The sequence below is a fragment of the Xiphophorus maculatus genome, chromosome 4 (assembly GCF_002775205.1).
Source record: "Xiphophorus maculatus strain JP 163 A chromosome 4, X_maculatus-5.0-male, whole genome shotgun sequence".
In the NCBI taxonomy this organism is placed as follows: Eukaryota; Metazoa; Chordata; class Actinopteri; order Cyprinodontiformes; family Poeciliidae; genus Xiphophorus; species Xiphophorus maculatus.
In genome coordinates this window covers 2,770,124-2,995,235 of record NC_036446.1, presented here as the reverse complement: position 1 = coordinate 2,995,235, position 225,112 = coordinate 2,770,124, and the positions used below count along the sequence as shown (strand labels likewise).

Sequence of the window (225,112 nt, the reverse complement as noted above, 5' to 3'; positions counted from 1 at the left end):
ATTAAGTCAAGTTCCATTAATAAATTTGTAATTAATTACGTTTCAAATACAGTCCTAAACAGGTGGGATTTTAGTCGAGATTTAAAAGAAGTCAGTGTTTCAGCTGTTTTACAGTTTTCTGGAAGTTTGTTCCAAATTTGTGGTGCATAGATGCTGAAAGCTGCTTCTCCTCGTTTGGTTCTGGTTCTGGGGATGCAGAGCAGAACCAGAACCAGAACCTGAGAGGTCTGGAAGGTTCATACAACAACAGCAGATCTTTAATGTATTGTGGAGCTGAGCCGTTCAGTGATTTATAAACTAACAACAATATTTTAAAGTCTATTCTTTGAGCTACAGGGAGCCAGTGGAGGGACTTTAAAACTGGTGTTATGTGCTCTATCTTCCTGGTTTTAGTGAGAACGCCAGCAGCAGCATCTGGATCAGCTGCAGCTGTTTGATTGATTTGTTGGACAGACCTGTGAAGACGCTGTTGCAATAATCAATACGACTGAAGATAAACGCATGGATGAGTTTCTCTAGATCTGGCTGAGACATTAGTCCTTTAATCCTGGAAATGTTCTTCAGGTGATAGAAGGCCGACTTTATAACTGTCTTTATGTGGCTCTGGAGGTTCAGGTCAGAGTCCATCACTACTCCCAGGTTTCGGGCTGATTGCTGGTTTTTAGTTGTAATAGTGTAATCAGTCCAGTACCGGTCCACATTCTCAGGTGAGAAAGACTGACCTAATATAAATAACATTTTTAGCTGTTGTAATTACACCCAAGAGAAATTAATTTCATTGAAGTATGTTATAAATATGTTTGTATTCCATATAGGGATGCACTGATTGCAGTTTTCTGGCTGATTGACAATCTTTAAAAAGCCTGACCTGCCTTCTGATTTTGAATGATGTCTTTTTGTCTGATTTGTCACTAAATAAAGCCAGAAAGTCGCTGAGTTGGCAACAGGGGGGTGAATGTTGTGTTAACTGCCAACATGCAGACATGACCTGGTGGGGCGGTCTGCTGCAGAGCAGAGGAGGACAGGCTGATTTTAAGTCTTTGCTGCAGTAGATAAAATCAGCTTCACATGTAAATATCGGCCAATCACCGATTTCCCCAAATTCAAGAAATTGGCCCTGATACTTAGGACATAAGGGTCTATCCTCACATGTAGACCGGTGTAATCTCCTTTTCAACGCAGCAACAGACTGTTTGACAGCAACTTCACATTCAGACAGCGAATAAACACAGATTCTATGAAGACAAACTTAATAGAGTAAATTCTTTAATCCTTAAAACCTCAGAAAGTTCAAAAAGATTTGCTAGAGAGTAGATTTTATTCAGAAGATTATCCTTTTGGCTGTTTTCTCTTTTTTCTTGGTTGAATGAGTGAAATGAGTAAACAGAACCTTCTCTCAGCGCCAGAGTCCTGGGCTCTGCTGGCTGCCCGGTCCGTTACCGTCCCGGCCGCAGCTGACGCAGGCCACCCGGCTGACATTAGCCGTGTTTAGCTCCGCCGCGCTGCCCACTCTTTTAACTCTATATCTGCGCGCTGGCCGCGGCACAAAGAGCGCGGCAGCGTGCCGAGAGCTGGCCAAGAAAAGCAAAACGCACAGGAGGGATTTAGTCAAGTGCTCATTTAAATATGAGTGAGCAACAGACTGTGGAATTTGAATAAGATTATAAAAGGAAGACCGAGTGGGATGAATTTCAGTTTTCAGAGCATTACATGTTTTGCCTTTCATGTGTGTGTGTGTGTGTGTGTGTGTGTGTGTGTGTGTGTGTGTGTGTGTGTGTGTGTGTGTGTGTGTGTGTGTGTGTGTGTGTGTGTGTGTGTGTGTGTGTGTCTTCATTTCACCCAGCAGCCTCCCAGAGGTGAGATAATGACTCCCAACAATGAGCAGGAGGGAGGAAGTTGGCAGCCCGTCTACACAGAACGCTGCTTATGGCACGGCTGCTCCTCCCCGCCAATTTAACAGAACACACACACAAACACACACACCAAACACAGGTGAACACACACACTTGGATCTGGGTTAGCAGAGCGTTGTATCTAAGTGCATCTAGCCTGCAGCATCCACTGCAGTGCTGCGCATTGCACCTCATTGATTAAACGTACAGACATCAACATGCATGAAGTGTGCGTGCATGGTGGGTGTGTGTGTGGGGGGGGTGGGGGGTGTTTAGGTAGCCTTTGGGGATCTGTTCATAAATCTTCAAAGCCGGGATCAGCAGCAGGTTGAGTGAAGACACTGAAGGAGGGAGAGTGAGGCAGATGGAGAAGAAACGGTGATGGGGAGGGATCCAAAAAAAACACAGCATGGCGGGTGGGAGAGCAGATAGAGAGAGGGGAGTGTGTGTGTGTGTTGTGTGTGTGTGTGTGTGGAGGGGAGATCCATCCACTAAGGCAGAAGTTTCAGCTCCGCGCTCCACACACAGCCAGGACGAAGGACAGAAAGCACTAACAGGTGAGCCGCCTCCTCCTCTTCCTCGTCCTCTTCATCATTCTGGGTGCAGAAGTTGTTCAGGTTCAGGTGTGAACGTTGATGCGCTGAAGTTCTGGGTCAGATCAGACATGGGGGTGTGCAGGAATGCAGCGTTTCTCTGATTTAAGAAGTGAAGGAGGAGATGTTCCAGATTTCTGCTGTTGTGTTCCTGGATGCTTTTCTTTAGTCCTTTGTGAGCGCTGGCACAAAGCATAATGCTGGCTGTGAGGCTTGAGCAGTCGTGCTGCGTCGGAGCAGCATGCATTATTTATCTGCACCGATCTCCAGAAGCAGCGATGCCCCTCCGGGGGCAGCGGGGCTTCGTACACCCCGCCATGTCCTCAGAGTGTTAATATCTGGGATGATTGTTGAAGTGATGAAGTGTTGTGTGAGTGGAGAGCAGACGGACATCTTTTACATTTCCTCCTCTTGACTGAGGAAAACCTTGCCCAGAGAGTTCTGTGTGTCAGGATCAGACATCATATGGATTATTAATCATCATATGGATTATTAATCATCATATGGATTATTAATCATTATGCATGGGGGAGACATCAGATAATCCCTGTGAGTGATCCTGAGGTGCAGAGATGTCCCTCATCTCCAGGAGGGAGTTCCTCTCCTTTTGTCTGCAGATCCAGTATCTGAACCCACATCAGTGTTAGCGCCGCGCGCTAATCATCCAGCTCACCGTGTCACATTACACATTTGTAAGCACATATGCTTGTGTTATTAACAGCATCTGTAGGTGTGTGTGGGTGTGTGTGTGTGTGTGCATCCAGGTGCTTCTGAAGCCCCTTACTGAGGGCTGCTGGCAGCTGCTCATGCCATGAGGGCAAACAAAGACACCAAGATTTATGAGACACAAAACACACACACACACACACACACAGCATAGATGTAATAAACTTATATTCAGCGCCTGAGAGTACAAGATGTGATTCTGAATAATCCAGACGAAAACACCTGCAGCTGATGTAGATTTTTTTTTCCATATAATATGTGATAGAAGAGAAATATGTTTTATATTCATGCTGCTTCCATGGAGCTTCGGTTTGAAAGTAGCAGCAGATGGTTTCAGTCAAATTTACTGTTTAACGTAAATAAAACCACCTGTATAAACACAGACGGTTTGGCTTGTTGCTTCCCAAGTCAGAAAAACTTGACCTTTGAGAAGCAATGATTACAGCTAATCAATCTGGGAAGGGTTGTAAGGGCATTTCTAAACAATTAAACGTTCATCATTCAAAGAAGTTTTCCAAGTTTGAAACTCGGCACGGCGCTGACTGAGTGATGCTTTGGGCTTTTAGCCACAGGACCAGGCCACTTCTCTGTCACTGAGTCGACCTTGAACTACCAGAGTATTCCAGCGTCCATTATGTGATCCCAGCTCCCCTCCATGGTCATTAGCTGGGAAATGATCCAAAAGCAGCTGCAACTCTACAAAAATGGGATAAAAATGAAATAATAAAGGTGATGGCCGTCAAGTTCAGCCACCAACCTTAGAAATTCTTTACTGTGGCTTTAAGACAACAGAAACAATCATCTGTGAACCTCAAAAAAGAAATAAAACAACGTTGGAAGAAAAAGTGAGCCAAGCTTTTCCCACTTCAGATCAGATTGTTTCAAAACTGATTGTTTCTTTATAATTAAACATGTTTTTTTTTCTGACAATTCAAACAACCCAAACAGAGTGAACAGTGTAAAATATATTCACTTAGGAAAGTTTGAATTATGGAACGAACTGCTGCTTCATGGTCAGGCATGAAACGAGGGCACGGTGAAGAGACGTGAGCATACGGAAAAAAATGTGCATAATCCGGCGCAGACATAAAAGTAGCAGAAACATCTGATCAAAAGAAGGACGAGGCTTTGTTCTAAAAAAAGACGTAAAGCTTTAAATTTATTTTTGTATCCCGCTGCTTGAACAAGAGACCCTGAGAAAGCGACAGATACAGTTTGACTTAAACTGTTGGTTTAATGAAAAAAAACTACATAAATAGTGAAGATTGTTGGACTTCTGGATTTGTCCAAATCATGTTGATACTTAAAAACACTAATAGAGTCACTGAGATGTTGAAAGCAAACATAGAAATGTGTTTTCTATACAAAAACTGATCATTTGTGACACTTTGTCAAAATGAGAAAGAAAACTCATGTTTTCCTCACTATAAACAGGAAAAGGTCTAATAAGAGCTAATCTGATTATCTCCCAATATTTGTGCAGCACATTCTGCTAAAATGTTCAAAAGTTTCACATTCTGAATGAAGGATTTTGTGTGTAGTGCATCTTTTTCAGATTTCTCTTCCTTCAACATGTTTGCAGGAAAACATACATAATGCCATATGTGTCACCATATTTGTTTTGCCGGGGGAGAGGTGGGGCGTTTCGAGCAAAAGTGTGTTTTGTCAAGCTTTTAGCCATCATAGAGGAGCTTTCATATCTGCTTCATCATCATCTATTGGGCAAAGAGATCTGGATGCTGCTGTGACTTACTGAACATCAGCAGAGATTCTGCCCTGTTCAGGGATTTTTCACGTCTGTTTGCAGTTTTACCACAAAAAAATATGCTGTGCTGAGCGCAGCGAGAGGAGCAGCTAATTGTGTTGTGAAGGGTTTAAACGTTACATTTATCCAACGTCAAGAGTTTCTTCATGAACATCCAATAATCTGAACAGCTGGTGTGATGGAGGGCTTCATCTGCTGCTGCTGCTGCACGACTTTCTGAAGTTTCGGACAATAAGTCGTGTTTAACCAGCAACAGTTACTCTGGCAACATGCTCCACATAAAGCTGAATGTGGATTTTTTTTATTTCTTTTTTGCAAAGATGCTTTTGCTGATGTCAAGCACAACTCTGCAAACAGCAAACTGAGCACTCAAAGCAGTTCGCTCTGAGTTTTCCGAGCCTGAAAGCTCAAAGTGGATCCCACACAGGACAAAAAAAAAGCAGACTGAAACCAGAACGAGATTATTGACCAGCCTCAGGAAAGCACATATTTAAACAGGAGGCAGCAGGAGTGTGAGCATGAAGTGCGATGTGAGAAGTGGATGATGGGAACACAAGTTGGATAATTTTAAACTTCACACCTTGAGGTTTGGATCAGTGAGAGTAAACCCTGAGCAGGAAGAGATGACTGTGCTGCAGCGGAGGACGCTTTGAGCTACACACTGTCACCATCTGATAATCCCTCGGTGCTACACTAATCTGGCTCCTGCAACATCCTGAAGATAACACACACTGTTTCCTGAAACTAAACGTCTGCCTCCAATACTACATGAAAAGAAATCCTGTGATTTTCTTTTAGCTGGGTCATCGACTTGGACCAGAGCGTTCTGCTGCCTGTCTAGCACCTTGTGCAAATAAGAACAAAAAGAAACAAATCCAGCAACGAACCAGCAGGCAATACTCTCAGGTCCCGGTACAGATAGCAGCAGAGAAGTTATAGTGACGTTTTAGTTTTCATTCACACCAGCACTGTTTAGTTCGCTTTAGTCCAACTTCAGTCCATTTGCCTAGAAAGTCCAGTTTGTTTGGGAGGTGTGAATGCATAATCGAACTCTGGCTCGTCTACAAACTTCGGTGTGGTTGAAATTGTAACATTGTTACATTTTCAGCTGCTGCATTTTTCTTTCACAAACCAACCAAACCCTTTGAGTAGCCTGTTCCCGTCCATGCCTGTGGAGGCGCTGTAACAAGAACCACTGAAGGAAACAACACAGAAACCTCTGAAGACACAGAGCTCAACTTCCTGCTTCATGAGATATAAACAAAAATGGAGTGGCGTCAGATTTTAGTGGTTATAGGATTTCTCTTTTGTTTTGGTAAAGACCACAAGTCATTTCTACCGCTAAGCTAATGCGTTTGTTTTGTTTGTATTTACCCAGAATGTCCTGCGGTGTAGTTAGACTGCTGCTTTTGACGCATCCGCATAAGAGTTCACTTGAAGTGAACCGAGACCCAGGCGGATCAGAGTTCGATTTCACATTCACATCTCCCCAAGTGGACCGGCCTATCTGGGCAAACGGACTGGAGTTGGATTAAAGCGTACTAAACCGGGCTGTGTCGGAGCTCTCATTCATTCATCGATGTTGCAAAGCCAGAAGGAGAAGAAGCAGAGGATAGCAGAGAGTCGGTGTCCTGCCAGCAAACACAGCAGGGTTTGATCCATCCGTGACAGACGGGACACGGCGAGGCAGCAGACTGGACTCCCTGACTGCCGCTCTGGCTCATTACGAGTGTGATTACAACCACCGAACACACACCAGTCATGTAAGAGGCAGTGCAGGATTGAAATGTAAACGCATGGCTGAAGAAAAGAAGAAAGAGACACAAATACGCCTTTAATTCACTCCTGATTCAGGCTTGTATTTGTCAAACATCTGATTATTATCTGGCTTTCTAAAAATTCAAATAAATAACTCAAACGGAGAAACACATGTTGATTCGGCCCAGTTCAGAGATCCAGTTACCCAGTGGTTTTTAAGATGAATCCACCTAAAAATGTTGGATTTTAAAGTCAGTGCTCTGTAAATTGTGATCTGCAGAATATATCAGGTTTATATTTCATACAGTATGTTGGATGGTCAGAGTGAGACAGGAGCACTGAAGCAGCGTCGCTCTCCAGAGACTGAAAGCAAACTGAAAGACCTTGAAAGACAGAAAGAAACGAGTGAAAGCCTGAGAGAGATGCCAGCAGCTCTGCAAGGATCTTTGCTTTGATTTACATGCTAGCACTGAGAAAACCAACAATCCTCTCATGCAGATGCTGTAGCCATGGCTATAAACAGTTAGGGTACATTCACACCAGCTCTGTTCAGTTCACTGTAATCGAACTCTGGTTCATTTGTCTAGAAAGTGGTTCGTTTGGGAAGGTGTGATCAAACCTCGGTCTCTGTTCAGTGAAATCTGGTGCTGTTTCAATGCATGTGTGAACGCTAAGGGGGCTGGAGACCGCTCCAAAAGCAGGACGTGGACCACAACGCAGGGCATTCTGGGTAAATATAACCAAAACAAACATGCTAGTCTAGCATGGGAAAAATAACTTGTGATCTTTTACCAAAGACAAAGGAAAAATTCTACAAGTTAACTTGTGTTCCCATCATCCACTTCTCACACGTTTCATTTTTGCTGACATTATGTGAAGAAGGAAGTTGCGCTCAGTGTCTTCTTCAGAGGTTTTTGTGTCGCTTTCTGCTGTGTTTTTTTTTTGGTGCAGCGCTCCTACAGGCGAGGAGGGGAACAGGTTTTTCAAAAAGTCCGGATTGTTTGACTCCGTGCAGAGAGGGAGAGAACCGCAGCAGCTGAAAATGTAACAAATGTTGCAGTTTTGGTTCCCAATAGAACCGAGTCTATTTCATCATAAAGTGTGAAAACAGCCTTAGAAAACCTGATTCTGCTCCAGGTTGACTTTGATGAAAACAACAGTTAGAAAGCGGATTTGCATTCAGAAGTGGGTCTCCGGCTGTAAGTCCTGGCTTACACCTCAGCGTCTTGTCTTTCATGTTTCTCTTTGTTTGTATTCGCGTTGCTGCCATGCAGGCCGTCCCCAGGCAGGTCCTGGTGTCTGCAGCTGTCAGATGGTGACATGCTGAGGATGGAGGACGAGAAGCGGCCGAGGGAGGGATTAATGAGCGGGAAAGCAGCAGCGGGGGTCTGTCACTGCACCTCCAGATAACCGCTCCCTCAGCTGCCTTTCACTCCGGTCCCGAGTGGCCAGCTTGCAGCTTGTTGCTGCGCGTCTGGGGTGGAAATGCTCAGTACCCTCTGCAGATCTGCTCCGTTTGTTTGTTTCCTCTTTGTGCGTTTGGAGAGGAAGGAGGAGAAGCAACGACACATGGCATCAGACCTCAAAGTGATAAAAAAAAAAGAAAAGCTAAATTCAGAGGAAGAAAACAGGAACAGGAAGTGTTTATGAAACTCATGTTCTCAGGTTTGACACCCAAAATGTTTTCCCTTTGTTGTCTGTATGAGAAAAGACAAAAGCTGCAGGAAGACAGTCGGGATAGGAACTCTGCAAAAATACAAAATCCTAAAAAAGTATTTTTGTCCTTCTAGAGCAAATTTCTTATCAAGCATGAAAATGGAACAAGACATTTTGTTATAAGCTGAAATGTGTTATTTCACTTAGAACCAGGACTTTTTCACCAATATTAAGAAATTATTTAATTATAACAGAAACCTAAGTTACTTTTAAGTTAGTTTTGTCTTATTTCAAGTATAGTAAGACATTTACACTTGAAACTAGTCAGTACCAATACTTGGTAAAGATTTTGAGTTTTGCAGTGTATGAGAACCCTAAGTAAAATTACCACAGTTTCTGCATATTTACTCAAACATTTTCAACTAGAAATGTACATTTGAGTGAAAAGACAAAAATTCAGTTCAACTTGTCTGCGTTTCGAGTCCAGAGGCGGTATTACGTATCAAGTAACCTAGTGCCATTTAATATCACAATCAAGTAATTATGTTAACTTCAGTTGTTATGAACAATGCTGTAAATATCAGACTTTGCAATTTGGCGCTGTGAAATCTTTAAGAAGCTCCTGCTCTTTACAGCAATGCTTCTCAATCTGCCACTTGCAACTGTTCTTAGGAGCGTAGGACTGTTAAGTGGTTTCTATAATCAACTCATTAGACTCAGTTCCACCAGAAGTTTTCTAATTGCTGCTGCCACTAGTCTAGAGGAGCTGAAGGGGAGGAGTTTTGTGGAAATAGGCAGAGCTTTGTGAGAGCAAGCATTTAGACACCCAGAATGGTTGCCATGTGAGATTCAAGGATTTCTCAAACATGCAAGAAAAATATCAAAACAATCAAAGGTATGATTTTGATGAAGGGATGAAATTATAACATGATATATTTTACATAAATCCCCCATTTAATATCTCTTAAAGCCTCCATGTTTGCTTATTCTTCAGGAAATTTGTTTGAATTTCATGTAGAATTTATTCAGCACAAATTCCAAATAATTTCTGCTCTGCTTATGTAAATGGGAGTTATTCTTTGCAACAGAAATCTTTACTCCTTAAACAGCTCAGAGTGTAATTATTCAACCTGCGGTTCCCAGGCTTCACATCCTTATATCACCTTTAAGTTTTCTCGTCCTGATAATGAAGCTTCACGCTCCGCTGCACGCTTTGATGACCAGCCTCAGTCCAAGTGCTTCTTCTCATTTTGACTTTCAGTCCAGAGGAGAGGGGCTTCGCATGCGCCCTCCCTCAGATCACTGCACCCGGATTTTTATCTCCCAGCAGGCCGCTGTCCGACGGCGGCGGCTTCAGAACATCAGTCACACTCCGCAGCGTTCAAACACACACCGGCAGCCTCCATCGTTATGGAAACAATAAACTACAGGGATCTTTCTATCGGGAAATGTGAGCTGAAGCATGTCGGAGCAAACCAAACTGAAAAAAGTTTAAATGTTTGGTTTTTTTCACTTGAAATCAGCCATATTGATGGTTGAACATATTGATTTCTTTGCATTCAATTTTCAAAAATGTTTAATTGGTCAGATCTGAAAGGTCACTGGGAGGCGATGCTTCATAAGTGCATCGCACAGAGGACTGAACTTGACGAAGTGCAGCTGCAAAAACACAAAGTATTTTCAGTCTGTTTTACAGTACAATTGATGCACTTAAAATAAAAGAAATAACTTATAGGTCACTTTTTAGCAAGAACACAATTTTCACACTCATCTTTGAAAAAAGGATTTTCCATATGAATGTGGCAAATAAGATTGTAACAACAACAAAGAAATAAATAACTGGATAATTGTCCCATTTGTTATTGCTATAAACAAAAATGTTGTTTTGAGACCATTTTAAAGTAAAATAATGGTGATGGCATAATAATAATAATAATAATGATAATAATGCAAGAACACATTCTCAAAGAAAGAGAGAAAAACAATAAATTATGCACATGGAAATTATTGAACTCGTTTTAATTTATCATGTGATTAACTGATTTATGGCTTATTGCAACATTCCTAGCAATCACTCGTGGAAAATAAAAGCCTTAAAATTTCTGCTAAAGTTTGTGAGAAGCTTTCTGTTTTGGCCGGTAAAATCCCATAACGTTTCATTTCACGTCAGTCAAAGACGTGAAATCCTGAGGCTCAACACAACCTCCAATTATCTACTGAGAGCATGAATTATTGACATCTTTGTTTGCAGCAGACACTTTGGGAAATAATGTTCGGTTTGATTTCTCTTTGGGTTTTTCTCCTCTCCAGTTTGTGTACAACCTGTCTGCCTCCTCATGATCCCGTCTAAAAGAGCAGCTCAGAGCGACGGCACGCAGCAATCTGAACCCGACCTGAAGCCACCAAGCAGAGGCCTGGGTGTGATTAATTAAAGAATGTCCTCTGTGAGATCTTTTCTGTGACCTCGTTTGAAAATGTCAGGCACACAAAAGACAGCTGGAAACAAAACATCCTCAGCAGCAGAACTATAAATTTTCACTAAATGTGGAAAGTAAGAAAATAAATACGTTATTATTCAGAGCAAGCTAAGCAGCTGCTTAGAGCCTCCACACCACTAGGGGGCCCTCAAGAGCAAAAGCTAGCATGATAAATAAAATAAAAAAATTATTTAAGATATATAAATTACACATGAAAAAGCCAACTTTTTGTAGTTGGTACTCAAATAATACATAAATCTCTTTCTGCTATTGGCTGCTTAAACCATTGGAGAAATGTAAGATATCATATTTATGAAATTGTTTTCTGCAAATTTTATTTTTATCAGCTGATGTTCATTTTCAAATAATTGAAATAATGTGGCACAGTTAAATACCACTCTCAAAATATTTATTTTTTGTTTGCTACTCCTGTAAGTTTAAATTCAGTAGCCATAATAACATGATGCAAGTTAAATACAAAGGCTGTATGTTACACACTTACAGTAGCTCAGGAATCTGGTGTCGATATGTTGCTAATGAATGCTAAATGAAAACATGCTTTGGGCTCCAAAAAGAGTTGGACCGGCCCTGTTCTGTTGGCTTTAATTGTTCAGATTCCACCCTACAGCTTCCAATAACTTGCAAAAGTTTTTATTACGTTAGAATAAATCTTCAGCATCGTTCTATTTGGTTTCATGAACCATTTTCTCTAGTTACGGTTGCTATCACAACAGTTTCCAGTTACTCTATAAAAAAAATCAAGGTCAGATGAGAAACATCTGAAATACATCCTGGAATAAACAAGCAGATAAAACAGAGTCTGAGGCAGAGAGGAGAGGAAGGCTGCAGAGTGCCGACTTCTCTTGTCTGTTTCTACAAATTCCTGCTACCTGAGCAGATTTCACTTTACCGCACAAAAAGACGACAAAGAAACAAACGAGTTCCTCAGCTTCCTGTCGGCCTCTTCCAGGCAGCTGCCTGATAATTCAATGTTATGCAACCAAGATTTCCATCTGTTAAACTACAACTCAGAAATGATGAACTGTAAGAGCTTACAGAAATATAAAGCTCAATGATTTTCTAAAGTAGGAAAATAAATGAAAACGTGCAGAGCATAGAGAAGCATTGATTTCAGGTACAGATGCATCTAGTGGCTAATATCCTGATGCATATCGTAAAAAATGATTTTTCCTAAATGTGGAACAGAATATGCAAACTGTTGCCCCGTCTCCAGTTGATTTGCAGCTTTAATTAAAAAAACATCCCACTCTGCTAAGAACTCGGCATGAGTTTTATGAAAGCATATTTATAACGAGATGCAGAGCAGATAGAATCACAGACCTCAGACTATTTCACTGGACGTTTTACAATTTTCCAACACAAAGTGACAGGGATACATATCAAAATGCTTCTACAAACTTTTCACTTGGACAAATAAACATTTTTGCTTATTTATCGGATTGCGTGGGTCGTATCAGCAATTAACAATTTTCAGATCAAATTCTGGACTTTGACTGGGCCATTCTAAAACATGAAAGTTCTGTATTGTAGATTTTAAGGTGTCTGAACTTTGTAACATGGCACCAAAACACTTAATCTGCAGGTCAGACTGTAAGTTTTAAACAAAGAGTTGGTAGCAAAGAAACTACTAGTGAAGTAAATAATCTAAGGCTGGATTTATCCATTTATTGATTATTTTTAACTGCTAAATATCGCATTGCAAAAATAAAGTCTTGCCAAGTGTTTTGTTCTAGTTTCTAGTGCAAATATCCTAGTGCAACTGCAGTGAGACAAAACTAATTTACAAGTAACTTTACAAGAAATAGAAGCTTTAATAATGTAACTAAAGCCAATTAATTTAATAATGATTTTAAGAAAAGTAGATATACTGGCAGATTATTTCACTCATAACAAGAAATAATGACTAGTACTTTTCTATCAATTTTAAGGAATTATTTACTTAAAATAAGCTCCTCTATGTTGCTGAAATGTTACTTATAAGTTAGTTTTGTCTTATTTCAAGTCTGCTAATATATTTGCACTAGAAAATAAACCAAAAGTACTTGCTAAGATTTTGTGTTTTTGCAGCTCCAGCAGCTAATATTTCTGTTTACTGAAATGACTGAAAGACGACCCACAGCACTTCACACAGAGTGATTATTTTTCATCTGGACCGAACCCGTCTCCCCTCAGATGATCTCAGCCCGTCGTTGCCTTTGTGCCTCCCTGCTTTTCATGGCTGCATGCTGCCATTCCACTGAAAGTCATTTTTCAAAGGCGCTCTTTACTCCGACGGCAGAGGGAGACGAGGAATCGGCAGACCCCATCCTGCCTCCGCCTTACTGCTGAGAGGATGGAAGAACGGAACTGGTCAGCCTGAACCGGCGCCGCACAGCAGAAGACTGAACTCACAGCAACGCCTTGATCAATCGTGAAGGAGTAGAAATGGATACAAAGACAGTTTTTGGCTTTTACTAAATCCAAATCTGTCTGGTATTAGCAGGTCACTCTGTAGGACTGTAATCTTTTAATAAAAAACACTCAGGGAGCAATTTTGTGTATTTTTTAAAAACATGCAGCTGTGAAAATCATTAAATCTGAGCTAAAACAGAGAATATTTTCATTAGTAGGCTCTTCAGGCTGTCTGTTATACAGAGGCAGGTTGCAAATAGTTACATTTATTTGAACAATTTTTTAGAAAAAAAATAATTTTAGGAGTAGTTTTACTCCAATGTACTTTTTACTTTAACTTGAGTAATATTGTTCTTAATTATTTCTACTCTTTAGTAAAATTTCTGGATAATTTATCCAATAAAAAAATATTTTATGAACATTTTAACCAAATATGCGTGAGACACTGACAGACGTCTTGTTTTTATACCAGATTTGTTTTTGTGATGTCATTTCCTGTCTGCTGAGCTTGTTGGAGGTTAATAAGGTACAGTAAACTCTACATATGGTCACTGGAAATAGATGACGGTGTGGAACAGGATTAGGATCACAGGGAAAACATTTAGTCTAAGATCAAAGTCGGAATTCTGAGAAAAAATAAATTTAAGATTATAGTACAAATTCTTATATCAAAGTCAGTAGGTGGCTATTTTCTAACATGTACACATTATCTACTATTCATTTAATGTAACATTTAATATTGAGAAAAAAATAGATCTATGTGAAGAAGCGTTTCTTCTTCTTGAGTGTTATTTTTTAATATTTTTGTTATATTTTGTCAGTTTGGTGATAAAATATTAAATCAGATTGTTTATGATTCGCTACTCAGAACTTCAGTGACATTTTCACCACAAACATTTTGTAAACTTTTTTTATTTTTTTACTTTTGCCTGAACAAACGTATATTGACGTAGAGTTACTCTCACTGGGGTATTTTTGGCCACTCTGCCATCTCTGCTGCTGTAAAAGTAAAAGTTGAATGAAGAATATTCTGAGAGCTAAAGAACCATCTGCTAATGATTTCATCATCCAAACAGCTGGAATATCATAGTTCATGTAAATGGAGGAGCATGGAAAACAATAACTCCTGTCTGTGTGTGTGTGTGTGTGTGTGTGTGTGTGTGTGTGTGTGTGTGTGTGTGTGTGTGTGTGTGTGTGTGTGTGTGTGTGTGTGTGTGTGTGTGTGTGTGTGTGTGTGTGTGTGTGATGAGTGTCTCTTTGTTATGCTGTGCAGGCTGGCGTCCTCGCCTATACAATGCAACAATAGATCTGTGTGAAGCTTTGATCTAATGAGAGAGAAAGGGGCGACAGAGCGAAGTGGGAGATTGTTCAGCGAGAGAAGAAGAGATAAAACGGCACAAAGAGACTGAAGCAGCTCATCCAAGGACGGATTTGATTTCAGCTCACTGTACAAAGTGATTTAAAAGGTTTTTTTCTTTAGTTTTCTGAATAAAAAACTTTGCCATAACTTCTTATTAGATGAATTGCGAAAGCTGATCTCAAGAAGGCCTAGAGTTAAAAATAAGTTATTTTTTAATATGTTGGAGTCATTTCCATCCTTTTTTTTTTTTTTAGGAAGACGTAAAAGGGAGAAAAGCAGAAATTCAAGAAAAAGGCAGCTAAAAGGTGCGACAGATTAAGGAGCTTCTAATGAAGCATGAAATATAAAACATAAAATCTTACCAAGTGTTTTTGTCCAGTTTCTAGTGCAAATAATGTGTTTGAAATAAGAAAAATAATCGTACAAATAACTTTTCAGCAAACTATAGGAGCTGGGTTTCAGTAAACAAATTCCTTAATAAGGGAAAAGTCATAATTTCACCTGCAAATTATTTCACTTATAACAAAAAAATGTTCCTCATGTTACAAGTGAAATATGTAAATATGTAACATGTGGAAAATGTTTTTGCTCTATGTGAAATAATCTGCCAGTAGAACTAGTACATTTTCATTAATATTAAGGAACTGTTGACGTAAAACAAGCTTTTATATCTTGCTGAAAGGTTAGTTTTATGTTAATTTTGTCTCATTTCAGGTGCACTAAGATATTTGCATTAAAAAATAGACCAAAACTACTTGGAATGATTTTGTGTTCTTGCATTTTAAGCTTTTCTTTCCAGCATACACCATTTTTAAGTTGGCTAGTTTGAAGTTGCAGGCGTCACACATAACATTGATTTTAGACACATTCTTATTTATGTGTAAAATAAAAATGTTTCCACCTCATCTTACTGCTGATGATGCGAGCAGCGGCCATATTGAAACGTAACTCGGGTTCAGAGTTGCTTCCAGTTTCCCAGTGGGAAATCTAACGTTTGCAGACGTTACAGTTGATTTTATTAAACTGAGATGTTGGAGTTTCCCACTTCTGAGTAAAACTGGAATGCAGCATCATTTGGTGAGAAACAAAAACATTTAGAAAAAGTGGTAATTAATTTTAACCATTTATTATCCTTAAGTGTTTCAATTAATGCTTCTAATTTGAAAATAATAATGATGGCTGTTTTATAACAGCTTTCTTAATAAAAATGAAACCTCCTGCAACATAGTTTCCTCCCCCTCACACACACACGCTCACACACAAGGTCAGTTATTTTGCAACAAATTTCACCGAAGTTTCAAGCGGAAGACTTAAAATTTCCAATCATAGCTGTGGGATAAATTCGACAGCAGTTAAATCAACTCCTTTGACATTTAAATGAGGAAACTTCAGCGAGTTCGCTGCAGCCGCCGGAAACTCGACATCATGTTCCAAGAGAAGAAATAAAGTTAGCAGAAAGTAGAAAATCCTCACAGAGCAGATGAGAGCTGCAGGGTGGCTGTTGAGCTTCAGTTTGAGAGCTAATGTGTTTGTTATCACCTGCAGCAGATGGCCCAGCATGCAGGACACACACACACACACAGCCACACACACACACACACACCTACAGACAGGTACAAACTACATGCATATTCCTACATGAAAAACTCCCAGCAGAGCAAACACAGATCTTTTCATTAGCAGGATTTGTTTACTTAAAATAAAAGGAGGCGTGTGTGTGTGTGTGTGTGTGTGTGTGTGTGTGTGTGTGTGTGTGTGTGTGTGTGTGTGTGTGTGTGTGTGTGTGTGTGTGTGTGTGTGTGTGTGTGTGTGTGTGTGTGTGTGCGTGTGTGTGTGTGTGTGTGTGTGCGTGTGTGTGTGTGTGCGTGTGTGTGTGTGTGTGTGTGTGCGTGTGTCTGCGTGAGTGTGAGAAGGCACATTAGAAAGAGAGAATGCCTCAGATGTGTTGGACCTCAGTTTGTATTCAACGATGGATTTAATGACGGTTTTAATACATTTTAAATCTGAAATAAAAAAATGATAAACAGCTGATTAAGTTTTTAATCCAGCGGGCGATGAAGAGGCCGATGTCTTTATCCAGCTGTTACTGGGCGAGAGGCGTGGAACGTTATGCATCGGTCAAAAAACTATTTCATTGCTTTAGTGCTATAAAACATATGGCAATGGTCAATGCACTGCAAAAACACAAAATCTTACCAAGTATTTTTGGTCTAGTTCCTAGTGGAAATATTTTAGTACACTTAAAAAAAGACAAATCTAACTAACTAAGCGCAAGTTACACTGCCAGATTATTTCACTTGTAAAATGAGAAAAATGTTGTTACAACGTAAGTGAAATAATCTACCAGGGGACCAATATGTTTTCATCAACACTAAAGGAATTATTCTGGTAAAAATTAAAAAACTGGTCCATAGTTAGTAAAATTTGTGTTTTTTGCAATGTATATCAATCTGAATTAGCAAAAATTAAGTGCTTTTTATTTGATTTATATTTAAATTTTATCATTTTTCTTTAATTTGCCTCATTGAGACTTTTGTTTTTGAGTATCATGGTCAGATTTTGTTTTTTAACTTTAGGTCCACTTCCTTGATTTTAAACCTTAGTTTTAGACCTAAACGTTTTAGACCTAAGCAAGATAGTCCAAAGATATTTGGACTAGAATCTGGACAATACTTGGTAAGATTTAGAGTTTTTGCTGTGGATAAGTTTTGTTCTTATCTGTTTTCAGGAAAACTTGTGCTGTTTTCCTGAAAACAGCACAAGTTTAGTCAGAACGTTAAACGGGTGCGTTCCAGTCACGTTTAGCTAGAATGCTGCTGTATTTTTATTTCCGGCCTGTTTTTCTTGGAGAGCTGCAGGCTGGTGCAGTGATGCAGGCTTGTTTCCTAACAACAGAAGCTGAAAAACCTAGTAACCTCCATGTTGTGCATTTTACACCAACAATCAAATCCATCTAAAACTCAACATTCTTCTTGCTGATACGTGAATGAACGTGCAGTTTAGAAAGCACATTTTCCTCAACCTAGAAAATGACATAATGTTCAGATTTCAGGGTAAAGAAGTTATTAATGTAAACTCACAGTTGTACAAAAATAACCATGTACGCACACCCGTTTCCTCACACACACACACACACACACACACACACACACACACACACACACACACACCAAAAGCAGCCTACGCAGTAAGAAAACAACAGAAAAACACTCATCTCCACCCACACAATAAAGTTATATAGGCCACACAGACATCTGTACACCTTCATGGTTTGTATTAAATCCCTTCCCACAGGAAATTCTGCATTTCATCTGGCTTCTCATTAACACTCCTCTGTTTTTGTGTCTTTTGTTTCCCTTCCTCCTGCTGTCTTCCTTTTCAGGTCGTCTCCATCATTGGTTATTGATCTGTCCACAGGGAGGACACATCTACCGTTCCCTTCCTTTTATTTATGGATACAGGACAGATCTCAGGGAGCGAAACAAGAATCTTTACTGTATTGTTTATTGGGGAAGTTTTCATACAGTGTGGTTACTGTATGTTCATAGCTGTTGTTGTGATTAAGGTGAATATCGGTGTGAAATGTGCTGGTGGCCATTGTTCCCTGTGGTGAATGGATCCACTTAACATTGGAAAATAAAGCTGAGCTCATTTGATTTATTGATAATTTCATTTAAAATCTAAACAAACTGTTTTCTACTTAGTGCTAAAAAGAATATTTGCTACTAAATATGCATTCTTTTGCCTCTTGTTGCCTGTATTGAACAGAGTGTGGAGAGACAATATGAAGACATGCAGCTGATAATGGTCTGACACTGGGAATCCAACCCAGTAAACATAGAAACTTCCCAGTTTGCAGTAATTTGACTGGTTGTGTAACTATTCAACTGGGCAGGGGAGTTTAAATCCACTGCAGTATATTTTTTTAGGGTTCCTCTGTTCTCCTCCGTCCTCCCCTGGGTGCTCATTATGGAAGAGGTTTGTTTGATCTATTCTTTCATTTCAGTTTGAACCTGAAGCAACCCGCTCTCTGCGGAGCGCTCTGTCGACACGGCCAGTTAAAGCTGCTGCCATTACACAGACAAACAAACACTATTTCTTAGTGCGAGCTGCCATTATGCAAAGGAGCTGCGTCCGCATCCCGCACCTTTTCTATCAGGCAGAATCTGCAACAAGCTCGATCTGCAGCGCTGCATGGATTTCTCCCTCTGCTGATCTGGGACAGCTAATCAGACAAAAACAATCAGTTGAAACTCAGTGCCCTAGGTATAATTAACAACTATAATTAGCTTCTATTTAAAGAGGTTTATTTTACGTAAACATACAAGAGAAGCATTTAGTTTCAAGCGCAAATAACTCAAGGTTATTAGAGGGAAAGCAGAACACATTATTTAACAGTTTACAGCAAAAGCTGATGTGAGAGAATGTGAGACATCCTGAATGTTAAGCAGAAAGTAATTTATAACAAATCATGACCACTAAAGCTTCTCACTTCATGGTTTTGTGACACGTTTCCCAGCTCAGTCAAACAAACTCCAGCAGCCGCAGACAATAGATAAATCATGCTAATGACTTCACTGCTCTGTAACTGCGACATGCATGTTTATGTAAATATTCAAATGAAAAATAATCACACAGTTGGGTTTTCTTTAGTCCCATTGAATCTGTAAAAGAAGCAATTTTTAGGAATCTAAACTGAATAAAAGGAAGTTTCTTAATCACCATCCAGTGATTTTCAGGCTAAAAGCTTTTCATGACAAGACAAAACTAATTTCATCCAATGACATCATTGCATAGAAAGGAAATAAGGGACAAATTCAAAAAAGTTTTTTTTTTGCCCAGTATATGTGTTCAAATTAGAAAATGTGCAGCCAATTCAGAAAGCAATCTCATATTTAACTTAAATACTTTGAGTGCTGTTAATGGAAAATCCACTTTTATTTATGTATATTTAAATAAATTATAGCCTAAGCAAAATGCTTCATTTTCTAAAAGGCCAGCACTGTTAGTGATACAAACATTGGGATAAATGTCAACTGTGTCCTGAGAAGAAAAAATTACTCCTTTCAACATGTGATATATTAATATTATTAATAAATAATCTATGAATCTGTCAAAACCATTCGTAAAACATTCGTAAAACAAAATACAAACCATCTGATTTCAACAGATCCTGGGTTTTACAGTTTTGTTCAGTCAACACAGATGGAGATTATTGAGTAAATGTGTATGATTATTTTTTATTCTGAACAACAAAAATACAGCGACTGGTTTCCACGTCTGTCTTCATTACATTTGACTAAATATAGCAAATATTTTCAAAAAGGGAGTGACACAAATCCTGCAGTTGAACACCAACAAAATAAAAATGCTTAAACTATTTACGTTTCTTTCTAGAATGCAAATCTGCAAACTTTTCTAGAACAGTTTAGAGATCCCATGTCATCAATAATGACCATTTATTTTACTAAAATATTGCATATTGTTGTTTTTTACTGTTGAAGCTGGCAGTTTTGTGGCGCCTGAAGACTTTCAGACTCACAAGAATCTAACAAACTAAAGTCAGAATCTCCAAAAATCCATCCATCCATCCATCCATCCATCCATCTTCTTCCGCTTATCCGAGGTCGGGTCGCGGGGGTAGCAGCTTCAGAAGGGAGGCCCAGACTTCCCTCTCCCCAGCCACTTCTTCTAGCTCCTCCGGGGGAATCCCGAGGCGTTCCCAGGCCAGCCGAGAGACATAGTCCCTCCAGCGTGTCCTGGGTCTTCCCCGGGGCCTCCTCCCTAACCCTCCAAAAATCTTCATTCAAAATTTAGATTCGTTTGGATCTAAACTTGCTGTGATGCATTAAAAACATAATCATCACCAAACTAACAGGATTATTGAATCCTGTTGTCTTGGTCAACAAGTGATATATGTGCATCTTTAAGACAAATGGTTGCAAAGGTTCAGATTATGGCGCATTTATAACTCAAAATGCGTCTTAAACTCATATTTAGCGCAGTCAGCTAACTTTCACATGCATTTTTCATCCATGAGACACGCAGCTGGATGATTCTTTGACATGTTATTTTCTTTTAATTTGCTTAATGAGCAGTTCGCTCTCATGCCTCATTCAGGGTTTTGTGTGACACAGAATGCTAATTAAGACTGATAAACCGCCCTGAAAGCTGCAGCATCGGCTGAACTCTGCTGGAGCGTCACAAAGTACACGATAAGCTAAATCCTTGTTTCTTTGTTTGGGTGGGGGGCTGACACCTCCACCCATCTGCTCTGTGTTGCTTCATCACAGCAGCACAATGAGACAGAGAGAGAGAGAGACGGATAATTACATCCTCAACTGAGAGCCATGTGGTTAAATGAGTTAATGCGGCTCGGTGAATTTTAATGAGCGTGTTTGTACTTCCTGTTCTGTCATTTATATTAAAATCCACTAAAGTACATTTGTCTGCTTATGTGATTGTTATGCTTGTGAAATTATAGCCAATGCTGATGCTTCCTGCTGCTGCTGCTTTTATCAGTAAAATAAGTAATATTTTCAGCTTCTGACGGCGTGATAAGGCCATTGTAGGTAGAATAAAGGAATACATTCCCAGCAAAAAATCTCAGAAACTTCCTGGAAAAAACAAGTCAGTTTCTGAGTTCAAAACGTCTAAAATTTTCAGCAACAGCAAAAAAATCATGGCAATTTCTGAGTTTTAAACTACAGAAATTTTCTAGAGAAAACTCCATAATTTTTAGCTTAATATCAGAATTTTTGGAGAAAAAAACTTTGACATTTCTGAGTTTAATATGTCAAAGATTTGCTAGAAAAAGCTCTTAAGTTTTGAGATTAATCTCAGAAACCTTTGTGAAAAAACATGGAAATTAGTGAGTTTTAAAAGTTGAACATTTTCTAGAAAGATCTCAGAAATATTGAGATTAATCTCGGAAATAAAATAAAAAAATAGATTACAGAAGTTGAAAATGTTCAACTTTTGAAACTCAGAAATGTCCTTGTTTTTTATAGAAAGTTTCTGAGATAAAGTTTCTTGGTGGAAATTTACTCTTCTTTTTCATTTTTTCTATCTACAATGACCCTAATATGCCAGTGTAATTATCTCTACCACTTCTTTATTGACATCCTGATTTTGTGTAGAATAGTTTAATGTAGAATAAATACCTGCTAAATGTAGTGGCAGTTTCAAGTGTTAATTGGACGGAAAATTAGACCTTTTTGCTGTTCTGAGAGTACAGTCAAGCAAGCAAATATTATTTAATCTTCTCATTTTGAGTCTGTAGATATTAACGGAGTATTAAAAATATTTCTGGAGTGCAGTTCAGATGCAAATAATGAACACACTGCAAAAACACAAAATCTTACCAAGTATTTTTGTCCAGTTTTTTAAAGTATTTTTGTCCAGTAGTGCAAATATCTTCCTCTGGCTCATAAAATGTTTTGTTATGGGTAAAATAATCTGCCAGAGTAACTGGTATTTTTTTAAAACTGACTTAAAACAAGCTCTTACAGTATATCTTGCTGAAAAGTTACTTGCAGGTTAGGTTTGTCTTATTTTAAGTGAACTAAGATGTTCGCTTTAGAAACTCGACCAAAATATAAAATAAGATTTTGTGTTTTTTTGCTGTGAAGAGTTGTAGGAAACGTCTTTAGTTTAAAAATGTGGTGTGTTTTCAACACATACTTACTGATGTAATGACAAAATATTCTCTAATAAACAATACCATACATAAATAGGAAAAGCATTTAGCATCTCTAAGGCGACTAACATGAGAACTGATGTGAGATTCATTAAATAATCAGGGAGCCAAATTATAATGAAAAACTTCATTTATTTTCACAACTTATTTTCCACCTAGTAGCTCTCTTAGGGAATCCTAAACGCTAAATCTAACGTGTGTCTCCTCTTCTAAATAATTGTCCCTGTCTACCTTTTCTCCAGGTAAAATGTTGCTGCATTCGAGCGTTCTGATTGGCCTGCTGTGCCTGGGCCAGCCCGGCGGCGCCTGGGGTTTGGCCCGCCTGCTGGACAACGCAGAGCTGCGCTCGGCCTTCTCCGTGTCACGCACCAACAGCATGGAAGGTGGACCGAAAATGACCGTGACCTTTGACATGGTTTACGTCAACATTGGCGGAGACTTCGATGCCAAGGCGGGATTGTTTCGCTGCCGCATCCCCGGGGCGTACTACTTCTCCTTCACGGTGGGGAAGTTCCCCCACAAAGACCTGTCTGTGATGCTGATGAAGAACAGGAACGAGGTGCAGGCCATCGTCTACGAGGAGAACGCCGGAGAGGAGAGAAAGGTTGGCTGGAAAGAACAGCTCAATTTCAGTTTACAGGTGTAAACAGAAACTGCCCCAAAATCTTCCCACATTTTCAATTTAAATCTAGCAATCCAAGCTGAGCTCCAGCATGTTTGGTCAGCTGGTGTTACCAATGTACAAAACCACTTATTGCATTTTTGTTGGCTGAGCAGGAGGCTCTACTAATGCTTTTCAAAGATGTACCGTTGTACATCTTTGCCATTTTCATGTGTGAGTGTAAACGATGAGTTGGGGGGCGTGGCCAGCAGCAGCTGATTTTGATTTAAAGTGACAAGACGCTTTAAAACGACTCATTCTGAAGGGAGATATTTGTAGGCAGAACTGAGCCAACTAAAATCTCATTGACTGAGGATGATTTTGTGCAGAACAAAAAAAATGTAATGAACATGTTTTGTATAGGCCATAAACTTATCCCGACATGTTTAAGGAAGCATAATAGGTCACATAAGGAGCAGTATCACTTTTTTGAGCTTTACATCATGTTAGAATGTTATTCCCTCGTAAAAAACATCAACATGTGTGGCCTTGAGAGTGCTTGAGAAATCCTTTCATCTCCATGGCAACCATTCAGCTGGGCAAAACGCCTGGGTGGACCTAGCCCAGGAGGTGCAGCTCCTCCCCCACTAAACTCCTTCAGACTAGCCAGCAGCAATTAGCAAACACCTGGTGGAGCTGTAAATCAGCAGAGCGCATTATAGGAGCTACTTCTCAGTGAAACTCTGGTAAAAACATTAAAGGGTTAATAGAGGAGTCATGCTGTGATGACTTCCTGAAGGCATAGTGTCAGAAAGAGCAGGAGCTTCTTATAGAGAAAGAGGCCCAATTTCAAGGTGTTAAATATTAAAGTCAAATTTCTTTTAAGTCACGTTTGACACATAGAGCCTTTTAATAACAACTGAAGGTAACATAGTTATTTGATTAAGCTATAAAGTGCCACTATGTGGCTGGAAAACGCATACTGCCTTTATGGTTTCTGACCGTCTTCCATCATGTCAGCGCCCAGTTAAGGCCTTCTGCGTTTATGTTTACGGGAACCCATGAGTCATAGAAGCTTATCCCTCTGTGATTGGATCTTGTTTCTGGATTTGCCTCCCAGCTGCGATAACACCATCTGCTGAAATCCTCAGGTGCAGAGCCAGAGCGTCATGCTGCAGCTGGAGTTCGGGGACACCGTCTGGCTCCGTCTCCATGGCGACCCCCGCTACGCGCTCTACAGCAACACCGGGCACTACACCACCTTTAACGGCTACCTGATCTACCCCGACACCTACAGCTACCAGACCCACCACCACCAGCACCAGCCCATCTATAACCCTCAGCAGGACACAGAGGACGCCAAGTCCAGGCCAGGAGACACCGGGAAGGAGGAGGAGGAGGAGGACAGCCAGGAGTATGATGACGAAGAGGACGACGGGAGATCCGCCTTCTCCGTAGGCCGCACCCAAAGCATCCTGGGAATCGACCAGGTGGGGGTACCGCAGCACCGGCCAATCAGCTTCGACACAGCTTTCGTCAACATCGGCGAGGACTTCAACGTGACGGAGGGCGTGTTCACCTGCCGCGTGCCGGGGGCGTACTACTTCTCCTTCAACGTGGGCAAGCTGCCCATGAAGACGCTGTCCGTGAAGCTGATGAAGAACCGCCTGGAGGTCCAGGCGATGATCTACGACGACAGCCAGGGCGAGAAGGCCCTGCAGAGCCAGAGCCTGATGCTGGCGCTGAAATCAGGCGACGTCGTCTGGCTCTACTCCCACCAGAGAGACGGATTCGGAGCCTACAGCAACCACGCCAAGTACATCACCTTCACCGGTTTCCTGGTTTACCCCGACATCAGCCCCAGCTCCCCCACCACTGCCACCACCAGCCAATCAGAAGCCGCAAAGAGGCCCTAACTGCAGCTGGGTGGCAAATGACTGAGCATCCTGGGTGGGATTCATGTTCACACCGCAAAAACACAACATCTTACCAAGAGGTTTTGGTCTGGTTTCTTATTACACTTGAAATAAGACAGAACTAACTTACATGTAGCTTTTCAGCAAAATTGGTAGCTTGTTTTCCGTAATATGTGGAATAATTCCCTGTATGTGGAATCCCAAAAATTAAAATGGAACCATTTTATGTACTTCTTTGCACTACGTTCATCAAACTTTGGAATCTCAATTTTAAATAGACAACATGTTGAGGCCATGGAAGATGTGAAATAACTTTGGTGTTCTGTTGTCTGAAGTCTACATTTCCTGCTGTTTATATGAAAATTGTCTCTTTACAGCTGATACTATGTAATATACATACTTGAGTTCATGACAAATGTCCTCTAGAGGACAGCAAAAGAATATTCTGTTCTAATATTGAAGAAAAAGTTCTGGTCCTAACGGCAGATTATTTCATTTCAAACAAGACATTTAATCCATCAGTTGTACTATTTTTAAGCAATATTCGTGAATTATTGACCTAGAACAAGCTCCTATATCTTGTTGAAAAATTGCCTGAGAATTAATTTTGCCTTAATTCAACTGCACTAAGATATTTTCTGTAGAAACTGGGCAAAGCTACTTGGTAAGATTTTGTGTTTTTGCAGTGAAAGTCACAGAGGGTATCAGGAATAATTCCTTCTCAAAGTCGAAGGAGTTTTGGACTCAGAACCTCAGAGAGAATCTATTTAGTTTATAGCTAATGGCTTCCCATGTCAGGAGTCCATCTCACTTGAGTGTGAATATTTCACTCTATAATGAAAGTTCCACTGTGTGTTTGATTATGCACAAAGGTCGCCAAAGTAAGAAAATCAAATTTAGCCCCAATTCAAAATATCCTGCTAGCATGATTTCAATGAGATCAAGAGAAAGTGTTAGCATTGGTGGTGGGCACCGCTAGCTAAAATGTTAGCTGTGCTAACCCTAAGGGGCTAGTCATAACCCTTCTGCTATTGCTGAAGTGCTACACCAACGTGGTATTTAGAGGGAGCTAATGCTAAAGTGCTAAAGTCAATTCATATTATATCTGACCCTGAGGAAAGGAAACAGTTGCTGTATAAACAGTAAGAGCATGAATATAAACGTCTAACTACTTGAAGAGTTTTAAACTGTCTATGACTAAAAGTTCAACACATGTTGAACTTTATTTAACTAAACTTTCCCAAACAGCCAAGTAAATTATCCCTTTAGAATCTATATGGACAAATGAATTTAGGGGAAGTGAGCTAAATGTTTTCAAAGTTAGCAAAAGTGCTAAATGAACCATCAGATCTGCTATTAGCAGATTAGCAGAAGGGTGCCCACCACTGGTTAGCACAAATATCATCTATCTGCACTTTACTAAATAATTAATTCTGGTTAAATTAGTCAGGTCCAGTGTAAATAAATACAAACTGAAACCAATCTGGGTGCAGTTTTCTATAACGGATCAATAATAACTATCAACAAAACAACAAATGAAGTTTTTAAATTCCAAGAAAATTTAAGTGACACTAAAATGATAATCAGCTGATATGCTTAATTTTTACAGACTCTATCCACAACTGTACAATAAAATATAAAGTAGTTTATTTTAGAAGCTTCTAATGTGGACTTAATTCAAAAACTTCAACTAAGCTAATGTTCATTGACAAGTTTGGTTGAATCATGAGCTAAAAATGCTGTAAAATTAAAGCATTCTCTGTGAAATAGATTTACCAAAGAGTTGGACATTCATAAATGGTCGTTTGATCTGAACATTTCTGCAAAGTAATTCAAAGTGATTTAATCTTCAGTGGTTTGATAAAGACGGATAATCAGAATTTTCATTCTCTACTGAAATATTCCTAGAAGTGTTGGCTTCCTGTCAAACGTTTGGTGTTTCTGCTTATAAGTAAGACGTCTCTTTACTTGTTTTACTTGTTTACCGCATGTAAATTACTGTGAACCGTGTTGGGCTTTTGTGTCAAAATGAGTGTTTTCTTTCCAATATTTGGGAGCTCGATGTTGTCTCTCGGTCGCAGGGAGAGCGGAGGATTCCAGGACAGAAGTGACACAGATTTGGAAGAAGAGCACGACTCCGTATCCATACAACTGTTGACCACCCGCCTCCTCCGAGCCTGCGGGGATCTGGGACATAATTTGATTTCTAATTCTAGCAGCATTTATTTCACGTCTTCAGACAGAGCCCACTGTGGGGAAAATTGAATTGCTTCTCCCAGGCTGCAGTGATGTGCATATCTAATTTCACACCGCTGGGAATAAGATGATACAGTTCAAACTGTCATGGACCCTTCCCTTATCAAACGACCTGATCCTCTGGAGGACCGCGGGGGTTCAACTTTAGTTTTGTTAAACGTTTAGATGTTTTGATGACATTGGTTGGAAATTTATGAGATGCAAACCTCTGACTTTACTCCAGTCAGTCAGTATTTGGCAAAAGAAAAATGAGTTAGATTTGGGAATCAGCAGCGGGGAAACATGTTGGGAGAGCGTTCCACAGATCTGCAGGAAACTGTTTGAAAATGTTTGCTCTATATGCAAATCTCCCCCAGTTTTAAATGAGACGCCATTTAGAAATCAGGCTGGAAAAAGGCGCTTGCTGTGATTCCTGTTAGAAACCGTAAAGGCAGGAACACTTTAGCAAAGCAAACCACTGAAAACTCATTTCCTCTGGATGTGTTTGACAGAGGAAGTGGACTAAACATGAAAACATCTTTATGTCTAAAGATAATGATAAGCCTGAAAATATGAATTTTCCAGTCTCACTGATTGCTGATTTCGAAAGCTTTAAGGCGGCAGCGACTTTTAGGAAACAAACTTGTGGTTAATTTTCTCTCCCAGTAAACTCTGAGTTTCTCCTTTAGTCTCAGAAGAAAGCTCTCTCTATCTCAGCCTCAGCGTGAGAGCGGCCCAGATCGATTCAGCCGGCCCGATGCAGCTCAGGAAATCATGTTTGTTCTGTCCACAACCCTCCAGAATCATCCAAAACCCACCAGAACCCATACGGAACCATCCAAAACCCACCAGAACCCCTCCAGAACAATCCAAAACCCTTAAGAGCCCTTCAGAACCCACCAGAACCCCTCCAGAACCATCCAAAACCCACCAGAACCCCTCCAAAACCATCCCAAACCCCTCCAAAATCATCCAAAAACCCACCAGAACCCATACGGAAACATCCAAACCCTCCAGATCCCTTAAGAGCCCTACAGAACCCTTCAGATCCCACCAGAACCATCCAAAACCCATCAGAACCATTCAAAGCCCACCAGAACCCCTCCAGAACCATCCAAACCCCACCAGAACCCCTCCAGAACCATCCAAAACCCACCAGAACCCCTCCAGAACCATCCAAAGCCCACCAGAACCCCTCCAGAACCATCCAAACCCCACCAGAACCCCTCCAGAACCATCCAAAACCCACCAGAACCCCTCCAGAACCATCCAAAACCCACCAGAATCCCTCCAGAACCATCCAAAACCATCCACAAGCCACCCAAACCTCTTTAGAACCATCTAAAACCCTCCAGAACATACCAGAACCAATCTAGAATCTTTCCAGAACCTTCCAAACCTACAGAACAATCTAGAACACTGCCGAATCCTTCAGAATCTCTCCAAAACCCATCCAGAACCACCTAGAACCCCTGCAGAACTTCCAGAACCCTCCAGAACTTATCTAGAACTTCCAAGGCCCATCCAGATCCCCTGGCGTGTGCAGCGCTCAGAGACTTGTGTTATGCATGCATGTAACTGAAAACAAAACATCTGAGGAGAAATGCTTTCTCATGATCGCATGTCCAGCTTGTGTGTGTTATGTGTACAGTTCCTGTTTCTGATGCTTTAGGTCAAAAATTGTGTATTTAAAAAAAAAAAAAAATATATATATATATATATATATATATATATATATATATATATATATATATATATATATATATATATATATATATATATATATATATATTCCAATTTCTAGAGTTTTCAAAACAGTTTTGTCGGGCCAGAAAAAAACCCCTGGGTGATATTTTGCTGTCTTCTGTAGTCTGCCTCCAACTATTTGAGATGTTAAACGGATTTTTACATGTAAAGTGAATGCGACGGGAAAAAAAAAAAAACATTCGTTGAAATAAACGAGGACAAACATCTTGGACTGTCCTGGTTTTATCCTGCAGCGCCACCTGGCGTTTGTGTGACTTTCCTGCATTGCTTTTAAATCCAAAAGTAAATAAGTAGCAATATATTATTTTGAGTTTCTCACACTATAATAATAATAATAATAATAATAATAATAATAATAATAAGAACAAAAACTTTAGGGCATGCAGTGGAAAATTGAAGACAAATATAGAAAAGTATGTCAAATACTGAAGTTTACTGAATAAATGTCTGTTAAACTGTTTTTCTTTTATTACTCGAGACTATTTTTAAAAAGTCTTAACAAAAGCATTAAACTATACAAATGTATTTAAACTGTATCACCAAATTGCAGCTTTATATTTAAACATGTAAACAGTTATATTTAGTTTACTTGATGCTGCTTCTTGGCCAGGACTCCCTTGAAAAATAGTTTTTCTTATCCTGGTAAAATAAAATTTACTATTTATTTTACTTAAATGGTTTTTTAATCTGGAAACAGCTGCAGGTCAGGAGAACTGATGGCAGGATATGATCCAATCTGCTGGTTTCCTTTTGAAAACTTTATGAATTTAAATCTGAACCTAAATCTGATTCAGATTTAAGGCAGTGAATATCACTTATTTTATATTACATATTTTTATTGAATTGTTTTTGTTTATGTTAAAAGGTTTTATGGGTCACAAAAAACTACTTTGATTGATTTATTTGTAAAAGCAATTATAAAAGTGAAACGTCTGACGGGGAAATTTCAGGCAATGTAGTTGAGCTTGAGTTTATAATTTGAGGAAAAATCTGAGAAAATTCAAACACATGGATCTGATTTTTGTGATTATTAATCATTAAAGTTGTGACAATGATCATAATCATTTCACCCTGAAGAAAAACAGTTCTAATATATATAAAAAATACAATTTGTGAAAATTAAAGGACGTAAACTTCTGACCAAACACAAATTAAACATCCAGTGCTGAGTTTCACCAAGGAGAGTAAATAAAAACATTTCTACTAAACCATTTTTATAAGCTAGAGATAAAAAAAACAAAGTTTTTTACCTCTGCTGTCACTAGAGGAGCTCCGGATCAGAAGCAAAAAGAACTCAAAGCACCATAAAACAGGTTCAGGGTGGTTTTATTAGGAGCTTTTATTTACATAAATATTCCAGACGGGTTGGTCAAACAGAAAACAGCTCAAACTAGAGCGAACAGAGGAGACGTCACTTCTTCTCTGGGGCCGGGGCCTCCAGTTTGGGCGGGGCCTCTTTGGGCTCCCGGTACGCCGGGAACACTTCCCACGGCGTGTTCAGGTCGAACTTCCTGAACTCCTGCGCCAGCTCCACGGGCTCCGCCACCACCCGCTTCAGCTCGTCGTCATAGCGCACCTGTGGAGCGAAACGACGAAACGGAAAAATGACTATAAAAAAAAAATCTAAATTCTTATAATAACAATAGACAACACAATAAAATCCTCTACTTTCAACTAACACCCTGTTCAGTTCTGCACCGACCATCGTTGTTGGTTGGATTAACTTTTTGCTTTTGTGTTGCTGGAGGTCAAAGATGCTAACAGAACCACAGATATGCAGAAAAAAAATAAACATGAAATCAACTTTATCAGAACACTACCAGGATGTTTTCACACCTGATGGTCCATAGACTCGGTTCTATTGGGAACCAAAGTCGCAACATTTGCCACATTTTCAACTGCAACATGTCAAACTTTGTCAAAAAAAACAAAACCTGTTCCCCTCCTCGCCTGAGGGGGCACTGCATCAAGCACCACTGAAGGAAATGACACAAAAACCTCTGAAGACGCCTAACTTCCTTCTTCAAGAAATGTAAACAGAAATGGAGTGGTGTCAGATTTTAGCAGTGGTAGGATTTTTAAAAAACTAAGAATCATTTCTCCTGCTAATGCTAGACTTTCCCGTTTGTTTTGGTTGTATTTACCCAGAATGCCCTGTGTTATAGTCCACTTCCTGCTTTTGGAGCGGTCTCCGATCCACATTCCGTTCACATATGCAGTCGAACTGCACCAGAGTTCCCTTCAACCGAACCCAGACCGAAGTTTGTAGGTGGACCAGAATTCACAGTTTTCATGTGATTTTGCATTCAAACTTCCCCAAACCAACCAGACTCTGGAGTCCTTAGCGTTTGCTTGGCTCTGTTTTTTTTTTGTTGTTGTTGTAAACAACACTTTATCTATTATGTCAAAAATATACATTGAAAGAATTGTTGAAATGCTGATGGCAGAACTGACCTCTACGTATCCAGACAGAGGGAAGTCCTTCCTAAAGGGGTGACCCTCGAAGCCGTAGTCAGTCAGGATGCGCCTGAGGTCGGGGTGGTTGGCGAAGAACACGCCGTACATGTCCCACACCTGTTTCCGCACACAGACCCAGTCAGTGCTGCCGACCCGCCTCCGAGCTCCAGCGTTAGCAAAGCCGCGGCGACTCACCTCCCTCTCGTACCAGTTGGCGGCCTTGTGGACAGAAACGGAGGAGTCCACGGGCGTCAGCTCGTCCGTGTACGTCTTCACACGAATACGGGAGTTGTAGCGCAGAGACAGCAGGTTGTACACAATCTGTAAAAGATTTTATTTAGTCAAACAAACCCAGTGATCTCCAGCCATGTCAGGGTCTCCGACTAACAAGAATGTGAATCATTGCCCTTTAGTCTCTGCCTAACGACGCTCCAGAACTAAAGGCTCAGATCATTAGAGGAGCACAAAATGGTCAAACACACTAGTTTAAATAAACCATAAAAAGTTCACTGACTCCTGGTTTTCTCAGTATCATGTAGTCTGTAAATAAACCTTCACATATCTAAAAATCTGAATCTCTCCACAGATTTTCAATAAATATAAATTCTTCTGAAATCATAACATTTGTTTCTGTCATTTTCCAGCTCTATAAAGAATCATTCATACTGGATTTTCTACAAAAAACAAATCACAATGACCTAAAAGTGTCCTGCATGTGCACTAGAGGGCGCAATAACGTCACACATAGACAGTGTGCTCAGAGACAAAGCATATTAATCAACAAGAATGTCAGATTTATTTAATTTTCATTTGTAATCCCTCAGCAAGTTGATGGAAGGGATAAAAATACTATTAACATGCATAACATCATATGATTTATGACCGATTTTAACATGTAGATAACGGCTACCTCGAAGCGGTTCTGCCGTGACGGGATGTCCACAGCGGTGAGGTCAATCATGTTCCTGAACTGAGCGTTGGTGTGGTCTCTGAGGAAGGTCAGCACCGGGATGACCCCGTCTGGATGGATCATCACCTCCAGCTCGTTGTAACACGTCACCTAAACCAGAAAAAAAGAAAAAAAAAATTATTCGGTATTTTTATGAATCAATTTAAAATCTGCAGTGTTCTGAGTGAATCTGTGGCCCGTAAATCACAAATCCAGGTGGCTGAGGATGGAAGCAGCACTGTGATGAGACTGGACTGACCTGGACCTGCTGGATGTATTTTGGCATCATTTCAGCCACATATTCTCCAAACGCCGCCAGCTGGTTGTGGGTGACAGCATCCTTAGGCCTGACTGTGGCTGCTCACACACAGAGGAGAAAAACTTTCTGGTTATTGTTGGATACGTTACAACAAAACACCTGTGCTGACTTATTGTTGGCTTAATCTTAACATCTTTTTGTTTCAATTTTAGAGACATCTAAGCTGGACTTGAGTTTTTTTTATTCATCCAAGCAGATTCACTAAACTGAGGCTGATGACAGCAGCAAACAGAAGCAGAGGTAATAAATCTGCTGGAACATTATCGATCTACCTCTAAAGCCGCTGGATTTTAACCTGAATCTCTCTGAGATTGGAATTATTTAGATTGTATATCCAGATACAAACCTGCAGTTTCACTGTAAATAACAAAATCTTACCAAATATTTCTGGTCTAGTTTCTAATGAGATATCTTAGTTCACATGAAATTTGACAAAATTAACTTGCAAGTAACTTTTTAGCAAGTTATACAAGCTTGTTTCAAATACATAGTTCCTTAATGAAATGAATGAAAAATACTAGTTCCACTGGCAGATTATTTCGTTTCTAACATGACATTTTTTCCGTGTTATAAGAGAAACAATCTGCCAGTGAAACTACTATTTTTAAAATCAATATTCAAGAACGGCTGGCCTAAACCGAGCTCTTATAATTTGATGAGAAATTACTTGTATGTTAGCATTGTTTTATTTCAACTGTACAAATATATCTCCACTAGAAACTAGACCAGAAATGGCTGGAAAGTTTTTGTGTTGTTGCTTTGGTATTTTGAATTTGTGTTGCGATGACGGTGTGAACTGGCACTGAATAAAAACAAACACACAAAAAAATAAAAATTGCAAAAACGAAATTATTAACCAGAACTTTTGAGGTAGGAACTGCTGCACCAGTAAATAACCCTAATGTTTAAAATCACAGAGTAAGGCTTTGTGTTTTGTCCGCTCGCTGATTCGTTACATTCTGTGTTGATACTCACGGCTGGTCTCAGTGGTGGAGCTCTGCGGTCTGATCTGTTGCGGCAGGAGACAAGAAGTTCGCGCAACTGGGGGAAGAAAAGGGGAAAATCAAACTATAACACTGATACCACCTAAAACCGATAAATATTCCCCACTGATGTGTCAGAGCACTCTGATCTGTTACAATATTGAACCTCCAAACATCTCTTTAGGTGCTGCGTTAGCTAGATCGAAGGTCAGTCGGAGATTTAGCGGTTAGAAACCAAACTTGGCAGTTAAATTAACACATTAAATAAAGCAGCTTGGTGGAAATAACAGCACACAGACTGTGTCCATAAATGAGTTCTCAAGTCAACTTACGATTAAAGCTCCGTCCGAAACCTCCACGGACAAGCCTTACTAGCGACGCCGCCATGTTTACACTCTGCCCTGTACATAGAGACTCTGAGTCGCCCCCTAAAGGCCAGGAGGAGAAAACGCAGGCAAGTGAATTACAATTCATAAACAAGTGGGTAGAGTAACCAGAAATTGTTCTCAAGTAAACTAGGAGAACTTTAATATATTTTTGCGCAAATAAAGTAAGAAGAAGCCATCCCAGAAATTACTCAGCAAAACTTTTGCACAAACAAGACGTCTCACTTCAACATAAACTGTAGATTTGTGTCTGCTGCGTTTTTTATTAAAACATGTTTATTCTACATTTAATTAAGCTACTTGAATAACATGGGATATATGTGAAATTTAAGGTGGGACCATGTCTTTTCCTTTTTCACAATGTCACCTAAAAATAAGAAACACATGGACCTAAAGGACAAATACAAAATATTGTTCAAATACTAATTTGTCATTTTGAATGAACAAAAACAAACGTACAAGATGTTTCTTCCAATTTTGGATTCAAAACAAACTTAAGTGCTTGAAATAAGTTGTACATGATTCCACTAAAGGTTGCATTTTAAACAAAATGCATAAGTGCAAAACTTTGAATAATGTATCTTACAGTGTAATGTCCTGCAGGAAGAATATTCAATTACTCTCATCAGTTTCAGAATAAATCATCTAGTTATACGACTCGTTTAAACCTTAAATTTGTTCTCAGATGATCCGATGAAACAATGTGTGGTCTGATGAACTCACAATGTGCTCATTTTAAGGAATATTGTGGTTTGAAAATGCATTTTTAAAAGTTTTGACTGGTGAGTTTTCCAAGTAAAGCATTAAATGCACACAACAAAAAACAGGTCAATACTTTAGTTACAATATTTATTAGCTTTCATCTGCTTTATTTTTATATCCTTTAACAAATATATTAATAAAACTTTTCCAGTTTGCGAAGTGTCTGCTGTAGTAAATTACCAATTCTATTTTCCATAGTATTGTTCCACTTTTCAGTTGAAAATAAAAAGTGAATGAGTCACAAAACAGAATTGTAATTTTAATTGCAAAAACAAACAATTTCCATGTAAAACACACAAAACCCTGACTTCAAAACAAATACAAGAACAGGTGAAAATGGATAACTTTGAGATTGTGTGAAAACAACAGCAACACCTTCTCTCAGCCCAGTTTTCATCCTGAATGTGAATGTTTGACCCGCCGCCGGGCCGGTCTCAGCTGGAAGCCCCACACACATCCTGGTAGTATTTCCTGAGCATCTCCAGCTGAGCCGAGCGCACCAGGATGTGCGGCCTGATGGACGCCAGCCGCTGACAGGCTTCCTCTGGAGTCCAGCTGTGGAGCTGTCAGGAGAAAAAACACCTCAGATGTTTCCCAATTTAAAAAGTGAAACAAAAAAGGTCTGAAATATTTTTATTCTTGCTGCATTCTGCAGACCACACGCTGAAAGAAACTCTCCTGACTTGATGGGGAGAAATGTATGAACTACATGAATGAATGCAGTCATATTTTTATATGCAACTGGATGCAACATCATATTTCTGCTTAAAGGAGACATATTTTGTAATTTTTTGTCATTTTTTAAATGTTTTTATAACTTTACTGCTTCTAACAACACCCCATCTCCAGCCATTTAATATATATATATACATATATATATATACAGTACAGACCAAAAGTTTGGACACACCTTTCTAATTCAATGGGTTTTCTTTATTTTCATGACTATTTATAAGGCAATAAATCCCACTTATTAACCTGACAGGGCAGGTTGACCTATGAAGTGAAAACCATTTCAGGTGACGACCTCTTGAAGCTCATCAAGAAAATGCAGAGTGTGTGCAAAACAGTAATCACAGCAAAACTTTGCTACTTTGAAGAAACTAGAATATAAGGGGTATTTTCAGTTGTTTTACACTTTTTTATTTAGTGCATATTTCCACATGTGTTATTCATAGTTTTGATGCCTTCAGTGTGAATCTACAATGTCAATAGTCAGGAAAATAAAGAAAACTCATTGAATTAAAAGGTGTGTCCAAACTTTTGGTCTGTACTGTATATACTGTATATATATTGTTCAGTCACATTTGACGGGCACTGTGCTGTTACCTAGCAACCCATGCTAAGCTTGAGCACATTTGATCACCTGGTTTTACCATTGGATCTGCTGTGCAATGGCTGCTGGAAAAGACAAGTGTTTGTCGTTGACCTACCATCCAGAAACCACTTGCTGCATTCTTGTTTGTTGTATACTTGCACATCTGTTTGCATCCATTTTCATTTAAATTTGGATTTAAAGTGACAGATGCCCTAAAACAGCTCATTCTGAAAAGAGCTCAACATAGACAGAACTGAGCAGACTAAAATCTCACTATCTAAGAATGGTTTTATGCAAACAATATAATGAACAAGTTTTGCACAGCTGATAGATCACAGGTGTCAAACTCCAGTCCTGGAGGGCCACTGCCCTGCAACTTTTAGATGTGCCTCTGCTGCACCACCTGAATAGAATAATTAGGTCATTAGCAAGGCTCTGGAGAACTGATCTACACAAGGAGGAGGTAATTAAGCCATTTCATTCCAGTTTTTTTTTTACCTGTGGCACATCTAAAAACTGCAGGACAGTGGCTCCTGAGGACTGGAGTTTAACACTCCTGCGATAGATCAATCCTAACCTGTTTAAAGAAGCACAAAAGGTCACCTTTACCAGAACCAAAGCTAGTTATATTTTCTTTATTCAAATACCTAGCCATATTTTTCAAACAACACAAACTGCACTTCAGAAGGAGGCTGTTTTGTAACATCTGTATTATATGTTTGTATTTTCCTGCTTCTGCCATCTAGAGTTAAATATAACAACATTTCTCTGATGTTTCGCACTGACCCGGATGAGGTACGCAGCGACCAGCGTGGCGCTGCGGGAACGCCCTGCCTTGCAGTGGACGTAGACGCTGGTCCCCTGCCGCCTGTGCTGCAGGGCGAACTCCACCCCCTGATGGAGGTTCTGCAGGGTGGGGACTCCGGTCAGGTCCACGGTGCTCAGCCTCAGCTGCTCCACGCCTGCATCTCGCCACTCCTGCTCCCAAACATCAGATCCTTACACTCCGCGCCTCACGTCTGAAACATTTTTAACCTTAAATACAGAAGTCAGTTCTCAGGCTGATCCAGGGCTTTTATTTTTAAAGCACAGAAATGATTTAAGTACAGGCTTTAATCTTTCACTAACGGATCCCACTCACCTCGGCCGAGTTGCAGAAATATTTGGTTTCATACGTTTCATTCATGGTGACAACTCCCCGGACATTCTCTGTCTCCACCAGCTGCGACACAACAAACAACCAGCAACAGTTCATATTTATCTGCTCAAATCAAAATCTGTGTGTAATTAATCTATAAATATAAGTTTGCTATTGAATGAATGTAACTACTTCTTTTATTAAAGTTTTGCTCATCGGTGTCCTGACCTGTTTGGTCATGGACCTGAACGGCAGCGCCCCCAGGATGACCGTCTCGTCCACCCGGTCGAACCACCTCCTGGAGGAAACCTTCTCCAAGACAACATTGTAGGCCAGAGTCGGGTAGAAGAGCAGCCTGGCTAACGCTGCGGACATGGTGGAGCTCCGAAGAACCACCAACGGCTTCCAAACACGGTCAACTCTGCATTACTGCACCGTAAGAGTCCGGTTCTGTCCGTTAGAACTACAGCCAGTACGCAGGGCTGCGTGTTTATTTCCGGTACCCTCCGGAAGTTCTCTTCGACTTCCGGAGTCAACCCTTTTAAAATAAAACCAATTACTTAAAAAAAATTGAAAGAGAAAAAGAAAAAAACTAACTTCAGCTTTTTTATATTTTCGATCCATATATATAAAAAAAACACGATTACAATTATTTAGTTACTTTTGCTTAAATGCAGACTTTGGTGAATAAAACAAGGTTTAAAGGATTTAAAGGAAATCTGACCTAAATCCTGTTTTTTTAACAGAAAATACAAAAAACAAGAAATTCAGATAAATATTTTTTAATTTAACAGCACAGACATGCAAGCCAATTTTTTACATTCCAAGATCTGCAATAAAAACTTCTAAAGACTTTGCTTCTCTGATAAAATGTTTTTAATTTTATTGAGAAAGTAAAGCAAAAATAAGATGCAAAATGGTTTTTTGCACTTTTAATAAATTTAAGAACAATGTAATGTTCATGGTCTATAACTACTTTCACCTTGAACGTTTAAACATTTCTGAACTAAATAATTCAATACATTTTTTGATTTAGCAGTTTGTATTGCATTTATCTTTTTCTTTGCTTTTGGTAGGCTGGATTTTACACCCGGGCCTCGAGTTTGAAACGTGCGCTGCGCTATAGGCTGCAAAAGACTTAAGATTCAAGAGGACAACCCTAAACATACATCTAGAGCTAAAGTGGAGTAACTTAGATCAATGCACATTAACATGAAAGTCCAAACCTACAGTTAAATTCACATACACGCTACGAAAGAAAAACTGTTCTGGCAGTAAATCAGACTAAACTGTCAGTTTTTGATCAGTTATTTCTTTTTCCTAAAAGCCAGAAAAATGTGCAAGAAGGCAAAAGAATATTTTTAAGCAAACCCACAGAATTTAAATCTGAAGCAATTTCTTGGTCCTCCATTGTTAGCTTTATTTGTAAAAAGTCACAGCTGAGGTAACACCGTCTCCACTTTATTTGTGAAGGACAAGAAGCAGCTGAGAGTCTGACCTGACAGTTTCTTAGCTCAGGTTTTGGCTCGTTCCTCCTGACAGAACTGGTGGGAGGTTTGATGCTGCTTCAGTTCACAAATCTACAAAACTGACATCCAGTAATTTATTGAAAAAAACATTTATTTTATTTTGACCAACTTTTTCCAAATCAGCCATGATACTGAAGCCATGTGAGTTAATTTCTGCGCTGCATCAACAGTTTTAATGGCCTAAAATCATCAGAAAAGAGCAGATACATAAATGCACACAATTAACAAAACTGATTTGGAAAGAAATAACAGTGTGAGCACAAAATTATACAAGTTGCAAAACATTCAACAAAAAGTGCACCGCATTTATAGTACATTTGGACTGTAACCCCTGTCCGCATAAAATCAGAAAGCTTAACACTAGTTCATCTAAATAATATGAAAAATTGTGCAGTTTATAATAGAAAATACTTTATACATCTGAATAACTGGCAGACATCTACGACGGCACAAAAAGTTTCGGTAGAGTTGGAAAAGTTGAAGATTTGCTTGAATGAAAGTCAAATTTTGAGAATAAATCTCAGAAAATTGACAAAAAAAACCTCAGAAGTTTTTTTCTAGAAAATTTCTGAGTTTTTTGCAGAAAATTTACTTTCTACAATTGCCCTCATATACCACCGTAGACATCCAAGAACAAAGATAGTGTTCATTTATATATTCATTTGGAATGGACAGCACCTTCAGTTCCCAACATCATCTTCCTCCCTCACTTTACACTCAATATAAATACCTTCATTTATCCATAAAAGCAAGAAGCAGTGAACAGTAGTGACCCTCCTCTGTTCCGGAGCAGGTTTAGTTTTCAATTAAGGATTTTGTGACCCTCAGAGTGGGAGAGTCAGTGGTTGGAGGTGGTGGAGTTCAGGATGTTGTGCTGGATCTTGGGGTTGGAGGACTTGGACAGATCTCGCTGTGGAAAACAGCAGCAGGCGTGAGAACGTCAGAGTGAAGACAGCAGATGTTTAGAAGCAAAACAGCCATCAGAAAACATCTAACATCTAGCTGCCGCTCAAAAATCATTTAAAGGGGCAGGACTCTGTCTTCCAGCCACACAGTGCCATTCAAATAACGGTTACCTCCAGTTGTTATGAAACATGCCTTAAAAAAATTTGACTTTGCAATTTAACACCCTCGAATTGGGCCTGTCTCTTTAAGAAGCTCCTGCTCTTTCTGAAACTCCGCCTTCAAGGAGTCATCGCAACAGCTTTTCTCCATGAACCCTTTAACCATTTCACTACTATGGTGAGCTCAGCAGTTGCACCAGGTGTTTGCTAATTGTTGCTGCCGCTAGTCTGGAGGAGCTGAGTGAGGAAGAGATGCTCTGTGAGGCTGAAGCTCGGTTGGAGACTGAAGCTTCGAGACAAAGATTTGCAGAAGGCGGTGCTTTGTAACTAAGCGTTTACTGGTTGCCACAGGAGATTCAAGGATTCCTCAAACATGCATGAAAGAAGCAAAGCAACATTCCAGGTATGGTTTTAATGAGGGAATAACATGATATACAGCTCAAAAAGTTGACTTTACCTGATACTGCCCCTTTAAATTCTCTTGAAGTCACTATTTGAACTGATTCACATCAAACTGAATTATGTTTTGTTGTCCTGCTCTCTCTGTGTGTAGTTATGCTGCTATAAGCTTCGACTGCTGGAGGACACACTGACTGCTCTGCCACTTTCTCCTACTACTCTCCAATTTGCATCATTAGCTGTCATTTCAACTCAGTTATTTTCTCTCCAAAGAAGCTAAATCTAGTCTGGGGTTCTGCTGAGATAATGTTGAAACTCCTGTTACTAACATTTTACTTTTCATCAATATAGAAAGTAATCCTGCATCAGTTCATCTGGTTTTGGTGAATCTGCTCTGTCTTCTCAACCCTCCAGTTGGTTTTGGCAGATGGCTGCTTGTACCAATTCAGGTTCTGTTTGTGCTGGAGGTTTCTTCCTGTTAAAGGGAAGTTTTTCCTCTCCACTGTCGCTATATGCATGCTCAGTATGAAGGATTGATGCTGTAAAGTCAACGACGATGCCAGGGATTTATTACCGTCACCACATGCTAGTCCAATCTACTGGGTTCTTTAGAAACTTTAGAAACTAGTTTGAATAATAAGCTTCATTAAATGTTCTATTTGATAACTGGGATCAATTGGAATGTATGCAAGATCAACTGAAATAACATTATTTTGTAGAGAGCTTTAAGACATTTGTTGTAAACTAGAGCTTTAAGAATAAACTGAATTGAATTATATAATTACATCATTTTGCATCAGTTCCTGCTAATTCACATTTATAATGTTTGTGCTTCACCCAAAGTTAAACTTTTCCTGCTTCTTTCAGGACCTGAACCACAAGCAGGGAGGAGATTTGTTTAAATCTGAAGCATGCAGTTAAACAGGGATTAGTTAGAGCTTTGAAAGGTTTCAGGATTCCCAACAGATCTTGACTGAACTGATTCAGTGTTGACCAAGTTTAACATCATTAATCACCACTTCTCCCAACAAGCTAAAGAAAACTGCAGTGAGACAAATGAAGAAACAGAGGGAGAAGATATGTTAGAGAGAAAAGTTTAATTTACCACAAACTCTGAGTATGTGCTGGCTACAGAAGCCATGCTGAAGTTACGCTGTGGGGTCTGCAACGCACCACTCACGGGGGTCGCCTTGCCCTGGGCCTCGTTCTCCTTGTTGCAGTCCTGAGTCCTGGGGTGGGGGGGCTTACTGCCGCCCGGCGTCCGAGCCGCTGGAGTCTGGAGACGGACAGATCGAGTTAGAGTTCCTAAACGCTGCATTTTTACAGAAACAAACTTCGGTTTGTCTCATTCTGGATGAAATGTTGATGAAAACATTGACCTAAGAAACCTTTGTTTTTTTTTTCTTCTATATGATGCACAAATAATAAAAAACTAAAACAATATTGAACACGGCTTCTGATTTGACTGTGTGGCCAATTTCATTTTCGTACTTTTTTCCATGTGAACCAACTCTAATCAGCTTCATTTCAAAACCAACAATAAGATTCTGCAAATCACGACAGATTCTTTGAAGTGCAATTTGTGAACGTTAATTATTTTTTTTTTATATGTACAAAAATGCTTACATCTCTTTGTTTTAACCCATTTAGTTCTAAAACCAAAGTTTAAAATCAAGGAAGTTAAAAAACGAAATCTGACCATGAAGCTCAAAACCAAATTAAGTTTTAATGTGGCAAATTAAAGAAAAATTATGCAATCTGAATATAAATCAAATAAAAAGGACTTAATCTTTACTAATTCAGATATGTATACACTTCTAAAATCACATTTTACCAAGTTTGAACTAGTTTCTAGTGCAAGTATCTTAGTACACTTGAAATAAGACATAATTAACTTTTCTTCAAGATATGGAGTTTGCTTTAGTCAATAATTCCTTAATATTGATGAAAAAGTTCTAGTTCCACCAGCAGATTATTTCACTTATAGTAAAACATTTTTCCCGTGTTGTAAGTGAAATAATTTGCCAGAGGAACTTGTAGTTTTTAAATCAATATTAAGAAATTGTTTACTTTGAACATCAAGCTCCGATATGTTGCAGAAAAGTTACTTGTAAGTTAGACCACAAATACTTGATAAGATTTAATTTTTTTACAGTAACAGCAGAGCAGGTGGAGAATTGTTACAAAAGAAAAGCAACAAAATTTTTTTAAAATTCTATAAGCTTGTTAATTTATTCCCATCAGAAGAAGTCTGATTAAAATATTTTATAATATTTTGACAGATTAACATGCAGCTGATGCGTTAGCCTGACCTTGTTAGCGGAGAGAAGGAGGCGAGGCAAGGGCGAGCGACAGACGGTGCCGCAGTGAACGGAGCGCATGGTGCTGTTGGAGGCCCCACTGGACATGCTGGAGGTGGCATTCAGCTGGCAGAGGGAGGCGGACAGGTGTTAGTGCTGAACGGGGTTCAGGTTTTAAAGAAGCGGGGTTCTAACCTTTCTGGATTTATTGGGCGTTGTGGTGCCCAGGAACCTTCGCTTGGCTGGGGTTCGTACTGCGGTTCCGTACAGCATGTCCTCCTCCGTCTGTTTGCTCTTCTTTAGGTGCTGGAAGGATTTCATCAGCAGGAAGAGTTAACACACTTCTTAAACTTGTACCAAAGCTCAAGTCAAACCTTCCTCACCCTCTCGAGTTTCTCCTTTTCCTTCTCGATCCGGTGCAGCTCCCACTGCTCTGCCACGTACTGCAGGAACATCTGACCATTCACCAGGAACTCCCGGCCCTGCTCGTCCTCCCACGCGTCTATCTGGGCTTTCAGTTTCTTTTCCAGCTTGGAACACAAACACACACCACTGTATTAATGGTTGTCAGATTTCACATATTTCACATAATTAATGACGTCATTTCTTACCTTTGGGAGGTTTTTTTGAAGCTCTGACCTTTGTTTCTCCTCTTTAAGAAGATTTCCTCCCCTGTTAGCAAACCGTGTTGGATCTGTGGCTTTTCTCTACAAATGACAGAGAAATTCACATTATTGTATAGATGCTGGCTGAGCAGCATTGTGAGGTGGAAGCTGTGCATAAATATATCCTTCAGGTAATGCTATGCTATTAAGAGCTATTCTGTGTTTGCTACCATCATGTTAGCAAATGATGCCATGCAATGCTATGGTATGCTATTCTGAGTTATGCTACCTTTGTTATTATTATAATGCTGCACTATGATGCTAAGAAGAGAAGTACTGTTATTCTGAGCTACACTTGTTAGTTTGATGTTTCACCATAGTGAAACATAGCATAGCATACTATGCTATGCTTGCTACTAAAATAATGCTAAGCTGTGTTTGCTATTGCTGCCTTGATATGCTAAACTTTTATTCTATAATGCTGTATTCTGATGCTAGCTAATGCTATGCTACATTATTCTGAGCTATGCTACATTTGCTACTACAATGCTGGACAATAATGCTAGCAAATGATGTTAGGTAATCCTACACTATTTTACATCTGCTGCTAATTCTGTACTATGCTAGCAAGTGATACTAGGCTAATGCTATGCTATTCTGAGTTACGGCATGTTTCCTACTATGATGCTACTTTGTGTTTGTTATTCAGTGATATGTTATATTTTATCATATCATCCTTCCTTAGCTTTGCATGAGTCATGTTTTACCATAGCAGTTATTTTTACATCTTAATTTATGATGTTAGGAGTTTAAAACTCTTTTGATCCTCTTAATTTTTTTCTAATATATAATAACCACCAAAAACACCCGGAGTTTTGCTTCGACCTGCTTCGCCGAAGTTCAACAACAGATTTTATGAAATAACTTGCTTCATTATTTGGGTTCTTTCAATAATATTAAAGTGTTTTGAAAACTTCTCAAAGCAGGAAACTGGTTCTGAAACAAACAACTCAGCGAGAAGAACAAGCTTTTTTTTTTTTTTTTATAATACTGGTAAAATAAAAGTGACTTTACCGATCTGTAATCTCTGCTCTCAACAATAGAAATCAGACAAAAACTTTAAGATTCCTTTTTCAAACTTACTTCAAGTTCTAAGTAGAGCCTCCAACTTTCTTCCCACTTCTGAACTCCCTCGAAGAGTTCTTCGTGATCCTCATAATGTTGCTTTAGGCGTTGAATCTCAGCATCATGCAGAGCCAACAGCTCCTCATTAAAATCCTCTAAACCCATAAATGCAGCATGAGCCAGGGAAAATGAAAACACAAGATGATTTCATTCTAACAGCAGAACTTACCACTGAAATATGGTGCAAAATCCTGTCGTTGGTCAATGCTGAAAAAACACTTTTCCCAAAACACGGCGATCTCTGAACGAATGGCTTCCGTCACGTTTCGGATGTTGTGTAGTTGAAGCTCCTCCAAGCGATGCACTTCTGTTTGTAACTGCAGGAAAAACACAACATACATAAAATAAAATAAATGGAAAGAAAAACTTAACATCTGGTTCTGATATTCACAGTTAAAGACAGTATTTTGTATTTCCAGCAACATGGTGCCATTTCATAGCACAATCAAGTCACTATGTTACCATCAGTTGTTATAAAAATGTTGAATATATCAAATATGACTTAAAAGAAACTTGACTTCATAATTTAACATCTTGAAATTGGGCCTCTGTCTCTTTAAAACCTCCACCTTCAGAAAGTCATCACAGCATGGCTCCTCTATTAACCCTTTAAAGTTTTAGCCAGAGTTTCACTGAGAAGTAGCCTCAATAAGGAGCTCAGCAGTTCCACCAGGTGTTTGCTAATTGCTGCCAGCTAGTCTGGAGGAGCTGAGTGAGGGAGTCCTGTTCTGTGAGGCGGAAGAGCTATAAGAAGTTTATACAGCTGCAGCTCTGAGGAGGAGCTGTGCCTCGAAGGCGGGGCTAGGTCCTCCCAGGCGTTTTGCACAGCTGAATGGTTGCCATGGAGATGAAGGGATTTCTCAAACATGCATAAAAGAATCAAGGAAACACTCCAGTTATGTTTTAATAAGGGAATAACACAGCGTGACGTAAAGCTTAAACAACTTTGATTTTCTGTGATACTGTCCCTTTAATGATGAGAGCAGGTCATCTCACCGCCTCCAGGTTCCTCCTCCTGGATGCCACCATGTGCTCGTTCAGAAGCTGCCTCTCCTCCTGGGGAGCCTGTAGTCGGTCCCACAGCTGCTGGATCTTCTCTCTGTGGCTCTCGCAGATCGCCTCGTTCTCCGCCTTCCGCTCCTCCAGCTGCAGCATCAACATGGAGGAACACCAAAACTGAATCAAGTAAAACCAGCCTGACCCTTTACAAGCTTTAAGTAAAATGTTATAGCGTTCCACTTTGTGCTGTGGAGTGAACAGCTCTTGCCTGACACAGGAGCAGCTTGAGAGACGTGATGTTGTCCCTGGACAGACAGAAGGCGTCCTCATCCTCAGAGACGACGTCTTTCTCGAAGCTGGTCTCTGGGAAGTGGTCCAGCTCCTCCATGAGCAGAATGATCTGCTTCTTCAGCTCCGTGAACTCAGAGTATCTCCTCGCCTTTCAGGAGGACAGACAAGCCGCAGCGTCACGGTACGGCTCACTCAAATCACAACCGTTATGTTCTCCACAGAGAAACAGATTTTACCCATCAGCCAACACTACGCTGGATGACACCAAGTGGACAATTTGAACTCGTCTGTTTTAGTTTTCAGTTAACGTTTTAATAACGGAATAAATGTGACTTTATATGAGAAATGTGGTGGTACCTGGTTTCATTTTTACAAAAAGGTTTTCTGTTACGGTGACTCTGCCACTCTCCAGCCATCAGACGTCTCAGCTGCAACAAGCATTTTTTATAATCTTATTTGAAAGATGCAAAGAGGATTCCTGCATATTTTTTTTATTTTTAAAAATTACACTGAGCTCTTTCTTGCAGTATTTAGATTATTCCAGCTGTTTGTGGACAAAATGTTTACCATGAACCTGAGTTGTCATCTGTCGGCAAAACTGTATATTAAAGTTTTCCAGCATGTAAAAGCAGGTTTTATCTGAAATTCCACTTCTCGTGTTTGCTCTTTGTTAAAGAAAAACGTTTTCCTCTTTAAGCAGAAATCATCAACAACAAGATAACGGTTGGGTCCAAATTCAGCGCCAAAACTTTAAGCTCACATTTCTACAGTTTTCAGTTTCTAAAACATTAATGAATTTTAAAAACTGTTTTAAGATGTCCTAACTTGTTTTGTCTGTCATTTAGAGGTAGATCAGGTCTGCTTCTGGCCAGAGTGAAGGATGTAGTGATAAAAAAAAAAAAAATCCACAATCTGGCCTGAGAACCAGAGCGGTTCAGAGAAGCCGGCTTCCTGTTAGCGGTAAAACGGCTACAGTTCCCACCTTCTCTTCGTTCTGCTGGGCGATGTGCAGCTGGAAGTTCTCCAGCTGCTCCAGCGAGGGGACGCAATCCGCGGCAACGCCGTACGGCATGGAGCACAGAACGTCGCACAGGTCCTGATCCTGATCCAGCAGAGCTTTCAGCTGCTGCATCCGCCGGTTCCGCTCCGTCATCAGAGCCTGCACCTCAGTCCGGATGTTCTTCTCCTGCTGCAGCATGCTAATACCATCTTCCTCCTGCACAGAAAAGATTTATCAATGGAAGTTAATAAAGCCACTTTCACTACTAACAAAACAGCACCAAGAGGCGTAGATCTGCAAAAACTAGACATGCAGTGGATTTTCTTCCTACGTATCAAAGTTTTGATCCACTCAGTCATTACCTGTTGGTAATTTTGGTAATAGCCTGTTGGAATGACAAAAAGACTATTTTACCTCAAAAACAGGAATCTGGAGCTCTAAACAGAGTTTCTCCATCTCTGTCCTGCAGGTCTGGATGCTGCTTACGAGTCTTTTCTTCAGTGATTCTTCCTCTTTCACCATCATCTCCAGTAGGTTCTGCAGGACAAATCACAGGGAAATCAGCAGATGCCTTCAGTGGACACGTAGACGTTCTCTGCTATCTGATTAAAAACCATTTTGACCAGCAGAAATTCTGGCATTTATTTAAAAAACGTCCCAGTGTAACCTGTTGTTGAACATGCTAAACGTTTACATTTATTTAGAAATCCTACTAAACACAACTTCTACAAATGTACTGTTTTAAAATTGCAGCTTTGTCTGACAAACATTTCTACATGTTTATAACATTTTGAACATTAAACACACAATAATCACCAAGATGCGTTTTATTATTTACATCAGCGGTGTCCAAACATTGTGACCAAAATCATCTAGTCAAAAGTAAATGTGGCAAAACAATAAATAAAGTAGACTAGATTTGTTTCTTTTGTGGGAAATGAATGTTATTCATTGTAGATCCAAACATTTAAAGTGATTTTGCACATTTGTTTTTATTAAAAGAAAGGTGTGTAGTTTTCAGATTTGTTTGAATACATTTATTCTCAGATTTAAAAAAAGGTTTAATAAGTTAAATAAAAGTTTGGGTGCAGCAACGTTAACTTTTCAGCTGAAGTCTCTGCATAAACGTGCTTCTATTTATTATAAAGGTTTAGTAGTAAAAATATGATCACCTTGTGTTGTACTTAACATTTTCCATTGCAAAACAATTATGTCAGCAATAATGGTTCCCTGATTAAAAATAATAATTTAAATGAACAAATGAGTCATTTCTGAACTGCAATTCAGAAAAAAAAAATAATAACAGTCCAAGGGCCACAAATGACACCGCTGATCTACATGTTCCAGAAATTAGGCAGCAACCTAAACAAATTTAAGTTTTAGCAGATTTTTAACAAAATAACTGCATTGAATTTCAACAGAAAATAATAAAAGTACCAGTAGTCGTTTTTTCTGAATACTTTTCTTTGTTATTAGGGTGGAAACTATGTGCAAACATCAACTCACAATAGAAGAAAACATAAACACGTTTTTCCAAAAAAAACTAAAAATAAGACTAAAATGCTTGCTCTTTAAGAATGAAATAGATTTCCTATTGTAGATATTTATCAAACCCAGAAGTTGTCTCTTATTCAAACATTTGGGGTTTTAAATGACTTATATTTAGCTGAACTGGAAGTTAAAATAGCTAATCCACTAAATTCCACAGATTTCTACCAGAAGTGATCTGCTACACTGCACTCAGCTGATCCATCAGTTTTAGTTTTTTAATGGCATTTTAACAGGAGTTTGTTTCCTCACCCTAATGTGGTTTTTGACAACATTAGTCCTCTGCAGTCTCTGGTCCTCCGGGATGCCGATCTCTTCCCAAATGTCCTTCAGGTGGCACAGCGACTTGTTCAGACACGATACAGCCTCTGCTGCGAGCACCTCGCTACGGCAGTCAGAAAATACAACAATGAACACTAAATAATCATTTAAATATGAGCCCCAGATAGCAAGAAGGCTAAAAAAAACTGGCAAAAGTTGAGATTCTGGATTTAACGTTATCCTAACGCCAGACTGGCTGTTGGCTAACTAGTACAACTCTTCGCTAAAACTTCATTTTATCGTCAGAATAAACGATTAAACACCGAGATGTAAAGCTTGAATCTTACCTCTTCCTCATTGTTAAATCCCACAGCTTCAGAAAAGTTTATACAAACGCTTTTATTCGAGAAAACAAGACGACGAAGATCTCCGCTCTGGCTGATTTCACCTCAGTCCGTTGGTCACAGCAATTCAAAATAAGCGTTCCACAGGTTTCTGGCTTCTGATTGGCTCTTGCTGTGGGGGCGCTTGATACAGCAAACCGGAACGAACCGCCGGGAGCGCCTTCTGTTCACCGCCCATACTCCAACCGCTTTGCTTACGCCCATGTTAAAAACACACATACACTACTTCCATAGTGGGTGTGCCTTGTTATTAAATTAGAGAGATTGAAATACATTTGCCCGAAACGGCTATAAATGTGGCTAATATTAAAGAAAATGAACACTGTTGTTAAAAAAACATGTTTATTCACATTTTTACAGTTGTACTGATAAAGGTGACCAAGCATTAGCAAACATTCTGAGCTGACAGGAATGTATGACATGAGGCGATAGGAATGTGTCCTCTTCCAGTCAATAAAAAAAGTAAAGTTTCCTCGATGGCTTCAAACGTTGTTGTCCAGCAGAGCTTCCAGGAGCCGCGAACTGTTTGTAATTGCAGTTGTTACCACAATGAATTTATAACCTGAAAAACATAGCAGCAGTGTCATGATTAATCGGCTTTTCACCAAGAAAAAAATGTTGTTAAGGCAAGAAATACAGCAGGGGCGACCCAAGATTGTCTGGGGTCTGGGGCCTTGGGCAGGTATTTATTTGGAGGCCTACTTCCTGTTAAGCCTCCTTTCATTTTTTTAATTGCACAAAACAGAAAAAATAAAGCTAAACCACTAGGCAACAATAAGGTGGCTTTCTGCTAACCTCATGATCTCAAGTATTTTAAGTTACAGTACCTCTCTCTTTTCCCAGAAAACGGAGAGCTGAAATCTCAGAGAAGGTGCATCCACCAAGGAACATGACCAGAATGATCCGCTGAGCATCGCTTTTAGACTTGGGATCAGCACCTGTGCCGCCCGATGTTGGACAGAAAGAAATAAAAAAAAAAAAATGTTAAAAATCAATGAAAAAGATCTGGAACAGATTTTATTACACAAACAGCTTCTTCACATTTTAGATTACAAGAAATTTCCCAGGGATCTTACCTGTTACAGCGAATTCATGCCCGTTGATCAGCCTGGTTACTTCTTCCAGCCCCGTCCAACCGTCCCGCTCTAACACCTGGGTAAAAACCAGAGAAAATAGGAACATTTTTGTTTTACTCTTGTAAATAAATTCCCATTCGTTGGAGTGACAGGACTCACCTGCTCTATAATTTTGCAGCTCAGAGGGATGTAGGCGCCACTGAAGATATAAGCCATGTCCCGAGGAACACGTAGGTCATATTCTTCATCCGACTTTGGTACCTTTATCCAAAATCAACTTATTAATGACAAGTTTCCTCATGAGAGAATAGGAAACTTAAATAGCTGGGATGATCTTTGTTCTTTACCAGGTTGAGTTTTTTACTTAAGGCTCTAAAGTGGCTCTTTTTGGCCAGAGAAGAAAAGGCGTCGGTCAGTTTCACTACAAAACAAAACAAAAGTATTTAAGGGTACAGTTGCTGGGCTAGCCGGCCTGCGAATTCAGAAGCTAAACATGTGACCACAAAGAACCTGTAATACTGGACGTGTTAAAATGCGTTTGTCTGAATGTCTCAGAAACACTTTAAAGAGACAAAACAACCGTTTTCAGAATGTTTCAACCTGAAATGCAGAAAACAATAAAACAGCTTAAGCTGAGCCCATAAGAAAAAGAGAACACTATTTGATTCATTCTGTGTGCAACAAGTTAAGAAATGCACATCATTGTTTATTTTCCTGTCTGATTTTGTTGAACTGAACCCGTTTTACCTGCAGTTCTGTCATTGACCAGTTTGCCCACTTTGCTCTCCATGACGGTGAGCGTCTCCCCCGGCTGCTGCTCCACCAGCAGCCCCAGCTGCCTCAGGTTGGAGAACGTCAGCAGGTGATCCGCGCCGTAGCTCTGACGGAAACCAGCACAGGAAACAGAACGGATTACACACAGAGCTGTGGGATCACTGATCAAATCATGTCAGCGTTTTTACAGCTTTACGTTCCAGAAAGTTTGTTTCCATTAAGAGAAAATGAGAAGCTTCTTGCACAAACATTTCTGCACCTTTTTGCAGCCAAAGGTCAAATTTATGGTTGGCAGGAGATTGTAAAAACATTTTATTAAACACACAGCTTACAGGTTGAACCCTTTGTGTTAACTTGATAACAGAACAAGTCAGCAGGGTTCAAATTAAATTACAACTTATGAAGATTTTCTACTTTGTTATAGAAAATATTAGAAATCTTAAAGAACTAATTTTTTTTTAAATAATCTATTTTGAAACCATCAAAGGAAACGTATCAGTATTTTCATTTTTTGTAGTGTATATTTTTTGTAATGTATATTTACAAAATGTATATTTTGTAAATATACATTTTGATATTTATCCTCAGCATTCCTGGAGGCTCTCATCAGTTTTAGGAGCCAGAAGCTCAATTTGAAAAAATGTCAAACTTCCATGTTATTTTCACTGGAAAATCTCAGTTTTTTTGTTTTAAATATTAAGAACATCAAACAGGAAAATGAAAGTTTGAACTATAGCCATTAATTTTATTTTGCATCCAAAATAAAATTTAAATTGTTACAGAAGAAAATATTTTGTGTTCTTTTCCAAGGACTAGACAAAAAGCAATCCAAAGAATAATTTATGACATATTTTGTTATCTATGACAACCTAAATTAAATTGTAATAAACATTCAGTTGACTTAGTGTTAAAACTGTATCTCAACAATTTTAGCAAAAGCTGGAGAAACTTGCATAAAGTATTTCACAAATATTGAAATTTGTTTTAAGTTATTTTAAATGTTAAATAAATTTTAAATCAAGGAGTTCAATGTTTTAATATTTTATAATGTGACAGAAGCCTGTTTCTTTTACAAACTCTCTAAAATGGGAAAGAAAAGAGAACATGACACCAAATCAAGGCGAATGTCTTGATCTTCATACGTCAGGAAGTGGCTACTCAGGTAAATTTGTCCAAATCTGAATTAACAACAAAAATCCAGGAGCTTTAAAACTTCCAGAGTTGTGACAAACGAGGCTGACATAAAGTTAGACTCCATGACAAACATTTATTTTAGTTTTTTTGTACATGTGTACCAGAGTGTGTCACTATTTGGAGATGACACCATAGTTACCTTAAATAAATCCTCTGATTTTCTTGCAGTGTTTGAAAGTTGTTAAACTCCACTTTACTTGTTTTTAATTATCTGAATTTAAAGTATTTACATTTTCATGACTAAAGAGTGAGTTCTTGGGAAACTAGAGTCTGCTATAGTTCTCATCCCTATTAACCAAAATAAATGTCATTTTCTGCTTAATAGTGACTCATGCAGCATCTTAAGGCAGCTGTACCAGTGGTTATAGGTTAAAAGGCATCAGGTGTGATTCTGAAATATTCCTTGTGTTTCTGCTTCTAACAGAGTTTCAGGGAAACAGAGGAAGGTGTGTGTGTGTGTGTGTGTGTGTGTGTGTGTGTGTGTGTGTGTGTGTGTGTGTGTGTGTGTGTGTGTGTGTGTGTGTGTGTGTCCTTTTACCTGAAGGTACTGTGCTTTTAACGACTTGAAATCTTTTGGCAGGAGTCCTGCAAGAGCAAGAGTCACAAACATTGTCTTCACAACATCGAAATGAACGGACGTTCCTGCTTTGAATCACAAACGGGAATTCACCGTTTTCTGTTACCGACAGGAGACACAGCAGCCGCAGACTTTCGATCATGGAGACCTGAGGACCAAACAGAGACCAAAGCTGAGATTTTCTCAGAAGGTTTTTGCTTTAAAAGTTTCCTTAATTCAAAACTTGTGACAAGCAAAGCCCACCTGTCTGTTGATGTGCTCCTCGATGAAGGAAATACATTCACGGATTTCGAATCCTTCAAGTAAACCTGAGGAAACACGAAGACATTAATATATATAAAAAACTGGGAAATACAACGGACAGTTATATTTTATAAGCATATTTCCTTATGCTTATAAAATATTGATAGTCAAAAATGTTAGAAACACAAAATGAAGTAGCAGATTAGTGTAAAAGGGAAACTGACAGTGATATTTTTATTTGTTAAATAATAGCAATACTCTCTCTCCCATTGAGAAAAAGCATGAAGTCCAAAAAACAGAAGAGGAAGATGGAAACAATTAATAGTTTAATAACAGTTTCTCTACTTGCAGAACTAGAAAGAATCCATTTGGAGCTTCATAATAAACAACATAAGAAAACCCGAATTCCTCACCCAGAACACGGATAAAAATAAGGAAAAGCATATTCCCCCCAAAAAATATAATAAATGTGTAAATCTAAATTTAAAATATTATTTTAAAAATGTATTTGTATTTAAGGTCTAGTCCCCACATAGCTGAAAATCCGGAAGAACAATTATTTTTTTGCATCTTTGCCTTTTGTCCACACAAAAACTCTGTTTAATATCACTAAAAATTATTATTTATAAAAGCTCCAACCAAGGTGGAAATTTGTGAAAACTCTGTATTTGTGTGTGTATATGGGAAAAACAGAGATTTAGGGAGCCACATATTGTAGTCTGTGACAAATAATGTGCCAATATGTCCACACATTTGGTTTGACACGATTCCCAGTAGAGATCATCTTCTGCTATTTAAAAGTACTTTAACTCATATATCTGTTCATATTTAATTCCTAACAGGAAGTTGTGGCGGTTTAGAAGTCATCTGATTGGCTGACATAGGCTACACTGCCCCCTACTGGATTGGCATGATTAAAACAATGCTCAGGGGCGGATTTGTGTGAGTTCATGTGGATGAAAACTTTTCTGGAAATAATCCTGTGTGTAAGGTAGGTTTTTAAATTTAGGAATAAAATCTGTATTTCACAATGAAGATGAAGTTGTATCACAAATAAAAGCCTACAATGAGACACAAACTGCATGCATTAATCTCACAGTGTTCAGTCTTCAACAGCTCCTGGAAATCCTGCTTCGTCTTTTTTTTCATGATGGACTCGCTGGCACTGATGTCTGAAAGAGAAACGCTGTCAGTAGCGGCAGCTGGTGATTCTGGATGTGTAGTAATCCTCTGGAAGTGCAGCGTGGGAAGTTAGCGCTCACGTAGGCTAAGCAGCCGATGCTCCTGCTTCAAACCTTTCAGCTCCTCCGACACAAACGTCTTCATCTGCTGGATGTCCATCCCCCGTCTCTTCTGCAGGAGGCCAAGAAACGAGGAGGATTAAAACCATTCACTCTGACTCTGTCGGTCACCATGGTTACCGTCTCAACATTCACTCACATCATACGCAGTTTGGAGGTTCCTGGCCTTCTGACTGAGAAACCCAAAAACGTTGGAGAAATGCTCGTTCCGGATTTCATTAAACACCTGAGAGAAGTGAACAAACGTTGACCTTCAGTCCCAGATGAGAACAGATGGACACCTTTGACCTCAGCCCTACCTTATCCTGAGAGTTCAGCATGACTTTTATACTTTTGTCAGAGGAGGTGACCTCAGGTCCAAACTCCACACATCCTGCAAAACAAGATGCAGAGCTGAGCCAGCAAAGAAACCTGCAGAGAGCGTCCGACTGTTGTTCAATAAACAGGAATTTTTAGCTACTCGCACATAAAAATGGCTGCAAACGGTCGCAAAATTATGCAACCGTACAACTTTGAAAAGCAGAAGTGCAGCCTTCAGCACAACCAACAAGAATGCAGAATGTGGTTTCTGGATGGTAAGTCAACAACAAAACACTCATACAGTAAAGCCAGCTGACCAAATGTGCTAGAGCTCTGCTTGGGTTGCTAGGTAACAGACTGGACTTTGCTGGGGTTGCTCGGCAGCGGCACAGTGCTGGTGGGATGTGACTTAACATTTGGAAAGTTTTTGGAACGGCTCATTTTCCAGACACCAAGAAGACATTAACTTATTGAAAAAAAATGTCTAGGTTATTTTGTTAAAGCGCTTGAACTGTTTCAGAAACTGTAGAAACCATATTGGAAGTGTAAAAACATGAAAAATGTGAATTTTGCATAATCCATTTAGCTAACACGTTTCTGTTGCACTGAAGAAACTTCTAAATTTTTCTGAAATGTGAGGATAAAGTTTATAATGAGGGATTGCTTAAGGAATGTAATCTAAAGATATTTCTTTAATTTTAAGTGCTTGGGTTTGTGGTAATTTTTAAAAACATCATTTTATCATTTTTTGTTGACTGAAGTCAGATACCCACCACATTTGATCCTAAATATATCATCCACCAGCCCCTCGTAGACAACTTGTGAGCATAAAGGAGTGACAAAGTCCACATCTGTTAAAAACAAAGTGACATTAGAGCGGAAACAGAACACAGCCTGAATCTAGTTTGATGATCCGCGGCTTCTCACCTCGATCAATAAGGAAAACATTCCCGATCTCAGCGTGCCGAGCTTTTTGTTCTCCCTGCTCTACCTGCTCCCTCCACGACTCGTAGGTCATCTGCAGACAAAGAGACAGCAGCAGACGTCTTAACGTTGATGAAGCCACTGGATCTGAACGTGAAATTTTTGATCTTTGATCATTCTGGACCTTGGAACAGCGTCCAATCCCGTAGACCTTGGAGAACGGTCCGAAGAGAGAGTGAAGGAGGTGCAGAGCGCTCCCAGCTGTTCTCACCCAGCGCTGGTCTCCCGCCTGTACAAATAAAAGGTTCATTAGCTAAACTTATTGTCTGTATGGATTCATATAACCTCAAAAAGATGACGTGTCTGTCTATACATACTCGTATCCAGGATTGGTTCAACATTAATTTGTTCACTTCTGACTAAATCTGAGGTCTAAATCCTTGAAACATTTAGGCTGCTTTATTTTTAAAGCACCCAGTCTTAAGCAGCAACTAAAAACTACAACATCTGACTAAAAAAATTAATTAAGGAATTCATTGGTAATTGAACTGAACAAACACAGGGTGGACGGACAGACGAACAAAACCTATAGAATAAGATAAAATCTGGAGAAGCAGCTCTTTTTAAATTCTAAACTTTTCCAGGCTACATACAAACCTGCATACACTGTCAATACAAACTTAGTAGTAATTATGAGGGTTAATCATTAAAAGAATTTATTAACTGTCTAAGTTAGACTCCAAATTTACCAGAAAGTTGTCTCTGAAGAACTCTGGAAGCTCCAGGCTGATGATGTCCTCGTCCAGAGGAAGGAGGTAGAAAGCCCACTCATCAGTGGTCACATCTGCAGGACGACACACACAACTTCAGCATTCCCAGTCACCTTTCACTGCTGACTGTCCAAAAAGCCGAAGCAACAACTGACCACCAAAGACTCCCTGCTCCTCCAGAACTGCCTCACATGCGTAGAACTGAGCAGGACGGAGAAAGGCAGCGAGTAAATATCAACATTCACACAATTTAAACAGCATGTAGAGAACATTTCATCAAACAAAGTCAGAACTGCATTATTTTGAAAAGCAGTGTAACAATTTTCTCTATAAAAACTTTAAACAAACTGGACTGAATTGAGAGTGATTCTAAGGGGATTTCAGATTTAAACTGGAATAATTTTACTTGAGGTGATTTCTCTCATATTCCTGAAAACTGGTGGTAATCTAATAACTTATGAAATAATGAAAACATACGAGACAAACGAGTGTTTGACATAGTAGAACAAACCTTTTGTGGAGTGAATATTATCTTGTATCGTCGAAATTTTCCCGCTGCCTTGTCTGCATTAACTACATCTGAAAGGAAGGAGCATGAGTTGTGAAACACTGCCCATTATTTAGCAATTATAATCTAGATCACTACGAGCAAGATGAACTAAACTTTTAAACCAAAGTTATAAACAAACATGAATATTTAGTTGAAGTTACAGATGCATTGCATGAGGAACACTTTGCTCCACCGGTGAGGCAAAAACAATCAACTTTATTTACCACAAATCCACTTTACGGTTTGCATTCGTGGTCGAATCAGAAAGCAGATCCTGTATAAATGAGATAAAATCAGATAACTGATAACTGTCCAAATATTTTTTAAAAACAGAGATCCACCGGTAACAAGGAGCAGAACGTACTGATCTGAGATGCTGACTATTGGCTTGTGCTCCACTTTGTAAAGTTTGTCGACTTCATGTTGCTGCAACAATGTAACTTGTTAATTATTTTTGAAAGAATTTGAGATAAAAGCTGTTTTTGATGAGATCAAAAAAGGAGTAAATACTGTTTACCTTTAATGTTGAAACATTCGCAATTCGATCAAGCGGACTCATCAAGTCCGAATCGATGAAAAGGTCTTTCTTCCCCGGCAGCTGTGGGAGAACAGAAGGTTAGTATGTCAGTATGAATGAATAAATCAGGCCAGCACCGAGCCTCTGAGGATTACTCTTAAAAACCAGCTTTGTACCAGGAAACACACCAATTTACATGAAATATAACAATTCAATTAATAACAATGGTCAAATTTTAAGCCAAAAGGTTCCCAGAAGTTTGAGGATGACTGCAAAACGCAAGAGCCAGAAGGAGCTTTGACTGTGTTTGTACTTGAGCCCCGGTGTGTATAGTTTTTAATCTGTATTTATTGAGGAAAATCAAAAATACATCCTAACTTGTGTTGGGGAAAAAGTAGATGACACACCTATGTGTCAGGTGGCATCCAGCTGGGCCTAACTCTTACTCAGGTGTAGTGTTGTGTGCATCGTGTTCCCACCTGTTCCAGCAGGTAGATCAGCTGATCTCTGACCAGCCTCTTCAGCAGAGACAAGTCTGGGAGCTCCGGGGAGTCTCTCCTGGCACTGTGAGCCATTCTGGGCTAAAACAACAAAAACCACTGAGCTAAAGGAAGAACATAAATGTATAAATAACATTTTGATATATTACCTTTTAGGTTTTCCAGTGTAGAAATATAAAAAGTATATTCACAGATGCTGCTGATAGAAAGAAATCAGTGCTGACGTGAAGCTCCTGCAAGGTTAGCTTGTTGGCTAAAAACAGACCTGTCAGCTTGAGTTACAAGGCTAACCAGAAACGTAAAAACGATAATACGGATAATAAGAAATGTCTTAATTAATAATCTATAAGGCAAAAGAAAAAAGTTGTATTTTTATTTTTAATATACGAAAAGTGAATCTATCTGAGTGGAGCAGCCACCGACTTCCCTTAGATGACAGGGCGGAAATGATCATGTGAGCTGCTGTTTCCGTCCGGACCCAGTACAGGGCGGACCTATGCTAACTCAACCAATTCCTGTATTTACATTTAGCTATGAATTCAGAAGCGGCTTTATTGTTAGAAACCGTTAATTTTGCTGCGGAAAAACATCGTAAACAACGCCGTAAAGATCCAGAAGAAACGCCGTACATTAATCATCCAATCGGTTGGTAGGAATTTTATTACAAGGGGAGTTTAACTTTATTTGGTGAAAATTCACCTTCTATAACCGAAAAAGACCATTATGAAAGAAATATTTAGTTTCATATTAATTGATGGCAAATTCCCGTCCTTTCAATAACAACATCGGGTGCGTCAACAAAATCCCAATACGGAAAAACATCAGCAATGATCTTAAAAACTGCCGATCCAGTAAGGATCAAATTCCGTGCTGTTCAAACCGGAAGAGAATTAGAACCACTAAAAAAATGGAATTCTGATTTAAATCGTAGAATGTTGGCTTTAATCTCAATATTCTGACTTTGTTTTCTCAAAATTCTAACTTTAATCTCATAATTCCGACTTTAATGACAAATATGTGTCAAAATTCTTACATTAAAATTCTGAATTCTTTTTGACCCTAATTCTCTTCTGTTGTTTAAAGTTATTCTACAGAGAGAAAAATTATTAGCTAAATAAAAACATTTAAGAGAGGAACTGAAATGATGTTATAGGAACTTATAGGAAGTTGCACAAAACTAAACGTCTGCAAACTTTAATGAATATGGGATGTGGAATCATAAATGCATAATTTATATCTACACATCTGCAGTTAGAATGCCTCTCTTATGCAAGATTAGTACTTGATAATTGCAATGATGATGCCACTTGTTAGAGTTTTGTGTTTACTATATTTCTCCTTAAACTGAAAGCTCTAACATGTCTGATGTTTCTGTGTTTCAGGTGTAGCAAGGATCCTCAGCTATGAGGGAGGAGTCACAGAGATCGAGGTTTTACAAGTAGGTTCTCATCCGTCATCTCTCTGATATATTCGGCCTTTCTTGCCGTGCTAAGCCCTTTGCCTGTGACATGCAGGCAGCTTTGCTTCACGACACCGTAGAGGACACAGACACCACTCCGGAGGAGCTGGTGGACAGATTCGGGCCAATCGTAGCTCGAATTGTCCAGGAGGTGACTGATGACAAAAGTCTGCCGAAGCACGAGAGGAAGCGCCTGCAGGTGGAGCATGCACCTCACTGCAGCCGACAAGCTAAACTGGTGAAAATGGCTGACAAGCTGTACAACCTGAGGGACCTGAACGCCTGCACGCCTGTCGGTCAGCACCTCTCTACACTGAAAACAAAAAATCTTTATCTGTGGAAGCTGTTGTTCTTTTTTAAAGTGAATGTTGCAGATTTAGTGCACAAACACTTCAAGATTCCTAACTGTCTGCAATTCTGTTCTGCTGCTCAGCTCTCCAGTGTTATTAAAATACCCTTATTACTTCCAATCTGACATGTAGAAATATTTATTTATCTACTTAGCAAAGCTCTCACAAAGGTCTGCAAATGTGGAAGAGACATTTACCCAAAAGAAATACAGTGCTCACTCCAAGCGAAACCATATGCTCACTCCAAGCGCAGTTTCAGTGTCCAGAAAACATTTTTTTAACTTTAAAGTTAAAACACAAAACATCCACATTCATGTCCATCAAAGCTTCTATATTCATTTTTCACGTTAACCCTCTTCTTATTTCTCTGGCAGGTTGGTCGGCTGAGCGGGTCCAGGAGTACTTTGTTTGGGCCGCTGAGGTGGTTAAAGGTCTAAAAGGAACTAACTCGGCTCTGGAGGAGAAGCTGGAGGATCAGTTCAAACAGAGAGGAGTCCAGCTCTGAAAGAACCGCTTCACCTCGCTGGAGAATTGACTGTTTGATTCACTAATCAGATGCAATATCATTTACAAGCCATAAAAATAATATTTTTTCCTTATTTTGTGCTGGGTGTTATGTCTGCTGTATACTTTCAGGACATCATGTAACTGTGATTTTATTTCTAAATATTAAGAAAGCAACATTTTCCTGGCTCTTTTCTTTCATCAAACTTCCCCACTATTTATTGTAAAACCTAATGTATCAGCCACTAAAAAATAAACATTCATTTTTGGCACAGAGGGAAGTTAACGTATATCCTGGGGGCAAAAATATTAAAGAATTGCCAATAAAATTACTTGAATTTACCATCTAGAAACAAATACTGTATACTGGGAGACTTACTTGGAATTTTACTCTACATGGTTCAGGGATGTTGTTTTGTTTGCTAATGTTATAAGGTGAACAATAAAAGATGTAAAAACAAATGTTTAAATTAAGTCATTTTGCAGGTACCCAAAAGAAGTTGACACAAATGTCTTTGATAATCTTTGTGAGCATTTAAGAAGGCTAATATTAACACCTCCAAGAAAGAGAAAGAATTTTGATCTAACAGTTAATGGTTGGCTTTCATGTTGAACCTTGAGGGTCCTGAGCTCAGGAGCCTTGAATAGATCATTTATTTCTGCATTTATTTATTTCCTTCTATTCAAGTAGGAGCATAGTTATATTTAGTGAATCCAACTCTGCAATCTTATGTAAATGTAAAAAATAAATTACCTCCATTTATTTAAACTCACTTCAAAGTGACCTCTGATATTAAATCAGATGCATTTATGTGACCTGCCAAATGTAGTTCTCTATATTTATGCTGTTTGCTATTACATGGAAGAATGTAGGTGGAAAATGTTTAATAGCAAAAATAATGTTTAATTGGTATGTATGACTGATAAAATGGAATATTACTACTAATAGTAATAGTAATATTTCCATTTATTATCATTATCAACTGTATATTCTAATCAATATTACTATTTACCCAGGAAAAATAATTGTTTGATTGATTTCTTTTGCGTTGTTTTCAACAACCACAGGGGGCGCAAATCTGCACTAAATCTACTAAATCTCTCTTCAATGAGAGAACTGATATTCCCTCATTGAATATTTTATCTCAAGATTTTCCTCTAAGATACATAGAATATTGTAAAGAGTCATATTCCACGCCACTAGGACAAAACAAATAATTATAAAATGTTAATGTGAAGCTACGTGTGCTCCGGAAGCGTCGGAAACGTTAGTCGGAACAATTCTACTTCCTGTCCGTTCACGCGTTTTGTTGAACTTCCGTTTCGCAGCAGCTACAACGAGCTAGAATAGCTAGTTGGAATATCGTTTTAATTTTTCTTCGGCTCGTTTATCGTTGACCAGGCAATCATGTCTAGTCACGAAGCCGCCAACATGAAGCTTCCACCGATCCAGTCCACAGCTGGTGCCGTTCCGATCCGGAACGAGAAAGGTGAGCTTTTGTGGGTTAGCCATTTAGCTACATTAGCATCAGCTAATGCCACTGTTGGCACACGATACACAAAATGAAAAAGTTACAGTGTTAGCACTGGTTAAATAAAGACGTAATGTTAGATAAGTTGTTATAAAGAGCAAAAGAAATTCGAATTTTATGTCTTAAATTTGAGCATTTTGATTTTAGGCCTTAGAAAATCCAAAGTATTGTAATGTCCATATTTTAGCAGAGTGCCGGTGGCTGCAAACAGGCCGGTCAATTATTTTGTGGTCAGGATGACAAATGATGTGGTCAAATACACGTCTGATGTTATTTCTGAGTGCCAAGCTTAGAATTTGCTCATTTAAGTATTTAATGCTTTTATTTGGAATTTTAAGGTGGTACGTCGGTTGCTTATTTTTTGCAATTTAGGCATCTAATTATACATGTGGTGAAATGATGTCAGACACCTTATTAATCTATCACGTGTCCACATAGCGCCAAAAATCAGAAGAAAAAACACCAAAAAATCCTTCAACATCTCCACTAGGAGTTTCCTCGTGGTCTGTTAAGTATATCAAAAATGTTTGTAAACAACCGCTTATAGATATCATATATATATATGATATAACTAATTAAGCTCAGTGTAATAAAAAGGAGATCAGCCAAATGCAAACTTCTACAAACGTCAGTAGCTGTTTATGCTACGTCTGTAGTTGATTCCTGTTATGAAGTTTACTGTTTTCTGTGTAAGAAAGCATTAACAAGAGATGACATATGTGTATGTCTAGTAATGTTTCAGGTCTAAAGACACAGACACAAGCCGACAAAGTTATATTACAATTACAACTTTTAATTAAGTATGATGTTAGAACTTAAATAAACTGGATTTGCTGAATTGTAATCATGTTTGGTGTAATTTTATATTTGTTTTCAAGTGAGATTCTATCTTTGTTATGCTTTTACATCAAGGTTTGGTTTTATATGCTGTTTTTATTTGTATAATTCAGTAAACAATGCAGTTGAAAATCACAAAATAAATAAAACCTTCACAGGTGTTGAGGGAAGTGTAAGATTTGAGTTTTGTTGATTTTTTGTTTAAAGTGGAAAGATTTAAAGTTGTACAAACTGATGCATTTTTGCACCAATAATTTAATGTCCCAAATAATTATTTTGACTTAAATTCTTGAGATTTTTCACTGTGGTGTGAAGGAAGGCAAAAAGAAGCCAAGGGAATCTGTACTCTTGTGGTTAAAGATTAGATCACTAATGAACAGTCTATAGTTGATTTCTGATCTCTAACTGTGGATGTTTGAGACCAGAAACGAAAACTTCAGACTGTATTCAGATTAACTTGATGTCAGCCATCTTGTTGATGTGTGTCACGCAGGTGAGCTCACCATGGAGAAGGTGAAGGTGAAGCGCTATGTGTCCGGTAAGCGTCCTGACTACGCCCCCATGGAGTCTTCAGACGAGGAAGATGAGGAGTTCAAGTTTGTGAAGAAGGGGGTGGAGGCGGAGCCGGAGGTGGAGCCACAGGAGGAGGACGTCTCCGACCCTCGTCTCCGGCGTCTGCTCAACCGGACCTCCGAGGATGTGGAGGAGAGGTAGCGCCCGGCGCTCAGCTGTAACTCAAACTACCAGTGAATTCTGGAGAGTGAAGACGTTTCTCACTTGTTGGTTCTCAGGTTAGCGAGGCACAGGCAGATCGTTGAGCCTGAAGTCGTGGCCGAGAGCAGCGAGGACTCGGACGAGGGAACGTGGCATCCTGAGCGCGAAGACAGCAGTGAGGAAGAAGAGGAGGAGGAGGAAGAAGTGGATGATGAGGTTGGCATTACACAAACACCTCTGGGTTTTTAATCCTTTCCATCACGTTGGTTAAATTCTAATTGTCTGATCATCGTTCTGCAGGAAATTGAGCGGCGACGAGCGATGATGCGCCAGCGAGCGGTGGAGCGGAAGAACGAAGAGATGGAAGTGATGGAGGTGGAGGAGGAGGTGAAGTCGGGGGAGGAGTCCGAGTCTGAGTCAGAATACGAGGAATACACAGACAGCGAGGACGAGGCGGAGCCGCGACTCAAACCGGTCTTCATCCGCAAGTAAGAACTCTGAAAACTGCACTGCAAAAACAAAATCTTGCCAAGCATGTTGGTCCAAGTTCTAGTGCAAATATCTCAGTACACATGAAATAAAAAAACTAACTTACAAGTAAGAACTTATTTTAAGTCAATAATTCCTTAATATTGATGAAAAAGTTCTAATTCCACTGGCAAGATTGTTTCACTTATAACAAAACATTTTCCCATGTTCTAAGTGAAATTATCTGTCAGTGGAACTAGAACTTTTTTTTAATCAATATTAAGGAATTATTTACTTAAATCAAGCTCCTAAATGTTGCTGAAAGGTTACTTGTAAGTTAGTTTTGAAGTATAATAAGTTATTGGCACAAAAACTACAATTTTGTTTTAGCAGTTTGAAAATATTTCTGGCAATAAATGCATCAGTAATTTATCTGTATTTTTGTTTCTATTACAAATGTTTGATATTCTGTTAATGTCAAAAAACACAACTTTGCAATTACGATGTTTCCATTAAATAAGAGAAGCAATTAGAATCACATGTGAATAAGTTTGTTCACTATATAAATCCCTAGAAAACATGCAGCATCATCCCCAGCCAACCACTTCCTGTTGTCTTCTTTGTTGTTTCTGCCAGTAGTAACGTTCGGTTGTTGATCCTGTGACTCCTGATGACAAAAAGTGTTTCCATTTTGTGAAATATGCTAATTTCAATACAGACAAAAAATCTCATCCTGATGCAAAAACTTTATCGAAAAACGTGAGATTTTTAAAAAAGTGATATTTCACTTGTGTTACTTAAACAGAAGTAAAATTACTCAAATTGTTTAAAATTATTCTGAACATTTGGTTGAATGTCAGGAAGTAATAGTCCATAACTTGCCAAACTAACTGGTGGACAGGAAGGACAGAATCACGGTGGCGGAGCGCGAAGCCGAGGAGCTGAAGCAGAGGGAGCTGGAGGCCGAGGCCAAGCGGCAGACGGAGGAGCGCCGCCGCTACACTCTGAAAATCGTCGAGGAGGAGGCCAAGAAAGAGTTCGAGGAGAACCGGCGCACGCTGGCCGCTCTGGAAGCGCTGGACACGGACGGAGAGAACGAGGAGGACGAGTACGAGGCCTGGAAGGTCCGAGAGCTGAAGCGCATCAAGAGGGACAGAGAGACACGAGAAACGTGAGTAAACAGATCTGATGGAGACGGTGAGACGCAGAGCAGGGTGGTGATTGGGTCTGTCTTCAGGATGGAGAAGGAGAAGTCCGAGATTGAACGATTCCACAACCTGACGGAGGAGGAGCGGCGGGCGGAGCTCCGGAACAGCGGCAAGGTCGTTACCAACAAAGCCCAGAAGGGCAAATACAAGTTCCTACAGAAGTACTACCACAGAGGAGCGTTCTTCATGGTGAGCAGGACGCACATTCTCATCAAATAAGTTGATATTATATAAATATAATATTAAATATTTATTAATATTAGCAATTTCTTATTGGGTAGTTTATTGATACTTTCTGCTACAACCAGCCCTTTAAAGACATTCTCGATCTTGATGTGAACCAAAATGAAAATGAATTTTCCTCCTGTTCTAGACGTAAACATCCCAAGACATTTTGCTATTGTTTTTTTAACTATAGCATATTTTAGTTTTAGACAGATATAAATCTTAAAAAATTTGAGTTTTCTTGTTTTAACGTGATATAAAAGTTGTTAAAACAAGATCTCTCTTCTGAATTTATTTCCAAACTCCAGCAGTTAAGTGCTTCCGTAGCTTTTAGCTCAAAATCTGAAACTTTTCTTAAAGAGGCGGTATCATGTCAAATCAATTTCCATTATGTTATATTGTTCCCTCATCAAACACATACCTGAAGGTTTGCTTAGACTCTTTTATGCATGTTTAAGAAATCCTTTAATCTCCATGGCAACCATTCAGCTGTGCAAAATGCCTGGTTGGACCTAGCCCCGCCTTCGAGGTGTAGCTCCTCCTCGAAGCTGCGGTTTCCAAGCTTCTGGCACACAAAGCAACCCTTGTTCAGCTCCTTCAGACTAGCCAGCAGATATTAGCAAACACCTGGTGGAGCTGCACATCAGCCGATCTCATTCTAGGAGCTTCTCAGTGCAACGCTGGCAGAAACATTGTTAAAGGGTTAATAGAGGAGCCATGTTGTGATGATTTCATGAACATGGAGTTTAAAAAAGAGCAGGAATTTTTAAAGAGACATAGGCTCAATTTCAAGTCATTAAAATATAATGTAAAATTAAATTTAAGTCATATTTGCTATATGGCACTGTGCTTAGAAAACGCATACTGCCCCTTTGTTTTTCATTGCTTGTTTGGTCCACTAGGTGGCAGTGTAGACACACCTGTTGTGGTTTTTTGTGCTGAACATTTGCTCTCCTTCCCAGAATGAGGAGGAGGATGTGTATAAGAGAGATTTCAGCGCTCCTACTCTGGAAGATCACTTCAACAAAACCATCTTACCCAAAGTCATGCAGGTGAGATCCGCTTGCATACCAGGAATTTACTATGCAGGTTCAGTTTTTTATTTTCTGACCGTTTTCACTCCGACCAGGTGAAAAACTTTGGCCGGTCGGGTCGCACCAAGTACACCCACCTGGTGGACCAGGACACGACGTCGTTCGACTCGGCCTGGGCTCAGGAAAGCGCTCAGAACAGCAAGTTCTTTAAGCAGAAGGCGGCCGGCGTGAGGGACGTGTTCGATCGGCCCACCGTGAAGAAGAGGAAGACCTAAGATGATCCTGGTGAGCGCTGGAGGGAAGCCTGCGAGGTCCAATCCTTCTCCAAACACATGAACTGATCATCCTACTTTGTTTCACCTGGCATAGTCGGCCTATAAGTCTAAGGAAGCAGCTGGATTTGTGTAATTTTGTAAATAACCTACCAGTTTAGTTTTAGTGGCGTCTGTTCAAGTACAGCTATTTGAATTAAACACACTTGTTTTTACACAATAGTGAATTTTTATTTGAAAATAAAAAAACTGGAGGATTTGGGTTGGATCAGCTCCGTTGGATTGATCCGGTGAGCTTTAAGGTGGGAAGAAACAGTCCAGTGTGAGAATGTGTTCAGTTGGTCAGAGTCACCAGAGCTTCCACCACGTTCCCCATGTGTTCCCTCAGGCTGCGCTCTGCCATCGACCGCGAGATCTCCATCTCTGACATCTGCACCACAAAAAACGGCAAAGGTTACAATTATAACACAAGCAACAAACTGGATTTGACACAAATTAAAACAAAAAGAGTTGCTGTGCAATTCTGGCTGAAAGAAGATCCTTATACGTTTCCTTTACATTCATAAAAATAATTTTTACAGTTCTGATCCATTTATAGTCATAATAAAAGCAGTAACTAAAACTGAAGCAGTGCAACGCTAGTGCAATAACTTCCAGGGTGTCCATGCATCCTTAAAGCGTCTTAAATTATTTTGGAGAAAATAGATCTCACTTCCTGGAGCTGGACTCTGCTGAGGTTTTAAATATTACCCAAATGCGTTTGACCGCGACGTAGGGAAATTGCCTGCGCTGTAGACAACCATCCACTGCTGAGAGAGAAGTGCCGATCCAAACAAGATTCAAAATTGCTGCCATTGCTAAAACTACAGACGATAACAGCGCAGAACAACGATGTCATCGTTCACGGGATCACCTCCTGTTCTGATTGGCCCCTTAAAAATTAGACCGGGGAAATTAAAGTAAACGGGAGAACTGTCAGAAGCGAGATTTTTATGGAGCAGAATAGAACAGGAAGGTAATGGCAAGACGAGGAAAACATAAATTAGCATGAAATACATTAATCACAGGTCGTACATTTTGTGGTGCCATGACTATTTTATCATCGGTTTATTTTTCGCTGGACTTCAACGTCGGGCAAATGTCTGAGTCAAGCACAAACATCTTTATTACGACTCAAAGCTATTGAGGCCAACGCTGACTAGCTGTTAACATACCTGTGCTAGTTAGCTAGCTTTTTGCATCAACCACAGGTAAGTGTAAATTTACTGTAATATTTGTGTTCGCCACTGGCTTACTTCTATTGGCCACACATACGATTCATTCTGAGCAACAAACTATGTAATGTATGCAAGTTTCTCTACATTTATGATTGATATTTAATAATAAAAAACCTTGAATTTTCAAATTTGAGTTAAACTTACATTAAAACAGTTGGCAAGCTGAAAACATCGTGCCTGCTAAGAAGCCAAGGCTTGCTACTTGAGCAGGTAGCCTGACTAATTAGCCAAATATCAACTAATTAAGCTCAGTGTAATAAAAAGGAGATCAGCCAAATGCAAACTGCTACAAACGTCAGTAGCTGTTAATGCTACTTTTCTTCTACAGTAACAGCAACAAAAATATTTGTTTTCAAATCAGATCATTATGCATCTTGTTCCTAAGAATTTTGGTGCAAACCGAAAGGAAAAAAACTGCAACCAAGGTATTTATTAGGTAAAGTTGTACACTGAGACATCTTAACTCACCTGACTCAAATCAAGAGTTTATAGACAATGCATGGGCAGCTATAAAAACATACATCTTAGAGTAACTGGAAAATGAAGACTTATCATTAACATAAGTTATTTTTTGTCAGTATCTATTACTATATAGTACATAAAATGCAGAGCTTCAAGTATGGGGGTCCAGATCACACAAACATAAAACCAAATATTCTGTCCTTGTCTAAAAACAAATTAAATTGAAACACCTTCATAAGACATGTAAACCAGCTAACTATTGACTGATTATATGCAATATAATCTTAACTGGAAAATGAAATCTACTTACAATCAACTCTACATCCTCTTTCTTGATGGTGACTTTAGCCAGCTCTTTTTCTCTGAAAATAAACAGAACGAGAGTTCATCTCCAAGGCAAATTAAAGTGGATCTTTCCTGAATCCTCAGGATTAAACGGATTTAATAATGGATCGTATCACCACTTATCTTACCTCTCCTGTTTGGCTTTCTGTTCCCTGGATCTTCTGTCTCCGATCACCGACATCGCCTGAAAGAATAACAGTTAGTTTTTATTTGGTTTGATTTGAACCAGTCGGCATCATCAAAGAAAATTAAACTTTTGTTATAGGCATGTTTATTTTCTGGCATTAATATTTAGTTTTTTTCTACAGCTATTTAATCCACTTCTTCCTCATTTAATTGGCTACCATTTAATTTATAAATTTCACTTATTTAAAGCTGCAGTAACAGCTAGTTAACGTTAGCTGTCTTACTTTTCTATTGCTTTAGAATTAATGGAAAACAAAATGTGTAATATGACTTAGTAAAAAAAAAACAAAGAAAAAAGATACAGGTGTAAATATTTAAAGTGTACTCAATACACTTTAAAAATATTTTTTCAAACTTTAATTGGCATAATACTAGACTTTTGATAGGAGTCATAAAGGATTTCAACAAAGCTATATTTAACTTTAGCTTAGAAACATCTAGTTAATTAACAGTAAATGTCTGACGATTACACAACATTTAAACAGTTTTAATGGTCATTTTTAGAAAGACTTTATAGAGATTTTAAAGCGAGCTTTTTAAAAGAACCGTTGACAAACAACCCGGGCTCTTCGGTTAGCAGCAGCCGCTCCAGCCGCATGTTTCTGGGTCGGCCCGTCGGTTACAGCCCGCAGCTCTCACCGTTTCCAGGTCCGAACTGGAGATTTCTTTTTCCTCCGCGTAGTCCGTGACTCGCTCCAAATCTGCGGCTCCGCTGTCATGTTTCCGAGGCTTTTCCACCGGTTTCCCGGTGCAGTTCTCCTCAGCTTCCAGGTCCAAATCAACGTCTCCCTCCGCTGCCATGTTGGATGGTTAGCCGGATCAAAAAGAAAGGTTCCGCTACGCGTCGGAGGAAAAACATGGTTACACCGGAAGTAAATTTCTTTAATTTATTTAAAACCGAGCGTTTAATTTATTGAGTGTAAAAAAAAAATCTAAACAGACAATATAAACGAATATAAAGAGCAATTTAAAAGGATTTTATCTATAAAATTGTTTCTTTTTGCATTTTTGATTAAAGTTAAGACGATGTAAATAAACTGATAGTAAATAAGGGCCAAAACTAACTTGTTTCTGCAGAACTACTACTTTTGGACCGAAATAAATGTATCCATCACAGGGCTACACCACATCCTCTTGCTGCAGGTTAGCAGTGCAATCCACTGACTAAAATCCAGAAAAGTTTAAGTTGATAAATGTCAGAGTTATGAGGAAAATGAAGAAGAGAACTAGATCAAAAATCAAAAAATTTATTAAAAATCCTTTTGTTTGCCAAAACTTGTGTCTTGTGCTGCTAAGGCCTCACTTCCAGCATCACAAAAAACTCCAGAGATCTACAGCATCTCCACTAAACTCTTGCAGCAGAAAGGTCTTTCAGTGTTTTGCATGTCCACCATAAACTTGAAGAATGTTTAGTTTGGCATTGTGGTGAAAGAGAGACAACCAAGGACATCAGTAAAAACTATAAAGAAAAGACAACACCATGGTTTATATGCATGTCAGTACCAAAAATGTGATTCCTCTCAGATTTGCTGGTTGAGGTGAACACAATTCTTCTGAACAGAACAAAAAATAAATCAAGCACCAAGTTGCAAATGAAAGACAACAGAAATGTTGAAGGAAAGTGGTGGAAACTGTTCTTCTGCTGATGGAGTAGGCGGTAGCTGAGTAAGGAAGGGAGACTGTCTTGTGCTGTGCTTTTAGTTTTCCAGATTTGCTTGGAGAGATACCAAACCAGACTGGTTGTTTCATCAACCCCCTGAAAAACAGACACATATATTTTTATTAAAGAGGAAAATGTTTTATGACTGTTTTCTATGGTTATCCACAAGGGTCAACAAAATGCAAAAATTATATTACAAGAAAAGTTTGTTGTGGTTCTTTGTGTTGATTGTTGTGCCTTTTTTCTTGTGTTTTGGCTTGACCTTGTGGCGTTGTTGTATCGTGCCAGTTGTATTGTAATTGCATTGTGGTTTTGTTGTTCCATTGTGACGTTTGCATTTTGTCGACCCTTTTGGGTCACCATGGCTATCATTCTAAGAGCACAGTAAAAATCAAGGTCGTTACCACAGTAAAATTCAGGACAAAGTCATAAGAAATGAGCATTAAAAACAGTCATGAATAACAGAATAAATAATACCTGATGCCTCATTGAACTGAAGTGGCGCTCCAAGCTGTCCTGGCTACCATCCTGGGAGGAGAAGCATCACTGATATGGAAAATGCTCCAGCATCATCAGCAGCTGGGTATCAGTGATGAACTCCACGACAGGCAAGTTTTTTTCTATATATATAAATTAAAGCTTAAAATAATACTGAATCATTTAAAATAATAACTATAAAGTCAGATGAGAATTATCAAGGTGTATTACACCTAAATTAATGTTCACCAAGTCCATATTGTCATGACATCTCATGATAACTCAAGCCTTTGTTTTAGTTCTTCGTTTATCAGGTTCTTCCCCTTCAGATCCTCCACCAGAACGTGCAACGCATTCTTTGCTCTCCGTTCCCGATCCTTGGCGTTCCTCATTTCTCTTTCCAGACTCTCGACTCTTTCCAACGCCTCGCAGAGTTTTACCTTCAGATCGCCCAAAGATGGAGGCAGTGCATAGGAGTGGTCCTAGTAAGACACAAGGATCAGGCACGGTAACACGACCACCAGACATAGACAGGCAGTGACCACTGATTGTGAGGGTTAATAAAGAAGAAAATGCTCAGAACTCACTAAATCAGGACAGGGTGGAGGTTCTTGTTTTGGTGGAGGAGGCGGGGCACTCGCCACTTGCTGGCTCTCTGCTTTCTTGGGTAAAGCCTTGGTTGTTTTAGCTGCCCGTCGCTGATTTGAAACACAAAGTACTCAAAGAATTTTGCTAAACTAATTGAAAACATTTTCAACCCGTAAAGCCAAGTGATGCAACTACCTTTTTTGGAGGGGTCGAAAAACTGAAGATTGAAGGAACAACTCCCTCTCTGAGTCGGACAGTCTGTCCCGTCCTGTCAAAGTCCTCCTGTTTGAAGTGTTCACTGCAGAGCCTGGTGGATGTGTTGGGAGAGAAGCCCTTCCTCCTGATGGCTTTCACCCATCGTTTTCTCAGGTTTGTTTCTTTTGGGAATCTATCGAGTGTTTGAAAAAAAAAAACGGTTAAACAGCTAACACCAAAACCCAGACAGTTTCTAATCAATGAATCAAGGTTACACGAATCACAAACTCTGTTTTATAGGCATAAAGTAGTTATGTTCAGGTTTGAGCTGACCATATACTCAATTCAACTTTAAAAATACTTTATCAGAAAAACATATAAATAAAAGTCCAGAAAAACAAAAACAAATCAGAGCTAAATTAAAAGTGTTACCTTCAGATATAAGATAGTTAAGCCTTAAAAGTAACCATTATTTGAGCTTCACAATAACAATTCATATCATTGTATATTCATATTGTTTAGTCCAATTTAATGTGGGCTTGGATTTAAAAAATTGCTCTTGATGTTATGTTTTCTAGAATATACGACTGGTGTAGATTGGTTCTCTCTAGGTTTAACCTGTGTATATTATAGAGATTTAAACCCAGATCCCATGAAAAGTTGCAAACACTCCAAATTCATCCCCCAAGAAATTCTTAAAATCTCCATTTTATAAGTTTTTAGGCATTGAGTAAATGTTCTACCAATTGTAGACTGTGTGTTGTAGAATGCACAATTATTATACGATAATCAAGTCCAGGTTTGACCATTTTAAATATATTATATTTAGGTCTAAAGCGCAACGACGGTAGTCCAGAATCGTTAAATGCAGCGGAATAGCCCTTTTTCTGAAGCTAAGGAGGATGCTAACTTCAGTGTCGTCCAGGACAGCTGGTTAGTTCAGGGACATCTAGTTGAAACGGGCACATAGATTCATTTTTCTAAAAGCCCAGTTTTCATAGACAGCATCAAAGAGAACGCCAGCTTCTCGATCAAATCAAAAGATGAGTAGAAATATTTGGAATTTGAGCGCGGAAGTTGACACTTTTGTTCATGACGTCAGCCCATCAAAACAGTCCAAACACGGTGATAATTCAGCCTCACCTGTGAAAGGTGACGCCTGAGGTTCTGGTCTGGACCGTACAGCGCTTTGTACAATCCAGCGCAGCACACGAATGAGGCATCTTGCTCGAAAAAGTTTAAAATATTAGCGCGAAGTGCTCTTCTCGAGGCTTCCCACGGCTGCAAGGCCACTCACAATATGGCGGGGACGCTTACGTAGCGGAGGAGAGCTCCGCGGGGAAACGGAAACACATAATCTGACGCTTCCATTCAATTCAAAGTAGAAAATGAATGTAGGTTGGTACAGTAACGATTTTTATGAAAAGGACATCGGATCAAGACCGACAATATTAAATATAATATCAACATTAATTTGAATCGCTGCACTTTCTAAATTCAGTAAGAATTTTAGGAGGCAACTGGGAATAAAAAGTAGCATACATATAATGAATTTTATTAAGTATATTATAAGTGTAGCAACTATATTATGGACCATGCACTCGTAGTGTACTAGAAAGTATACTAATTTAATACTTCTTTAGGCTAAATTGTTTCTTTTTAAAGGTTTGTAAAAGTACACTACTTTCATAAGATCATACTATGTATTTATAAAATTACAAGACAACTATATTTACATAACATTTTAAAACATGCCATACAGTGTATTTACAAATATCAACTTTTTTTTATTTTTACATTTTCATGTAAGAATTTACATGAAAGTGTAAACATCTGCATAGGTGCTGCCATAGGTAAAATCCCCCCTGCGGCGCATGGCCAAAGGATTGTTGTTTAAATGTTCAGCCTTTTTATGTATCTAGTCAAACAGTAATCAGTAAGTTCTCAAAATACCACAAATCTTTTCTTTTACTGTTATCTGTTTAAGGACTGATGACGAAAATGCAGTAACCAGATTGACCCGCTGACTGTCCGGATTACTAGAGTCACACTGTGTTCCTCCCTGTGCTATTCCTGTCTGTTTTAAGAGGTTTATTTGTTCTCCGACCACAGATTTCCTGCCTCCAGACGTTTTTAGGTCTTTCATGTACTTGAGCTTTAACAATCCACCCGTCTTAATGAGATTAAAGGAAAGAGAAACGTGTTGGAGTTGAATGCCCCAAGCAGGACTGAAAACCACATCAATGCTCTTTTGGCCTGGTGCTGCAGGAGATGTGCGTGGAGGTGAGGGGCCTGAGAAATGGCACCAGGTCCCCTGAGAAGTCATTGTCGTTGTACGAACCCCTTCATCCTGCTCTATGACTGATGGCTGTTTGACTGTTTGGAACTTGCTTTACTCCTGGCCCCAGGAATAGGATGACCGGACGCTTGTTTCGAGCTCAGGTGAGGCTGACTCTGCTCAGGTTTTCATTTTTAAGAAACTATCTTCATACAAAAGTTCCAGTACTTCAGATATTTACCTTCCTTTGCCTTATATTTTGGCCCACCAATCCTTTGAACCTAATCAGTTGTTTGTTTAAGTTGTAGTGTCTTATAACGTGCAGCAGGTCACATGGGATTATTCCACATAAACTCTTTGCCAAGTGTGTTCTTTGTCAAGCCACAAACTGCATCCACACACCTCCATTCCAAGACAAGAAACATTCCAGTTATCACTCATTTTGTGTGAAATTGTACAAATTACATCATGTTCCCTAATGCAAAGAAAGAGTTCTGTATGCTAGGAAGCAGAAGAAGATATATTCCTTCAAAAGATGAGTCTTCATTAAATTCCAAAAAATGAAACTGAAGGCTTTTAGTAGCTTGTTCCATGTGAATCCCACATCATAATGATGCCACCACCAGGCTGGACAGTTGAAACAGGTTTTTAGATTTAAAACTGTCACCTTGGCTCCTCCAAATGAAAAAGTATTTGTACTTCCATCCTTTTGTCCTTGTCCCATTGTCAACATGATAAACATTTCAAAAAATTCTAAAATAAAATAAGATTTGTCCATCTGGTGAGGAGATGAGACCCTCTCTAAAAATGCTTACAACTGTCTATTTTAATATTTCAAACTCCAAATATATGTTAACATGCATTGATACACACATTGGGAAACAACCTTGGCGCTACCACTGAAGCTAATATCCACAGTCTTCCTTATCTCTGCTCTTCGAGGTTCAGCCAATCACAGCTAAGGAAAATAAATGCCGTTCCTGGATTTGCTGCTTTGAAAGTACCAGCCAATAGTATTATGCGCTTGAATTTTTAGCTTTCCAAGCTGAATTTCTTTGAATATTTTAGATATGCTCAGCAAAAAGTGCAAATTGGCAAAATTTTCATGAATAATTTGGAGTTAATGTTTTCCTTAGAAAAATGTGATAATCTACATCTACTAAACCATGAATAAGTGAAGATCTACTATACATAGATAGAAATATATATACTGTATATATATATATTTTGATCCGTCTATGTAGGTTCTGCTGTTAAAAAGTACAGCCTCTGTAAAAACAATCTTAAAAGTTTTGGTGAACCATGATATTTTTACATAAGTAATGGTTAAAGATTATAGATTTAAGTCTAGAAAATGTATAAGAAGTCAGAAAAGTCTTAAAGATTTCTAATCTGACTGAGGGAACCGTTCTTGTCTGTCAGGTCTTATGACTTGCGGAGTTGGCTAATGAAGCTCCACATGTACCAGAACAGCACATTTTGATTTTCTGGTTTCTCTTTGTTCTCTGAAGTCCCTTTGCTTCGGTTGACATTAAGTTGTAGGTAAGTTTGAAAGCGACGTCTTGTACCTGGTTTTACCAAATTAATGGACATTATTTTACACCCAAATGTTCACAACATTCGAAAACATTCATGTTACCATCGATGGGCACATGAATGACCAAACTTATTTTCATGCCATGTAATTTTTATTTTATTTTTTATTTTTTCAAGAAAGATTCATGTTGGTAAATTTAAAAGATTATTTTAATTGTAAAGCTGCACCGGGTAAAATGGTCATATTTTTGTTTGACTAATTTGGACTGATTTACTTTGATTCATTCGTAAATGTGGATCAGTTGGGTTGTTGCTGACATTTGGTGTGAATTTAGGCCCAATTAGAAATATATTTAACTTTTATCTCCACGTAGGAGAAGACATCACAACGACCAAGAAAAATTAAAGGCTGTAAAAGATCACAATAAAGTTTTGTTAATTGGAAAGAAGACTTTCCAAAAGTCAAAATGTTTGACTTTGGAAATTTCAAAGATTCAAATGAAGAAAATGTTCTACTTTCGAATCGCAAACATTTCCAAGTTTTTTCTTGGTAAGATTTTGTGTTTCTTGCCGTTTCTGCAGTAAATATGGAAGAGGGGTCACTTATTAATTACCAGATGCTTCATCTTTTGTAGTTGCAAGTTTGGAGAAATAGTTGAAATCTTTTACCCTGTGTACCTGGAAGTTTGGGGTTATAATTATAATAAAACTCATATCATAGATAATTGTAGTTCTGTAAGCTTTGTACTTTTTACAATCTGACTTTTGTTGAGTGAAAACTTGCTAATAGTTAGAAGGTAAGAATCCTCTGAAGGAACTAATGAAAGAGTGGAAACTGGTTTGAAATTGTCTTCAGGGTGTTGAGTAACTCAGATAAAACGACGTTTTTCCTCAGAGTACGAGCTCAACGTCATGAATGGGCTCACTGGGTTTCTGTTCCTACTGGTTATTTACTCTGCTGTTTATTTATTCACAGTAAACAAATAAAAACAAAACCGTTAGTTATAATCCCGTTTAGGAATACTACTTAATGCATAATGAATGCATAGTTTTTCCTGCCTCCTTCTCCTGTTCCCCAAACAAGGCTTGGCCTGCATTCAGCTATTATTACGCAAGCCTATTGAAACCATAGATCGAGCGCGTTCACTCATGCAGCCATTTGCATCTCCTAATTTGTTTTTGTTTGTTCTCTTTGGCACTTCCTCTTCTCCCACAAGGCAGCAGCAATTATCCGTGAGCGAACGGGCCCCCAGGAATGCCGGGCTGCAGACCGGACTCAGAGCAACACGTGTTTGTTGCCTGGAATCGCTGCTTTACACCCAGTTCAGGCTGCAGCAAACAAGTCATATTACGTAAAACAATGGCTGCTTTTGAAGCCAGAGGAGACGCTTCTGGAAACAAACGTTGCAATTACTTTTACCTGCTGATTTATGCAAAAAGGTGCATGTTTCTTATTGCGTCATTTATCACGAATATGTTTCCACTGCAATAACACAAGATCTTACAAATTATATTGGTCTATTTTCTAGTGCAAATATCTTAGTACACTTGAAAAAAGACTAAAGTAACTTAAAAGTAACTTCCAGTAAGACACAGGACATTGTTTTAAGTCAGTAATTCATTAAACCCGAATTACTGGTTTAATGAATTAAACCAGTTTCACTAGCAAATAATTTCACTTTTTCATAAGCAAAATGTCTTGTTACAACTGAAATAAATCCTCCAGTTGAAATTGTACTTTTTAAAATAAATATTCAATTATTTTTTGACTTAAAACAATTAAATCTTGATGAAAAGTTATTTGTTAGTTAGTTTTGTATGGAGGCCTATTAGTGTCTTTTTAGATAGAAGAGAGATTAATTCCAGAAAGTTTCCTGGAAAAGCATGAAAATGTCTGAGCTTCAAAATTAAAAACATTGCGAGAAAAAAAGTCTAAAATTTTCTAGAAAAAATCTAGGAGATTTTCTGAACTTGTAAGGTTGAAAAGTTTTGACTTTTGGAAATTTCAAAGATTCAGATGAAGAAAATTTTCTACTTTCGAATCTCAAACATTTCCAAGTTTTTTCTTGGTAAGATTTTGTGTTTCTTGCCGTTTCTGCAGTAAATATGGAAGAGAGGTCACTTATTAATTACCAGATGCTTCATCTTTTGTAGTTGCAAGTTTTTGTTGCTTCACATGCAGAGAAAATCGCTTCATAAACACATTTAACTTAAATATCCAAACTCAGGCCCCGTCTTTACTTGAATCCCTGAACTGAATCCCTCCGACGTCTCAGCAGTATATCTGTTTATTTACGTATTTTAAACATCCTTTTTGCCAAACTGAGTTTAATTTTGCCTCTCTGCTGTTGGTTGAGACCACTTTTGTGAGCCTTTTGGAGTCGTGTTGGTTTTTTTAGGTCTTTGTGAATGTTGGTGTCAGAGAAGGTAATCTGAACGTCCATTTGGTGAAAACGTCTTACGGACATAGAAGCATGTTGGACGGTTCTTCTCGCTGTGAAGTGGGTCTCTGCGGTTCTTTAGATTCTCATTTTGGTGTGACTTTGGTCTGAATCTGTTTAATTTTGCATTTCTTTGTGGCCATTTTGAATCTGTAGGTTTGATATAAAATATTTTTGCAGTTCTTTCCAATGAGTTAAATTTGTCATTTCTATATATGTTACACTTGTTTTGTGGTCTGGATTTATAGTTTGGTCATTCAGCATTTTTTGGGACTCATTTTACAGATACTCACAGCTTATTCAGATCATTGTAGCTAGAAAAATGGAGTAAATTTATGCCAAAAAAATCTGAAATGTGTAGATTATTATCAGAAAAAAGTGAACACTTTTGATTTTACATTAAAGAAGTTATGACTTTTGAAAATTTGAGTTTCAAAAGTAAAAACGTTTTGATTTTTTTGAGCAAATCTTTGAGATTAATTAAAAAATGTAGAGATCTCAAAATTTCATGAAATAAGTTCTTATAACTTACTGAAAAGTTTCATGCAAGTTAGTTCTGTGTGATCGAGTATTTATGCCAAGAAAGGAGTAAACTTCCCCTCCAAAAATACATTTCTGAGCTTGAAAAGTCAAACATTTGAGAAAAAAACTAAGATCAATTTCACATATTTTCTAGAAAAAACGTGGAAATTTTCTCAGGTTGTAGATTCAAACATTTTCTTCTTTTGAAGCTAAAACATTTTCAAGCTTTTCCTAGAAAATTTCAGATTTTTTGGGTGGATTTACTCTTCTTTTTACCTCTACCTACAATGGCCCGTCATACACATTTCTACCGGGTTTGTCTTTTGTTGGTTTTTTGTTTTCTTTTTTTGATTTCCACGTCTCAGTTTGGTCAGTTTGTGTGATTGACTTTTCTTCACTCCATCCGTTAGAGAACTTTTGGTAATAAAATCTGATGAGCCAGAAAATTGGTAAAAATGCCAGTTCTAAGAAATGCTAAATTCTGACACGTCGGGTTGTCGCGTCGCTCTCTTCCCATCCGGGTCAGGCCTGTAATCCTGCGGCTGCAGATTTGCTAGAAGGTTCTGGGAGAGTCTCGGTTCACTGGGTCTATAAGTCCAAGCCTCTTAGCTGAGTGTGAAGCTCTGATGCTTTCCTCTTATTTAACCTCCTATTTGTTCGGCACTTCCACGAAAGTGAATCTGGACCCACTGAGACTCTTACAGCACAGACAAAACAACAACAACAAGAATCTTAAAGCAAATGCAGGGGCAGAAAATAAAATAAAATCAAAAATCAACTTCATTCTGCAGCAAATTAGTTGTTTCTCATCTAAAATATTGTAATTTAATGAAAAATATATTTTTCCTGCTTTTGAAAGACTGTTTATGTATTCTGTACATGATTGGCTAACTGGTCTTATATTAAAGTAATGTTTTAAAGTAATTATTATATTGTTCTTTCAGAAGATTTCTTCTGTTTTCACTTTTTGTTTTACACTTAAATGTTTCAAATCATGAAAATATTTTTAATATTTTACAAAGATAACCCGAGTTACTTCAAAAATCTAAATAGTAAAAGTAAATAATAATTTGATTCACTAAGGAGAAAAAAAATCCAAATCATTATGTTCTTAATAAAATAAAGCAATTGCTCCTTTGCTGAATTAACGGATTAAATTAGTTTTTATTGATTCAAGTACGTTTAAATTTCAGAAAGTTTCAGAAATCCTCATTTATATAAAAAAACTAATTTTCAAGACAACCACAGTAATCAGAGTTGAATAGTAACTAGTTACATTTACTTAATTACATTTACTTAGTAACGTTTTGGAAAAAAATTACTTTTAGCAGTACCTTATTTTTTACTTTTATTTGAATCATTTTATTATGAAGTATTTCTACTATTATCTGAGTAAAATTTCTGGATTTTCTACCCACTGAATGAAAAACAAACATGTTTTAACCAAAAATTCACCAGACACAGACACACACCTGTTGTTTTTGTGAAAGTTTTATATTGAAAAATACTGATTTGGAAAATTTTTATTTAGTCTGATTTTGATATTTTTTGTTACGCATATAACTTATTGTCATTTTCATCCTTAAAATACCTAAATTTCCACTTAACTTTACATTTTGGTCTATGTGATGATTTTTAAATATTAAATGATCAATAATTTGATCAGTTACTCAGTACTTATGTAAATACTTTTTTTACTCTTACTTGAGTAATTTCATGGATGGCTACTTTTGACTTTTACTTGAGTAAAAATATGCTGAAGTAGTTTTACTCTTACTTGAGTACTTTACCCTGCTCTAGGTAATACAGCCAGTGAGTGAAAATGACAAAGAAATATTCAAAAGTCTCAGATGTGAGAACAGAAATGCTTGGGAAAGGGAACCAGGCGGTTCTGGTTGATTTTACAGTCGGATCAAAGCTCAGAGGATGAAATGCGGTGAAACACGCCGGACCGTTTCTGGGCGGCTCAGCCTGAGAAACAGGCCGCAGCTTTTAAAATCTGGCCTGGGCTGATGAAGGTCATCCTGATGGAGAGGAGGGTTGAGCAGCACCAGGATTATCCCGCTGCTCGCCCCGCCGCACACTAACCCAAATATAATCTGGCTCCCTCTCTTCCAGCTCATCATCATCGTCATCATCGTCACTGCTCTACAGCGTGGCGTTTCACCGCCGATTCAGACCACAGAGTGTTTCCATGAACACATTCAGATCCAAACTCAGCTCAAGATAAAAGATGTAAATCTAAAAAACTGCAAAGGTTTTACATTCAGCTTTAACAGAATCAAAATGTGAAAACAGTAGAAAAGTTTTCTCTGTTATGTTGCAACAAAAACAAGTAGAAAAAAAGTTTCATTTCTGAAATCTGCACTGACCTGAACTCTGCAAATGTTTAATTTTTTATCCTTTTTCACAAATTTTAAAGCACTTTGAACCGCCTTGCTGCTGAAATGTGCTTTACAAATAAACTTGAGTGATTGATTGAAAACAAGTTTTCTGTGACCAACAAATGTTGCAAAACTGACTGATTTTATTTCAATAGGACATTGCATATTAATAAACATCCCAGACTTAGCAAGATGCTAATTTCCATCTGTAATCCCAAAAATAACATTAATTTGCACTAGAACATTTAACTAGAACATTACAATCAATTATAGTATTTGACTGTAATTTCAATTTTGACTGAGATTACAGTTTTTTGTTTTAGCAAAGATTATTTAATTCATTGTATTCAATGTCATATTATCATGAGGGTAAATGTATCAGTTATGTTTTTAGATCACAGTATTTTTCACTTTGGTTGCAATACTTTGATTTCTATGTAACAAGCAAACATTGCTGTTGCAAAATACTATATTTTGTTTTGCTTCAGTTTGTCAGATTTAAATTGACAATAAAATAAAGCGATTTTTTAATTAAAAGAATAAAACATCTTTTTGAGAGTTTGGTAAATTAAGTTGCAAGTTCACATTTAAACTTTTAGAAGCTAGCAAAATATGCAGTTTCACGAACTACTGTAAAATGACAACTTTTGTAATTCTACTACAGAACTACTGTAATTTTATTATGATAAAAATGTGATGAAATCACAGTAACCATGTTATATAATTACGGTGCTATTTTAAAGAAATTACAGTAACACCAATCAAATTACAGTAATAAAAAATTAAGTAAAACTGTAATAAAATTACACTAAGGCTACTGTAAAGTTACTGTAATTTCTTTACTGCAAAAATTATAGTAACTTACTGGCAACCCTGCTGCCAGTAAGTTACTGTAAATTCTACAGTGACTTTTTTAAAGTGCATAAGTGAAATAATCTGCCTGTGGAACTAGAACTTTTTCATAAATTAATAAAGGAATTATTAACTTAAAACAAGCTCCCATATCTCGCTGAAGAGTAATTTTAGTCTTTTTTCAAGTGAACTAAGATATTTAGAGCAGAAACTTGACCAAAATACTTGGTCAGATTGAGTGTTTTTGCAGTGCAGCTCTGCTGGAGGCCTGTGGAGGGTTAAAGCATCCACTGCTTCATGTTGAGAGGAAGGTGTTCTGCTGGGGGAAGGGACAGAACGGACAGATGGGACGGACACATGGTCCATGTCAAACTCCCCTCCCTCCTTTAATCTGACCGGTCGGGGGGGGGCGAGGGATGAGGGAGGCCGCCGGGTTTCGCCTCCGCTTCTCCCTCTCCTGTCTCCTGGCAGCAGCCGACACAGCCGCAGAGCCAACTGACTCAGGACATGGGCAACAAAGCAAGCGGTTCTCCTGCCAGGCGGTGCGGCCGGGGCTCGGGCTGAGGCTCTGGGCTGCAGGGGGCCCAGCCGGACCGGATCCACCGTTAATCCTCTGACCGGCCTGCCGGAGGGCTCCGGCCTCCTGGAGGATGTGAGGTGCTCTCTCTGGGGAAAAAGCTGCCGGTGCTGGAAGTTCATGGCCAAATGTAGAGCTTCGGTGGTTGACGACAAATACTTGAGAGGGACGATGTCGGCCACGCAGGGGATGAGCCGCACCAGCGTCTACAGCTACTTCCTCAACATGGTGGCCTATCAGGTGAGAGCTGAGGAGCCGCAGACCAGGAGGAGAAACTTCACAGCTGAGCCAAAACCACAGAGAAAGGAGATTTTAAATCTGTTTCTCTGTTTTTACTTGGATTTTACTGAGTAGAAGCCTGGCTGACATGACTGACTCAAAAAGCTCCCGAAGACGAAAGATGTAAAAGATTTCACTGCAAAAGAACAAAATGTTACCATTTATGGTCTTTCTAGCGTGTACCCTTAAACAAAACAAAACGTAAAAGGCGTGAAATAGGAGTAAGTTTCAGCCAAAAACAATTTCAGAAATTTTCTGGACAAATCTTGGACATTTCTGAGCTCCAAAAGTCAAACGTTTGAGATAAAAAGGTTTAGAAAATTTGAGATTATTCTCAGAAATTTTCTAAAAAAAATTGGAAATTTTTGAGTTTCAAAAGTCAAAATATTTTGTCTTTTGAAACTCAGAAAATTTACAAAAGTTGAAAATTTTCCACATTACAAGCTCAGAAAATTTCAAAGTTTTTTTCTATAAAATATGTGAAATTAATCTCAACATTTCTGAGTTTTTAGGCATCAAACTCCATTTTCTTCTATCTACAATAACTCTAATATGCCGCCTTCCAAAACTAACTTACAAGTAACTTTTCTGCAAGATATCAGATCAAAAGTCAAAAATCCTGTAATATTTATCACAAAACGTATCACTTCCACTGGCAGATTATTTCACTGATAACAAGACATTCTTTTCTTTTACAATATTAAGCTCCTATATTTTGCTGAAGCATTACTTGTAAGTTAACTAAAATATTTGCACTAGAAACTCAACAGAAATACTTGGTAATATGTTGTGTTTTGCAGTGTTGCTGTCATATAAGTAAAAAAGAAAAACTAAGAAAAGGAAGAAAAGTCCCTTTTTAATCTGGTCATTATGAGTTTATATTAATATTGCTGACTGAATCCAATCGTGATGCGTTCTGTTGAAGACGCTTTTATAAGTGATTTCTAATCTGAAGTACATTTTGAAAAGTAACAGTAGAGTCAAGCTGCTCTGTGCAAAGAGTACAAAATGTTCTGCTGGGATGTCTTGATGTTCTGCGTGAGTGAAAACTACACTGAGAAAAATTTGACCAATGGTTACTTAAAAAAATTGTGGCAACAAAGTGACACATAATATAATTGAATAGATTTTAGGTTATACAATTTTGATTAAAAAGTATTGAATATGTTAACTTAACTTAACTTAAAAAAATTAAGTACATCTTAATAAAAGCAACAGCTGAAATTAACTTATATTTATTAATTAAATGGGTGAAATTGATTTAGATTTACTAAACATCAGCATAAAAATTATTTGGATTTAGTAAATAATATAAATGATATCAACTCATATTGTAGCACATTATTGCTTAATTCAACACATTAACACTGTTGTTCTTATTTATCTGTAGCTAAAATAATTGATAAATTTTAAGTTTTTATTTGTATCATAGGACTTTAAATCTATTCAATAATATTGAATGTCACTTTGTTGCCATAATTTTTCTGTGTCTAATTTACCCAATATCCTGACCAAACTTGAGTGGCATCAAAAAACAACAAATTACAATGCATAAAACAGCAGCAGCATTTATTTGTGCAACTTTATAAAACGTGTTTATCCAGCACCCAACAAATGCAAAATTCCAAAATACAACAATAAAACAGAGAAGGGGCAATATATATCAGTATCAAGTCAAAAACATAGTGCCACTCTGCTCAAAGTATAGTTAACATGATTTTTTAGAACCATCACATCAACAACAACCAACTTGGACCAGTTAAGCTTGCTTCAACAATTTATCAATCACATAAGAGTTCACTTTATGTTTAAGAGGCATGCAGAGCACAAAACAAGTATGCACATAAAACTTACCTGGGGAAAACACATGACAAGATGTGAGAGATGTGCGAGACCTTTGAGGCATAAAAACTTCCATTTTCTTTTTTTGTATGTTTATGCTACATCTTGTCACTGTGTTGGGGCCCTTGGCTCTGTGACACTTACTTTCCTTTTCGAAAAATAAGTTGAAAGACAGAACTGAACAAAAACATATTATATAAAGTGCAAGTGAAACACAACAAAGTTTTGCAGTCTGCAGATCATCACCCTTCAGTGGTGAAGCCTGCATGGACTCTCCAAAAAGGCAATAGTGGATGCTCTATGCTGTATAAAAGGGACAAGGGTTCATGTGACAGACCTGAACAGATCCAAAGCCATACAACAGGCCGCACTACCACATATGAGAACAAGGGGTCAGTCCTTAGAAAGGGTGGTTAACTGTAATGTACTGCAAGAAAAAATACACATGCAGAAATCCACTGAACTGAAAATTACCCTAATTTTAACTAACTTCACAGAGCATTTCACAAAGTTTTGCGTGTTGGTTTTCACAGTGACTTGTCTATTCCCTTTTGTTTAGCAAGGGTCCGTTTTCTTAAGCCAGTAGTTTATTCCTGAGGCTGTTCACTTTTGGGGAGAGCTTTGAACAATCCAGCCCGAGGAGAAGTTTCTGAAACACTTCAAACGTGTATCTGAGCTCCTTTGGATAAGCAAGATTCACAGCATACGCCAACCCAACAAGCAGGGAGCAAGCCCTTGGAAAGTCACCCAGAGCAGTTAGAATTTTCACGCCGTCCACCATGATACCGATGTCTGGATCCTCTGACATGTTAGCTTTGACGTTGTAGATCTTCAGGCTTTGAACAGCAAGGTCCTGTGACACACTGTCTTCATCAGCATCCTGTAATAGCAAGAACATTGTGCATATCAGACAGTACAGCCAAAGGAGAAGGTTCCATTTCCCAAATTGCTTACAACTGTTTGGACAAGAAAATCTGGAGTTTGTCAGCCGTTGCTTGTAATGCACTCTATTTATGTCAGTGTTTTAGACAAATCTGAGATAACACTAAAAAAAAAATGCACATAATTTAAAAATGAAAAAAAAAAACACAAATATAAATCAATCATAATAATATATTATATTATTATAATATAATCAATTATACAATGATGAGCTGAACAGTTACAAATATTTCTAAATGAAGTTTCTGAAATTAAATCAATCCATTACACTATTATTTCTTCCTGGCACTGTCTTGATGAATATCTTATTCTGCATTGCCTCAGACTTTCTGTAAAAATGTCTTTGTATTCACAAAGCAGCGTCTTGGCCATCATTTCTTAGCTCGCTTTTAGGGACAAATTGCAAAGACTTAAAAAAAATCAAGTTATGGTAAGGTGAAGCATTCTTAGGAAAAAAAATTACATAAATTACTGACAAGTTTTAAATTATGCCAGTTAGTGAAATCAAATTGAGATAGCATTCTGCACTAGCACTTAAAAATTCCTTAATGGAAAATAAAAATTTAAACAAACTTAACAGAGGACAATGATATAGCTTGCCAAGAACCACTGGGAGAAATACAGTTATGACTATTTTGTGATTGGACTTTCCAACAAATACCAAGTAAAAGAGATGAGAGAAATCACCTACTTTATATTTTAACATCTACTTCAACTTACATCGTACTCTTTTAAGAGTTGATCTGTAGATTCCCCAAGGTACAGCATCAAACATCGAATGATAACATCTCTGGTCATGTTGATGTCAGGATTGCTTGGAGTCTGAAACGAAAAAAATAAACACCAGGTGGTTTATATTACTGTTAATAAGCTCAAGGATCCTTCCTGTGCCGTCTTGGGGACCAGTGTAATAAAACACTACTGAAACAAATTCTCATGCGATTATTTCATATTCCATTTATAAAGAGAATCACAGGCTAACCTCCAGTAAATTTAAGCAATGATATTCCAGAAGTTTAAACACAAAATTTTGAGAATAAAATATTAGCAACCATAATGCTCAATGAATGATACCTTGAGTAGGACAGCCTGCAATCTCAACCCCATGTTTCCGCCCTTGGAGTGGAAGAGGTTCAGAAGTCGAGGAGTATATTCATCCAGTTTGGACATGAACTTTGATTCAAGATGCACCATTGTGATTCTGTGAAACTCATCCTGGATCTGAAAGACAAATCATGAAACCAGTTTTAAAGCCTCAAATATTACAAACATACATACTGTTCTTACGACATTTTTCAAAAGCAAGAAGATGGATCAAATTTGATCTATAAAATAGATGACAGTAATGTAACACATTTTGTATCAAATAGCTAAATGCAGAATCACAAATGCAATCCTTCACATTGACTAGGAATATTTCTGATTAGCATGCACTTATAACTCACGTGAGATGTCTCAAATAGAGCGGGCCATCTGGCTTTGATGTCCTCTATACTGGGTGATTGGCTTAAAAAAAACATCCCTTACACATCCCTGCAAGAATCGCGCCATAATCATCTTAATTTTTTCAATGAAAATAAGAAAACAATCATACAAAATTATATTTCCCTCAGAAATTGCTAATCATTTTGCAACTGTAATGTCACTGAAAAGATCATCACAATTAAGTATTTTTTTCAAAATCATCCAGCTCTATAATATACCAACTATGGATGAATACCTCATCCAATCCCATTTCAAAAAATGAACTATCGTTTTAAGATGTTAGACAAAAATATGAAACAGATTTTAAGGTAATATGCACATCAACAAATGCCAAACAATAAATATTAAAATCAAAGATGCCCAAAACGGACTAAGGAAACATTTCTCTCACTCTCTCTGTGGCAGATCAGAGTCAGTACGAAGCTCTACGTACTGATTTCAACCCAACATTCACAGACGCATCTCACTGTAACTGTTTATCTGTCAGTGTGAGCTGCAACCACAGTTTGAAAGCATAACGTTTTTCCGAGAAAACAGGAAAAAACGAGGAAGCCGTTTGTGCCATCTGAATGTAACTAACGTAACGTTAATGGAGAGCCTCAGTGAGAGCCGGTGAACTTGGGTTTAGCAAAACACCAGCCATTGTGCTCAAAACACAATAACAGACGTTCGATGAAAATAACGCCAAATTAAAAGAAGAAAGAAGAAACAGCGCGCTTTGTCTCAAAATGTAACTATGCAAAACGGCTTCCGAAATGTGTAACGTTATAAAAACTGATTAGAAATCTGCTTTTAACATGCTACTTGAGTAAAAATGTTACTGGAGTACATTTTAATTGTAAAAACTAAATGCAGTAACTTTAAACGATTAGCCTTCTCACCGTTGAAAACAACGTCTGTTCCTCCATTATGGTGCCAAACATGCTAGCTAGCTTGTTAAGGTGGGGGAGGGGGAGCTTGGGCTGAGGCCAAAAAACTCAATTAAATAAAAGAGTAGCTTGTATTCTACGGCCACTATATAACGGTATGACGTTAGTCACATTAAATTGTGACATTGAGACTACTTTTTCAATCATTGCAATGCATTTAGTCAAATCAAAGACGACGTAGACTGACTTCGAATCCTTCACACTATAACTTAATTGACTTGCTGTACAGTAAAGTTGCCATGTTTGGTAATTTGCAGTAACCTAAGACAATGCTTAACTGCTACAGACACTTGAATTGTTTAACTAAGAGCAATTAAAACATGTCTTACCTTTAAGCAAACGGTAGTCCATGAAATGCCAAGCAGACTCGATGTTCCTGTGATGAAAATGCCTTGGGCGGAAAAATCAAGGCCTCCCAAATGAGTAAAATTTATCAATTTTCTGCACTTTTGACTTTACCAATGAAAATAAATAAATTCTACTTATTGTTTTTCTGCTGATTTTATTTAAATAAAAACAGAGTAAAATGCAATTAAAAAAATATTCAAATTTGGTTAATTCAGCTCAGTGAGATTCCAAACTGCACACAGTCTTTTTTATTATGTATAGTTTGCTCTTATTTATTTAGTAAATATTAATTAACCCTGATCACAGTTTTTTCAGTGTACAACAATTCAGAACAACAAACACATTTTAGGTCTGCAGGAGTTTGAAAAGTCTAAGTTCCCTGTTTGTTGTTCCTTCTGTGTCAAACTTTACACAAGTTCAGCGCTTTTCTTCAGCAGTGGAGTGCTACGCAGTGAGTTTAGGATGTTTGAGTTTTTCTGGAGTTCTGAGTGAATTCTTGGCTCTTGGACAATTTCTCTTTTTATTTTTGGCTCTGTTTGTGAGGCCTTCCTGCATTCAGTTTATTTTGAAATTAGGTTTTGCTGCTTCCAGATTATGACCCAGATTATTAGTACTCAGGACTTTAGAAAGTTCATCAGTCAGAAGGATTTGGGCCAGTTACTGATTGGAGATGGACTGATTTCTAAAAAGTGACCGTTTTTAGCTACTGTCTTGACTTTTGACACTTTTTGTCCTTTTCATCATTTATAGCACTGAGGAAAAGTATTTGCATCCTTATACATTTCTTGTTGCTTTTATCATGTTTAAGTGACAGTTTTTTATCCAAATGTCTATTTAATTGACTACAACAACAAAAATCTATCCAAACTGATCTAAACTAATTAATTAAACTAAAACTAATTAATTTTAATAGCCGCACCAGTAATTTCCTACTGCCACACATAAGCTTTTCTTAAACAGAATCTATTTGAAATATTGAATTATGCTAAAAGAGCATCTGAGAGCAACATTAAGTCAATAATTCCTTAATATTGATGAAAAAGTACAAGTGGAATTAGCACTTTTTCAAAAATATTTCCCTTGTTTTATGTAAAATAAAGTTTTAGTTCCAGTGGAAACTAAAACTATTTCATGGAGATGAAGAAATTATTTTCCTAAAACAAGCTCCTCTGTTTTGTTGAAAAGTTACTTGTAAGTTAGTTTTACTTTAACATACCAGATACTGTTGGATGTCCAGAAATCAAAAACAAAACCAGAATCTGAATCTTTGACTGGATGGAGCCCGAAACATTTAAAAAAATAAACTCTTGATGAGTCAAAGTTCCTCTTTATAATATATTTATCTGAAGAAAATCACACACTGACTCATACTGATTCTTATTTTTATAATAGATTCATTTGCAGTAAAATTATAAAAAATATTCTTGGTTCCTGTTAACCAAAACATATCAGCATGTTGAGGGAAAAATGAGGACACCTTTCACCTGACAGCTACTGTTGCACTGTAAAACAACAAAAAACGTCTCTAATTTATGGTTAAATTCTGTCTGCTGGTATTTTACTGTAAATTAGAGACTTTTTATTTTTACTGTGGTTAAAATGGCTTTTTATTATTGAACCCATTTTGTGAAACTTCAGACTGAAGTTCTGGGGTTTGACGAGTTTCTACCATGTTTCACTACATTTGAGCTTTGAATCCACTCCACTACTTCATATTTCTTAAATCTTAATCAGTTCTCTGGATTTACTGATTTACTGCAACACATCTGCAAACCATGACACTTCCACTTCTATGCTTCACAGTTGGTATGAGGTTTTCTGTCTAAATAATTAAGTTTTACACAAATAATATTATTACTGAAGTTCTGGTTTTGTCTTTCCTCTTTATGGCAAAACATAATCTGACCTTTCTTCAATGCAAACCTGGAATAATAGTCAAACCTGTGCAGTTTCCTTCTGCTTGAACAGCTGTGCACCTTCATACTGAGTCCAGTGATGAGGGTTTAGACTTCTTTCAGCATCTTGCAGCCTGTTTTCAGGGTGAACTCGTTGAGAAACAAGGTTGGCCATTTTTTAAAAATTACTCCCACTGTAAACAAAACACAAAGTTTCTGTAAACTTTTTCTGAAAGTTTCTGACAGCTCTTTCAATTCCAAACATTTGAAGTGAGAAAAAAAATTCAGGACTGAAATTTTCTGTATTATTTAAATTTCTATGTCAAAATATGATCTATTTAATGTGTTCACTCTGTGAAAGCAGCAGCTGAACATCATTTTTGTGTTAAACCCCCATGACTTTTTATAAAATCTATTAAAACTGAGGAACCTCATCCCAATTTATGCACCTTGTGAGCATCTGAGCATCCAAAAATAAAAGAATCAGTTTGGATTTTGAAGAATATCTTAATTACTACAAAAAACTAAATCAAAGCCCAGAACAATCTTTGCAGAGTTACGTCAAAATATTTCAGATATGCTGCAAAAAAAAGTAGTGAGAACAACGGACATTTACTGGTTATTCATTCATAAAGTATTTTTGAATTGGATTTTGAACCGTAAATAGAGAAGGATATTTGAGAACTTTAAAGAAAAACGTAGTTCTGGTGAAAAATCCCCTCCAGAAAACCAGAGTGAACATCACTGACTGAAATGTGAAGAATTTCAACTTGAATTCCGCACAAAAATATTCTGCAAAATCAGAAGAAACTTGAGAGATTCGCTGGAAGAAAAAATGGCAAAAGGTTCATCAGAAGACGAGTCGGAGACTTTAACTGCAACTTATTCAGGTTAAAATGTACATAATAGCATCAGCTGGCTAACAATATTTCTCTTTCTGTGGAATAATTTAATCTGAGCTGAAATTAATATAATGTAAGCGTTCTTAACCGTGAAACGTTGTGTTAAAAAGCATTGCTTCTTTATAAACAATGATATTTTCACAGGCTGGGCTAATAATTCTCTCCTCAACTGTGATTATTGTGCGTTACTGCCAGTGTAATTTGGCTATTTTTAAATCTGAGCGATCATTCTGTGTTTATGGAAGATAATCTCCCTCTCTCGCTGCAGCAGCTTCCCTCAGCGAGCTGTAATCCTGTATTATGGACCTCAAACTGGGCCACAGGACAGACACCTGTCCCTCACAGAGAGGCAACCAAGTTTCAGGATCTGAACAGTTCTCACCGTCAGCTCAAACTCTTGCACAGAAAAAGAATTAAATCCAACATATTTAATATTAAGTTCCTCTTTGCTCCAAAGGCTTTTAAGTTTTTAATTCAGAAAGTGAAGGGTAACATTAGCATCTCAGTCTCAGGACAAAGGCCCAGCAATTAACCCAGGGATGTCAAAACCTTTTGTCACATGGGGCCAAATTTCTCAAGTCAGAATTACTTGGAGGCCCAAAACTAGTTAGCAAGCTACGGTGGCCCTGAGGTGCAAACCACTACAACATTAACGAAACGGAAGAGGTCTGTCCCAGTGGGAGACCTAAGAAATCGCTGATTGGACTGCAGTTCGGTTTTACGTTTGAACCGGAATATACTCTGGCTTTAATGCCTGGCTTTGCACCTCAGGGCCACCGTAGCAAGCTGCATATATAATTTCTTAAAACTTTTGACCTGCTCAATAATAAACTAAATTTAATAATTAAAATAAAATAGTCAGACATTTTGTAAGAATGAGTCACTGGATACCTAAAAATTTCAATGCCTTATTAAAATAAAGATATTCAATTTGTGCATTTTTGGGTAAAAAAGGAAAAGTGTTTTTGTCCCTTTTGGGATAAAATTTCATATATTTATCAATGTTTAATAAATTAATCAAAAGCAGATTTTGGTGCACCACAGTCTGCTTTTGAGGAAAAGTCACTAAGTAGATGTGTTCCTGTTTACTTTAAAACCAAAAAGAATGCAAAAATATACCATATATATATTAATGCTTTTTATTGGATGAAACATTTTTATTATAATAACACTTTAATTTGTTTAGAATAATTTTTCCCTAATTACAAACAAAAAGTCTCTTTCTGCATCAACTACCTGTGCTGGCGGCCAAACTTGGGCCACACAAAATCAATCCAGGGGCCACATATGGCCCACAGACCACACTTTGGTCACCCCTGAATTAACCAAAACTAAGATGTGCATCTTGTGACATGCAGGTAAGATTAAAATGAACTCTTAAGAAGGTTTAAAACAAAGAAAAAGTTTCAAAAATCAAGTAACATTTTGATAATTCCAAATTTAAAAAAAATTTTTTTTTTTTATTATTATCTAGAAAACATCTATAAATGTTTCATATATTTTATTGAGCAAAATGTCTCCTCAAAGTGACTGAATTTGGAAAAACATAACTGATTAAGGTTTATTCCAGTCCTCATGTTGAATCTCTGCATTGTTCTTCAGATTATGATTTACACTTGATGAATAATAATTCATCAGAACGCACCGTTCCAAAATCCAGCCATAAAATTGCACATCCCTCCACAAATGGAGGATGTGCTCCCTGTAGATAAACTGTTCTTTAATAGGAGCAGAAAATGCAGCTCCAGTTGATGGCTGGGAGGATTTATTCCTGCCCCGCTTGTCATGTTGTGGCCCTAATAAACCAGGCTGACCTCCAGACTCCAGAGTTCACTGTGGCACCAGACAGATGTGCACTAAGATTTAGTTCAGGATCAGCGGAGACGGGCTTGCGTCCAGTCGTCCGTCAGAATCCGAATGTTGCTGGTTTCATTAGGTTAATCTGTCTCCAACGTTGCCGCTGCCAAGTCTGGTTAATGTAGGTTATCTGATGCTAAACAACCCGACTACAGACTGGTTGATGCTTTGAATCTGTGTTTAACTCATTTGAGTTGAATGAAAGAGTTTAATACATTCGCTGTCATTTCAGAATGAGGTTCTGAAATAAAAGCAATGATTTGGGTTATTTCACCTGTTTTCATTTATTTTTCAAAGTCATATTTCCACCATATTTATTTATTTATATGCAAAATATCCAGAGAGGTTGTTAACTAAACACTAAGTTTGAAGCTAAGCAGACTGTAATGCTGCAAACTAAAACATTTATCTTGAAACAACTAGTTTGCTTGCTAACTAAATATTTTGTTTAAAGCTAGCTATTTAGCCTAGCTAAACCGTTAGCTTGCTAACTAAATACCTAGTTTGAAACCAAATAGTGAGCTTGGTAACTAAATATTTCGTTTCAAGTATAGCAAGCTAACTATTTAGCTTTAGAAGCTAAATAGCACTTTGAATTACCTTGTTGCTGTAAAGTGCTGCACAAATACACTTGATTGATTGCTTGAATGATTGATTGATTGATTAAAATTTGATTAAGATAAAGCAGAGAATTTGTTTAGGCTTTCTGACAAGTGGACTCATCTCATTCTCAGAAATACATCTCTAATTTATTAATTAACTAATTTATTTATATGCATATTCAAATACAGATCTGTAAAGTTTAAAAGGTGACCTATTATTCATATAATTTCATATTTTGTGCATTTTGTTTTGTACTTCCATTTGGGTCTCAACTGCTTCTAAAAGAAACCCAAGCACTTAAAAAAAAACACCTAGCTGTTTTTTGACAATAAGTTGATGTTTTTGGTGTTTGGAAAATGAGCCATTTCAAAAAACCTTCTTATTGTTACATCGCATTCAGTATGCACTGTGCCATTACCTAGCAACCCCAGCAGGGCCGGTCCTGTTACTTAACAACACAAGTGGAACTTTGGCACCTTTGGGCAGCTTTTGTTGTTGACTTCCTGCGTTCTTGTTGATTGTGCAGGAGGCTCCACTTCTGCTTTTCAAAGACGTATGGTTGTATAATTATGCATCTGTCCGCAGCCATTTTCACATATGAGTGTAAACGTTGACCAGAGCAGACTAAAATCTCATCAATCAATCATATTGAATGATTTTGTGCAAACAATGAAATGAAAACCTCTTCTGTCAGCCATAGACCCATTCCAACCTGTTGAAGGATCAGAGCAGGTCATCTTTAAACACAAAGTGTTGTTCTTTTCTTCATTTCCTTCAGTTTTTGATTGATTCTGACCCTCCTTGCTCCTCAGATTTGTTGCTGCTGTGGACCGGCTCCCTGCTCGCTCTGCTGTGCCTTCTGCCCTCCTGTCAAATCGTCCACCAGCACACGGGTCATGTACACCTTCTTCCACATCATGAGCTGCGCCGTTTCCTGCCTCATGTTGTCCCGAACCGTCTCTGAGCTAGTCAGGGAAAATGTGAGTTTAACATAGCATAAGGAGCGAAGACATACTTTGAATTCAAAGGTTTCATTCATATGCGAGCATGTAGCAAAAGAAAAACACAAAGATGTTACGCAAAACCGTGTAAGCTAATTACATATTTACTGTTTCCACGGAACCAGATGCTGTAAAATCAAATTATTTGATATGATAATCATGCAAAGCAGGGCTAGCTGCCTCAGAAAAGCAAGTTAGCTGTACTCGAGCATGCAGGTTATGTTATGTTTAAAAGGAAATACCTTCAATCTGTGAGGGGTTGCAACTTGCAAGCCTTTGAAAAACCATTATTCATTCATTTAAATGCTAAACATTCAGCTAGCTTGCTAACTAAATAATTAACTTGAAGCTAAATCTTAAGATTGAAAGCTGCTAACTAAATATTTAGCCTGAAACTAGTTAGCTTGCTAGCTGAATATTTGTTCAACTCTAACTATTTAGCTAGAAGATAAATAATTTACCTGCTAATTAAATGCCTTTTATTTTGAACTAGAACTCCTATATAGCTAGAGCTATTTAGTATGTTCTTAGCAACTAATAACTGTCAAGAACACAAAAACAGAAAATATTATTGTCTAGTTTCCAGTACAAATGTCTTAATACACTTGAAATAAGACAAAACTAACTTGCAAGTAACTTTTTAACAAGAAGTCAGAGCTGGTCAATAAGTTAATAATTCCTTAATATTGATTAACGAGTTCTAGTTTCACTTGGGGAAAATGTCTTGTTGTAAGTGAAATAATCTGCCAGTGGAACTAGAACTTTTTAATCAATTTTAAGACATTATTAGCTTAAAACAAGCTCCTGTATCTTTCTTAAGAGTCACTTGTAAGTTAGGTTTGTCGTATTTAAAGTGTACATGACTGCACTGGAAACTAGACAAAATTACTTGGTAAGTTTCTGTGTTTTTGCAGTGTAGTGTGTATTTCTAACTTAATTAAATGGAAATCATTCCAAATGTGTGCGTCTGATTCAGGGAAGTGGACAGAAAGCGAAGCCGGAGTCTAATGAAGCTGCGTTTTGTGCTCCAGGTGCCTTTCTTCAACGTGGTGTGCGACCAGGCGCACGGCGGAGGCCACTGTGAGATGCTGGTGGGATACTCAGCGGTCTACAGAGTCTGCTTTGGCACTTCCTGTTTCTACCTGATGATGGCGATCTTCCTCATCGACGTCAAGTCCAGTCAGGACTTCAGGGCGCTCATACACAACGGGTCAGTCCCGTCATTTGGTTTTGTTCATCAAAAGAGTTGTGAAGTAACTAGCTACATTTACATGAGTAACTTTTAGAAAAAAAATATTTTTCTGAGTATTTTTACTACTGATGCACACATGCATTTTTTGTTAACAGTTTCATAAGTTTGAAAGAAATTGATTTGGTTTAATTAGGAAATTCTCACATTAATCTGAATTCTTAGATTAAAGTCAGAATTGTCTTTTTTTGTCAGTCGTCCTAATCCTGTACCATAACCCAGTGCCTTTTCACCAAATACATTTAAGTAATCACTTTTACTTTGTCTGAACAAGAATAAGTCCTAATCTTGTCCTTAAATACTTCCCCCCATGCTTTAAGGACAAAATATTCCCTGCAGCTCACCTGACCAGACCTGCACGTCTATTTAAAGCTCTTTGTTGCTGCACTTTCCATTGCAGAGCGCTCGATTAGTGCTGTGACGCAGCACGGATTAGGATTTGACAGCCTGGATTGTTGCTGCTCTTTGGAATAAGAGTCTTAGTGGAGCCTCGGTGAAAAGGCTGCAGGGTCTTTGTCAGGTTGCAGTGGTCTGTAAGAATAGGCCCAGAACCCTGGAGCCACACAAATCAAATTTCATCCTCTGCTTTTGAATGTTTGGTAGAAATGTAGAAAGTAAAAGGAAAGTACACCCACTTTGAGTAGCTGGAGAAAATTTGGCCCAACACTCCCAAAACACAAAATCTTACCAAGTATTTTTATCTAGCTTCAAGTGCAAATATCTTAGTACACTTGAAATAAGACACAAATTAGTTTTAAGTAACTATTATGCAAGATAAAGGAGTTTTTAAAGTCAATAATTCTTTAATATTGATGAAAAAGTTCCAGTTCACTTATAATGACATTTGTCCATGTTAAGATTAGTAATTGTAAATGCAGATTTACATTAATCAATCACTTCAATGTTTTTTGCAATTCCACAATTGTGGAAATTTATGCAGAATCAACAGATCCTCACACTTTCTTGTTCTATTGCATAAATTTTAGATTAAATTTCTGCAAAAACTTTCAAAATTATTGGGTTTAAGTGATGCTAACTTCTACAAGTTCTCCCATCATGGTCATTGTAGATGGGAACGACAAAGGAGGAGTACATTTCTGCCAAAAAATCTCAGTATTTTTCTAGAAAAAAGAAATTTTCTGAGTTTAAAAAGTCAACAAGCTTTTCAGACTCGACGCTTTGTCGAATTTTGAATCTCAGAACATTTCCAAAAGTAAAAACTATCCAACATTTGAAGCTCAGAAATTTCCAAATGTATTTTTTTGTGAAAAATTTAAAGATTAACCTTAGTCAAAATTTCTGAGTTTTTTCTCTATCTATATTTGCCCCAATACGCCGTCGTAAACTCCCACCTGCAGGTGGCGGTATTTCTTACTTTTACACCTTATAGTCTGTGACCCATGTGGCAAAATGTGGCAGAATATTTAGCAAATATTTTTAAATTAGCACCAAAAAATCAGTAATTGTAGCTGAAAAAAATCACAAAAGGGAAGGATTTGACAATCAATCAATTAATCAATCAATCAATCAGGTATATTTGTATGGCACATTTCAGCAGCAAGGTGGTTCAAAGCGCTTTACATCATAAAAACACAAAAGTTATGAAGAAAATACCATACAGTCAACAACTGAACAAACAATTGTTGTCTGTTGAAAAAGATGTTCAATATTATTTGATCTAAATAAGTTATTGAATACTAAAGTTACTTATCAAATGAAAACTTCCCGCTGTTTTTAATATTTTAGCAGTTGATGGACTGTATCGATACATTCTGGTACAACCGACGCTTTGAGAAGATTCATAATTTTGATATATCCCAAAATGAGAATGTTTATGACTCTAAACTATTAATTCATTTCTTAAAAAATGTTATTTAGTTAGTATCTACCTCTCTGTCTGTTTCTCTATTTATTTAAAGGCTTGAATAACATTTATTGTAATTTTTCAGCTAAAATATTTAGCACCACTGTACCGTTCTTAAAGTTTTGTGATTTTTGTTTTGTTTTTTTGTCAGGTTTTGGTTTTTGAAGTTCATCACCTTGCTTGGGATGTGCACTGCTGCCTTCTTCATCCCGACAGAGTCCTTCCTGCACGGTGAGCTAAACGTGTTGATTTTGATTCAGATGCGCTTCCTGTAAAAGGCCGCCAGAGGGCAGCAGTGATCTGCGCTCAGAATCCGCTGAGGGGAATTAATCATAGGATCATAAATCTTTCCAGCGTGTTTTTCCTTCTGTTGGGAACCATAAATGTGGTTGATATCAGAGTTGAATTATGTTATCGCTTCCATAAATTAGCTAAGCGCTTGTTTTCCTCTGATTTCATCTCCCAGCTTGGCATTATGTCGGTGTGGTGGGAGGGTTTGCCTTCATCCTCATCCAGCTCATCCTCATCACGGCGTTTGCTCACACCTGGAACAAAAACTGGTGAGTCAGAACGAGCTGAGCTGCAGCAGAAATTTTCATTCTGGGAAATAGAAACTCAGAGATGCAGAAATAAAAAAAAATCTGTTGAATTTCAAGCAGCCAAACGTGCAAAATTATTATTGTAAATGGACTGAACTTATACAGTGCTTTTCTAATCATGTAGACCACTCAAAACACCTCACATTAGATTGACATTCACCTATTCACACACACACACTGTTATATATCGACATGCAGGTTGGTAGGCAATTTGTGGTTAAGTGCCTTGCACAGGGGGAAGCTGGAATTTAACCTACAACCTTCTGATCATAAGACAACCACTCTACCTACAGAGCCACAGTCATACTATAGAGGAAAACAACAGAATTACATTTACACAAAAAACTCAAAAATATTGAGATTAATCTCAGAAATTTTCTCCAAATTTTTTTTGGGAAATTGTCAAAAATTTTGACTTTTGAAACTCAGAATATTTCCAAGTGATTTTTTTTTTTTAGAAAATTCTTTAAATTAATCACTAAATTTCTGACGTTTTTGGTGGAAATTTACTCTGCTTATTTAGATAAGTTATTTTTTTCTTTTTTTCTTTAAAATGGCCCTACTACACTGTCATAAAAATCCCTTTTACATTTTGGATCTACAATAAATATCCATTTCAAAACAAACAAACAAATAAATTGGGCTATTTCATTTGCTTGATTTTAGGTCGGGGGTTTTTGACAAAAAGTTTGGTCGCCGCTGATTTAAATTGAATTCCTCCTGTAATTTGTCCGCCAGGTTGACCGGAGCGGCAGAAAACAAGCGCTGGTACCTGGCGGTGATGTGTGCCACGCTTTTCTTCTACACCATCGCCACCATGGCCTTCACCTTCATGTACAAGTACTACACACACCCCATCGCCTGCCACTTCAACAAGGTCCTGCTGTGGGTCAACCTGGGGCTCTGCGGCCTCATGTCCTTCATCGCCGTCACGCCGTGCGTCAAGCAGAGTGAGTCTGTCGGAGGAAAGAAACCGTCCACACCTTCAAACCTGCAACCAAGCAGACGCCATGTTTTTACATAGTTCCTTCACTGTCTGACATTAAATCAGACTGGTTACTGATTTAGGTCAGATTCACTGCAAAAACACAAAACCTTACCAAGTGCTTTTCTACTTTTAGTGCACATATCTTAGTGCACTTGAAATAAGACTAAACAAACTGATATAAGCAGGATTAGGTTTTTATTTATTAAAATGATTTAAAGGGTTTTTTAATGTTTTTTCTAAACAGAACAGCCTCGCTCTGGGCTGCTTCAGGCCTCCATCATCAGCTGCTACGTCATGTATCTCACGTTCTCCGCTCTGTCCAGCCGTCCACCAGAGAAAGGTAAGGAAGTCGCCAACACTTACGTTCAAAGCTTCTTTTCTTTAAGAAAACTAAAGCAGAAACACATGGACGAGGGTCTGTATCGTTTCTGCGCCAATTTCTATCAATAATGACTCACAGAATTGCACATTAAAGTTTATTAAACAAATTATTTTCTGGCTCCTGTCTCTGCAGATCTGTTCAGCATTACATGTTCTTTTAGCTGATTGTTAGCATCTTAGCTCCTCAGGTAAAACAAAATCTTCCCAGCATCTGGATTCAGTCTCTGTTTCTGTCTTGTTGTTGTCAGTTTGTTATCTCAAAAGGGTCAGAGGTCAAGGTTAATGTTTAGTTATTTCTTTATGACCTTTTGGGTAAAATATTTAACCTGTGGGCCAGCATTTGACCCAACAAAGACAAAAAACCCTGGAACTAAATACATATTTTACTGTTTTAAGGTGTTTGCTTGACTTGAATCTGTTTCTTTTTCGAAAAACATAATCTTTTATTCACATATTAATATTTTTTGATAGACTACAACTGATTAGTTTTCAATTTTGAGAAATAAAAGCTATAATCTCACTGAAAGGTTAAAGTCTGCCACCTGCCATAGTAGCTAAAAAAAAACAAACGTTTTTTTTTTACGCTTTTCTCAGCTTTTCTACAGTATTTAGGTGCTGGAACAGAGAAAGCTGTAGGAAAAAGATGATTTTGTGTCTGCTGAACCATTTTTGTGTTAATTTTGTCAAATGTTTTAGATCTTTATTCTCCTAAAAGTCGACTCATTTTCAATCATCTGTTCTAATGCCATCAGGTTTTCATCTTAAAGGGGAACTATTGTGTAAAATTCATATTTTGTGCATTTTTGTTCTTCCATTTGGGTCTCTACTGCTCTAAAACACCCAGACAGTTTTGTTAATAAATTAATATTTCTTGGTGTCTGGAAAACGAGCCGTTTCAAAAACCTTCAGAATGTAACTTCACAAATCAGCTGGCACTGTTCCGTTACCTAGCAACCCCAGCAGAGTTCCGCCTGTTACCTAGCAACCCAAATGGAGTTGGTCAGCTGGTTTTACTGCTGTTTTTGTACAACGCCTACTGGAAAAGACAAGTGTTTTGTTGTTGACTAGAAACCACTTGCTGCGTTTTTGTTAGTTGTGCAGGAGGCTCCACTTCTGCTTTTCAAAGATGTGTGGTTGTTTAGTTGCACATCTGTTTGCAGCCATTTTCACCATTTTATAGAAAAAATGTAATGGCCGTGTTTTGTATCGGCCATAGATTTATCTTGACCTGTTCAAGGAAGCATAATGAGTCACTTTTAAACAGTCATTTCAACAAACAAACAGGCCCACAGCATCACACTTTCTCTACCAAACTTTACATGTGAGGATTTTCCACATTGCTGCATGTCAAACAGTTTTACTTTTAATTCCTAATTTCATTCTCAGTTGTTTCTTGGGATCTAATATTTTTCTTCAGCATTAAAAAAACACAACCAACACATGAAGACCCAGTTATCCGCCATTGTTTTCCTTTTCTTCTCACCTGCTGGCCTCAGGAGAGACAAAGAGCTCTTTAATGATGACGACGTAAGTTACAGGCCCCCCCGCCCATCTTATCTGGACTTTCATCGCATGCAAACATACAGACACCAGCACAGATAACCGGGCTGAGATGTGCTGCGACATGCAGGCTTTCTGTGAGCGGCGCAGACGGAAAGATGTTTGTTTCACATTCCTCTGACAAACCACTGACAGGGTAATAGCAGAGGAAAACATCCAGCAGGGTCATTACACGCGTTCTTACACAGCGTGTCACGATGAAGAGGAGAGTGATAAACATCGTGTGGATTACAGGAGAAAAATGCTTAATAAATTCAGTGTTTTAAAGCTGCTGAATCTGCTGCTTGTTATATTTGTTCATCCCTGATTCTGAGTTTGGTAATAAACAGACTTAAGATCCGTTTCTTACAGAGCTTAAGAAATAAACAGATTAATGTGACCTACAATGTTTTGTACATAAGTACCAAAATAAATATAATCAAGCTTTGATTCACTCAGCAGAAACAGATTTTGTGTCACTTACATAACAAGATAAGAAAAATCTTTAATATGACCAGACTGTGCATAAAAATCAGTAGTAATATTATACTTACTCTGCAAAAACTCAAAATCTTACCAAGTATTTTTACTCTAGTTTCAAGTGCAAATATTTGAGTTTATTTTAAGGTAATGATTACTTAATATTGATTAAAAAGTATTAGTTCTACTGGCAGATTATTTCACTTATAACATAGGAAAATTTTTTGTTTTTTTTGTAAGACATTTTCCCTTGTTACAAGTGAAGTAATCTGCAGGTGGAACTAGAACTGGGTTGCTAGGTGACAGGCTTGGCTGGCGTTGCTAGGTAACGGTGTCATTGGAACTAGAACTTTTTCATCAATGTTAAGGAATTATTAACTTAAAACAAAACTCCTCTGTCTTAATGAAAAATCACTTTCAAGGTGTTTTTGTTTTATTTCAAGTGTACTAAGACATTTCCACTAAAACCTACACTAATCACAAGAAAAAATTAAATAATAACGTTATTATTTTTACAGATTCAGATCCATAAATTGAAAGAGGAAGTAGTTTTATTATGCCAGTCAACTACTAAATAATTTTACACATTCACTTCAAAAACACATCATTTTACCAAATATTTCAGTCCAGTTTCTAGTTCAAATATCTTAGCAGACTCATTTTAGCTGAAATTGGGGTCAAATTTAACCATTTCACCTCCACTCCCACACACTGAGCCATGTTGGAAATCAGTGACTGTACGTACAGTAGGTGAGTGTGTGTGTGTGTGTGTGTGTGTGTGTGTGTCAGCAGCGCAGGGCGTTGCAGCAACATGTTGGGGAAAATATGTACGCTCCAGGCCTTTTAAAAAACACTTTTCTAAAGCTGCTCACAAAGCTACTAACACACACTAAAAAACACTAAACCTTACCAGGTAGTTTTGGTCTGGTTTCTAATTTATAAATATCTTATGAATGTTGTGCCAAATATTATCTAAGAGCGCCAGAGCATTAAAATCAAAGAAGAAAGTACAGCCACTCTCAGTAGTTGCTTTCACTGGGTGAAATTTGGCCCAACACTGCAAAAACATAAAATCTTACCAAGTTTTTTTAGTTCAGTTTCTAGTGCAAATGCCTTGTTCCACTTGAAATGAGACAAAACTAACTTACAAGTAACTTTTCAGCCAGACTCTGGAGCTTGTTTTAGGTAAAAAAAAAATCTTAATATTGCTAAAAAAAACTTCAGGTTTCACTGGCAAATTATTTCACTCACAACAAAACATTTTTTCCATGTTACAAGTAAAATAATCTGCCAGTGGACTAGAACTTTTCAATCAGTATGAAGTAATTATTTATTTAAAACAAACTCATAGTTGTTGCTGAAAATGTACTTGTAATTTTGTGTTTTTTCCATTTTACTAAGATATTTGCACTATAATTAGACCAAAAATACTTGGTAAGATTTCGTGTTTTTACAGTGTACACACATTATTGCACTTTCCAGGTGAGTTCTTGTGTCACTTTTTCACCTCTATATGATTTTTTCTAAATGCTGATTGTGGGGATTCTTCCTCTGTACTTCACTGATACTTTCAGGGTTTTGCTGTTAATTGTGAATGATTCATCCTGGTCTTCTAATAAACTTTATGAAAATAAATCATTAGACGATATAAGCAACTAGAAAAACAAAATTTCTGAAGAAATTTAGCCGGGGCCTGCCAAGGCGCGCCCGTCGGGCTTGGGCCCGGCGTCGTCACGCCACAAATCGGCGTCGACGCTAAAGAACGCCGCAACGTAATCAGTGGCACGCGGAGAACCACAAGAACGTTAAGCGAGGCGGACGTGCACCATTCAGTACGATTTAAAATGTTGTCAAGGCTTTTATTTTGGAAGTTTTGTTAAACTTCATTTCAAAGGGCCAAACTAATCCCATGCGTAATAGTCCTTGGGTTAAAATAGTTATATAATGCTGAAAACACAAGTAGCTGATGTAAAAATATTCAAGGCTTTTATTTTGAAATTTTCAGTATGCTCCATTTTAAAGTTCCGAACTAATCCCATGTGTAACAGTGCTTTGCATGAAAAAGTCATATACGGCCAAAAAAAGCAATTACGTCATGTAAAATCTTCAAGGCTTTTATTTTGAAATTTTCAGTATGCTTAATTTTAAAGTTCCAAACTAATCCCATGTGTAACAGTGCTTTGGATGAAAAAGTCACATAAAGCCACAAACAGCAATTACGTCATGTAAAAATATTCAAGGCTTTTATTTTAAAATTTTCAGTATGCTTCATTTCAAAGGGCCAAACTAATCCCATGTGTAACAGTGCTTTGGATGAAAAAGTCAAATAAAGCCAAAAACAGCAATTACATGATGTAAAAATATTCAAGGCTTTTATTTTGAAATTATTATTATGCTCCATTTTAAAGTTCCAAACTAATACCATGTGTAACAGTGCTTTGGATGAAAAAGTCAAATAAAGCCAAAAAGAGCAATTACATGATGTAAAAATATTCAAGGCTTTTATTTTGAAATTTTCAGTATGCTTCATTTTAAAGTTCTGAACTAATACCATGTGTAACAGTGCTTTGGATGAAAAAGTCAAATAAAGCCAAAAAGAGCAATTATGTCATGTAAAAATATTCAAGGCTTTTATTTTGAAATTTTTGTTAAGCTTCATTTTAAAGGGCCAAACTAATACCATGTGTAACAGTGCTTTGGATGAAAAAGTCAAATGAAGCCAAAAAAGAGCAATTACGTCATGTAAAAATATTCAGGGCTTTTATTGTGAAATTTTCAATATGCTTAATTTTAAAGTGTAAAACTAATCCCATGTGTAACAGTTACTGAGTTAAATCAGTTATATACAGCCCAAAGCAGCAATTAGTTGTAAAGGCCAGTTCAGTCCTGATCTGTTTCAACTGAGTCTTCCACTATAGATAGAACTACAGCGATGCGTATTCGTAGTCCAAATCAGCAGCCAATAGCCTCTTGAGTTCCGTTGCTATGGCAAATAATGGTCTCAGCAGGTGTGAGCTGTGAGCTCTGAGCTCTCAAACACACAAGTGTGTTTGAGCAAACACACTTTACTGAAAAAAAGCATTGGAAACAAATCCTTCTTGTTCGGGAACCGTAATACATATTCGAAAAGCGTTTCGAGCGTATGACAGTTCAATGTGTCTTCTGCGATAGTCCCGAGATTCATATCTGTACCTCACTCAGAGCATTTACAGTGATGAGAGAAAGAAATGTTGTGCCCATATCTGATCCGAGGTCTGCTGTCACTCTAATTTGAGCAAAAATGAGAAACTTTGGGTCGCTTAGAGGCAAATTGTGGACAAACCGTAACTGGTATCGACGAGCCGTCTTCACTTTCGAAGAGATCACAGACGTATCTACAAAATGAAATTTGAATGGCATTTCTAGGTGAATTTGTGACGACACAGCAAATCCTCAAAAATAGGGTATTTCTAGGATTTTTCCCATTGACTTATAATGGGGGTTTTTTCGTAGTTTTTTGCGAATTATGTCGCCACGTTAAGCCCAAATCCCACCAGAAGTAATAGCTGGAATGGCGTGAATTTTCTGCAGGTTTTGATACCTCATTTGTAGGTGTGCACCAAGCGGTATGAGCCGCATTAACGGTTACGGAAGAAAAATAAAGAAGAACTAGAAAATTTCGGAAGAAATTTAGCCGGGGCCTGCCAAGGCGCGGCCGTGGGGTTCGGGCCCGGCGTCGTCGCGCCACAAATCGGCGTCGACGCCAAAGAACGCCGCGACGTAAGCAGTGGCACGCGGAGAACCGCAAGAACGTTAAGCGAGGCGGACGTGCACCGTTCGGTACGATTTAAAATGTTGTCGAGGCTTTTATTTTGGAAGTTTTGTTAAACTTCATTTCAAAGGGCCAAACTAATCCCATGCGTAATAGTCCTTGGGTTAAAATAGTTATATAATGCTCAAAACACAAGTAGCTGATGTAAAAATATTCAAGGCTTTTATTTTGAAATTTTCAGTATGCTTCATTTCAAAGGGCCAAACTAATCCCATGTGTAACAGTGCTTTGGATGAAAAAGTCATATAAAGCCAAAAACAGCAATTACCTGATGTAAAAATATTCAAGGCTTTTATTTTGAAATTATTATTATTCTCCATTTTAAAGTTCCAAAGTAATCCCATGTGTAACAGTGCTTTGGATGAAAATGTCAAATAAAGCCAAAAACAGCAATTACCTGATGTAAAAATATTCAAGGCTTTTATTTTGAAATTATTATTCTCCATTTTAAAGTTCCAAACTAATCCCATGTGTAACATTGCTTTGGATGAAAAAGTCATATACGGCCAAAAAAAGCAATTACCTGATGTAAAAATATTCAAGGCTTTTATTTTGAAATTATTATTATTCTCCATTTTAAAGTTCCAAAGTAATCCCATGTGTAACAGTGATTTGGATGAAAACGTCAAATAAAGCCAAAAACAGCAATTACCTGATGTAAAAATATTCAAGGCTTTTATTTTGAAATTATTATTCTCCATTTTAAAGTTCCAAACTAATCCCATGTGTAACATTGCTTTGGATGAAAAAGTCATTTACGGCCAAAAAAAGCAATTACCTGATGTGAAAATATTCAAGGCTTTTATTTTGAAATTATTATTCTCCATTTTAAAGTTCCAAAGTAATCCCATGTGTAACAGTGCTTTGGATGAAAAAGTCATATACGGCCAAAAAGAGCAATTACTTCATGTAAAATATTCAAGGCTTTTATTTTGAAATTTTCAGTATGCTTCATTTTAAAGTTCTGAACTAATACCACGTGTAAGAGTGCTTTGGATGAAAAAGTCAAATAAAGCCAAAAAGAGCAATTACGTCATGTAAAAATATTCAAGGCTTTTATTTTGAAATTTTTGTTAAGCTTCATTTTAAAGGGCCAAACTAATACCACGTGTAACAGTGCTTTGGATGAAAAAGTCACATAAAGCCAAAAACAGCAATTACCTGATGTAAAAATATTCAAGGCTTTTATTTTGAAATTATTATTATGCTCCATTTTAAAGTTCCGAACTAATCCCATGTGTAACATTGCTTCGGATGAAAAAGTCATATACGGCCAAAAAAAGCAATTACCTGATGTAAAAATATTCAAGGCTTTTATTTTGAAATTATTATTATTCTCCATTTTAAAGTTCCAAAGTAATCCCATGTGTAACAGTGCTTTGGATGAAAACGTCAAATAAAGCCAAAAACAGCAATTACCTGATGTAAAACTATTCAAGGCTTTTATTTTGAAATTATTATTATGCTCCATTTTAAAGTTCCAAACTAATCCCATGTGTAACAGTTACTGAGTTAAATCAGTTATATACAGCCCATAGCAGCAGTAGTTCTAAAGGCCAGTTCTCAGTCCTGATCTGTTTCAACTGAGGATAGATAGAACTACAGCGATGCGTATTCGTAGTCCTAACCAGCAGCCAATAGCCTCTTGAGTTCCGTTGCTATGGCAAATAATGGTCTCAGCAGGTGTGAGCTCTGAGCTGTGAGCTCTCAAACACACAAGTGTGTTTGAGCAAACACACTTTACTGAAAAAAAGCATTGGAAACAAATCCTTCTTGTTCGGGAACCGTAATACATATTCGAAAAGCGTTTCGAGCGTATGACAGTTCAATGTGTCTTCTGCGATAGTCCCGAGATTCATATCTGTACCTCACTCAGAGCATTTACAGTGATGAGAGAAAGAAATGTTGTGCCCAGATATGAACCGAGATGGGCTGTCACTGTAATTTCAGCAAAAATGAGAAAGTTTGGGTCGCTTAGAGGCAAATTGTGGACAAACCGTAACTGGTATCGACGAGCCGTCTTCACTTTCGAAGAGATCACAGACGTATCTACAAAATGAAATTTGAATGGCATTTCTAGGTGAATTTGTGACGACACAGCAAATCCTCAAAAATAGGGTATTTCTAGGATTTTTCCCATTGACTTATAATGGGGTTTTTTTCGTAGTTTTTTGCGAATTATGTCGCCACGTTAAGCCCAAATCCCACCAGAAGTAATAGCTCCAATGGCGTGAATTTTCTGCACGTTTTGATACCTCATTTGTAGGTGTGCACCCAGCGGTATGAGCCGCATTAACGGTTACGGAAGAAAAATAAAGAATAACTAGAAAAACAAAATTTCGGAAGAAATTTAGCCGGGGCCTGCCAAGGCGCGCCCGTGGGGTTCGGGCCCGGCGTGGTCACGCCACAAATCGGCGTTGACGCCAAAGAACGCCGCGACGTAATCAGTGGCACGCGGAGAACCGCAAGAACGTTAAGCGAGGCGGACGTGCACCGTTCGGTACGATTTAAAATGTTGTCGAGGCTTTTATTTTGGAAGTTTTGTTAAACTTCATTTCAAAGGGCCAAACTAATCCCAAGCGTAATAGTCCTTGGGTTAAAATAGTGATATAATGCTCAAAACACAAGTAGCTGATGTAAAAATATTCAAGGCTTTTATTTTGAAATTTTCAGTATGCTTCATTTTAAAGTTCTGAACTAATACCACGTGTAAGAGTGCTTTGGATGAAAAAGTCAAATAAAGCCAAAAAGAGCAATTACGTCATGTAAAAATATTCAAGGCTTTTATTTTGAAATTTTCAGTATGCTTCATTTCAAAGGGCCAAAGTAATACCATGTGTAACAGTGCTTTGGATGAAAAAGTCAAATAAAGCCAAAAAGAGCAATTACGTCATGTAAAAATATTCAAGGCTTTTATTTTAAAATTTTCAGTATGCTTCATTTCAAAGGGCCAAACTAATCCCATGTGTAACAGTGCTTTGGATGAAAAAGTCAAATAAAGCCAAAAAGAGCAATTACGTCATGTAAAAATATTCAAGGCTTTTATTTTGAAATTTTTGTTAAGCTTCATTTCAAAGGGCCAAACTAATACCATGTGTAACAGTGCTTTGGATGAAAAAGTCATACAAAGTCAAAAAGAGCAATTACATGATGTAAAAATATTCAAGGCTTTTATTTTGAAATTATTATTATGCTTAATTTTAAAGTTCCGAACTAATCACATGTGTAACAGTGCTTTGGATGAAAAAGTCAAATAAAGCCAAAAAGAGCAATGACCTGATGTAAAAATATTCAAGGCTTTTATTTTGAAATTATTATTATGCTTAATTTTAAAGTTCCGAACTAATCACATGTGTAACAGTGCTTTGGATGAAAAAGTCATACAAAGCCAAAAACAGCAATTGCATGATGTAAAAATATTCAAGGCTTTTATTTTGAAATTATTATTATGCTCCATTTTAAAGTTCCGAACGAATCCCATGTGTAACAGTGCTTTGGATGAAAAAGTCACATAAAGCCAAAAACAGTAATTACCTGATGTAACAACATTCAAGGCTTTTATTTTGAAATTATTATTATGCTCCATTTTAAAGTTCCGAACTAATCCCATGTGTAACAGTGCTTTGGATGAAAAAGTCAAATAAAGCCAAAAAGAGCAATTACGTCATGTAAAAATATTCAAGGCTTTTATTTTGAAATTATTATTATGCTTAATTTTAAAGTTCCGAACTAATCACATGTGTAACAGTGCTTTGGATGAAAAAGTCATACAAAGCCAAAAACAGCAATTGCATGATGTAAAAATATTCAAGGCTTTTATTTTGAAATTATTATTATGCTCCATTTTAAAGTTCCGAACTAATCCCATGTGTAACAGTGCTTTGGATGAAAAAGTCAAATAAAGCCAAAAACAGCAATTACCTGATGTAAAAATATTCAAGGCTTTTATTTTGAAATTATTATTCTCCATTTTAAAGTTCCAAACTAATCCCATGTGTAACATTGCTTTGGATGAAAAAGTCATATACGGCCAAAAAAAGCAATTACCTGATGTAAAAATATTCAAGGCTTTTATTTTGAAATTATTATTATGCTCCATTTTAAAGTTCCGAACTAATCCCATGTGTAACAGTGCTTTGGATGAAAAAGTCACATAAAGCCAAAAACAGCAATTACGTCATGTAAAAATATTCAAGGCTTTTATTTTGAAATTATTATTATGCTCCATTTTAAAGTTCCGAACTAATCCCATGTGTAACAGTGCTTCGGATGAAAAAGTCATATACGGCCAAAAAGAGCAATTACGTCATGTAAAATATTCAAGGCTTTTATTTTGAAATTATTATTCTCCATTTTAAAGTTCCAAACTAATCCCATGTGTAACATTGCTTTGGATGAAAAAGTCATATACGGCCAAAAAAAGCAATTACCTGATGTAAAAATATTCAAGGCTTTTATTTTGAAATTATTATTATTCTCCATTTTAAAGTTCCAAAGTAATCCCATGTGTAACAGTGCTTTGGATGAAAACGTCAAATAAAGCCAAAAACAGCAATTACCTGATGTAAAACTATTCAAGGCTTTTATTTTGAAATTATTATTATGCTCCATTTTAAAGTTCCAAACTAATACCATGTGTAACAGTTACTGAGTTAAATCAGTTATATACAGCCCATAGCAGCAGTAGTTCTAAAGGCCAGTTCTCAGTCCTGATCTGTTTCAACTGAGGATAGATAGAACTACAGCGATGCGTATTCGTAGTCCAAATCAGCAGCCAATAGCCTCTTGAGTTCCGTTGCTATGGCAAATAATGGTCTCAGCAGGTGTGAGCTCTGAGCTGTGAGCTCTCAAACACACAAGTGTGTTTGAGCAAACACACTTTACTGAAAAAAAGCATTGGAAACAAATCCTTCTTGTTCGGGAACCGTAATACATATTCGAAAAGCGTTTCGAGCGTATGACAGTTCAATGTGTCTTCTGCGATAGTCCCGAGATTCATATCTGTACCTCACTCAGAGCATTTACAGCGATGAGAGAAAGAAATGTTGTGCCCAGATATGAACCGAGATCGGCTGTCACTGTAATTTCAGCAAAAATGAGAAAGTTTGGGTCGCTTAGAGGCAAATTGTGGACAAACCGTAACTGGTATCGACGAGCCGTCTTCACTTTCGAAGAGATCACAGACGTATCTACAAAATGAAATTTGAATGGCATTTCTAGGTGAATTTGTGACGACACAGCAAATCCTCAAAAATAGGGTATTTCTAGGATTTTTCCCATTGAGTTATAATGGGGTTTTTTTCGTAGTTTTTTGCGAATTATGTCGCCACGTTAAGCCCAAATCCCACCAGAAGTAATAGCTCCAATGGCGTGAATTTTCTGCACATTTTGATACCTCATTTGTAGGTGTGCACCAAGCGGTATGAGCCGCATTAACGGTTACGGAAGAAAAATAAAGAATAACTAGAAAATTTCGGAAGAAATTTAGCCGGGGCCTGCCAAGGCGCGGCCGTGGGGTTCGGGCCCGGCGTCGTCGCGCCACAAATCGGCGTCGACGCCAAAGAACGCCGCGACGTAAGCAGTGGCACGCGGAGAACCGCAAGAACGTTAAGCGAGGCGGACGTGCACCGTTCGGTACGATTTAAAATGTTGTCAAGGCTTTTATTTTGGAAGTTTTGTTAAACTTCATTTCAAAGGGCCAAACTAATCCCATGCGTAATAGTCCTTGGGTTAAAATAGTTATATAATGCTCAAAACACAAGTAGCTGATGTAAAAATATTCAAGGCTTTTATTTTGAAATTTTCAGTATGCTTCATTTCAAAGGGCCAAACTAATACCACGTGTAACAGTGCTTTGGATGAAAAAGTCAAATAAAGCCAAAAAGAGCAATTACGTCATGTAAAATTATTCAAGGCTTTTATTTTGAAATTTTCAGAATGCTTCATTTCAAAGGGCCAAACTAATACCACGTGTAACAGTGCTTTGGATGAAAAAGTCAAATAAAGCCAAAAAGAGCAATTACCTGATGTAAAAATATTCAAGGCTTTTATTTTGAAATTATTATTATGCTCCATTTTAAAGTTCCAAACTAATCCCATGTGTAACAGTGCTTTGGATGAAAAAGTCAAATAAAGCCAAAAAGAGCAATTACCTGATGTAAAAATATTCAAGGCTTTTATTTTGAAATTATTATTATGCTCCATTTTAAAGTTCCAAACTAATCCCATGTGTAACAGTGCTTTGGATGAAAACGTCAAATAAAGCCAAAAACAGCAATTACCTGATGTAAAAATATTCAAGGCTTTTATTTTGAAATTATTATTCTCCATTTTAAAGTTCCAAACTAATCCCATGTGTAACATTGCTTTGGATGAAAAAGTCATATACGGCCAAAAAAAGCAATTACCTGATGTAAAAATATTCAAGGCTTTTATTTTGAAATTATTATTATTCTCCATTTTAAAGTTCCAAAGTAATCCCATGTGTAACAGTGCTTTGGATGAAAACGTCAAATAAAGCCAAAAACAGCAATTACCTGATGTAAAACTATTCAAGGCTTTTATTTTGAAATTATTATTATGCTCCATTTTAAAGTTCCAAACTAATCCCATGTGTAACATTGCTTTGGATGAAAAAGTCATATACGGCCAAAAAAAGCAATTACCTGATGTAAAAATATTCAAGGCTTTTATTTTGAAATTATTTATATTCTCCATTTTAAAGTTCCAAAGTAATCCCATGTGTAACAGTGCTTTGGATGGAAAAGTCAGATAAAGCCAAAAACAGCAATTACATGATGTAAAAATATTCAGGGCTTTTATTTTGAAATTATTATTATGCTCCATTTTAAAGTTACAAACTAATCCCATGTGTAACATTGCTTTGGATGAAAAAGTCATATACGGCCAAAAACAGCAATTACCTGATGTAAAAATATTCAAGGCTTTTATTTTGAAATTATTATTATGCTCCATTTTAAAGTTCCGAACTAATCCCATGTGTAACAGTGCTTTGGATGGAAAAGTCAGATAAAGCCAAAAAGAGCAATTACATGATGTAAAAATATTCAGGGCTTTTATTTTGAAATTATTATTATGCTCCATTTTAAAGTTACAAACTAATCCCATGTGTAACAGTGCTTTGGATGAAAAAGTCATATACGGCCAAAAACAGCAATTACCTGATGTAAAAATATTCAAGGCTTTTATTTTGAAATTATTATTATGCTCCATTTTAAAGTTCCGAACTAATCCCATGTGTAACATTGCTTTGGATAAAAAAGTCACATAAGGCCAAAAACAGCAATTACATGATGTAAAAATATTCAAGGCTTTTATTTTGAAATTTTCAGTATGCTTAATTTTAAAGTTCCAAACTAATCCCATGTGTAACAGTTACTGAGTTAAATCAGTTATATACAGCCCAAAGCAGCAAGTAGTTGTAAAGGCCAGTTCTCAGTCCTGATCTGTTTCAACTGAGGATAGATAGAACTACAATGATGCGTATCTGTAGTCCAAATCAGCAGCCAATAGCCTCTTGAGTTCCGTTGCTATGGCAAATAATGGTCTCAGCAGGTGTGAGCTGTGAGCTCTGAGCTGTCAAACACACAATTGTGTGTTTGAGCAAACACACTTTACTGAAAAAAAGCATTGGAAACAAATCCTTCTTGTTCGGGAACCGTAATACATATTCGAAAAGCGTTTCGAGCGTATGACAGTTCAATGTGTCTTCTGCGATAGTCCCGAGATTCATATCTGTACCTCACTCAGAGCATTTACAGTGATGAGAGAAAGAAATGTTGTGCCCAGATATGAACCGAGATCGGCTGTCACTCTAATATGAGCAAAAATGAGAAACTTTGGGTCGCTTAGAGGCAAATTGTGGACAAACCGTAACTCGTATCGACGAGCCGTCTTCACTTTCGAAGAGATCACAGACGTATCTACAAAATGAAATTTGAATGGCATTTCTAGGTGAATTTGTGACGACACAGAAAATCCTCAAAAATAGGGTAAAATAGGGTATTTCTAGGATTTTTCCCATTGACTTATAATGGGATTTTTTTCGTAGTTTTTTGCGAATTATGTCGCCACGTTAAGCCCAAATCCCACCAAAAGTAATAGCAATCATGGCGTGAATTTTCTGCACGTTTTGATACCTCATTTGTAGGTGTGCACCCAGCGGTATGAGCCGCATTAACGGTTACGGAAGAAAAATAAATAAAGAGACACTTCTCTCCGACAATAGTAATAGGTTCCTGCCATTTGCATGGCAGGCCCCAATAATACTTAAAGAGACGCTTCTCTCCGACAATAGTAATAGGTTCCTGCCATTGCTTTGCATGGCAGGCCCCAACTAGAAAATTTCGGAAGAAATTTAGCCGGGGCCTGCCAAGGCGCGCCCGTCGGGCATGGTCCCGGCGTCGTCGCGCCACAAATCGGCGTCGACGCCAAAGGACGCCGCGACGTGATCAGTGGCACGCGGAGAACCGCAAGAACGTTAAGCGAGGCGGACGTGCACCGTTCGGTACGATTTAAAATGTTGTCAAGGCTTTTATTTTGGAAGTTTTGTTAACCTTCATTTCAAAGGGCCAAACTAATCCCATGCGTAATAGTCCTTGGGTTAAAATAGTTATATAATGCTCAAAACACAAGTAGCTGATGTAAAAATATTCAAGGCTTTTATTTTGAAATTTTCAGTATGCTTCATTTCAAAGGGCCAAACTAATACCACGTGTAACAGTGCTTTGGATGAAAAAGTCAAATAAAGCCAAAAAGAGCAATTACGTCATGTAAAATTATTCAAGGCTTTTATTTTGAAATTTTCAGAATGCTTCATTTCAAAGGGCCAAACTAATACCACGTGTAACAGTGCTTTGGATGAAAAAGTCAAATAAAGCCAAAAAGAGCAATTACCTGATGTAAAAATATTCAAGGCTTTTATTTTGAAATTATTATTATGCTCCATTTTAAAGTTCCAAACTAATCCCATGTGTAACAGTGCTTTGGATGAAAAAGTCATATAAAGCCAAAAACAGCAATTACCTGATGTAAAAATATTCAAGGCTTTTATTTTGAAATTATTATTATTCTCCATTTTAAAGTTCCAAAGTAATCCCATGTGTAACAGTGCTTTGGATGAAAACGTCAAATAAAGCCAAAAACAGCAATTACCTGATGTAAAAATATTCAAGGCTTTTATTTTGAAATTATTATTATGCTCCATTTTAAAGTTCCGAACTAATCCCATGTGTAACATTGCTTTGGATGAAAAAGTCATATACGGCCAAAAAGAGCAATTACTTCATGTAAAATATTCAAGGCTTTTATTTTGAAATTTTCAGTATGCTTCATTTTAAAGTTCTGAACTAATACCACGTGTAAGAGTGCTTTGGATGAAAAAGTCAAATAAAGCCAAAAAGAGCAATTACGTCATGTAAAAATATTCAAGGCTTTTATTTTGAAACTTTTGTTAAGCTTCATTTCAAAGGGCCAAACTAATACCACGTGTAACAGTGCTTTGGATGAAAAAGTCAAATAAAGCCAAAAAGAGCAATTACATGATGTAAAAATATTCAAGGCTTTTATTTTGAAATTTTTGTTAATATTCATTTCAAAGGGCCAAACTAATACCATGTGTAACAGTGCTTTGGATGAAAAAGTCAAATAAAGCCAAAAAGAGCAATTACGTCATGTAAAAATATTCAAGGCTTTTATTTTGAAATTATTATTATTCTCCATTTTAAAGTTCCAAAGTAATCCCATGTGTAACAGTGCTTTGGATGAAAACGTCAAATAAAGCCAAAAACAGCAATTACCTGATGTAAAAATATTCAAGGCTTTTATTTTGAAATTATTATTATGCTCCATTTTAAAGTTCCGAACTAATCCCATGTGTAACATTGCTTTGGATGAAAAAGTCATATACGGCCAAAAAGAGCAATTACTTCATGTAAAATATTCAAGGCTTTTATTTTGAAATTTTCAGTATGCTTCATTTTAAAGTTCTGAACTAATACCACGTGTAAGAGTGCTTTGGATGAAAAAGTCAAATAAAGCCAAAAAGAGCAATTACGTCATGTAAAAATATTCAAGGCTTTTATTTTGAAACTTTTGTTAAGCTTCATTTCAAAGGGCCAAACTAATACCACGTGTAACAGTGCTTTGGATGAAAAAGTCAAATAAAGCCAAAAAGAGCAATTACATGATGTAAAAATATTCAAGGCTTTTATTTTGAAATTTTTGTTAATATTCATTTCAAAGGGCCAAACTAATACCATGTGTAACAGTGCTTTGGATGAAAAAGTCAAATAAAGCCAAAAAGAGCAATTACGTCATGTAAAAATATTCAAGGCTTTTATTTTGAAACTTTTGTTAAGCTTCATTTCAAAGGGCCAAACTAATACCACGTGTAACAGTGCTTTGGATGAAAAAGTCAAATAAAGCCAAAAAGAGCAATTACGTCATGTAAAATTATTCAAGGCTTTTATTTTGAAATTTTCAGTATGCTTCATTTCAAAGGGCCAAACTAATACCACGTGTAACAGTGCTTTGGATGAAAAAGTCAAATAAAGCCAAAAAGAGCAATTACCTGATGTAAAAATATTCAAGGCTTTTATTTTGAAATTATTATTATGCTCCATTTTAAAGTTCCAAACTAATCCCATGTGTAACAGTGCTTTGGATGAAAAAGTCATATAAAGCCAAAAACAGCAATTACCTGATGTAAAAATATTCAAGGCTTTTATTTTGAAATTATTATTATTCTCCATTTTAAAGTTCCAAACTAATCCCATGTGTAACATTGCTTTGGATGAAAAAGTCATATACGGCCAAAAAAAGCAATTACCTGATGTAAAAATATTCAAGGCTTTTATTTTGAAATTATTATTATTCTCCATTTTAAAGTTCCAAAGTAATCCCATGTGTAACAGTGATTTGGATGAAAACGTCAAATAAAGCCAAAAACAGCAATTACCTGATGTAAAAATATTCAAGGCTTTTATTTTGAAATTATTATTCTCCATTTTAAAGTTCCAAACTAATCCCATGTGTAACATTGCTTTGGATGAAAAAGTCATATACGGCCAAAAAAAGCAATTACCTGATGTGAAAATATTCAAGGCTTTTATTTTGAAATTATTATTCTCCATTTTAAAGTTCCAAAGTAATCCCATGTGTAACAGTGCTTTGGATGAAAACGTCAAATAAAGCCAAAAACAGCAATTACCTGATGTAAAAATATTCAAGGCTTTTATTTTGAAATTATTATTATGCTCCATTTTAAAGTTCCAAACTAATCCCATGTGTAACAGTTACTGAGTTAAATCAGTTATATACAGCCCATAGCAGCAGTAGTTCTAAAGGCCAGTTCTCAGTCCTGATCTGTTTCAACTGAGTATTCCACTATAGATAGAACTACAGTGATGCGTATTCGTAGTCCTAACCAGCAGCCAATAGCCTCTTGAGGTCCGTTGCTATGGCAAATAATGGTCTCAGCAGGTGTGAGCTCTGAGCTGTGAGCTCTCAAACACACAAGTGTGTTTGAGCAAACACACTTTACTGAAAAAAAGCATTGGAAACAAATCCTTCTTGTTCGGGAACCGTAATACATATTCGAAAAGCGTTTTAAGCGTATGACAGTTCAATGTGTCTTCTGCGATAGTCCCGAGATTCATATCTGTACCTCACTCAGAGCATTTACAGTGATGAGAGAAAGAAATGTTGTGCCCAGATATGAACCGAGATGGGCTGTCACTCTAATTTGAAGAAAAATGAGAAACTTTGGGTCGCTTAGAGGCAAATTGTGGACAAACCGTAACTGTTATCGACGAGCCGTCTTCACTTTCGAAGAGATCACAGACGTATCTACAAAATGAAATTTGAATGGCATTTCTACGTGAATTAGTGACGACACAGAAAATCCTCAAAAATAGGGTATTTCCAGGATTTTTCCCATTGACTTATAATGGGGTTTTTTTCGTAGTTTTTTGCGAATTATGTCGCCACGTTAAGCCCAAATCCCACCAAAAGTAATAGCAACAATGGCGTGAATTTTCTGCACGTTTTGATACCTCATTTGTAGGTGTGCACCCAGCGGTATGAGCCGCATTAACGGTTACGGAAGAAAAATAAAGAACTATAATAATAAAGAGACGCTTGTTGGGTGTAGAGTAATAGGTTCCTGCCATTGCTTTGCATGGCAGGCCCCAATAATAATAATATTAAAGAGACGCTTCTCTCCGACAATAGTAATAGGTTCCTGCCATTGCTTTGCATGGCAGGCCCCAACTAGAAAATTTCGGAAGAAATTTAGCCGGGGCCTGCCAAGGCGCGGCCGTGGGGTTCGGGCCCGGCGTCGTCGCGCCACAAATCGGCGTCGACGCCAAAGAACGCCGCGATGTAAGCAGTGGCACGCGGAGAACCGCAAGAACGTTAAGCGAGGCGGACGTGCACCGTTCGGTACGATTTAAAATGTTGTCCAGGCTTTTATTTTGGAAGTTTTGTTAAACTTCATTTCAAAGGGCCAAACTAATCCCATGCGTAATAGTCCTTGGGTTAAAATAGTTATATAATGCTCAAAACACAAGTAGCTGATGTAAAAATATTCAAGGCTTTTATTTTGAAATTTTCAGTATGCTTCATTTCAAAGGGCCAAACTAATACCACGTGTAACAGTGCTTTGGATGAAAAAGTCAAATAAAGCCAAAAAGAGCAATTACGTCATGTAAAATTATTCAAGGCTTTTATTTTGAAATTTTCAGAATGCTTCATTTCAAAGGGCCAAACTAATACCACGTGTAACAGTGCTTTGGATGAAAAAGTCAAATAAAGCCAAAAAGAGCAATTACCTGATGTAAAAATATTCAAGGCTTTTATTTTGAAATTATTATTATGCTCCATTTTAACGTTCCAAACTAATCCCATGTGTAACAGTGCTTTGGATGAAAAAGTCATATAAAGCCAAAAACAGCAATTACCTGATGTAAAAATATTCAAGGCTTTTATTTTGAAATTATTATTATTCTCCATTTTAAAGTTCCAAAGTAATCCCATGTGTAACAGTGCTTTGGATGAAAACGTCAAATAAAGCCAAAAACAGCAATTACCTGATGTAAAAATATTCAAGGCTTTTATTTTGAAATTATTATTCTCCATTTTAAAGTTCCAAACTAATCCCATGTGTAACATTGCTTTGGATGAAAAAGTCATATACGGCCAAAAAAAGCAATTACCTGATGTAAAAATATTCAAGGCTTTTATTTTGAAATTATTATTATTCTCCATTTTAAAGTTCCAAAGTAATCCCATGTGTAACAGTGCTTTGGATGAAAACGTCAAATAAAGCCAAAAACAGCAATTACCTGATGTAAAAATATTCAAGGCTTTTATTTTGAAAATATTATTCTCCATTTTAAAGTTCCAAACTAATCCCATGTGTAACATTGCTTTGGATGAAAAAGTCATATACGGCCAAAAAAAGCAATTACCTGATGTGAAAATATTCAAGGCTTTTATTTTGAAATTATTATTCTCCATTTTAAAGTTCCAAAGTAATCCCATGTGTAACAGTGCTTTGGATGAAGACGTCACATAAAGCCAAAAACAGCAATTACCTGATGTAAAAATATTCAAGGCTTTTATTTTGAAATTATTATTATGCTCCATTTTAAAGTTCCAAACTAATCCCATGTGTAACAGTTACTGAGTTAAATCAGTTATATACAGCCCATAGCAGCAGTAGTTCTAAAGGCCAGTTCTCAGTCCTGATCTGTTTCAACTGAGGATAGATAGAACTACAGTGATGCGTATTCGTAGTCCTAACCAGCAGCCAATAGCCTCTTGAGGTCCGTTGCTATGGCAAATAATGGTCTCAGCAGGTGTGAGCTCTGAGCTGTGAGCTCTCAAACACACAAGTGTGTTTGAGCAAACACACTTTACTGAAAAAAAGCATTGGAAACAAATCCTTCTTGTTCGGGAACCGTAATACATATTCGAAAAGCGTTTCGAGCGTATGACAGTTCAATGTGTCTTCTGCGATAGTCCCGAGATTCATATCTGTACCTCACTCAGAGCATTTACAGTGATGAGAGAAAGAAATGTTGTGCCCAGATATGAACCGAGATCGGCTGTCACTGTAATTTGAGCAAAAATGAGAAACTTTGGGTCGCTTAGAGGCAAATTGTGGACAAACCGTAACTGGTATCGACGAGCCGTCTTCACTTTCGAAGAGATCACAGACGTATCTACAAAATGAAATTTGAATGGCATTTCTAGGTGAATTTGTGACGACACAGCAAATCCTCAAAAATAGGGTATTTCTAGGATTTTTCCCATTGAGTTATAATGGGGTTTTTTTCGTAGTTTTTTGCGAATTATGTCGCCACGTTAAGCCCAAATCCCACCAGAAGTAATAGCTCCAATGGCGTGAATTTTCTGCACGTTTTGATACCTCATTTGTAGGTGTGCACCCAGCGGTATGAGCCGCATTAACGGTTACGGAAGAAAAATAAAGTTCTATAATAATAATAATAATAACTAGAAAATTTCGGAAGAAATTTAGCCGGGGCCTGCCAAGGCGCGCCCGTGGGGTTCGGGCCCGGCGTCGTCACGCCACAAATCGGCATCGCGGCGACGTAAGCAGTGGCACGCGGAGAACCGCAAGAACGTTAAGCGAGGCGGACGTGCACCATTCAGTACGATTTAAAATTTTTGTCAAGGCTTTTATTTTGGAAGTTTTGTTAAACTTCATTTTAAAGTTCCGAACTAATACCATGTGTAACAGTGCTTTGGATGAAAAAGTCATACAAAGCCAAAAACAGCAATTGCATGATGTAAAAATATTCAAGGCTTTTATTTTGAAATTTTCAGTATGCTCCATTTTAAAGTTCCGAACGAATCCCATGTGTAACAGTGCTTTGGATAAAAAAGTCACATAAAGCCAAAAAGCGCAATTACCTGATGTAAAAATATGCAAGGCTTTTATTTTGAAATTATTATTATGCTCCATTTTAAAGTTCCGAACTAATCCCATGTGTAACAGTGCTTTGGATGAAAAAGTCACATAAAGCCAAAAAGCGCAATTACCTGATGTAAAAATATTCAAGGCTTTTATTTTGAAATTATTATTATGCTCCATTTTAAAGTTCCGAACAAATCCCATGTGTAACAGTGCTTTGGATGAAAAAGTCATATACGGCCAAAAAGAGCAATTACATGACGTAAAAATATTCAAGGCTTTTATTTTGAAATTTTCAGTATGCTTCATTTCAGAGGGCCAAACTATTCCATTGTGTAACAGTGCTTTGGATAAAAAAGTCACATAAAGCCAAAAAGCGCAATTACCTGATGTAAAAATATTCAAGGCTTTTATTTTGAAATTATTATTATGCTCCATTTTAAAGTTCCGAACAAATCCCATGTGTAACAGTGCTTTGGATGAAAAAGTCATATACGGCCAAAAAGAGCAATTACATGACGTAAAAATATTCAAGGCTTTTATTTTGAAATTTTCAGTATGCTTCATTTCAGAGGGCCAAACTATTCCATTGTGTAACAGTGCTTTGGATAAAAAAGTCACATAAAGCCAAAAAGCGCAATTACCTGATGTAAAAATATTCAAGGCTTTTATTTTGAAATTATTATTATGCTCCATTTTAAAGTTCCGAACTAATCCCATGTGTAACATTGCTTTGGATGAAAAAGTCAAATAAAGCTCAAAAGAGCAATTACATGATGTAAAAATATTCAAGGCTTTTATTTTGAAATTTTTGTTAAGCTTCATTTTAAAGTTCAAAACTAATCCCATGTGTAACAGTGCTTTGGATGAAAACGTCATATACGGCCAAAAAAAGCAATTACATTATGTAAAAATATTCAAGGCTTTTATTTTGAAATTATTATTATGCTCCATTTTAAAGTTCCGAACTAATCCCATGTGTAACATTGCTTTGGATGAAAAAGTAATATACGGCCAATAAGAGCAATTACGTCATGTAAAATATTCAAGGCTTTTATTTTGAAATTATTATTATGCTCCATTTTAAAGTTCCAAACTAATCCCATGTGTAACATTGCTTTGGATGAAAAAGTCATATACGGCCAAAAAGAGCAATTACGTCATGTAAAATATTCAAGGCTTTTATTTTGAAATTTTCAGTATGCTTAATTTTAAAGTTCCAAACTAATCCCATGTGTAACAGTTACTGAGTTAAATCAGTTATATACAGCCCATAGCAGCAGGTAGTTCTAAAGGCCAGTTCTCAGTCCTGATCTGTTTCAACTGAGGATAGATAGAACTACAGCGATGCGTATTCGTAGTCCAAATCAGCAGCCAATAGCCTCTTGAGTTCCGTTGCTATGGTAAATAATGGTCTCAGCAGGTGTGAGCTCTGAGCGCTGAGCTCTCAAACACACTGTGTGTTTGAGCAAACACATTTTACTGACAAAAAAGCATTGGAAACAAATCCTTCTTGTTCGGGAACCGTAATACATATTCGAAAAGCGTTTGCAGCGTATGACAGTTCAATGTGTCTTCTGCGATAGTCCCGAGATTCATATCTGTACCTCACTCAGAACATTTACAGCGATGAGAGAAAGAAATGTTGTGCCCAGATCTGAAATTCTATTCAAATACATGGGAGAGAGCCTCAGACAGCCTCAGAAAATCCTGTCGCATGACTTTGCTCTGAAGCACCGTGACAGAAAACCGTACGGTCTAGATAAATTTCGAAAACATTTTACCGGAGCAGACAGGCGTATCAATGTCAGGACCGATTTTGATACTAATCGTGCGATATTTGTGGGCGTGATGGCGATTTCAAAAATGATTTGGGTTGAAAAAGTTGTCTTCATCTCTCACTCTAAGCAGCCAGAAACGCACTCTAACTTGAGCAAAAATGAGAAAGTTTGGGTCGCTTAGAGGCAAATTGTGGACAAACCGTAACTGGTATCGACGAGCCGTCTTCACTTTCGAAGAGATCACAGACGTATCTACAAAATGAAATTTGAATGGCATTTCTAGGTGAATTTGTGACGACACAGCAAATCCTCAAAAATAGGGTATTTCTAGGATTTTTCCCATTGAGTTATAATGGGGTTTTTTTCGCAGTTTTTTGCGAATTATGTCGCCACGTTAAGCCCAAATCCCACCAAAAATAATAGCTCCAATGGCGTGAATTTTCTGCACGTTTTGATACCTCATTTGTAGGTGTGCACCCAGCGGTATGAGCCGCATTAACGGTTACGGAAGAAAAATAAAGAATAACTAGAAAATTTCGGAAGAAATTTAGCCGGGGCCTGCCAAGGCGCGCCCGTGGGGTTCGGGCCCGGCGTCGTCACGCCACAAATCGGCGTCGACGCCAAAGAACGCCGCAACGTGACCAGTGGCACGCGGAGAACCGCAAGAACGTTAAGCGAGGCGGACGTGCACCGTTCGGTACGATTTAAAATGTTGTCAAGGCTTTTATTTTGGAAGTTTCAGTATGCTTCATTTCAAAGGGCCAAACTAATCCCATGCGTAATAGTCCTTGGGTTAAAATAGTTATATAATGCTCAAAACACAAGTAGCTGATGTAAAAATATTCAAGGCTTTTATTTTGGAATTTTCAGTATGCTTCATTTCAAAAGGGCCAAACTAATACCACGTGTAACAGTGCTTTGGATGAAAAAGTCAAATAAAGCCAAAAAGAGCAATTACCTGATGTAAAAATATTCAAGGCTTTTATTTTGAAATTATTATCATGCTCCATTTCAAAGTTCCGAACTAATCCCATGTGTAACAGTGCTTTGGATGAAAAAGTCATATACGGCCAAAAAGAGCAATTACATGATGTAAAAATATTCAAGGCTTTTATTTAGAAATTTTCAGTATGCTTCATTTCAGAGGGCCAAACTATTCCATTGTGTAACAGTGCTTTGGATAAAAAAGTCACATAAAGCCAAAAACCGCAATTACATGATGTAAAAATATTCAAGGCTTTTATTTTGAAATTTTTAGTATGCTTAATTTCAAAGTTCCAAACTAATCCCATGTGTAACATTGCTTTGGATGAAAAAGTCACATAAAGCCAAAAACAGCAATTACCTGATGTAAAAATATTCAAGGCTTTTATTTTGAAATTATTATGCTCCATTTTAAAGTTCCAAACTAATCCCATGTGTAACATTGCTTTGGATGAAAAAGTCATATACGGCCAAAAAAAGCAATTACCTGATGTAAAAATATTCAAGGCTTTTATTTTGAAATTATTATTATTCTCCATTTTAAAGTTCCAAAGTAATCCCATGTGTAACAGTGATTTGGATGAAAACGTCAAATAAAGCCAAAAACAGCAATTACCTGATGTAAAAATATTCAAGGCTTTTATTTTGAAATTATTATTATGCTCCATTTTAAAGTTCCAAACTAATCCCATGTGTAACATTGCTTTGGATGAAAAAGTCATATACGGCCAAAAAAAGCAATTACCTGATGTGAAAATATTCAAGGCTTTTATTTTGAAATTATTATTCTCCATTTTAAAGTTCCAAAGTAATCCCATGTGTAACAGTGCTTTGGATGAAAACGTCAAATAAAGCCAAAAACAGCAATTACCTGATGTAAAACTATTCAAGGCTTTTATTTTGAAATTATTATTATGCTCCATTTTAAAGTTCCAAACTAATCCCATGTGTAACAGTTACTGAGTTAAATCAGTTATATACAGCCCATAGCAGCAGTAGTTCTAAAGGCCAGTTCTCAGTCCTGATCTGTTTCAACTGAGGATAGATAGAACTACAGTGATGCGTATTCGTAGTCCTAACCAGCAGCCAATAGCCTCTTGAGTTCCGTTGCTATGGCAAATAATGGTCTCAGCAGGTGTGAGCTCTGAGCTGTGAGCTCTCAAACACACAAGTGTGTTTGAGCAAACACACTTTACTGAAAAAAAGCATTGGAAACAAATCCTTCTTGTTCGGGAACCGTAATACATATTCGAAAAGCGTTTCGAGCGTATGACAGTTCAATGTGTCTTCTGCGATAGTCCCGAGATTCATATCTGTACCTCACTCAGAGCATTTACAGTGATGAGAGAAAGAAATGTTGTGCCCAGATATGAACCGAGGTCGGCTGTCACTGTAATTTCAGCAAAAATGAGAAAGTTTGGGTCGCTTAGAGGCAAATTGTGGACAAACCGTAATTGGTATCGACGAGCCGTCTTCACTTTCGAAGAGATCACAGACGTATCTACAAAATGAAATTTGAATGGCATTTCTAGGTGAATTTGTGACGACACAGCAAATCCTCAAAAATAGGGTATTTCTAGGATTTTTCCCATTGAGTTATAATGGGGTTTTTTTCGTAGTTTTTTGCGAATTATGTCGCCACGTTAAGCCCAAATCCCACCAGAAGTAATAGCTCCAATGGCGTGAATTTTCTGCACGTTTTGATACCTCATTTGTAGGTGTGCACCCAGCGGTATGAGCCGCATTAACGGTTACGGAAGAAAAATAAAGTTCTATAATAATAATAATAATAATACTAGAAAATTTCGGAAGAAATTTAGCCGGGGCCTGCCAAGGCGCGCCCGTCGGGCATGGGCCCGGCGTCGTCGCGCCACAAATCGGCGTCGACGCCAAAGGACGCCGCGACGTGATCAGTGGCACGCGGAGAACCGCAAGAACGTTAAGCGAGGCGGACGTGCACCGTTCGGTACGATTTAAAATGTTGTCGAGGCTTTTATTTTGGAAGTTTTGTTAAACTTCATTTCAAAGGGCCAAACTAATCCCAAGCGTAATAGTCCTTGGGTTAAAATAGTTATATAATGCTCAAAACACAAGTAGCTGATGTAAAAGTATTCAAGGCTTTTATTTTGGAATTTTCAGTATGCTTCATTTTAAAGTTCTGAACTAATACCACGTGTAAGAGTGCTTTGGATGAAAAAGTCAAATAAAGCCAAAAAGAGCAATTACGTCATGTAAAAATATTCAAGGCTTTTATTTTGAAATTTTCAGTATGCTTCATTTCAAAGGGCCAAACTAATACCATGTGTAACAGTGCTTTGGATGAAAAAGTCAAATAAAGCCAAAAAGAGCAATTACATGATGTCAAAATATTCAAGGCTTTTATTTTGAAATTTTTGTTAATCTTCATTTCAAAGGGCCAAACTAATACCATGTGTAACAGTGCTTTGGATGAAAAAGTCATACAAAGCCAAAAACAGCAATTGCATGATGTAAAAATATTCAAGGCTTTTATTTTGAAATTATTACTTTGCTCCATTTTAAAGTTCCAAACTAATCCCATGTGTAACAGTGCTGTGGATGAAAAAGTCATATACGGCCAAAAAAAGCAATTACATGATGTAAAAATATTCAAGGCTTTTATTTTGAAATTTTCAGTATGCTTCATTTCAGAGGGCCAAACTAATACCACGTGTAACAGTGCTTTGGATGAAAAAGTCACATAAAGCCAAAAACAGCAATTACCTGATGTAAAAATATTCAAGGCTTTTATTTTGAAATTATTATTATGCTCCATTTTAAAGTTCCGAACTAATCCCATGTGTAACATTGCTTTGGATGAAAAAGTCATATACGGCCAAAAAGAGCAATTACTTCATGTAAAATATTCAAGGCTTTTATTTTGAAACTTTTGTTAAGCTTCATTTCAAAGGGCCAAACTAATACCACGTGTAAGAGTGCTTTGGATGAAAAAGTCAAATAAAGCCAAAAAGAGCAATTACGTCATGTAAAAATATTCAAGGCTTTTATTTTGAAACTTTTGTTAAGCTTCATTTCAAAGGGCCAAACTAATACCACGTGTAACAGTGCTTTGGATGAAAAAGTCAAATAAAGCCAAAAAGAGCAATTACATGATGTAAAAATATTCAAGGCTTTTATTTTGAAATTTTTGTTAATATTCATTTCAAAGGGCCAAACTAATACCATGTGTAACAGTGCTTTTGATGAAAAAGTCAAATAAAGCCAAAAAGAGCAATTACGTCATGTAAAAATATTCAAGGCTTTTATTTTGAAATTTGCAGGATGCTTCATTTCAAAGGGCCAAACTAATCCCATGCGTAATAGTCCTTCGGTTAAAATAGTTATATAATGCTCAAAACACAAGTAGCTGATGTAAAAATATTCAAGGCTTTTATTTTGAAATTATTATTATGCTCCATTTTAAAGTTCCAAACTAATCCCATGTGTAACAGTTACTGAGTTAAATCAGTTATATACAGCCCATAGCAGCAGTAGTTCTAAAGGCCAGTTCTCAGTCCTGATCTGTTTCAACTGAGGATAGATAGAACTACAGTGATGCGTATTCGTAGTCCTAAACAGCAGCCAATAGCCTCTTGAGTTCCGTTGCTATGGCAAATAATGGTCTCAGCAGGTGTGAGCTCTGAGCTGTGAGCTCTCAAACACACAAGTGTGTTTGAGCAAACACACTTTACTGAAAAAAAGCATTGGAAACAAATCCTTCTTGTTCGGGAACCGTAATACATATTCGAAAAGCGTTTTAAGCGTATGACAGTTCAATGTGTCTTCTGCGATAGTCCCGAGATTCATATCTGTACCTCACTCAGAGCATTTACAGTGATGAGAGAAAGAAATGTTGTGCCCATATCTGATCCGAGGTCGGCTGTCACTCTAATATGAGCAAAAATGAGAAACTTTGGGTCGCTTAGAGGCAAATTGTGGACAAACCATAACTGGTATCGACGAGCCGTCTTCACTTTCGAAGAGATCACAGACGTATCTACAAAATGAAATTTGAATGGCATTTCTAGGTGAATTTGTGACGACACAGCAAATCCTCAAAAATAGGGTATTTCTAGGATTTTTCCCATTGAGTTATAATGGGGTTTTTTTCGTAGTTTTTTGCGAATTATGTCGCCACGTTTACCCCAAATCCCACCAGAAGTAATAGCTCCAATGGCGTGAATTTTCTGCACGATTTGATACCTCATTTGTAGGTGTGCACCCAGCGGTACGAGCCGCATTAACGGTTACGGAAGAAAAATAAAGTTCTATAATAATAATAATAATATTAAAGAGACGCTTCTCTCCGACAATAGTAATAGGTTCCTGCCATTGCTTTGCATGGCAGGCCCCAATAATACTTAAAGAGACGCTTCTCTCCGACAATAGTAATAGGTTCCTGCCATTGCTTTGCATGGCAGGCCCCAATAATATTAAAGAGACGCTTCTCTCCGACAATAGTAATAGGTTCCTGCCATTGCTTTGCATGGCAGGCCCCAACTAGAAAATTTCGGAAGAAATTTAGACGGGGCCTGCCAAGGCGCGCCCGTGGGTCTGGGCCCGGCGTTGTCACGCTACAAATCGGCATCGACGCTAAAGAACGCCGCGACGTAATCAGTGGCACGCGGAGAATCGCAAGAACGTTAAGTGAGGCGGACGTGCACCATTCAGTATTATAAAGTAAGTATATCAGCTAAAATCAGCAGAAACGCTAATGTTAGCGTCATTGCTTTCATCAGCATGTGGGAAATCACTAGGATATTTTCTGTAATTGATTTACTCCATTCAGTATACTAAACATTGCTAAAAAGTAAAATAAATAGCTAATAGCTTATTGAAGCTAAAATGCTAACGCTAATTAACCTTGCATTGAACTGTTCACAAACAGTTCAATGCTCATAAACTGCAGGAAGGCAGTTCATTAGCATTTACCTACTGATCGTGACAAATAAAAAATTTCAATAACACACACACACAACATATTACAGTTTAAAAATATATATTGACCTTATGTTAAAGATTTCTACAAACTTTTTACAGGTAAAGTTTACAATGAACCAAAATTACAACATTTAAAGAATACCATAAATTTAAGAATCTAATGTCTCTGCAATAAAAAGAAATTGCTATCTTTTTTATTTTACATGTGTCCTGTCCGGCCGTGTGGCACTCAGGGTTGTTGCCTGAGTGTCAAGGTGAGGCCTGACAGATTTACTGTCACAAGTGAAACATTATGGCTTTGCCATGATGATCCACTTGTTATAAATGTGAAACCTTTATAACTATATACATACATGAAAACATATTTTAAATTAATCTAATGTAACATATTGCAGTCTCTATACAATAAATGAAACCATCTTAAATATATACATACATCAAAAACTATTTACAACTATAAAGAATAACAACAACAAAAAAGAATCGCTTCTCCAAAGCTTTTTGATTTTTCCCAACTTCTTCTTAGGCATCCAATCTGGTGTGACACATCACAGACTGTATTAAAAAAACAAAAAACAGACAAAAACCAAATTAATATATATGACATTTTTAAACATTTATGTGATTTATGAATGAATAAACTAAAAATTAAACTTTGTTTAAACTAAGGTTTAAGAATGATTAAGATAGATATAAACACCAATGTCACCTAAGAAAAAAGGGCATATATCCACTGGATTCCTCCTATCAAACTTACATATACAACATCATCAATTTCAAATTAAAATAAACAAAATTAGCTTTAATTTGTTATCTACCTATCTAAAGAAACAGGAACTCCATCTTCTCCTCAGATTGGGTGTGGGACCAAGTCTATGAGCTAGGCAAGGGTTGTCCTGCACTAAAAATAAACAAGTCATTCCATCAATAGACATCTATTATCAACAACAACAAAAATGTAACTGCTTTTAAGGTTGCTACAATTTAGATACATTTGCTAACTCTCATGCGCCAAACCTCCAGGTCTCGTTTCCTCTCTCTTCTTAGCAGCCTCCAAGGATTGTTTGTTTGGAACAACCTGCAAAAACAGACTAAAACTGGGAGAAAAGAGGTTAATTCCATCAAAACAACACAAATTCTCAGTATGTGGAGGGAGTCCAACAGGACAAAAGTGAGTTCAACTTTTGTCCTTCTAGTGAAGTAACCCCTAGGGGGCTGCAGCAGTAAAAAGTGCAGTATCATTGGGGAGAGATGAAACAAGGAGAGCTTTAATTGAATGACGCAAATTGTGAAGAATAAAAAAAGAGTTTTGCAAAAAATTAACTTACTCAAAGGGTAACAGTTACTCTAACTGCATTAGAAAAATGAGGAAAATGCTATGTGCCAGATTGAAGACCAATTTGAAATAATTTTTATTTCAAAATAGAACAGAATATACGTGTAGTAACTGATTTTTTAATCTACCGCTTCCTGGTCCAATATTTCCAGCAACTACTCTGACAGAGAACCGATAAGTGTTTCAAGATCAGCCACTTTCGTATTCCCAAACCTCAAACAAAGTTTCATGGGCACATACAAACCCTGGTTATGAAGCCTCCTTTCTACGGAACTAAATAAGTATTGAAAAGATTTGCAAACTGTACAAGAATATTTTTATTCCTACAACAAAATCCACAAGCTACACTATAATTCACAAATGTGTACAATGAATAAATATATATCAAACCCTCTGCAACAATGATAGAGAAAAACAACCCACACTGCTTTCTGATTGCTGGATATACAAAAAAACCCACAGTCACATAAAATGATGCAAGATCTTTACATGTTCTCCAAAAATAATATCCTGTCATGAATTCAGGATTAAGATTTACAGTGCTTACAAAGTAATCATACTCCTTGAACTGTTCCATATTGTTACATTACAACCACAAATATATTTCATCGGAATTTAATATAAAAGATCAAGAAAAATACCCCTTATGAATAGGAAAATTTCAAGGAACATAACTATTTTTGGAAGCCACTGTAGATGCAGTTTATACTGAAGCTAACACACAGTATATAGGATTGTGGTAGCTGTAGTAAGCCTGCAAGACACCTGATTGGATACAGTATTCTGGATTGGAGATGTAAATGTGATCAAGGAGGGTACGTTTTTCTGTGGTTGCATCAGAGATGAGTTGCATAAAGCCTTTTGCTCTAAACAACTCATTGATGGCTTTTTTCCCAGGAGGAATAAGGTCCTCATTGAAGTCTCCCAATATGACAACGGGCCGAATATCCATTGAATTCAGGCCATCCAAGAGGTTCTGCAGATTTCTTAAAAATGTTCCAAGATCATAACTTGGTGGCCTGTAAACTGTCGCAATCAGTGCTCTGATTGGGGTTTCCACTTTCACAACGTTGAATTCAATATCTGTAACCTGGTTGAAGAATCTACGTTCCTGCGGTTGGAGAAGACTCCGGCAGTAAGTCGCTACTCCCCCACCCTCTTTGGTAGCAATGTCGACTCTGTTTGAGTAGGAGACATGTCTGTTCCGTGAAAAGAAAGAATAGCCCTCCATTTGGCAAGAAGCTGGAACAGAAGATCCAAATAAATGAGTCTCCGTTAGGCATAAGACATCTGCCAGCATAAGTTCATGATGTTGTTTCATATCCTCAGAGTGACAGACAAGACCTTCGACATTGTGGTGGACAATTGTTAATGTTGCACCTTGATGACCAGACTGAAAATGCAAGAGTGGTCTGATATGCAAAAACGATGCTGATCTCATTGATTCCATAGCTGCTCTGATGTTTTTGTCAGCGTAGATCTTACTTTCATCAAAATCAATGATTTTAAGTCCTTCCAGGGAAGTTGTGCGACTGAGTGCCACATATGCCATTCCCGGTTCAAAAATACGCTTCAAAGAAATAACCGCAGACTTCATGGTCATCCCTTGGACTTTGTGTGCTGTACACCCAAAGGCTAACCTGATTGGAAATTGCCGTCGTACCACTCCCTTTACGCTACTCTGTTCCTCAAATCTCTCAATGTAAACAAAGCTGTCTGGTTTACCCTGAATCTTTTTTGTGTGTCCAGCGAGGGGATTGTCCAGTTTGAGTCCAATTAACTTTACACTATTCTTTCCATCTTTCGTACTGGTGACAATATCCGCAATGGTCCCAAATGTTCCATTAACAAGACCATCCTCTACATCCAAGTTTCTTATAATCATTACCCTAAAACCCAAACCAGCCTGTATGTTGTTAGACAAGTCTCGTTTGTTGCCCGCTATGCAACAGCCCAGATTAATCATGTTTCCTGTCTTTGTAACCCTTTTGTAGTCCTCTGCCTCGATATCAACTGTTACTACACCTAAAGAGGTCACAACTGCTGCATTATGGGTGTCCACCTGTTTGTTTGTTGCAAAAATGTGCAGAACATCCATTGGACACTCTTTTGAGTCAGTAACAGCTTGGATCAAAAGAGTCTTGTCATCCTTACTAAGTGAATCGGCTTTACCTTTAACTCGAATCCTGTTCAGGAGCTCTGCAAACGTTCGGTCATCTTTCTGCCGCATGATTTCTGTCAGGCTGATCATCTGGAAATTCTCATTCCAGATATCAAGCACGCCATCCTCGGCGACACAAAGCGGTTTTGATCGTCCAAGAGGAGGAAGTTGGAAGAAATCCCCCACAGCCAAAACAGAGACCCCACCCATGAACCTGTTGTTCCCCTTGATTTGTTGAAATCTCCAGTGAACATATGCAAGTAGGTCTTTGGAGACCATGGAGATTTCATCGATGATTAAGATTTCTACATTAGAAAGAACTGCCCTCACTTCATCCAATGAATTTCCAAGTCCCTTGTATGGTGGTTTTAAACTTTTGGGTAGCTTCAAGATGGAATGTAAAGTCTTCCCTGATATGTTGTACGCTGCAGTACCAGTAAAAGCTGTGAGGAGCACAGTGGGCTTGGACATGTCACCAATATCGAGAATTCTCGGAAGCTGGCGCAAGAGCTTGGTTGCCTCCTGATAAACACATTTGATGACATGAGATTTACCACATCCGGCTCCTCCCGTCAAGAAATAAAAGAATGGTTCTGGTTTCTCACCCCAGACGCGCTTCAGACACCAATCGCGAATGGCGTAAAACACGGACGCTTGAGTCTCATTTAAACTCCTGTACATTTGTCTGATGAAATCAGGGCTCAGTTTAGGAGCTTCAATTTTTGGCATGTCTACAGTGCTGACATCAATTTCATAATCTGGAATAGGGTCTTGCTCTTCATCTTCTTGCAATGGTGGTCGCTCAGCAGCGCATTCTAAACTGTCTACCTCAACCTCTGGTGCAAAAGTGTTCCACGCATTACGAACCGGTCCTTGCTTATTCAGATCTTCCATAATCTTATCAATTTTCTTACCTTGCCCTTCATACCTTTTGCAATTGAAATCCACATACTGTTTAACCCGATATCTACCACGAAAACCGTTGTTGTAAAAGGCTTCGTAGGTTGTGCATTCCTCATTTTTTAGGTCCTCATCTCGTCTATGAGGAAAATACAACTTCAGAAGCCGTCTGTAAAACTTTTCGGGTGTTTTTTTCTCAGAGAAACGAGTAAATCTAATAACTGCAGGTTTGCCGATAGTTCTTTTCTGGATGTATCCTGCATCATTAAGGAGGGCAATTGCATTTGGCCCTTCAATTTGCCTACCATATAGAACCCGGTATTCTGATGCAAATTCTGCCAGGCACATGTGTTCGAATTCTAATGTGTCTGGTCTGTTGAGATATTTTTCCGGCAATCCTTTCATCCACACATTCTCTTCATCTGGGGACATGTTTACGAGTTTACTCATCGGAAGACTCATTTTTATACCGTCTTCATCTGTTTGAAGAAAAAGGACACTACGAGAGGACTTTTTGAGAGGTAGGCTACAAGTGCGCGCAACGGATTCTTGAGCACTAACCTCTCTCTGTTTTGAATAAGCCTGCATGATCTTCTTCATCTCATCGCGTTGGCTAACATTGGCCGTCTTTAAATCATCAACAACAGACTTGAGGAACTGCGCCATTTCATGCTCTGGCTTGGCTATGTAGGACATCATGTACTCAATGCAGGTGTACTCATCAAGCACATACTGAATGTCCATGTTAGCATTCCATGCACGAAGGAGATCGGGGTTGTACCCATTGACCCAGCTATCTTTAGGATCCCGTTTCATCATTACCACCATTCCAGAAGTGAGAGCATCAACATGGCCATTGTACTCTATTTTAGTCATATTACAAGCCTGGAGTAACTCTGACAAATCCCTGAAAGATGATTTGTCATCTTTCAGTAAATCTCTAACTGTTTTCAGTTTCTTCTTAGCCTCTCTTTGTAGGTTTGAGACAAATGGTGATCTCGATTTTTTGGACTTTCTCCTACCTTTTGGCTTACTTTGCTTTGGTGTTTCATCATCAATTTCCAAATCAAAGTCAATTACTGGGACGGTGATTCTGGTGCGGTCCATTGCTAGTTTGGGGAATCCAAATCTGCATTCAACATTACCTTTTTTGCATGATTTTGAGTGCTTTTTGCTGTGCATTTGAACCTCTGTGACTATTTTGTGAAGCTCTGGATCTCTGGTTTCATCAGGCAACTGACAGGATATGTGACGATCGATGAACTTTATGACTTCACCGCAACATGAGGGGTCTTCCATTTCAGGTGCATCCTTAATCCATATCACAGCATGTATGTGTGGTGAACCCCTTGCCTGAAATTCTACACGATAAAAGTAATCGTCCACTGCTCCAAGGGGCTGTGCAGGGGAAAGAATGAGGTCTCTAAACAGTGCATCCACTCTCTTTTCAAACATGCGCATGACGGTTACAGGGTTGCTTCTAAGAATGTCACATTTTGCATTCCAGTCAAGCTCAGAAAAATCTACCTGCTCGCCATGTTGACCTTTGATGGCCTCAATGACTTCTGGCCATCTCATTTCAGCAGCAGAGAACGTGCAAAAGAAAGTGGGCTTTCCAAGTTGCCTCACCATGGCGTGCAAATCACGTAACCCTTTCTCCCAATAAGCTGGAGTTCCTCTTAAGGGTTGCATGAAACGGGTAGCCTCTTTATTCTGGATAAGTTTTTGCAACTCCTCTTTATCCTGCAGCATTTTGCTGGAAATATTTTTCCCATCTTTGGTGCTTGGTTTCCCTTTTCTTCTCTGAATGGACATACTACTATTGGCAATATGAGTTTCCGTGACAAACTGAGCAAAGAAAAGGTAACTCTGGTCTTTGGCAAACCGAGTATCTATTGAGAAAAGTCGTACATTGAAATACATACTCGGTGAAAGTGCAACACGGCGGGCTTCATCTAATGTGTTTATTCCAGTTGGGAAATGTACGGGATAAGCATTTGCTTCAAGTCTTGGAACACTGAAGAAGGAGATGGGCTTGTTCCCCTGAGCCGGCGCAATGCTGAAAATCCCTTCTCCATATGACAATACTTCCTGTGCTATGTCAGGAGGCTGCATGCAGGTGTCCAAGATCAGACCAGGTCGAAGTGCCTGATGCTCTATCCCTATGTGGTCAGGTTGCTGGTCTGCTTCTATATCCATTTCAGTCTCCGCTGCTTCTGTTTCCAAGTCCTCAACTGGCTGATCCTCTTGGAAATCTTCAAATGTTGCACTTTCATTTATACTTACTTCTTTGTAATCCGGATGACTCTCTTTAAGCTTGGTCAGTGCAGCTAAGACATTTTTCATGTTTACTGTGTAAAAGTATTGGTATCCTTTATACTTGGTTTTTCTCTTCAGCTTCACCTGTAAAAGCTGGGCTTCCTCACGGGGCCTCGGAAGACTGTTTACGACTGTTTCCATTTCAGAAGGAACACAGACAACCGCTCCATGTATTGCCCTTTGCTGTCCTTTGGGCAAGGAAACAATTTTTGCAAAAGGTAGAATTTTTGCAATTAATTGCCGTTCAAGTACATTCAATTCCGCAAGCTCTGGTGGAACAGAAGCTAGGTGAAGGTTATTAACAGCAGCAATAGATGGCATCTTTCCTCTGGTTAGATGGCTGTCACATGTGTAGCAGATCCACTCCCCCATCCTTTCTTCGGGTACAGAACATGGGGTTGAGCATGCAGATCCACACACATGAACATATGTACCGGTTAGACAATCAGCTACTACACGCATATTCTTGGTATATTTATCTCGTTTACAGCGCTTTACTTGATTGGGGAAAAGAGCTCTGTGACACACGGTGCAAACATATGTGGGTCCGTTTTTAATGTTCTTATAAAAGTTTTGTATTGCAGCTTTCATTTCCTCAGTTATCAGAGAGCTTGGAGTTTCAAGGTGGAAGCTTACGTTTCTTTTATACTTCCTTGTGATTCGCAAAGCATGCTGCAGTGTTAAATTTTGGGAATGTGCTTCTCTTGATAGTCTGCCTCTTCTGTTGGCAGCACATTTTTCTTTATGTTTTGCTCGATAAGCAGGCTCACTATGATACTTCGCCTTCATATATTCACGCATTGTTTTTTTGTGTTTGCTTCTGAAGACCGGATCGTTTCTGAATCGATTTCTGATATTTGATTTTTGTCTGCTTCTAAAGGCCGGATCATCTCTGAATCGATTCCTGATGTATGCTTTTTGTCTGCTTCTAAAGGCCGGATCATCTCTGAATCGATTCCTGATGTATGCTTTTTGTCTGCTTCTAAAGGCCGGATCATCTCTGAATCGATTCCTGATGTTTGATTTTTTTCTGCTTCTAAAGGCCGGATCCTCTCTGAATCGTTTCTTCATATACTCAGCCATCTTGGCTTTATGACTGTCTCTGAAGCTACGGACAAAATCGAATCTGTCCTTAATGTAATTTATTCGTCTCTTCCGGAAAAATGCATCTGTTCTATATCTGTTATTTAACTGATCCTTCCTCTCTACTTTATGAAGAATATAGTTTTCTTTTAAGGCCTGTAGCTTTTTGGTCCTAAATGTTGGAGATGTCAGATATCTTTCTTTTTCAGATGAACTTTGTTTCATTTTACTTCCTACATTCTGTCTCTGTTGTGTTTTGATCCTGTTTTTAATTTTTCTTCTATCGGTTTTTGGCACTTTTGACAAATTTGTAATGGTTGGAGGTCTCTCCTCTAATACGTTTGCAACTTCCCTAAGCCAAGGAGGCATTTCCTCATCAGACGGACTCTCTGATTTCAAAGCAGTTGGACTTACCTGTGTTGCTACAGGTGAAATGTTGTCAAAAGTCAAGTTCTGAGAATGATCTTCATTTTCCCTGTCAAAACCTACTGGCACAAACTCATAGGTGGCATTGGGGCCGCGATTTCGAAAGAGCTTCAATAGATGGCTGACCAAGTCAGACAGGTTGCAGAAAGTCATCATTACTGCAGTTCCACTGGGGTGGGGCAGGCCTGCTGAATTTCTTGAGTGGGAATCAAAAACTCCAAACCGACCGCTTCTGTCCCTGAAAACTGCAATGCACTCTGGAGTCACCAAAAGGAAAGCATGGGTTACATTTTCCGACAGACATTCCAGTTGCAGGGCAAGATGCAAACCCAATTGTCGAGATCCTTGAGTGCTCCTGCTACGAGCAAAAACATGACCTACCCTTAAACCAGTTGTGTGTACTGCATAGATGTTCCTATCGGTCAGTACATGGTCAGGCATCTGTTCAAACGTCAAGTGATTGTCACGAAATGTTCCATCACTGATCAGTTGCTGTTTAACGCCGGCATAAAGTTGGTCTCCTTTTTCAATCACTCTATCAAGCATCACTGTGTCAAACTGCAACCCCTCATTGTGGTAAGCTAAAAATGTGAGTGCCATGCATGTGCACTGGTGATTACGGGAAAATGCAGCATACCTCTTGTCGGCCTGGGAATGTGTAGCACTTACCAACAGGACAGGTGGACTGCTGATCCTGACTTCTAGTGCAGAAGCCTGTAACATAAAAAAATTTTAAAAGTCAGTATTTATACAAATATTCACCTTATCACTATCTACCACCAATTAGGCCTGTTGTAAACACATATTTTGTAATTGAGTAATCAATTATTCTGTTGTTAAATAGATTAATTGATATAAAATGTTGATAAATTAACCTAATGGCAAATACTGTCATTACACTAGTATTGGGTGGGATTTCAATATAAATCCATATGTTCATATTTGTGCATCTCAAATTTACTTTTCTGTAATTCAGAAATTAATCTTTAACAATATTAGCGCACTTTTTTAGCAAACCTGGAAAACCAAAAAAATTTGATATTATATTCAATTTTATAAAAATAAAAAATGCACAAATAATAAAGCAGCACCTCTACAAAGTCAAAAGCTGTGAAATACAAATTTCTTAAATATGTAAACTCACTTTGCACAGCCATATGTGCTCATGTGAGTGACATAATCTTTGGCACCCTTCTCATGAACAGAACCAAGTACGCCAACTTTCTCCACAACACGTTGCACTGCTCCACCCATTTGTTGTGACTGAGATGATAGGAAACAGTTACCTTGCAGCTCCCATCCCAAAAATGTTCCTCCTGTGGCACGGAAGAGGACTCGTCCTGGACGTTCATCGGGGGTACAGGACTCTGTGCCTGGCGACGAGCTTTGCTGTTGGTCTCTCTCGGCGCTCCCTCCATCTATAAATCAACAGAAGATATCATTTTTTGTGCAAAGTCAACATGTACTGTACATTTCACTATCTTAAAGTCTGATATATTTTCTGAAACGGTGTCACACCTGCTGCTCCACTGGATTCAGCTTGGAGGGGTAGGAAATTGGACGACGCCTGACAGTCGCCTTCTAATTAAAAAAATAGAAGAAATTATATAATTGTTAAAACAAACTTTTGCACATCAAATTCAAATCATTATATTTGTTAACATTAAATAAAATACCTTTTTCCCCTTTGGAGAACATGTAGGTAGCGGAGTTTCAAGGCCAGACGCAGGAACGATCCGGTCCATCTCCTCCAGCAACGCTGGGCTGAAGCACACAGGATTGGGGGGGATGGAAGAATCCAGCAGGTCTCCCTGTAAAATCAACTTCCATTTACTTTATAATCTGCACTTTAAAGAAAAGTTCAAATGTACAATCAGGGAGGCGGACACAAAATAAACATGTTAAAAAGTGAAATACACACATTGAAATATACAGTTGCAAAATTTTCATTAAATCAAATAAGCATGTATCCAGTACCTTCCGACCACCACCAACCACAGTCCAGGCGAAGGACTCCGAACGACGCGGAGCAGCCTCCTCGCTAACCACAACCATCCGGGGCAGGGGACGTCTCACCGGGGGGGGGGAAGCCGTCCCAGGAGGGGGATCAGCCAACATCACAGGAGCAGGAGATTTCGATGCACTTAACTCAAGTTGCGAGCAGACCGCCGCCTCAAGCAACTGAGCAAGGACCTCCATCCCAGGATGGTCGCTCAAGTGAACCTGCAGTTATAAACACATTTTATAAAATGCAGTATGCCTCAATAAAATGTTTACAATAGAATTATAAAAATCAATTCAACTTACGCCATCCCTGCTCCACAATGCCAGGCAGCTCAACGGGAAGTGTTCAGTGACAGGCAAGTACCGAACACCTATACGGAAAAGAAAGAAAATTTCATTCTAATTTTTAGTCACACTAACGATGTTCTAATTTGAGATATAGTAGATACGAAAGGAAAAATAAATAATTTTTTCATAGATCTGAACCCTGAAAACTATAAAATGTAAATTTGCTGAAGTTTTAGTCTAAACACAAATTGTGTGTGTCACTTACTTCTCTGACCAGCCACACGTTGAAACTCCTGCCGCAGCAGCTGTTGCACACTGACCTCCACGCAAAGGCGCGGTGGAAAGTCCACAACGACCACCTTTAAATTTCAAACCAAATAAAGGAACAAAATTAATATACGCCACGTTTTCTGATATATTTGATCATGGATAAATGCAGTGGATGTTATACTTACATTAGCAGAGAGGTTGCAGACGGTACTCAACAAAGCGTCAAACGCTGCTCCGGCCTCCACGACAGTCCTGCTGGCGGTTAAGTTGTTACTTGGGGCCAGAAGACAGATCACCTCGGGGGGCCGAGGCAGAACTGCATCCAGCACCTCAAGCCGCAACTCTTCCGCAGAGGCACCGGGGGATGCAAGCACCCCTAAGGAGAAGTCGCCCTTTGGCATGGTAGAATACCCATCCACAAAAGCACGCAGATGGGAATCACCAACCAAAAGAGCAAACTGAAAAATAAAAACAAACATTAAAGTTCGCTTATAGAATTTTTTCATGCAAACCAATATTTATATACGAGTTAAAAAAAAATAAAAAAATACCTTCTTCTCCAGAGCCCCGGCAGTAGGCAGAACCAACTTGCAGCTCCGTCTGGTCACCCGGGAGGCTGGCCACGTCTCCACCCGATGGCGACGCCCCGTCCCACGGCCTGTTTAGAAACGTTTAGTTATCAAGATTAGGCTTTTATGCAGGTGAAAATGTAAGAACAAAACAACAAAGATTTTATCTACATACGTAACCCAGGAGAGGTCGGTGGCACACGGGGCTCCTCCTGACGCACCACGGGAGGCGACATCTGCAAAAGAGTTATTTAAAAAATGTATAGATTAACTACAAACATAACTTGTTTTGGTTATTCTAAATAAATGATCCTGAACTTTTTATGAACATACTTGGTCGTGCAGTTCACCCTCCAGCAGTCGGGACATCTAAAGAGATAAGTAAAATTAGTAAAGAAAATAATTGTTATCATCCAACAGTAAGTTACTAAAATTTAAAATGACAGACATACCTTCTTTGGCGGAGACCGAGTTGGGTTCCAAGCGCTGGGTGCGAGCGGTGGTGTCCCAGGCTGTAAACACAGAAACTATTATAATCATGCCTAAAGTCTAAACTACATTAAGAACTACAGTTAGACAAAAACAATTACTTCAATGTGTAATTGTTATACCTTTGCGTCGACCGGCACAATCTCCAGCTTTCTCCATCTCACCTTGGCAGCCTCGGAGCGTCGTCCTCTACGTGGCATCCTGTAACAGCAGAATGAAAAAAGAAGACACCTGGGGGGGCGGAAAGCTGGTTATTCAAACAATATTATATGTGTTTGTGAATGCTTTTAACTCAATGTTACTATGTGCTTTTCTTAATATCTAGATAAAATATATCTCTATAGGATCAACAGGTATCAGTATAAGTGAATTAATTAGATGGTGTGATGATGCAGAGGTCAGATTCGTAGCAGGCAGCAGTGGAAAACTTCCAAATCACAAAGTCTCGCAGAAGAGAGAAGCTGTAAATACAAGCAAAATAAATTTCAATTAAAAAACAACCGTAAAAATATATCTATGTTAAAAATAGGTGAATATTTATTTTCTTAAATACAAGAATAAAGTTAAAACTGTTCTAAGGTTTCTAAACAAGGACAATATATTTTTCACAACTGGTGCAAACATAAGTACACTTTACAACTTGGTTAAAAATATACTTTAAAAAAACAGAGATGTTACATGTGAAGATACGAACAAAATTACGAGACTTAAAAACACTGCAGCACTTAATTAGCTTCCTGTGGGTCTAAAACATTTATCTTCTTTCCAGCAAATTTCTAGCTCCCATGATGCTTTGTGTGATTTATAGGCGTTACTTCCGCGCACATGTGTTTACATGTTAACAACTTGCTAACTGGCTTTCTTCAGAGTGTTACACTAGAAAATATGTGGGAGTTATTAGTGTTACACTACAAAATATGTGGGAGCTATCACAGCTTAAACGTGGCAATATGTGGAAATACTGTTTTACCACTGTACCACAAGCTGTTTTATTGGGGGAGGGATGGCAACTTGAAGAAATGGCGGCAAATAACCTGAGCTAGCATAGTTAGCTACTTTACTGACTCAGTTTCTGCGGCTGCGGGTTTTCTTCAGGTGGCTTTTTGTCCATACAATCACACTAGTACACATAAAGCATTTTGTGTTCTCTTTTCAAGTTCAGATTTCTTTAGCCGAAATCTCTTTGCTTCCTTGTCTTTCGTTAGGCGATGAAATACGTTCATGTTTGGTTCGGTTCAGTTCTACTCTAGTGGGCAGACTGTACCGCAGCTGCTGTGCTACAGATATTTCTCCGCTGATTTTCAGTAAAACTCTACAACGGAGAACCTGGAGGTTCTGGTTCGGATGAACAAAATAAACCCAGATATTTTATGTTTTATTATTTGAAATTATTGATAGGCCAAACATAATGAAAAAAACTCAGATCATGAAGTTATTTTATGTAATTCAAACAAAAATTATAATTTACATCATACCAAGCTAATATTATGTAGTTCTGCTGTTTTTCACTGTCGGCACAAGACGGCAGCTGAGAGTATCTGTATCCGAAGCAACTGAGTCAGTGAAGTAGCTTAATATGCTAGTTCCGGTTATTTGTGACAATTTCTGCAAGTCACAATAGCTCTAGGTTGAGGTAAAACAAAATTGCCTTATTTCAGCTGATCAGATTGATGTTAACAGAGATTTTATAGCCTAACAGGTTTCACGAAAGCCAGTTAGCAAAGTGCTAACATGTGAACAAATTGCGGTTCCATCAAGCTAGCAGCTACGCTATCAGAGCCACAACAAAATATCCCACAGCAGTCAAACTTTTAAAATCGATCACATTTCTTAAAGAACACATTACATTTAACAACTGTAAGCAGTTCTAATAATATAGTAATGAAATTAAATAGTATATTTTATGGACAGAACACAAACACTTCTTACCTTAACCAAGGAGAGTCGGAAGCAGAAAGCTCTTCTTCTTCTTTTTGTTTTTAATGGCGGTTGGCAAGCAACTTAATGGTGTGCATTACCGCCACCTACTGGTATGGAGTGTGGATCAGGGCGTGCATTACCGCCACCTACTGGTATGGAGTGTGGATCAGGGCGCAACTTAAAAAAAAAAAAAAAAAACCCAAAATATCTGGAATTTTTAACTGTAACTTATTCTTTAGAAGCCTATTATTATTATGCTTCATTTTAAAGTTCCAAACTAATTCCATGTGTAACAGTTACTCAGTTAACCGCTCCCCAATCTAAAGTCTTACATATAATCCTGTTACCTTCCAAAATGTAATAACCGCTTTATTTATTTTGTGTTTAATTAATATCTTATTAAGTTTAAATGTCTCTATATCATGTTTCCTTTGATGTTGCTCTTAATAATTCATTATATTTTTTCCAGACTTACAATACTTTATTTCCATAATTCTACTTTGTTTTAAGGACACCTTAGGTAAATGATCTTCCATTTCATTTCCTGCTATATCTTTATGAGCTGGTATCCACATAAACCTAATCTCTATTTTAGAGATGCTGGGTTAGACAATTCTCTTTTTGAGCCAGCTGGGGGAGACAATTCTCCGTTTTAGCCAGTAGGGTATTAGGGTGTAGGATTTGTACCATTGACTTATAATGGGTTTTTTTCCGTAGTTTTTTGCGAATTATGTCGCCATGTTAATCCCGAATCCCACCAAAAGTAATAGCTGGAATGGCGTGAATTTTCTGCACGTTTTGATACCTCTTTTGTAGGTGTGCACGCAGCGGTATGAGCCGCATTAACGGTTACGGATGAAAAATAAAGAATAACTAGAAAATTTCGGAAGAAATTTAGCCGGGGCCTGCCAAGGCGCGCCCGTCGGGCATGGGCCCGGCGTCGTCGCGCCACAAATCGGCGTCGACGCCAAAGAACGCCGCGACGTGATCAGTGGCACGCGGAGAACCGCAAGAACGTTAAGCGAGGCGGACGTGCACCGTTCGGTACGATTTAAAATGTTGTCGAGGCTTTTATTTTGGAATTTTTGTTAAACTTCATTTCAAAGGGCCAAACTAATCCCAAGCGTAATAGTCCTTGGGTTAAAATAGTTATATAATGCTCAAAACACAAGTAGCTGATGTAAAAGTATTCAAGGCTTTTATTTTGAAATTTTCAGTATGCTTCATTTTAAAGTTCTGAACTAATACCACGTGTAAGAGTGCTTTGGATGAAAAAGTCAAATAAAGCCAAAAAGAGCAATTACGTCATGTAAAAATATTCAAGGCTTTTATTTTGAAATTTTCAGTATGCTTCATTTCAAAGGGCCAAACTAATCCCATGTGTAACAGTGCTTTGGATGAAAACGTCAAATAAAGCCAAAAACAGCAATTACCTGATGTAAAAATATTCAAGGCTTTTATTTTGAAATTATTATTCTCCATTTTAAAGTTCCAAACTAATCCCATGTGTAACATTGCTTTGGATGAAAAAGTCATATACGGCCAAAAAAAGCAATTACCTGATGTAAAAATATTCAAGGCTTTTATTTTGAAATTATTATTATTCTCCATTTTAAAGTTCCAAAGTAATCCCATGTGTAACAGTGCTCTGGATGAAAACGTCAAATAAAGCCAAAAACAGCAATTACCTGATGTAAAACTATTCAAGGCTTTTATTTTGAAATTATTATTATGCTCCATTTTAAAGTTCCAAACTAATCCCATGTGTAACAGTTACTGAGTTAAATCAGTTATATACAGCCCATAGCAGCAGTAGTTCTAAAGGCCAGTTCTCAGTCCTGATCTGTTTCAACTGAGGATAGATAGAACTACAGTGATGCGTATTCGTAGTCCAAATCAGCAGCCAATAGCCTCTTGAGTTCCGTTGCTATGGCAAATAATGGTCTCAGCAGGTGTGAGCTCTGAGCTGTGAGCTCTCAAACACACAAGTGTGTTTGAGCAAACACACTTTACTGAAAGAAAGCATTGGAAACAAATCCTTCTTGTTCGGGAACCGTAATACATATTCGAAAAGCGTTTCGAGCGTATGACAGTTCAATGTGTCTTCTGCGATAGTCCCGAGATTCATATCTGTACCTCACTCAGAGCATTTACAGCGATGAGAGAAAGAAATGTTGTGCCCAGATATGAACCGAGATGGGCTGTCACTCTAATTTGAAGAAAAATGAGAAACTTTGGGTCGCTTAGAGGCAAATTGTGGACAAACCGTAACTGGTATCGACGAGCCGTCTTCACTTTCGAAGAGATCACAGACGTATCTACAAAATGAAATTTGAATGGCATTTCTAGGTGAATTTGTGACGACACAGCAAATCCTCAAAAATAGGGTATTTCTAGGATTTTTCCCATTGAGTTATAATGGGGTTTTTTTCGTAGTTTTTTGCGAATTATGTCGCCACGTTAAGCCCAAATCCCACCAAAAATAATAGCTCCAATGGCGTGAATTTTCTGCACGTTTTGATACCTCATTTGTAGGTGTGCACCCAGCGGTATGAGCCGCATTAACGGTTACGGAAGAAAAATAAAGTTCTATAATAATAATATTAAAGAGACGCTTCTCTCCGACAATAGTAATAGGTTCCTGCCATTGCTTTGCATGGCAGGCCCCAACTAGAAAAACAAAATTTCTGAAGAAATTTAGCCGGGGCCTGCCAAGGCGCGCCCGTCTGGTTTGTGCCCGGCGTCGTCACGCTACAAATTGGCATCGACGCTAAAGGATGCTGCAATGTAATCAAGTTCAGATTTCTTTAGCCGAAATCTCTTTGCTTCCTTGTCTTTCGTTAGGCGATGAAATACGTTCATGTTTGGTTCGGTTCAGTTCTACTCTAGTGGGCAGACTGTACCGCAGCTGCTGCGCTACAGATATTTCTCCGCTGATTTTCAGTAAAACTCTACAACGGAGAACCTGGAGGTTCTGGTTCGGATGAACAAAATAAACCCAGATATTTTATGTTTTATTATTTGAAATTATTGATAGGCCAAGCATAATGAAAAAAAACTCAGATCATGAAGTTATTTTATGTAATTCAAACAAAAATTATAATTTACATCATACCAAGCTAATATTATGTAGTTCTGCTGTTTTTCACTGTCGGCACAAGACGGCAGCTGAGAGTATCTGTATCCGAAGCAACTGATTCAGTGAAGTAGCTTAATATGCTAGTTCCGGTTATTTGTGGCAATTTCTGCAAGTCACAATAGCTCTAGGTTGAGGTAAAACAAAATTGCCTTATTTCAGCTGATCAGATTGATGTTAACAGAGATTTTGTAGCCTAACTGGTTTCACGAAAGCCAGTTAGCAAAGTGCTAACATGTGAACAAATTGTGGTTCCATCAAGCTAGCAGCTACGCTATCAGAGCCACAACAAAATATCCCACAGCAGTCAAACTTTTAAAATCGATCACATTAAATAGTATATTTTATGGACATAACACAAACACTTCTTACCTTAACCAAACAGTCGGAAGCAGAAAGCTCTTCTTCTTCTTTTTGTTTTTAATGGCGGTTGGCAAGCAACTTAATGGTGTGCATTACCGCCACCTACTGGTATGGAGTGTGGATCAGGGCGCAACTTAAAAAAAAAAAACACTAAATCCTTTCTATCAGTTTAGTTTTCTTAAGAAATTTTATGAAATAACATAAATATTCATGGGGCGTGCTGTGGTGGCGCAGGGGGTTAGCACGCCCCACGTTTCAGTTAACCGCTCCCCAATCTAAAGTCTTACATATAATCCTGTTACCTTCAAAAATGTAATAACCGCTTTATTTATTTTGTGTTTAATTAATATCTTATTAAGTTTAAATGTCTCTATATCATATTTCCTAATTTATTGTACTTGCTTTATATTTTCCACAATTAATTATTACATGTTCTACTGTTTCCATATCCATACCACACTCACATCTACCTGTTGGATGTTTACCAATCAAATTTAAAGTTTTGTTTAATCCAGTATATCCAAGGCACAATCTTTTTTTTTTTTCATACTTGCTCTTTTCGCTTTTCAGACTTACAATACTTCATTTGAGCCAGCTGGGGGAGACAATTCTCTGTTTTAGCCAGTAGGGTATTAGGGCGTTTGTAGGAGTTTTCCCATTGAATTATAATGGGGTTTTTTTCGTAGTTTTTTGCGAATTATGTCGCCATGTTCATCCCGAATCCCACCAAAAGTAATAGCTGGAATGGCGTGAATTTTCTGCAGGTTTTGATACCTCTTTTGTAGGTGTGCACGCAGCGGTATGAGCCGCATTAACGGTTACGGATGAAAAATAAAGAATTATAATAATAATAATAAAGAAACTTTTCTTGGGAGAATAGCAATAGGTTCCTGCCATTGCTTTGCATGGCAGGCCCCAATAATACTTAAAGAGACGCTTCTCTCCGACAATAGTAATAGGTTCCTGCCATTGCTTTGCATGGCAGGCCCCAACTAGAAAAACAAAATTTCTGAAGAAATTTAGCCGGGGCCTGCCAAGGCGCGGCCGTGGGGTTTGGGCCCGGCGTCGTCACGCCACAAATCGGCGTCGACGCTAAAGAACGCCGTGACGTAATCAGTGGCACGCGGAGAACCGCAAGAACGTTAAGTGAGGCGGACGTGCACCGTTCGGTACGATTTAAAATGTTGTCAAGGCTTTTATTTTGGAAGTTTTGTTAAACTTCATTTCAAAGGGCCAAACTAATCCCATGCGTAATAGTCCTTGGGTTAAAATAGTTATATAATGCTCAAAACACAAGTAGCTGATGTAAAAAAATGCAAGGCTTTTATTTTGAAATTTTCAGTATGCTTCATTTTTAAGTTCCGAACTAATACCACGTGTAAGAGTGCTTTGGATGAAAAAGTCAAAAAAAGCCAAAAAGAGCTATTACCTCATGTAAAAATATTCAAGGCTTTTATTTTGAAATTGTCAGTATGCTTAACTTTAAAGTTCTGAACTAATACCACGTGTAACAGTGCTTTGGATGAAAAAGTCAAATAAAGCCAAAAAGAGCAATTACGTCATGTAAAAATATTCAGGGCTTTTATTGTGAAATGTTCAATATGCTTAATTTTAAAGTTCAAAACTAATCCCATGTGTAACAGTGCTTTGGATGAAAAAGTCACACAAAGCCAAAAACAGCAATTGCATGATGTAAAAATATTCAAGGCTTTTATTTTGAAATTATTATTATGCTCCATTTTAAAGTTCCAAACTAATCCCATGTGTAACAGTGCTTTGGATGAAAGAGTCATATACGGCCAAAAAAAGCAATTACATGATGTAAAAATATTCAAGGCTTTTATTTTGAAATTTTCAATATGCTTCATTTCAGAGGGCCAAACTAATACCACGTGTAACAGTGCTTTGGATGAAAAAGTCACATAAAGCCAAAAAGAGCAATTACCTGATGTAAAAATATTCAAGGCTTTTATTTTGAAATTTTCAGTATGCTTAATTTTAAAGTTCCGAACTAATGCCATGTGTAACAGTGCTTTGGATGAAAAAGTCATATAAAGCCAAAAACAGCAAATACATGATGTAAAAATATTCAAGGCTTTTATTTTGAAATTATTATTCTCCATTTTAAAGTTCCAAACTAATCCCATGTGTAACATTGCTTTGGATGAAAAAGTCATATACGGCCAAAAAAAGCAATTACCTGATGTAAAAATATTCAAGGCTTTTATTTTGAAATTATTATTATTCTCCATTTTAAAGTTCCAAAGTAATCCCATGTGTAACAGTGCTTTGGATGAAAACGTCAAATAAAGCCAAAAACAGCAATTACCTGATGTAAAAATATTCAAGGCTTTTATTTTGAAATTATTATTCTCCATTTTAAAGTTCCAAACTAATCCCATGTGTAACATTGCTTTGGATGAAAAAGTCATATACGGCCAAAAAAAGCAATTACCTGATGTAAAAATATTCAAGGCTTTTATTTTGAAATTATTATTATTCTCCATTTTAAAGTTCCAAAGTAATCCCATGTGTAACAGTGCTTTGGATGAAAACGTCAAATAAAGCCAAAAACAGCAATTACCTGATGTAAAACTATTCAAGGCTTTTATTTTGAAATTATTATTATGCTCCATTTTAAAGTTCCAAACTAATCCCATGTGTAACAGTTACTGAGTTAAATCAGTTATATACAGCCCATAGCAGCAGTAGTTCTAAAGGCCAGTTCTCAGTCCTGATCTGTTTCAACTGAGGATAGATAGAACTACAGCGATGCGTATTCGTAGTCCAAATCAGCAGCCAATAGCCTCTTGAGTTCCGTTGCTATGGCAAATAATGGTCTCAGCAGGTGTGAGCTCTGAGCTGTGAGCTCTCAAACACACAAGTGTGTTTGAGCAAACACACTTTACTGAAAAAAAGCATTGGAAACAAATCCTTCTTGTTCGGGAACCGTAATACATATTCGAAAAGCGTTTCGAGCGTATGACAGTTCAATGTGTCTTCTGCGATAGTCCCGAGATTCATATCTGTACCTCACTCAGAGCATTTACAGTGATGAGAGAAAGAAATGTTGTGCCCAGATATGAACCGAGATGGGCTGTCACTCTAATTTGAAGAAAAATGAGAAACTTTGGGTCGCTTAGAGGCAAATTGTGGACAAACCGTAACTGGTATCGACGAGCCGTCTTCACTTTCGAAGAGATCACAGACGTATCTACAAAATGAAATTTGAATGGCATTTCTAGGTGAATTTGTGACGACACAGCAAATCCTCAAAAATAGGGTATTTCTAGGATTTTTCCCATTGAGTTATAATGGGGTTTTTTTCGCAGTTTTTTGCGAATTATGTCGCCACGTTAAGCCCAAATCCCACCAAAAATAATAGCTCCAATGGCGTGAATTTTCTGCACGTTTTGATACCTCATTTGTAGGTGTGCACCCAGCGGTATGAGCCGCATTAACGGTTACGGAAGAAAAATAAAGAATTATAATAAAGAGACGCTTCTCTCCGACAATAGTAATAGGTTCCTGCCATTGCTTTGCATGGCAGGCCCCAACTAGAAAATTTCGGAAGAAATTTAGCCGGGGCCTGCCGAGGCGCGCCCGGGGGGCATGGGCCCGGCGTCGTCGCGCCAGAAATCGGCGTCGACGCCAAAGGACGCCGCGACGCGATCAGCGGCACGCGGAGAACCGCAAGAACGTCGAGCGAGGCGGACGCGCACCGTTCGGTACGATTTAAAATGTTGTCGAGGCTTTTATTTTGGAAGTTTTGTTAAACTTCATTTCAAAGGGCCAAACTAATCCCATGCGTAATAGTCCTTGGGTTAAAATAGTTATATAATGCTCAAAACGCAAGTAGCTGATGTAAAAATATTCAAGGCTTTTATTTTGAAATTTTCAGTATGCTTCATTTTAAAGTTCTGAACTAATACCACGTGTAAGAGTGCTTTGGATGAAAAAGTCAAATAAAGCCAAAAAGAGCAATTACGTCATGTAAAAATCTTCAAGGCTTTTATTTTGAAATTTTCAGTATGCTTCATTTCAAAGGGACAAACTAATTCCATGTGTAACAGTGCTTTGGATGAAAAAGTCAAATAAAGCCAAAAAGAGCAATTACGTCATGTAAAAATATTCAAGGCTTTTATTTTGAAATTTTCAGTATGCTTCATTTTAAAGTTCCGAACTAATACCACGTGTAACAGTGCTTTGGATGAAAAAGTCAAATAAAGCCAAAAAGAGCAATTACGTCATGTAAAAATATTCAAGGCTTTTATTTTGACATTTTCAGTATGCTTCATTTCAAAGGGCCAAACTAATACCATGTGTAACAGTGCTTTGGATGAAAAAGTCACATAAAGCCAAAAACAGCAATTACCTGATTTAAAAATATTCAAGGCTTTTATTTTGAAATTTTCATTACGCTTCATTTTAAAGTTCTGAACTAATACCATGTGTAACAGTGCTTTGGATGAAAAAGTCAAATAAAGCCAAAAAAGAGCAATTACATGATGTAAAAATATTCAAGGCTTTTATTTTGAAATTTTCAGTATGCTTCATTTCAATGGGCCAACCTAATCCCATGAATAACAGTCATTGGATAAAATCAGTTATATAATGCTCAAAACACAAGTAGTTGATGTAACAATATTCAAGGCTTTTAATTTGAAATTATTATTATGCTCCATTTTAAAGTTCCGAACTAATCCCATGTGTAACAGTGCTTTGGATGAAAAAGTCATATACGGCCAAAAAGAGCAATTACATGATGTAAAAATATTCAAGGCTTTTATTTTGAAATTTTCAGTATGCTTCATTTTAAAGGGCCAAACTAATCCCATGTGTAATAGTCATTGGGTTAAATCAGTTATATAATGCTCAAAACAAAAGTAGTTGATGTAAAAATATTCAAGGCTTTTATTTTGAAATTATTATTATGCTCCATTTGAAAGTTCCGAACTAATCCCATGTGTAACAGTGCTTTGGATGAAAAAGTCATTTACGGCCAAAAAGAGCAATTACGTCATGTAAAATATTCAAGGCTTTTATTTTGAAATTTTCAGTATGCTTAATTTTAAAGTTCCAAACTAATCCCATGTGTAACAGTTACTGAGTTAAATCAGTTATATACAGCCCATAGCAGTTCTAAAGGCCAGTTCAGTCCTCCTCTGTTTCAACTGAGTATTCCACTATAGATAGAACTACAGTGATGCGTATTCGTAGTCCTAACCAGCAGCCAATAGCCTCTTGAGATCCGTTGCTATGGCAAATAATGGTCTCAGCAGGTGTGAGCTCTGAGCTCTGAGCGCTCAAACACACAAGTGTGTTTGAGCAAACACACTTTACTGAAAAAAAGCATTGGAAACAAATCCTTCTTGTTCGGGAACCGTAATACATATTCGAAAAGCGTTTTAAGCGTATGACAGTTCAATGTGTCTTCTGCGATAGTCCCGAGATTCATATCTGTACCTCACTCAGAGCATTTACAGCGATGAGAGAAAGAAATGTTGTGCCCAGATATGAACCGAGATGGGCTGTCACTCTAATTTGAAGAAAAATGAGAAACTTTGGGTCGCTTAGAGGCAAATTGTGGACAAACCGTAACTGGTATCGACGAGCCGTCTTCACTTTCGAAGAGATCACAGACGTATCTACAAAATGAAATTTGAATGGCATTTCTAGGTGAATTTGTGACGACACAGCAAATCCTCAAAAATAGGGTATTTCTAGGATTTTTCCCATTGAGTTATAATGGGGTTTTTTTCGTAGTTTTTTGCGAATTATGTCGCCACGTTAAGCCCAAATCCCACCAGAAGTAATAGCTCCAATGGCGTGAATTTTCTGCACGTTTTGATACCTCATTTGTAGGTGTGCACCCAGCGGTATGAGCCGCATTAACGGTTACGGAAGAAAAATAAAGAATAACTAGAAAATTTCGGAAGAAATTTAGACGGGGCCTGCCAAGGCGCGCCCGTGGGGTTCGGGCCCGGCGTCGTCGCGCCACAAATCGGCGTCGACGCCAAAGAACGCCGCGACGTCACCAGTGGCACGCGGAGAACCGCAAGAACGTTAAGCGAGGCGGACGTGCACCGTTCGGTACGATTTAAAATGTTGTCAAGGCTTTTATTTTGGAAGTTTCAGTATGCTTCATTTCAAAGGGCCAAACTAATCCCATGCGTAATAGTCCTTGGGTTAAAATAGTTATATAATGCTCAAAACACAAGTAGCTGATGTAAAAGTATTCAAGGCTTTTATTTTGAAATTTTCAGTATGCTTCATTTTAAAGTTCTGAACTAATACCACGTGTAAGAGTGCTTTGGATGAAAAAGTCAAATAAAGCCAAAAAGAGCAATTACGTCATGTAAAAATATTCAAGGCTTTTATTTTGAAATTTTCAGTATGCTTCATTTCAAAGGGCCAAACTAATACCATGTGTAACAGTGCTTTGGATGAAAAAGTCAAATAAAGCCAAAAAGAGCAATTACATGATGTCAAAATATTCAAGGCTTTTATTTTGAAATTTTTGTTAATCTTCATTTCAAAGGGCCAAACTAATACCATGTGTAACAGTGCTTTGGATGAAAAAGTCATACAAAGCCAAAAACAGCAATTGCATGATGTAAAAATATTCAAGGCTTTTATTTTGAAATTATTACTTTGCTCCATTTTAAAGTTCCAAACTAATCCCATGTGTAACAGTGCTGTGGATGAAAAAGTCATATACGGCCAAAAAAAGCAATTACATGATGTAAAAATATTCAAGGCTTTTATTTTGAAATTTTCAGTATGCTTCATTTCAGAGGGCCAAACTAATACCACGTGTAACAGTGCTTTGGATGAAAAAGTCACATAAAGCCAAAAACAGCAATTACCTGATGTAAAAATATTCAAGGCTTTTATTTTGAAATTATTATTATGCTCCATTTTAAAGTTCCGAACTAATCCCATGTGTAAGAGTGCTTTGGATGAAAAAGTCAAATAAAGCCAAAAAGAGCAATTACGTCATGTAAAAATATTCAAGGCTTTTATTTTGAAACTTTTGTTAAGCTTCATTTCAAAGGGCCAAACTAATACCACGTGTAACAGTGCTTTGGATGAAAAAGTCAAATAAAGCCAAAAAGAGCAATTACATGATGTAAAAATATTCAAGGCTTTTATTTTGAAATTTTTGTTAATATTCATTTCAAAGGGCCAAACTAATACCATGTGTAACAGTGCTTTGGATGAAAAAGTCACATAAAGCCAAAAACAGCAATTACCTGATGTAAAAATATTCAAGGCTTTTATTTTGAAATTATTATTATGCTCCATTTTAAAGTTCCGAACTAATCCCATGTGTAACATTGCTTCGGATGAAAAAGTCATATACGGCCAAAAAGAGCAATTACGTCATGTAAAATATTCAAGGCTTTTATTTTGAAATTATTATTCTCCATTTTAAAGTTCCAAACTAATCCCATGTGTAACATTGCTTTGGATGAAAAAGTCATATACGGCCAAAAAAAGCAATTACCTGATGTAAAAATATTCAAGGCTTTTATTTTGAAATTATTATTATTCTCCATTTTAAAGTTCCAAAGTAATCCCATGTGTAACAGTGCTTTGGATGAAAACGTCAAATAAAGCCAAAAACAGCAATTACCTGATGTAAAACTATTCAAGGCTTTTATTTTGAAATTATTATTATTCTCCATTTTAAAGTTCCAAAGTAATCCCATGTGTAACAGTGCTTTGGATGAAAACGTCAAATAAAGCCAAAAACAGCAATTACCTGATGTAAAAATATTCAAGGCTTTTATTTTGAAATTATTATTCTCCATTTTAAAGTTCCAAACTAATCCCATGTGTAACATTGCTTTGGATGAAAAAGTCATATACGGCCAAAAAAAGCAATTACCTGATGTAAAAATATTCAAGGCTTTTATTTTGAAATTATTATTATTCTCCATTTTAAAGTTCCAAAGTAATCCCATGTGTAACAGTGCTTTGGATGAAAACGTCAAATAAAGCCAAAAACAGCAATTACCTGATGTAAAACTATTCAAGGCTTTTATTTTGAAATTATTATTATGCTCCATTTTAAAGTTCCAAACTAATCCCATGTGTAACAGTTACTGAGTTAAATCAGTTATATACAGCCCATAGCAGCAGTAGTTCTAAAGGCCAGTTCTCAGTCCTGATCTGTTTCAACTGAGGATAGATAGAACTACAGCGATGCGTATTCGTAGTCCAAATCAGCAGCCAATAGCCTCTTGAGTTCCGTTGCTATGGCAAATAATGGTCTCAGCAGGTGTGAGCTCTGAGCTGTGAGCTCTCAAACACACAAGTGTGTTTGAGCAAACACACTTTACTGAAAAAAAGCATTGGAAACAAATCCTTCTTGTTCGGGAACCGTAATACATATTCGAAAAGCGTTTCGAGCGTATGACAGTTCAATGTGTCTTCTGCGATAGTCCCGAGATTCATATCTGTACCTCACTCAGAGCATTTACAGTGATGAGAGAAAGAAATGTTGTGCCCAGATCTGAACCGAGATCGGCTGGCAAACACACTTTACTGAAAAAAAGCATTGGAAACAAATCCTTCTTGTTCGGGAACCGTAATACATATTCGAAAAGCGTTTCGAGCGTATGACAGTTCAATGTGTCTTCTGCGATAGTCCCGAGATTCATATCTGTACCTCACTCAGAGCATTTACAGTGATGAGAGAAACAAAAGTTGTGCCCAGATCTGAACCGAGATCGGCTGTCACTGTAATTTCAGCAAAAATGAGAAAGTTTGGGTCGCTTAGAGGCAAATTGTGGACAAACCGTAACTGGTATCGACGAGCCGTCTTCACTTTCGAAGAGATCACAGACGTATCTACAAAATGAAATTTGAATGGCATTTCTAGGTGAATTTGTGACGACACAGCAAATCCTCAAAAATAGGGTATTTCTAGGATTTTTCCCATTGAGTTATAATGGGGTTTTTTTCGTAGTTTTTTGCGAATTATGTCGCCACGTTAAGCCCAAATCCCACCACAAGTAATAGCTCCAATGGCGTGAATTTTCTGCACGTTTTGATACCTCATTTGTAGGTGTGCACCCAGCGGTACGAGCCGCATTAACGGTTACGGAAGAAAAATAAAGAATTATAATAATATTAAAGAGACACTTTGTTGGGTGTAGAGTAATAGGTTCCTGCCATTGCTTTGCATGGCAGGCCCCAACTAGAAAATTTCGGAAGAAATTTAGCCGGGGCCTGCCAAGGCGCGCCCGTCGGGCATGGGCCCGGCGTCGTCGCGCCACAAATCGGCGTCGACGCCAAAGAACGCCGCGACGTGATCAGTGGCACGCGGAGAACCGCAAGAACGTTAAGCGAGGCGGACGTGCACCGTTCGGTACGATTTAAAATGTTGTCGAGGCTTTTATTTTGGAAGTTTCAGTATGCTTCATTTCAAAGGGCCAAACTAATCCCATGCGTAATAGTCCTTGGGTTAAAATAGTTATATAATGCTCAAAACACAAGTAGCTGATGTAAAAATATTCAAGGCTTTTATTTTGAAGTTTTCAGTATGCTTCATTTCAGAGGGCCAAACTAATACCACGTGTAACAGTGCTTTGGATGAAAAAGTCACATAAAGCCAAAAACAGCAATTACCTGATGTAAAAATATTCAAGGCTTTTATTTTGAAATTATTATTATGCTCCATTTTAAAGTTCCGAACTAATCCCATGTGTAACATTGCTTTGGATGAAAAAGTCATATACGGCCAAAAAGAGCAATTACTTCATGTAAAATATTCAAGGCTTTTATTTTGAAATTTTCAGTATGCTTCATTTTAAAGTTCTGAACTAATACCACGTGTAAGAGTGCTTTGGATGAAAAAGTCAAATAAAGCCAAAAAGAGCAATTACGTCATGTAAAAATATTCAAGGCTTTTATTTTGAAACTTTTGTTAAGCTTCATTTCAAAGGGCCAAACTAATACCACGTGTAACAGTGCTTTGGATGAAAAAGTCAAATAAAGCCAAAAAGAGCAATTACATGATGTAAAAATATTCAAGGCTTTTATTTTGAAATTTTTGTTAATATTCATTTCAAAGGGCCAAACTAATACCATGTGTAACAGTGCTTTGGATGAAAAAGTCAAATAAAGCCAAAAAGAGCAATTACGTCATGTAAAAATATTCAAGGATTTTATTTTGAAATTTGCAGGATGCTTCATTTCAAAGGGCCAAACTAATACCATGTGTAACAGTGCTTTGGATGAAAAAGTCAAATAAAGCCAAAAAGAGCAATTACATGATGTAAAAATATTCAAGGCTTTTATTGTGAAATTTTTGTTAAGCTTCATTTTAAAGTTCAAAACTAATCCCATGTGTAACAGTGCTTTGGATGAAAAAGTCAAATAAAGCCAAAAACAGCAATTACCTGATGTAAAAATATTCAAGGCTTTTATTTTGAAATTTTCATCAAGCTTAATTTTAAATTGCCACACTAATCCCATGTGTAACAATTGCTGGGTTAAATCAGTTATATAAAGCTCAAAAGAGCAATTTTCTGATGTAAAAATATTCAAGGCTTTTATTTTGAAATTTTTGTTAAGCTTCATTTCAAAGGGCCAAACTAATACCATGTGTAACAGTGCTTTGGATGAAAAAGTCAAATAAAGCCAAAAAGAGCAATTACATGATGTAAAAATATTCAAGGCTTTTATTGTGAAATTTTTGTTAAGCTTCATTTTAAAGTTCAAAACTAATCCCATGTGTAACAGTGCTTTGGATGAAAAAGTCATACAAAGCCAAAAACAGCAATTACATGATGTAAAAATATTCAAGGCTTTTATTTTGAAATTTTCAGTATGCTTCATTTCGGCTTTTATTTTGAAATTTTCAATATGCTTAATTTTAAAGTTCCAAACTAATCCCATGTGTAACAGTTACTGAGTTAAATCAGTTATATACAGCCCATAGCAGCACGTAGTTATAAAGGCCAGTTCTCAGTCCTGATCTGTTTCAACTGAGGATAGATAGAACTACAATGATGCGTATTTGTAGTCCAAATCAGCAGCCAATAGCCTCTTGAGATCCGTTGCTATGTTAAATAAGTTTCACACCAAGGTGTGAAGTGTTAGTGAAACAGCCTGAGAGCCTCAGAAAATCCTGTCGCATGACTTTGCTCTGAAGCACCGTGACAGAAAACCGTACGGTCTAGATAAATTTCGAAAACATTTTACCGGAGCAGACAGGCGTATCAATGTGAGGACCGATTTTGATACTAATCGTGCGATATTTGTGGCCGTGATGGCGATTTCAAAAATGATTTGGGTTGAAAAAGTTGTCTTGATCTCTCACTCTAATCAGCGAGAGAAGCCCTCTAACTTTAGGAAAAATGAGAAACTTTGGGTCGCTTAGAGGCAAATTGTGGACAAACCGTAACTGGTATCGACGAGCCGTCTTCACTTTCGAAGAGATCACAGACGTATCAACAAAATGAAATTTGAATGGCATTTCTAGGTGAATTTGTGACGACACAGCAAATCCTCAAAAATAGGGTATTTCCAGGATTCTTCCCATTGACTTATAATGGGTTTTTTTTCGTAGTTTTTTGCGAATTATGTCGCCACGTTAACCCCAAATCCCACCACAAATAATAGCTCCAATGGCGTGAATTTTCTGCACGTTTTGATACCTCATTTGTAGGTGTGCACCCAGCGGTATGAGCCGCATTAACGGTGACGGAAGAAAAATAAAGAATTATAATAAAGAGACACTTTGTTGGGTGTAGAGTAATAGGTTCCTGCCATTGCTTTGCATGGCAGGCCCCAATAATACTTAAAGAGACGCTTCTCTCCGACAATAGTAATAGGTTCCTGCCATTGCTTTGCATGGCAGGCCCCAACTAGAAAATTTCGGAAGAAATTTAGCCGGGGCCTGCCGAGGCGCGCCCGTGGGGTTTTGGGCCCGGCGTCGTCGCGCCACTAATCGGCGTCGACGCTAAAGAATGCCGCGACGTGATCAGTGGCACGCGGAGAACCGCAAGAACGTTAAGCGAGGCGGACGTGCACCGTTCGGTACGATTTAAAATGTTGTCGAGGCTTTTATTTTGGAAGTTTTGTTAAACTTCATTTCAAAGGGCCAAACTAATCCCATGCGTAATAGTCCTTGGGTTAAAATAGTTATATAATGCTCAAAACACAAGTAGCTGATGTAAAAATATTCAAGGCTTTTATTTTGAAATTTTCAGTATGCTTCATTTCAAAGGGCCAAACTAATACCACGTGTAACAGTGCTTTGGATGAAAAAGTCAAATAAAGCCAAAAAGAGCAATTACGTCATGTAAAATTATTCAAGGCTTTTATTTTGAAATTTTCAGTATGCTTCATTTCAAAGGGCCAAACTAATACCACGTGTAACAGTGCTTTGGATGAAAAAGTCAAATAAAGCCAAAAAGAGCAATTACCTGATGTAAAAATATTCAAGGCTTTTATTTTGAAATGATTATTATGCTTCATTTCAAAGGGCCAAACTAATACCACGTGTAACAGTGCTTTGGATGAAAAAGTCATATAAAGCCAAAAACAGCAATTACCTGATGTAAAAATATTCAAGGCTTTTATTTTGAAATTATTATTATTCTCCATTTTAAAGTTCCAAAGTAATCCCATGTGTAACAGTGCTTTGGATGAAAACGTCAAATAAAGCCAAAAACAGCAATTACCTGATGTAAAAATATTCAAGGCTTTTATTTTGAAATTATTATTCTCCATTTTAAAGTTCCAAACTAATCCCATGTGTAACATTGCTTTGGATGAAAAAGTCATATACGGCCAAAAAAAGCAATTACCTGATGTGAAAATATTCAAGGCTTTTATTTTGAAATTATTATTCTCCATTTTAAAGTTCCAAAGTAATCCCATGTGTAACAGTGCTTTGGATGAAAACGTCAAATAAAGCCAAAAACAGCAATTACCTGATGGAAAAATATTCAAGGCTTTTATTTTGAAATTATTATTATGCTCCATTTTAAAGTTCCAAACTAATCCCATGTGTAACAGTTACTGAGTTAAATCAGTTATATACAGCCCATAGCAGCAGTAGTTCTAAAGGCCAGTTCTCAGTCCTGATCTGTTTCAACTGAGGATAGATAGAACTACAGTGATGCGTATTCGTAGTCCTAACCAGCAGCCAATAGCCTCTTGAGTTCCGTTGCTATGGCAAATAATGGTCTCAGCAGGTGTGAGCTCTGAGCTGTGAGCTCTCAAACACACAAGTGTGTTTGAGCAAACACACTTTACTGAAAAAAAGCATTGGAAACAAATCCTTCTTGTTCGGGAACCGTAATACATATTCGAAAAGCGTTTCGAGCGTATGACAGTTCAATGTGTCTTCTGCGATAGTCCCGAGATTCATATCTGTACCTCACTCAGAGCATTTACAGTGATGAGAGAAAGAAATGTTGTGCCCATATCTGATCCGAGGTCGGCTGTCACTCTAATATGAGCAAAAATGAGAAACTTTGGGTCGCTTAGAGGCAAATTGTGGACAAACCATAACTGGTATCGACGAGCCGTCTTCACTTTCGAAGAGATCACAGACGTATCTACAAAATGAAATTTGAATGGCATTTCTAGGTGAATTTGTGACGACACAGCAAATCCTCAAAAATAGGGTATTTCTAGGATTTTTCCCATTGAGTTATAATGGGGTTTTTTTCGTAGTTTTTTGCGAATTATGTCGCCACGTTTACCCCAAATCCCACCAGAAGTAATAGCTCCAATGGCGTGAATTTTCTGCACGATTTGATACCTCATTTGTAGGTGTGCACCCAGCGGTACGAGCCGCATTAACGGTTACGGAAGAAAAATAAAGTTCTATAATAATAATAATAATAACTAGAAAATTTCGGAAGAAATTTAGCCGGGGCCTGCCAAGGCGCGCCCGTCGGGCATGGGCCCGGCGTCGTCGCGCCACAAATCGGCGTCGACGCCAAAGGACGCCGCGACGTGATCAGTGGCACGCGGAGAACCGCAAGAACGTTAAGCGAGGCGGACGTGCACCGTTCGGTACGATTTAAAATGTTGTCAAGGCTTTTATTTTGGAAGTTTTGTTAACCTTCATTTCAAAGGGCCAAACTAATCCCATGCGTAATAGTCCTTGGGTTAAAATAGTTATATAATGCTCAAAACACAAGTAGCTGATGTAAAAATATTCAAGGCTTTTATTTTGAAATTTTCAGTATGCTTCATTTCAAAGGGCCAAACTAATACCACGTGTAACAGTGCTTTGGATGAAAAAGTCAAATAAAGCCAAAAAGAGCAATTACGTCATGTAAAATTATTCAAGGCTTTTATTTTGAAATTTTCAGAATGCTTCATTTCAAAGGGCCAAACTAATACCACGTGTAACAGTGCTTTGGATGAAAAAGTCAAATAAAGCCAAAAAGAGCAATTACCTGATGTAAAAATATTCAAGGCTTTTATTTTGAAATTATTATTATGCTCCATTTTAAAGTTCCAAACTAATCCCATGTGTAACAGTGCTTTGGATGAAAAAGTCATATAAAGCCAAAAACAGCAATTACCTGATGTAAAAATATTCAAGGCTTTTATTTTGAAATTTTCAGTATGCTTCATTTCAAAGTTCCAAAGTAATCCCATGTGTAACAGTGCTTTGGATGAAAACGTCAAATAAAGCCAAAAACAGCAATTACCTGATGTAAAAATATTCAAGGCTTTTATTTTGAAATTATTATTATGCTCCATTTTAAAGTTCCGAACTAATCCCATGTGTAACATTGCTTTGGATGAAAAAGTCATATACGGCCAAAAAGAGCAATTACTTCATGTAAAATATTCAAGGCTTTTATTTTGAAATTTTCAGTATGCTTCATTTTAAAGTTCTGAACTAATACCACGTGTAAGAGTGCTTTGGATGAAAAAGTCAAATAAAGCCAAAAAGAGCAATTACGTCATGTAAAAATATTCAAGGCTTTTATTTTGAAACTTTTGTTAAGCTTCATTTCAAAGGGCCAAACTAATACCACGTGTAACAGTGCTTTGGATGAAAAAGTCAAATAAAGCCAAAAAGAGCAATTACATGATGTAAAAATATTCAAGGCTTTAATTTTGAAATTTTTGTTAATATTCATTTCAAAGGGCCAAACTAATACCATGTGTAACAGTGCTTTGGATGAAAAAGTCAAATAAAGCCAAAAAGAGCAATTACGTCATGTAAAAATATTCAAGGCTTTTATTTTGAAATTTGCAGGATGCTTCATTTCAAAGGGCCAAACTAATCCCATGCGTAATAGTCCTTCGGTTAAAATAGTTATATAATGCTCAAAACACAAGTAGCTGATGTAAAAATATTCAAGGCTTTTATTTTGAAATTTTTGTTAAGCTTCATTTTAAAGGGCCAAACTAATACCATGTGTAACAGTGCTTTGGATGAAAAAGTCAAATAAAGCCAAAAAAGAGCAATTACGTCATGTAAAAATATTCAGGGCTTTTATTGTGAAATTTTCAATATGCTTAATTTTAAAGTGTAAAACTAATCCCATGTGTAACAGTTACTGAGTTAAATCAGTTATATACAGCCCAAAGCAGCAAGTAGTTGTAAAGGCCAGTTCTCAGTCCTGATCTGTTTCAACTGAGGATAGATAGAACTACAACGATGCGTATTCGTAGTCCTAACCAGCAGCCAATAGCCTCTTGAGTTCCGTTGCTATGGCAAATAATGGTCTCAGCAGGTGTGAGCTCTGAGCTGTGAGCTCTCAAACACACAAGTGTGTTTGAGCAAACACACTTTACTGAAAAAAAGCATTGGAAACAAATCCTTCTTGTTCGGGAACCGTAATACATATTCGAAAAGCGTTTTAAGCGTATGACAGTTCAATGTGTCTTCTGCGATAGTCCCGAGATTCATATCTGTACCTCACTCAGAGCATTTACAGTGATGAGAGAAAGAAATGTTGTGCCCAGATATGAACCGAGGTCGGCTGTCACTCTAATATGAGCAAAAATGAGAAACTTTGGGTCGCTTAGAGGCAAATTGTGGACAAACCATAACTGGTATCGACGAGCCGTCTTCACTTTCGAAGAGATCACAGACGTATCTACAAAATGAAATTTGAATGGCATTTCTAGGTGAATTTGTGACGACACAGCAAATCCTCAAAAATAGGGTATTTCTAGGATTTTTCCCATTGAGTTATAATGGGGTTTTTTTCGTAGTTTTTTGCGAATTATGTCGCCATGTTAATCCCGAATCCCACCAAAAGTAATAGCTGGAATGGCGTGAATTTTCTGCACGTTTTGATACCTCTTTTGTAGGTGTGCACGCAGCGGTATGAGCCGCATTAACGGTTACGGATGAAAAATAAAGAATAATAATAATAAAGAAACTTTTCTTGGGAGAATAGCAATAGGTTCCTGCCATTGCTTTGCATGGCAGGCCCCAACTAGAAAATTTCGGAAGAAATTTAGCCGGGGCCTGCCGAGGCGCGGCCGTGGGGTTCGGGCCCGGCGTCGTCGCGCCACAAATCGGCGTCGACGCCAAAGAACGCCGCGACGTAAGCAGTGGCACGCGGAGAACCGCAAGAACGTTAAGCGAGGCGGACGTGCACCGTTCGGTACGATTTAAAATGTTGTCAAGGCTTTTATTTTGGAAGTTTTGTTAAACTTCATTTCAAAGGGCCAAACTAATCCCATGCGTAATAGTCCTTGGGTTAAAATAGTTATATAATGCTCAAAACACAAGTAGCTGATGTAAAAATATTCAAGGCTTTTATTTTGAAATTTTCAGTATGCTTCATTTCAAAGGGCCAAACTAATACCACGTGTAACAGTGCTTTGGATGAAAAAGTCAAATAAAGTCAAAAAGAGCAATGACCTGATGTAAAAATATTCAAGGCTTTTATTTTGAAATTATTATTATGCTCCATTTTAAAGTTCCAAACTAATCCCATGTGTAACAGTGCTTTGGATGAAAAAGTCATATAAAGCCAAAAACAGCAATTACCTGATGTAAAAATATTCAAGGCTTTTATTTTGAAATTATTATTATGCTCCATTTTAAAGTTCCAAACTAATCCCATGTGTAACAGTGCTTTGGATGAAAACGTCAAATAAAGCCAAAAACAGCAATTACCTGATGTAAAAATATTCAAGGCTTTTATTTTGAAATTATTATTCTCCATTTTAAAGTTCCAAACTAATCCCATGTGTAACATTGCTTTGGATGAAAAAGTCAAATAAAGCCAAAAAGAGCAATTACGTCATGTAAAATTATTCAAGGCTTTTATTTTGAAATTTTCAGAATGCTTCATTTCAAAGGGCCAAACTAATACCACGTGTAACAGTGCTTTGGATGAAAAAGTCAAATAAAGTCAAAAAGAGCAATGACCTGATGTAAAAATATTCAAGGCTTTTATTTTGAAATTATTATTATGCTCCATTTTAAAGTTCCAAACTAATCCCATGTGTAACAGTGCTTTGGATGAAAAAGTCATATAAAGCCAAAAACAGCAATTACCTGATGTAACAACATTCAAGGCTTTTATTTTGAAATTATTATTCTCCATTTTAAAGTTCCAAACTAATCCCATGTGTAACATTGCTTTGGATGAAAAAGTCAAATAAAGCCAAAAAGAGCAATTACGTCATGTAAAATTATTCAAGGCTTTTATTTTGAAATTTTCAGAATGCTTCATTTCAAAGGGCCAAACTAATACCACGTGTAACAGTGCTTTGGATGAAAAAGTCAAATAAAGTCAAAAAGAGCAATGACCTGATGTAAAAATATTCAAGGCTTTTATTTTGAAATTATTATTATGCTCCATTTTAAAGTTCCAAACTAATCCCATGTGTAACAGTGCTTTGGATGAAAAAGTCATATAAAGCCAAAAACAGCAATTACCTGATGTAAAAATATTCAAGGCTTTTATTTTGAAATTATTATTATGCTCCATTTTAAAGTTCCAAACTAATCCCATGTGTAACAGTGCTTTGGATGAAAACGTCAAATAAAGCCAAAAACAGCAATTACCTGATGTAAAAATATTCAAGGCTTTTATTTTGAAATTATTATTCTCCATTTTAAAGTTCCAAACTAATCCCATGTGTAACATTGCTTTGGATGAAAAAGTCATATACGGCCAAAAAAAGCAATTACCTGATGTAAAAATATTCAAGGCTTTTATTTTGAAATTATTATTATTCTCCATTTTAAAGTTCCAAAGTAATCCCATGTGTAACAGTGCTTTGGATGAAAACGTCAAATAAAGCCAAAAACAGCAATTACCTGATGTAAAACTATTCAAGGCTTTTATTTTGAAATTATTATTATGCTCCATTTTAAAGTTCCAAACTAATCCCATGTGTAACAGTGCTTTGGATGAAAACGTCAAATAAAGCCAAAAACAGCAATTACCTGATGTAAAAATATTCAAGGCTTTTATTTTGAAATTATTATTCTCCATTTTAAAGTTCCAAACTAATCCCATGTGTAACATTGCTTCGGATGAAAAAGTCATATACGGCCAAAAAGAGCAATTACGTCATGTAAAATATTCAAGGCTTTTATTTTGAAATTATTATTATGCTCCATTTTAAAGTTCCAAACTAATTTCATGTGTAACAGTTACTGAGTTAAATCAGTTATATACAGCCCAAAGCAGCAGGTAGTTCTAAAGGCCAGTTCTCAGTCCTGATCTGTTTCAACTGAGGATAGATAGAACTACAGTGATGCGTATTCGTAGTCCAAATCAGCAGCCAATAGCCTCTTGAGTTCCGTTGCTATGGCAAATAATGGTCTCAGCAGGTGTGAACTGTGAGCTCTGAGCTCTCAAACACACAAGTGTGTTTGAGCAAACACATTTTACTGACAAAAAAGCATTGGAAACAAATCCTTCTTGTTCGGGAACCGTAATACATATTCGAAAAGCGTTTGCAGCGTATGACAGTTCAATGTGTCTTCTGCGATAGTCCCGAGATTCATATCTGTACCTCACTCAGAACATTTACAGCGATGAGAGAAAGAAATGTTGTGCCCAGATCGGAAATTCTATTCAAATACATGGGAGAGAGCCTCAGACAGCCTCAGAAAATCCTGTCGCATGACTTTGCTCTGAAGCACCGTGACAGAAAACCGTACGGTCTAGATAAATTTCGAAAACATTTTACCGGAGCAGACAGGCGTATCAATGTCAGGACCGATTTTGATACTAATCGTGCGATATTTGTGGGCGTGATGGCGATTTCAAAAATGATTTGGGTTGAAAAAGTTGTCTTCATCTCTCACTCTAAGCAGCCAGAAACGCACTCTAACTTGAGCAAAAATGAGAAACTTTGGGTCGCTTAGAGGCAAATTGTGGACAAACCGTAACTGGTATCGACGAGCCGTCTTCACTTTCGAAGAGATCACAGACGTATCTACAAAATGAAATTTGAATGGCATTTCTAGGTGAATTTGTGACGACACAGCAAATCCTCAAAAATAGGGTATTTCTAGGATTTTTCCCATTGAGTTATAATGGGGTTTTTTTCGCAGTTTTTTGCGAATTATGTCGCCACGTTAAGCCCAAATCCCACCAAAAATAATAGCTCCAATGGCGTGAATTTTCTGCACGTTTTGATACCTCATTTGTAGGTGTGCACCCAGCGGTATGAGCCGCATTAACGGTTACGGAAGAAAAATAAAGAATAATACTTAAAGAGACGCTTCTCTCCGACAATAGTAATAGGTTCCTGCCATTGCTTTGCATGGCAGGCCCCAATAATATTAAAGAGACGCTTCTCTCCGACAATAGTAATAGGTTCCTGCCATTGCTTTGCATGGCAGGCCCCAACTAGAAAATTTCGGAAGAAATTTAGCCGGGGCCTGCCGAGGCGCGCCCGGGGGGCATGGGCCCGGCGTCGTCGCGCCAGAAATCGGCGTCGACGCCAAAGGACGCCGCGACGCGATCAGCGGCACGCGGAGAACCGCAAGAACGTCGAGCGAGGCGGACGCGCACCGTTCGGTACGATTTAAAATGTTGTCGAGGCTTTTATTTTGGAAGTTTTGTTAAACTTCATTTCAAAGGGCCAAACTAATCCCATGCGTAATAGTCCTTGGGTTAAAATAGTTATATAATGCTCAAAACGCAAGTAGCTGATGTAAAAATATTCAAGGCTTTTATTTTGAAATTTTCAGTATGCTTCATTTTAAAGTTCTGAACTAATACCACGTGTAAGAGTGCTTTGGATGAAAAAGTCAAATAAAGCCAAAAAGAGCAATTACGTCATGTAAAAATCTTCAAGGCTTTTATTTTGAAATTTTCAGTATGCTTCATTTCAAAGGGACAAACTAATTCCATGTGTAACAGTGCTTTGGATGAAAAAGTCAAATAAAGCCAAAAAGAGCAATTACGTCATGTAAAAATATTCAAGGCTTTTATTTTGAAATTTTCAGTATGCTTCATTTTAAAGTTCCGAACTAATACCACGTGTAACAGTGCTTTGGATGAAAAAGTCAAATAAAGCCAAAAAGAGCAATTACGTCATGTAAAAATATTCAAGGCTTTTATTTTGACATTTTCAGTATGCTTCATTTCAAAGGGCCAAACTAATACCATGTGTAACAGTGCTTTGGATGAAAAAGTCACATAAAGCCAAAAACAGCAATTACCTGATTTAAAAATATTCAAGGCTTTTATTTTGAAATTTTCATTACGCTTCATTTTAAAGTTCTGAACTAATACCATGTGTAACAGTGCTTTGGATGAAAAAGTCAAATAAAGCCAAAAAAGAGCAATTACATGATGTAAAAATATTCAAGGCTTTTATTTTGAAATTTTCAGTATGCTTCATTTCAATGGGCCAACCTAATCCCATGAATAACAGTCATTGGATAAAATCAGTTATATAATGCTCAAAACACAAGTAGTTGATGTAACAATATTCAAGGCTTTTAATTTGAAATTATTATTATGCTCCATTTTAAAGTTCCGAACTAATCCCATGTGTAACAGTGCTTTGGATGAAAAAGTCATATACGGCCAAAAAGAGCAATTACATGATGTAAAAATATTCAAGGCTTTTATTTTGAAATTTTCAGTATGCTTCATTTTAAAGGGCCAAACTAATCCCATGTGTAATAGTCATTGGGTTAAATCAGTTATATAATGCTCAAAACAAAAGTAGTTGATGTAAAAATATTCAAGGCTTTTATTTTGAAATTATTATTATGCTCCATTTGAAAGTTCCGAACTAATCCCATGTGTAACAGTGCTTTGGATGAAAAAGTCATATACGGCCAAAAAGAGCAATTACGTCATGTAAAATATTCAAGGCTTTTATTTTGAAATTTTCAGTATGCTTAATTTTAAAGTTCCAAACTAATCCCATGTGTAACAGTTACTGAGTTAAATCAGTTATATACAGCCCATAGCAGTTCTAAAGGCCAGTTCAGTCCTCCTCTGTTTCAACTGAGTATTCCACTATAGATAGAACTACAGTGATGCGTATTCGTAGTCCTAACCAGCAGCCAATAGCCTCTTGAGATCCGTTGCTATGGCAAATAATGGTCTCAGCAGGTGTGAGCTCTGAGCTCTGAGCGCTCAAACACACAAGTGTGTTTGAGCAAACACACTTTACTGAAAAAAAGCATTGGAAACAAATCCTTCTTGTTCGGGAACCGTAATACATATTCGAAAAGCGTTTTAAGCGTATGACAGTTCAATGTGTCTTCTGCGATAGTCCCGAGATTCATATCTGTACCTCACTCAGAGCATTTACAGCGATGAGAGAAAGAAATGTTGTGCCCAGATATGAACCGAGGTCTGCTGTCACTCTAATTTGAAGAAAAATGAGAAACTTTGGGTCGCTTAGAGGCAAATTGTGGACAAACCGTAACTGGTATCGACGAGCCGTCTTCACTTTCGAAGAGATCACAGACGTATCTACAAAATGAAATTTGAATGGCATTTCTAGGTGAATTTGTGACGACACAGAAAATCCTCAAAAATAGGGTAAAATAGGGTATTTCTAGGATTTTTCCCATTGACTTATAATGGGATTTTTTTCGTAGTTTTTTGCGAATTATGTCGCCACGTTAAGCCCAAATCCCACCAAAAGTAATAGCAATCATGGCGTGAATTTTCTGCACGTTTTGATACCTCATTTGTAGGTGTGCACCCAGCGGTATGAGCCGCATTAACGGTTACGGAAGAAAAATAAATAAAGAGACACTTCTCTCCGACAATAGTAATAGGTTCCTGCCATTTGCATGGCAGGCCCCAACTAGAAAAACAAAATTTCTGAAGAAATTTAGCCGGGGCCTGCCAAGGCGCGCCCGTCTGGTTTGTGCCCGGCGTCGTCACGCTACAAATTGGCATCGACGCTAAAGGATGCTGCAATGTAATCAAGTTCAGATTTCTTTAGCCGAAATCTCTTTGCTTCCTTGTCTTTCGTTAGGCGATGAAATACGTTCATGTTTGGTTCGGTTCAGTTCTACTCTAGTGGGCAGACTGTACCGCAGCTGCTGCGCTACAGATATTTCTCCGCTGATTTTCAGTAAAACTCTACAACGGAGAACCTGGAGGTTCTGGTTCGGATGAACAAAATAAACCCAGATATTTTATGTTTTATTATTTGAAATTATTGATAGGCCAAGCATAACGAAAAAAAACTCAGATCATGAAGATATTTTATGTAATTCAAACAAAAATTATAATTTACATCATACCAAGCTAATATTATGTAGTTCTGCTGTTTTTCACTGTCGGCACAAGACGGCAGCTGAGAGTATCTGTATCCGAAGCAACTGATTCAGTGAAGTAGCTTAATATGCTAGTTCCGGTTATTTGTGGCAATTTCTGCAAGTCACAATAGCTCTAGGTTGAGGTAAAACAAAATTGCCTTATTTCAGCTGATCAGATTGATGTTAACAGAGATTTTGTAGCCTAACAGGTTTCACGAAAGCCAGTTAGCAAAGTGCTAACATGTGAACAAATTGTGGTTCCATCAAGCTAGCAGCTACGCTATCAGAGCCACAACAAAATATCCCACAGCAGTCAAACTTTTAAAATCGATCACATTTCTTAAAGAACACATTACATTTAACAACTGTAAGCAGTTCTAATAATACTTACCTTAACCAAGCAGTCGGAAGCAGAAAGCTCTTCTTCTTCTTTTTGTTTTTAATGGCGGTTGGCAAGCAACTTAATGGTGTGCATTACCGCCACCTACTGGTATGGAGTGTGGATCAGGGCGCAACTTAAAAAAAAAAAACACTAAATCCTTTCTATCAGTTTAGTTTTCTTAAGAAATTTTATGAAATAACATAAATATTCATGGGGCGTGCTGTGGTGGCGCAGGGGGTTAGCACGCCCCACGTTTCAGTTAACCGCTCCCCAATCTAAAGTCTTACATATAATCCTGTTACCTTCAAACATGTAATAACCGCTTTATTTATTTTGTGTTTAATTAATATCTTATTAAGTTTAAATGTCTCTATATCATATTTCCTAATTTATTGTACTTGCTTTATATTTTCCACAATTAATTATTACATGTTCTACTGTTTCCATATCCATACCACACTCACATCTACCTGTTGGATGTTTACCAATCAAATTTAAAGTTTTGTTTAATCCAGTATATCCAAGGCACAATCTTTTTTTTTTCATACTTGCTCTTTTCGCTTTTCAGACTTACAATACTTCATTTGAGCCAGCTGGGGGAGACAATTCTCTGTTTTAGCCAGTAGGGTATTAGGGTTTTCAATGGATTTTCCCCATTGACTTATAATGGGGTTTTTTTCGTAGTTTTTTGCGAATTATGTCGCCATGTTCATCCCGAATCCCACCAAAAGTAATAGCTGGAATGGCGTGAATTTTCTGCAGGTTTTGATACCTCTTTTGTAGGTGTGCACGCAGCGGTATGAGCCGCATTAACGGTTACGGATGAAAAATAAAGAATTATAATAATAATAATAAAGAAACTTTTCTTGGGAGAATAGCAATAGGTTCCTGCCATTGCTTTGCATGGCAGGCCCCAATAAAGAAACACTTTCTCCGACAATAGCAATAGGTTCCTGCCATTGCTTTGCATGGCAGGCCCCAATTATTGATGCTCGACTGAAAATCAGGCAAAGATTGAATTTTGAACAAACATTTGGTGTTAGCTACGTTTCTCGTTTCCCTGGGGAATCTGTGAAACTCAATGGGATCTCTGGATTTTAGTGTCGGAGTATTTGTGAGTTTGGGTTGTGCCCGACCGTGTGTGTGGGTGCGTGTGTGTGTGTGTGTGTGTGTAAGCATGTTTACGAGTGTCAGAGGGCGTGTGTGACGGGGAAGCTACAGCTGAGGCCCCTTTTACAAGAAAGAAAGGAATTTCACCCGAATTAAACGGAGAACGAATCGATAAAGCCACCCTGTGCTGCAGTTCGTCTGCTCCTCAATTAAGTTAAGATAAAAAACACATTTGCTATTGCTACCATCTTACAGCCTTTTTCCTGCTAAACCAGGGTGTCCAAACTTTTTGCCATGATAGACGAAATTATTAAGTTGAAGGCACTTCAGAGCCACAAAAATGATTATGTTTTCCAGCTCCATTGTGTCATTTTGTAGCACATACAGTAATTATTTTACCTTCAGCTGTTATAAAAATGCTACATACATCATACATGACTTAAAAGAAATTTAACGCCTCCGTCTCTTTAAGAAACTCCTGCTCTTCCTTCAGGAAGTCACCACAACATAAATAGTAACATAAAACTATTTTTTCTGCCTTTTTAAATTTTATTTGCTCTATAATAAACTAAATGTAAAATTGGATTTAAATCAATAGCACAGTCAGATTTTTTGTTGAAAACATCCTTGTCGATGCAAAACATAAAAAGGTTTTATACCCCAACAGTTTCAAGCATTTTGGGATTGATTGTGTTATTATTTGTAGATTTGAGTAAAAGTGTGTCGAAATCTTTGGTTCTTGTTTCTCTAAAGCTTAAACGAAAGTAAAAACATTGTTAATTATTGGAAATCTATTTTTGTACCTCATTTTTTTAATGTAATTTGTCTGTAAAAAATATTTCCCTAAAGGATGGAAAAGGCAGCAACCACCTTCACTTGCATACCAGATTTATTCCAGTCTAGAATCAAGGGGGCCGCGCGGAATCTTTCAGAGGGCCGTAAATGGCCCTCGGGCCGCAGTTTGAACATCCCTGCACTTAACCCTGCTGTGTTGTTGTTCTGTGTGTCAGTGGTGTACCAGGGCATGAACATGACCGTCTGTTACCCCAGTGTGGGGCAAGATGGAGTGAAGAACGAGGGCAACGCTGTGGCCATCATCGGCGCCGCCATCATGTACTGCTGCGTTCTGTTTGCCTGGTGAGTCCAAACTTTACGCCTCAGAGAACATCTGAGTTTTCCTTGTCACATAATTATTATTTCATTTAATTTTTAAATTTGTATTTTTTGCAGTAATGAAGCTTCGTATCTGGCCGAGGTGTTTGGTCCGTTCTGGATGATCAAAGTTTATCGTTATGAGTTCCAGAAAGCGACGTGTTGCTTCTGCTGCCCAGAGGAAGAAGCAGGTCGGATTTACTGTCGTCCTCAATGGAACTAAAACCCCGAGGCAGTTTTAGTTTAATTATAATAATTATAATTAACTCTCAGCTGCCGTTTGTAAAGTTACACAGTCAAAAACTAACAGCAAAAATTTGGGTCATAAGAGAAAAAAACTAATTCATTTATAAATGTCACAGTCTAAATATTTAGCTTGTTGACTGAATATTTAGTTCTTATTTAGACTAAATATTTAACTTCGTAATAAAACATATGCCAAATACTTACCTTTCCAACTAAATATTTAGCTTACTAGGCAAATGTTTAGCTTTCTAACTAAATTTTTAGTTTGGTTATAAAATACATAGTTTTGTATAACAAATATTTAGCCTGCTAATAACATATTTTGTTTGTATAGTAAATACAAACAAAATATATTGTTTGTATTTGTGATGTTCACATTGTACTGTTTTCTGTTTGAGCCAATCCTAGTCACGCCCCTCATTTCCGTTATTCCTCGCACCTGCGTTGCTTCCTGATTGTCTCCCTTCTTAAGCCTCTCTCAGTCGCAACCACGCTGCCAGATTATCGAACGCTTTCAGCTAGTAGTTTTCCAGCACTTCTTCCTCGCCCTCATAGCCACGACCACGCTTTGTTCCTCGGACCTGCCCCTTTTGCCTTGCCCTTGTCGGACTGTTACTATCGCCCTTCTGGATCTCGACCCACGCCTGTTTCAGTTACACCGCTCTCGCCCACTCCCACGGATTCTACCCTTAGCCCCGATCGTGCATGACCTCGGCCCGTCTGACTAAGGATTCGGATCTGGATTTGGTTCTTCTGCTGCCTAACTAGTTGTACGCTGCCCTGCATCAGCGCTTCCCTCCCCAGGCACTTCCTGCCGAGCTCTGCGTCAGCGCAGCATCCGCGCTCCTCCTGGTTCCTCAGCCGATCACTTCAGTTACTGATCGCCAAGCCAGTGCTGCAGCGGACGATCCTGCGTGCCCGGTTTAAGCTGCCTTTTAATAAATATCAGAGTTTTCTGCTCACTCCTGTGTCGTGGCTGATTTTCTGGGTCCCTCTAGTGAACCATTACAGTATTTACATATTTATAGTACAAATATGCTAAATATGCTAAATACTTAGCTTGATAATTAAATATTTAGTTTTCCAGCAAACTGTTTAACTTGCTAACTAAACATTTTGTTTGTAAGGCAGATAATTTACTTACCTGATTAAGTTGAGTACAAACAGAGAAAAGCTTCAAAAACAAAAAAACTGATGAATGACCAACAACCGTTTTCACGCCGAATATTTGCAAACATGAAATGTGTTTGATCCATTTCTGATCTGGTCTCTAGTGAACCTGTCAAGCTGCTCATTAAAAAACTCTATTATTGAGATACAGATTCATAAACATCGATTCATATTTTGTTGAAAAATGTGTGAAATCAGCCTTTAATGCTAACAGCCTGAGGTTTCACCGTGTCTTTGTTTCAGCCAGAATCTAAGCTGTTGCACCATTAGGTCACATTTAAAACATATTCAATGATTAGATTTAATGCAGTTTCAAGTTTTCAAGTTTTACAATTTTGATATTTTCGTCTTTTTTTTCCAGTTGAAGATGAGTTTGTGGTTGATGATGACAACAAAGGCTGTCAGAAGGTTATTCATAATGAGACGCAGCGGGTGGCGTACAGCTACTTCTTCTTCCATTTCGTCTTCTTCTTGGCATCGCTGTATGTCATGATGACCCTCACTAACTGGTTCAGGTAAGACAGGGAGCCGTTTGTTTTTAAAGGGGTCGTGTTGTGCACAAAGTCACACTTTGCATGTTTTCTTACTTCCATTTGTGTATCAACTGCTTCTAAAAACAGTCCAAGCACCAAGAAGAAACATTTCTTGACAATAAGTTAATGCTTTTTTTCAAAACCTCCCAAATGTAACGTCAGAAACCAGCTGCCCTGCAACCTGTAACTCAAGCTGAGCTCCAGCACTTTTGGTCAGCTGGCTTATCTGCTGTATGCGCTGTATAATGGCTGCTGGAAAAGACAGGTGTTTTGTTGTTGACTCACCATCCAGAAACCACTTGCTGCATTCTTGTTGGTTGTGCAGGAGGCTCAACTTATGCTTTTCAAACATGTATGGTTGTATAATTGTACATCTGTTTGCAGAAATGTTCTCATGTAGGCGTAAGTGTTGAGTTAGGGGCGCAGCCAGCAGCAATTTATTTGGACTTAAATTGACAGGACACTCTAAAAATACAACAACATTTTAGAACCACCATAAATAGAAGAAAAAAAATAAGAGTAAATTTCCTCCAAAAGAAATTTGAGATCCAATTCAGAAATCTTCTAGACGAAACTCAGAACTTGTCTGAACTCAAAAAGTGTAAAAATTTTTGAATTTGGAAATTTCCAAAAGTCGAAAATGTGGGACCTTTCAACCTTATAAGTTTCCAAGTTTTCTGTAGAAAATTTCTCAGATTCTTCTCAAAATTTGAGGGTTTTTTCTCGTAAATGTTTGACTTTTCAAACTCAGAAATTTCTTTTTTTTGTAGAAAATGTCTGATGTTAATCTAAAAATCTCAAAAAAAATGTTCTCACAAATTTTCGACTCATTGAGCTCAGAACTTTAAATGTAATTTCTAGAAAATTTCTGAGGTTGAACTCAAAATGTTTTTCTAGCTAAATTTAAACGTTCAGAGCTCAGACGTTTTCTTGTTTTCAAGAGAATTTCTGCTATCAATCTGAAAATTTTAGATTTCTTTCTTTCAAATTTTCCACTTTTAGAGCTCAGAGATTTCCAAATTTTTTTCTAGCAAATTTCAATAATTAGTCTCAGAATTTCTGAGCTTTTTGGCAGAAGTTTACTCCATTTCATTTTCAATTTACAGTGGCCCTAGTACACTGTTGTACTAAAACTGCTCATTCTGAAAGGAGCTCAAAATAATGTCAAAATAATCTCAGAATGATTTTGTCCAAAAAAGGCATGAACATGTTTTATATCGTTTATATCTTTACCTGTTCAAGAAAGTAAAACAGGTCGCCTTTAACCTGATTGTGTCATGACTTCCTATTCTGAATATTGGCGTTCTCTTGCAGCTACGAGTCGGCGGTGTTGGAGACCACCTTCACCCACGGCTGCTGGTCCACCTTCTGGGTGAAGATGTCGTCCTGTTGGGCGTGCGTCATCCTCTACCTGTGGCTGCTGCTGGGCCCGCTGTGCAGCTGCCAGAACGAGTCCAGGCCGCGCCGCTCCCGCATCAAACGCCGCTCCGCGTCCTGCCGCCACGTCAGCGTCAGCGTGTGACACCGTCAGCGACGCCCCAACGTGGCCGTACAAGGGCGGAGCGAGGCGGGTCGGCCGCGGCGCTCTGGGGGCTGCTGGGGTCAAAGACTCACAGAGTGAGAGTGAGAGCCGAGCGCCGGGCCAGAGGGACCGGAGCTACACTCAACCACAATCAGGGACGTGATTGTGACTTTCAAACTCGCAGAATGAATTGCCAAAGGGAGCCGGAGGAAAGGACCGTACACTGAAAAAACACAAAATCTTACCAAGTATTTTTGTTTACTTTCTAGTGAAAATATCTTAGAACTCTTGAAATAAGACAAAAATAGGAGCTTGTTTAAAGTTAATAACTAAATGTAATATTGATGAAAGACTGCTAGTTCACTAAGAACAGGGAAAAATAGCTTCTGAGAATACAACTAGTTTTTTTTCATCAATAATATGAAATTATTAACTTATAGCAAAGTCCTATATCTTGCTGAAAAGTTACTTGTAAGTTAGTGTAAGTGTACTGAGATATTTGCAGTAGAAAGTAGACAAAAATGCTTAGTAAGATTTAGTTGTTTTTTTTGCAGTGTATTTCTCGGGAATGACATTAAGGATCTGAAAAAATGTGCACGTTTTATATCTTTACTGTTGAAATGTGATAGTACTTTTTTATGATCATGTTTTCCAATATTTAGACAGGCAGTGTCTGTTTGCTGTAACATGACAGCCGAGGAAGAAACTCTGACACTGAGCCGATTTTATTCAGCCTTTTTGTCCTCTGATCATCTGATAATGTAGAAATCTTGTGAAAACTCATTCCACCTCATGCCACACACTTCACAGTCATCAGAAATGTATTTTTAGTCCCTTACATTAAGACATCTGTTAAGACATCATCAGTAAATACAACAACGTGTTTCTGTTTGTATCCACTTTGCATTCCAGCAAACCGTTTCTGGACAATTTTGGGACGTGTGCGCTTCTTTTTACTGTGGTATGACTGTTGCAATCCCAGTTTTTGTCACTAGATGTCACTGCATCAAACGTAATGAGCTTTTAAACGAGAAAGACAGCAGAGAAAGAGTTTTTAAAAATGTGAGAACTGGAACCTGTGCAGGATATTGTGAGGATAAGCTGCTTCATTTGGAAATCCCGTCACTCTGGTGGAAGACTGCGCTTCAATCGAAAATGATCGATGATGTCAACACTAACATCAGGCTGAGCGACTCGGCTTAAAATTAAAATCTCAATTTTTTTTATACCAGATCCACTTTTCAATTTAAATTTTTTTTTATCACATTATTTTCTGAAAAAGAAATTTCACAGGACAGAAAACATTTTAAGAAAGTAGATTTTATTTCAATCATCTCTTCTTTGAGCTGTACGATGGAATATCTAGGCCGGGCTACAATCATTTCTGATTAATTACTAGAAAACAGTTAAAATATTAGGAGAATAAAGATGCAATTTTACTAGAAAATATCTTAAAATTATTTGAAAAAAGTGACTTTAAGGAGAAAAAACTTGCTGTTTTTATTTGTGTCAGAGTTCTTATAAAATAACTCAATCTCCTAATATTACAACTTTTTTCTGGTAATATAAAATGTTTATTCTAATATTATTTCGACTTTATTGTCATTTGACTTTATTCTTGTATTACTGCAACTGTATTCTTGTAATTGTAATGAAAAAAGAAAAACATCTTAGCCTGACTGTAGAGTTGTAGAAATGGACGTGCTGAAAAATTCAATTAAATCTAAAAAAAACAAATATTCAATTAATTGATAAAATCAATTCATCGCCCAGCCCTTACGCTGAAACTGTTTATGTTTTCCAGAACCGTTAAAGATCTAGACACATTTATTTTTATGCTTTTATTCAAATTTTCATGATCAATTGCAGGATATGGACGACGCATAACCTGCGACTTTTTTCCCCTCATACAATAAATTCCCATCAGAAATTTCAGCTTTTGAATAGAAACTGAATACAAATTCATTCATGCAGCTCCTGGTCAAAAACATAAAGTTTTCCAACATCTTTGACTTTAAGCCAAAGAAAGCTCATATTTTTAAATGAAACCTTAAAATGTCCAGCATCGCTGGCCTGCATTTAGTAAAAGCTTCAGAGATTTACCCGATCGACAGAGAGGCAGCTAAACGGAAACGTACAATGAAAGAAACGGTAAAATAAAAGTCATGTTTGCGTTAATATTGCTTTATAGTGTATATTTCAGTTTATTCATTATACAGACGGGAAAACTTCGTGTTTACATATATTTTTACAACTGTAAATGAAAAACTTTATGAACAGAATGAATTGAAAAACAGTTTTTTAAGAAATAAAAATGAGCTCCAGAGGTAGATTACACTTTTGTTGTTTTGCCTCCTGAATTTGTCTTATTAGCAAAGCAGAAACAGCTTCTTCATAGAAACGTTCACACAGAAGTTACAGTCAACAGGTTTCCATCATTTCTCCGTTCCTGAAAGGAAACTGAACCGAATGTCTGCAATGACTTTTTTATTTTACTGCTGCTAAGCAGGAATCATATAGGTTGATTTTAGTCTTTTATTTGTTGTAGATGCAAAGCATTTTTGTAAATAAAATGTTTTCTTATGATTGTTGTCTCTGATTTGCTGGTGGGAGTTATGCTGCAGGTCCAAAATCTCAAATTTACAACACAAGAACATTAACACATGTTGGATTTTCTGAAAAAATATATACATTGGCACTCAATATTTGTTTTTGCTATTTCAGTAACATAGTAATGCAGAGAAAGGAACACTTAGAACTGTTTTAAGATGCTACAGATCTATAAAACAAGGCCCAACGTTACACCCCAATTTAAGATAATTAATTAATTATCTGATTAAAACTGCAGCTAATCAGTGCCACACATTAAAAATACTGTATAATTAAATATATATCTCATGTCAAACATTACATAGCTCAACTTATTCAATGCAACACAGAAAATATTACTGCATAAAATAATATCACAAATAAGCAAAATACAGTATGAACACCGTTACATAAGTGACGTAGAAATAATGTGTTCAGATTCATACAAAAATACATTGTGTACCAGAAATTTTAATTTGTGGTAAATCTCTTCAATTATACACTTTTTTTTTAACAGAACTGTTCCAGAACGAGTCGCACTGCGCTGCTGCAGCAGCGCTGCTGCAGCCAGCGCTGCTGCAGCCACAACAAGTCACGCTCACATTTCACTAAATGGTTGTTTCCTGTTTCGTCGCCTTTCTTGAACATGTAAAAAAAATGAAGCAATGATGGAAACTCTTAAGGCCAGAAAAAGTTTTAACTGCAGGTTCCTCTGGTTACACTGTAAAAATCAGGATTAATGGATTCAGTCTTTTAGACAATCATTCTCTCAATGAGGAATGTTTGAGATGAAATCTGTTGGAAAAAGGAAGTCGAGTTGAGAATTAGTGAAATCTTTGGTAAAAGATGCAATAAATGAATCTGTTTGCTTTCATAAAGAACCTTAATAAGGTGCAATGAAAGTTATTTTCTTGAGAAACTCCCAGGTCACTTTCCTGATTCTTAAAGAGAAAACTCAGTTACAATGAGAGGTTATTAACAGTCCATATCTGACATCATCATGAACGTTGAATGTTTACAACAAGAATTTTTCTGTCAATAATTCCTTAAAATTGATTAACTGGTAGATTATTTCACTTAAAATGTGGGGGAAATATTTTGTTCTAAGTGAAATAAAGATATTTAGTTTCTCCATTTATGCAGCTGCAGATTTCAATCTGGATTTTTTGGTGTTTTGCATCTTCTTGGATCCTTGCTTTTTTTCCCCCCAGCAGCTTAACTGTTTGAATTGAACTTTTCCATCAGTTTTATGCTGCAAAGAAAATAAAAATCAAGTACACTCAATTGTGATTGTTAACCTGAAGTTAAAACGTCTCACCTCGTCAAATTAAAAGACATTTTATAACCGCTGGCACCAGCCAGGACAAGGCGCAGCTGAGCCTGTGTGGGATTACAAAAAACTGCAATAAAATCTAATTTCTGCACAAGTTCATTTTTTTTAAAGTAATGGCAGCTTAATTCTTTATAATCATTCCACAAATATATCAATAGAAGCCCGAAGAGGGCGAGTGGACGTCATCTGGGTCTCGTTAGCCTTTTTAAAAGTGAGATCAGTTTGCAAACTAACATCCATCAGAGTGGAACAAAGTGCATTTCTGCCATATTAAAGTATCTCCAGCCTCTTGAATGTCAGCAGAAACCTTTTCCATGAATCTTAAATCTGTTGTTTGGTTTGAATTAGCCAAAAAATGCTGGATTGTAAAAACTGTCTAAAACGTCCAGACTTATTCTTATTTACTGCTGCAACTTCTACAAATATTTGCTGCAGAAAAAGTGAGAAAAAAAAACATCTGTAATGTGTCACAGGAAGGAAACTCAGTGAAATTAATTGCAGCTGGATCTAAAAGTGGATAACGAGACAAATACTGTAAAGAACGGAAACTAAGAGGTTGCTGTGGAAAAACACTGGTGAGAAAAAGGTTGTTTTCAGTCACAACCGTCCTGCTCTTTGGTTTTTGTTTAAGGTGGGCGTCGCGTCGCACCCACCTAAAGTGCTTTAAATAGTCTCTTAAATAACCATGGCGTTCGTTCTCTGCATTCAGAATGTGTCAGATTTCCAGGGCCGGTCCAAGACTTTTCAGGGTCCTAAACAGATTTTTCATTTGGGAAGGGCCCGTACCTACATGTCAACATCAGATGATTCTTTACTCCTGTGCTGCTAACATTAGCATCATTTGTAGTTAGCTTACATCATAATGGTGTCACTATGGCTGTTGATTTGAACCTTACAGGAGCAGCAAACTAAAAAATTACATGGACTTTGAAATGCATAGTTGTACACTGCAAAACACAAAATCTTATCAAGTAATTTTTGTCTAGTTTCTGTGCAAATATCTTAGTACACTTGGAATAAAACAAAACTAACTTTTCAGCCAGTGAATAATTCTTTAATATTGATGAAAAAGTTTGAGTACCACTGGCAGATTATTTTACTTTTTTCCCATTTTACAAATGAAACAATCAGCCAGTGGAACAAGTAGTTTTTCATCGATATTAAGGCATTATTGACTTAAAACAATCCCCGATATGTTGCCGAAAAGTTAGTTTTGTTTTATTTCAAGTGTTCTAAGATATTTGCACAAGAAACTAAATCAAAAATACTTGGTAAGATTTTTTTGTTTTTGCAGTGTATTTAGGTGTGTCTTAAATTTTAACTATTTGAAAGAAACTCCAGCTGACAAACACTAAATTTACAGCAAACAAGTTGACAAACTTAACTTTATATGTCCCCAACAGAGGCAGCAGAAAATAGGACGATATTAACCAAAACAATTTTTTTCCCACATGTAATAAAATTTAGTTTGTATTATTTTAAATATATATATTTTTAATGATGCTATCTTGGTGCTCTTGGCAGCCCCTGGTGGTGTGCGGGCCCCAATCAGCCCTCAACTCGCATTGCTTTGGACCGGCCCTGCAGATTTCAGACTAAAACCTGAAAAGTTCCCGTTTCCTGCTCCAGTGATGCTCAACAGGTCTTCAGTTTTAAAGTTCACACATGAAATATGACGCATCAGTCTGCGCTCGCAGCCTCACACCGCCTCGTCTATTTCTGCAGGACTTTTCGTCCCTCTGTTGCTGCAGAGCCTCTGGAGCGGCCGCAGCAGCTCGTCCTCTCTGGGTCGGTACGGAACCACGTAGCTGTCCTCCTCCAGCAGGATGCGGTTCAGCGTGCGCTCGTAGTTGATGTGGCGCCGCACCATCAGGACGTACTGCTTCCCCGGCTGCAGGTCGGGGCAGTCGCACAGGTTCGGGACCCACAGGAACTCGCGGTGCTCCAGCCGGAAGCGGTTTCGGTACGTGTGGATGATCTGGACGTCGTAGCGCGTCTCCTCGCCCCGGTACAGCTTCCCCAGAACTCTGCCACGAAACACTGCCACAGAAATAAACAAGAAACGGCGACTTCTATTGGATAGTTCCGTTCATACAGAGTGGGGTTGTGTGGAGTAGCTGCCTCAGTCAGTATCTTACCGAAAGAGAACAGCTGATGGATGTCAGTTAGAGGAACTTTTAGCATCTAAATAAACTGAGGACTTATTTTTAATTTCGGTGCTTAAACACGGAACTGAACTTGGAAAGAAATCTTTTCACTTTTCTGTTCCATTAACCAAACGAAGCTGTTGCCTCTAAATGTTTTTAAGGCTTTTCTTACTGAAGGAATCATCTGTCTGATGTTTTTACTGAGAAATGTTTTAAATAATTCATAAACTCCAAACCAAAAGTCCTTACCAAAGTCCTTTTTGCAATACTGTCTCTGGCGTTCCCTTCGTCCTTTAACTCTCTGACATTTTCCACAATTCTCTAAAGAATAAACCAAGAAGAAGTAAAGTTAGAAAGTCAGAAGGCCATAAGGAACGTTGATAAAAATATCTTCAGGGCTGTTTGCCTGAACATTCATAAACTAACATGTCTACAATGAAAGGTTACATCAGTATTTCCTTTCTTTAACTGCATTTGAGTGTTTGATGTGGGATATTGTTTATAAAGTTACACAGTAAAAATCAACAGCTATAATTTGTCTTATTTAGTCTGTAATAAGGAAAAAATGGGGATTCATTTTTCAAAGTCATATTATCACCATGTTATTGATTAATTTATAAGTGTTGCCGTATCAAACTAAATATTTAATTAGCAAACTAAATATTTGCTAATTAATATTTAAAACTGGAAGACAGAAAACAATGTTTTGTTTTCAGACAAATATATTTAGCTAGCAAGCTACATATCCAGCTTTGAGCAAAATCTTTTGCTTCAAATAAATATTTATCTTGCTAACAAAATATTTAATAGAAGCTAGACATTTAGCTTGATAGCCAAATATTTGTTTGAAGCTGGATATTTAGTTTGCTGGCTAAACATTTAGCTTCTGACTAAAAATTTAGCTAACAAACTAAATATTTAGTTTACTTAATTTAGTTGGTTTGCAAACTACAAACAAGCTAAAACTAAAAATAACTATTTGGTTTGTAGCTAACTATTTAGTATCCTGACTAAATTTTGACTTTGGAGAAAAATATTTAGTTTGAAGCTGACATTTAAAATAAATCCCCTGGTTAAAATGATGTTTTCTTCTCTTATGACAGGCTGAATAACCCAAATATTGTTCATTTTTGACTGTGTAGCTTTACACTGTGTAGCCCATGTCTGAGCTTCATAGGAGCTTCTGCAGAACATTTTGAAGAGCTGCTGTGGAAGCGGTGCTCGTACTTCCAGGTGGAGCCTGAGGAAGGAGGTTTCTGTGGCTTTCCTCGCGCTCCAGGCGGCTGATTGGCTGCTGAGGACGCTGCGGGTGGCGGCCGGGAGCCGGGTGACGGTGAGGATTTAGATCATTTAAAACTGGAAGACAGAAAACAAACAGTTTTGTGTGAACTACAGACTGCAGATCTTCTTAAAGTTTGTCACAGACTAATACTAATGGAATTTACTGGAATTTTAGGTAACAAAGGAGCAAAAATTTCTTATACTTTATATAGGTTTTAATTCTTCCATTTGGATCTCAGCTGCTTCTAAAAACAATGAAAGCGCTTAAAAAAAACACCCAACTTTTTTCTATCCATTGGTTTTTGGAAAATGAATCGATTCAAAAACCTCCGAGTCCGGAATGTAACTTCACAAATCAGCAGGCACTGCCCCGTTACCTAGCAACCTCAGCAAAGATAAGGCCGTTACCTAGCAACCCAAGAACATCAGCACTTTGGTCAGCTGGTTTTACTGCTACATGCGCTGTACAATGGCTGCTGGAAAAGACAAGTGTTTTGTTGTTGACATGAAAAATGTTACAAATTTTATATTTTCCTTCCACTTTGTTAATATGTTTTTTTTTTTGGTCTTTCACAAGAAATCCCAATATAACGTCTGAAGTTCTGTAGGACAAATAGAAATACTTTTGTTTTTGTGTCGCTGTGAACCATTCTGCACAGATATAAATGGTCAATACAGAAAGAACACATAATAAATAAAAGTAATTCATCTGTGGAGAATTCATAAAATATATGGACTGTCCTGAAATAACATGTTTTAAGGAGCAGCAGCAGAGGGAATTTATCCAACTGGCAGGTTTTATGACAGCGGCGTCACAAGCTAATATGGCCGGACACGTTTTGAAAACAGAGTTTAACTGCAGATGTTTTTAAGCAAGAAATAAAGAACAAAAGAAAAGTATTACTGAAGAAGACATGGGCATTTCAGAAACATTTAAAATGAAAAGCTGTTAGTGTTGATTGTTTTTAGGGATTCGCAGAGCTTTCTCAACTCAGAGTTATACTGTAGGACGACTGCACCATCCAACATCATAAATCCGCCCCCAGTCTCACCTTTTTCTACGTTTTCTGGCAACATTTTGAGATGGGTTCAGTTTGGCTGGGATCCACCAGCTGAAAAGGATTTTCCAAGAAGCTACTTAGATTCATGGCCTCATCGGATGGATAGAAAGTCTTTGGATTGGGAGCAGATTTCCATGTGGTTCAGGAACATTAGGGAGGTGAACAACGTGTTTGTAATCCACATTTAGTGCAGATAAAGCAGCTGTGTTCCTCTGAATCAGGGAGGTCAGCGTGCCGATCAGCAGCGGGGCAAAGGTGAATCACCACAGATGTTTTCACTCACTGAACCCAAATGGGCTCGCTCTAATTTGTGCAATTACAATAATTGGAACCAATTTAATCTTGGCTCTGTGGTTTCCTCTCAGAAAGATCAACCTGCAGCTCCGGAGCCGAAAGTTGCTCTGTGGACATCAAAGAATGGCTCTTACAGAGGGATGTATTAGTCAAAATTCACATTTTGCAAGTTTTTATACTTCAATTTGGGTCTCAACTGCCTCTAAAAACAACACAAGCGCTTAAAAAAACAAGCACCCAGTCGATGTTTGACTACAAGTTGATGCTCTGTGGTGTCTGAAAAATGAGCCGATTGAAAAACATGCAACATTTAATGTCAGAAATCAGCAGGCGCTGTCCCCGTTACCTAGCAACCCCAGCAAAGATTAATCCGTTACCTAGCAACCCAAGTGGAGCTCTAGCCCATTTGGTCAGTTGGTTTTACTGCTGTATGCGCTGTACAATGGCTGCTGGAAAAGAAAAGTGTTTTTCTGTGGAACTTAACCACAAATTATTTGCGTAAAATTTGCCAATTCATAGCTTTTTACATAGAGCATTGCTGAAGTATCATAACATGCAGCCTGGGAAGTTTGGTGCAATGCTACTGGGCACTGGCGTTTGCAAAGCAGCCAATCCAGGAGCGGAATTCATTTTCCTTAGTGCTGATTGGTTGTAACCCCAACAGCCAGTGGAAATAAGGCAGATTTCTGGATGTTAGCTTCTGTTGTAGCGCTACAACAGTTTCCGTGGTCCGTGTTAATGCACATTCAGGTACATTTGGTCTTTTAACTGTTATATTTTGCCGTTTCAAGTGTTTCTAGTGGTGGCCTTGAAAATCTGTGGATCTCATCTATCTGCTGGCAGCTGTGGTCCTTAGCCCATGTAAAAATACATTGTTGTGCTTTTAGATAAGAATAAAGAAAATGGCTGCAAACAGATGTACAATTATACAAGCATACAACTTTGAAAAGCAAAAATGGAGCCTCCTGCACAACCAATAAGAATGAAGCAAGTGGTTTCTAGATGGCAGGTTAAGAACAAAACACTTGTCTTTTCCAGCAGCCATTGTTCAGAACATACATTGGTAAAACCAACTGACCAAACATGCTGGAACTTAGCTTGGGTTGCTAGCTAACGGGCTAGGTTTCACTGGGGTTGCTAGTTGAGGGGCAGTACATACTGATTTGTGACGGAAAGTTTTTGAAACATCTCATTTTCCAGACACCAAAAATCAGTCAGATGGTTTGTTTAAGCAGCTGGGTTGTGTTTTGAAGCAGTAAAGGCCCAAATTGAAGTATAAAGACATGCAAAACCTGAATTTTGCATAGTAGGTCAGCTTTAAATTACATCTCTGCACATTTCTTTAGAAAATACCTTTTTAATAACTGTAAAATACTTTTTTAATTTGTAAATTTGCCCTCACTGTATCGTATCTTATTCTTATTTTTCAGTTTTTTATACATTTTTTCTACTTTAGTGAGAGCATGCATGTCTTTATCTTAACTCACACCAGTGGGGTTTCCGGGCGGTGTTGGGCGGTGCTCTGGAGGTCGTGGCAGAGGTCGTGGTTGGAGTGGTGGGTTGGCCTCTGGGGAAGTAGCTGGCTGTGTGGTGAGCCTGTCGCAGAGGGCTCCTCCTGCCGTGGTGCAGGGCGTACCGGTCCGGTGGAAGCCAGTACTCGTACTCGATTCCTGGGTTTCTGTCTGTCGCCAGAACCTGGACACAAGAAAACAGAATTATGTTTAAAAAAAAAAACAATCAACAAATCAGTTACTAGTTAGTAAATATATTAGTTAACCAACCAAACAACTAACCAATAACTTTTTCTTAAGAGCTTAGATCTTTGGTAGTGTTTACATTGGTGTTTCTGGTTTCGTATAATGGATTGAAAGGGATTCAAATTAAAGGGTTTAATTATGTAACTTTTATAAAAAATATATTTTTACATATTTGTTAAAACTGTCGCTATGTTGTGACAGTATGAGACAGATAATCTGTGAAAAGACTCAGCGAAGATAAAGAAATACATCGCTCCTGACCAGAAACAACCAATCAGAGCCAGCAGGAGGATCTTAGCGCTGTTAATCAATCCTGTGAACATGCTGCTAAATGTGCTATTGCCAGAAAAACAACTTACTATTACAAGAAAACTGGTTATGCGCCATCATCTGTGGCTACGCTAACTAGCCTGAGCAGAAACGAGGAAAAGCTGTATCATGAGCAGCACGCACACAGGAATGATTGACAGCACTAAGACCCACCTCCAAGCTCTGATTGGTTATTTCTGTTTAGCACTGGGGGAAGGTAGAGTTAGATTTTTTCAGAGATTATTTGTCTCATACCAAACTGTTACTACAGTGACAGTTTTAACAAATATGTAAAAGAAAAAAAAATTTTTCATAAAAGTTACTGCGGCTTTAATGTTGTTCGCATTTGTATGATTTTTTTCCTCCAAAACAATTCCAGTAATGGTTTCCATAGAGGACAGCGGTGCATGGAAATGGCTTTCTCTCTTCAAATCATCTGCAAACAAATGTCTTAATATCAACTGTATAGTTTATAAATGCTGGTATAGCTGACCTCCGTTTTGTGTTTATAAAAACCACAACAAATGGGAGAAACTGACGGTTTTGAGCTAAACTGGTGTGTTAAATTTCACAAAAACCAGCAGGGAGATGAGAGAAGAAGGAAGCTCAGCGCTTTCATTGTTCTAGAATTAAGCAGACTAAACTTTACGCTAACTTTGGAGTTTTAAACCTGCTGCTCACCACAGATTCTCCTTAATTCCCATAAGCCTGCTGTAATCCCCCGGATAAAATCAGCTCTTTGTTCTGGTGGCGCTTTATGGGACCTGATACTTCAGCAGATGATGCTAACCAACCAACCAACCAACCAACCAACCAACCAACCAATCAGTGAAACCAAACAGCAAACCAATAATTATGACAGTAATTGTTTTTAATCTGAATATGCCAGCTTCAAGGAATAAGCAGTTTTTTTGTGATGTTGTAAATTTGTTCCTGGTGTACAGAGTCTTATTGTATTTATATTTTAGCTTCGTGTGAATCGGCACGCTTCCATTCTTCCTGTTACTTCACTGCTGATAATCCTGAACTTCCCCACAAAGGGACAACAAGGGCTATTTTTTTCTTACATTGTATTTTCTGTTCTATTGTTAGCAAGAATATAGAGCTGTTTCATTCAGAATTAAGTAAATTACCTAAGAAATAAATACTGTTATTAATAATAATAGTTATAGTTACATTTAATCCGTTAACTGTTTATGTTCTGTAGTTTGGTTTAACAGTGTTTTTATTTTCACACCAAATACCTTTGCTGAGGTAGATAAGATCGGCTTCATTATCAGTGAATCTAAATCTCACTGATCTCCTAAAATTAAGAAAATTGGTACCGATAAATCAGTGCATCCCTGATTTTTATGTTTACTAATGCCTTGCTTAGTGAAACAGCTCTAACCATCAGATGCAGGTCTTCCTGGGTCGGTCCTGGCACCTCGAAGCTCTCCCAGGTGTCTGCAGAGCGCCGGTACAGCAGCTTGGTCCCAGCTACGCTGTACTCACCGGGAACGCTGATCTTCCAGTTTCCGTTGATCACAAACTGGGATCGACCGTTCTGCAGCGCTGTGCGATCAATAACAGTGAATGGAGTTACTGAGTATTCGTACAAACCGATTCAAATGCTTCTGATGATGGATTTTTCAGGCTAAACTGTTAAAGATTTCAGGGTGACAGAGGAGCAAATGATCCTGTGGTTATTTAAGGTGGTTTCCATAGCAGCAGATGAAAACAGGCACCTCCACCTGCTCTGCATCCCTACCAAACCACAGCGTGTGCCATTCTGGGTCTGTTTTATTTGCGTCGCCAACACAGCGATGAGAATAGATAACCTTAGCGATTATGTTACTCGGAAAGAAGCAGCCTGGTGCAGAAAGCAGACGGACAGTGAGCCGCTCGCCGGTCTCTGGGGAACAGATGTAATAATAAGTTTTAAAGCGCGTGAAGGGAGCAGAGATATCTCTTACCCAGATAATTCCTGCTGTTGTCGGTGACTCGGATGTGAGTGGCTCCAGCCGGGATCATCGTCACTTCGTTGTATCCAAACGGCCCGCCTGGCAAATCAAAGCACAAGCTTTAGTAATTCACAAAAACTGAAGCAGAAGTAATGCTTCATTATGATGACAAGCTTTATCATTTTAACAAGATACGGCTCCTGTTTGTGCTTCCCAGATCTGGAAGTTAAACGCTTCTGTGAAACATTTAACTTTGACTTTTTATATTTTTGCCATTGAAGCATCGCAAACATCATGTGTGACTAAATCTTACCAGTTATATGTTTACAGACAAACAGTCATTTCTATACTGTTGACCCTTCTATATGCCTAAAACCAAATTTTTATGCACCTTCATATTAATATTTGGTTTAACTGTTTATTAATTGCTTTAGTAAATTTAGGACGTCCACTGGCAGCTTCTCAAATCCCTGTTTGCTTCTGGAATAGAGAAGAAATTATTTTCCTATAGTTGCAAACTGATGGATGATCTAAACATTAACCAGATTTAATAAACTTGAGGCTGTTGGGACAAATGTGAAGTTAATAAAAACATACCAGCAGATAATGGTGTTTGTAGAAACTTAGCTACAGAATGAAAGTTGGAATATTTTTGCCTCTGATTCTTCACAAACGCATCAACATGACTCAGTTAAGCAAAGACAATCACTTCTATGCAGATGACACCGTTCTAAATATCCCCAAAAACCTAAAACGTATGCAGCTTCTAGATGCAAAACCCTGCAGGTTCTTATCACTGCGACTTAAAAAAGAAAAATAATCCTAATATTGTAATAAGTTAATACATAATCATCACACAATGTCGTCATGTTGACAATGATTTCTCTCGGTTTACAAGGCGCTACAACATTTACAGCGTTCAGCTTGTAAAAGATAACACTCCAATCACTCGTCAGTATTTGCCTGAAGCTGTTATTATTTCCTGTACAAAGCTTGTTGCAGATGGATACAAGGGAAGAAAAACATTTAGTTTTCTCCACTGCATGCAGTCAGACCCTATATTATCTATGAACCTGCAGGTGCCAGTGGAGGTAAAAATGTTTCGGTGGCAATAAGCCAGAACTGCTGGGAGATTTTTCTGCTCCTCCTCCCTGAAATCTTAACCACAGTCATTTTAAATCTGCCATTAGCTGGAGCCCTTCTGGGAAAGCAGCCAATCACCTTTGTGTTGCAAAGCTGTTTCCATGGTTAATATTCACTCAGTCGGGTAATCACACTCTGCTAAATAAGCCTGAATGACTAATAGCTGTTGGGTGTGAAAGGAAGACTAGAAGCAAGAATTATCCTTACACCGGCTTTCTGAAACCACTTCACCGAATTCCTGAGACAGAAAGGCATGATGGCGAGTGGTAAGAAGGCGTGTGTGTGCAGGCATGTGTGTGTGTGTCCTACCTGCCTCCAGCCCGCTGCTCTGGTACACACTCTTGTGGAGCAGACAGGTGGTGTTGTGCCCTCCACACACCATGCAGGCATCTTCCCGCTGCGTCGAACCCAAGATGGAGTCGCAGCCGGGCTTCTGCAGGACACACAAATGGGAAACCTTTTAATCACTGCAAAAACACAAAGTCTTGTCTAGTTTTTACTGTAAATGTTTTAGTACACTTGAGGTGAGACTAAACTAACTTACAAAAATAACTTTTTAGTGAGAGCGGAGCTTGTTTTAAGGCAACAATTCCTTAATATATCCGCCAGTGTAAATACTTTTTGATCAAAATTAAGGAATTTTAGTCGTAAAACAAACTAAGTTTACTTGTTAAGTTTATCATATTTCAAATGTACAAAGATATTTCCACTAAAAGGTAGACCAATGTCTTGTTATAAGAGAAAACTAGCACTTTTTAAATCAATATTAAGGAATTACTGACTTAAAACAAACTCGTATATCTTGCTGAAAATTTCTTCCAAGTTGGTTTTGTCTTATTTCAAGTGTATTAAGATATTTGTAGAAGAAACTAGACCAAAAATTCTTGGTGAGATTTTGTGTTTTTGCAGTGTATACTAGCTTGTTTTAAGTCAATGATTCTTAAATATTAATAAAAATGACTAGTTACACCGGCAGATTTCATCACTTACAACACGGGAAAATGTCTTGTTATGAGTGAAAATAATCTACTAGTGGAACTCGTACTTTTAAATCAATATTCAATAGTTATTAGTGAAAACAAGATCGTATATCTTGCTGAAAAGTTACTTGAAAGTTAGTTTAGTCTTATTTTAAGTGCACTATATGTTTACACTAGAAACTACAGCAGATATTTGGTAGGATGTTGTGTTTTTACAGTGCACTTAGCTTTGATTCTGCCAAGTAATCCTCCCCTCAGGCTCGGTTTATTTGCCTCTCTGATATTGTATTTCCTCGTCTCCAGCTAACATTTGGGGGAAAACAGCGTCTCTGGGGCTCATAGGGGAGCAAGAGTTTGGAGAGGTTGTTTTTTAAAACATAAAAAATGTCAAAGCTAAAGACAAAGAGGATGAGCTGGATGGTTTATAGCCTGTGGAGCATCCTGCAGCAGGAGCGATGATTGCTTTCCCTGTTCGCCTTCATCTCTGTTAATCAAAGGGGAGGTTCGCAGGCCAGAGAGCAACAATCTAGAGAACCTGTAATCATCCTCAGAAAGCCACTTTGAAGATACAAAACACCCTGAGAGTCTCACACAGACAACAGGAAATGAGCTCCTTGTGACACAGTAGCAGAGTAGCAGACTGGGCCTCAGAAAAACAGCGACCAAACCAGAAAATAACTCATCTAAGAGGTGAGCATACGTTCATTATCTGGGCTGATAAAGCTAAAAGTGTGGAATAAACTCTTTGAATTGAGAAGAAAACTGTTTTGCTTGTTAAGTTGATCAAGCAAAACTTGATCAACTTAACTGACCAATATACTGTATATTGGACAGTATATCCAATATACGATGCTCCTCTAAATGCCTCCAGATGCGGTTCTGGGATCCTTTCAGTTTACTTTCAAGACTGCAGAGTTTAGATGCAATTAGAAATCCTGCTACTTTCAGACATACTTTACATTTTCTCTCATTACGACCACAAACAACGTATGTTGTCTGGGATTGTATGTGTTCGATCAACACAATGTAGTTCTCAAGTGCAAGTCTATATTTTGGAGAACAAGTGTTGTGCAGGTTTCTGCTAATATGCTAACTAATTTTTTGATTAGCGCTTTAGTGTTTTTGTTAACTTTATAAAAGGCTTAGTGCATTTGGCTTCCCCTAAATCAGATTTTCTAGATAAATTCAAAAGTGCTTATTTATTATTTGACAAATAATAAACAATTTAGTTAATTTTCCTTTGGTATCGATGTTTGCTAGTGTTTCTGATTAGCAAACATTAGGGTTAGGGTTAGCGCGACTAGCTTTTCAGTTAGCGTTGCCTCCGCTGTGTCAAACTACGTGTATCTCTACCAGCTTTGAACTTCTAGAGACTGAAAATGAGCTCAATAAAACACATTATTTTCATGTTTTTAATCGCAAAATATATGATTTTCACAAAAAAAAGTCTCAATAAAATACACTGAAGTTTGTCCTTGTTGGAGGACGTAAGGTGACATTTTTTCGGCTGCCCTGCTGAGGATGAGCTGCAGCCGTTCTGAAGCAGCCATGTGTTCTTCAGGCTGATCTCACGTTTTGACCTGTGCTCCTCAACACCAGCTGCAGGCTGCATCTGCTTCCCGTTTCAGCCTCTGCTGCTCTGACCTCTCCCTGCCCGACACCACGGCCCATAAATCCGCTTATTTACACCAAACGCCATAGAGAGCATGCCCAGAAACACACACGTCGACATATGTAAACACAGAGACTCCATAATCCCGGCGCTCAGCTGAGTGACCCCTCTGCTAGCGGACGTCTCTCCTGAGTATTACATATTGTGCAGCAGATGCGTGTTCATCTCCAGCCTCCTCCATCTGTGTGAGAATAACCTGCTGCAGACTCAGCTGAGCTGTAATGCTTCCTGAAGGCTGCAGTCCACACTGATGAGTGAACTCTGGCCCAAACGCTCAGCGTGGGACTCGCTTCTCCTGAGAGCTCCGGCCAGAGCGGTCAGCATCAGTTATACCTTTACAGCAGCGAAGGCCAGCGTTTCCCAAACTTAACCTGCATTTAACTCCAGAAGGAGAAGAGCTGTTTGTTTTTCACTCAGGTGAGTCACAGATGGAGCCTTTCCAGATCAGACAAAGGCATGAAACGCTGAGAAAAATCAAATAAAACTGAATGTAGCTGATGGTTTTCTTAACCGGTCAAGTTGCAGTTTATTTCTAAAGCGAACAATCTGAGTTATAAAATCAATAAATATTTAAATAAAAATTAAAGCAAAGAATAAACTGATGCTAAAATAAAACACACTGCAAAAGCACAGAACCTTATCAAGCACTTTGGGTCTAGTTTATAGTACAAATATCTTAATATACTTTAAATATGACAAAAGTAATTTACAAGTAACTTTTCAGCAAAATATGGGCCCCAAATATTCCAAAATATTGATTAGCGAAGTGTTAGTTCAAGCTCTTACTTATTGCTGAAAAGTTACTTCTAAGTTAGTTTTGTCTTTTCTCCAGTGTCTGATATTTGCATTAGAAACTAGAAGAAAAAGAAAAGGTAATATTTTGTGTTTTTGCAGTGCAGAGCTTCAAGACAAAAGCAAAGATTCTCTGTCTAGTGCAGATGGTTTATGCATATGGAGACTTTTTATTTTTATTCTAGGTAAAATTATAAATACTATTATCCTAGAATGGAAAATGTTAAGTGAAAAACAAAATATTTTTGTTTTTATTCAAATATTTTTACAGGAAAGCTGCGTTTGCTGCACCTAAATAATTTAATTTAATAAAAACCTGGCCAAATGTAAAAAGCATTTTAGAACAATGTGACCCAAATCCTTTTATAATTTTTTTTTAAATAGGAAACATGCAAGATCCTTATTCCTATAAAAAACAAAAAAATATATTTTACTTTTTATGCTTGATTTTAGTTTTATTTTTATTTTCTTAGCCCAGAGCACTTTTGACTGGTTTATATGATGTTTATTTTGATAAATAACGTGTGAAACTTTCCACACTGATGATGCGTTTTAAACTGTGACTAACACACACATCCAGGTGTTGTTGTCATTTACCAGACAGCGTCCGTTGACACACACAGCTCCGGCCTCCGGGTCGCAGGCCGTACCGTCCAGAACGTGACCAAAGTTGTAGTAGAAGTTGTGTCCCAGCGCCAGGCAGCTGAGATCACAGGGGCTGGAGCCTGGCGGGGAAAAGCTGCAGTCAGTAAATCATTCGTCTTTATGGAACAAGACATGATAAAAGGAAACAGGACTGGGGGGAGAGAGACACATAAAATGCAGGAAATAGGAATGAGAAGTGGGGAAGATCTGGAAGAAACTGGCAGACATGGTAGAAAATCACAATAACACCTGCAGCAGGAGACACCTGTGAGCTTTCAAGACTTCTCAGCTGCAATAAAAGGCCGCAAAACGCAAAACTATGTTTCACAAATCTGAAGTCAGCGCTGCGGCATCGTTTTATCGCTGATTGATGGTATCAGACAGAACGGTTTGTGCTAAATTTAATTTGTAATTGTAAATCAAGTTGGTAAAGTGGGACTAAACGGTTGTGAAATGAAGGATTGTACATGTAGAAATTATTCATATGCGCATTGGAAATTTAAAAAAGATGCTTATATCTGCAGAAACAGTTCAGTTTTGTTCAACTTGGGAAAATCTGAATCCTACGGAGGCTCTGAAGTGCAAACCACTTCAACGAATCATTAAACAAAACCACAAATTTAAAAACACATTGATGAAAAAGTACTAGTTCCACATTGAAACGGGGAAACAGGTGATACATCTTAAAAATATTTAGTTAATTTTGTAACTCAATTCAAAAATTGAGTTCCAAATTTTGTAATTTGTTAATTTTTGATTACATGTAAAAAAAATTACTCAGTTTTTCCAGTGCAATGTCACATTTTTTCACTTAAGACATTTTTTTCATAAGTGAAATAATCTGTATGTGAAACAAATACTTTTCATCAATATTAAGAAATTATTACTTTTAATTTAGTTTTGTCTTATTTCAAGTGTAGTAAGACATTTCCACTTGGCACTAGACCAAAAATATTCTGTAAGATTTTGCATTTTTGCAGTGTATAACATCAATCTTTATGCTTTCAACTGATTGGACGGTAACAAATCTAAGGGACCAATCAGAAGACAGTTTAAGTTGCTGTATTCTAGTTTTAGGTTGCAGAAGTTATAGAATTTCGATGGAAACCAAGATGGCTGCTCAGGTCGTTATTTTTCTGCTGACCTCCGTGAAACGTTGTCCATCTGAAGGAGTTTCCAGACACCAACGGCCGGTCATTGAACGCAGCACACTGCATGTCTCTGAAGTCCTCCGAGCCAGGAGGGCACCCCTGCACAAACACAGACATGCAACATCATCTTCAGAATTAACCTGCAGACAAGAAAAATATATTTTATAAAACGCTGAGGTCATATTTAGAGGATGTGGATGAACTTCTGATTACAGCTGGTTAAAAGTTTTCCCGTGTTTTAATGTTTCAGTTTAGTTTCTAGATGAGCAATAATGATTTTAGACTAAAGTAGAGAAATAAAACACATATGACTGATTGATCGTGTGAAAAATTCCTGAAAGGTTCGGAAGTTTTACATCTAAATACGACAGAGAAGAAAAAATATGATTTTCTGATTTTAAACATAAAACATAACCAGAGACAAAAATCCATCCGTCCTGACCTTCATCTGACCTTTGACCAGTTTTGTTTTTATTCTTCTGACTCTTCTGAGTCTAGATGTGTTTTTTCTGTAATATCAGAGAAAAACTCTCTGAGCTGTTTCAACTCATCTGTTAGTTTTTCCTTATCAGGATCGGCTGTCCGAACACACACACACACACACACACACACACACACACACACACACACACACACACACACACACACACACACACACACACACACACACACACACACACACACCGCGGCCTCCTCAGACAACTAAAACACGTCTGACTGTCTGATTGTGTGAAATCTCAGTGCAGTGAAAACTCGGGCTGATGCAGCAGTGAAACTTCACACCCTGACAAACCTCTCAGACACGCCCATGAGACCAATTTGTAAAGCAAACATCGGCCATTGTTGTAAAACGACAGTGTTTCTCTGCAGTGACCTTGATGTTGCAGATCTTGTACTGTCTGGGATCTCCAGCACACGGTCCGCCCACCGGGTTCCTGCACACAAAAACTACTTATTAACAAAAATATTGCACTTTTGGTATGTGCAAAATGTGAATTTTGCATAACAGGTTCCTCTTAAAGCATGGCGGTGGGTCCATCATGCTGTGGAACTGCTTTCCAGAGAAAGAAAAAGAAGAAGACTAAATTTAAATATCCTAAAAGTTCATCCTAAACTAACATCTGATGAAAGATTCTAATCTCACTAAGTAAATGTTGAGGTTCTTTTGTTACTAAATACAGAAAAACAAAACTTTTCCACCTCAAGATGGCCAGAGTCAAAGATAATAATAATTTATATTTACTAAAAACTCCAACAGAAAATTCCCTGAAGACCAGATGACAGATCATTACCTGGTGATGCAGGTGCGAGTTCGCACTGAGGCTCCGCCCCCACAGCTGCGGGAGCAAACAGACCAGCCGCTCCACGCCGCCCACTCGTTCCTGAAATGCAGCTGCCGTCGGGCGCGCGGCGGACGCCCCGACGAGGCGTCACTGGATGGACCCCACTCCGAACCCAGAGAGGCCTGAAGCAGTCAGAGAGCCCAAACACAACACTGACGGTAAATAAAGCATGAGACAAATGTTGAAACATTTACGCTATTTAGTCTGAATCGACAATTTAGAGAAAAGGTGAGTCAGTTCTGCCCAATTTTGATATTTTACTATATTAAAATATTAAAATCATCCAGCATGTTGTTAGTTGTCTACTTTCTCTCAGATTATCATCAGGTTTGCAGAATATATTTTACACATCATAATATAAAATGCCATTCAACTGTGATGGCATATTAAGGAAAAGATAATTAGAAAAAAGAAAAAAAGATGAGGAGTAAATTTCCACTAAAAAATTCAGACAAATTTGGAAATTAATCTCAGAGTTTCTAGGAAAAAAAAAACAAAATTTATAAGCTTAAAAAGTAAAGACAAAATTGCTAGAGAAAAACTCACATTTTGAAATTAATCTCAGACATTTTCCAGAAAAAAACTTGGACATTTCATAAGTCAAAAATGATCGATTATTGAAAGTAAATCTCTTCAGACTCAAAGGCTTCTGAGGTTTTTCTATAAAATTTCTCAAATAGAATATTTGACGCTTCACATCCAACTAATTATCCTCCTTATCTGGAGGAGCTGCAGATATTTTCAGCTCAGGTGGAGGAAAGTATTGACATGTTATAAAGTTGGCATTTATGGAAGACAATCGTTGTCAAAAGTCAACAACAGCTACATTTTCATGTCTTACTTCCTGCTTTCTGTTCTGTGCATGCTAACAGCTGCAGTCACTCAGCAGCATCAATCTGCAGAGACATCCTGCATGTTTAAAGCTGTCATGACGCAAATAGCTATTGTCATCAGCCTGTAATGACTGCTCAGAAAACACCAGGCACAGATTGATGGGATGTCATTCTGTCAAAGAGAAATGGAATGGATGGAGCTCCAACAAAGCCTTCTTTATATTTCTCCAGGAATCTGACGGGAATATAAATCTATTCAAATGGTGGATGGGACTAAAAATAACAAAGCGGCCCTGTGAGGCTGATGGATCAGGATCAGCAGAGCAAAACAATAAAAGTGATTAGAGAAATCTCTGTGGTTCTCCTCAAACACATTCCAGAGTTTGTGCCCTGGAGGAGGAGTGAAACTGGCAGCCGTCCCACCAGATCCTCACACAGGAGCTGCGCTACGAACACACACGTTTAACTCTTTGCTCACTGCATGAGCAAAGACTGCTGCAGGAGGAGCTGGAGTCAAAAGAGGAATCCAAACAATGAAAACCAGGCCAGGAATCAACAAAACCAGCAGGGTGCAAACTGATAAAAAGGCCATGCAGTTCATCCAAACCTCTAATTCCCTCCACACCAGTGAAAAGTAGCAAACACAGTTTATAAACTCCCGCAGACCCCAACTATAAAAGTGTATGTTGCACTGAATGCTGGGTAAATCCATTTAAAGACGCCCTTTGATGAACTAAATAAAAAGTATGTTGTTTCCTGAAAGAGGAAATGCCAAAAATAATGCAAAGTACAACAGCATTTCAGCACAAAGTGCAAAACTCGACAGTAGTTCCGTTTCCATGACCATAAAACTGCACAAACTGGAATTATGAAATTGAAATTATGAATAAAATCTACATTTTGATTCACTTAATGGAAATGCTACTTTTGGAAAAAAAAGAAAAGAAGTCAGGATTTTTGATCAAATGTTTTTGCACCAGGATGAGGCGGTTTTCTACAACTGGATGTTACTACTGGCAGAAATGAAGAAGAAGACAACAGGAAGTGATGGGAGGATGATGTTATTTAACAACTTATCATGTGAACAAACATATTCACGTGACTTTAATTGCACTTCTTATTTAAAGCAAACACCATAATTGTGTTTTATCAACATTATCAGAAAATTGCCAAAGTTTTGCACACATTTGTAACAGTATGCAGCTACGGACTGAATCCACTCCAAGTTCGACCCAGGAAGTTGAATTTCCTCATTTGAAAGGTAGAAACTAAAGCAGGGGTGTCCAAAGTGTGGCCCATGGGCCATTTGTGGCCCTTGAACTGATTTTTTGCGGCCCCAAAATGCTGATGGAGTCTTTTTATTTGTAACCAGAGTAAAGTTATACATGATGTGGTTTTCTTACAGTGAAACAAGTTAAATACAACAGAGACTTTTACTGAAAAGCCAACTGTTGATTCTGGATTCCTCCACCACCACTGAACTTCAGAAAACCTTAAAACATCTTTCAGCTTTAAATGTGACCTGTTATACTTCCTTCGACAGGTCAGGAGATGCATACAGGCTACAAAACATGTCCATTACATTTTTGCACTAAATTATTCTTAGATCATGAGATTTTCGGGTCTTTTTTGAACTCCTTTCAGAATGAGCTGTTTTGCCACTTTAAATTCAAATAAGCTGCTGCTGACCACGCCCCCAATTCAACGTTTACTGTCACATGTGAAAATGGCTGCTAACAGATGCACAATTATACAACCATACTTCTCTGAAAAGCAGAAGTGGAGCCTCCTGCACAACCAACCAGAATGCAGTGAGTGGTTTCTGAATGGTAAGTCGATAACAAAACACCTGTCTTCTCCAGCAGCCATTGAACAGCGGTAAAACCAGCTGGCCAAACACGCTAGGGCTTTGCTTTCGTTGCTAGGTAATGCGCAGAACTCTGCTGGGGTTGCTATGAGCAGAACTCTGCTGGGGTTGCTATGAGCAGAACTCTGCTGCGGTTGCTAGGTAACAGGCAGTGGCTGCTGGTTTGTGACATGACATTCCTGAGTTTTTTTGAAACGGTTTAATTTCCGAGCACCAAAAAACATGAACTTGTTGCTAAAACCGTCTGGGTGTTTTTTTTTTAGAATCAACAGAAACCCAAATGGAAGTAAACAATAATCCAAAATGTGAAGTTTGAATTGCAGGTCCCCTTTAAGTCATCGTGCCCTACATGTATTAAATCACTAATTTCCACATATCTGTGCAGAACAAAAAGTTACTTCATCTGACCTTTGAAATTAAAGCTACAGGCAGAAGAAAGGAGCAAACTAATTGAGTCTCTTTGACTTTGTGACTCATTCTGCACAAACACACTGAGACCCAACTTGTGCCGCGACTCCCCATAATTTCTTGGCAGGGTCTCTTGAGGTTGCCCTCATTAGTGTTACTCCCGTTCAAATTAGCGTTGATAACAGTTGGAGATGCGGGGGAGCTGGCCTGCTAGATTAGTGAAAGCAACCTTTGACCTTAGCAGTACACTCCTTCTCCCTCCTCCTCAGCTTGAAGAGAGAAACTTCATATAGGAAGCGAAGCAGAGGGGAAAACGAGAGCAAAGGTAAATGCTTCAGATCAAACAGCTGAACCAGACTCATCTTTTCACAAATACTATTAGAATAAACATGGCACTGAAAGGGCAAACACTTCAAAATCAGAAAAACAACAATACATTCCCTTACATTATGCAGACAGGTGTTGATACAGAAATGAAGAGAGCAGCTACTGACCTAAACTTGCCCATATGTAGTCTGAGGAATAACTAAAACATTTAAAACAACTGAAACTGTGACAAACAGAGCTGAAGGAGGATTCAGGTTATCTTTCCAAACAATGAAGAAAATGGCAAAGTGTGTAAAAACACCGGGCTAACCGTTCAAGAACTGCAGCAAAGAAAGGCATGTTGGGGTTACCAAGGTTACGCTCACACACCAGGTCTTGATCAGTTTTAATTTTCTTATTTTTTGAGTGGTTGTTCATACTACTAAATGATGTGACTGCAGTCAGACTTCTGTGTGAACAGCTTACAACCTGCATGTGCAGAAGAAGAGCGCTGACATCACAGCAGCGCTCTGTTTAAAAATGGCCGCCATCGCTTATGGATCCATTTCATAGTTTATTCAGCGACGGGACCCAACAGTAACCAACAGTCCATCACAAATGAGCGCAAAATCTTGTCAATGTTTAGCTAACGTCGAAAAAACACAATTATGGTGTTTTTATTAATTAAAATGTCTGTTTATAAGTGATTAAAAACACGCTGTGACGTCATCCTCCAACCACTTCCTGTCGTCTTCTTCTTCATTGTCTCTGCCAGGTCCAGTTCTTGATCATGTGACCCGTGATGCAGAAAAAGTGCTTCGGTTGCAGTTTGGAGAGCTAAACCAATTTTCATTCGGAAAAAAACCCCACCTCACCCGATCGGCAAAACCTTTTATCGGAAAACAGAATCTGCCCTGTTTACATCAAGCAAATTTACTTCAATTCATTTTTCAAAGCCAGATTTTCACCATGTTAGTGATTAATTTAGAAATGTCATATTTTCAAGCTAAATATTTAGTGTACTGATTCAATATTTATCTTTAGTTTGTAATATTTAGTTTACAAACTAAATATTAAGTTATCTAAACTAAACAAGTTTAGCTAAATGTTTAGTTTGAAGCTAATTACTTACCTTAAAACTAAAAATATTAACATTTATTATGACAGCTGAATTAATCTAAGTTAATTAAATTAAGTTAAGCTAAATATTTATCTACAAATTAAACCTTGAGTTGGCTGAACTAAATATTTAGTTAGTAGTCTAAATATTTACCTTAGTTTGTAAGTTACACATTTAGCTTGCTAATTAAAACTACACTTTGAAATTGTGATATTTATAAATTTATGAATAACATGATAAAAATATGACTTTGTAAAATGAATCTTATTTTCTTTGTTTCTAAAAAATAACCCAAACTGTTGCTGTTAATAATTAAACCAGAAGTTAGTTGTGGTTCCAGTTAGTTTCACTTTAAAAGCCTTTTTGTTGGATGGAAACTCTGTTCATTTCAAAGGAAGCTGAGGTGACAGGCTATTCTCAGCTGAGCAGCGGCTATTTCAGGCCGAGGCTGTGATTTATGGAGACGTGGGAGCGGGAGGACTTACGCTCTGCAGGGAGGCGAGGGAGCCGGGAGAGAACAGCAGCAAAACAAAGGTCACGACCCGGTTCAGAGTCAGCCTCCTGCAGAGAGAGAGAGGAGGAGAGAGAGAGAAAGAGAGAGAGAGAGAAAGAGAGAGAGAGAGAAAGAGAGAGAGAGAGAAAGAGAGAGAGAGAGAAAGAGAGAGAGAGAGAAAGAGAGAGAGAGAAAGAGAGAGAGAGACAGAGAGAGAGAGAGAAGTGTAAACACATTTTGTTGCTTCTGGATTGTTGCTGCTATCACAGCTTAAAGTTGAAGCTGTGATAGCAGCTTGGAGGACTTTGAAAACGTTGTTATGACTCGACTGAAAAGAGAAGAAGAGTTCAGGACGCTTATAACTCCTGGAACTGGAACCCTCCTGCTGGACTGAACTCCTGACCTCTGACCCAACCTTGACCCTGGCATACAAGAGGATGCTACACAGAAAATAGAAGAAAATAATGATGATAATTCAAATCAGAAAATTATAAAGTGAAAAAAAGTGTATCCTGACCCAGATACGCTAAACAGTTTTATTGTTTGGTTTTGTTTTGTGTTTTGTCTGTTGATACATACCTCCATGGTTTATTGTTTATTTTATTTTTGTTGCTGTTATTCGTTCTCTTATAAAGTTATTTATTTTGTAGATCAATACCTCAGTGGTTGTTCTGTATACATTAACCGGTGAATAAAAATATAACAATTCATTAAAAAGAGAGAGAGAACGAAGCTACAGCTTTAGTTTAGTTAATTTGATACATGTGAACAAATTCAGTTAGTAAAACTTCATTTATTTATGTTGTTTCATGTGACAGCTTAATGTATTTACCTGAATAAACTTATTTTTAACAAAATTACATTTTTTAAAGTTGGATCACCTGTTGTTGTTTTTTAGTACCTGCATGAATTTACATGAATGTTTTTCCTCCTCATTCCCAAAATTAAAACTGGACTGGAACATATTTGATGTTGCAAAATAAACCTTTGGATTTTTTCTGCACCACCTTCACCAAATAGATTGTAATAAATCAATGCATTCATAAACACAAACCCACCAAGTCCTGTAATCAGGAGTAATTTGCACCTGTTTTTACATGCATTTGTAATTAATTGTCATCTTGTCAGCTGCAAACACAGCAGAAGCAGGAAAGTCATTAGAAATGGAGGAAAAACCTGAGCTGGTGAGGCATCAAATCAATCACAAGCTGCGCTTTCGTTACAAATTTACGCAAATCTTTGTCTAAAGTCGAAGAAGCAGAATTTCACAACTGCAGTGTTAAAATCACACATGAATAAGCTTGATCACACAACAAGTCATTCAAAATCATGTCAGTGCGAATGTAAATGCATGAGATGTGTTCATAATTCGGTCATAGTGCTATCGCTCATCATCTATCAGCCAATCAGAAGAGACGTCGGCGTCTTATTCAGGCTTTGGCGCGACAAACCTGATGTTGCGGCTGCATATGCAGCGTTTCCTGTCGGTCATTTTACAGAAGAGCTCTGGATTCAACACGTTGGAACGACACAACTTTCTATGAACTGTGATGCTGTGACAGCTCTGATGGAGCCAGCTGCCCATTGTCCATAAAAACAAAACAAACCACGAAGAAGACCACTTCCTGAGGTCTTCTTCAGCGTTTCTGCCAGCAGTAACATCTGGTTTTTCATCAAGTGACTCGTGATGCGAGAAAAAAAAGTTTCCATTGCAGTTTTGTGAAATACATCTATTTTAATACGTCCGAGATCCACCTAATCTCAGCGCACAATTTTTTTTATCAAAAAAGGTGAGTTTTGTAGAAACTGGCATTTTTCCATTAAGTGAATTTATTTTCGTAATTCAATTGTCATCAATGGAAACACAGGCAGTGATGCTACATGGTGATTTAACTTGAAGAATTTTTAACTTTTAAACATATAAAACTTTAGCTATAAAGAACTTACACCTCCTGACCCCAGTAGGGACCAGGGTGTTAGAAAATGGATGGATGGATCAAGAACTTGTAAGAAAACAAAATTTCTTTCAGCAGACGATATAGTTTATTTATACAGTCTTCTACACAATGCAAAAAGTTCTCGTCTTTGACAACTACAGGCATCGTATGGTGGCAATGATTTATGAAAATATATATTAATGGTGACATTTTTCTTTAAATGAATGCATAAAGTCTGAGTTAAAATGTTAAAACTGCATCAGGAAATGAATATTTCTTATCAATTTGTTCAATTGCCTAATGAACAGAAACGCAGCAGGTGAAATGTTTACAAAAAGAGACGGAGCAGAATCAGAACCAAGTACTTAAAGAGGCTGAACGGCCTGAGAAAGACGTCTGTAGGAATAAAACATAATAATAATGTGTGTAATATGAGTTAAACAGCATTTAATTCATCTTTTTGATGAATAAAGTATTGAATTTGTATTTAAAATGTACAAGAAATAAAATTGAACCCTATATTAATGTGGTTGTTGCAGAAATATGATGATTTCAAATAATTGGTGTAGAACATGAATATTCAGCGAGGCAATCAATAAGTTTTTCTGCAAAATGCTAAATTAAAAAATCTTTATTAATCATTGAAGTCTTAGTTTGATGCAAAAACATTTGAATGGATGTAAAGTTAAAAACAGTGCAGATCTCTGCGACCTTCAGTTGCTTCAGTCCATCACATCGATGTCAGGAGGTAAAGTTATCTGTGGAAGCAAAGTTAGTCATCTAATTATTGGCTTTGCTCTGGACGGGGCAACAGAGGCCATCTTGTTTCTGTGTAAACGCCAGACTGTAAGATAAATAACTCGTTTTTTTCTGGATGTGTTTTCATCTTCCTGCATCAATCCTGACTCAAATGCACTTACTGTTGCACCAACACTCTGAGTCACAGCTGCCATCTCCGTGGAGCTCTAAGTGTGTGTGTGTGTGTGTGTGTGTGTGTGTGTGTGTGTGTGTGTGTGTGTGTGTGTGTGTGTTTGCTCTACAAATGTCCTCATCTCCTCTGTTTCTCCAGGAGATTGATGCGAGGCAACAGATTCTCCGTCTGACTCACGGAGGGACCAGTGGCTTTTCTTGGAAAGCCCCTCTCTCTGGTGACAGCTGCAGTGCGTCAAGGCTTTATGGGACTCCACTGAGACGCTGCTTTGCTTTTTGTTACCACTTATCTGGCAACCCTGCCGGAACTGATTGCATTTTAAAGGAGACCTATTGAGCAAAATGTCCTATTTGCAGGCTTTTGTTCTTCCATTTGGGTCTGAACTGCTCAGTGGGTTTTTTTGGCAGTAAACTAAAGATTTTTTTTGGTGTCTGGAAAATGAGTCGTTTCAAAACCTCCAGAATGTAACGTCACAAAATAACAGGCACTGTCCGTCACCTAGCAACCTCACCGGCGCCCGTTACCTAGCAACCAAAGACAAGCTCAATTTCCACTAAGAGACTCAGAAAGTCTGAGATTGATCACAGAAATTTTTCTAGGAAATATTTGGAAATTTTTGTGTTTGAAAAGTTGAAAATTTTCAACTTCTGAATATTTTCTGAGTTTCAGAAGTCAAAAATGTTCAACATTTGAAATGTCCTTTTTTCCAGAAAATTTCTGAAATTACACTCAAAAGTTTTGTCTTGCGAATTTTCAACTTTTGAAGCTGTGAAATTCCACATTTTTTTTTTTACAATTTGTTTTTTAGAAATGTCCAAACTCTGAAATTTCATTGTTTCTTTTTCCAAGCAATGTTTTTCTTTCAGAGCTCAGAAGTTTTCTTGTTCTTTCAAGAAAATTTCAGAGTTTTCTGGAAGAAACATTAGAGCAACCCGGTCATCCCTTTTTCTTTTGCTGTCCTCATTTCACCCTCCATCCCGCCTCTCTGCCATCCATCTCTCTCAGCCTCTTTTGTGTCTTTTATCTCTCTCCAGGGCCGTAAACCCTGAGCTGACACTGAGCTTTTGGAGTTGGCTTTTGGCTCGGTCCCAGGTCAGTAAGTTGCCCCGTCCAATTAAACGATGCACATCTCCCTCACACTCGGCTGAGCAGAGCGCCGCGCCGCGCTGCGCCGCCGTCCCGGCCTTACATGGGGGAGGTCTTATCAGGGGAACAAAGAGGGTCACACTGACTGAAAGAGGCTAACAGAACATAAATAAGGACTTAAAAGGCCTTTTTTATTCTCACACACGTTTATTCGATCTTCAGTATCTCGGGGTTTTCCGTGACCTTTTGGTGACTTTTACAGGTTTTCATAAAAGAAACAATATACTAACAAACAAAATCTATGTTTTCTGTATGTCATCCATTAAAAACAGACATAAAACCTACAAGAACCTGCTGGTTGTTATTGTAATAATAGACGTTACTGATTAGCTGAAGTGATAACATTGATGAAGGAGACTAAATAGAGAAAAATCTGATTTTTTTTCTCTTTTCATTCACTTGTTTATTGGCCTGTAAATGCATCAATAGGCAGCCTGTCCTCTGATCCTGGTTTTGTTTAAGGTTTGGTGGAAATCAGATAAAAAGGGAACATCTGCGTTGGTGCTTTAGTGGAGATAATCCGGTAATCCCTCCAGTTAGACCTCCACCAGCGAACCTGCACTGGATTTCTCCTTTTATGGGCAAAATCTGCTGCATTTGATTTTAGATTATAACAGAATAATCTAAAATTATGCATTTTAGATTAAACATGTTTTAGATTAAACATGCATTTAAATAAATGCATGTTTAAGGTGAGATCAGTTTGTGTCAGGAAAAGCCTCTTGGCCTCTATGACTTTATATCAAGATAAATCCTTAATATATTTTATAATGGTCTAAAATTCCTAAAATTAAACCTTTCAAAATTTTAAAATCTGCAAACATTTGCGTAGTTGGTAAATAATTGATGTGTTTATGTATTAAACATAAGTTAGTCTTTTTTATATAGTGAATTTTTTATAGTGAATTTGTGTGTCTATAAGATCATAAAACATTTTTCTGTTTAACTTTAAACTCCAAACCAGTGCTAGCAAAACCTTTAGCGCTCTGTCTGGCAAACTGGGAGAAGTGGGAGCGTCCTCACTCAGGACAACGCCTTCGCTTGTTGCAGATTTATATCTATTTAATATTGCAGTAATCTCTAACAGTTTCATATTTCACACAGTATTTCAATCAAGGACACTGTGATTTTCATTTTAGTGTCTTTTCTGTAACCTGACAGAAGTATTCAGTCCTAATAAAAGTGCTGTCAGTTCTCATTGTATCGTTAAGATACAGTGACAAAACGGGCCCAAAGATACAGTAGAACCCAAATAATGCTCTCTAAAACACACAAAAAATAAATGCAACATAAAAACAGCCAATGCTGCTAACTAACATTTTAAAGGGTTTTATAGTCGCAGATTATGAAAGCAGTATTTATTTTCAAGTTCCAAACTGTGAAAAAGAAATTCAGCTTCAACCATGAAAACCATCAAGAGAAGATCCTGGACTCAGATTAGTCCAGTGAGGAAGAGGAGGAGGTCCGGTACCCCCCTGGAGATTTAAGAGCTCTTTGTGGCAGCTTATTATGTCTGGCAGCTTTCACATAGGAAAACAAATCTCTCAGCAATTTTCCCATGATGTCACATCGTTGTGTTTATGATGTTGCGCTTTAATACGTTATTTGGCAAAGACGCCCCTAAACCTAAAACAGGAAAGGTGTAGTTTAAATGAAAGTTTATGTCCTTTTTCACAGCGTGTGTGAATATCTGGTGAATTTAATGAAGTCGCCGTCAACCGTGATTGTTTCTTAATTTAAAAAAAAAAAAAGAAGAGCAGAAACCACATCAAAACTCCTAATTTCTTTTTTTATCCCGACTTTTCTTCAGAGTTTTACGACCTCGGAGCTCAAACCGCGTCCCAGAACCCAGAACAGCCGTAAAACTAATGGAGGCATTCTTAACGAGGGGTCCTCACTTCAGCCTCTCAGCACAGACAGTTCCCCACCATAACTTAATGAAATGCACATATTTAAGTAATTCATCAGTTTCTGCTCATGTTTGGACTCCGACTGCTCGGCCCCCCTCGCTGAGGGGCCCGTCCAGAGGTCAGCAGGGGTCAGCCTGCCTCGTCTTGCTCTCATTAAGACTATAGCTGCACATTAGTGAATAACTCCAGGGCACAGAGGAGCAAAATGTCTTTAATCAACACAAGACTGCCTGTTTGTTTTGACTGACGGCCGTTTGAAACCAAACTCTGTCTGCGAAGCACAGAACCAGCAGCCAGACGGAAACCAGCAAGTTTGGAAAGATATTTTAAAAATGCAAACATTTCAGACTCAAAGTTTGTGTACTTTTTTTTTTTTGGATGTTCTGGATTTGTGTGTCTGGTTATTATTCTGTCTGTCTGTCTAAGATAGTTTTGGGTTTTTCGTTATAGTTTAGTTTTATTTTGAGACATTTTGTCTAATTTAGTTAGTTTTAATTAGTTTTTAGTGCATTTAGCTCATTTTAGTAGTTAATATTAGTTAAATGTTGTTTAGTTTCAGTTTAGTTTGCATTAGTTATGGTAGTAGTTTTAGTTCTTTCATACTTTGGTTCATTTTTAATGTTGTGATAGTGTTTACATCACTTCCTGCTTTTGGAGCGCTCTCTGTTCTGCTTCCTTTCAAATAAACTTTCTTATAAATACTACTGGGACATTTTTCATTCATATCTCCAAATACCTTAAATTTCACCAACGTTATGACTGTTATGATAAAAATGTCCTCAAACTTATTTCTTTAACTGAAGAATGATTTAAAAGCCAAGCCATAGCTTTTTATCTATGCCTTATATTTTTGAATTCTTTCACACACTTGAACTTGTCTTCTATTATTTACCTTTTTGTTTGCAAATGAACAAAATGTCTCTGTAAGTCTTTACTTTATAAGTACATTTTAAAAAATGCATTTGAACTTCGTCAGAACTCACTTCAACCAAACCGAGACCGAGTTTGCTTTATTGGTCCGATTACGCATTCACACCTCCGTAAACAAACCGGACTTTCCAGACAAACGGGCTGGAGTTCAACTACAGCAGACTAAACAGAACAGATCTCCAGTCCATTTGGAGATCTGAAAGTCCGGTTTGTTTGTAGACGTGTGAATCAGACCAATAAAGTGAACTCTGGTCCGAATACAAATCCTCTGCCTCTTGAAATGAACTCTGGTTCGGTTTGAATGCATATGTAAACACCAAGCAGACTGGAAACTGCTCCATAACTAGGAAGTGGACTATAGTGCAGGGCATTCTGGGTAAATACTACCCAAACCGACATGCTAGCCTCGCCAAGATAAAAGAGAAATCCTCCAACCTCTAAAATCTGATGCCACTTCATTTTAGTTTACATTTCATGAAGAAGTAAGTTGCGCTCAGTGTCTTTGTATTGTTTCCTTCTGTAGTTCTTGGTAAAGTGCCCCCACAGGCGAGGAGAGGAACAGGTTGCTCTAATGGCTTGGTTTGTTGGTGAATTGAACTTTTGTTCCCAATCAAGCCAAATCTATTGGACTATCAGGTATGAAAACACATTTAGACATATTTACTTCCAAAGGTCCCTCAGTCAGATGTGTGCTTCATGCTTCTAAAAGCACAATAAAGTAATCGTGATTCAGCCGGTGATATCAGTCAGGGTTTAATTGAATAATCTGTGCCGTCTTTCCCCAAACAGCGCCACCTGCGGGTGGCGCTCCTGCATCTGCAGCGTTATAATGCAGAGGAGAGTCTCTGTGTCGCGGCTGAACTCAAACACCCTGAGCGACAGGTAGGCTCACATTCACACCCTGCACAAACAAACTGCAATCCACTTCTCTGCTGTGAACGCGCACCCATGTGCCCTTTGACCCCAGAGAAGGTGGGAGACACCTTGACTGGAGTGTTTCTACATGGTGACCCAGAGAAGCAGGACCTGGCTTTGACCTGCGACCCCATCAGAGGTCTGTCCGTGTTTGGGATTCATCCTGCGGGCGACGCACAGCGCGCTGCTGAATGGGAGCAGATGTTGAGTCTGAGGTCGGCGCTGAACTCTGACCCCGTGTTTGTGTTGACGAGGTGCCGTGGCCTTGCTCAGGTCCTGCTAACAAAACAAAACAAGCTCTCAGAGGAGAAGCTTTGTGCCTTCGCAGCTGCTTTACTGACAAACAGCAGAGAGACGACTTTTAAACAACAACTACTGTCTGCTACATTTAAAAACGTGAGATATCTGAAGAAATTAAAGATTTTTTGTGATAAAAGTCTGAAAATGGATCACACACTTGTAACTTGATGCAAAAACGCAAAATCTTACTAAGTATTTTTGGTCTAGTTTCTACTGCAAATATCTTAGTTCATTTGAAATAAGACACAACTAACTTACAAGTAGCTTTTCAGCTAAATGTAGCAGCTTGTTTTAAATAAATATTTTTTTAATATTGATTAAAACGTACTAAATATAAGTTAAATAACCTTAATCAATATTAAGGAATTAACTTAAAACTGATAGACATTTGTTACATTTTCAGCTGCTGTGGTTCACAGAACTGCAGTCACACAAGCCAACCTGTTCCCCTCCTCGCCTGTAGGGGCGCTGCACCAGACACTGAGGTGAAATTCAGTTAAAGTCTAGAGAAAAACTTTAAAGGATCTCCAGAAAGGAACTCTAGATTGAGAAGAAACTTTCAATTTGGAATAAAATTCTTGAAGGAAACAAATGTAGATTCCCTGTTGGCAAAATGTCGAGATCAAACTCTGATTCGTTCCCCTTTTTTGTTCCTTCGCTTTGGCTAATTTGCTTCTTTCATGACAGAGAGACTTGGTGCACCATCATACCTCAGGGATTATGAGATTATCTTCTCACAGCCTCTGACTGAATCAGAGCCTCCAAGGTCATCTGCAATCAGGCTCTGAAACATGAGACACGGCGAGACATACAAATACCGGCGTAAAAAAAAAAAACTCAAGAAGGCGTCAAAAAGAAACGTCACACTGAAAAACTACCAGGCTGGATTTGTAAAATCAGCGACTTGTTAGAGTTGTGCAACGAAACACAAACATAGAGCTGTAAAGTTTTATCTGAGTGAACCTTGAAACAGGAGTTTTACTATTATAATCACTAACTGATATTATTTTGTAGAGTTAGCTGGAGTCACCTGAACACTTGTACGTTTTGTTGTCAGGTCGGACCTTTAGGATCGGTTGTCCCCATCTGAACCTTCAGAATCACTGAAGTTAGTTAATTAACTTTCCATTTTTGCCTTTAAAGACTCTTGTTTTCTAACAATAAAACTGCAGCTGCCAGGAATACATTACGTTTAAAATTGGGAGCAGAAAGTCGCTGCATGTTTGTCATTTTTTAAGGAACACAAACTGATTCTTTGTTGCATTTTTTTTTTTTTTTTGCTAAATTGGAGAACAAAAATGATTCTCCTTTGATTCAAAGATGGAAAAAACTTTTTTATTCAAGAATGGAGTTGATACATTTTACAGCTGAGACAGATAAAAATACAAGTTACTCAAATACATTTAATAACTGATGGTGGAAAAGAGTTTGCAGAAGAAGTGGACCAATAAAAAGAGAGCTTAAAGGTCTCTTAACTCAAAGCTTATCTTATTTGTTTAAACCGCAAGCTAACCAAAGCTGCATGCGAACAAGAATGTGGAAACCTGATCCAAAAGGCCCAGCTCAGGTTTAAACCAGAAAGCCAAATGTAAATATAATAAACGAGTCCAGAGATTAGACAATTAAGTGTTTCTGGTCTGTTTGATGATACATGAAAGCATCAGGAGTTTCTTCCTGGGCATGAATGGAAACCATTCTTTTTCTTTCAGAATTGGAAAATTAGATTAAAATCGACTGATTTCCAGGCACTAAGATGTGACGTTATGGCCGTTATGGTCATGATTTCAGCTCTTCAGTTCTGCCTTGACTGTGCTGATTACTCATTACCCTCACCTGCTCTGTGCTGCTCCCCATTTAAACAGCTGCTCCTCACCAGATCCTCTGTTGCCCCAGTCACAGCTTTCAAGCCTTGTTCTGTTTTTAGGAGTTTTCTGGTTTCTGATCCTGCCTGGTTTTTGACCACAGATTTTTGCCGAGTCCTTCTGCTGTAGGAAAAGTTCTGACCTCCTGTTGCTGACCCCTGCCTGCCTCCAGTCTTCTGATTACTGGACTTTCATTGCATGAGACCCTGCCATTCATGACCCTGGATCGATTCAACGACTCAGCCTCTGATTGGTGGATTTTGTCTTTGTCGTCTGTTTGTCCCCTGAGCCCCCAAGCCCTCCCACTGTCCATTCGCCGTACCCTCCCCAGGCTGGATTCCCGACCCCTGTGGATCCCCCATTCCTGACCTACCAGTGTGACCACACCCTGTGGAGCCCCTTCTACTGCATCATTTTTGTAATAAAACTTTTGGTGAACCGTACATTTGTTTCGGCTGCGTTTTGGGTTCTGGCTGATTTTGCTTTAACGTTACAATTATACATAGAAAATTAGAATGGAGGAGCACATTTCTGTCAAAAAAAAAACTCAGACATTTTCAGATTAATCTGTGAAATTTTCTGGAAAAATCATGAAAATGTCTGAGCTCCAGAATTTGTATGAAAAAACTGAGAAGTTTGTGACTTTTAGAAAGTTTATTGGTTTCAAAAGTGGATTTTTTTTTTTTTTTTTACTTTTGAAACTGATAAATTTCCAAGTTTTTCTTACAAATTTTCAACTTTTCAAACTCAGAAATTTTATTATTTTTTGAAATATTTCTGAAATTTATCTAAAAAGTATAAGTGTTTTCTAGAAATTTGGACTTTTCAAGTTAATTTTTTGAGTTTTTTTCTAAAAAACCCAGAACCACTGAAGGAAACGACACAAAAACGTCTGAAGACGCAAAGCACAACTTCCTTCTTCACAAAATATTAACAAAAAAGGAGTGGCATGAGATTTTAGTGGTTTTAAGATTTCTCTTTTGCCTTTAGCTAAAAACCACAAGCTATGTTTCCTTCTAATGCTAGGCTAGCATGTTTGTTTTGGTTGTATTTACCCAGAATGCCCGGTGCTTTTGTCCTCTGCAACCGAACCCAGACTGAGGATTGTAGGCGGACCAGAGTTTGAGTTCAGACATCTTCAACCGAACTGGACTATTTAGACAAACGGACTGGATTAAATTTGACTAAACGGGGCTGGTGTGAATGTCAGTATTACTTCTCCAACACTTCTGAGGTGTAAATGATGTTTTATTTATAGCAAAAATCAAAGTTCGTGAAGTTTATGGTTCACTTTGTGCTTCCTTAGACTAAATCTCTGGTAGTATTATGTCTACCCTCCTTCTGGCGTCCATTACAGTGCATGGCTGTAGACCAGGGGTCTGAAACTCCAGCCCTCGAGGGCCGCTGTCCTGCAGTTTTTAGCCATTTCATTCCAAAACCCTGGAATGAAATAGCTTAATTACCTCCTCCTTGTGTAGATCAGTTCTCCAGAGCCTTGCAAATGACCTAATTATTCTATTCAGGTGTGGTGCAGCAGAGGCACATCTAAAAGTTGCAGGACAGCGGCCCTCCAGGACTGGAGTTTGAGACCCCTGCTGTAGAATAATGAACTTCCTCACTACAACGCTGTAAAACTTTAAGATGTTTTCATCCAAAAACCGGAGCTGGATTAAACCTTTCGCTGTTCTGAGCCACGTTATCTTGCTAACAACAAATTTCTTCCCAGAGAAACTCGTGTTGATACCTGGTGCATCCAAATTCCTCCCTGTAGGAATGACATCACTATGTGTAAGAACCAATCAGAGCGCTCGTTCTGTAGCTATCTGCTCAGTCTTCCAAAGGTAAGCAGATTAAATGTGTTCATGAGTCTGACGGCTGGATCTGACACACATTCCTCCTGAGAGTCATCAGAAAAGAAGCGCCAGGGGCCAAACTTCTCCAGAGTCAGGAGTCACGTCTCACTCCAAACCAACTGAAAACATTTTACTCTCCGCTGTAAAAGAGTTCCAGAAACAGGTTTTAATGCAAAGGTTTGCTTTCAGGAGGAAGAATAGGAGAAGCCCGGGTTTCTCTGCAGTGGCGACAGATCAGACAAAATATGAGCAGCGTATTTATAGCTGGTGACAGAGGAGATAACAGCAGAGCGACGTGTGGCAACGTTCCTGATACGGAAGCAGGATTACCTCCAAACTACGACGGCATACCAGGGCCACTTCAAACAAATATAAAATAGAGTAAATTTCCACCAAAAATCTCTTACATTTTGAGAAAAAAACATGGACATTTCTGAGTTGGAAAAGTTTGAAATTTTCAAGAAAAATTCAGAAATGTTGAGATTAATCCCAGAAATTTTCTAGAAAAAACATGAAAATTTCTTAATTTAATGAGTTGGAAAAAAAATTATAGAAAAAAAACCAAAACAAATTTGATTAATCATAGAAGTTTTCCAGATTTTTTTAAACTCAGAGTTTGAAGAGTCAAAAAAATTCTAGAAAAAACTCTGAAATGTTGAAATGAATCCCAGACATTTTCTAGAAAAAATTAGGACATTTTTGATTATCGAAAGTCAAAAATTGAAAAATAAAATCAGAAAATTTTCAATTATTCCAAGATATTTTCTACTTTTCTTTTCATTTCTGACTTTCAAAAGTTGAACATTTTCAACTTTTCAGATTTTTTCCTGGTAAATTTGAGTCTTTTATATGAAATTAAATATAAAAGTCATAATTATGAGATTAAAGTCAGAATTTTGAGAAAATAGTCAGAATTCTGACATAAAGCTCTGACATTATTTTGAGATTAAAGATTAAATTCCTTGTTTCTTTTTCCAAAATGCTGCATATGAAACATGGTGGTAGCAGCATCATGCTGTGGTGTTACTATGAGCATTTTGTGAGGGAACAGAAAGAAAACGATGAAATGAGAACTTTAGTAAATATGAATCAATAAAATCTCTGCAGAAAATGAAGCAAGCTAAGGAAGAAAGTCAAACTGTCTGGAATCTGTCGTCTCCCTCTTCAACAAATCTTCAAGCCTTTGCAGTTCCTTGCAAGGAAAAAAGTAACTCAGGGTAAATATTTAAAGTCGCTGCGCATGCAGTCGGAGGAATGTGTCACTTCCCAAAGCAGGAGAGAGTAAAAACACTTCAACATATTTTTACTCAACTAAGAGTAATAAAAGTATTTTTAAAAAGTCTACTAAAGTACTGAGTAACTGATCAAATTATCAATCATTTAAGATTTAAAAATTGCATCATCAAACCGACCAAAATATAAACTTAAGTGGACATTTTTGTATTTTAAGGACTAAAATGATAATAAGTAACATAAAATAACAAAATCAGGCAAAATATATTATATTTAATATATTTTGAATCAGTTTCCTTCAAAGTAAAACTTTTGAAACTTTAACAGAAACTGCAGGTGAGTTTGTTTTTCATTCAGTAGGTGGAAAATCCACCAATTTTACTCAAGTATGAGTAGAAAAGCATCATAACATTATGACGTTATCAGCGTCTTAAAAATATTCCTAAAAGTACTTCTACTAAAGTAAATGTAACTAGTTACTACCCAAATCTGCCAGTTTGTCTCACCTGGTCTGCGCTGGGGTCATGCTGGATCCGTTTGGGTTAGAATGGACGGGTTCGGTTCTGATGGAGCATCATGACGTGAAACGACGCGGCTGTGACGCGCGGCGCGGCCCCGCTGCAGGGTGTCCAGACCCAAAAACGGAACCCATGTCCGGTCTGCTGGCTGTGGGCGTTCTGCTCCGGTCCTGCTCCGGTCCTGCTCCGGTCCTACCCCGGTCCTGCCCCGGTCCTGCTCCGGTCCTGCTCCGGTCCTACCCCGGTCCTGCCCCGGTCCTGCTCCGGTCCTGCTCCGGTCCTACCCCGGTCCTGCCCGCCTTTAGAAACACCCGGTAGGGAATAGTTTCTATTATTTCTGCTGATTCTCCTTCAGCTGGAGGGAAGATCCATCCAAGCAGCTGCGCTCTCGGCTCCCAAAGCGCCTCACATCCCTTCGGTCCTTCTGGGAAAAGCTGAGCGTGGAAAACATGAACGCATCTTCCTGAGGACAGTCCTGGTGCAAGAAGTGACTTTTAAGTTTTCCAGCTGTTAGTCATGAGAAAATCCGTCCGAATTAGAAATAAATTGAAACTCAGTTTCCAAGTCAGCAGGTTGCGGCTGATCTGTCCGCTCAAAGTGCGCAAAGAAGAGCAGCGGTGCGCAGCGCGGAGCGTCCTGCGAGCTGTGGGGCGCAGAGCTCTGAGTCGGTGATTCTCCCTCCACCTGAGCGCCGCATTCCTGCGGGGAACACGCCTCTCTGCGCCAATCAGAGCGCAGCAGCTGCGCACAACTCAGAGGAGCGTCTCCACTGCGCAGCTGTGCGGCGCTGGACCAGCAGTTAAAAAAAGGCAGATTTACCAGATTTTTACAAATTTTCATCTAATCAAAATGTGATGAACATGTTTTTACTACGGGGCATTTGGGTAATTGTAAATGGCAAAATAAGGAGTCAATTTCTGCCATAAAATTAAAAAATATTGAGAATAATAAGAAATTTTCTAAAATTAATGAAATAAGCTAAAATATAAGTTGGTGTTTTCTGAACTCTTAAAGTCGACAATTTGCCTAAAAAAAATTTTCAATCAAATTTTGAGATTAATCTCAGAAAATGTCTAGAAGATTTTGACTTTCACAATTCGAAAATGTGGAAGGAAAGAAACAGAACATTTTAAAATTACTCCAATTTTTTCTAGAAAAGACTTTCAAAAAGTTTTGAAAAAGTTTCTAAAAGATTTTTCTAGAAAATTTCTCAAAACAGGAGACATGTAAAATGGGCACTATTAGCAGATATTTTACATTTAGTAATAACTAAAAAGTCAAGAAAGTCCATCACAGTCTGATTTTCATTGAAAAAAAGGTAAATAGTTGATTAGATAAATTGCTGAAATTGGTAACAAGAAACTGAATTATGTTCATTAGTACTTTATTTATCCCAAAGGAGAATTGAACAAAGGATCTCCAGTAGCAGTCAGTCTTGCAGCGAATCTGAAGAGACCTCTCACTGAAGACTGTTATATGACGTACAGAGCCGGCCCAAAGCATAAGCAAACTAATCCGCTGCTTAGTGGTGCCAAACTCTCAGGGGGTTCGCATAAAAGTTTGAATTTTGACTCAGGAGATTCTTTTTTTTGTAAATTGGGTGGAAAACCCCATGAACGTAGCGTCTGCGACAGCTGATTTTCAGGAAAACAAACATCGTCTGCGTGTCCAGACGCCGCTCCAGGTTAATCACCTCTTCCTCTGTGTCGTTCTTCTTGCCTGTGTCTCACTGAATCTGCTTTTTCTCTGCCTGCGTTTCATTTCTGACGAGCCGCAGACGTTTCTACCGCGGCGGTGAACGAAGCCAGCTTCTCCGGTTTCCCTCAGCGGCCGTCTGAGGCGGTAGGGAACCCAAAACTGTACTCAGGTAAGAGTAAAAAGTACAGCGCAGCAAATGTAACTAGTTACTACCCAACTCTGCCAGTTTGTCTCACCTGGTCTGCACTGGGGTCATGCTGGATCCGTTTGGGTTAGAATGGACGGATTCGGTTCTGATGGAGCATCATGATGTGAAACGACGCGGCTGTGACGCGCGGCATCGCTGCAGGGTGTCCAGACCCAAACTTTCTACAAAACTTTTGGAAATTTCTGTGATTGAAAAGTTTAAAATTTGCTAGAAAAAAAATATCAGAAATATTTGGATTTATCGCAGAAATTTTCTAGAAAAATATTTGGACATTTCAGAGTTTGAAAAGTCAAAAATTTTAGATTAATCCCAGAAATTAAAGTACTTTTTTTACTTTAGTTTAGATTTTTTGGGGGGGAATTTTCTGAGTTTGAAAAGTCAAAAGGTTTACTTCAGTAAGTGTAGTTAGAGCTGGGTAGCTTCCACCGAGCCCCAGCAGCCGATCAACGCAGGTATCTGTCGGTGCAGAAAGAAACCAGCTGGCCTCTCTGCGACCTCCGTCTGCTCCTCGGTCTGCCTCATTCCCTTCATGCAAAGCTGCAGCTGAGACACACCTCAGTCGGGAGGTTTCAACATGCAACCTTGAGATTTACAGACACAACAGAGGAAACCAGATCGGGTTTGTATCTCCAAACAGAACCACAGGGATGCTAAACTCAGTGGCCAAGAGTTAGATTCAAGCAACATTTCCTACCTTCCAGCGTGGAGGAGAGCTTTAGCATGTTGGGCTAATGAAAGCAGGCTGCACGGATCTGAAGATCCAAAATACCAGAAACATGACAAAGCAGCGAAGGCCGACATTCTCGCTGCGGGAGTCGGAGAGGCAGTGAATCATCAGCTGCCATCCGGTCTGAGTCTGACTGAGATTAACAAAGTTCGGCTCCAAAAAGCTCCGCGTTCTCTCCGCTGGCTTCATCAGACGGGTTGGAGGATCAGCAGCACATTAACAGGTTTAGCTGAACATGTCCTGCATTAGCAGCTGCTTATTGGACCTAATGTGTCATGGTTCATGGTCAGATTCTCATTTTGTTTTATTCTTCGCCGCCATTTCACACCAGTTAGACGGCAGGTACCTGATCCAGATGTGACAGCAGAGAATTCCCTCCTCTCTGTCACTTTAAATCCAAATTAGATGCTGCTGGCCATGACCCCTCAACTCTACGTTTAAACAAACAGATGCACAGGTATGCATCTTTGAAAAGCAGAAGTGGAGCCTTCTGTGTAACCAATAAGAATGCAGCAAGTGGTTTCTGGATAGTAAATCAACTGGACACTTGTCTTTTCCAGCAGCCATTGTACAGACACACAGCGGTAAAACCCGCTGACCAAACGGGCACGGCACATCTTTGGTTGCTAGGTAATGGGCTTGGCGTGCTGATTGGTAAAGTTACATTCTGGAGGTTTTTGAAACGGCTAACTTTCCGGACACCAAAAAACATTGAAGGGGCAGTATTATGTGTTTTCCAGGCACATAGTGGCATTTCATAGCAGAATCAGCAAACTATGCTACCTTTATAAAAATGTTGTATATATCAAATATGACTTAAAACTAAATTTACTTCCTAACTCAATGCCTTAAAATCAGGCCTCTGTCTCTTTAAGAAATTCCTGCTCTTTCTGACACTCTGCCTTCCAACATGGCTCCTCTATTAACCCTTTAACAATGTTTTTACCAGGGTTGCACTGAGAAGCAGTTCCCATAATGAGCTAAGCAGTTCCATCAGGTGTTTGCTAATTGCTGCTGGCTAGTCTGAAGGAGCTGAGAGGGGGAGGAGCTGCAAATCAAAGGCGGAGCAAGTCCATCCAGGTGTTTGGAGCTGAATGGTTGCCATGGAGATCAGAGGATTTTTCAAACATGCATGAAAGAATGAAAGCAACACTCCAGGTATGTTTAGATGAGTTATAAGATCATGTAAAACTGAAAAAGCAGATTTTACCCGATACTGTCCCTTTAAATCTTTTTGTGTTTTTGAGTTCTGTTTGAGTTTTGTGTTGTTAACTCAAATGAAGCCCTCAGCTTAACTTACAAATTGCTTCCCTCCCAGGTTCTTTCTTGCCATAAATAACGATTAGTTTGTAGCTGTGGGCTGGGTGAACATGTCCCGGCCCGTCAGCCAGCCTCTCCTCTGCCCTCCTTACGGTTCCCCCAACACACACTTCATCTCCGCTGAGCCTCCTCACTGATAGCTGAGTGTTTACAGTAATCCTCATGTTTGTGCGCCTAGCATGCGAGGCCATCAGGGCCGCCTTTGTGTGCGACAGCCTGCAGGTTTTCCATGTCTGCCTCTGTGCTAAAGGGCGTCTTTAGGATGATGTTAGGGAGCGGTGTGGATTGGGAGCGATCCCACCACAAAGAAAACCGATTAACTGTGGGCTCAACTGTGGCGCAACGCAGTAAAACATATACAGACACTTTCCATCCTGCTGTTGTCTACGCCCATCACACACCTAAAGGCAAGTTTACAGTAACCACATAACCCAGCGGTCAAGTTTTTGGACTTTGGGAAGACGCCAGAGTACCCAGAATGCACAGGGAGAATATACAAACTCCATGCAGAAAGACTATTCCGAGATTCAAACTCTCAACCTTCTTATGGCAAACCAAAAAACAGTTCCTCCAGCTTTTTTGTGACTCTAATTGTGTAAATTCACACAAAAAAAAATCAACCGATTCCTGTTTTGTTTTTTTCACGTTAATCCAGTTATTTGTGAATTTATTCCACCTGGTTTTTTTTCTCCAAAAACATTGGGTTTAAGTGATTGCTAACCCAGTTTCCCCAAAACGTTGCATAAGTAGCCGCTCCCAAGTAGGCGGGGCTTGTCCCTCCGACGCCTGATTGGGACGTCAACGTCTCCTCTGATTGGCTGACAGATGATGAGCGCTAGTAAAGCTTGGAGACGAAAGCTCAGAGGAGGAGCTACGCCTTGAAGGCGGAGCTAGGTCCACCCATACATTTTGTAGCTGAATGGTTGCCATGGAGATTAAAGGATCTTTAAAACGTGCATGAAGGAATCAAGGCAACACTCCAGGTATGTTTTTGATGAGGGAATAACTTTATAACATGATATAAAACTCAAAAAAGTAGATTTTACATAATAATGTCCCTTTAAATCAGAGTTAAAACTCACCTGTTAAGAGTTGCTGTGTTTAGTAGTAACTGGAACATTGATCAATATATTTGATTTGTATTTATTTGATGATTTTGATTATGGCATTTGAGAAAATGCAATGTTTATTGCTTGTTTCATGAGAAGTTACTTTATTATGTTTTGGTTTTTTGGTGTGAAGTACTTTAAACTGCCTTTTGCTGAAATGTACCAAACATTTAAGCTCAACTTAAAGATGAAGGATGGTGTTTATAACTCAGGTTTGTGGCAGAAAACCAATCTGTTTAAAACAAATTCACCAGTTCTGTCACAAATCAAGATAAAAGCACATGTTTGCAATTACTTGTTGTGGTGGATAAGCCACAACAAGTAATTGCTGTGGCCTATCCACAGCAATTACTTGTGGATAGTAATTGCCGTTTTTGATACCTGGACTTTAGTGACCAGGTAAGTCTACTTTTGCTGACCGCTTTAAGTTTGATTGATTTTCGTCTTTGATCACCATTTAAACCTGTGGATCAGTTTTAATGCTGCTTTTGGGTGTCTGTTATCCACTGATGTTCTGCCTTGGATTTTTGAAGATATTGATCAAAATAAAACCATCTTAAGTGCAACTTGGATTTAAGTTTTGATCAGCTGGTGTGTCAACAATGATTCCCTACTCAGCTGCTTGGCGACTTCATTTGACAGTCACTAATATTTCTAAAGTAGCACCAAAAACATGAACGGTTTAGCAAACTTTGGCAAAAGTTAACTTTTTGTCCTTTAGCACAAAACGTTTGTCCTCTATCGGAAGGACAAAAAGTTTACATGTTCCTTTACAGATAATTTAGAATTACCTAAATATGATGGTGGAGGCCTGTACAATTTTGTCTGTTTTAACATGAAAAATGATGCAGTTAAAACTCCTCCTGCTTTTATCCCAACCTGCCGTACTGTCACCTGGAAGCACATCCCCTGTGGTGTTCTGACATGATCTGGATGTGGCGTGGCTTTAATGGCTCCAGCAGGATTAGGAAGGGAGCTCACACTCCCCAGGTCGGGATTTATGAGGTTCATAAGGTTCATAAATGAAGGAGGTTGAAAAAAGAAATCAGCAGCTTTAAATTTACGGCCGGCAGAGCGGCATGGGGGGAATCCTCAACAAACACGTTTCTTTCCAGGCGATGTGTGCAGCAGTCACATTTGTCCATCAGATCTTGAGTCAGAAATGAATGTGTGTTTTTTCCAATTCATCATAACACACAGTTCATTAAACACAAACAGGCAATGAAATCTACCATATAAGCCATTTATATGTTATTAACTCATCAAAAGCTTACCTGGAGTGTTGCCTTGATTCTTTCCTGCATGTTTGAGAAATCCTTTAATCTCCATGCCAGCCATTGGCTGGCGCTCATAATCTGTCAGCCAATCAGAGGAGACATCGGTGTCTTATTGAGGCATCATAGCGACAAGTCTCGCCTACTTGGGAGCGGCTACGTATGCGGGAAATTATAGTCGGCCATTATACAGATTAGTTATGGATTCAACACGTTGGAATGATGCACAACCATTTATGAACCGTGTGATGCTGTGAGCTGCACAGTGCCTGAAAAACCCCCAAAAACAAAGCATCATCCTCCTTCTACTTTCTGTCAACTTCTTTGTCATTTCCGCCAGTAGAAACGTCTGGTTATTGATCATGTGACTAGAAAAAAAAGAGTTTCCATTGCAGTTTTGTGGAAAAAACTAATTTCATTATGGCTGAAAAACCACGTCATCTAACGAAACAACTTTCATCACGAAACGTGAGTTTTTTTCAAAACTGGCAGGTTTCCATTCAGCAAATTTATTTTCATAGTTTTTATGGTCAATGGAAACACGGTTAGTGATTTTGTGTTGCAAATTTAGAAATATTAGGAAGGAATTTTGTGATATTTTCATGATAAGTTTCTGCTTTCCTCTTATGTATGATAGTAAATGTGACTTTTCTGCTATTCGCCAGACTGATCAAGGACTTTAGACATCCAGTAAAGCTGAGGCAGCAGTGTAGCAGAAGTAAGAAATACTGCCACCTGCAGATGGGAGTTAGTAATCACCAATGTTTTTCACTACTTTAGCAGGTAATTTTAAAATTAACTCACGAATAATTGCATTGCGCGAATAGCTACTTACTTAGTTTTGCGTGAATTTCCACGATTACAGAATTACAAAAAACTGATGACACTGTTTAGGATAAATATGCATTAGAGTGATCAAAGTTAATAAATGAAGGTTGAACGAAGAAATCACCGACATTAAATTTACGGCTGGCAGAGGGAGGAGGGCGACGTCTGCAGGGAAATCCTCAACAAACATGTTTCTTTCCAGATGATGTGTGTGCAGCAGTCAAATTTGTCCATCACATCAGACATGAAGTTAGATGCTTTCCCCAATTCATCATAACACCCACAGTTCATTACACAATCGGCAATGAAAACTACCAACAGCTTTCCCACAAGAGAAATAAAAGCCACTTAAAACCTCCAGTAAATACCATCCATTACACTAACAGAGCCGTTTGGAATCGGTTCAGCAGGACAAACATCTGCAGCAGGAGTTTATGTATAGAAACCAAACAGCCTGAGGGAATCTATCAGCAGAAAACTGGGCTTTAGATCGGGAGCAAATGTTTTCCACGGCAAAACATTGTTTGCTTTTTTCTAAATATTGCTTAAACTTTGTTTAAGTAGCAGGAATCATGTCTGTTCCTCAAACAAATACATCATGCTGTCAGGAAATGTTTGCTGGGATGAAAAGTTAACTTAAAAATTTGATGCAAACTGTAACAAAGTTTTTTTTTTTTTAAATTCATAAGAGAAATAGATTTGTTGTAGCCTTGGATGAGTATTCGGACCCCTTGACTTTTCCACATTTTGTGAAGGTACGGCAACATGTGACAGATCAACACGAAGAAGGACAAGCTGGTCTTATAAGTTCATAGGTTTTATATTGAATTGGTTTGGATTTTTTTTTGCCCAACTGTTCTGTAATTATGCTATTGGATCAGAGCGTTCCTATGAGTTTCAACGGCCTAGTCAAAGTCCAGACCTAAATGTTTTTGAGAATTTTTGGCAAAATTTGAAAGTTGAGGTTAAATTAATAATTTAACTAAATAATTAAAATTATTTAATTTTTGTGTTTTATAAAAACAGTAACATTATTGTTTTTATTTACAATTAATTTATTGTAAATAAAATTATTTTATGTTCTTTTTATTCGCAATGGCCCTAAAACACTGTCATAAAAATCCCTTTCATGTTTTGGATCTCCAATAAATATCCATTTTGAAAAAATAAAAAAAATAAAAAACTTGGCTTCTTTTTTTTTTTTGGCCAACTGCAACTTTTGAGTCAACAGTTTTGGCACACGTGAGAAACCGTTTGGACGTCTCCCTGCTTTAGTGCGACTCGACTCCAAGCAAAACAAATCAAACACAGATAAACAGTCGACCTGCACAGACGCAGGAGAGACAGAAACGCGTCGCAGCGCAAACACCAACAGCTGCAGCAGAACGTTTACAGCACCAAAGCTTCACGTTTACTGAATGAAAATCTCTCTGCAAACAAGATCCTCTCTCTGACCCACTTATTACTGTCAGATGTTCCCACTGAGCAGAATCGGGCCTCACAGCGGTCGGATGAGGAGGGCACAAAAGCATGTAAACAAAAGCCAAAGCTGTGAACCACATCCGAAGTCCCTTCACAAAGCAGACCGCAGATCAGAGGCTTCAGCTCCTGCTGTTCTGGGAACAATGTTTGTTTTTAGTCATTTCTGCTCTGATCCTGCTGCTGTTCTGAAGAATTTATCTATTTAAGTCATAAAGCACCAGAAGAGCAGAGGGTAGCTCTGTGGGCATCTGAGAAAGACGGAGCATGGTGGCCGAGGAAACTCACGGCTTAAAAATGTAGCTAAAAAAAGAATCGTGGTGAAGACCTCTATACAACAATAAAAACACAAACACGGTTCCCCAAGGCTCAGTCCTGGGACTTCTCTTATTCAGTACATTGATCCCACAAGTCTGAAACTGAAGTGATCTGCGCCATCTTGGTAGGCATGTGCAATGCATAGTGGAACAATGACTTCAAAACCAACTAAAAGAAAATATATGGCCACTCCAGATGAGCAAGAGAAAGACATCAATAAAATGGCCGCCGCCAGGACTGACCCAAATGGAAACATGTCAGACGATGCGGACAAGCTGCCTCTGATTTTCTACTACAACATAATTTACTACTTGGTGAACATGAAAAGTGAAATCTATGGCTGCATACAATCAATGTTTAAACAGATTTATAAAAGACATACAAACTCTTCGTGTGAACAACAAGGTTCTGGTGACTGGCAGAGTAAGTACATGTCGTAACAAACATGAGGGCTACATGTCCGTCTTATCCAGCAGATAAAAGCTACATTAGCTAAGCTAACTTTGCTAGTTCGGCAGTAAGTACTACAGTAAATATCACAAATATTTATCTTAGTATTACACTGAGGTGGATAGAGTACTCAAATATTGTAACTGAGTAATAGTTGTGATGAGAGCTACTTCTAAGCTTATGACTTGTTTACTGTTGTCATAGCAACTGCCTACCAAGATGGCTGCCAGCTACAACGTTCCCAGAAGTCTCATGAGAACGATGTACATCTGTATGCTCCCACAAGCTCAGGTTATAAGTTTCCAAAGCTATGCAGATGCTACCCAGCTCTACATTATGATGTCACCAGGTGACTCAGAATCCATCCAATCACTGAACAGATGCTTAGAACAAATCATTTCAGGAGTCAGAGGTTTCTCCAGCTGAACAGAAACAAAACTGAAGTTATTATGTTTGGACCTAAAGAGGAACAATCTTCAGTTATTACAGCTACAAACCAGAGATCAGGCTGAGCGTCGTGATGAACTCTGACCTGAACCTTCAGAGCAACATGAAGACAGTTACAAAGTCGGCCTTCTATCACCTCAAGAACATTTAAAGGACTAAAGGACTAGAGTGCTAGACAGAAAATATGAATGTATTTTAAAAGGGAATTTAGTTCAGTTGAAACTAACACAATAAATGTAACAATTACACCCAAACTGAAGTTTTCAAACTTTTATTTCTGCTAATAATTATTTTCTCCCTACAACTGATGAAAACACAACATTTAATATTAAAATATTACATCAGCCCAATAAAAAGACCATTTTAATAAATCTATTAAATAAAAATATGCTTAAAGGGGAAATATTATGTAAAACTGACTTTTTTGAACTTTACATCATATTATCATACTGTAGTGGCACAGTTGGCCACTAGGTGGTGCTACAGCACCCACTTTTTTCCATCTGGATTAAAGAAGAGCCCTTCTGAAATTATTCTAGATTTTTTATTGTGTATTAAGAAAAATAAAAGTGTAGAGTCCATTTTATTTTATTCAATAAACTCTCCATATGTGTATTTCATGGTAAAACTCCCCTCCTCACTCCTTTACATTTTCTGCCTAACTGTCTTAAAAACCAGTGAAACGGACTGAAAGCGGCGCTCTGTGAGACCGGGACCAGCTTCCCGAGCCTCATTAGTGTCTGCCGGGTGGGCAGCGCCGCCCACCCCCAGCCGGTGGGAACCTGGAGGAGAGCGCTCACACCAACACAACCTTCACAGGAATTATCCAGCCTGGCATCCTGATCTGCCTCCAGCTCTGCGCCATCATGGCCTGCCCTCCTCTCCCTCGCTCTGGTTTCTCTCAGCGATGTTTTTTTTTGTTGTTTTGGGAACTGGCTTCCAGACTCCATTTGATAAACGAGTTCTGGCTGATTTCCAGGAGCCCACACTGGCCATCTGCCTGGCTTTACTCCGGTCACGCTGAGAATGTACGGTTACTGGGAACCAAATGTCTTCTTCATGACAAAACTAAAACAAATGTTTCACAGCAGATTCCTGGAAAACCCAATCTGTGATTTATAAATAATTAGCACGTTTTGAAATGGTTATATGATAGATGAGCATTCCTGCGTTGTAAGAAGTGATTAAATAAAACTTTACTTATTTCTTAACAGTAAGGATCTGATTTTGCCCTCCAGGTGGAAGAAAGAAGGAATCCATCACCAAATTGATGCCATCTGACTCTAATTTTAGCGCTGCCATCAATTAGAGCCGACAGCTCCGCTGCATTCACCACTTCCAGACTCAGGAACGGGTCAGAGAAGTTCCTGCTAAATAAAGTCCAGGTTTCACAAAGCACCGGTATCTATGGATACGCTTCCATCACACAAACCAACCTGAGATTACTGAAACTTTCTCTCTATTACCGTTATTTCACAGCATTAACATACATCGTCACATTTTTTTTGGCCAGATTTGTTTCTTTGTAAGATTTCTGCTGCGTTTTGGGTCCATTGTCCCGTTTATTCAGCCGGCAGTAGCAGTCAGTCTCACAACAAATCTGAAAAGGCCTCTGAAGACTGTAGGACATGCTAGCAGCTCAATATCTGGGCAGCAGAGAAGATATTTCACAGAAATATGCCTGGGATGACAACAGCCATTGTTAGCAACCACTGCTAATCCACCTCATTTGCTTTTGCCTCTCCTCTCTAAAGCTACAGTATGTAACCTTTTTTTTTTTTAAAATATGCCTTTAGATATTTGTTAAAACTGCCACTTTAACACAAGAAAAAATAAATATCAAGTTCCCATGTCTTCTCCCAGTGCTAATTAAGAACAACCAATCAGAGCCAGGAGGCGGGTCTTAGCGCTGACAATTATGCTGGTGATTGACAAAGAGCTTCTCCCCCAACCGGTAGAGTCCATTGTGAATGATAAGGCCAGTTAACATAGCCACTGCTAACAGCAGATAAACAGCCTTAATGTAATGCTACGTTTTTCTGCCATTAGCACATTTCCACGACAATGATTGACAGCGCTAAGACCCTCCTCCTGGCCCTGATTGGTTGTTTTTGACCAGGTGCAGTGCATTACTTCAAAGGGCAATGGTAGCAATGTACGACAGCATATTAGAGTCAGTGTAGATTAAAAAACAAAAAAAAATCAGAAATAAATTTTCACCAAAAAAAACTAATTTTAAGATCTAGAGGAAAAAAATTCTGAGCATGAAAAGTAAAAAATGTGTTAGAAACCCCCCCCCCCAAAGAAATTTAGAGATTAATCTCATGTTAAGAAAATAAGTACATTTCTGAGTTATGTAAAACATTCTTTACATAACAAAAACAAGCAGGGATATGATGCTTTCCCTTTATGAACAAAGTAAAAGATTAGCTTCTGAGTGCTAGCCAATAAGCTGCTCCCAGTTTTAAAAAAACGAGACAAAAAATATTGTTGCCACGGTTACACAGCATAACTGTCAGAAAGTAATAAAAAGTGATCCCAAGGATCCTTCCAACTGCACAGCATTTGAAATCACAGGGAATAATTGTCCAAACATGAAACATCTCTGCCAAA

General features: G+C 38.0%; 13 protein-coding genes across 18 annotated transcripts; 4 read left to right on the top strand and 9 right to left on the bottom strand.

Moving 5' to 3' along the window:
* The first annotated feature begins 2,225 nt into the window (after positions 1-2,225).
* c1qtnf4 (C1q and TNF related 4) lies at positions 2,226-28,794 on the top strand. Its single transcript, XM_023332127.1, is given in 5 exon segments — positions 2,226-2,449; positions 22,581-22,942; positions 24,091-24,229; positions 24,232-24,263; positions 24,370-28,794. Coding segments are annotated over 5 exon segments (1,167 nt in total). The 5' UTR covers positions 2,226-2,301; the 3' UTR covers positions 24,856-28,794.
* A 1,372-nt stretch (positions 28,795-30,166) lies between these two features.
* Positions 30,167-34,005, bottom strand: ndufs3 (NADH:ubiquinone oxidoreductase core subunit S3). Its single transcript, XM_005808088.2, has 7 exons — positions 33,898-34,005; positions 33,558-33,623; positions 32,523-32,620; positions 32,225-32,374; positions 31,510-31,635; positions 31,312-31,431; positions 30,167-30,433 (listed from the first exon to the last, which is right to left on the bottom strand). The coding sequence occupies exons 1-7, from the start codon at positions 33,950-33,952 to the stop codon at positions 30,269-30,271; spliced, it is 780 nt and encodes a 259-aa protein (XP_005808145.1). The 5' UTR covers positions 33,953-34,005; the 3' UTR covers positions 30,167-30,268.
* Positions 34,006-34,786: 781 nt separating this feature from the next.
* On the bottom strand, positions 34,787-37,671 carry ptpmt1 (protein tyrosine phosphatase, mitochondrial 1). Of its 2 annotated transcripts, XM_023332126.1 has the most exons (5): positions 37,398-37,671; positions 37,173-37,253; positions 36,818-37,009; positions 36,530-36,608; positions 36,419-36,434 (listed from the first exon to the last, which is right to left on the bottom strand). In XM_023332126.1, the coding sequence occupies exons 1-4, from the start codon at positions 37,542-37,544 to the stop codon at positions 36,579-36,581; spliced, it is 450 nt and encodes a 149-aa protein (XP_023187894.1). In that variant the 5' UTR covers positions 37,545-37,671; the 3' UTR covers positions 36,419-36,434; positions 36,530-36,578. The 2 variants fall into 2 exon arrangements, with proteins under 2 accessions (XP_005808172.1, XP_023187894.1); XM_005808115.2 differs by lacking the exons at positions 36,419-36,434; positions 36,530-36,608 and adding an exon at positions 34,787-35,276.
* A 1,097-nt stretch (positions 37,672-38,768) lies between these two features.
* On the bottom strand, positions 38,769-48,814 carry prc1 (protein regulator of cytokinesis 1). 2 transcript variants are annotated; one of them, XM_014472153.2, is made up of 14 exons: positions 48,698-48,814; positions 48,342-48,474; positions 46,956-47,078; positions 46,524-46,757; positions 45,519-45,689; positions 45,248-45,397; positions 44,421-44,568; positions 44,210-44,346; positions 43,073-43,168; positions 42,845-42,991; positions 42,657-42,767; positions 42,474-42,587; positions 41,267-41,437; positions 38,769-39,608 (listed from the first exon to the last, which is right to left on the bottom strand). In XM_014472153.2, exons 1-14 carry the CDS (start codon positions 48,706-48,708, stop codon positions 39,537-39,539), a joined length of 1,818 nt encoding a protein of 605 aa, XP_014327639.2. In that variant the 5' UTR covers positions 48,709-48,814; the 3' UTR covers positions 38,769-39,536. The 2 variants fall into 2 exon arrangements, with proteins under 2 accessions (XP_014327639.2, XP_023187884.1); XM_023332116.1 differs by having other exon boundaries at positions 41,335-41,437.
* A 269-nt stretch (positions 48,815-49,083) lies between these two features.
* On the bottom strand, positions 49,084-57,922 carry vps33b (VPS33B, late endosome and lysosome associated). Its single transcript, XM_005808092.3, has 24 exons — positions 57,630-57,922; positions 57,460-57,561; positions 56,981-57,061; positions 56,828-56,889; positions 56,688-56,737; positions 56,425-56,492; positions 56,069-56,114; positions 55,893-55,987; positions 55,328-55,432; positions 55,147-55,237; positions 54,993-55,070; positions 54,219-54,292; positions 54,059-54,145; positions 53,881-53,971; positions 53,716-53,790; positions 52,619-52,683; positions 52,469-52,523; positions 52,337-52,383; positions 50,578-50,710; positions 50,178-50,251; positions 49,990-50,091; positions 49,831-49,906; positions 49,582-49,692; positions 49,084-49,316 (listed from the first exon to the last, which is right to left on the bottom strand). The coding sequence occupies exons 2-24, from the start codon at positions 57,553-57,555 to the stop codon at positions 49,237-49,239; spliced, it is 1,842 nt and encodes a 613-aa protein (XP_005808149.1). The 5' UTR covers positions 57,556-57,561; positions 57,630-57,922; the 3' UTR covers positions 49,084-49,236.
* Positions 57,923-57,963: 41 nt separating this feature from the next.
* On the top strand, positions 57,964-60,267 carry hddc3 (HD domain containing 3). Its single transcript, XM_005808091.2, has 4 exons — positions 57,964-58,125; positions 58,863-58,918; positions 58,995-59,235; positions 59,664-60,267. The coding sequence occupies exons 1-4, from the start codon at positions 58,014-58,016 to the stop codon at positions 59,792-59,794; spliced, it is 540 nt and encodes a 179-aa protein (XP_005808148.1). The 5' UTR covers positions 57,964-58,013; the 3' UTR covers positions 59,795-60,267.
* Positions 60,268-61,094: 827 nt separating this feature from the next.
* On the top strand, positions 61,095-66,303 carry mfap1 (microfibril associated protein 1). Its single transcript, XM_005808089.3, has 8 exons — positions 61,095-61,283; positions 62,656-62,872; positions 62,954-63,092; positions 63,177-63,364; positions 64,246-64,515; positions 64,582-64,741; positions 65,740-65,829; positions 65,907-66,303. The coding sequence occupies exons 1-8, from the start codon at positions 61,202-61,204 to the stop codon at positions 66,084-66,086; spliced, it is 1,326 nt and encodes a 441-aa protein (XP_005808146.1). The 5' UTR covers positions 61,095-61,201; the 3' UTR covers positions 66,087-66,303.
* hypk (huntingtin interacting protein K) lies at positions 66,293-69,220 on the bottom strand. The gene is made up of 4 exons (XM_005808093.3): positions 68,993-69,220; positions 68,296-68,351; positions 68,133-68,184; positions 66,293-66,513 (listed from the first exon to the last, which is right to left on the bottom strand). Exons 1-4 carry the CDS (start codon positions 69,152-69,154, stop codon positions 66,418-66,420), a joined length of 366 nt encoding a protein of 121 aa, XP_005808150.1. The 5' UTR covers positions 69,155-69,220; the 3' UTR covers positions 66,293-66,417.
* A 364-nt stretch (positions 69,221-69,584) lies between these two features.
* Positions 69,585-72,572, bottom strand: LOC102225035 (THAP domain-containing protein 6-like). The gene is made up of 5 exons (XM_005808117.2): positions 72,417-72,572; positions 71,274-71,466; positions 71,078-71,188; positions 70,491-70,972; positions 69,585-70,109 (listed from the first exon to the last, which is right to left on the bottom strand). The coding sequence occupies exons 1-4, from the start codon at positions 72,494-72,496 to the stop codon at positions 70,763-70,765; spliced, it is 594 nt and encodes a 197-aa protein (XP_005808174.1). The 5' UTR covers positions 72,497-72,572; the 3' UTR covers positions 69,585-70,109; positions 70,491-70,762.
* Positions 72,573-73,568: 996 nt separating this feature from the next.
* Positions 73,569-174,908, top strand: serinc4 (serine incorporator 4). 2 transcript variants are annotated; one of them, XM_023332580.1, is made up of 11 exons: positions 73,569-73,715; positions 93,758-93,925; positions 94,978-95,156; positions 97,211-97,290; positions 97,526-97,619; positions 98,397-98,608; positions 98,891-98,986; positions 170,027-170,153; positions 170,247-170,359; positions 171,946-172,099; positions 173,432-174,908. In XM_023332580.1, the coding sequence occupies exons 1-11, from the start codon at positions 73,689-73,691 to the stop codon at positions 173,637-173,639; spliced, it is 1,458 nt and encodes a 485-aa protein (XP_023188348.1). In that variant the 5' UTR covers positions 73,569-73,688; the 3' UTR covers positions 173,640-174,908. The 2 variants fall into 2 exon arrangements, with proteins under 2 accessions (XP_023188348.1, XP_005808175.2); XM_005808118.3 differs by lacking the exon at positions 73,569-73,715 and adding an exon at positions 81,732-82,103.
* On the bottom strand, positions 83,441-87,979 carry LOC111608423. Its single transcript, XM_023332582.1, has 5 exons — positions 87,293-87,979; positions 86,372-86,459; positions 86,001-86,147; positions 85,647-85,748; positions 83,441-84,864 (listed from the first exon to the last, which is right to left on the bottom strand). Exons 2-5 carry the CDS (start codon positions 86,444-86,446, stop codon positions 84,559-84,561), a joined length of 630 nt encoding a protein of 209 aa, XP_023188350.1. The 5' UTR covers positions 86,447-86,459; positions 87,293-87,979; the 3' UTR covers positions 83,441-84,558.
* Positions 127,673-140,582, bottom strand: LOC111608422. Of its 3 annotated transcripts, none has more exons than XM_023332577.1 (15): positions 139,508-140,582; positions 139,349-139,408; positions 139,230-139,265; positions 139,072-139,132; positions 138,879-138,985; positions 138,513-138,785; positions 138,323-138,416; positions 138,073-138,140; positions 137,743-137,988; positions 137,442-137,576; positions 137,284-137,346; positions 137,052-137,183; positions 128,533-136,479; positions 128,359-128,441; positions 127,673-128,095 (listed from the first exon to the last, which is right to left on the bottom strand). In XM_023332577.1, exons 1-13 carry the CDS (start codon positions 139,583-139,585, stop codon positions 129,580-129,582), a joined length of 8,253 nt encoding a protein of 2,750 aa, XP_023188345.1. In that variant the 5' UTR covers positions 139,586-140,582; the 3' UTR covers positions 127,673-128,095; positions 128,359-128,441; positions 128,533-129,579. The 3 variants fall into 3 exon arrangements, with proteins under 3 accessions (XP_023188345.1, XP_023188347.1, XP_023188346.1); XM_023332579.1 differs by having other exon boundaries at positions 127,673-128,075; XM_023332578.1 differs by having other exon boundaries at positions 128,558-136,479.
* A 3,908-nt stretch (positions 174,909-178,816) lies between the features above and the next one.
* Positions 178,817-213,315, bottom strand: adamtsl5 (ADAMTS like 5). The gene is made up of 13 exons (XM_023332576.1): positions 212,630-213,315; positions 199,099-199,174; positions 194,029-194,201; positions 193,611-193,671; positions 192,730-192,835; positions 191,538-191,665; positions 187,806-187,929; positions 186,366-186,452; positions 185,801-185,964; positions 183,832-184,039; positions 180,936-181,064; positions 179,958-180,029; positions 178,817-179,601 (listed from the first exon to the last, which is right to left on the bottom strand). Exons 1-13 carry the CDS (start codon positions 212,647-212,649, stop codon positions 179,261-179,263), a joined length of 1,689 nt encoding a protein of 562 aa, XP_023188344.1. The 5' UTR covers positions 212,650-213,315; the 3' UTR covers positions 178,817-179,260.
* Positions 213,316-225,112: the final 11,797 nt, after the last annotated feature.

Coding starts and splice junctions, on each gene's coding strand:
- ndufs3 (XM_005808088.2), bottom strand. CDS start 33,952: ATGGCGGCGTCGCTAGTAAGGCTTGTCCGTGGAGGTTTCGGACGGAGC. Junction 32,621..33,557: donor CTCCACCACTGAGACCAGCC/GTGAGTATCAAC, acceptor GTGTGTGAGCAG/CCACAGTCAGGCCTAAGGAT. Junction 30,434..31,311: donor CTCTGTCTGGATACGTAGAG/GTCAGTTCTGCC, acceptor TTCGCTCCACAG/GTGCGCTATGACGACGAGCT.
- ptpmt1 (XM_005808115.2), bottom strand. CDS start 37,544: ATGTCCGCAGCGTTAGCCAGGCTGCTCTTCTACCCGACTCTGGCCTAC. Junction 37,010..37,172: donor ATTTCTGCAACTCGGCCGAG/GTGAGTGGGATC, acceptor GTTTGGGAGCAG/GAGTGGCGAGATGCAGGCGT. Junction 35,277..36,817: donor TCGCTGCGTACCTCATCCGG/GTCAGTGCGAAA, acceptor TTCTCCTGACAG/CTCCACAGCTGGACTCCAGA.
- hypk (XM_005808093.3), bottom strand. CDS start 69,154: ATGGCAGCGGAGGGAGACGTTGATTTGGACCTGGAAGCTGAGGAGAAC. Junction 68,352..68,992: donor CCAGTTCGGACCTGGAAACG/GTGAGAGCTGCG, acceptor TTATTCTTTCAG/GCGATGTCGGTGATCGGAGA. Junction 66,514..68,132: donor AAGAGGATGTAGAGTTGATT/GTAAGTAGATTT, acceptor TTTGTGGTGCAG/ATGTCAGAGATGGAGATCTC.
- hddc3 (XM_005808091.2), top strand. CDS start 58,014: ATGAATTCAGAAGCGGCTTTATTGTTAGAAACCGTTAATTTTGCTGCG. Junction 58,126..58,862: donor GTACATTAATCATCCAATCG/GTTGGTAGGAAT, acceptor TCTGTGTTTCAG/GTGTAGCAAGGATCCTCAGC. Junction 59,236..59,663: donor GAACGCCTGCACGCCTGTCG/GTCAGCACCTCT, acceptor TTTCTCTGGCAG/GTTGGTCGGCTGAGCGGGTC.
- adamtsl5 (XM_023332576.1), bottom strand. CDS start 212,649: ATGACCCCAGCGCAGACCAG. Junction 186,453..187,805: donor GAGCAGCGGGCTGGAGGCAG/GTAGGACACACA, acceptor TTGATTTGCCAG/GCGGGCCGTTTGGATACAAC. Junction 184,040..185,800: donor AGGAAGACCTGCATCTGATG/GTTAGAGCTGTT, acceptor TCTTGTGTCCAG/GTTCTGGCGACAGACAGAAA.
- LOC111608422 (XM_023332577.1), bottom strand. CDS start 139,585: ATGCCACGTAGAGGACGACGCTCCGAGGCTGCCAAGGTGAGATGGAGA. Junction 139,409..139,507: donor TTGTGCCGGTCGACGCAAAG/GTATAACAATTA, acceptor CTGTGTTTACAG/CCTGGGACACCACCGCTCGC. Junction 137,347..137,441: donor GTTCTCCAAAGGGGAAAAAG/GTATTTTATTTA, acceptor TTTTTTAATTAG/AAGGCGACTGTCAGGCGTCG.
- prc1 (XM_014472153.2), bottom strand. Junction 43,169..44,209: donor GGCTCTACTTAGAACTTGAA/GTAAGTTTGAAA, acceptor TGTCATTTGTAG/AGAAAAGCCACAGATCCAAC. Junction 42,992..43,072: donor TTCAAAAAAACCTCCCAAAG/GTAAGAAATGAC, acceptor TTGTGTTCCAAG/CTGGAAAAGAAACTGAAAGC.
- vps33b (XM_005808092.3), bottom strand. CDS start 57,555: ATGGCTCACAGTGCCAGGAGAGACTCCCCGGAGCTCCCAGACTTGTCT. Junction 55,071..55,146: donor TGTTTTCCTTATTGATCGAG/GTGAGAAGCCGC, acceptor TGTTTTTAACAG/ATGTGGACTTTGTCACTCCT. Junction 52,524..52,618: donor AGGAGCACATCAACAGACAG/GTGGGCTTTGCT, acceptor TTTGGTCCTCAG/GTCTCCATGATCGAAAGTCT.
- mfap1 (XM_005808089.3), top strand. CDS start 61,202: ATGTCTAGTCACGAAGCCGCCAACATGAAGCTTCCACCGATCCAGTCC. Junction 61,284..62,655: donor TCCGATCCGGAACGAGAAAG/GTGAGCTTTTGT, acceptor TGTGTCACGCAG/GTGAGCTCACCATGGAGAAG. Junction 63,093..63,176: donor AGGAAGAAGTGGATGATGAG/GTTGGCATTACA, acceptor ATCGTTCTGCAG/GAAATTGAGCGGCGACGAGC.
- LOC111608423 (XM_023332582.1), bottom strand. CDS start 86,446: ATGTTTTTTTTAAGCCAATCACCCAGTATAGAGGACATCAAAGCCAGA. Junction 86,148..86,371: donor CTCTATTTGAGACATCTCAC/GTGAGTTATAAG, acceptor TTTGTCTTTCAG/ATCCAGGATGAGTTTCACAG. Junction 85,749..86,000: donor TGCAGGCTGTCCTACTCAAG/GTATCATTCATT, acceptor TTTTCGTTTCAG/ACTCCAAGCAATCCTGACAT.
- LOC102225035 (XM_005808117.2), bottom strand. CDS start 72,496: ATGCCTCATTCGTGTGCTGCGCTGGATTGTACAAAGCGCTGTACGGTC. Junction 71,189..71,273: donor TTTCGACCCCTCCAAAAAAG/GTAGTTGCATCA, acceptor GTTTCAAATCAG/CGACGGGCAGCTAAAACAAC. Junction 70,973..71,077: donor CTCCACCCTGTCCTGATTTA/GTGAGTTCTGAG, acceptor GTGTCTTACTAG/GACCACTCCTATGCACTGCC.
- serinc4 (XM_005808118.3), top strand. CDS start 81,984: ATGGCCAAATGTAGAGCTTCGGTGGTTGACGACAAATACTTGAGAGGG. Junction 93,926..94,977: donor CTGAGCTAGTCAGGGAAAAT/GTGAGTTTAACA, acceptor TTTGTGCTCCAG/GTGCCTTTCTTCAACGTGGT. Junction 97,291..97,525: donor GACAGAGTCCTTCCTGCACG/GTGAGCTAAACG, acceptor TTCATCTCCCAG/CTTGGCATTATGTCGGTGTG.